Source organism: Oryza sativa, chromosome 6 (genome assembly GCF_034140825.1).
Source record: "Oryza sativa Japonica Group chromosome 6, ASM3414082v1".
NCBI classification, from domain to species: domain Eukaryota; kingdom Viridiplantae; phylum Streptophyta; class Magnoliopsida; order Poales; family Poaceae; genus Oryza; species Oryza sativa.
The window spans coordinates 28473217-28752500 of NC_089040.1; the positions used below are offsets into that span (position 1 = coordinate 28473217).

At 42.7% G+C, this 279284-nt stretch overlaps 31 protein-coding genes, 4 long non-coding RNA genes, 2 other non-coding genes and 2 pseudogenes across 64 annotated transcripts; 20 read left to right on the top strand and 19 right to left on the bottom strand.

Moving 5' to 3' along the window:
* The first annotated feature begins 6465 nt into the window (after positions 1-6465).
* On the top strand, positions 6466-7148 carry LOC4341783 (uncharacterized). The gene has a single exon (XM_015787047.3). The coding sequence runs from the start codon at positions 6536-6538 to the stop codon at positions 6842-6844; it is 309 nt and encodes a 102-aa protein (XP_015642533.1). The 5' UTR covers positions 6466-6535; the 3' UTR covers positions 6845-7148.
* A 4437-nt stretch (positions 7149-11585) lies between these two features.
* Positions 11586-14042, bottom strand: LOC107281197 (uncharacterized). Its single transcript, XM_015786542.3, has 2 exons — positions 12200-14042; positions 11586-12090 (listed from the first exon to the last, which is right to left on the bottom strand). The coding sequence occupies exons 1-2, from the start codon at positions 13322-13324 to the stop codon at positions 11986-11988; spliced, it is 1230 nt and encodes a 409-aa protein (XP_015642028.1). The 5' UTR covers positions 13325-14042; the 3' UTR covers positions 11586-11985.
* An 888-nt stretch (positions 14043-14930) lies between these two features.
* Positions 14931-18584, top strand: LOC4341784 (probable LRR receptor-like serine/threonine-protein kinase At3g47570). Its single transcript, XM_015786521.3, has one exon. It carries the CDS (start codon positions 15141-15143, stop codon positions 18324-18326), a length of 3186 nt encoding a protein of 1061 aa, XP_015642007.1. The 5' UTR covers positions 14931-15140; the 3' UTR covers positions 18327-18584.
* Positions 18585-20078: 1494 nt separating this feature from the next.
* On the top strand, positions 20079-25370 carry LOC4341785 (nuclear transcription factor Y subunit C-4-like). The gene is made up of 2 exons (NM_001421691.1): positions 20079-20320; positions 24173-25370. The coding sequence occupies exon 2, from the start codon at positions 24214-24216 to the stop codon at positions 24964-24966; it is 753 nt and encodes a 250-aa protein (NP_001408620.1). The 5' UTR covers positions 20079-20320; positions 24173-24213; the 3' UTR covers positions 24967-25370.
* Positions 25371-29853: 4483 nt separating this feature from the next.
* Positions 29854-33892, top strand: LOC4341786 (MADS-box transcription factor 30-like). 13 transcript variants are annotated; one of them, XR_003242999.2, is made up of 10 exons: positions 29867-30054; positions 30141-30347; positions 31006-31081; positions 31219-31383; positions 31545-31586; positions 31678-31719; positions 31909-32368; positions 32487-32647; positions 33130-33220; positions 33465-33520. XR_003242999.2 is itself a non-coding variant. In XM_026026384.2 (10 exons), exons 2-9 carry the CDS (start codon positions 30160-30162, stop codon positions 33192-33194), a joined length of 1224 nt encoding a protein of 407 aa, XP_025882169.1. In that variant the 5' UTR covers positions 29867-30054; positions 30141-30159; the 3' UTR covers positions 33195-33220; positions 33465-33892. The 13 variants fall into 13 exon arrangements, 11 of the variants coding, with proteins under 11 accessions (NP_001408621.1, XP_025882169.1, XP_025882170.1 ...); XM_026026384.2 differs by having other exon boundaries at positions 32507-32647; positions 33085-33220; positions 33465-33892; XM_026026385.2 differs by having other exon boundaries at positions 32507-32647; positions 33465-33892.
* Positions 33893-35800: 1908 nt separating this feature from the next.
* Positions 35801-37788, top strand: LOC9266968 (uncharacterized). Its single transcript, XR_003243131.2, has 2 exons — positions 35801-36022; positions 37412-37788. It is a non-coding gene; the product is annotated as an uncharacterized lncRNA (long non-coding RNA).
* An 8152-nt stretch (positions 37789-45940) lies between these two features.
* Positions 45941-49036, bottom strand: LOC9269461 (uncharacterized). Its single transcript, XR_001546849.3, has 2 exons — positions 48685-49036; positions 45941-46189 (listed from the first exon to the last, which is right to left on the bottom strand). It is a non-coding gene; the product is annotated as an uncharacterized lncRNA (long non-coding RNA).
* Positions 49037-49188: 152 nt separating this feature from the next.
* Positions 49189-51203, top strand: LOC4341789 (14 kDa zinc-binding protein). The gene is made up of 6 exons (XM_015787911.3): positions 49189-49282; positions 49400-49459; positions 50043-50129; positions 50211-50358; positions 50581-50698; positions 50890-51203. The coding sequence occupies exons 1-6, from the start codon at positions 49224-49226 to the stop codon at positions 50955-50957; spliced, it is 540 nt and encodes a 179-aa protein (XP_015643397.1). The 5' UTR covers positions 49189-49223; the 3' UTR covers positions 50958-51203.
* Positions 51204-51460: 257 nt separating this feature from the next.
* On the bottom strand, positions 51461-53478 carry LOC4341790 (glycine cleavage system H protein 2, mitochondrial). The gene is made up of 4 exons (XM_015787912.3): positions 53347-53478; positions 52338-52426; positions 51983-52153; positions 51461-51893 (listed from the first exon to the last, which is right to left on the bottom strand). The coding sequence occupies exons 1-4, from the start codon at positions 53438-53440 to the stop codon at positions 51765-51767; spliced, it is 483 nt and encodes a 160-aa protein (XP_015643398.1). The 5' UTR covers positions 53441-53478; the 3' UTR covers positions 51461-51764.
* Positions 53479-58494: 5016 nt separating this feature from the next.
* On the top strand, positions 58495-62960 carry LOC107278764 (putative disease resistance protein RGA3). Its single transcript, XM_015785699.3, has 2 exons — positions 58495-60607; positions 60712-62960. Exons 1-2 carry the CDS (start codon positions 58945-58947, stop codon positions 60816-60818), a joined length of 1770 nt encoding a protein of 589 aa, XP_015641185.1. The 5' UTR covers positions 58495-58944; the 3' UTR covers positions 60819-62960.
* Positions 62961-66549: 3589 nt separating this feature from the next.
* On the top strand, positions 66550-68110 carry LOC112939354 (uncharacterized). 3 transcript variants are annotated; one of them, XR_003243005.2, is made up of 2 exons: positions 66550-67323; positions 67422-68110. It is a non-coding gene; the product is annotated as an uncharacterized lncRNA (long non-coding RNA). The 3 variants fall into 3 exon arrangements; XR_003243006.2 differs by having other exon boundaries at positions 67425-68110; XR_003243004.2 differs by having other exon boundaries at positions 66550-67305.
* A 691-nt stretch (positions 68111-68801) lies between these two features.
* On the bottom strand, positions 68802-72062 carry LOC4341792 (phosphoglycerate kinase, cytosolic). Its single transcript, XM_015788707.3, has 7 exons — positions 71985-72062; positions 71673-71889; positions 70867-70944; positions 70501-70761; positions 69843-70160; positions 69356-69514; positions 68802-69279 (listed from the first exon to the last, which is right to left on the bottom strand). The coding sequence occupies exons 2-7, from the start codon at positions 71865-71867 to the stop codon at positions 69085-69087; spliced, it is 1206 nt and encodes a 401-aa protein (XP_015644193.1). The 5' UTR covers positions 71868-71889; positions 71985-72062; the 3' UTR covers positions 68802-69084.
* Positions 72063-73720: 1658 nt separating this feature from the next.
* On the bottom strand, positions 73721-75888 carry LOC4341793 (BTB/POZ and MATH domain-containing protein 1). The gene is made up of 2 exons (XM_066311773.1): positions 75845-75888; positions 73721-74714 (listed from the first exon to the last, which is right to left on the bottom strand). The coding sequence occupies exons 1-2, from the start codon at positions 75886-75888 to the stop codon at positions 73721-73723; spliced, it is 1038 nt and encodes a 345-aa protein (XP_066167870.1).
* LOC136351277 (BTB/POZ and MATH domain-containing protein 1-like) lies at positions 75888-80149 on the bottom strand. The gene is made up of 2 exons (XM_066311835.1): positions 76694-80149; positions 75888-76250 (listed from the first exon to the last, which is right to left on the bottom strand). The coding sequence occupies exon 1, from the start codon at positions 77793-77795 to the stop codon at positions 76701-76703; it is 1095 nt and encodes a 364-aa protein (XP_066167932.1). The 5' UTR covers positions 77796-80149; the 3' UTR covers positions 75888-76250; positions 76694-76700.
* A 12086-nt stretch (positions 80150-92235) lies between these two features.
* LOC107281314 (BTB/POZ and MATH domain-containing protein 1) lies at positions 92236-92836 on the bottom strand. Its single transcript, XM_066311774.1, has 2 exons — positions 92813-92836; positions 92236-92757 (listed from the first exon to the last, which is right to left on the bottom strand). Exons 1-2 carry the CDS (start codon positions 92834-92836, stop codon positions 92236-92238), a joined length of 546 nt encoding a protein of 181 aa, XP_066167871.1.
* A 4893-nt stretch (positions 92837-97729) lies between these two features.
* On the bottom strand, positions 97730-98351 carry LOC9269954 (uncharacterized). The gene is made up of 2 exons (XR_010742212.1): positions 98021-98351; positions 97730-97884 (listed from the first exon to the last, which is right to left on the bottom strand). It is a non-coding gene; the product is annotated as an uncharacterized protein (transcript).
* A 2517-nt stretch (positions 98352-100868) lies between these two features.
* On the bottom strand, positions 100869-111546 carry LOC9268159 (uncharacterized). Of its 3 annotated transcripts, none has more exons than XM_015788394.3 (17): positions 110616-111546; positions 108969-109469; positions 108739-108873; positions 106700-108649; positions 106510-106626; positions 105923-106105; positions 105764-105826; positions 105152-105223; positions 104808-105080; positions 103809-103928; positions 103240-103299; positions 102959-102999; positions 102709-102786; positions 102538-102622; positions 102027-102261; positions 101715-101829; positions 100869-101639 (listed from the first exon to the last, which is right to left on the bottom strand). In XM_015788394.3, the coding sequence occupies exons 1-15, from the start codon at positions 111486-111488 to the stop codon at positions 102133-102135; spliced, it is 4680 nt and encodes a 1559-aa protein (XP_015643880.1). In that variant the 5' UTR covers positions 111489-111546; the 3' UTR covers positions 100869-101639; positions 101715-101829; positions 102027-102132. The 3 variants fall into 3 exon arrangements, with proteins under 3 accessions (XP_015643880.1, XP_025882080.1, XP_015643879.1); XM_026026295.2 differs by having other exon boundaries at positions 104808-105058; positions 108736-108873; XM_015788393.3 differs by having other exon boundaries at positions 108736-108873.
* Positions 111547-116810: 5264 nt separating this feature from the next.
* On the bottom strand, positions 116811-120602 carry LOC4341796 (ATP-dependent zinc metalloprotease FTSH 2, chloroplastic-like). Its single transcript, NM_001421693.1, is given in 5 exon segments — positions 116811-117410; positions 117655-117895; positions 117996-118309; positions 118638-119780; positions 120327-120602. Coding segments are annotated over 4 exon segments (2031 nt in total). The 5' UTR covers positions 119772-119780; positions 120327-120602; the 3' UTR covers positions 116811-117068.
* A 219-nt stretch (positions 120603-120821) lies between these two features.
* On the bottom strand, positions 120822-126100 carry LOC4341798 (conserved oligomeric Golgi complex subunit 7). The gene is made up of 10 exons (XM_015787566.3): positions 125578-126100; positions 124541-124630; positions 124316-124435; positions 124126-124227; positions 123788-124038; positions 123487-123632; positions 123118-123316; positions 122340-123006; positions 121711-122043; positions 120822-121453 (listed from the first exon to the last, which is right to left on the bottom strand). The coding sequence occupies exons 1-10, from the start codon at positions 125863-125865 to the stop codon at positions 121172-121174; spliced, it is 2478 nt and encodes an 825-aa protein (XP_015643052.1). The 5' UTR covers positions 125866-126100; the 3' UTR covers positions 120822-121171.
* Positions 126101-127245: 1145 nt separating this feature from the next.
* Positions 127246-133040, bottom strand: LOC4341799 (protein REVEILLE 6). 4 transcript variants are annotated; one of them, XM_026026128.2, is made up of 9 exons: positions 132621-133040; positions 130720-130777; positions 130000-130123; positions 129746-129904; positions 129548-129652; positions 128998-129107; positions 128426-128485; positions 127750-127847; positions 127246-127666 (listed from the first exon to the last, which is right to left on the bottom strand). In XM_026026128.2, exons 1-9 carry the CDS (start codon positions 132905-132907, stop codon positions 127651-127653), a joined length of 1017 nt encoding a protein of 338 aa, XP_025881913.1. In that variant the 5' UTR covers positions 132908-133040; the 3' UTR covers positions 127246-127650. The 4 variants fall into 4 exon arrangements, with proteins under 4 accessions (XP_025881913.1, XP_015643725.1, XP_025881912.1 ...); XM_015788239.3 differs by having other exon boundaries at positions 129548-129658; XM_026026127.2 differs by having other exon boundaries at positions 129746-129913.
* Positions 133041-135504: 2464 nt separating this feature from the next.
* On the top strand, positions 135505-139431 carry LOC4341800 (OTU domain-containing protein DDB_G0284757). 4 transcript variants are annotated; one of them, NM_001421694.1, is made up of 10 exons: positions 135505-135643; positions 136744-136959; positions 137229-137302; positions 137396-137450; positions 137753-137827; positions 137900-137973; positions 138051-138099; positions 138585-138669; positions 138777-138833; positions 138966-139431. In NM_001421694.1, the coding sequence occupies exons 2-10, from the start codon at positions 136789-136791 to the stop codon at positions 139007-139009; spliced, it is 684 nt and encodes a 227-aa protein (NP_001408623.1). In that variant the 5' UTR covers positions 135505-135643; positions 136744-136788; the 3' UTR covers positions 139010-139431. The 4 variants fall into 4 exon arrangements, with proteins under 4 accessions (NP_001408623.1, XP_015643726.2, XP_015643729.1 ...); XM_015788240.3 differs by having other exon boundaries at positions 135519-135643; positions 136755-136959; positions 138966-139383; XM_015788243.3 differs by having other exon boundaries at positions 135519-135643; positions 136784-136959; positions 138966-139383.
* Positions 139432-141446: 2015 nt separating this feature from the next.
* Positions 141447-148650, top strand: LOC4341801 (molybdenum cofactor sulfurase-like). The gene is made up of 22 exons (NM_001421695.1): positions 141447-141910; positions 142331-142429; positions 142536-142594; positions 142952-143112; positions 143421-143596; positions 143996-144107; positions 144200-144302; positions 144389-144434; positions 144635-144673; positions 144768-144924; positions 144996-145098; positions 145302-145418; positions 145845-145922; positions 146009-146110; positions 146217-146310; positions 146397-146507; positions 146608-146672; positions 146914-147062; positions 147314-147546; positions 147743-147873; positions 147981-148091; positions 148175-148650. Exons 1-22 carry the CDS (start codon positions 141799-141801, stop codon positions 148289-148291), a joined length of 2475 nt encoding a protein of 824 aa, NP_001408624.1. The 5' UTR covers positions 141447-141798; the 3' UTR covers positions 148292-148650.
* An 85-nt stretch (positions 148651-148735) lies between these two features.
* Positions 148736-152395, bottom strand: LOC4341802 (protein JASON). The gene is made up of 8 exons (NM_001421696.1): positions 152177-152395; positions 151981-152038; positions 151820-151893; positions 150600-150692; positions 150458-150528; positions 149684-150362; positions 149507-149589; positions 148736-149269 (listed from the first exon to the last, which is right to left on the bottom strand). The coding sequence occupies exons 1-8, from the start codon at positions 152312-152314 to the stop codon at positions 149224-149226; spliced, it is 1242 nt and encodes a 413-aa protein (NP_001408625.1). The 5' UTR covers positions 152315-152395; the 3' UTR covers positions 148736-149223.
* Positions 152396-169923: 17528 nt separating this feature from the next.
* Positions 169924-173103, top strand: LOC4341803 (probable transcription factor KAN3). The gene is made up of 5 exons (NM_001421697.1): positions 169924-170268; positions 171250-171326; positions 171490-171683; positions 171800-171887; positions 172337-173103. The coding sequence occupies exons 1-5, from the start codon at positions 170145-170147 to the stop codon at positions 172622-172624; spliced, it is 771 nt and encodes a 256-aa protein (NP_001408626.1). The 5' UTR covers positions 169924-170144; the 3' UTR covers positions 172625-173103.
* A 2092-nt stretch (positions 173104-175195) lies between these two features.
* On the top strand, positions 175196-183668 carry LOC107275963 (peptidyl-prolyl cis-trans isomerase CYP59). 2 transcript variants are annotated; one of them, XM_015785778.3, is made up of 14 exons: positions 175196-175397; positions 177526-177630; positions 177764-177881; positions 178004-178054; positions 178158-178249; positions 178381-178480; positions 178786-178905; positions 178998-179075; positions 179320-179366; positions 179449-179504; positions 180781-180821; positions 181176-181281; positions 182749-182881; positions 182958-183668. In XM_015785778.3, exons 1-14 carry the CDS (start codon positions 175300-175302, stop codon positions 183376-183378), a joined length of 1566 nt encoding a protein of 521 aa, XP_015641264.1. In that variant the 5' UTR covers positions 175196-175299; the 3' UTR covers positions 183379-183668. The 2 variants fall into 2 exon arrangements, with proteins under 2 accessions (XP_015641264.1, XP_015641265.1); XM_015785779.3 differs by lacking the exon at positions 175196-175397 and adding an exon at positions 176897-177188.
* A 1211-nt stretch (positions 183669-184879) lies between these two features.
* Positions 184880-190869, top strand: LOC4341804 (peptidyl-prolyl cis-trans isomerase CYP59). The gene is made up of 14 exons (XM_015789057.3): positions 184880-185225; positions 185752-185856; positions 185936-186053; positions 186201-186251; positions 186349-186440; positions 186579-186678; positions 187039-187158; positions 187248-187325; positions 187489-187535; positions 187618-187673; positions 188314-188354; positions 188591-188696; positions 189912-190044; positions 190117-190869. The coding sequence occupies exons 1-14, from the start codon at positions 185128-185130 to the stop codon at positions 190664-190666; spliced, it is 1695 nt and encodes a 564-aa protein (XP_015644543.1). The 5' UTR covers positions 184880-185127; the 3' UTR covers positions 190667-190869.
* A 1528-nt stretch (positions 190870-192397) lies between these two features.
* On the top strand, positions 192398-196358 carry LOC107276040 (protein neprosin). Its single transcript, XM_015787297.3, has 5 exons — positions 192398-192635; positions 193225-193407; positions 193525-193578; positions 193685-193822; positions 194152-196358. The coding sequence occupies exons 1-5, from the start codon at positions 192438-192440 to the stop codon at positions 194515-194517; spliced, it is 939 nt and encodes a 312-aa protein (XP_015642783.2). The 5' UTR covers positions 192398-192437; the 3' UTR covers positions 194518-196358.
* A 5115-nt stretch (positions 196359-201473) lies between these two features.
* Positions 201474-201592, top strand: LOC112939463 (U5 spliceosomal RNA). The gene has a single exon (XR_003243175.1). It is a non-coding gene; the product is annotated as a U5 spliceosomal RNA (small nuclear RNA).
* A 1507-nt stretch (positions 201593-203099) lies between these two features.
* LOC112939273 (arogenate dehydratase 3-like) lies at positions 203100-203871 on the bottom strand (annotated as a pseudogene).
* Positions 203100-204825, bottom strand: LOC107277198 (uncharacterized). Of its 3 annotated transcripts, none has more exons than XM_066311249.1 (3): positions 204384-204825; positions 204092-204317; positions 203100-203886 (listed from the first exon to the last, which is right to left on the bottom strand). In XM_066311249.1, exons 1-2 carry the CDS (start codon positions 204569-204571, stop codon positions 204092-204094), a joined length of 414 nt encoding a protein of 137 aa, XP_066167346.1. In that variant the 5' UTR covers positions 204572-204825; the 3' UTR covers positions 203100-203886. The 3 variants fall into 3 exon arrangements, with proteins under 3 accessions (XP_066167346.1, XP_066167348.1, XP_015642642.1); XM_066311251.1 differs by having other exon boundaries at positions 204096-204317; positions 204384-204783; XM_015787156.3 differs by having other exon boundaries at positions 203100-203915; positions 204384-204783.
* Positions 204826-205502: 677 nt separating this feature from the next.
* LOC112939462 (U5 spliceosomal RNA) lies at positions 205503-205615 on the top strand (annotated as a pseudogene).
* A 776-nt stretch (positions 205616-206391) lies between these two features.
* Positions 206392-208128, bottom strand: LOC136356845 (uncharacterized). Its single transcript, XR_010741871.1, has 2 exons — positions 207938-208128; positions 206392-207792 (listed from the first exon to the last, which is right to left on the bottom strand). It is a non-coding gene; the product is annotated as an uncharacterized lncRNA (long non-coding RNA).
* A 4196-nt stretch (positions 208129-212324) lies between these two features.
* LOC4341805 (probable potassium transporter 13) lies at positions 212325-219872 on the top strand. Of its 2 annotated transcripts, NM_001421700.1 has the most exons (9): positions 212325-212756; positions 213587-213818; positions 213925-214173; positions 214481-214531; positions 214690-214950; positions 215033-215085; positions 215215-215329; positions 217680-217934; positions 218437-219852. In NM_001421700.1, exons 1-9 carry the CDS (start codon positions 212361-212363, stop codon positions 219492-219494), a joined length of 2670 nt encoding a protein of 889 aa, NP_001408629.1. In that variant the 5' UTR covers positions 212325-212360; the 3' UTR covers positions 219495-219852. The 2 variants fall into 2 exon arrangements, with proteins under 2 accessions (NP_001408629.1, XP_025882343.1); XM_026026558.2 differs by lacking the exon at positions 212325-212756 and having other exon boundaries at positions 213588-213730; positions 218437-219872.
* Positions 219873-222605: 2733 nt separating this feature from the next.
* On the bottom strand, positions 222606-223691 carry LOC9271403 (auxin-responsive protein SAUR71). Its single transcript, XM_015786598.3, has one exon. The coding sequence runs from the start codon at positions 223564-223566 to the stop codon at positions 223144-223146; it is 423 nt and encodes a 140-aa protein (XP_015642084.1). The 5' UTR covers positions 223567-223691; the 3' UTR covers positions 222606-223143.
* Positions 223692-237018: 13327 nt separating this feature from the next.
* Positions 237019-240776, bottom strand: LOC4341806 (ent-isokaurene C2/C3-hydroxylase-like). Its single transcript, XM_015786512.3, has 2 exons — positions 239612-240776; positions 237019-237743 (listed from the first exon to the last, which is right to left on the bottom strand). Exons 1-2 carry the CDS (start codon positions 240617-240619, stop codon positions 237111-237113), a joined length of 1641 nt encoding a protein of 546 aa, XP_015641998.1. The 5' UTR covers positions 240620-240776; the 3' UTR covers positions 237019-237110.
* Positions 240777-254301: 13525 nt separating this feature from the next.
* On the top strand, positions 254302-255387 carry LOC9268804 (auxin-responsive protein SAUR50). Its single transcript, XM_015787081.2, has 2 exons — positions 254302-254444; positions 254561-255387. The coding sequence occupies exon 2, from the start codon at positions 254611-254613 to the stop codon at positions 255010-255012; it is 402 nt and encodes a 133-aa protein (XP_015642567.1). The 5' UTR covers positions 254302-254444; positions 254561-254610; the 3' UTR covers positions 255013-255387.
* A 3790-nt stretch (positions 255388-259177) lies between these two features.
* Positions 259178-266769, top strand: LOC4341808 (twinkle homolog protein, chloroplastic/mitochondrial). 2 transcript variants are annotated; one of them, XR_001546380.3, is made up of 21 exons: positions 259178-259508; positions 260007-260137; positions 260701-260756; positions 260850-260907; positions 260986-261129; positions 261286-261369; positions 261450-261530; positions 261611-261676; positions 261792-261905; positions 262068-262115; positions 262212-262297; positions 262392-262452; positions 263359-263541; positions 264003-264134; positions 264213-264274; positions 264514-264597; positions 264915-265046; positions 265456-265665; positions 265753-265887; positions 266004-266071; positions 266236-266769. XR_001546380.3 is itself a non-coding variant. In XM_015785659.3 (21 exons), exons 1-21 carry the CDS (start codon positions 259256-259258, stop codon positions 266330-266332), a joined length of 2172 nt encoding a protein of 723 aa, XP_015641145.1. In that variant the 5' UTR covers positions 259178-259255; the 3' UTR covers positions 266333-266769. The 2 variants fall into 2 exon arrangements, 1 of the variants encoding a protein (XP_015641145.1); XM_015785659.3 differs by having other exon boundaries at positions 265569-265665.
* An 880-nt stretch (positions 266770-267649) lies between these two features.
* LOC4341809 (patellin-4) lies at positions 267650-269783 on the top strand. Its single transcript, XM_015787828.3, has 4 exons — positions 267650-268770; positions 268870-268994; positions 269104-269248; positions 269344-269783. The coding sequence occupies exons 1-4, from the start codon at positions 267751-267753 to the stop codon at positions 269605-269607; spliced, it is 1554 nt and encodes a 517-aa protein (XP_015643314.1). The 5' UTR covers positions 267650-267750; the 3' UTR covers positions 269608-269783.
* A 105-nt stretch (positions 269784-269888) lies between these two features.
* On the bottom strand, positions 269889-272508 carry LOC4341810 (tubulin beta-3 chain-like). The gene is made up of 3 exons (NM_001421701.1): positions 272002-272508; positions 271487-271756; positions 269889-270930 (listed from the first exon to the last, which is right to left on the bottom strand). Exons 1-3 carry the CDS (start codon positions 272393-272395, stop codon positions 270254-270256), a joined length of 1341 nt encoding a protein of 446 aa, NP_001408630.1. The 5' UTR covers positions 272396-272508; the 3' UTR covers positions 269889-270253.
* Positions 272509-279284: the final 6776 nt, after the last annotated feature.

The window sequence follows — 279284 nt, forward strand, 5'->3', positions numbered from 1 at the left end:
CTTTCAATTGTATTACACTTAGGGTTAAAATCTTAACGTCAAATTCATTATATTTTAGCCATAACAAAAAAACAAAAAATCTGACAGTTTTAAGGTTGTAATTTTGTCAGAATTTTATCTTTTTTTTATTCTCTATGTAGAATGAATTTGAAGATATGACTTTGCACGTAGATGTAATACTATTAAAAGTACATGTATGAATTTTCCTAGAATTTTTTGTGATAATTTTTAGTTGGTGTACATGATGTGTACACGCGAGGACCTGTGTGTATAGGATACGCTCCCAAGTTATATAGCGATTATAATGTAACAACAGTATAATTACGTTGTAGTTACACTACTTACATTTTAAAGCTTTTTGCGACAGTTTTTAGCAATTTTTTTGTTAAATCCTAATCTCACTTAAACAACCAAACAATATTTATATTTGGAAACTGAGAGAGCAGTATCAAAGCTTGCCTTGAAGTCAAATTTTGTATCAAATAATCGCCCGTAATTACGCCGTGCCGTCAATCAAATCTGGCGAGAGACGAAGCGAAGCGACGCACAACCACCACTCCACCAGTGCGCGCGACTTCCGAGACGAACCGATCTGACGGACGGAGAGAACGCCATCCTCGATCCAACGGCCTAGATCCTCCCTAGCCTCCTCCGTTCCCGTGTCACTATAATGGCAAGGCACACACCTCGTGCCACACACAAACTGCAACCAAGAACTGCCGCCGCCGCCGCCGCCGCCTGTGACCTCTCCTCTCCCTCCGGCGACGTCGGCGAACACTCCGTCACCGATGGGCAGCGCCCTTTTCTCCACCATTGCCACCTCGGTGGAAAGCCTCCGCGTCACCGGCGCCAACGCCGACGTGGACGGCGTCGCCGCGGAGAAGAAGCCGCCCCGCAACGACAGGAAGAGGAAGAGGAATAAGGGCGCGAGCGGGAGGACGTACGAGGAGACGCGCGCCAGGTACCCGCTGCTCGTCGAGGCGGTGGAGGCGCTCGCCGCTGCCGGCGAGCTCGGTCTGCCGCCGCCGCCGCACGTGCGGGGGCACCGTCTCCTGCTGGAACGCGTCAGCGAGGACGACGCGCGGCGGCTCGAGCGCAAGCTGAAGGTGGAAGAGCTCGCGAGGGGGAAGTTCGAGCTTCGCCGGCGGCGGCTCACCGCGTCGTTGAAGGAGGCGCTGGTCAAGGCCGGCGGGCGAGCGCCGAAGCTTGAGACGATACAGGAGGAGGAAGACGACGACGACGACGACTCCCACGGCGACAGCAAGAGGAGGAGGAAGGCGGCGGCGGCGGCGGAGGAGGAGGAGTGCGGGCGCGGGAGGCGGCAGTACGAGGAGATGCGGGATAGGTACCCGTTACTGGTCGCGGAGGTGGAGGCGCTCGCCGCCGCCGGCGAGCTCGCGCTGCCGCCGCACGTGCCGGGGCTCCGCCGCCTGGTGGAGCTCGTCGGCGGGTGCGACGCGCGGCGGCTGGAGGACATGCTGAAGAATGATGCGCTCATGAAGGTCGTGACCAACCTCCAGCGCCGGCGGCTCACCGTGAATTTGATGTCTGCGCTGATCAAGACCGAGGAGAAGCACAAATGAATCCGGCGAGCCGTCGATCGCCGGTGCAATGCAGCAGTACAGCTCCAGTGTTTTGGGTTTTGCAGTAAGCTCACGCATGGCTGCTTAAACTAATCAGTATCATTAGACAATAATGTAGTATATAATAGACTGGAGTAGTATCTTGGAAGAAGAACCCTAAACCCTTGTTTGGACTTTGGATAGTGGAGGGAAATTTAACTGAAATCCCGGGAAATCTGAATGGATTGGTCTGATTGATCCCCATGTATCTGGAGTATTTTTTATGGCAGCATTAGCTAATCAGCTTAGTGGTGGCAAACTGAACTTTTGGCCATGCATGTCATGTGTGATAATGTTGGAACTTGGAAGAACTCAATTATGTTGATGTTATGATGCTTGATTAGAACTTGGAAGAACTGATGGCAGCATTAGCCAATTAGCTTATTAGTAAGTATAATGTCAACTTTCAGAACCTGAATAACTCCTAGGTCCTAGCTCAACAGTGCTGAAAACCTACAACTTGATTACCAGTTGACACGGCTAAACTTCATTGGTTTGGTTTATGGAGGAGCATCAATCCCCATATTTCTCAACCGTTGGGCTTGGAAAATTGAATTGGAGAGGTTCAAGTGTCCAACTCAAATCCCTTTGGTTTCGCAGGGATAGCAGTAGAAGGTTTTCGGATTTTTCATAATACCTATTTCTATACAAGCTTGTAGGTTCATACGATTATATATTGGCAGCAACAGAAATAAACTCATATATGTTTTGTTTTTTTGTTTTTTTTTTTTGTTTTTGCTGTGTTCTTAATCTGATCCGCAGTTGCTTCCCATGTCAATCCACCGGATAGTCCAGCATATATTGTTTACTGTGAACTTTTGATTTTTTCAGATATGTACTGCTTCATGGCCAAGCTCAAATTTAAATCGTGAATGTTCCAGTAGGTCGAGCATGATCAAAACACCACTTCATGTATCTGATATATGCATCCAAACTTGAAGTTCAATCCATGTTGTTTTACTGACCATTTTACACTTGTACTTGGTGAACTGAACCAGAGTTCCTGCATGGTCTTGTTAACAGAATGTGAAATATCTAAACATTGAAAATAGAAAGCTAGAATTTACAATTCTTTATAGCACTGCTCAATTGCTCATTGTTGGGAGAGAGATAAAAGGCTTACATATTTGCTCCTAGTATTGGGCATTGTCTACTCCCCTCTTCATGCATCAGGGTATTTTGGCATTGTTCTGAAACAAGAAGCAATCTTCAGTCCTTCACAATCATTTTCTCCAATAACACAGCCTTCAACTACTCCTTCATGAACAGAGTCTCCAGTGTTGGATCGAGCTGCATTGCCATTGGCCAAGCTCGGATTAAGATCACGATACTAATTGCACTCGGCCAAAATTCCACTTAATGACAATTCATTCATACGGCCAAGGTCAAAGATCCGGGGTTGCCTGGCTGACTCTATTTAGGTCTCATTACCCAACTTGCTTGTTAGCTACTGAATGATAAATCAAATTGAAAGGCAAAACACAACATCAACTACGTGAAAAATAAAACAAGCAAGCAGAAGATGGATTAGATAGCTAGCTGGGCGCGGCTGCTTGAAGTTGATCAGCGTGGTTCCCTACTTCATTGCGACAAGGCAATGTGACGACGGAGGTTCAAACGGGTCGGACTTTTTTTAACTCCGAACCCCTCCTGGTAGAGTGGTAGGCTGGGGCCATCTCATGGCCCAAATGGAGATGCATTTACATGTAGATGGGCTGGGATTCCGGCCTGGTAAGGCCCAATAAGTAGCCCAATATCTCCATACCCTTCACAGCCAGCCGCACTAAAATGTGAGTCAAGTGGCCTCACCAAATAAATTGTGCATCCTTTGTGTAATAATTTATTTTCAGTGTTTCTGAACCTCTTTTTCATAGTATAATTGCAGTAATATAGACTAAATCAGCTAAGAATTTTTTTTAAAATAAGCTTGAAGTTGATCAGCGTGGTTAACAACTACGCCAAGACAATGAAAAAACGGAGGCTCAAAGGGAATTGGAATTCGGAGTTTACGACTCTTGGTCCCGTCGCATGGCCCATATGAAATAAACATGTGGATGTGCCAGGTCTCGGGCCCTGGTGAGTCCTCAAGGCCCAATATCTGCCTCTGTTTCAGGCCTCAATTCCATAGCCCATCAGTACATCGCCTCCACGAATTCACAGCCGCAGACGCGACGCGATCCATTCGTTCATCTACCATTTCATGTCCGAAGCATATATACTATATAGCAGTTACCGTTCCGATTCTGGGAATTGATCATCATGTCGGCATCCATGTCAGCCATCAGGCTATGACAAAAGCCAAAGGTAATTAACATACCCTAAACATGGCAGTTTAAAGTGGCTGCTCACACTGACGACGACGAATCTGTTGACGATGAATCTTACTAATTTGTGAATTAAGTGACACAGAGAGTCAGCTGCATGCGTGAGACCATGTGATAGATCGATGTTAGATGCATAGTAGCTTGCAAGTTGGGGAAATGAGCACCACATGAAAAGAGGTAAAGCTAGTTAGCATGTGTAGCTTGAATGCTTAATTAGATGCAAGAGTACGTAAAGGCAACAAAATGTGAGATTATCATATTATATTCCTAGATTATATAATCTGTTCTAGTGTAGCATTTGATGGATTCATCGTCAGTGAGCCAATGATAGATCGATGGGCTCTACACACAAATCTTGTCGGATCTCTTGTCACCTATGTTTATCTAGTGTAGGTTTACATACAGTCCGGTGGCTTTGTTAATTTATTCAATGATGAGTAGTAGCCTTTATCTTTAAGCAACAGGACACTTCTCTCGGCTTCCCGCTGGTGTTCTCCAGTTGATTTTAAATTTGTATACGTCTACGAGTTTTTAGCTAGCTCGTCTGCAGGGTTCAGTATTTTGATTGAGCGCCGGATAGACCTTGAAACGGCATGGAGTCTTTTTTAAAAAAAATAATAATAATCAAATTTTGATATACTTCGACTTACTTCGATAACATTATGGTCAATTATACTGTTTCAAATTTGAATTCTCGAAAACCATTTGAAATTTTAATAGGAATCTACTTTCGGACGGTGTCAAAACCTCAAAATTTCACAATTTTCGATCACAACGTGAATCCTGGTCATCTGCAGACTGCAGGCATATGGTAAAACCGTGATGACAACAAAACGTACTACATAGTTTATGGTGTTTCTGCAAATGAGCCAAATAATGTGTGATCAGCTATAGTTAATTGTTCATTATCAGTGTGCCAGGATTTTTATTAAAAAAAGATGAAGCCAAAAAAGGGATCAGAATGTTGACTAGGGCCATGAGTCATGCTGCCGTGGTAGTAGACTGGTGAGTTGGTGAGTCGCAAGTCGCAACTGCGCGTGCATGTGACGAGGCTTGTGGGAGAGCCTCCAAAAACCATGTGATCCCTCCACTGTTCCCACATGGCGAGCACGCAGATTTAAAACGCTCCGATGAGATTTAAAACGCTCCAAAATGTTTGTGTTGTTCCGTGGAGCATGTTCTTCTGACCGGTCAAATCGTACGAAAATTCACTAGTTTTTGCTGCCAACTATGGGTACATGTGTGGTTTGCACACCACAGCAGAGGACTGTGTACAACCACTAGTAAGATGACTTTATTCCCGCTCTAATTATGATTTGTGAGCGTTTTCTTGTTTCCTGAACTAAACAAGGCTAGCTAGGTAGGAGTAGGCCGGATTATTCCTCCGTTCAATTTATTTTTCTCAGAATGTTGGGGGTTCCTGAAACATCTCAATCAAACAAAACTAAAGGAAACTTATTACACAGTGACATATGTGCATGCATCTCATCTCTCTATGTCTATGCTGTGTTTTCCGACCGTTGTCACCGTTGTGGGCCACAATGCTCACTCTTTGTGGGGGCAGAATCGATCGATAAAAAGCTATAAACACTATCGGATGTTCAGCACACGTATCAACGGATACTATCCGTCGCATCACTGTTGACAAGTCACAACAACAAATGCTGAGTTGTTGCGATGGCGATCGATCTGGCGAGTTGAGTCTCGCGTCGATCGATCGGCCGCACCGTTGTGCTTTTGTCCCTGATATACGAGTCTGGTAGGCTTCGGATCCACATATCAGTGACAAATGAGCGTTGCAATCGACTGCAGTGGATTTGATCTCCTTTAATTTTCGGACGCAACGGGCGGCGCGCGCGACATTGGCACGGCAGCCGCGCGTGGCTCCGACGCTCGCATGCACCGACCCACCGCCAAATGTTGTACTACAGTAGACTACTCCACCTCGGTACGACCAAAAAAACGTTGGCCGATGTCTCTGCCAATCTGCCATGCGTCAAGGTGCACGGTTGTCATTGTCAACAAGTAGTGTCGTAGTGGTACATACCGATGCAGGTTCATGCATGCGTGATTTCTTGGTTTTGTTTCTCCGGTACCACTACACTCGACTCCAGCTGCCGGCCTAAGCTTTTTTTGTTGGAGAAGCTAGCATAGCCCACAGGTTCCCTTGATTCCTGGAGCTGGCTCATCCAGAGCCAGCTGCTCCCTAATCATCATCACTTACATTATTCTCTTTAACAAAAAACAAAAACAAACAAATGATACTCCATATATACTACTAGTACTAGTAGCCATAGTACTGTTGTAGTAGCTACAAAGAGAGGCTCATGGGTTATCCTTGTGTTTGAAGCCAAAGAAAGAAACTTAATCAGAGACGAACAAGCCACACCAACTTTACACTGGTCCCCAAGCCCACATGGGCCAACGGGAAACCACTTCCCACTCTCCCACTCCCACTCCACTGCCCCACTCACCTCTACTCCTATAAAATCTCACCGTCCACATGTACCCGAGACCTCGAACCATCCATCCATCTATCCACCCAACCACTCTCTCGCTCGCTAGCTCATCGCTCACCGGCCGGTTGAGATGGCGGCGGAGGGCAATGCGTCGTCGTCGTCGACGGCGACGGGAAGGGGGTGCGGGCTGGCGCTGGGGAGGTTGGTGAGGAAGCTGAGGAGGCAGAGCAGGATGATGCTGTCCACGGCGACGTCGTCGCGGCCGCCGGCGGCGGCGAGGTGCCAGTACGACCCGCTCAGCTACGCGCGCAACTTCGACCGGAGTGGCCTCGGCGACGACGGCGGCGACGTCTCCGCGCAGCTCTACCACCGCTACACCTTCGCCTCCCGCTTCGTTCTCTCCTCTTCGTCCACGGCCGCTCGCCGGCAGCCGCAATAGGGGCCGAGACCGATGCTAGCTGAGGCACGCATGGCCGGTCTGCGCGTGCCAGTGCTGCGCGTAGCTAAGCTAGCTAGCTTAGCTCTAGCCATTAGAGGTAGATGCACTCTTGTTCTTCATCCTGCAGTGTTGTTAATTAATTAGTGTGTTCATATGAGGAGGGAGTGGTGGTTGTAAGGGATTTCTTCCATGGCTCTCTCCATTGGCCGAGATGATGGTTTCGATCTCTCGTGCTGATTTCTTGGAAATCCATGCACATTATTCCTGATATAAATCGTCCCATTAATTCCTTTTTTTCATGAAATTCTGAAATTGGCTGATTAAATCGCCGAGATCAAGAAAAATTGGATGCTCGCCAACTTTGTAGTAGATGTTGTGTTGATTGCATCATTCAGGCTACAATAGTTGTTACGGCGTCGTTGCGTTGTCGCTGCATTCTACAGTAGTCGGTCACTACTACTACTCACTAGTGTCACCGCTGCGCCACAGCGATTATTCGCACGGGACCCCTGTGCCCACGGGTGACGGTGCCGACCACCGGCGAGGACGCGAGATCGATCGGTGCTACTAGTAAATAAAATTTCACATTTTCACTGCTCCTGCATTGATTCGAGGAGCGGAAGGGCTCGAAGAAAAAAGAGAGGAAAAATAGAGAAGAACGGTTGCTCTGTGCAGCAAATTTCCAACGACGGAAAGCAAAGAACTTTTTTTTAGAATCACAGTATAAACGTGTGCACACTTAACCGTATGAATGTATTAACATATATACACTAATTGACATTATACTCCTACTACTAGATTTTTCACGTACCTGATCTTGAGGCCCAATCGTTTGCCAAATTGAAAACCCAAGTCCAATTATAGGCCAGGCCCTCTTGAAGGTGCAGACTTCAGAGGAGACTGCCTGTTTGGGGTTAGGCTCTACTAATGGCCCATTGTACTTATCGGCCTATAGCTTTTGGCCCAGTTCTCCATCGCATAGGCTGAATATTTCTGCCCAAAGTATCACGGTGATCCAACAATGTAAAAAATCAAGAAACACCACGAGCGTAAGTCTCTTCGCTCGAGAATTTCGTTACAGCCTTACATACAGGTAGACCTTCTTCGACAGTCACCAACATGAACACAGACATGGGTTTTTTTTCATTGCTCCTTCCATGATTACTCGCTTAATTAGTACGTCAACAGAAATAATTTTTTTTAGACAAGTACAGCAATAATATTTTGTTCCTAGCAGTTCTGAACATGCTATGCTATTGGGATATCACCACTTCAGCAGGTTGGAGCCAAAAAATCTGGATGATGCCTCAAAATTCTCCAGCAAGGTCGGAGCCAAAACATCTTGATGATGCTTCCAATTCTTCACCAAGGTTGGGGCCAAAACATATTCATGATGACAGGATTGTCTCAATATCTCTGTCACTTTCTCATCACCTTCATGATCAAACAGATATAGGAAGTCTGACTCCGGCACTTTCTTCTCTTTGAAACCAAGATGGAGCGAAGTAGAGGAATACAAATTATTATAGTCATATATGTTGGCCAGATTCAAAGAATTTTCGGACATGCAAAGGCTTGAGACAAGGGGATCCAATGTCCCCAATTCTTTTTAACATAGCGGCTGATATGTTAGCCATTCTTATTGAAAGAGCCAAAGCCGATGGCCAAATTAGTGGGGTAATTCCTCACTTAGTGGATGATGGTTTGTCCATTCTCCAATATGCCGATGATACAATAATATTTCTTGAACATGATTTTGAACAAGCAAAAAACATGAAGGCCATTCTTTGTGTGTTTGAACATCTCTCGGGGCTGAAAATAAACTTTCATAAAAGTGAAATTTTCTGCTTTGGGGGAGCTAAGGAAATGGAGGACCAATATAGACAACTGTTTGGTTGTAATTCTGGATCCTTTCCATTCAGATACCTAGGAATCCCCATACACTATCGAAAACCTCAGAAATTCTGATTGGAAATGTGTGGAGGATAGGTTTCAAAGAAAACTTAGCACATGGAAGGGAAAAAATAACTCCTATGGTGGGAGATTGGTTCTTCTTAACTCGGTTCTTTCGAGCCTTCCCATGTTCATGTTATCCTTTTTTGAAATACCTCTAGCTGTACTTCAAATACTGGATTACTACCGATCGAGCTTTTTCTGGAGCAGTGATAGCCAGAAAAAGAAATATAGGTTAGCAAAATGGGATTATATATGCCGGCCAAAAGATCAAGGTGGACTGGGTGTCCTAAATCTTGATATCATGAATAGATGTTTGTTGAGCAAATAGCTATTCAAGCTTCTTAATGGTGATGGCCTATGGCAAAACCTTTTGCGCAACAAGTACTTAAAAGGTAAACCCCTCTCTCACATGTCACACAAACCAGGAACATCCCAATTTTGGACTGGCCTAATGAAAGTAAAAGATCAATTTTTTCAGTATGGATCTTTTAAACCTGGTAATGGGATAGAAATAAGATTTTGGGAAGACACATGGTTAGGCTTGCAACCACTCAAATATCAATATCCTTCTCTGTACAATGTGGTTCGAAAGAGACATTCTACTTTGGCAGAGGTTATGAGCACAACACCGTTGAATGTTTTATTCCGACGATCAATTGTAGGACCAAAGTTAGTTGAGTGGAATGATTTGATTTCTCGACTAGCTAACATAACCCTGTCAAATGAAAATGATTGCTTTATTTGGTCGCTACATAAAAATGGCCATTTTTCGGTCAAATCCATGTATAATGCGATCATCAATTCCAATGTAAGAATCCACAAGAGGATCTTATGGGAGGTAAAGGTACTACTAAAAATCAAAGTATTTATGTGGTTGCTTCACAAAAAAAGTAATCTTAACAAAAGATAACCTCATAAAGAGAAAATGGAGGGGAAACAAGCAATGTTGTTTTTGTAATACACAAGAGACCATCCAACATCTTTTCTTTGACTGTCATGTTGCACGTTTTGCTTGGCGATGTGTCTTCTTTGCCTTCAATATTCCCCCTCCCCACAATGCAAAAGATATTTTTGGTAACTGGCTAAGGGGAGTGCCTAGACACACAAAAAAATGATTTTATTTGGAGCTAGTGCTCTATGTTGGTCAATTTGGCGTTGCCGTAATGATATGGTTTTTAACCATAAAAAAATGCCTAACATCATGCAGGTTATATTCATGTGTTCCAATTAGCTCCACTCTTGGTGTATGATGCTTTCACAGGAACAACAGGATACTATGCGTAATGGTGCTACACGCTTGAAATTGGTAGCCAAGGAACTTTTACTCCGGTTTGGATGGCGTAGTACCTACAGAATTTCGTGATAGAATCTACGTGATTTAAAAAAAATATGATTTTAGTATATCATATTATCGGCAGAAGTTGGGGTTTGTCCTATCTCGTTTTTTTAAGCTCTTTTCTATTCACTTCTGGACTTTTTGGCTGTATGCCTGCCCGGAGATGTAACCCATTTCCATTATCTTAAAAAAAATGTTGGCCGGATTATGATTTCCGCAGGGTGTATGAACAATTTTGCTTGGATTGTACTCGCAATAGGTGCATCGACCTGATTACAGAGCCAAAATAAAATGGGAGGTGAGGATATACAATGGAGATAGATCGGTGTAAAAAGTCTGATAAGAGAAAAGTATAGATGCCATCCAAAATTAGATGTATATGATTGCTACATTATCATTGTATTCATTTTAAGGCAAAAACAGAAAGTGGATGTTACTGATTTTAAGAGCCATAGCACACGATTGGTCCACTACCATAGTCTGTTAAAATTAATTGCATTTTGGGCCACATATTTCTACCAAAAATTCACTTTGAACCACTCTTGAAGTGCTTTTTTAACTTTAGATTAGGTATTTTTATCAAATGTTATTACTTTGAATTGGGTGGCCCACATGTCAATAAGACTAACCACCTCTATTGTCTATGTGTCTCTTACATGCGGGCCACCTGGTCGAAACATTTGACAACAATATTTAGTTCAAAGTGAAAAAAAACATTATAAAGGTGGTCTAAAGTAAAACTTTAGTAAGAATATGTAGCCCAAAGTACAATTTACTTCTAATTTAATTTATGTTGACAAAATTACATATATTTACCAACTACCATAGCTGCACTTCTTCAACATAGTACACAATACATTAAGATAATATCGTAAAGGGCTCAGTGACTCACCGAAACATGTATAGTAATCTTTTGAGTTTTTTTACTAGTGAAGCCCGGTACCAAATGTGGACCGCTGGATAGGTATGATCGGATGGCTGACATCAATTGGTACCTTCAGGTACCATTTACTCCCTACGTGGTACCTGCCAAAGGGGAATGAGGTGGAGGGGTAAAATTGTATTTGCACATTGGAAAGGAATTTCGTCGATTTGATTCGTGTTTTGGATAAGGCTTTGCAGAGGAAAATCTACGGCAGTGGCGGCGAGCCGGCGACGCTTCAGGAATTACGGTGCGCTCCACCAGTCTTCTGAGGCCACAACGGTGCTCCAGGAGTTGTTGTCAGCGGCGACAACGGCAGCATTCCAGGAGTTATCGGCAGTGACGGCGGTGCTCCAGGGATCATCTGCAACTGCGGTGGCAGCGCTCCGATAATTGTCTTCGGCGACGACGGCATCACTCCACGGGTCATTGCTAGCGACGACGATGGTTGATTTGGTTGAACAGTTTTTGAGCAAGAAAGATACATACAGGAATAAATTGAGAAGCAGGAAGTTCCCCGCAAAAAAAAAGAGAAGCATGAAGTTGATTTGCCTAAATGGCTTCAGGTTGATTTGTCAGACAAACACAAAATCAATACTCATGCGAAAAGCTCCAACACAACCTCCATTCCGGAACAATTATAGGGTGCAGACTACAGCGGCGGTGGCGACAAAGTCCGGCGCGTCAGGATACATGTTGCGGCAGCGTCGGCCATCGGCCCCACTGTCGTTGCCGCAGAGCAAGGACACGCTGGGGCTGGGGGGAGGACAGGCAGCAGCGACGGCGGTGACAGAGACGTGCGCGACGGAGCGAGCTGAGGAACGATGTCATGCGTCAAGGAGAGCAGAATGCGACGGCAGCGGCGACTCGGATATGCCTGTGAAGATGAGGAGATTTCGTCGTCGCACGCTAGCTGGCTGCTTTACTTCATTTCCAATCGTACCCCAGTTTATTGAACGGCCGGATTTCGTTTGGTACCTGTGGTACCAGTACCTGGAGGTACCAACTTCTGGACCAGAACAAAGCTCGTTCCTGCAGCAGCAATCACAAGTTCACAATCCAGTGGATGAAAAAGAAAAGTTAGTCAAATAAGCAATCGAAAATTTGAGCAGGAGTTCAAATTTGTTCCCAATTTGATTACCCAAGGATGTTGTCTGCAATAGGTGCCTAGCAATTCTTCAAACTTGGCAAGAAGAAACTTCTCTCGCTTCACAAAGGCTGATCTCACCGTTGATATTTCTGACAGGGCTTGTGTATTCAGTGGGTTTTCAGATGATGATCTCTTTCTTTTCAGTCCTCGGATTGGCTGATGTCCGTGGATCATCGTGTTCAGCTTCTCCCAATCAACGTCAGAGATCACGCAGCCGGAGGAACCGAAATCTCGCGCGGGTTTCAGCCATTGGCGCAGGCAGTCGAGGTTCTCGCCGGAGAGGGAGACGAGGAATGACCCGATCATGGCGCTCTGGGGGTGATCGGAAGCCTCGCCGGCGGCGGCGTAGGGGTTTCTCTTCTTCTCTCTGCTGCTGTTCTGAAGAATTTCGGTGAGGTCGCATTGCCTGGACCAGAGGTGTTCGATCGCCTCATGCTCCGAGATCGGCTTGCCGGCGGCGGCGGCGGCGGCGCGGACGGCGGCGACAAGGCCGTCCAGTGAACGGCATTCCACACGGAGCATGGCGTCGGTGTCAAAGATGTCTCCCGGTAGGTCAGCCTCGTCGTCGGGCGGAGGAGGAGCGGCGGCGTCGTACCAGACGGTGTTGAGGATGATGTTGGAGGCGGGGTCGAGAGGGCCGTAGCAGTGCCCGGCGGCGAGGAGGGAGCGGATGAAGCGGCCGCGCCGCCGCGTCGTCGTCCAACCGTCGCCGGCGGGGAGCACGGCGAGCGCCCGGATGTAGAAGCCATGGATGGCGTCGAGGAGGCACATCTTCAGCGACAGAATGTGCTCGCATGGGGAGAGGTCGTAGTTCAGCGCTGCGCCGGCAGCCTCGTCGCCGTCGTCCGCCGCGCGCGTCACACCCGCCAAGCGTCTGGACAGCTTCGCCTCCATGGTTTCGCAATCGAACGTCAGGTCGGAGATGTACCCGAGTTGAGGAGAGTCGATGCGGCTTGCGTCTGCAGCGATCGTGATTAGGGCAACACGGCCATCTTCCCCGATGGTGGTTCGAAGCGTCACCGTGCCATCTTGGCCGCCGCCGAGGCCGTACGGACGGCGCAAGAAGTCTATGTTGACCTGCGGCCATTGATGACCTAGCAAGTTCTTGATGTCCATGACGTCGCCGGCGGTGAGCAGCTCGCTCCCTTGCAGTTAGGCCATGATAGGGGAGAGCTGACCGGCGGGGAACTGCGCCGTCATGAGGCGCGCCAGCTCGTCGAGCGCGGGGTGCGCCGCCTTCAGCGCCGCGACCCTGAGCGCGGCCTTGATCTTGCCGCCGTCGGGGAGCAAGCGTGGGCGCTGGCACCGACGACGGCGGTCGTGGAGGACGAGCCTGACGGCGAGGGGGAGGTCGATCGTGGGCGGCGAGGTGGAGGTAGCGCCTAGCCTGTTCGTCGGAGATGTACCGGAAGTAGGACGACATGAAGGCGACGAGGCCGGCGTAGGAGCGGGCGGCGAGGATACCCCACAGCGACTTGCCTTCCTCGCGAGGGAGGGCGAGGTGCGGCGCCGCGGCCGCCCTGCCGGAGGCGTGGTGGGCGATGGCGTTGAGGATGATGTTGCCGACGGGGTCGGCGAGGCCGAGGCAGTGGCCGCCCTCGAAGATGCAGCCGACGAGCTCCGTGATCTCGTCGATCGGCAGCCGCCGCGCCGCCTCGTCGTACAACCTCTTGATCGACGTGATGATCTTTGCGCTCTCGTCGGGGTGAGGCCGCTTCCCCTCCTCGCCATGGTAGCAGGCGAAGCTGCCCGTGCCCGACCATGGCGGCGCCACCAGGTGATGATGGGACGAGGAGGAAGACGACGACATGGAGCCCCCACGAGTTGGGGATTTTCTTTCCTCCAAGATTTGCTGGTCCAATTAGTTTTTTTATTATTATTTTTGCCCTCGATCCGACGGTTGCTATAAATCGGTTTAATGTGGAGAAAAAAAAAGACCACTTCCTTATATACTTATCTGTACCATAATATCGGATATTATGAACCCTCGACTATTAAAACTAGTCAACACTGTCGTGTAAACGTCACGTAAGCGAAACCGTCCTCCAAAACCACCGAGAAAGTCAAATTACACTCATTTTGATAGTTGAGAGGTCAATATATCTGGTCGGTTTAAGAATACGAATCAGATTCGATGAGTAGTTAAGGGAGTTAAAGTGAACTTATTAAAAAAAAATCTCGGATGTTTGGTTCAGGGGAGGGCTGCCTCCTGCCTGCATTGGGTTTGGCTCTAACTAGTGGGCCGTTTTAGTTATATAGGGCTACAACTTTTGGCCCACTTGTCCAACCAAGCCCACTAAAAATTCTGAGTTGGCCTACTATGGGCTACGACCAGGTCAAGCACCCTGTCACTCACACAAAAAGTCAATTGTCACCAGATGATTGATGAAAAAGTAGAGTAACGACATCCTGTCGACCAGGTTGATACAAGTGTTCCATTGAAAAGTCAACCCGTCGATCCAGTTGTCCTGGGACGAATTGATGGAATTTAGGCCGCCAGCAAGCAAAGACCGAGCTGAGCAGCTCCAGCCGGGTGTTATCAGGGTCAAAACAATCCAAATATTTTCAAAAATTTCAGTTCGTTTGACTTGGTTTCTGGCCGCGACGTCTGCTTTCTCTCGCGTAGCAAGTGGTCAACAGAACAGTAGGTTCCTCGTTTGACTATCCTATGTAATCCAATATTCCCTCCAATGCATTGCTACACTCATTCGGTCATTCACTATACTTTGTGTACGGATTTTTATGTGACCAGTTGTTCCATCACGGCAAGGGTACATGCCAGCCGAACACCTTAGCTAAGTTTGGAATATCGTGGCACACTCCCGCCCATGCAAACCTAGTACAAATAAAGCCCCAACTTCACACAACAAATTTGCATACTGAAGAAGATAAAAAAAAAAGTTCGATAGATTCATCGCTCATACTAGCAAGCATGGCAATGCCAGTTGGAGTTGCACCGGTGTTGTTACTGTTGCTTTTGCCATTGGCGGCGGCGACGGCGGCGGCGGAGAGTGACGACAGGGACGCGCTGATGGCGTTCAAGGCCGGCGTGACGTCGGACCCGACCGGCGTGCTCCGGTCGTGGAACGAGACGGTGCACTTCTGCCGGTGGCCGGGGGTGAACTGCACGGCGGGGCGCGTCACGTCGCTGGACGTGTCCATGGGCCGCCTCGCCGGCGAGCTCTCGCCGGCCGTCGCCAACCTCACGCGGCTCGTGGTGCTCAACCTCACCTCCAACGCCTTCTCCGGGAGCATCCCCGGCGGCCTCGGCCGGCTCCGGCGGATGCGGTACCTCAGCCTCTGCGACAACGCGTTCGCCGGCGAGATACCCGACGCGCTCCGCAACTGCACCGCCCTCGCCGTCGCGTACCTCAACAACAACAACCTCGTCGGCGGCGTCCCACGGTGGCTCGGCGCGCTGCCCAACCTCGCCGTGCTCCGGCTCAGCCACAACTCGCTCTCCGGCCGCATCCCGCCGTCGCTGGCGAACCTGACGAAGATCTTTCGGCTCGAGCTCGACCAGAACCTTCTGGAAGGTTCCATCCCCGACGGCTTGTCGCGCCTCCCGGCGCTCGGCATGTTAGCCTTGTCGCAGAACAGCCTCGCCGGAGAGATCCCGGTGGGGTTCTTCAACATGACGTCGCTGCGTGGCCTCGCGCTCGCCGACAACGCGTTCCGCGGCGAGCTCCCGGGCGACGCGGGCGCGCGCACGCCGAACCTCCAGTACCTCTTCCTCGGCGGCAACCTCCTCGCCGGCCCGATCTCGGCGTCGCTGTCGAACGCCACGGCGCTGGTGGCTCTCAGCCTCGCGAACAACAGCTTCGCCGGGCAGGTGCCCGGCGAGATCGGCACGCTCTGCCCGCTGTCGCTGGAGCTGTCGAACAACCAGCTCACGGCGACCGACGACGCCGGCGGCGGCTGGGAGTTCATGGACAACCTGACCAACTGCAGCGCCTTGGCCGAGATACTCCTCGACGGCAACAAGTTCGCCGGCGTGATGCCGCCCTCCGTCGTCCGCCTCTCGCCGCAGCTCGAGGCGCTGAACCTTGCCGGCAACCGCATATCCGGCGTAATACCGCCGGAGATCGAGAGCCTCGTCGGGCTGCAAACGTTGTGCCTCCAGTCCAATCTCTTCTCCGGCGAGATCCCGGAAGCGATCGGCAAGCTCAAGAACCTTCGAGAGCTGCTGCTAGAGCAGAACGAACTGGCCGGGCCGGTGCCATCCGCCATTGGCGACCTCACGCAGCTGCTCAAGCTCGACCTGAGCGGCAACTCGCTGAACGGATCGATTCCTCCCAGCCTTGGCAATCTGCATCAGCTGACACTGCTTAACCTCTCCGGCAACGAGCTCACCGGCCATGTCCCGAGTGAGCTGTTCACCCTCTCGTCGCTGTCGCTGCTGATGGACTTGTCGGACAACCAGCTGGACGGCCCGATCCCTCCCGACGTCGGCCAGCTCACGAAGCTCGCGTTCATGGCGTTGTCGGGGAACCGCTTCTCCGGCGAGGTGCCGACCGAGCTGGAGAGCTGCCAGAGCTTGGAGTTCCTTGATTTGGCCCGCAACGTGTTCGTCGGAAGCATCCCGCCATCTCTGAGTGGGCTGAAAGGGCTCAGGAGGCTGAACCTGACGGGCAACAGGTTGTCCGGGAGCATTCCGCCGGAGCTCGGCGGGATGCCGGGACTGCAAGAGCTGTACCTCTCGCGGAACGACCTGTCCGGCGGCATACCGGCGAGCCTCGAGACCATGAGCTCGCTGATGGAGCTCGACGTGTCCTACAACCGTCTCGCCGGCCAGGTTCCAGTCCACGGCGTGTTCGCGAACACGACCGGGCTGAGGATTGCCGGGAACACCGCGCTCTGCGGCGGCGCGGCGCGGCTACGGTTGCCGCCATGTCCGGCGCCGGGCAACTCCACACGACGAGCTCATCTCTTCCTCAAGATCGCTCTGCCTGTCGTCGCGGCGGCCCTTTGCTTCGCCGTGATGTTCGCCTTGCTCCGGTGGCGCCGCAAGATCAGGAGTTCGAGAACCGGAAACGCCGCCGCTCGCAGCGTGCTCAACGGCAACTACTACCCGAGGGTCACGTACGCCGAGCTCGCGAAAGCCACCGACGACTTCGCCGACGCCAACCTCGTCGGCGCCGGGAAGTACGGGTCGGTGTACAGGGGGACCCTGTCACTGAAGACGAAGGGGGAGTTCGCGCGCGAGGACGCCGTGGTGGCCGTGAAGGTGCTCGACCTCCGGCAAGTCGGAGCTTCCAAGACGTTCATGGCGGAATGCGAGGCGCTGCGCAGCGTCAAGCACCGGAACCTGATCAACATCGTCACCTGCTGCTCCAGCATCGACATGGAGGGCAACGAGTTCAGAGCTCTGGTGTTCGACTTCATGCCCAACTACAGCCTCGATAGGTGGCTGCATCGTGCGAAGCATACGGAGACCGGGAAATGGTGCGGCGGTGCCGGCGGCCTGGGCGTGATCCAGAGGCTCGACGTCGCCGTCGACATCGCCGACGCGCTCAACTACCTCCACAACAGCTGCAACCCTCCGATCATCCACTGCGATCTCAAGCCGAGCAACGTTCTCCTCGGCGAGGACATGACGGCCTGCATCGGCGACTTCGGCCTCGCCAAGCTCCTTCTTGATCCGGCCAGCCATGGCGCCGCGGCGGCGAACACCGAGAGCACCATCGGCATACGCGGCACGATTGGGTACGTCGCGCCGGAGTACGGCACGACGGGGATGGTCACGGCCTCCGGCGACGTGTACAGCTTCGGGATAACCCTCCTCGAGATCTTCTCCGGGAAGGCGCCGACGGACGGCGAGCTCCGCGACGGCCTGACGCTGCCGGAGTTCGTCGCCGGCGCGTTCCCGGACAACATCGAGGAGATCCTCGACGTGGCCCTGCTGCTGCAGGCCGAGGAGCTCGACGGAGCAGCGTCGTCGACGACGTCGGAGGAGGAGAGCGAGGCGCGCGTCACGGTGCGCGATTGCTTGGCATCCGCCATTAGGGTCGGGCTCAGCTGCTCCCGGCGAGCTCCCTACGAGAGGATGGCCATGAGCGTCGCCGCCGACGAGATGCGCCTCATCAGAGACGCTTGCCTTCGTGCTTGTGGTAAATAAGTAGGACAGTATACTGATTATTTGTAGAACTTTGACAGCCGAATTAGTCGATGGATAATTATTACTACGTCATCGGCATCGAATTCTATCACTATTCGAGGCTTCGAGCAAGCTGTTGTGGAGTAAAAAAAATGAAAATGTAAAATCCATGGAATTCAGGAGCTCTGATCTCTTGATTTATCTAGTGTACTGTACTGACAGAAAATGGATGTACTCTGCATATTCAGATTTCAGAATAGATTGTTCTGTTTATGTCCAGATTCCAGAATATAATGGGCCTGGGAAATTGATCAGTAACTGGGCCTAAATAGGCCTTTAGACTGAACTAGTCCTGCCTCTTGTTTATTTGGAGTAGTCTTTGTTTCGCAGTAGTTTTTTCTTTTCTTTTACCTCTTGTTTTTTTTTCTTTCTTCCCCTCCGGCATAGGCCTGGCCGATTGTATTGTATAACTAAAACTCTTTTTCTTCTAATATATTGACGTGTAATTCTTTCGCGCGTTTGAGAAAAGAACTAGTGGCTATTGCTGATTCATCCTCTTGCTATCGCCGTTGCTGAACAAAGTGTGAGAGCATAAGAGGAAAAAGGAGACGTTGCGTTGTCACTTGCCATTGCCAGCGTGAAACCGTTGAAGATGCCTCATAAATGCGACGGATTAACAGTTTATTAGCACAGCACTGGATAAATTGGATATACGTGCATACGATGGCGTCCATGGTTTGCTTGCTTTTGCTGTGGATAAGTTGGTCACTACTCCACTCACTAGCTGCAAAAAAGCAAGGGAAAAAAAAAAGGTAATTGCAATGTGCTGCGTACGTGCGCACCCTGGATGGTGATGTGCTTGTTTACCGTAGGAGGAGCATTTGCGAATTCGTTCTTATCCTAGAGAAATTAATCGAGCCATTTCACGCTGTCAAGGTATATATGATCGGGTTTCAGAGTTTCAGTGTGATTTGCCATTTGCCAACAAAGCAACACCTCAATGTAAATAGCAGTAGCATAAAAAAATGGTTCTTTTGGATTGTAAAAATTTTGCAGATTTTAAGTAGCTTTATAAAATTGTATAAAAAATATTTATTTTTAAAGAGGTCGGAAATGTCAAACACTGAGAGAGATCGGTAGCGCTTGCTGCTGCCGCCGCTGCGGCTGCGAGAGCTAAAAATCAGCTACAGCAGCAGCTGAAAACGGCCACAGTCGTGACGGCTGCAGCAGCCAGCAGTTCCGATCAGGCCCACCGTTTTTTGTCAAGTGCTGTAACAGTGTACTTTGTGCTGTAACAGAAAATTGGCTGGTTGTCAGGTGCTGGTTAAAAAGGCCAATTTTCTGTCAAGTTCTGGTTTGTGATTTGTGATGCTTTGGCTATTAGTTACCCTACACAAGTACTCCCTACGCAACAAAGAATGGTTAAGGCATGAGCCCCTACTGTTTGTGTACCAAGTGACAATAATTGGAGCTTTCGATACAAACAATACTTAACCAACTACCTTGTACGGTTCCCATCTGCCGCCATTTTCCAACTAACTCGAGCTACTACAACTAATAATCATCAGTAACACGAGCTAATTAAAAGCATCTTCCAGCACGGCAGGAGGAGCACACATCCCTCATCCTCTGACACCGACATGTGGCCCCACACCACAGGCACTTGACCTGTGTCGGATCCGGACCCGCCAACCCGCCAGGTGTTCCCTCCAATGGGAGGCGAGCTCTCCCTCCCAAGAGAATTTAAGAACAGAGAGAGGAAGTGGAGAGACTACTTCCCCCACCTCCGCCTCTCTCTCGATCCATCTCCCCCCTCTCTCCTCTCCTCTCTCTCTCCGTTCCCAATCTGCGGAGGCGGAGGCGGAGCTAGGGCGCGGCGTCGCCGGCGAGGAGTTCCGCAGGCGCGGTGTGGACGGGGCTCCTCTGCTTCCGCACACGGCGGGCGGCGACGGCGAGCAGGGTTGGAGGGGCGGCGCGGCGACCTCCTCGTTCCTGCCTTGCCTGCCTCCATCTGGGTATGAATCGGACATCAGTTTTTGTGTTTCCGAAATTTCAAAAAATATATGCATGTCGGGTTGGGGGGTTCAGCTCGCCACGTTGGGCAAAGCCGTCCGTGGTGGTGTATAAGTTATTGCTTTCCACATTTGTTAGGAAAAAAGTATGCGTGATTTAATCCGATGGTAGTTTGACTACTAAAAATAGTGGTCGTCTGATAGCTGTGTCTCCTTGGTCAAATTGGGGGTCAAATTGTTGGGATCATTGTCGTTAATAAGTGATTGATCGGTCCAACAGTTAATCCGTTTGTGCTTTTGTTTGCTTGTACGGAATCTGAATCATGCATTCACAAGTTTTTGTTATGGAAAACAGTAGGGGGAAAAATCCTATATGAAGTATCTGTTTGTTGAACAGTAGGAAATACGACCGTATAATTGTATTGAAGATCTTGTGATTTTGAACTGCCCAAGTATGCCAACAGTAGAGTTGGTAGTTTTGCATATACACCGAGTACTAATTTTGCAAGGCTAGTGTTTTCTCCCCTGTTCTGAGATTATATCCATGATCCCATGGCTTATCTTCATCCATTCTGTGAAGAGCAATTGCTTCTTGTCTAGAAACCTTTCTACATTTGCTATCTTGGTATGGACAAACTTTTGTTGTAGGAACCTTAGGTTATGTCTTTACTCGGTAATTGAAAGTTCACACAATAATCCAGCATTTTGATCAAATTAATTAGATCGTTCCAACATACTTGAATTTAGTGGCCAAACATAATTGTTTATATCGGTTATCTCATGGCCACGTTGTTAAAAACCATAACAATCTCCATGTACCTCTTTTTCCATCAAAGTTCGTTGAGAGTTTATACATAAATCAGAAAATAGTAAATATGAGATTGTAATGGGAAGGAATTGTAGCTAGCGATACACATTTATCCCTATAGGTGATTTCTGCCCTAGTGTATTTTGTAGGTTAAGAGAGTCGATGGATTGTCTACACTAGATTTGTACAAAGTTTTCTTCAGCTGTAATTCAATTCAAGTCTATAAGAACAGAACATGAATTAAATTTTATTGAGAATAATGCCAAAATTGGCATTGTTAGCAAAATCCTCTAACTGGAAGTAATCAAATAAAAGTTTCTAATCTCAAGCCCTACTACCCCCTAACTCAGTAGGGACCCAACCCAACATTGCAACCTCCAGCTGGACTAATTTTCCTTGAAGACAGGCTGATAACTTAAGCTAGGCTGAAGAGTACAAGGGCCTTGACACATTCACTAGCCCAGTTTAATGATATTTTTTGGGCCTTGACATATTCACTAGCCCAGTTTAATGATATTTTTTGGGCCTTGACTGACATAATTTTGAGCATACCTAGCAGGCCAAATCCTTGTGGGGCTTGGTCAGGTTGGGCCACTTGTGTTATATCTGGTCCATCGCTACATTCGTAACCTAGCATAATTTATTAGTTAGTTTCAGTTGTCGCTTGTCAGAAAAAATTGCTCAGGTCACAAGTCCCCTGTGAACCAAAATGTTTGAGTCACGAAATTGTCGATGGCAAATTTTTATCCTCTGAAAAGGTCTAGAAAGTAACAAAAAAAGGAAGTGGACCCATATCTTTAATTACTGCCATATCAATACCAAATCATGCTTATCCGATAACTGCGACTTTCCCATCATCGAGTTATATATATACCCTTTTGTTGATTGAGACTTGTATAAATTGAAAAGGAGAAATTCAGGTGCATAAGGAATCTACGTTGCATGCATAAGACGGTAAGTACTAGCTTGTTTGCCAACTTTCTACTTAAATCCAGTTGTGCAATAGCCTGGCTTTAGATAAGTTTAATGATTTGGTCTAGCGAAACTTGTTTCAGATGATCAGATATATTTCTTGTAGTGTTTATATCTGTGCGTGTGCGAAATAAATGCATAGATCGAGGGGGGTGAGCAGTTCAATGTACAATCAGGAACATCCTTCAGATATGAATTTGGCCTGTTTGATTAAAATTTTCTGTTTCCTACATACATTTGACTTTGATTGCCTATCTAACAAATATCACAAATACCAAGGTTTTTAAAATTGTTAGCTAGTACTCAAGCAGTCACAGACCTACTACTGATTATATATTTGTATGCCCTAACTCGCCTGATTGTGTAGCATAACTGGAAATCTAGAACTATACTGTAATAGTTGCCTTATTTATGACCTACTAGATCTGTTCTTCCTTTGTAGTACACTGAGGAATATATACCTCCTACATGTATTAGATGTTATTAGCAGCGTGTACTGAAATAGCCCCCACGTGATCTATTAGATGTGTTAACACTTTGGAATCCTTAGTCTTGACAGCCTTGTGCTACAAGTATTGTGCCTGAAGGAGATACGGGTATGTATGTGGATTGTGATTAGTCCTATTGAATCTATGCATAGAAGAGAGACCATCAATACTATTTAAAAAGAGGAATTGGTTCTGGTTCTATGCATGATCAGATTTTTCATTAATGGGTTTAGAATAGACCATCTACACATGTGCTGTTTATAGGATTTTTTTTGTGTAAAATATTGCATTCTTTCACTGTTGCATATGCATATATTAGTTATCGGTTGATCTTGCATTATTATATGTATACAATTATTTAGATTAGATAATGATTACTTGTTTAAACTCAAAATTTGTGTATATTTATTTCGATCCATCACAACTCATGGGATGTGATGCTAGTTTATCATAATTTAAAATGTGCATGATTATCCTTGATTCAGATATCTATATCCATTGCCATCAACTTCTTATTTGTTTTGATGCGTGCTCATATTGATCATGCTTTTAGATAGCAATATCATACAAGTATGGTACTGCCATTATTCAAATGTTTTTGAGCCTCAGCCTTTCCCACCCCTTGTCACTGTCTTGGGGCAATATTTAACTATTGAAGAATTAACTATGCTTTGCAGGGCACCTGTGGGGCCTGTTTGCAATAAGAAACCCCGTGGCTACTAATGACTACTAATACAACTCACAGTCTTAATCGTGTGTGTTATCATACAGGGAGGCTTTCAGACAAACATTGAAAATTCTTGCTGACCATATTATTTTCTTTTTCATAAATAAACACTATCAAGGGTCACCTTTTGTGGGCTTGCTTATTTGCACTGAAGATGAATTTGGAAAGGTACTAAAGTACTAGTGGCTTAGAATTTGGCTATGCAAGGTTAGCAGGAGAACCGGTATTGCTAATTTGTGCTAAGGATGAAATTGGTAGGTGCTGAAGTACTAAATGATGGGAGTTTGGCTAGGTAAAGCTTGAAAGAGAAAGTCTTCCTAGGATATGATAGATAAATCAAGGAATTTGTTGCTCACTGTGCCCAAAATCTTAATACAATGATACACAAAGCTTATGTGTATTCGCGAAAAATGTGCCCAAAATCTAACCAACCAACTGCTAACCTTGCTAGGCAAGGTAGGCTAAGGAACCAAACATGGTTGCTAATTGCTATTGCTTTCTGATCAAACATTCTGTTCGATGATTTTCTCCTGTAGACTTTATTACAAGATCCTTTTAGTTACACTTTTGTGATGCATCATGCATGCTTACAGTTACTTATATCTGCAATTTTTTAGTATGTCTACTAATGGCTGATTTCTTCAATTATGAATTCCCTGCTCTGCTGCTGGTACATAAAACTGATGCTAGCATCTTATGTCGGATGACTATTTTTCAGAACAAGTTTAGACATTGAACTTAAAAGTAAAACTATAGCAGATCGATTCATCTGCACAATTTATTAGTTTGTAACATGGGAGGCTAGGACTATTACCTAATCGAGAATGCAACTGACAATGTTTGTTATTCTTATTTTGCAGTGTTGGAAATATCATAAGTTTTGGGACAAGCAAGAGAGGACATGGAGCCATCATCACAACCTCAGCCGGCAATTGGTGTTGTTGCTGGTGGATCACAAGTGTACCCTGCATACCGGCCTGCAGCAACAGTGCCTACAGCTCCTGCTGTCATTCCTGCCGGTTCACAGCCAGCACCGTCGTTCCCTGCCAACCCTGATCAACTGAGTGCTCAGCACCAGCTCGTCTATCAGCAAGCCCAGCAATTTCACCAGCAGCTTCAGCAGCAGCAACAGCGTCAACTCCAGCAGTTTTGGGCTGAACGTCTGGTCGATATTGAACAAACTACTGACTTCAAGAACCACAGCTTGCCACTTGCTAGGATAAAGAAGATCATGAAGGCAGATGAGGACGTTCGCATGATCTCCGCAGAGGCTCCTGTGATCTTTGCGAAAGCATGTGAGATATTCATACTGGAGCTGACCCTGAGATCATGGATGCACACGGAGGAGAACAAGCGCCGTACCTTGCAGAAGAATGACATAGCAGCTGCCATCACCAGGACGGATATGTACGATTTCTTGGTAGATATAGTTCCCAGGGATGACTTGAAGGAGGAGGGAGTTGGGCTCCCTAGGGCTGGATTGCCGCCCTTGGGTGTCCCTGCTGACTCATATCCGTATGGCTACTATGTGCCACAGCAGCAGGTCCCAGGTGCAGGAATAGCGTATGGTGGTCAGCAAGGTCATCCGGGGTATCTGTGGCAGGATCCTCAGGAACAGCAGGAAGAGCCTCCTGCAGAGCAGCAAAGTGATTAAGAAGAGTAAATGATCCCTGTGAATTGTCAAGAAGCTTACCACCTGATTCAGAATTTTACTTTTAGCCAGGTTGTCGTCTATTCTGAATTTATGAATAGGATTAGGATTCTCTCATGGTAGTTGCATTTCTGCTGTAGTGGAAAAGGATTTATGACATGAGAGTATGAGACTAATGGGTTTCAGTTACTATACCGTTTCCTGTCAATCCAAAAGTTGGCCTTTGCGAGGCCATTGATATTGAACCTAATGTGGTTGAACTGCCCATGCCAACGTTTGTAAGCTCTGATGTGGGTCATTCTGTATTTCATGTTTGCATGGTTTCATGGAATCTTCTTTGTTTAGACAATGAAAATGTTTTACATTCGTGGCATCTGCCATAACACATACCCGATGAGTTTTTAATGAAATAAAAAGACGGGTGGGGGATACATCCCCAGCGTACTCTTGATTTGCTAGTAAACAGACAACTCATAGCCAAGGTAATGTAGAAAACTACAGTTTATAAAGCCTACAATGGTTTGGTAAAACTGGTCTTGTGGCATTCACATGCAGCCCTATATTAATCTAACCATTTTGTTTGATTTTTTCCACCATTTGAATGATTTATCGTTAGTGCGCTGTGATATTTGCAATTTTGCATTGTGTTTTAGTAGCTTATAGCTCCGTGCTTGTTTGTTAATCTAATGCAATCGGGTCAAAGAAAAAAAAATGAAACGGTACTGTCCATGGTGAGGGCTGATTAGTATGGTCTTGGAGTGTAGTCAAGCCGTTTTATACAGCTGTGGTCTCTTCGTAAATAACAGAAAGTAGTGTACAAGTAAAATAGAAAAAAAATTCGGAATAAACATTACAAATAACAGAAAGTAGTGTACAAATGCATGATGCCATGATGTCTCCTAACCCATTACGCTGGCTTATTAGGGCGTGTACAAGGGTATCTTTCTCTGTCAGGGAAAAAAAAAACTAGCGCGAAATGTGTTGATACTATGAATTTAAACATAACATCTCGTATTGGATTTTTTCTTTTAACGGAGGCAGTATAGGTGCATTGGGCGTGGGGAGCGTACTCAGTTACTCTTACCGTTGGCACGATGCAACCAAGCCAAGTAACTACCTCTGAAAAAAAAAAAGAAAAACAAGTTAATAGATTGAGTATCTTTTGCGAGGAATGTATGTATAAGCAGTTAGTTAATTAGCACAAGTAAACTGAAAGAAATTCAGAAATAAACCCACCTGTAATTTGTAGTCGTTAACCTAAACTTTTAGGTACATCAATATATTACCAGCTTATGTTGAGAGAATATTTTCTCCAATTATCCATCACATCTACTCCCTCTGTTTCAAAAAAAACTCAACCTAGTATTAGATAGAACGTTTTCTACTGTCCAGATTTGTTGTACTAGAAGACATCAAATCCAATACTACATTGAGTTTATGGCCCTATTTAGTTCACACCAAACTTCCCCCAACTCCTAACTTTCCATCACATCACATCACATCACATCTAAAACTTTCCTACACATATAAACTTCTAATTTTTTTTTCCAAACTACCAATTTTCTCCAAACTTCTCCCTAATTTCAGAAACTAAACACAGCCTATGTGAGACAGAAGGAGTACATAGCAAAATCTTCATAGCATTAATGATGTCAAAAGCTCCACGGTGACCAGAGCTCGTCAAGAAACATGACGCCAGTCACTACTCGCCAGCCATTAATCTCAGTTCGCTTTCGCCGGCTGGCCGCAAACGGCAAATATTCCTCGTCCAAGCCGGAGGCCCCGAGAAGAAGACCTTGCCGAGATAGGCAAGCCCGGAAGCCACGTCGAGCCTGCAGCTTTGCTCGCATGCTGATCTCCCAGCTTGGTCTTGGCCGTTTCCTGTCGATCCAGCAGTCAAGGATATGCAGTAATACCGAGTCCAAAAACAATCCTTGTCCGTTTGTTTATTTTCCTTCTTATTTTCATCGGATCAAGAACTGTAGTTCGTTACCTACGCTATGATGCCCATGCATGTGCATGTTTCTTATTGCTATCTTATGTTTGCAAAAACAATTATTGTCCGTCTTTCTTTTTTCTTATTTTCATTCGATTAACGTATCCTTGTCCGTTTGTCTTTTTTTTTTCCGATAAACGTATCATTTTTCTTTATTCTTTTATTATTTTCTGATAACAGTCCCAAAAACATTTGCACGAAAAACGAAAGATTTTTCTCGCCTAGTACACGGACTAACAAATCTAACATCACAAAAACTTTACCAAGTTTTGACAATACCAAAATTCTAGCAAGATGACAATATTGTTAAAATTTTAGTATGATTTCTTAACCAAATTTAGTAACAAACTAAACGTAGACATTTTTTTTTGACAATTTTAAAGAAAATGGTATGGTTAAAAATAATGTCAAAGTGAATACACCCATTATAACGTTGAAAAGAAGACCAGACGACCCACACGTCATTCTTTTACTCGCTTTTGCGTTTTGCCACAAACGGCATGCTTTAGCTAGGACCTCAGCCAGGTGAGAAGACCTTGCCGAGAGATAAGGAAGGCCGGAAGCCTCATCGAACCTGCCTGCCTTTGCATGGCCCGCTAGACCGCACTTCCAATTAATTGTTTTTACAATTAGGTAGTTTACGCTTTGACCACTCGAAGGCATTTTTATTAAAAACAATAAGTATCTCAAAAGTAACCTACGATGCATATTGTCTTGTAAATACGCGGGCTTCATTCCTAACTAAGAAAAATGGTAAACGGTGTATTTTACAACTGAAAAATTTACAAACTTAAAATTCACAAGTATAATTCGTCACGCACTGCATGCAAATATGCAGTGATGCACACACAGCTAACGGTCCCGGGTTCTCCCACCGCCCATCGCCTAGAGACAAGTTCAAGCGCAGTACCGCCTACACTCCCATGTGCTAGCTGCTTCCATGCTTGCCTACTCTCTGTTTACGAGTAGTGAGAAGCAGAGAGTGAGAGAGACGAACTTGATGGTGATGCACCCTAACGCTGCGCTCCCAGTCAAAGTCAAACGCAGTAGCACCTAGTACGCTCCTACTCCCTCCGGAGGTATCATTTTAATTAATATTTTAGACAATGACACGGTCTACAAAATATATCTTTAACCTTATTTTTCTATTATAATATAAATAATAAATAAATACATGTTTACTTTTATTATAGTGCTTTGAAAGACAAATCTATACATGTTGTTCTAGTTCCTTTAAACTAAATATTTTTAAAGTTATCGATGATCAAAGTTATAAAAGTTTGACCTCAACCGTGTCTAAAACGTCAATTAATATAGAATCGGAGGGAGTATACTCGTAGTCGTATTTGATCATCCATAAACGCGTCCAATATCTTTGGGTAATGGATTTTGCGACATAACAAAAAGTTTAGACCAGTTTTTTTACTAGAGACGATAACAACGTGCCGAGCAATTTTGGCTCTCAAATAATGATGTTGTTTTTTATGGGAAAACGGTTTATTTTCCTTTGCAGGTTGTTTTCTTGATTATTTCTCCAGAAGCTCGGTTTATATGGTATTATCACTTCAGCTTATTTATATTTGGAGCAAGTGGTTAAGGAGTTTTATACCTGGCATTTGGGTGATGACCTAGTTTTCGAGTTGTAAGACCTTGATCTCGAGAGTTTTTATGATTTTCTCTCTTCTTTTAAGGCCTCGTTTGATCTATCCTTTTGGAGATAAATTTTTAGTGCACGTAAAACGAGAAACCTCATTACCATATGATTAATTAAATATTAATAATTATAAACTTAAAAATAGATTTTATCTGAATTTTTTAAACAACTTCTATATAGAAAATTTTGCAAAAAAAAACACATCATTGACTGTTTGAAAAACATGCTAACGGAAAAAAGTTGAAGTTTGGAGTTGAGGCAAAGAACTTAGCCTAAGTGTGCAGTGTCTTGTTCACTTGGTTGTGTGCACTATCATGATACAGAGGGCCTGTTTAGATCCCCTGGTAAAATTTTATACCATGTCACATCGAATGTTTGGACACATGAAGTATTAAATATAAACGAAAAAATAACTAATTACACAAATTGCGTGAAAATTGCGAGACGAATCTTTTAAGCCTAATTGCGCCATGATTTGACAATGTGGTGCTGCAGTAAACATTTGCTAATGACGGATTAATTAGGCTTAATAAATTCGTCTCGCGGTTTACAGGCGGATTCTGTAATTTGTTTTGTTATTAGACTACGTTTAATACTTCAAATGTGTGTACGTATATTCGATGTGATACGCAAAACTTTACACCCCTGAATCTAAGGGTGTGTTTACAAGCGAAATTAGTAATTTGTTTTGTTATTAATCTATGTTTAAATGTGTGTCCGTATACTTTAAAATTTTTTTGGCCAAATAACTAAACACGACCATAGTCCCATATGCTGCTTTTGGGTTAGAGACCAGCCCGATGGTGACAAACTGATCCAACTCCAACCAACGTTTGCGTTGAGGTGCTCTCTCTGAATTTTTCTTGTGCCCCATGACGTTGCTAGCTGCTTTTGCCGATTAGCCTCGTTTCGTTGCTTTTGCTCTCCTGCTGCAATGCTGCCTGCGGCTGCCACGAACTTCTATCCGCGGAGAGCGACGTTCGTTCCCGATCGAACCTGAAACTTCCTGGCATTTTCACGCGCGCGAACGAACGAACGAACGGACGAACTGTACTGTAAATACTCAGGCGCCCGAACGAAAGTTAACGAACGAACGAAAGCTGAAGTGCTGAACGAACGGTAGACTGTAAAACTCAGGCGCTCCGAACGAGAAGTTCAGTGAACGAAAGTTACAGCCATCGGTGAATTCACAGTGCTAGTGCCGTGGAGATCGCGGCCTATAAATACGCTTCGTTGCTTTGCTCCTCTCCTTCAGCTCGAAGGAAGCCGTTCCAGTGTCTCACAAGCCAAGGTAAAGAAAAAAAAGAGAGAGAAAAAAACAGAGAAGGAAATCAAGAGAAGAACACCATTTGATTCTCCTCTCTGCTCACTCCTTCTCCTTCTTCTGTTTGTCCGTCTTGGATTGGAGCTAGCACTTCTTTGACTGCCCTTGTTCATCGAGGCAAGTGCAGAAATCTTTTCAGTGTGGCTGGATCCCGTTTAATTCAAGCGATTTGATTGGGGTTTTTTGGTTTTTTCGATGGACAGGCGGCGAGGCGAGGTCGCGATGGGGCAAGGGAAGATCGAGATGAAGAGGATCGAGGACGCGACGAGGCGGCAGGTGACGTTCAGCAAGCGCAGGGCTGGGTTTCTCAAGAAGGCGAACGAGCTCGCCGTGCTGTGCGATGCGCAGGTCGGCGTCGTCGTCTTCTCCGACAAGGGCAAGCTCTTCGACTTCTGCAGCCCGCCGGTCATGTGCGCCGCCGCCGCCCGGCCCTAGCTTCTATCTCTGTTTCTTGTTAATTTGTTTATGACGAAATGCCAATGAAAAATCTGCTTTAAAAGAAACAAGAAAGAGAGAGAGAGTGTGTGTGTGTGTGCTGATCTCTAATCTTGATTTCTATATATCTGCATGCCTTAGCTGAGTTTTCAGTTCTTTGTGGTGATTGGTGGTGTGTGCGATGATTCAGAAATTTAGCATTGCATTTATTTGTTGCAGTTGATATTTCACTCAGCATTCCAGATAAATGTTTGGGGGTACTGTTCGATTAACATCCCGATCAAATGGGTAGTGTTCTTCATGATTGGTAGTGGATTTGGGAAATTGGGATCGCTTTCCTTGCATTCAACATTATCACTAGAAATCTTTCGATGGTTCATGTTCTAGAGCTTGCTTTTCTTTCTGATTTAATCTTTTCTGGCATCCTGAAATTTTGATTTCAGGATCTATTCCTATAGGACTTGTGCTTGCTGCATAGTGCATTCTTCAATTAAGCAGTGCCCATGACCACATCGATTAGTACTACTAGAAGCTAATACTCCTTTTACATGTATAAGTTCACTTCATTGGTCCAATGTACTAGTAATACCATATTGTTTCTGGATGTAACATATTTGATTATGCTTTGTTAAGCTTGATGGAGCTGTTTCACCGTTATGAGATCACCACCAGAAACACTCGGCTTCAGGAGACAAACCGTGATGATGAGGTAAGCGAACTGAATCTAACACATGTTATTTTTTTCTTTTTTACATTTGAAAGGCAATTGCATGTCCCACACCAAATTCCTAATCACTCAAAGCTTCATTTCTACAACTAATCTACATGTGTGATGCTGCCTTGCAGCAAATGGTCATGGAGATCACAAGGCTAAGGAATGAGATCGACCAGCTCGAAGCCAGTTTAAGGAGGCAAACTGGAGAAGACCTGTCATCTGTGTCCACAGTGGATGAGCTCAGCCAGCTGCAGCTGCAGCTTGAATCATCTCTCAGCAAAGTTCATGCGAGGAAGGTACTAGCACTTGCTTAAATATGGCAGAAGATTAGTGCAGATCAGCATCAAATCCTTATGGAATATACAAGTCCTCCACGATTTTTTTTTCTTTGCTCACAAATTCACAATTAGAGTTTATATGACAGAATGTGTTAACTGCATGAGGTGCTTGTGTGCAGGATGAGCTCATGAGCCAGCAGCTGGAGGATATGCGTCGCATGGTACACTACTCCCTTATTGTAGTCGCAGTTGTGGTTTTTGCTGATGAGTGGTGAGCTGAATTAATATATGGATTTTCTGTATGAAATGCAGCATCAGACCGTGCATGAGCAGAACAATTTCTTGTGCCGCATGGTAACTAAAATACTCCTACTAGTATGCCACTGCATTGGCTTTAATTTCTTTTTGAGTTCTTCCTAAAATGTTTTCATGATTCGAGTGAATATCCTCTTGTTTCTTACGTGTCATCTATCCTATAATTCACCAACTCGTTTTACTCATCTTTTACTCTTACACTCTTACATTCATCATTCAACGGTTCAGATCATCCGCGTAAAATCCGAACGGTTCAGATCGATCCCACCTCCACCTCCCTCAATCAGCGGACGACCCGCACCGCCCCCCCCCCCTCCCTATCGCTCTCCCACCACACCTGCACCTCCGCCCTCCGCCGGAATTCCGCTCCTGCACCTCCGCCATCAGTGCTCCGCTCCGTATCAGCCGCCGCGCCGTCCTCTGCATCGCATGTCTGCCACCGATCCCCGCCGCCGGCTCGCCCTCCACGATCCTCCGCCTCCCCGCTGCACGAGGTCCTCCCGTCGCCAGGTCGTCGCCGCCGTTCTGCTCCACCGATCCCCGCCGCACGAGGTGCTCCCGTCGCTAGGTAGCCACCGCGCCGTCCTCTGCATCGCCTGTCTCCACCAATCCCCTCTGCATCGCAGGGGTGAGCTGCAGCTATGGAGTTCCTTGCCGGTGGGGGAGCAGCAGGTGAATCCCGTGAGAGGTGAGTAGTTGAACAAAACTCATCATGCAGTTCATCAGCAGGTGACCAGTCCGGAACTTGGCATCGTGGAGGTTCATCCGGATTCATCATGCATTCTGAAACAAAACCCATCATCCAGCGCTTGCCGCTTTTCCTCAGAGTACAATGAACGCGGGGTGCTCGGCGAAATGTCCCGTCCGGCTCCTCACCTGCAATGCATGTGTTCTGGAGAGTGTTTATGGATTCTGGATCTTAGACCCCCTCAACGACTTGGATCGTCAGTAAAGCTTCATCTTGAAGGTGCACATCTGCCGTTGTTTCGTCAAAATACTATGCATGATCTTTAGGTGATAAAATATTGATTGAATTGTCTACTGCTATCGCTCAGAATCCATACTCCATCAATCTTACATATACACATATTTGTTGCGTCAAACACAAGCTTGCTTTCCATACATCCCTGAACAATTCAGCCTCACAACTGCTCTTGACATATCTCATTCAGAATTTTTTTTCTCAAATTAGTTGGACTGATAGAAAAATATTGCTTTTCAAGATTGTAAAATAACCAACTGACTGGGAAGTTGATGTCATATGTTGGAAGCAATCTGCTAAAATGTTAAAGAAGTGCATCTAACTTTTGTACCCAGTGAATTGCAAATCTCTATCTCGTTTTTTTATTTACAGTTTCTTTGGTTTTAAAGTAAAATAGGTTGACATGGGAACTTTACTAGCAGAGGAATGGGCTTATATTCTTGGAAAAAATACATTTCTCCATGCAGAATGTGATCACAATAATGATACTTGCTGCCATGATTTCTATCACTCATGCACGCATTGCCCTTGATGATTGTATGCAGTTGGGATATATTGGTTAGTTCACCCTCTATCTCTCTCTCAAACCATTATTTATCTTCATTCACTATTCACTTACAATTTCCCTCGTATTAGTGATATGCATTAGTGAGTTTATGAAAAAAAGATCAAATATTTAAAAACAGAGTTAGCTCCTTTGGAACGAAGACAAAATGCTACTTTGATAACTTGACTTCTCAACACCACTCTTATCTGCACACAATTTTTTTAATGACCAGTTTGAACTTTCATCTCTTTACAGTCATCAAGCAAGAAAATTCTTGGCGATTCTGGTTTATATGACTTCCTGGAAGCAGTAGGAACAACAAGAGTTACTGAACCAGAAATTGAACTTGCCTTCTTCATGCATCAGATGAACCATAAAGGGAACAACACTACTACCCTCTCCAAAATTGAGCTGCTCAGGACTTCGTAGAAATTTACAGCTTCAGGACATGTGATTTATCCATTCTCTTTTACTGTTTATTCTAAAATGCAAAAAAAAAAGAAATTTTGTTGTAGCTTAGATTAAGGCAGCCTCAGCTTTGTGGTTTGCCAAGCCATGTACTGATATATGAATGTGATACTTTAATTAATGTTGAAACGCATGATTATGTATTTGAACTGAATTGACTGAATGTGTCCTGGAATCGGTTTAGAACTTAATATATCAATCAGACTTTTGTTCTTTGCTTACTGGTTTTTCTGTGACATGGAGAAAAGACGTTGAAGACATAATACATCGTCGACTGAATGGGTCGACCTTATGGCTTGTTTTGCAAATTTTGAACCTTGTCCTGGATGTAGTTTATTTGGCTTGTTTATCCCTTTCGAGTATATAATAACTGAGGAACTTCTAATAAGCTTCTTAACTAAACTCGCTCATATGTAAGTCTTAATTAATGTCTTGAATCTATACTTGATAGCCCAAACAATATATTGTATATCTTTTTGTTGTTTCGCCGTAGCGTTAGCACGGGCATGTAACTAGTATAAAATAGTTATCAAATTTTTTTAAAAGAACTGATAAGATAGATCAATATGAAAATATTTCACTCCATAAACATACAAGTTTAAATTCAACTTTTATAAATTACAACAAAAATGACAAATATAACCGTGAATGCGGGTTAACTATTTCCAATTTAATTTATTCTTTTTTTAACATGTGGACGTTGAATTTAGGAGTATTATAATACTCAATTTGTTCGGCTTTAGATGAGTGAGAACTGGCACAGCGAGAACTGGCAGAGCCCTGGTTCCGGGGAGGCGTCGGCAATGGAGGCGCTGACGATGCTGCCGCCGGCGGCGGCGGCGACGACGGCGGCGGAGGCGTTCAATTGCTTCTTCCCGGAGGAGGAGAAGGGGGTGGCGGCGTCGAGCACGTTGCTGCAGCTGTGGCCGCAGCCGCACGACGGCGACCAGCCTGACCTGCGGCTCTGGTAGGTAATCAAGGAGTACTTTGGTTAATATTCCACCAAGCACAATTAGCCCTGATCAGTTATCTAATCTGTTGCACATTATTCTTCTCCTTGCAGATTGAGGATCGCTGACTTGTCAATTGAAACAGCCTACATGGTGGCTGGTGGACGTGGATTTCATGGACGTCCTTGCAGTAATCTAGCACTAAGACAGCATTAGCATAGTGAACTTACAATAGCTCGAGATGAGATAGTCGTCGTTATGTTTAGATAAAACAATGGAACATAGCGAATTAGTGATAGGGATAAAAGAATGGCACTACTCGTTCGATTCAGGTTAGGATTATTATAATCTAGATTATTAGGAGTAAGCTGAAATAAACAAGTAGATTATTAGACTCGTTTGATTCAGCTTAAAATTATTATAATCTGGATTATTAGGAGTAAGCTGAAACAAACAAGTAGGTTATTAGGATAGATTATTATAATCTGTAAGCCAGATTACTATAATCTAATAATCTCCTCTAGAGGAGCTTTTTCCAGATTATTAGGTGGCTAAAGACCCACTATCTATAGATGCCTTCAATAATTTAGATAAACAAACATCTCGTAGCTTATTTTATGCTAGCTTATTATAATTCAGTTTAGAGTAATCTGATTTAATAATCTAGATTATAATAATTTTAAGCTGAAACAAAGGACCGTAATATCGTACAATGTATTAACCACTTGGAGTGTATTTTAATGTTGATGATTACGTGATAAATTAACCTCGTAATATATTTTAGTGTTGATGATTACGTGATAAATTAACCTCGTAATATTTTTTTTAGCATTATTCAAACTTTTGGCTGAGTTTAGATCTAAAGTTTGGTTCCAAACTTCAGTACTTTTCTATCACATCAACCTGTCATACACATACAATTTTTCAGTCATATCATCTTCAATTTCAACCAAAAACCAAACTTTGCGCTGAATTAACACAGCCTTTGTGTTCCTACCTGTGGGACCACATTGTCAGTCGCTGAATTTTCAAACCTGGCCAACTCGCTAGAACGGACACGTGAACGGACACGTCTCGGTTGCCACGTGGCACAGAAAGGCTCTTTTTCTTGGGCCCGCAACCGCCTTCACCGTCCTTGGCTTATTGGCTACCACCAGGCGAGGCCTCCTTCTCGCGGAAGCTTCCCCCAACCACTTGTCCCCCTCTCTCTCCCTCTCTGCGCGCCGCCGCCTTCGCCATGGCGGCCTCCTCGCCTCCTCTCTTTCCCTAACCCTAGAGCCAACGCGGTGGGCGGAACGTCCTCCAGATCGCGATCGCGATCGCGATCGCCCCGCAGCGGCGTCTCCACCCCCCTCGTCCGCCGGTTTCTCCGTGCCGCCTCTTCCGAGGTGGGAGGTATGGTATACGCTCCTTCGGCGACTCGACGAAACCCTAAATCCTAGCCTTTTGTCTGTCTGGTTCTTCCTGAATTTTGTTGGTGGGGGAATTTTGTTTGCGATTCAGGCGTGGTGGTGCTGCTGCGGCGGTTCCTGCGTTTACCGTTTGATTGATTGGTGGTGGGGGACGGGTTAGGGTTTGGGTCGGAGGGATCGCGACCGCTACGGCCTTGATCCTCTCCCATTTCGTTGATCCCCCGCTCTCCCCTTGGTGATCCCAAGGTGAATTTAGTTGCGATTCCTTTAATTACACCCGAATCGCGTTCGGGCTCGTGGTTGCACGATTGCATATGTGACATGGTGATGGTGTTCTTTGTTTTTGTGCGATCTGGTTCGGCTGTGCTGGTGGTTAGGTTGTGAGTTCATTGCGAAGTTGCGATTAGGGCTATTGACGTCTATTAGGGTTTTCAACTTGGTATCTTGTTTAGGCCCCTTTCTTCGGAATTTAACCTGGGATAAGAGTTCGTCCAGTTGGGCAGGTTATGGTGCTATTCTTTATGCATAAATTCGTTACACATGGATCTATATCTATCACTGGACTCTGGTACGAACGTTCACCGCATAAATTTTGACTCGTGTAATGCTAAATTGCTAACTTCTAAGGCTCGTGTAGCTCATTCAAACAGTAGTTTTCTGTTTTGTTTTTCTGTAAATAATGGTGCGCTGGTACATCGAATGTAGATTTGATAAATAATGTTAACCTTCAGTGGTTTAAATTAAACACTAAGTGCTTAGGTTAAATTCATAGGTTCAGTTCATGGAAAGTTTCTTTCCATCAGCAGCAATTTTCTGTTTAGGTTGATTTTGAAGAAACCCTCTCTGATTTAGTGTGATTCCTTTACAAGATTGGCCTCTGAGAGTCCGTTTGATGATTTCCATCAATTATATTAGTGTATGCTACATTGGTGCTAGGGATAAGTAAAAAAATAATTTCAGTTAATATCAGAATTATTGAGCTGTATAAACCTGGGAGTTAAATTAGTGCAATAGGTCTCTATCATTCTTCTTGAGGTTTAATTCTATAAGTTTTTGGTTGGTTCCAGACGCGGTTCCAGACGCGTATCAAACTGGTTGATTCACTGGTGTGTTTTTTTCGTTTTCGTGTCGTTTTATGTTACTGTCAGAAGGATGGCTATTCCCATATATCACACATATTTGGAGAGTTCAGCTGTTGGAAGGTTGGAATTGTTTTTTTTTTCTCATCTGGTGTATTTCTCAAAACTGACCGGTGGTTCTGAATATTTCAATGCCTGATCAGGATCAATTTTTGCATTTCTCGAGTTCTTAACAGAAAAGGATTTTGCTATACACACTGAAACCAGTGACATTATTTCATTGTGAGATGCAGATTACACTTTTCCCATATATATATAGTGGTTGGCAAAGGGCTCCTGGAGTCCTGGTTCTTAAAGATCGATAACAGCTTTCACCACAAAGTTCTCTGCAAATTGCATAAGATCAAATACATGATTCGTTAGTGCATCCTTGCCATCTGTTTTGATACTTCTATATGCAAGTGATCTGGTGTTCTTTGGTGAATTCATGTGTAACCACTGCTCCTTGAGGCAGTTGAAGGGGGTATTGGACTAGATCCATCCTACACATAACCCTCATGTGCAAGGGTTCTGCTTGGATATGTAGTTTTTCTACACACCATTGACAACTGATAAGTATATCAGTAACCATGTTTCCTCCTGCAATCTAATATCGTTCTGTGTTCTGTCATTTGTTGGTTAGTACTGTTTTTTTAGTATTGACCTCAACTTAGTATTATCATTATCCATGATTTGGTCCCTAGGTGGTTTAAGGAGTAAGTAGCACATTTACACCTATCCTTGTACCTGAATACATTGGTTGTTTCCTCCTCCTGCAATCTAATATCATTAGGTCATTTGTTGGTTAGTACTGTTTATTTAGTATTGACCTCAACTTAGTATTATCACTATCCATGATTTGGTCCCTAGGTGATTTAAGGAGTAAGTAGCACATTTGCACCTATCCTTGTACCTGAATACATTGGTTGCAAACTTCGCAGTGGTAACTCAATATAGAAGTTAGTTTACCTTTGCATGTTATAGTTTTTTGTGTCTGGATCTCAGTTGACCTCTGGTTTTCTAGTGGAGTTTAGGCTACTGCATCAGTATCACTTATTTAACTGGTAGTATAATTCAACCTTTTAGTTTTATGTTTGTACATTCTAGGAATAGTATGCCTTAGTTTTTATGTTTATACATTCTAGGAATAGTACGCACATAGCGTAATTTCCACAGTACCATAAGAGAATCGTCGAGAACGAAATCCTCAACCTAGCATGTCATAAGTCATTCTCTTTCATGCACCTGTAAATCCTTGTATGTATCGTGTGGCAATTATCTGTTGTCATATTTTTGACGTAATGCCTTACTTTGCTTCTCTTGTAACTGAATTGTTTGTTATAATGTACTCCCTCTGTCCCAAAAAAACAAATCTAGTATAAGATGTGACGTCAGTTCAAATTAGTATTACTAGGATGCGTCACATCCTGTGTTTGTTTATTTTGGGAGTTGTTCATGTTTTTGTTTTGACTCTTGAACATACTTGTTTCTGGTCATTTATTGCACTGGATTTGTCAAGTTAACTAGTGACGCTGACATCAATAATTTTTTTGAAGTTTTGATGAATTTGTTCATTCCCTATCCAACATAATAGATATTTGTGAGACCCAACATATGTGAAAACGTTACTGTTGTACTGCAATTTTTTTGGATCTACAGCATATATTCATCCATTTACTTGGTGATGTCTGGAATACTGTTCTCAAACAGAATTATAGATGCTTTCATCAAATTTGCTGTACCGAGGTAATTAGTGTAGTCGTTATTTTTAAGGGTTATATTTTTAATGGGCGTGGGACTTCCAGATTATGCTTCCACTTGGTATAACCGATGGCATAAATCAATATATATGTTCTGCCGTATTTTGCCAACTTCATATCGCCCGGATATATATGTTCTGCAGTATTTTACCAATTTCATATCTCCCGAACACTTCTGCTGTGTGCTATAACGGCGTGTATATTCGAACTTAACGTCTCCCATTGTTTTGTTATATGGGTGAATGGTAGCAAAGTTCGCACTGTCATGTTGTTGAGCTTGTGATTTGTGGAGAGCTGCTGGTAAGGAGCCATGTTGCATTGCGTACGTGGGATGGGTTGGTGTAGCTCCTTTCCAGCAGTAGTGAACAAACGAATCGCCAATCGTGATTGAGGCGCAGCCGCATAGCATATTGCTTGAAAACTACGAAATGGTATAAACAGGCGAGCTATCAAGGATTCAAGTTACAAAATGATTAAGCGAACAGTACGTCAATCTTAGATTGTACGGCCTAACTCGCCCGTAAAATCCCAGATTCTGGGCTCAGATGCTTGCTAAAATGCAAAACGGCGCGTTAAACAGAAACTTCTCTTGTAGAAGTTCGCAAATTTCTTTAGGAGAAAAATCCAAATTCCCTCATAAGTCACTTTGTGTTGTCATCCTCACCTCTACAACTCAATTAGGTAAAAAGACATCCCACAACACAATCTCTCTTCTAACATCCTCAGTATAGATTTCATTGATTTCTCTTGCTCAATTTCTTGTGATTTTCTTTTCGTTTGCCCAATTTCTTGTGACCCACATCAGAACTACGGCGACTTTCTGCTCCTGAAACACGTTACAGCCACGTTGTTTTACTGTTCGAAATTTGAATCACATATGATAGAGCGAGCTTTGTGGTGAAAACGGATCGGATAATATACTGTTCGAAATTTGAATCACATATGATAGATAGAGCTTTGTGCTGCATCTAGGGGTGAAAACGGATCGGATAATATCCGATCCGCTCCAAATCCGTCTGAAATGAGGATATAGAATGTGCTTTTAGAATTCTGGTGGATACGAATGTGGATGCGGATAGTATGAGGCGGATGCGGATTATGCGACATTTTTGTCGGATTATCCGATAAGCCGTTTGCCGGATAATCCGAAATTATCAACATATATAACCACTATATCTATTGCATATAATATAAGTCGGTACATCCAATGCCCAAATTCATCAATTAACATAGATTTTTTAGTCTAACGCTTTTATCGTTGCATGTCACACTCATGTAGCTATATTTTTTATATTATGAACATCATGTATTTATGTTGTTTAGCAATTAATCGTATAATTATTACGATGGGTTATTTATTGACTATATTGTATTATTATTCCTTGGATTTATCGATGTTGCATTCATTGCTATACACGTAACATCCGATAAATTTAATCTGTTTCCGAACCAATTCCGCATTGACTCCACACCATTTTCGACGCCCGAAACAATCCGCTCCGCATCCGCTCGGAATCTGCTTAAAAATATGGTTTAAGATATGGTATGAGCACTATCCGTCCAAATCCACTCCGTTTTCACCCCTAACTGCATCCTTCCGCTATGGTATCATACCAACATGTTGATGAACGATTGGAGAAATTAGTGGAAATTAGACAGAAGGGGGAAGTTAGAAGAGAATTTGAGTTGTGGGCGATTTTTTTTTTACCTAATCGAGTTGTAGAGGGGAGAGTGAAAATAAAAGATTTGTAGGGGGTATTTGGATTTTCCCCAAAATAAAACGATAGGCCCATCAAACCCTAAAAAGGTTAAGCACGGATGGTCTATCAAAGCAAAAAAACAAAGCAGTCCAGTCAAGGCTGAAATTGTTAAAAGGGTTCATTAAGACCCAAAAGATTGAAAGGGCCTACTGAGGCCCAAAATGTTAAAAGTGCGTGGAGCTAAATTTCATGAAATTTTGTCATGATTTTGATATCCACAAATTCCACACTCCACGGTCTTGGAGCTAAGCTAGCAAAATTTTGGATCAAAGAAAATATTTTATACTTTTTTTTAAAGGTTAATACTTATAGGTTTTACTAGAAGGCTAACTCTCAAATTTATAGCATGTAGGCTAAATTTCATGAATTTTTTGTCCTAATGTTAATAATCACAAATTTCAACGCAACATTCTTGATGCTAATAATAGCAAAATTTTGGGCCGGAGGAAAAAAATTGTGCATTTTTCCTAAGGTTAATACTCGAGAAGCCTACAACTCACGAATTTATAGTGCGAGGGGCTAAATTTCATCAAAATTGTCATCCATATGTTCCTTGTGCTAGTACTAGTGAAATTTTGGACCGAGGAAAAAAAATTCATGTGTTTATTCCAAAAGGTTAATACTCACAAATTTTGCCACAAGGCTATAACTCATGAATTTATAGTGTGAAAGCTAAATTACATCATTTTTTCTCCTAATGTTAATAATCACAAATTTCACACACGACTATACATATGATAATACTAGCGAAATTTTGGGTCAGCGAAAAAAATCATGTATTTTTTTTCTAAAGATTAACACTCACGGAGTCATGGGTTTTGGCTAAAGGCTATAACTCACGAATTTATAACCTTAGGGCAAAAATTAATGAAATTTTCTGTCATAATTTTAATATGCATAAATTTTACATAGAACGATCCTGGTGCTAATATTAGCAAAATTTTGGGCAAGAGGGAAAAAAACTTGTTTTTTTTCAAAGGTTAATACTCGCGGGTTTTGCGAGAAGCCTATAACTCATGAATTTATAGCATGGATGCTAAATTTCATGAAATTTTTCTTCTTGATGTTAATAATAAAAAAATTCATGCGTAACGTTGATGCTATTACTAGTGAAATTTTGGACTGGAAAAATTTCATGCTTTTTATCCAAAGTTTAATACCCATGGGTTTTATGTGAAAGCTATATAACTCATTAATTTATAGCCTCGAGACAAAGTTTTATTAATTTTTTTTGTCCCAATGTTAATATTCGAAAAATTCACAAGCGTATTTTTTGGCCTATGAAAAAAATCATATTTTTTTCCAAAGGTTAATACTCACGGGTTAATACTCACAAATTTATAGCATGGTGGCTAAATCCCCCCCCCCTTTTTTGCTATTTTTAATGTTTTTCATGAATTATACACACGGTTATCCTGATACTAGCACTAGCGAAATTTTGGGTTGATCAAAACATTCAACAGTTTGTTTTCCAAAGGTTAATACTCAAGCGTTTTGCGCAAAGACTTGTAACTCATGAATTTATAGCCCTAAAGAAAAATTTCATGAATTCTTTTGTGCTAGTTTATTGATTTTCACAAATTTCAAACACAATTACCCTGACGCTAGTACTAGTGAAATTTTAGGGCAGTAAAAAAATAATTCAACCATTTTTTGTTTGAAGGTTAATACTTAAGGGTTTTGCCCGAAGGCTATAACTCATGAATTTATAGCCTCAAGGCAAAATTTCATGAAGTTTCCTGTCTTAATGTTAATAGTCAGATTTTACACACAATTACCTCCATATACTAGCATACTTTTGGGTCGGTGAAAAACTTTATCCTTTTTTTTCCAAAGGTTAATACTAATAGATTTTGCGAGAAGGCCATAACTCATGAATTTAAGTGTGGTTGCTAAATTACATGAAATATTTTCTCCTAATGTTAATAATCACAAATTGCACATGCCTCGGCCCAATGCTAGTACTAACAACAGTTTGGACAAAAGAAAAAAGTTCATGCGTTTTTTCAAAGGTTAATACTCATGGTTTTTGTCAAAAGGCTAACTCAGGAATTTATAGCGTGCAAACTAAATTTCACATTTTTTGTCCTAATGTAAATTATCAAAAATTTCAACGCAACATTCTCGATGCTACTACTAACCAAATTTTGGGCCGAAGAAAAAAAAATCTTGCATTTTTCTGAAAGTTAATACTCGTGGGTTTTGCGTTTTTTTTCCAAAGGTTAATACACACGAGTTTTGCGAGAAGGCTATAACTCACGAATTTATAGCGTGGAGTCTAAAATTTCATGAAATGTTTTCTCCTGATGTTACGATATGGTCCATATGCTAATACTAGCAAATTTTTGGGCCGAAGAAGAATTCTTGCATTTTTTTTACAAAGGTTTAATGCAAAATTTAATGAAAATTTTAACCTGATTTTAATATTCACAAATTTCACAAACAATGGTCCCGATGCTAATACTAGCAAAATTTTTAACTATTTGTTTTCCAGAGGTTAATATTCATGGGTTCTACTCGAATGCTATAACTCATGAATTTATCCTGATGTTATTATTCAAAAATTTTACGCGCAATGACCTCGATGCTAGTACTAGCGTACTTTTGGGGCAGTGAAAAAATTCATCCATTTTTTTTCAAAGGTAACACTCATGGTTTTTCCTGAAGAATATAACTAATTAATAGCGTGGAGGCTAAATTGAATGAAATTTTTTTGTCCTGAAATTAATCTTTACAAATTTCACACGCCATTGTCTCGATGTTAATACTAGCAAAAGTTTGTACCAAAGAAAGAAATTCATATGTTTTTTCCAAAGGTTAATACTTATGGGTATTTTAAGAAGGCTAACTCACAAATTTACAGTGTCGAGGCTAAATTTCATGAAATATTTTGTCCTAATGTAAATAATCAACACATTTCAACGCGGCATTCCTAATGCTAATACAATGTAATTTTGGGCCGCAAGAAAAATTAATACATTTTTTGAAAGGTTAATACTCACAAATTTTGTGATAAGCATATAACTCACAAATTTACAGCGTGGTTGCTAAATTTTATGAAATTTTTCATTATGATGTGTTAATAATCATAAATTTCACACCCAGTGACCCTGATGCAGCGTGGTTGCTAAATTTTATGAAATTTTTCATTATGATGTGTTAATAATCACAAATTTCACATCCAGTGACCCTGATGCTAGTACTAGTGAAAATTATTGAAAAAGAATTTATATGTTTTTTTTCCAAAAGTTAATACGGGTTTTGCTGGAAGTCTCTAACTCACGAACTTGTAGTGTGGAGGCCCAATTTCATGAAAATTTTCTCCCAAGGTTATGGTACGGTATAGGTGCTACTATTAACAAAAATTTGGGTTGAAGGAAAAAATAGTGCATTTTTTCAAAGGTTAATACTCATGGGTTTTGACCCAAGTCTACATCTCATAAATTTATAGCCTCAAGGCAAAGTTTAATGAAAATTTTATCCTAATTATAGTATTAAAAAATTTCACACACAACGGTCCCAATGCTAATACTAGCAAAAATTTGAGCCGATGAAAAATTTCTTGCATTTTTTTTGCAAAGATTAATACTCACACGTTTTGCCCAAGGGCTAATTTGTGCTTATTTGAACGTTTGTTCCAAATTTCACACAATTATCTTAATGCCAATACTAGTGAAATTTCGAGCCGGCAAAAAAGTTCAACAGTTTGTTTTCCAAAGGTACACAAATAACTCGCTGCCACTAATAATTTGCTAATGTCACCCATGTTAAGATTTTAAATCCCAATGAAGAGCGGCGTATCAACAGTAAAGCTGAACAACAAATAGCCCAATAAGACGTACTAGGCTGTAAAAAAAAAAAGACAAACCCAGACACACATATACAAGTTCGTAGCTAAGATTGGTTTTTTTTTTTTGTAACGGAGGGGTAGTATTGTAAAAGACTAGGTCCATCTAATCCTAACGGCATAACTAGCGCACTCGAGCCCCATACTCCCATGGTCTCGCCATAAGGCCAGCAACAAAATACAGCCAGTTTATTCTTAGTCGTCATTGCATGAACAATCCCTCATGTTTAGTAAGGTACAAACGGGTACCATCGACGAAGCACCTGCAAGCATATCCGGTAAAGAAAACGGGATATCATGAGAATGAGCAGACTCCAGACATAATTAGCTTATCGATCGCAGATTCAGGCAACACTAATTCAGAGTGAGCCTCAAAGTCCAAAAAGAGAACGATGTTTCATGCAAGTCACGACGGCAATATATTGAATGAATAGGAGGGTCTCAGGCACTCTACTGCACATGTACGATAAAGACAAGCTCCATTTATGGACGATATATTCAAACATAAAGATACATCAAGAGAAAAGTGGTCAAAATGACACATTCACTAATCAAATCATATAAATACACACTGAGCTTAAAAGGAACAACATATAAATACAAACTGAGCTTAAAAGGAACAGCAAGTTCTGAACGCTCAATACTAAGAATACACAGCATACACTTGTATAGATGGAATCATATAAGAGCTAGCATAACTGCAAATTCCGTTCTGATGAAGGTGAATGATACCTAGGATCATCCATGAAAGCAATAAAATGACATTTAAACAAGAAGGCACGGTTCAAATCCCTACTACAAACACACAGAGCAACTTCTGGTCATATACCAGACATCACACCTGCACAACTAACGTAACCAGTCGTAAGTGCGAAAGAACAAAGCAGATTTGTTGTGGGTTGGGCTAAGTGATGGTCAGTGGTTCAGGAGAGAAGATCATCGCTCGAGAATCAGGGGGCGAGCTCTACATAAAGATAAATAATACAGTTGGAGGAGTGGAAATTTATCTTGCTTGCAATAAATAATACAGTTGGAAGAGTGGAAATTTATCTTGCTTGCTGAAACAAGACAATCAATTCCACTACATGCGACTAAAAACTAACTTAATCCCCAAAAGCTACAGCAGAATAAGACTCTGGATTAAGCTAGCCAATAAATAGCAAAAGAAAAGATGGGGAAGGCATCATCAGTCATAAAGAAAGCACCTGAATACTCACCAAGACATGCAAATTGGCAAATTAGTAAAATAAATACAACACCATGCAGCTTTTGAAGGCTCCTAACAGCAATCAACACAGTCCCAAAACATGAAAGCATGAGGGCACATGACTACAAATTGGTAACCAGACCGATAAAAAGTACTATCACACGAGCTATATTTGCTTTTTAAAACAAAAAAAATGTTCTTCCAGCTAATGACGAAGGATATAGTTGCCATTAATATTATTGTCACACTCACATACTAATACAAACAGACAGGTGATTCAGTATTGCTCTCATAATCATCCTTTTCAGTCATTGCCTCACAATCAACATACATTGCAGCATTGCTTTAATCAAATAGAACTTCTGTCTTGCAAAGGAGACAATGAGACACAAGGATCTAAACTAAACCAGTTAGGTGTCATTGACATAACTTGCATGTATGAATAACATAAACTCCACCTGTCCACCAAACATGTGAAAAGAGCGTTATTCTAATACACCAAATAGGAACAAGATAACTCAGCTTCATAGAACTAAAAACAAAAAGTCAGCACCACGGGAAAACAAACAAAAAAGACGTCTGGATGTAAAGGGTTACATTGGTTCACAACAACCAATTTTCATATGAAGGGAGGCAAACAAAACCAACTACAAGAGCAAACAACGTAGGGCATTCCCTGGAGATAATTCTATGATAAGGGCACTGAGAAGTTAATTATGGAGGATAACAAATATCAACAGAAAAATCTTCTTTTTCGGGGCAGACTATATGCAGTACAGATAAGCAAGATAGAACATCCAAGAAACTCTTACAAACATACGAGGCAAAGTAGGTATGCAAGTAGACTGACCCACCTACCGCACTTTCTGCACATGGACCTATAACCAGTGACAAGGTTCCACCCAGCATACTAGGGCAATGGTAGGCGCTAGGCGGCATCCTCCCGCCTGCTGCACAAGTATTAACAGGTAACCTAGCTCCTAGGCAGAAACCCAGCTCACACAGCGCCTTTCTGAACAATACTCAATATTAGTGGTAAAGCAAGCAAAGGATTGGTATCTGGGTTGGTAGACCAAGCCCGGTTGCATCCCAACAAAAATCCCACCAATTAACAAAATTCCAAACAAACTGTAAAATCTTAACAAAACAGTGAGTAAAACATCAGCCATGTACCAACAAATTTATGCAAGGCAACAGGGTGCAAAAGAAAAGGTCAGTGCAAGTACAACCCAATTTACATATATGAAACCAGTGTTGTTAAGGCAGTTTAACGCGACCCACCACTGCCTTAGCGCCATAGCGCTGAGGCATAAGGCGTTGCTTTGCCATATGAGATGGTTGAGGCGTGATTAGTGGAGAACATGGTAGAGAAATTAGGAAGAAGAAAGGGGGTATTTGGTAAAAGGCCCACTAAGCCAGGCAGCCAGCCCACCAAAGCCCAACATAGGTCTTCATACCCACGTGTTCTATACTTCTGTGCCCTAAGAGGCATCGTACTCCACCAGGCACCAGCCTCCATGACGAGCAGATAAGGCACCAGCCATTGCGGTGAGGAAGAAGGTGACTGCAAGCCAACTAGGGTTCTAGGATGAGCTTACCCCTATCTTCTTTTCCTTTTTCTACTGTTTTTTTCTCTAAGGCCTTCTTCTTTCCCTTACATATATGAAAAGTCAAATAAAAAGACAAGACAACTGGGAGAAAACAATACTGTGTAAAGGGACGCTACATTGATTCACAAGAACCAATTTCATTTGGAAGGAAGGAAAACAGAACCAACTTAAAGAAACATAGCAAGATAGGACATTCCCTTTTCTTTCTCTCTCTCTCTTTTTTTTTTTTGGGGGGGGGGGGGCCGAAAGAAGTAGAGAAAGGATTACAGCACTTGTTCAGCTGCTAAAACACAACCTAGAGGTAAAAGAAGATAGCTATGCTCCGATTGCACAAAACTTTGAAGGGACCACCACCACAGACAATACAGCTCTAGAGATAGGCCAGAGATATTTCTGGTAAGGACACTGAAAAATTAAATATGGACAAAAAAAAGTACATTTTCAGAGCCATCTATTAGTAACATCATACAAGAAACTCTTACACATATTAGTAGTACGTATGCAAGTGGGATGGATGACCCACCTACTCAATCTCTGCACATGGCCTATAGCTATCGTACGGCATCTTTATGAACAAAGCCAGATATTAGGGTAAAGCAACTGAATGATCAGTGTGTGGGTTGGCTGACCAAGCCCAGTTACATACTTGCATCCTAACAGAAACCCCATTAATCTTATCCAATAAATTCCAAACAAACCGGATGATGCCGACAATACTGAGTAGCAAATAAAAGGCCAAAGGGCAGATGCTACCAATTGTACAAATACAGCCCAATTTACTTATCTAAAGTATGTTTAATCCCACAAGGAACAAAACAATGAAACCCATATCCCTCACAAACAACACAGTCAACAGACAACATTGTTGATAAGAAACCCAACGAATCTAAGAGAATACAAGGAAACCCAACCTAAACCAAATAGAAAACAATCCATCTCTAAAACATCCAGATTGGAAAAAAGAAAAAAAAAGAAATACATCACTACTGCTTTACTTTAAGCATTTTCTAATTTTTATCACCTAACCTAAACAAGCAAGCCCTACAATCAACGGCATGAATGGGAAACAACAGGTCCGGTTAGATTTCATGGGAACATACATTTATAAGGCCTTTACTTTACCCTAATCCCTAAAATCAGTGCAAGGCAACGATATCTGATGTAAATTAGGTTCCGAGATCAACTTGGTCTGGGCGTTTGTGCAAGGGGACCATGCAACTGACGGGAGATATCGCCGTCATCGCCATGGATGCGGGAGCCAGTGGTCGGGTCGTGCCGTGCAACGGACGCCCCCCGTTCACCGAACAAACGCTAACCCTAGGTACCCCAACCCCGTGGATTACCTGCTCGAGGCGTCGCCGCGGAGGGGGAGACGAACGAACCGCACGACATGACGGTAATCGCAGGTTGTAATCGTCGATGCCGCCATCGGCGGCGGGTGGTGGGAAGGGGGACGGTCATGGCGGCTCGTGGTCGTCTAGGGTTTTCGATGGCGAGGCGGATCTAGAAGGGAGGGGGCGATGCCGTCGGTGCGAGAGGAGGCCGGAGGGGAGGAGGAAGACCAAACCCTAGGAAGGAAATCGCCGCCGAATCCGCCTCGCCGCGCCGCGCCGGCCGCCGGCGAGAAGGGGGGAGAGAGAGAGAGGCGGATCGATTTGGGGATTTTTTCCGAGAGGGATGATTCGGGAAAGGATTAATGGGCTTCGTTGTGGGTGGGTTAGCCTTGTAGCCTCGGCCTGTTGGGCCTCGAAATGCTAGGTTACCCCATCTGGGCCGTCGATGTTAGATCGGACGGTCGTCGAGTCGGATACCCACCACTATCCCAGCACGCGGCCTGGGAGCCGCACGGCCGCAACCCACCACCACTCCCGAAGCTTCTCTCATGGCGGCCATGGCCGCGGCGGCGAAGCTCACGGCGGCCGCCTCCTCTCTCCTCCTCCGGTGAGCTCTCACTCTCTCTCTTCCTTCGAGTCCGGTCTACTGCAGCAGTGTTAGTCAAGCAGATATTACTTCTAAATATCTAATCCAATCTTTTTCTTACATGTCTCTTGTGCACAGGCGCTCACCCTTGCTGCGGCCTCACGGTCTCCGACTCTCCCGCCGCTTCGCTCCCCAAAGGTGTGGCCGCTTTCATCAGAGATCTGACTTATGCCCATGTTTCTTTTGCGAATCATTTTTGGAAATTTGGACCAAGGTTGGGTGTTACTACTGGCATTCAACTTTTGGGCAACTTTGGAGCAGTTTTCTCTTGTACTTATGGATGCTTAGGAGACTTCATTCTATCTTTAGAGCAATCAATTACCAGATGATTATTAACAGAATCAATAGACTCTCTACATGCCCATTGGCCTGTTATATGTGCATGATTCTAGATTTAGTTAGCCATGAAGGGTCAATCAACGGAGTGTAGTGTGCTCTATTGTTTCCAACGGTTGGTACTAAAAAAAGTATAAGCAATGAACAAAGGGTTGATCACCAAATAGCAATTACCGAATCCCAATTAGTTATATTGCTATTTGATATAAACTCAAGTCTGTAAAACAATTAAATCCAAAATTAAACAAGTGCCTAAACAATATGGTGGCATTTAGATGTGTGGTGGGTTTACGGTAATGCTATGAAATCATAGTTCTCTCCCATCGTCTACAATTGATGGTTCTTGTCTAATATTGAGTCCGGGTGCTTTTCCCTTTTCCTCCAGATTTGTGCGCCACATTGCTTCATCGACAAATGAAGAAGCTGCTGCTAAAGCAGCAGCAGCAACAGCTGATACTGGAGGACCGACCATGTAAGCTTTCTCATTTTACTATTTCATAATCCCTTCTGTGGCAGTGGCACTGAGTATTCCTCTTTGTTTATTTTATGGAAGTTTTGACAAGATCATTGCAAAGGAAATTCCTTCTAATGTTGTCTATGAGGATGAGAAAGTGCTGGCATTTAGAGATATTAATCCACAAGCCCCTGTGCATGTTCTAGTCATCCCAAAGATAAGAGATGGGTTGACTGGACTAGACAAGGTATGGAATGTTGTTCACTAGTGTTTGCGAGAGGAATTCTCAATCTCTAAAACTGTGTAGCATGGCAGTATCCATGTACTTCGTTATGTGCTTATCTTAGTACAAGCCGATGCCCTTTTTAACTGCCTATGGAAGCAAAATTGTTGGTCATGTACTCATGTCTTCTTTGAGCAAGCCTTCCATCAGACATTATCACCTCATGTTGGAAGAACATATTTTTAGGCTGAACCAAGGCATGTCGAAATTCTGGGCTATCTTCTATACGCCGCGAAAATAGTGGCTGAGAAGGAAGGTATAGCTGAAGGGTACCGTGTCGTCATAAACAATGGACCTAAAGGATGTAAGCACTCCCATGCCACATCTCTTTTCTACTTACTGGGGTTTGCACATGTTTTCACTTTTCAGTATACATGCTACACATCATCCTTCAACGTATTTTCGGTGTTGATACCCATGCTCATGCATGAGCTCTTTTCCACCGCCATATTTTTCAGTATTTATGCTAATACTGTATCATCGCTCTGTCCACAGGTCAATCAGTCTATCACCTGCACTTGCATGTACTAGGTGGAAGGCAGATGAAATGGCCTGCTGGCTAATTAACCAAGTGGGATGCTTTCTGTACTATTGCCTAAGTTCTCTTGTAGTAAGACAATATGATCGGTTGAAGTAATACCCGCATTGGTGAATGGTGTTTTCTATCCATCTGTAACGTCTTTGTTGTCAATGATACCTTCACAACAGAGCCCGTGAGAATGCTCAAAGAATCTGTTAGTGAGATTGTCTGGTCGTTCTGTAATTACTTGATTCGAGCCTCTAAAGTTTACATAATCGTTCGGCCACAATATTTATTTGCAATACGGATCGAGGGTAATAAGCTAGATTCTTCGTGCTGTAATGTAGTTTTGACTTTCTCAAGGCAAAACGATCGATTGAATTGAAAGAACAGAGTTATCGACTTGTCTAATGATGCTTGTTTTAATGTTTTATAAATCTGATTTTGTTATTCAAACTGGAATAATATAGCTGGAAAACGGGTGGATCACGTTTCATGCAGCTATCTCCAGAATTGAATTCAGAAGATAAACAAACCCACAATCCCTGAGCTGCAATCTCAATACAATCAAGTCACTGTCACTTAATCAAAGTTTAAACAAACCCAATCCTCCACCTGTATTCAGATGATAAGCAAATCAAGAGCTGAATTTCAAATGGAGCACAAACGGAATGATCAGGACACTACAAAATTTTCATGTCTGATTTGCAAGAAAAATGTTTCAGCTTATTACATTCCTTGGGACTCCTCTATCCAGAATAATATAATGTGGTAGGAGAGGCGAGATGGCTCATTGTCATGATGGTGAGTTGCTGCATAGTTTCTTGAAATCCAGCAGTTAGGGGATTGATCAGTGTTTGCCATCTTCTTCCTCACAAAACTTCTTGTACTTCTCATCATCCATCAGCGAGTTTAACTCACTTGGATCACTTATCTTAACCTTGATGATCCATCCCTTCTCATATGGACTTCCATTTATCTGTGTAAAATTGCAGAAGCAAATTGTCAACTGAACATAGCAGTGATTACTCAAAAATTAGTCTAGCAAGGGTAGCAATTGCGACTCACAAATCCTGGTTTTTCACTTAGTTCATCATTTACTTGAATAATCTCTCCAGATACTGGTGCATTGATATCACTGGTTGCTTTCACACTTTCAACCGCACCAAAGTTCGTTCCTTGTGATACTGTGGAACCAACTTCTGGAAGCTCAACATACACAACATCACCCAAATGGTCCTGGAATTGAAACAGGACATATTAAGCCATCACACTATCACAGAAAATTCTATTTTGAGGAAAAATGCTGTAATGCATGTCAATAACACGTTGAAGTTATCAACTCAGCAAGAGACCCAGTAATATAGCATATTGAAGGCTGATAAAATGCTGGTGCAGCTTGCAAATGTATCAAACTGATTACCTGAGCATGGTCTGTGACCCCTATGGTTGCTGAATCACCCTCAACCTTCACCCACTCATGAGTATCAGCATATTTTAGATCTTTAAGGACTGCCAAGCAGGAAAACAAATATGCATTACTTATTAGAGTGATAGGCTGACAGCGAAGCAATGGATATTGTATTCATTTGAAAAGTTTCAGTAAATGCTCCAATCAGTTAGATACGCTAGAGGGATGCAGTAGCAGTACACTGGAAAAATCTAAAAAGATGTTTTGAAGAAACATAAAACCAAGTTGAGAAAACAAATATGGCACAAGGTGCATGACCACCTTCTCTTGGGATCACCTATTTTTATTTCTGAAATAGAAACAACTATAACCACTACATATGGAATAGAAATGTAATCCGCATATATGTTGTGTTGCCTGTGTAATCTAGCAAGATGTAATTTGCAGTCTAGTACCAATTTTTGGAAGCCCTACACTGTAATTCCATAAATCATCTGCACATTTCATCATCTCAAATTCTCAATAACCAAAAGGGTAATTCACATTTCAGTCATCCAATCGGTGCAGAGTCTTGCCTATGAACTAATGAACACCCCAAGAAGGAACTAGCAACTAGAAAGTCTAGAATGGTGCATCAAGCCATCAAAAACAAATAACCCTAACATTAGACCTAATCCTCCTCCCTGATATAAACGATCGACATGCCTCACAATGAACTATCGGGTCACCGCTATACTTTACATACGAAAGTCTCCTGCAAACGAACTGCGCAAATCTGTGACGCGCGCACACAAGCAGTGAAGCAAAAACATCACAAAATTTCAGATTTAACAGCATACTTCCTCCCGAAACCCGATAATTAGGGTAGAAACAGCCGAGTCACCCCGTCCCAACGCGCAGAGCCTTTGATCCCCAATTCCCCATACCACAAACAGTACACAACTACACATATAATACAGGCAAAATACTAAGCAGGAGGGAGGACAAAATGGCAAAGCAGGAGAGGGGGCAGATGCCATACCGGTGGAGAAAGCCCTGGGGAAGGAGGAGATCCGAAGGTAGGAGGCGGTGCGGCAAGCCCAGAGCGCCCTTGAGGCGGCGGCGGCGGCGGCCATGATCGAGCGAGCTGTTCCACCGCCGAGCTCTTCGAGTGGACCAACCCCGCCGCCACCTTGGAGAGAGAAAGAGAAAATAATGGGCTTTCTCTTAATGGGCTTTTGTTAGTGGGCTGTAGTTTAGGCCCATGTTGAATTGGGCTAAACTGGGTTGGTTACCAGTTTGCCTCTGACAGCTTGAAGAGATATTGGAAAAAGTACACCGAAGGTCCCTCAACTTGTCATCGAGATACAAAATCGTCCCCCAACCACAAAACCAAATATGTGACATCCCTCAACTTACAAAACCGTGGGACTACCTATACATTTGTTGACAAGTTTTTCTCCAAAAATTTGACAGATGTAATTATAGTACAATCGTAGTGTAATTACACTGTAACTTATATGTAATTACACTGTAACTTACATGTAATTACAGTGTAACTTATATGTAAGTTTCACATAATTTTGAATCGTTAGATCTATTACAAGATTTGTTTTGGTGAGGAAGAAAACAAATCATAGCACACATATGTGAAAAAAAATTGTTCCCACGACCTCCATTTTACCGAAATAACATGTTACAGACAGATTTTTGAAAGTTAGATATAAGTTACACCATAGTTACAGTGTAATTACATGCAAGTTACAGTATAATTACACTACGATTGTACTGTAATTACATCTGTCAAATTTTTGGGGAAAAATTTATCGACAAATATATAGCAAAATCAGAAACCGTTTACTCTAGGTCCTTCGGTGGTTTTGACCCTGGTTTTATCCGACATGGCGGCTGAGTCAGCGTGGGACCCGTGTGAGCCCCCACATGTCATACTGTCCACGTCAGCTTTCTCTTTCCCTCTTCTCTCCCTTCCTCCTCCTCCTCCTCCTCTCTCTCTCTTCTCTCTTGGCATGGCGTGCATCGGGTGGGGAGGAGACCGCGCCGCTCGCCCACGCCGCCCGCGCCGCTCGCACTCGCCGGCCGAGTCCCGGCCGTGCCGCTCGCCCTCGCCAGCGCCATGTCAACTTTCAGCTGTCGGCGAGTCTGCCGAGATGAGCGGCGGCTGGCCCTCTGCAGCACGGGGCCATCTCTCTACCGCCGGATGCACTCAAGGACAACGCCCCCGCTGCCCCTACCGTCGACAAGCTCGGCCGCGCGCCCGTCGGCGGCCGGCGCGGTTGGGCTCCATGCCACGGGAAGCTCGACCACCACCATGGCCCCGGCACATCGCCACACGGCTTGCTGCGCTCTGCGGTCGACACCGGCCGCCATGTTATGGGGCATCTCGTACGTCTTGGTGAAGCAGTTGCCCGGCGGTGAGGACAAGTCTCCATCTAGCACCACGGTGATTCCATTAATGCTCATTCGCACACGTTGCATCCCCAGCTCCATCCCCTGCAGTCTCTGCATGGCCTATGACAAGGCAGCAAGGCTGTTGCCGACAAGCTCCTTTGCCGCTGAAGAAACCCACCACAACCGTGATGCCGCTCCCGCAGCTCGACGGCCACGACCTCGCGCCGACGTCGTGGTCGGAGGTCAGCAAGGCCCTGGAGGTCATCAAGCCTACGCTCAACTCCAACACGACGGAGAACGCCAAGAGCCCGCATGGCAGGCGGTGGAGACGTGGCGCCGAGGTCGTGTCGGCGGCAGGAGGATCCCCCGTCGTCGTGGACGGCGGAGAGGAGGCCGACGCGATGGCGGTGGGAGCACGCGGATAGGAGGCCGGCGCAACGGGCAGCCTTTGGCGGCCGGCTGCTGGTAGGGGGGAGCACAGTGGAGAGGAGGCCGGTGCGACGGGCGGCGGGCGGTGGCCGGCGAGGGAGGAGCGCGGCTGAGAGGAGGGCTGGCGCAACGGGCGGCAGTCGGCGACACGGAGCACGACGACGACTCGGGGTCCCTCCCGTCGTCCCTATCCCAGCCGCCGCTTGCCCTGCTGCCGCTCGGACTGCCCCCGTACTTAGCCGCTCGCCCTGCCGCCGGAGTTGGGCTGAGACGGGGCGCCAGCAGCAGTCGTCACCGCACTCGCCTGCCGCCACCGCGCTCGCCTGCCACCGCCACTGCCACCATGAATTGGCTCAAGCTCGGTTGACCGCCGGCCGCCCGTCGCGGCGCCGTCCTCCTCCTCTCCCGCTTCGCCTCGTTGACGCCCGCGCCTTCCCGCCACCCGCGACGCCCGCGCCTCCCCGTCGACGCCCGCGCACGGCCGCGGCACGCCCACGCCGTGGAGCTCCGCTGGGCTGCCGTTGTCGCCGCCGCCGACCGCCGTCGCGGCGCCGTCCTCCTCTCCCGCCTCGCCCCGCCCAGCGGCCGCCCTGCATAGAGAGAGAGAGAGAGAGAGGAGGAACCGAGGAAGACCGACCGGCCTGCACAGAAGAGAAGAGAGGGAGAGATATGCCCTCATCGTTTGGCTTTTCTTTTAATAAGCCAAAACGGCTTATTAGAGAATAAAAATAAATTTGTAGGTAAAACTTTTATATATGTGTTCTCGGTGACTTAAAAGCCAATGCTGAAAAAGAAACTACGTTGAAAATATCTCAAAATCAATGTCAAAATTAAGTTTGAAAATTCAAAATTTGGCTTTTTCTTTGGCTGAATAGGCCATCCGATGGGAGCCATAGATGACTCAGCCTAACATGTAGGGTCCACATGGGTCCATGCTGACTCAGCCGCCACGTAGGATAAAACCGGGGTCAAAACCACCGAAGAATCTACTGTGACCAGTTTTAATTAGTTGAGGGATGTTCGGTATCTAGTTTTACCGGTATCTGGTTTTGCGGTTGAGGGACGATTTTGTAACTCGATGACAAGTTGAGGGACCTTCGGTGTACTTTTTCCAAGAGATATTCTCCAATAGAATATTCTTCTCCTCTGATCCCACGAGGAACGTTCTCTAGATTGCTTAAAAACCATCCAAACTGTTATGAAAAATTCTAAAGAAATTTGAAAACGCTTATACAATATATTTATACAACTCCACAAAATCCTAGGTCTAAACTCAACTCGCACGTCAAGATAAAAAAAAGATAAAAAAGACAAATTTAACGTATGAATAGCAATGTACTATTCACATCTAAATTTATCTTTTTTTCTCAACGTGTAGGTTGAATTTGGACATGATTTTTGGTAAAGCGATAGATATTATTATACCCTATATTGCTAAAAAAATCATAATTGTTTACTACTATTTGTATAAAATTTAAAAGAAAAGGTACACGAGAGGATATAATCCCGAAGGATTAGAATCCACTCCCCTCTCATTTTCGCTTTTTTTTTAGAATTGGTCCAGAAATTAAGGGTCATTTCTGTACGAAAACGTAAAAATAACTTAAAGTTACATTAAGTGGTTAGGTCGTCATTATCGTCCTAATGAAATTATTGCGTACTCCCTCCGTCAAAAAAAAAACAAACTCTGGTTTCCGTGTCCAACGTTTGACCGTTCGTCTTATTTGAAAAAAATATAAAAAAAATTAAGAAGATAAGTCACGCATAAAATATTAATCATGTTTTATCATCTAACAAATATGAAAATACTAATTATAAAAAAAATTCATATAAGACGAATAGTCAAACGTCAGTACGGAAACTCAGGGTTTGCCTTTTTTTAGGACGGAGGGAGTACTGGTTAGGTCATCATAACAGCTCATTCCCACTATATATATGTAGTACATTTTTCGATCTATTCCGGGTACACGATCAACAGTTCGCACCTTGATTGACGCTAATTTTAGCCCAAAATACTCCCAACAAGAAAACAAAAAGAAAAAATGAAATTACTACAGCAATCAGCCTCGGGAAGCAGCAAATTTCTCATAGGAATTTCACTGTAAACAACACGTTGAAACCAACGGCGCCGAATGTGCAAAATTATCAGCAGCTGGAGATCGATCGATCGAACTCATCGAAGACGCTGTGCAAGCAAGGACAGTCCACAGAGCCGGATACGAGTGCGTACATCACACTGCAGCTAAGCTGAGTAGGGCATCGAGCACGCGCTGAACGGCAGCATCACGAGGGGCGGGTGGGCGCGAGCGCGAGAGACCATACCTAGCTGCAAGCCTTGACGAGTAGTATCGGAGTTGGGGACGACGAACCATAACAGTAGGGATGAAGAGGGTCCCAGACGAAAGCCTAGCCCAGTGTTCACTAGACCAGCAATGGGCACGGTCATACTTTCGAGCGTGGTAACCTTTCTGGCGACGCTGTCGAGGTGCCCCTTTGCCCTTAGGCAAGGATCTCTATAGGAAAACTTTGTCCAGTTTTTTAGACAGGCAGCAATGTTATGCTATCACGTCGCACCTTAATGAAGACGTTGTTTTTAGAGTTTCCGTCCTATGGTGTTGTTGTAAGTCTAGCAGTGTCCGGTCTCAAATAGCATTAGTCGTTTCGATGCTTGGGTCCCTTTTTTTGTAGCTTGTGTTCGTGTGGTTGAGATGTAGTGTGGTTTCAGGGCGTGCGTTTTTAGTGCACGTCCTTTCTCGACAACCAGCTGTCAATTCAAACTCTTTTGATCATCCCTACCAAAATAAGATTCTTCGTCCGCTTTTGGCCATTGGCATCAGGTGCCGCGTCCTTTATGCACCGGAAGATAGCTTAATCATTCTTTAGGCCCCTTCAAAGAAAATTTATAGGAATTTTAGAGGATTTCATTTCTATAGAAATGTTTCCTACAAAGTCCTTTGAATCAAAGGAATGAACCCTATGGAATCCTATGAAATTCCTATGGAATGCCTCTTCCCGTACAAGTTTTGGAGGAATTTTAATAAGATGTAGAACCTCATAGAAGAAATCCTTTGAGTTTTTATCTCTCCTTAAATTCCTGTGTTTTTCCTGTGGTCCAATCAAATGGTCATTCCTATATTTTTCCTGTGTTTTGCAATCCTCTGTTTCACACTTACATTCCTGTCAGAATCCTATGTTTTTCCTATTCCTCCGTTTTCTTCATTCCTGTGATTCAAAGGGGCCCTTAAGCACCAATAATACTACTTCAGAATAACAATCAGTAGTGTACTGGTGTGTTTGTTTTGTTGCTCCCTTTCTTCAAAGATTACGACAGATTACCAGTATTATATTGCGAAGAAAGAGGAAATGCCTTCATTTAGTGGAATCAAGATCAAACCGGACCCAATTAATTAATTAATTACTCCCTCCATTACAGAATATAAAAATTTTAAAGTTGGACACAGTTATTAAGAAAATAGTTAGAAGTGAATGATGTAGGGTTGTGATCGGATAAGTAGTGGAGATAGGTGAGAAAAATGAATGACGGAGGGTTGTAATTAGTTAGAAGAAAATATTGGTAGAGAAGTTATATTTTAGAATAAATTCTAAGAGATAAAATTTGTTATATTTTGGAACGGAGGGAGTAAATCGGACTAATAAAACTACAAAATGTAACAAACACACTACCTCACCTAAAGCTAACCACCGCAAACTGAACTAGCAAGCTGGAAGAACTCTGCAAAATTTGCTACCTATCGACCTCGTCACCTCCGCTGTTTGTTTGCAGTCATTCGCAGCGGCAGCGATGGATGTTGCGGCCGCCGCGGGCGTCGTTGGTGGGTTCTTGCAGGTCGTCTTCGACAAGTACTACGGCTCCAAGCTCGAGCAGTGGGCTGCTCGCTCGGGCCTGCACGGCGACTTCCTCAGCCTCAAGAACCAGCTCCACATGGTCCGTGCCATGCTCGAGGCAGGCGGCGGCGGCAACGCCCCCCACAACGACTCCCTGCGCAGCCTCATCGTGGAGCTCAAATCCGCTGCCTACGCCGCCGACAACGTGCTCGACGAGATGGAGTACTACCGCCTCAAGGAGCTCGTCGAGGACACCAGTGGCCGCGACGGCGGCGCACCGTCGTCGTCGGCTCGCCAGGTGGTCGGCCGCATACTGGTGCCTGCGCCTCTCCTGTCCAATCCATTCAAGCGAGCCAGGACGGGCGCCGACGAAGCCTTGCAAGGGCAGGGCGCTGACACGGACACCCCCAACTTCGATCAGGATGCAATGTCCTCCAAGATCAAATCGATATCCTGCTGCCTCGAGCAGATTGCTGGCATGGTGCGGAGGATCATCGAGCTCGACAAGTTGGTGTCGATGGCGAGCTTAGGGCATGTACAACCAGAGGTGGTGGTAAGTCTGCGGCAGACAAGCTCCTTTCCCACTGAAACTAAGTTGTTTGGGAGAGATGAGTCTACCAACAACATCATAAACCTTATGCTTAGAACAGATATGGAGTCTAGGTACAATAACTTCAATGTTCTTCCCATTGTTGGCATTGGTGGAGTTGGTAAGACTGCTCTTGCCCAGTCTGTCTACAATCATCAAAGAGTAGTTGATTCATTTCAAGTGAGAGCCTGGGCATGCGTTTCTGATACTCTTGATGTGCGCAGAGTTATAGCAGATTTGATAGATTCGATCGATGGTGGCCAAGAAACTCCCAAGTTTCATAGAGTGCCTAGTCTTGATGCAACTCAGAGAACTCTACTGAGGAAAATTGAAGGGAAGAGGTTCTTGATTGTCCTTGATGATGTGTGGGTCAGCAGCCACTGGGAGAAGCTTTGTGGTCCCTTCTCCGCGGGGATGTCTGGAAGCATGGTTTTAGTTACAACGCGACAGAGAAAAATCGCCAAGGCCATGGGCACATTTGACAGTTTGACACTGCACGGTTTACATGATAATGAATTTTGGGCTTTCTTCCTACAGTGCACAAACATCACAGAGGACCACAGCTTGGCTCGAATAGGCAGGAAAATAGCTCTCAAGTTGTATGGCAACCCCTTGGCTGCCAAGACCATGGGGAGATTCCTTTCGGAAAACCACGAGGAGGAGCATTGGTGCAAGTTTCTGAATAGAAACATATGGGAACTAAAACAAGAGCCTGACGACGTTATGCCGGTTTTGTTGTTGAGTTATCAGCATCTCCCTCTAAGCTTGCAGCGATGTTTCACCTATTGTGCCATATTTCCAAGAGGCTATAAGTTCACTGAGCAAGAGCTTATATTTGCTTGGATGGCACAAGGCCTTGTTCCAACACCTGGAGAGGATCAGACATTGGAAGATGTAGGAAAGGAGTACCTTAACGAGTTACTCAGTTGCTCATTCTTCCATATAATCGAGAGTGGCCACTACATGATACCTGGGTTGTTACATGATCTTGCTCAACTTGTTGCAGAAGGGGAATTCCAGGCAACTAATGGTAAATTCCCTATCTCAGTTGAGGCTTGTCACTTGTATATCTCTCATTCTGATCATGCTCGTGATATGGGCTTATGTCATCCACTCGATTGTTCTGGTATTCAGATGAAACGCCGCATCCAAAAGAACTCATGGGCTGGCTTGCTGCATCTAAAAAATTTGCGGACTATAATGTTCTCTGCCTCTTCATCAATTTGGTCTCCAGGTTCTGAGGTAGTCTTTGTCCAGAGCAATTGGCCTAGTACTATCAGACTGTTGTCTCTGCCCTGCACTTTCCGAAAAGAGCAACTTGCAGCAGTTAGTAACTTCATACATTTGCGTTACCTAGACCTCAGATGGTCACGCCTTGAAGAATTACCTGAAGCCGTATGCAAGCTTTACCTACTACAAGTTTTGAACATAAAGCACTGTCCGTGCCTTCTTCATTTACCTCCAAGGATAGCCAACTTATTAAACTTTGAGCATCTGATTGCTGATGAAGGAAAACATTTACTCACAGGAGTTCCATGTGTTGGCAATATGACTTCCTTGCTTCTGTTGGATAAGTTCTGTGTTAGGAAAACCAGGGGCTTTGACATTGGACAACTGAAAAGGTTGAGGAACCTAAGAGGTTTGTTGAAAGTTCAGAATCTCGAGAATGTTGATGGCAATGAAGAAGCAGCAAAGGCTAGATTGAGTGACAAAAGGCACCTAACTGAGCTGTGGCTGTCATGGAGTGCCGGTTCTTGTGTACAAGAGCCTTCAGAACAATACCACGTCCTGGAAGGTCTTGCACCACATTCAAATGTAAGTTGTCTCCATATTACAGGCTATAGGGGCAGTACTACCCCATCATGGCTTGCTAGTAATCTCAGCCTTAGCTCACTAGAATATCTTTATCTAGATTATTGTTCTGAATTGGAAATTCTTCCTCCACTGGGACTCCTCCCTCACCTTAGGAAGCTGCATATAGTCAATATGCACGCGCTAAGAAGAATTGGCTCTGAGTTCTATAGCAGTGGTCAGGTGGTGGGGTTTCCATGTTTGGAAGGGCTATTTATCAAAACAATGCCAGAATTGGAAGACTGGAATGTAGATGACTCCAATGTTTTCCCTAGCCTGACCAGTTTGACTGTAGAAGATTGTCCCAAGCTGAGTAGAATTCCTAGTTTTCTATGGAGTAGAGAAAACAAGTGTTGGTTCCCAAAGCTTGGTAAAATCAACATCAAATACTGTCCTGAATTGGTGCTGTCAGAAGCCCTCCTTATTCCACGCTTGCCTTGGCTCCTTGATATAGACATTCAAATTTGGGGACAAACAGTGATAAATTTGCGTGGTGGCTGTCTTGAGGTTTCTGAAATCAATGCTAATACTAGCTCAGGCCCAATAAATGCTGTTCTACAATTGCATTGGCTAAAACATGTGTCTAGTTTTCATATTTGGGCACAGGACAGTCTTTCTGTACACCCCTGCAAGCAAAAGACAGAACCATCAGCATGTAATTCTGAACACATGGTAAATTCTCTACAAACATCAGCAGAGAAAGTTGAAGTCACAGGGTATGGTATTACTGATGAATTATTGTCAGCAATTTTGGAGAATGAAATCTGTCCTTCAAGTTTATCTATATCAGATTGTCCACAAATAACATCTCTTGATCTTAGTCCCCTAAGATCATTAAAATCTCTGGTAATACACAATTGTGTATCACTAAGAAAACTCTTTGACCGACAATATTTCACTGCTCTTAGGGATTTGGAAGTGACCAATGCATCAAGTTTTGCTGAAGCATGGAGTGAACTGTTAGGATCCAGATATGCAGAGTGGGGTCAAGTTACTACCTCACTGGAATCTCTTACAGTTGACAGCACCTTATTCCTCAACTCCCCTTTGTGTGCAGTGCTCACTTCTCTGAAGAAGCTAACAATTCATTCGGATTTCAGGGTCACTTCCCTCTCAAGACAACAGGTGCAGGCACTTCTACTCTTAACCTCTCTGCAAGATCTTGGGTTTATACAATGCTGCAATCTACATTCTCTTCCCAGTGAACTGCACAAAATATACACTCTCAAGCAGCTCGAGATTGATTCATGCCCATGTGTTGAGTCATTGCCAAATAATGGGCTGCCGGAAAAGCTTGAAAAATTGATCATCAGAGGCTGCAACAGAAGATTGTATACAGGTGCATCAATGATGGGTTCAACTAGCACCAAAGTGCACCTAGTAGATAGATGATATAATAGATTTAGGTTCATATTAGTCGGCGACCACGAATATAAATAGCTCGTGCAAGTGCACAGTAATCAAGTAGTCTACGTAGTCGCTTTTGGATGTCAGGCTATGCAACGGTATTAATCAAAAGATTTATTCACCTATTTTTATTTCTGAAAACTGTTATAGATACAACCGTTTCGTATGGAACAAAAAGGCAACCCACACAGATGTTTTCATCTGACTTGATAATTCCTCTTAACAATCTAATTACCATGACATGCATCCTCCATACATTCTTAGATCTCGATACCAGAATCCTCCAAATAATAGCTTTACTTTTTGTTCTGATTTGCACACAAAAGTCTCCTCCAAACGAACTGCACAAATCTTGACGCGCACACAAGCAATGCAGCAAACTCATCACAGAAATTCAGATTTGACAGCATGCTTCCTTCCGAAACCCGATACTTAGAGCAGAAACAGCCGAGTCACCCCGTTCCAACGCGCAGAACCTTTGATCCCCAATTCCCCATAGGCCATACCACAACTACCCAACTCGGCAACTACACGAGATACAGGAAGGGATAAAATGGCGAGACGGGAGAGGGGGCGGATGCCATACCGGTGGAGAAAGCCCTGGGGAAGGAGGAAATCCGGGAGGTAGGAGGCGGCGCGGCAAGCCCGGCGGCGGCGGCCATGATCGAGCTTCGAGCTAATTCCACCGCTGAGCTCTGCGAATGGACCAACCCCGCGGCTCCGAGTCCTTGAAGAGCGAGAAGGAATAAGTTCACTTGAGGTCCCTTTAACTTGTCAACGAATCCAATTTTCATCCTTCAACCAGAAAATCAAATACAACGGGTCCCTCAACTATCAAAATCAGTGCAAAGCAAATCCCTCAACGGTTTTGATGGTGGTTTTGGCTGATGTGGCGCCTACGCGGCCGGTTTGACTTAGTACTTGTCATAAGTGGCGGTAATGTGGCACGGGAAGCAAAATATAAAAATAAAAAATAAAAACAAAAATGTGGGGCCCACATATCAATCAGATAAAAGGAAAAAAACAGTGGGACCCACCATCCTCTCTGTACACGGACGACGGGAGAGGAGCAGCCGACGCGTCCTTCTCTCTCCCTCCCGGCCATCCTTCCTCACCGGCGAGCGCGCACGGAGAGGGAAAAAGGCGGCGGATCCGTTGGTAGCTGCCCGCCGTTGGTGTTCGGTTTGGATCCATCAATAACCAGCCCGATTCCTCGCACCCACGCAAGATCCAAAACGGAAACTTAGACGGCACGCGGATCCAAACCGAATACCAACGGCGGAGGAAGAGGCGCGCAGTGAAAGAGAGAGACCAGCGGATCTACCACGCTCGCCATGCGAGAAAAAGACGGCGCGCAACGGCGAACTCTGATCAAATCCCAATCAATAGCCGGCCCGATTCCTTGCACCCACGCAAGATCCAAAATGAAAACTCAGACGGCGCGCGGATCCAAACCGAACACTGTTAGATTTAATTGGGTAATTGATCCATTTAAATCAAATAAATTCCAAGGCTCATTATGCTAGGAATTATGCTAGGAATTCATGTGTATTCATTTTCTTATGGGATATCAATGGGATGAAGAGTTTATGAGAATTAATCCATTTGACTAGGGAATTGGTAACTTATATCAATTACTCCTAATTGATGGATGGTTGATGGTTGTGTAGTGGAGGATGGTTCATGGCTAGTTGATGACAATTAGTTGCTCTATTCCTCTTCCTATTCCATTGGTAACCTACATCAATTACTCCTCATTAATGGTTGGTTGATGGTTGTGTAGTGGAGGATGGTTGATGGCTAATTGATGAGAATTAATTATTCCATGACTCTTACCCTTCATCTTCCATTCCTTCTATAAAATGAGAATGGATTTGATCTCCCTAAGAAGAAGTGAGACACACTTTCATCCATTTCCAAGGCTGTTGCTGCTACAATAATCCCATCCCGACGAGTGTGTGCACACGCGTTGGGAGAGTAGGCCTCCGAAACCATGCAAACCATGCACTGCTACGACGTTTGCACGGACGGGCGGGTGATCAGGTTTTTGGGGAGCGCAAGGCGCGACTACTCATTGTTCGTCAATGTCTACTTCATCTTCACCAACATGTCGAACACTGGAGACAACGGCAACACTGGAGACAAGGAGAAGGAGGCTCCCGACAACACCAACGGAGGCAACACTGCCTCAAACTCTAGCGGAGGACCATTCTTGGGTATAACCTTCTTACATTATTTCAATTAGAAGTTTTACTGTTAATGTTCATCGCAATGTCAACATTGCGTTATTATGTGATTGTTGATGCTTATTCTACGTTAAGCATGCTCATGTTGATTACATTCACCTCTATCACTGGATCAAATCCCATTGTAAATATCATGTTTAACACCAACGGCGGGAAACGACCAGTGGATCCGCTGCCTTTTCCCCTCTCCGTGCGCGCTTGCCGACGAGGAAGGATGGCCGGGAGGGAGAGAGAAGGACGCGCCGGTCGCTCCTCTCCCGTCGCCGTGGATAGAGAGGATGGTGGGTCCCACTGTTTTTTCCTTTTGTCTGACTGACATGTGAGCCCCACATTGTTGTTTTTATTTTTTATTTTTATATTTTGCTTCTAGTGCTACATCACCGTCACGTAGGACGAGGACCAAGTCAACCGGCCACGTAGGCGCCACATCAGCCAAAACCACCATCAAAACCGCTGAGGGACCTGCTTTGCACCGGTTTTGATAGTTGAGGGACCCGTTGTATCTGGTCTTCCGGTTGAAGGACGAAAATCGGATTCGTTGACAAGTTAAGGGACCTCAGGTAAACTTATTCCGAGAGAGAAAGAGGGAGAATAATGGGCTTTCTATTAATGGGGTTTTGTTAATGGGCAGTATTTCAGGTCCATGTTGAATTGGGCTTAACTGTGTAGGTTACCAGTTTGCCACTGACAGCTTGAAGAGATATTCTCCCCCCCCCCTCTCTCTCTCTTTTCGAAAATGCTAATGGCGATCGATTGCCCCTAGCGATCACCCTCCTCCTCCATGTGGTTTTCTTTTTTGGCACTGTATTACTTTTCTATTTTAGTAAATTTATACACCTAAACTTTGTACACCTCAAGTTTACATATCTAAAGTTTATACACCTAAAGTTTAGAGACCCAAAGTTTATAAGTCAAAAGTTTATATATCCGACTCAAATTTGAATTTAAATTCAAATATTTTTTATATATAGTATTTCTATACATCTAAAGTTTATACATATAAAGTTTATAGACCCAAAGTATATAAGTCAAAAGTTTATATACCCGATTCAAATTTAAATTTAAATTCAAATATTTTTTATATATATAGTATTTCTATACATAAATTTTTCTAACTTTTTTTTATTTTTTTTAAAAAAATTATGGTGTAGTAGGAAGAGAAAAAGGGGAGGAGAAAGGGGGGAGAGGAGCGTATAGGGGGATGGGGGTGATCGCCGGCCATTAGCAACGCCCCTCTCTTTTCCCTTTTTTTTAGAATTGGTCGAGAAATTAAAGGTCATTTCGGTTAGAAAACGTAAAATATGTTAAAGTTTCATTAAGTGGTTAGGTCGTCATTATCGTCCTAATGAAATTATTGCGTACTGGAACCCAATGTGATTAGTCAATAACAGCTCATTCCCACTATCTATATATGTAGTACATTTTTCGATCTATTCCAGGTACAAGATCAACAGTTCGCACCTTGATTGACGCTAATTTTAGCCCAAAATACTCCCACCAACAAAACAAAAAAAAAGAAGAAGAAGAAATTACTACAGCAATCAGCCTCGAGAAGCAGCAAATTTCCCATAGGAATTTCACTGTAAACATCACGTTGAAACCAACGGCGCCGAATGCGCAAAATTATCAGCAGCTGGAGATCGATCGATCGAACTCATCTAAGGCGCTGTGCAAGCAAGGACAGTCCACAGAGACGGATACGAGAGCGTACATCACAGTACAGCTAAGCTGAATGCATCGAGCACGCGCTGAACGGCAGCATCACGAGGGGTGGGTGGGCGAGAACGCGAGGGACCATACCTAGCTGCAAGTCTTGATGAGTCGACCTCCATCCATGCATGGCGCTCGCAAGATTTTGTCTCACTGCCCTACCGAAATTGCCACTGATGATATACATATAGATGGATGGATTGACACAATGCCAGAAGTATCGTTTGAGCACGCATTTTTCTTTGGTCAGAAGATATTAGTTCTTGCTGGTGTGAGAGGCTGAAGCTGCCAGCATGATCTGGTCCATGAGTTGCACTGCTGAATATATTGAATTCAGCCAGGAGCTGCTACTGCAGTTCTGATCTCGATCTGCATTCGTTGTTCTGAGCTATGTATGGATTTGATCGGTTTGAAGGCATCCATGTCTTTAATTTCATCGATCAGATCATGTTGCAGCTTCACTCTCTCACTACCAGCAAAACCATCTCATCGGGGCTCCAGTCTTCGATCACAGGTTCGTAATTGTCTTAAGGTAGGTTGCTGATCGATGTTATCTTGTTTTGTCATGCAATTTGTTTCTGATCCATCGAGCTGTTGATCTGTAGTTCTTTTTTGACTGTGATTTCTCAGCAGGTCATCACTATAAGCTGACAAGCTATATGATGCAACCTTTTCCCGAACTTCTATGGACTATGGAGAAAGGAGGTCAGTGTTCTTTGTTCCTGTAACGATTAAACTATTAGCCATATACTTCTCATTTTCTCTTGAACATGGTTTTCTTCTTTGTGTGCACTTGATGATTTGATACAGTACGATATATTGCTATCTAATCTCACAACTGTTGATACATTCTCAGTTGGAACTCTGAGCAATTTTGTCCCCCATTTCCTCCTCGGACACATTTACTACACTGCTATATATACATTTTCACAAAAAAACAATGCTCCAGGGACATTGTTAGTTCATCTGAACTTGCTTCTGCAGTTCTACATCTGTACTGTTAAGTGTTTCAGGCAACATCACGACAGGAGCCATAAATCCTTTCAGCTACATCTAGGGAGCGCAACTGCTGTCCTCGACACTGTGACAATATTCTACAGAGAATGTGATTTTCAGAAAAGAAAAAAAAATGCAAAGCATTGGCCATTGGCCGCTTGAAATGGTTTTTGTTTTTTAGAGAAAGCATTGGCCATATGCATGTGCTCCTACACGATTTTAGCGACTCCATAATCACAATGTGTGCTTCTCATGTTCATCTTCCGGAAAGCATCCTCTTTCCCCAAAATAATAGCTAATAATAAAATGACTCATATCACATTGGATTAAGCATTGCTATAGTTCCTGTGAATTTTAATTATTGAGAGGACATATCAAATACTGTATGACATATGTAAGAGGTGTCATATCTGAAGCCCTGAAACATGTGGTGTGAGCAGCTTTGAAGTGCAATAGTACGTAGGAGTACCACAATTTTTGTTCCTTTTTATCAACCAAAACTTAATAGCAGTAGTACAGTCTAAGCATGAAGAGATGTCGGTGAACACATGGGCATGTAGCCTGGGGGACACGACCATAATATCGTCACAGGTTAGCGTAACACATCTACATGTGCAAATGTGATCCTTGCCTCCGAAAGGCCATGCAGCGTCCATGCTGCATTAACTCTGACAACATATGATAAGATTCTTCTATTTGTGATTAACAGCGACACAGATCGTGCCAGGTTTCGGTCCAGTATCTTGCACATTGGAAAAGCCTACTGCAGAAAACTAATGGCAGAAAAGGTCTTGAGAAACAGCTAGCCATCCTCACGTTCCATGACATCTAATTGCAACGAATTCATCATCAAGTTCTATTCACAAAGTTAGCTTTGGATGATACATAGAATCTGAAAGCAACATACCAACGCCCAAAACCAAACTGGCAGCCCAGAAGCTTCACCTGAGAAGGCTTAAAACAGTATGCACAGTGGCATTTGTCTCCATACACAACATGTACAGGTCTCATTCATAACAGCAAGAGCGATATTATAGCTTAGTGTAAACTGCTGCAACTAGAATATGGCAAAATATAGTACACCATTATAGTTTGTTTGTGCCGGGCATTTCTCTCATGCCGAGGACGCCAAAAGCTTATTATTATTCACTGTCATCTAGCAATACCTGAAGCGAAGCCTATTTCAAGTTCAAAGGTAGCAGACGACTGACTTTGCATTCTTACAAACTTACACCAAGGTCCGAACAAGACCACCGCAAAAGGCTAGGGAAATTGCGTCATATGCTTGCCACCAGTCTTATGCGTCATTAAGAGCAAGGACTCCTGGGAGGGTCTTGCCTTCCAACAGTTCCAAGCTCGCGCCACCTCCCGTTGAAATGTGGCTCATCTTGTCCGCCAACCCGGCCTTCTCGACAGCAGCAACAGAATCGCCACCTCCAATGATCGTTGTAACACCTTTGGCGGTGATATCAGCCAATTTCTTGGCAATTGCCTGAATTGATTAAGAACACATTTAGCTTCAAACACAAAAACCTGTGCTGATAAATCTGTTCAAAAACAGTACTCACATCAGTGCCAGCAGCGAATTTCTCAAACTCGAACACTCCCATAGGCCCATTCCAGATGACAGTCTTGGTAGTATCCAAAGTTTCACTGAAAGTCTTGATGGAGTCTGGGCCAATATCAAGGCCCATCCAACCATCAGGGATAGCAGATGCTGGAACAGTCTGCATATGGTTTCATATTGTCAGTTCTACAGGATAACTGCAGAATTGTAGTCGCAAGTACTCTCTGATATTGTTTGTTTGCTGAATCCATTTACCAGGCAACTGGCCATACAGAAGGCGAATGCTGAATGCAGATATTTGGCATATGACGCAGTGAATTTAAGCCATGATTTATGAATGACTACTTCAAAAGAACATTGCCATGGCAGCAAGTTCACATTTACAATGTTGTGCTACTGAAAAACCATTTTCATATATTCAACTATGATTGTATGATGCAGTGAAATGAAATTCTTATGCAGTGCCATTCACGAGGTAATGAACAAACCTTGCTCTCTGCATCCGCAGCAAACTTATCAGCTACTACAATATCAGTTGGAAGCAATAGGGAGACTCCCTTTGACTTGGCTTTTTCAATAAGCGAGGTAGCCAATTCGAGCTTGTCTTCCTCCACAAGAGATTTTCCAACAGCGTATCCCTGAGCCTTGTAAAATGTATAGATCATACCACCACCCAGTATGAGGATGTCAACCTTTGCCAAAAGACTCTCAATCACCCCAATCTTTGTTGACACCTTGGATCCACCAACAATGGCAGCAAATGGTTTTTTGGGGTTGGCAACAGCTCCAACAAGATAGTCAAGTTCCTAGATTGGTGAGGACAGTTACTACAAAATTTTAAAAGGATTACATATTTCAAAAAATCTCAAGGAAAAACAGCTTGAATTCATTGCGGATACAATTTAAAAGACAATATGCAATTTGGCAAAAAGAATGTAGTTGATTTCAACATGTCTTGCAACTTGTCACTCAAGTACTGCTGCAAGCCATCTGCTGCTTGCAACTTGAAGGAGTTTCATTGTTCTAAATGGAGTATATCAGTAAGTAAACACCAAACGAAATTATGTTCACCAAACAGTTATGTCAAAACAGTTCAGATGGTGAAAATCTTGAGCAATGCACAAAGTAAGGAAACTTGTGCAATACCTTCTGCATGAGGAAACCAGCAACAGAAGGTCTCAAATACTTCGTAACTCCCTCTGTTGAAGCATGAGCTCTGTGTGCTGTGCCAAAGGCATCATTTACATAAAGGTCAGCAACAGATGCCAGCTTATTGGCGAATTCAGGGTCATTTTTCTCTTCCTCCTTGTAGAACCGAACATTTTCTAGAAGCAGAACACCACCATCTGGTAAAGTGGCAGCCAATTTCTGGACTTCCTCACCGATGCAGTCATTGGCCATCACAACCTACGACAAGGACATCATCAAAACATGGAAATATAAGATGGTCTACCAGTTTGTAGTAAGCAGAATTGCAGAATAATAAATATGATTTATCCTTTTATAGCATACATCAACACCAAGAAGCTCAGACAAGCGCGGAACAAGAGGCTTCAAGCTGTACTTCGGGGTTACACCTTTTGGGCGACCCTGAAAAGACAAAATTGATTGCATTACAACAGAGGACAAGAGAAAACAAAAAGGGGGGCGAAAGAACATTATCCCAAGCATAGAAACACGGTTAGCTGCTGCCCTTTTTTGAACATACAATTTCAGTTTCATTTGCCATTTTAACATAACCCAATTATATGGCATGGGGATTTTTGAGGACTACTGCACTTTAAACATGTGGCTCTTTCTATAACCAAAATGTTACAGAGGTGGATTTTGCATTTGACTTACACAACATAGGAGAACCAAAGTTTAAAGAAACCGTGGTGCATTACAGTGATTTTGTAAAAGGGAATTGTGCCTCTTGCAAGCAAGTGTTGGGCATTGATGGAAACCATTAATAGGTATTTGTATCAAAATTAGATATACATAATAACAACACAATTAAGTAACAAATGCCACATTCTGGTAGTAAAATCGCAAGATAAATAAAAGATCACTCAAAACATTACTCTGTGAAATCATCGCTCACTGTAATCAGTCTAAAAATACAGTATTAAATTTATATTGACACCTTAACCTCCTATCGTAACCATGAATCTGCACATAGTTACCACTTAAAATTCACTGTGAACCTATCACCCTTTGATGAATCATAAAATCGATACTGTTTATATAGCATGTCACATCATCCAAAACGGACCACCAATCTCACATATCACACAACCTCATGCTCAAACACATTATAGCAACGTAGTAATCCTCACCAGATGGCTGGCCAGGATGACCTTGGCGCCCTTCCCCATCAAGAACTTGATGGTGGGAACCGACGCGCGGATGCGGGTGTCGTCGGTGATCTTCTGGCTGTCATCCAGCGGCACGTTCAGATCGGCGCGGAGGAACACCTTCTTCCCCTTCAGATCCGACTCCGTCAGGGTGCCCACGCTCCTCTTGCTCGCCATTTCTCTCTCGCGTCACTACACGCTGCACCAAATCCGACCCCGAAAATCTCAAAAATTCGCACGACGGCCTTGCAATCCATAAATCGGAGCGATCAGGGGAGATGAGGTAAGATTTACCTGCCAAAAAAAAGGATCGAAATCGGTGGCAAAGTTCGTCGCCGCTCACGAGATTGGGGTAAAGGAGAGTTTGGATACGAGGAAGGCACGGGAAGGTGCTGGGCTTTTCTTTATATCGTCGTTGCCTGCAGTTGTGCCACCTGTCAGGCTCCTTGATACGTGTGCCAGTGGCATGTGGAGCCAGACGAAATGTGGGTCCCACTGCACGTCAAAGGTTTTGGACCTTTCGGGGTTTACGCTTTCGGCGCCGTGGGTTTTGGATGAAAGGATTTGTTCTGGTATGGACGAGTGGACGACTCAGATTGTACTGGAGTTTTGAACAATTTTTTTCATTAACAACTAATATGAGACGGTGCCATGATTTATTTACGGGATAGATCTCAATAGAAAACTGTTGAATAATGGCAGCAAGTGATTGAGTTAAAAAAAATTACTAGACTAACATCATATAAAATATTAATCAGAAAAGAAAAGAAAAATAACCACCCGAGCAGCGTCTATACAAAACCTAGAAGAAAACTAACACAAAACTCATCACTAGACTAACAAAGAAGCTACCTATAACATACTCTTTTTATAACAAATTATACTCCTTTTATAACAGATTGATGGCTTTGGGCATGCCTTTCTAGTAACCATTAAAATAAATTATCCACTAGAGTAAGATATAGACGTGTTTAATTCGTAGTAGCACTTCAGTTAAGTAAGTTTGACTAACATATACTCCATTACTTTAATATTTGACTTGCCAACTTAAAGTACTTTGAGTAAGCCACTTAGCCACAATATTTAGCTAGAAGTCTCTACTTCACTTTTCTGTCAAAAATTGCTGGCATATGGTTGATTTCTTAGGTTCAAAAATTGCAAGGCTAGCACCCTGTAAAACATTAACCAGGAAAGAAAAAAACCACCACCACCACACCAAGCCCGATAGTGCCTATATAAAACCTAAGAGAAACCTAACACCAGACCAGTTACCGCTAAACCAACAAAGAAGCTATCTTATATGTTGTGAACTATATGATCAATGGTGGATTTTATACGTTGATGGACTTTTCATCTATAGTTGCTATGACACAAGTGGATCCCACCTTTACACTCTTGAGAAATTATACATTAGACATGCTCTCACTACATCAAGCATCCTAGTGATTTTCATATCCTGAGAAATTATCCTACAATTGTTTGCTTTGTCTGATCTATTCCCTATCTCCCTCCTTTTTATATCGTGTTTTTTCTAAAAGTCAACTTCTTTTAGTTTGACTAAATTTATAGAAAAAACTAATGAGACATAAATAGCAGTATGACTTAAAAAAAGTCAAAATGTTTTTTCAATATGAAACGGAGTATGCATTGCGAGTCTGCGACCCTAATAAACAATATGAAAGGGAGTACGCATTACGAGTCTGCGACCCTAATCAATAACATGAGGAAAGGTCACATATATAGAAATTTTTCGCATAAAATACACCGTTTAACGGTTTGAAAAGCGTGCCAACGGAAAACGAGAAAAAAATATGTATCTTTATAAAGTTAGAACGGGCCAAAGTAAAAATGATTTGAAATGCGAGAAAGATAAATATTTTTTTTAAAAAAAGTTAAATGCTAGAACAATAAATAAATTAAAACTGATGGAGTATTGTAATTGGGAAAATTCACTATTTTCTTCTTCAAATCTCGAGCTCGCAATACTCAACTCTATCTAGGAACGTTGTTCTATCCCGTACATGTTCCGGTTACAGAACAGTTAATTTGTACCTCAGAAAAACAGCCACTAGAAGGTCATTCAGAGCAGAGGGGCAGCTATCCATGAGAAGCTTGTAACCCTCCGTTGCAGCGACTGCGTGGAAATTCTCCTGAGAAGCCAAGATGAACTCGATGCACCTAGCCTTGAGCTTGGTACATCCATGGCGCTCCGCCAGAGCCAACGCCATCGCGGCGGTGTCCACGCTAATGCCAGCGTGCACCTTCTCCGCGCAGATCAGCATCAGCCTCTCCACGCCGTACCGATCCGCGGCTTCGAGAAGACCATACGCCATTGTTTCAGCCTCGACGTCGTCGTCATCTTGCTCCGGCAAAGTGTCGGTGTAGATGAAGTGGAGCAGGGTCCTGAAGACCTCTGCCTCCATGTCCTTGATCTCGATGCTCTGCGAGTCTTTCTCCTTCATGTCGCCGAACAGCTCGGCCATGAACACCGGCGACCTCGCGGCGAGCACGCACCTGTGCGCCGCGACAGGCTCGCCGGAGACGAGGAACGTGATGTCGGCGCCATTCTTGCTCGTCAGCATCTCGCCGAGGTGCTTCTGCAGGTCGGAGAGAGGCGCCGGAACGCTTGCCGCCGCGTTCACTGGTGCTTCGAGCAGAACGGTGATCGCGCACTCGATCAGCAAGGAGTCGTCTGGTTGGACGTATCTGTATTCAGACGCATAGCTCCTCGACACCAAGAACATGTCCTTTGGTTGGCCATTGGAGAAGATGGATGTCACTATCACCTCCTTGAAAGAGCTGGATGCGGACGCGGCGGTTTGATTGATCTGATGATCATCGACAAGGCGGCATCTGAACGTCGCCGACACGGTGCGCTCGCCGTCGCTCGACAAGGTGAAGCGCAGCTTTATGTAGGGGCCGGAGTTGCGGGAGCTGGTGCCGTGGTAGTAAGCGGCCGGGAAGACCTCGATCAGCCAGTCGTATCCGCCCACGGCGATCGTACACGACGTGACCAAATTTTGCCTGTTCGCGGTCGCCGAGTACCCGTTGATCCTGAGCAGCTACACGCGCCGCGCCGCCTGCGTGAGGTTGATGGCGGCGTTCTCCATGTCTCTGGGCTCAGGCGTCGATCGAGCGTTAACTACCGGCTATATATATATCCCTTCGTGGATTTCAAATCGAAACGTTTTATCACTAGATTTACAAAGAGACATAACTTGTTACAGGAGTCTGTTTTAGTACCCACCATCTACAATTAATAACAGGTATAGTTCGCAAAAGCAAACCAGAAATATACAAATGTTTCGGAAACAAGGTAAACAACAAGGGCTAAACCATCAATCCCTAAAAATTTCAATGAACATCCAACTAATTTTTCGTTTTTTCTCCTTTTAATTTGTCCCCTTGATGAACTGAACTTTTAGACGAGCCGGAGATTTGCAATGATATTGCACCGCCGCAGTGTCGACGAATTCTTATGGGATTCTACAAACGGACAGGTATCTGTGGAGGTTCTGAGCCCAAAAAAGGAGAGGGCTGCTACGGGATCCCGTTGCAACAGGATAGACATATTAATTATTCTCTTGCACGAGTATCATAGGTATCAGATCCTAGGTATTACAGGTGTTGGGTAACAGGTATCACAGTTATCGGGTACTATGTAGCTGGTACCACAACAGGTATGTCTTATAGAAGAGTATCCCGTTCCAACAGGATACCGTTGTCTAGGTTTTCTGAAAAAAGAAAAAAAAACCTCCATTGAACATTGAAAAATAAAATTTGAGCTTGTCCAATCCATACTGTCGTGGCAGCCAGCGATGACGTGGACATCGCGTCGGCCGAATCCTTGATGTGGGCCGCGTGATCCTCGGTTGGGCCGGGGATGTTTCGTTCATCAAGAGTTCAAGACCTGCTGTGTCCAATCTGCTGTCATTAACACGTACCGGTATATTATTATGCAGGTTCAAAGGAAAATAAACTCCATCGTACATTGAAGAGCAAATTTCTTTATGAGAAATGAGAAATGGAATAAATTTGATCCTGAGTCAGCAGTTCAACTGTGCAAAATCAGGTTTTGCAACAAAACAAGTTTTAGCACAAAATTTTCAGAACCAAGGTTTATCATTGTTTCAGATCTCCCTGCCAAAACTGACCGGCAATGAGCCTGAAAACTGATCACTGCATTGTGCCTCTCCATTCCTAAATGTCAATCTATTTTCCCCAGAGGGATTTGATTCTTTGAAGGCGAGAACTACTCCAATATGTTTTTCTGAACCGGGATATACCCGTTTCAATTACAGATTAAACTGAAATGAAAGGCCCTACACAGACAGAGTAGCAGAGGGATTAGACAGGGTTGCGTCTAATTACTACGAATTGCCCACTGCAGAAGAGAACCGTATGATCATGGGCATCACACAACAGATCCAATGGCAAAATCACAAAAGAAAAGGATAGAGCAAACATATAAGCAAATTGAAGATTTGTTTGCTCTCAGCAAGTCCGCAGCAGCTCATCGCCAGCATCCAGGAGCAACTTGAAATCTTCTCTGCTTATTACCTGCACAATAGGAAAATTTTTGCTCAGATGCCAAATGGCCCATAAATAAATATTAAGAACAGAGCGAAGCTAGTGATGATTCTGAAAAAAAAAAAACAGGTTCTCCTGCTTAAAGAAATGTTTCTGAAAAATAAACGTACTGATTACTAGTGGCAACAGGCATGTTCTCATAGCCTGAAAGGCTTGAAACGCAGAAGCATATTTCTGCAGTGCAGTAGTAGTATTGTACTAACACGTGAGAAAAATACAAGAATGACCAAGGTAATACTAGCTAGTACTAGTGAGTAGTGACAAATAATGGGCTTGTACAAAGTATGCACTACTCCATGACTGGGAAGAATCAATCAAAACTTCTAGCACAAACAGAGATGATGCATTGCCAAATCCTAGAGAAAATTTCACAATAGAACAGTTCAGCTATGACATCTCTGATACGCACGTACCTGCATTTTAATTCTTTCTTCCACGGGCAACCTTGACAAGGTCAGTCAACACCGAGGGACAGCTCGCCTCCAGATGTTTGAACCCATCAGTGGCCAACACAGCATCAAGGTTTTCAGCCGTGCCGGCAGCAATGAACTCGACGCACTTGGCCTTCAGATGCGAGCAGTCGTGCTGCTCCGCCAACGCCAACGTGGTCGACACCGTGTCGACGTCGATGCGCTCGGCGAGCTTGCTCTCGCAGATGAGCTTGAGCCTCTCCAGCCCGTACCTGTCGGCGCCGGCGAGCAGATGCTGCGCCATCGCCGTCGCCGTCGACGCTGCCTCCGTCTCCTCGCCATCACGGTGGTCGAGCTCTGGAACGGTGTCAGTGTAGACGAAGTGAAGAATGGCTTTGAAGACCGGCGCCTCCATGTCCTTGACCTCGACGCGCTCCGAGGCCTTCACCTTCATCGCCCCGAACAGCTCGGCCATGAAAACCGGCGACCTCGAGGCCAGTATAGCCTTGTGCGCGGCGAACGACTCGCCGGACACGACGAACGTGACGTCGGCGCCGGTCTTGCTCTCCAGGAGGGCGCCAAGGTACGCGTGCAACTCGGACGACGGCGCCACGGCTGCATTCGCGCTGTCGCCCGCCGCTGCCGCCGCCGCGGCTATCTCCGGCTGTTCTCGGAGCACGGTGATGGCGCACTGAACGACGTAGGAATCGTCTGTGAGATAGCCCGACGCCTCCAGCTCGTCCCTTGCCATGAACACGGCACGGGGCGAGTAGTCACCGGGCTTGTGGAACTTATGCGACACGGTCTTCATCTCCGACGGCCTCAGCTTCTGCGTCGGATCTACCAAGCAGCAGCTTAGCTGGGCCTTCACACTGCCGCTGCCTGTGCGGGGCGCGCCGCGCAGGACGAGCTTGAGCGTGAGCGGCCGGTCGCGCCTGCCAACCCAGGGATCCTTCGGCCGCAGGCGGATCTCCCAGTCGTGTCCGCCGACGCAATACCGCCTGGAACTGAAGAACTCGCCGTCGTCCATGGCCATTGTCAAGGAGTGGCCCACGATCTTGAGCTGGATGTCGTTGGAGCGTGTCACGTCGGTGAGCTTTCCCATGGCGATCGATCGAATCGTATGGCTGGACTGGACGTATCGTGGAGAGAGGGCTAGGTGAGGAAGCGAGTGGAATTGTTTTTCTTCAGTAGCTGAGTGCTTTTGTATTAGAGCAAGTTTAATAGCATAGTCCTCCAATTCATCTATAGCCAATTTAAGAGCTTATTCATACAATATTTACATACTACACTATTAATATCTAGTCCTACCTGTCATACACACACTGCATCTTGGAGTCCGTGCTATAGCTGGCTATAAATTTATAGCTCACTGCTTTTCTTTCTATTTATTTATCTCTTTAAAATATATTTGCAGCTGACTTATAGTCTGCTATTGTATCTACTCTTATACTATATCGGTGTCGTTCATTAAAGTGAGCTAGTCGATCGTTCGATGGCTCCTCGGGTAGCGCTTCCGGAAATGAACAGGCGAATTCATCAGACCGAGTTCCCTCTTTAATTAATTTGGATAATTTGACCGATGGCTTCAGTGCAGGATAGAAATTGATTCCCCACTTGTGGCATGATCGACCAATGCAGCGTTTACACTCTAAACCCCTCCCCTCGTTTTTCACGTGTATGTTTTTCAAACTGCTAAGCAGTGCTTTTTTTTAAAAAAAGTTTTTATATAAAAGTTGCTTAAAAAATCAAATTAATACTTAATTAATCACGTGTGCGGTCCATTTTCCATGTACACTGTTTGGGTCGGGAAAAAGAGTGTCGAACACAGCTATGTATGTATGGATTGAGATGTACAACAGCACTGGCAAGAAGTCAAGAACAACCCACGACTTTTCGAACACACGAGCGAATTATTCGCCGTTGCTCTAGTAATCTAATACTCCATATTAATATCCCTCCACACCGTAACGACAAAAATATTTTTGTAATTAGCTTAGAGGGGTTTCTAGGTCCATCAAAAAGATGATTATAATTAGAGCTAGTGTTGTATGTTGGTCAATTTAACATTGTTGTAATGATAAAGTTTTAATGGTAAATAACTATCTAACCCTATACAGCTTATCTTCATGTCTTCCTACTGGCTCCACTTTTGATTTACGATGTTACCACAGAAAGAGCATGATACTATGCACAATGGTGCTTGTCAGGGTTACGGGTCAGGCATATCCCCTACCCTTCGATATACGATACGTATCGACATGGCATACCCACGCGCATGCGGATATTTCCTTTATGATCTAAGGAAACCTTTCACGAAATCAATATACGGGAAAAAGTCCTTTTCGGACAAGAACTGGGTTACCTACGTATCGTGCTAGGTCTGATATGTTCGAGTCCTACTCGGAGAGTACCAGACTTGCGATATAAAAGGGACCCCCCGGGGAGGGCATAGATCATCGAATCTCAGAATCCACACAGCCTACGAAGCCGGAGCCTATGAGGAGCCAAGTCGTCGAGAGCTAGTCGAATCGACTCGACTACAATCTCGCCGGATCTGACAAGTTCCATCTTTTCCTTTGTAACCTGTGTTTTCCACCATATAATCCCACATCAACTGGATTAGGGCTATTACCTGTCAAGGGGCCTGAACCAGTATAATTCTTGTCTTTTGATTGCTCGATGTCGTACTACGTAGATCCTTGTACCAGCGTACCCCAATACCCTCTATATCTGGTCTACGGGTATCACCCGTCGACAGTGGCGCGCCAGGTAGGGGGACTTGGTACTCAAGGTTCTACTACTATGCCATCAAGCTTCGTCGATAACAATGTCAACACCAGCTCCAGCCAAGCATTCTCAACTTCAACAATGTTGGTATGGACTCAAGTCGGTGAAATCGTCTTCCCGGTTTACACCACGATGCCAATCTCAACCGGTCCTCCAATGACTGAAAACGAGAACGCAGTGGCCACAAACCAAGACGGCTCCATGTCGAAAAATCCACCCGTTGAAACGGAGAACGGATTACCGACTACATCCAAACTCGGGAAGGATTCTGATGCGGCCAAGTCTTGTCCCACCGACATAAATCACGGGCCGACAAAGATGACTTCCGAAGCTATCAGGTCTTGGTGTCCTATCCACAAAACCAAGAAACATACCCTTCAAGATTGCTGGGTATTCATCAACGTCCGTGCTGAAATTCGCGCCTGCAAAGAACGTGGAATTCAATGTATTTCTCCGACTCGGGATGTCTATTGTCCTATCCACAAGACAAAGAATCACGATCTCTCGAGCTGCAAAGTTCTCCTCGGCGCCATGAAAACCCCGTCTCCTAAGTCATACGTCCCCGCTAGGGATAACGGCAAGGAACAGGGAGCGACTCCAGCCTCAGATCGATTCGTTGGGGTAATCGATCTCGATCCTCACGAACCATCGGTCTTACATCCCCTCGAAGACTACGGGTCATCGACAACAAGTGCGCCGCGGGAGGTATTAGTTATCGATGACGTTGGCACGTCAGCGCAAGCCAACGCAGAAGCGGCGAATCAATCGACTACTCTAGTCCAGCACATCAGGGCTATTCAAGCTATACTGAGGGAAACTCCTTACGATCCCGTTCTGAACGACGACCTCGAGCGTTGGACAGAATGATTACGGGAGTCGGTGACTAACCTCAGCAATGCGTTCAAAGAGGCTGCTACCGCAGCACACCAAGATCAGCCACCAATCGGCGACGCCAATGGTGAAGATCCGGAGCGGAGGGAATTGCCTCGACAGGCTACCCCTCCACCTCGTGGCACTGGCGATCTTCGAGATCAAATTAACAATCGCCGAGAAGCACGGCGCACACGGGACGACGCAAATCGCTCTCGGCGTCATGTTTCTTCATGGCGCCATGATCGAGGAAACCGCCCAAACGAGGACCGAGAATGCAACGATCGCGAACGGCGGGGGCCAGACAATACTAGTCATGGCCGTCGCCGCAACGACGACGACGAAGGAGATCGGCGCCGAGATAACAACGAGAGACAACAACAAGATTCTCGGGATCCAGGTCATCATCCTCGTAATCGTACGCCGGAGCCAAGCGACCCATCGTCATCGTCATCATCCGCGTCCTCTTCATCGTCAGACAGACATCCACGAAGGTCACGCGACCGCCGACAACCCACCGCCCCAGCGCTGGGTGTAGGGCTTTCGGTCGTTCCCTACGTGATGTCCGATGGCCTGAGAGATTCCGACCCGGGGCCATTGAAAAGTATGATGGGAGCACCGACCCCGAAGAATTCCTTCAAGTCTACTCGATAGTGCTTTATGCTGCCGGAGCAGATGACAACGCATTGGCGAACTATTTACCAACTGCGTTGAAGGGTTCTGCACGTTCATGGCTGATGCATCTTCCTCCCTACTCAATCTCTTCGTGGGCAGACCTGTGGCAACAGTTCATCGCCAATTTCCAAGGAACATACAAGCGCCACGCGATCAACGACGACTTACACACGCTAACACAGAACTCGGGGGAATCATTGAGGGAATACGTTTGGCGCTTTAACGAGTGCAGAAACACAATTCCCGAAATTATCGACGCTTCTGTAATTCGCGCCTTCAAGTCCGGTGGTAGAGATCGCTACACTACCCAGGAGTTGGCGACAAGACGCATCACAACTACTCGAAGATTATTCGAGATTGTTGAGCGGTGCGCCCATGTGGATGACGCGCTAAGACGCAAGAACGACAAGCCGAAGACTGGGGGAGAGAAGAAACCAGCCGCAGACGCCTCTGAGTCAAATAAGAAGAAAAATCGCAAAAACGGGAAAAGGAAAGCTCAAGCGGAAGTCCTCGCAGCAGAATACGTGAACCCTCCCAAGCGCCCAGACCCACAAGGCAGCGATACAAAGAAATCATGATGCCCCATACACAAAACGGACAGACATTCTCTGGAGGATTGCCTTGTTTTCAAAAAGTCGCTCGAGAAGCACATGGCGTTCAAAAAAGGCAAGCGAGTACGTGTTATCGAGAAGAACGAGGAGACATCTTCTCACGAATCGGATTCTGCGTACCCAGACTCCGACCTCCACGTCTCACACATCTTCGGCGGCTCCACAACGTACTCCTCCAAGCGGGAATACAAGAAAGCGGAACGTGAAGTCTGTTCGACATGGCAGGGGGCTGCACCCAAGATGAAGTGGTCTGAGCAGAGGATAGAGTTCTCGGATGAAGACCACCCCAAGACCTCTGTTATCCCAGGACGATATCCGATTGTGGTCGAACCCACTATTCGGAACGTCACGGTAGCGCGAGTTCTCATCGACGGTGGCAGCTCGATCAATCTCCTCTTCGCCAGCACTCTAGATGCAATGGCAATTCCGCAAAGTGCGTTGACACCAACCGATCAACCCTTCCATGGAATTACTCCCCAATCATCGTCCAGACCTCTGGGCAAGATTACGTTGCCCATGACCTTCGGCCAAGCCAACAACTTCCGAACAGAGCAGATCACCTTCGATGTCGCTGAATTCGATACAGCTTACAACGCCATCATCGGAAGAACTGCACTTGCGAAGTTCATGGCCGCATCCCACTACGCATATCAAGTGCTCAAGATGCCGGGACCGAAGGGAACAATCACTATTTAGGGGAACGCAAAGCTGGCGGTGCAGTGCGACAGGCGGAGCCTCGACATGGTCGAACAAACGCCCACCCCACCCGCCACGTCTGAGCCACCGGAGAAAGTGAGCAAGCCAAACAAGGCGCCGAAGCCGGACGGCACCATCAAGATCGTTCCGCTCTCCAGTGCTAACCCCGACAAGACTGTCAAAATCGGGGCTACACTAGATGAGAAATAGGAACTCGCGCTCATCACCTTCATCCGCGATAATGCCGACGTGTTTGCTTGGCAGCCGTCCGACATGCCGGGGGTCCCCAGGGAGGTGATTGAGCACAAACTTATGGTGTGACCCGATGCCAAGCTAGTAAAGCAAAGACTGCGGAGATTTGCACCAGACCGAAAACAAGCCATACGAGAAGAGCTCGACAAACTTCTCAAAGCTGGCTTCATCAAAGAAGTACTTCATCCAGCGTGGCTAGCCAACCCAGTCATGGTGAGGAAGGCCAACGGAAAATGGAGAATGTGTGTCGATTTCACAGACCTCAACAAGGCGTGCCCCAAGGATCACTTTCCTCTCCCTCGAATTGATCAGTTGGTGGATTCAACAGCCGGCTGCGAGCTATTAAGCTTCCTTGACGCTTACTCTGGCTACCACCAAATCAGCATGGCAAAAGAGGACGAGGAGAAGACAGCGTTCATCACGCCGTTCGGGGTATTTTGCTACGTTAAGATGCCTTTCGGACTAATAACCGCCGGGAACACTTTCCAGCGCACGGTCCAGGGCGCACTTAGCAACCAGCTTGGCAACAATGTCGAGGCTTACGTTGACGACATCGTTGTCAAGACCAAGACAAGTGACTCATTGATTGACGACCTGCGGGAAACGTTCGACAACCTCCGACGATATCGCCTCATGCTCAATTCAGAGAAGTGCACATTCGGAGTACCGTCGGGCAAGCTACTCGGATTCCTTGTTTCTGGTAGAGGAATAGAGGCAAATCCCGAGAAGATCAAAGCAATCGAGAACATGAAGTCGCCCACAAGACTCAAGGAGGTACAAAAGCTAACCGGATACATGGCAGCATTAAGCAGATTCGTCACTAGGATGGGAGAACGAGGACAGCCTTTCTTCGCTTTGTTGAAGAAACAAGACAAATTTGTATGGACACGGGAAGCCGAAGAGGCATTTATTGCACTCAAGCGCTACCTATCAAACCCACCTGTACTCGTTGCTCCCCAACCTAATGAAGAATTATTCCTTTATATTGCCGCTACGCCATATTCCGTTAGCACTGTCATTGTAGTCGAGAGAGAGAAAGTACATCGACCAGTTTATTACGTCAGCGAAGCTCTCCATGATGCAAAGACAAGATACCCACAGATTCAAAAACTGCTCTACGCAGTCATCATGACATCAAGGAAGCTACGCCACTACTTTCAAGCCCACAGAGTCACAGTTGTCTCCTCCTTCCCCTCAGCGAAGTTGTGAGAAACAAAGACGTTGTCGGCCGCATCGCGAAATGGGTAGTCGAGCTAAGCCAATTTGATATCCACTTTGTGTCGCGAACAGCCATCAAATCTCAGGTACTCGCCGACTTCGTGGCCGATTGGACCATGCCAGATAACAAGTCAGACAACCAAGGCGACAATGAGACATGGACAATAGCGTTTGATGGCGCACTCAACAGCCAAGGAGCAGGGGCAGGATTTATCTTGACATCTCCCTCCGGAGATCAATTCAAGCACGCAATCCACCTCAACTTCAGGGCAACCAATAATACTGCAGAATACGAAGGACTACTCGCCGGGATACGAGCTGCAGCCGCACTTGGGGCCAAGCGACTAATCGTCAAAGGAGACTCTGAGCTAGTCGCAAACCAGGTGCACAAAGACTACAAATGCTCCAACCCCGAGTTATCCAAGTATCTTGCAGAGGTCAGGAAGCTAGAGAAGAGGTTCGACGGGATCGAGGTCCGACACGTCTATCGCAAGGACAACGTCGAGCCAGACGACCTAGCACGACGCGCATCCAGACGAGAACCGCTCGACCCCGGCACCTTTCTCAACGTCCTGACGAAGCCATCGGTGAAAGAAGTTAACGGTGAGTCTGGCCCGAGCACCCCCAACATTAGCTCGGAGGTCACCGAGGCAGAACGTGACGTTGCTGACATCGAAACCACAGACGACTGGCGTACCCCATTAATCAAATTCATCAGCAGCGAGGAATTGCCCGAGGACGACACAGAGGCCGAGAAAATAACCCGTAAAGCAAAGATCTACTGTATGGTCGGTAACGATTTATACAAAAAAGCGCCAAACGGGATACTTCTCAAATGCGTCTCTACCGACGACAGCAGACAACTCCTCTTCGACATACATGAAGGCATATGCGGGTCACACGCCGCCGGTCGGACATTAGTCGGCAAGGCCTTTCGACAAGGGTTTTTCTGGCCAACCGCCCTTAAAGATGCATGCGACATGGTCCAGCGATGTGAAGCCTGTCAATTCCACAGCAAGCACACAAAGCTACCTGCACAAGCGCTCCAGACAATCCCTCTGACTTGGCCGTTCTCGTGCTGGGGGCTAGATATACTTGGGCCATTCCCACGAGGACAGGGCGGCTATAGATTCCTATTTGTGGCGATCGACAAATTCACCAAATGGATCGAAGCACTACCCACTGGGGAAATCAAGGCCGACAACGCCATTAAGTTCATCAGAGGGATATACTGCAGATACGGACTACCGCACCACATCATAACCGACAACGGCTCTCAATTCATCAGCGCCGACTTCCAGGATTACTGCATCGGTTTGGGAGTCAAAATATGTTTTGCCTCGGTCTCTCACCCTCAAAGCAATGGACAAGTCGAAAGGGTAAACGGCATAGTACTACAAGGGATAAAAACCCGCGTCTACGACAGACTCATGTCACATGACAAAAAATGGGTTGAAGAACTCCCATCAGTACTATTGGCCGTACGCACCACACCGACAACATCCAACAAGGAAACACCCTTCTTCCTCGTGTACGGGTCTGAAGCCATGCTCTCTGGCGAGTTACGACATCAAAGTACACGAGTACAGAAGCATTCCGACGAGGAACAGCGAGACATTGATGTAAACCTTCTCGAGGAGCATCGTGAGCGAGTTGCTGTTCGAGCAGCTAGCTATCAACAAGCCCTCCGCTGTTATCACGAGAAGCGTATCCGAGCACGCATACTTTCGATCGGCGACTATGTCCTCTGACGAGTTCAAACCCAAGCAGGGCAAAACAAACTCTCACCAAAATGGGAAGGACCCTACACGATCACACAAGTCTTGCGGCCAGGCGCATTCAAAATCGCAGACGGCGACGGTCGCGAATTAGCAAATTCGTGGAACATTGACCAACTACGTAAATTCTATGTATGAGTCAATAACACCGTACCTGTAAGCACCCTTACAGTATCAATAAAGCCTATTTCTAGGTTTCATACCACGACCAAAGTGTTTTCACTCGACGATCCCTTACTCTGATAACACCTAACGTTGAAACATATCCTTATGACCCTTTACGCCGTCTCGACAAGGCCTCCGAGGAACCTAAGGGATCTTCGGCTGGGGATGCCCAGAACCGATAAGGCCTTGTCAGATCCTTCAGAGACGAAAGACCATGTAAGATCTGGTCGTGTAAGAGTTCTCGCCGTGCGTATTAACCAAGCCGTGTAATCGGAAACCGAGCTTTCCAACTTCACGGCTGGGGGCTAGGATCAGAGCTTATTCAACCTAGGCAGATCAAGTGTCCAAGAGCCTTATCATCCAAGAAAATTTCTCCGACGACAAGGCTGGGGGCTAGGGAGAGTGTACGACTCAAACAGCCGAGGTCGTTAACTAAGAACACACTCTAACACATAACATCCAGAGTAAGATGCATTTGTTTAAGGAATATTTCTTTATTCACATAATAATTCTTACTTGTTTTTTACATAGATCTCCCACTACATTACACTTTTTCCTAAGACATCTATAGCAGGCCACGAGTATTACCAAGAGGGCCAATGCCAGTCCATAGACTGGAATACCTTCTCGGCTAACGGCGTCATCGACCTCGCAAGGTGGTCTATCTCCGCCGGAGTCCTCCGAGAACGAGCAAACCCTTCATGGAGGAATTCGAGATCCAGGCGCGGGCGGTGATCTCGCAGGCAAGCTAGCACATGTCCTCCGGCATATCGACTCGCTCGACGACACTCTTGTTTCAAGGCCTCATCGATACGCCTGCCGATGCCATCGAGTTGGGCACAGGCCCCGTTGAGCCACGAGATGTACCCGGTCGCCGATTCCTCAGGAGTGTTGCGGACTACTCGAAGCTCCCCGCATACCCGGGCCATTGAGGTACAGCAACTCTTTAAATATGACGCAAACCACACCTCGCGTCCTCGGAGCGTTTCCATGGCTTGCTCTTTCTTCACGGCTAGCATGGTTCTCGAGAGTTCCGCCACTTCAAATTTTGTCTTCTAATATTGGATACGACGATCTTGGGTTGCAAGGGCATCCTCGAGATCTGCTAAACATAACGACCACTAAGACAACCTGGAAACCACTAACCCAACACGGGTTAAAAAGGCTACTCACTTGAGGTGGTTGTCCCCATCTCGACCTCCACATCAAGAGTTTGGTCCTCGACGTCATGTGAGACGCGTGGTTCAAACTCAAGTACCGGAATTATCGCTAGTGACTCGGGCTACCCGCGCTGCTGAACATCCTCGTCACCAGCATCTCTACAATCGACAAGAAAAACTTCCGAAATCAACACTGAACAAGGATGGTAATCATACGCCCGAAAGCAACCAGAGTTCAAGATTTGCAAATTATAAAAAATACAAGAAGTCCTACTCTTCAAAAAGGGGGAGGACAGACTCCCCCAGGTCACTGACTTCTTCCATCACCTCCTTACGCGTGTCGCTTGCCGCCCCCTGATCCAAGATATCACGCAGATCGAGTTCAGGGCGCGACAACCTTACACACGCGAGGATGTGACACGCCCCGGTGTAGATACCGTTGGACGTCTCCTCCGCGATCCTGGCCGAATGCTTGGAGGGGATTTCCCCTATCACCGTCGCCAGCTCCGCAAGAGAAGAAGTCAACAAGAACTCGTCGGGGTTCACCGGGATCGTGGACTTGACGCCGCACTCCTCGGCGAGCTGGTGAAGGCCGGTGTAGGTGACCCGCAGCGAACCACGGATCTCAGAGAGATTGTCTCCAAGTTCCGACATGCGGTCCTCGAGCCCTTTGCGTTGGCGCTCGTTCCCGGCCACCAGCTCCCTCATCTTCGTGAGGTCCTCACAGGCCTCAGCCAGTTCCCGCACCAACCGCTCGGCACGCGCGTTTGCCACCGCCGTCTCCACCCTCGCCTCTGAGATCTCGCGGCCGGTGCCGCGAGCACCAGCTTCGAGAAGGCGCCCCATTTCGACTTGGAGCTCTTCCTAGGTGAGGACGGCCTCTGCCAGACTACGACCCTCAGCGGGATCGCTAACAGGGCCGCTTGGCGTCGCCTCCCGACTCCCGACCACGGGCACGACATCTGTCGACACCGTGGCAGGGGATGCGCTGGACGTTCCTCTGGATTTGGCCCGCGCAGCCTTCGCCCGCGCCTCCCTACAAATAACCACGAATCAAAACTCCATTTGAATAGAAGACACGAGAATCCAAAAGTCTGTTTACTAACTTCTCGCCGATCGTCACAATGCGCTAACGTCGCGGAGGTGGAGGAGACGCGTCGGAAGCCTGCAAGACAACCAATGTGGAGTGAGAATAAACCTTCCTTGCTACACAACATAGCGACGAGGTGAAATTACCGAGGGAGTCGCTGCCTTGCGGCGATGTCCGAGCACATACGAGAATTTCCTCGCCTTGGTCGGAGCTTTGCCATCACTGGTGGTAGCAGCGTCAGACGCCTCCTTGACGACCTTCTCCTTCAGAGATGCCGCCACCTGATGATCCGCGAGCGGTCCGACGACATCAGTCAAAGGAAGGGCCTACGCTAAATCATATCATAAGCTGATTTCGAGCAGAGAAGGCGGGACGCTATCGAATGAACTCACATTGATTGCTTCGTCGCGCTCCGTCGCACCCTTTTCACAAAGGGGTGCGGGGATGTCGCTCGCCGTGGTCGGGCCGCTGATCATCACCTGACCAACACACTGCTCCACGGCTTCGCTGCTCAGACCTGTCAAAAAGGAATCAATTTTTGATAAGTTGAAGAGTAACGCGAGTACAAGCATGTCTAAATGAATGCGAGAAAGATACCCCGAGGAGAAACCCAGGTCGCGTCGTCTGGCCCGGAATAGTCATAAGCCGGATGGGCCCGAGCCTGGAGCGGCTGGATTCGCCTACCGATGAAGTCTGCAACGACTTCATATCCCAATAAGCCCTGTTCTCGGAGATCATCGATGATGTCGATAAACGGTTGGAGAGAGGGGGTCAAGGAGGGTTTGGCGGTCCAGACCGGAATCTTGTCCGGTTGTTCCTCGGGAACAACGAGGACCGGATTTGAATCCTTGATTTCAAGGTAAAACCACCTGTTCCGCCATTTGTTGCGAGAAGAGGGACATTGGAAGGGGACATAATGCGACTTCATGCCATCACGAAGTCGGAACCCGACGCAACCGGATACCCTATTGGATTCCATCCAGCGCAACTCGTAGTAAAAGCGGAACAGATCAAGAAAGGGCTCTACCCCAATGTAGGCCTCGCAAAGATGCACAAAGACGCTAAGGAAAGCAATGGAATTGGGGTTCAAATGCAGAAGAGAAAGCCCATAGAAATTCAAAACCAGCAGAAGGAATTCGGAGGGTGGAGGGAGAAACCTGCAGACAACTGTTGATATAAAACACGAGGCCTGGGAGATCTGCTTAACTCCAGTGCAGGTCCAAAGCTCGCCTTCGGATGTATGAGTGTGCCAGTTGATTTGATCCTGCAATCAACAAGAGATAGAACAAAGAAACCGCAATTAATCCTATAAATGATAGCCGATCGGCTAGGTGCTGATGACATATCATTTATTTCAAGCCGATGTCATGCGTACATCGATCGGCAAATATCAATAAGCAATTCAGAACTAAATCTACTCGATCAACTGTAGACATTAATGATATATAATCCTTATATCAGTATATACTTAAATCAAGTGATTGGGATAGATCGGTCGCCTTGCCGAGACAGTATAAATCACTTAGATTGAAATATATATTAATAGTAGGATTATATACATTCATAACATAGCTGATCAGGTAAATCTAGCATGTATCGGCTAATACTCCGATACCACTCTATACTAAGATATTAAAGCAAGTAGAATATACCAAACATAAGCTTAATATACTTAGATGCAATAAAATCTTAACATAAAGGGCAGATTTAACGTATCAATCAAGCATATAAAATAAAATTAGTTAAATCAGATAAGATCGGCTGAAACTCCGATATTACCCTAATTGGCAACCAGAAAGCAGGCTAGAGATTGCAATTCTAAGCACGACTTAATAGATCAAACTCAACTGATGCAGCATTAAGTATGAAAAGAAGAACAATATCTAGATAATCAAGCCGCTGGAAGTTTTATAGAGTGGTAGATATATCACATAATCTAAGTTAACGTCATTGTATAACCTAATCGGCTGCCTTCCATTAGCAGATGTTAGCCGATTATAGGTTAGATAAAGATATTATCGAAGACTATATGAGATATATGATAACTCGACGAATTATATAGACAAGATTAGAGTGTCATAAAGATGGAAGCACTAATCCTGAGAACATAAGTCGTCATGACAAGTTTTACCTCTTTGTTGAAGATCGAAACCGATGTAGCTCAACCCGAGAGCACGAACTCGTCGAAATAAAAGTAAAGCAAAAAAGGGTGGCGATGCGCCGAGATTGTATTGGATGTGTTATCTCTTTTTTATATAGGGCTCGGGTCTATTTATACACGAGAATTACAAGATACGTCCATAACGGACACGACTATTATCTCTAGCAAACTCTAAGATACCATAAGTCTTTACGGCAGACTTTTTGCCCAAACATATCTCTAAGGAAATTACATAGAATATCCTAATTAATAGATACAATTGCCTTCCCAGGACTCTATCCATGCATGGCAATCACCTTGAAGCACATCAACTTAAACCCGATGACGTTCACCGGGTCATATTATCGGAATCAGCTGTATCGGCTAGCCCCGTCCAACTCGAACTCTGCCGATCCTGACCTTAGCTGATTTAGACTGCAGCCAATTTTTACTCTGTCTCCGCAACGATCTTCATCTTGGATTCCACTTCGATCTGATCTTCATCTCCGATGCCAATAGTGATAGAATTTACCAAATTTGGTCGTTAACAACAACATAATCTTCGATCGCAACCATGCGACCTAAGATGGGCTGAGGATTAGTACCTCCTGCTTTCCTCTCCGCCTTTTCACGGCCAGGAAGGGCGCCGTCCTCCTGGAGCTTCTTTAGGGTCGCGCTGGTGGAAGCCGACTTGCCGAGATTCATCGCTGCTGAAAGATCGCCGGAGATGGACCTAGAGCTGGCGAAGCTAGGGTTCTTTACGGCAGCGGAGAAGGTGAGGAGTGCTAACAGGTGGTGTGTTTGACGGAGTTGGCGGACTTCAAAACGTGCACCCAAAATCCCTTTAAATAAGCGCACCCCCAACGGTGCGAATTCCAAGGAACTGAGAGAAATCCCCGCTGGAAATTTCTAAGTCTATTACGCGCGGCAGTTTTTGGACTTCAGTTCAAAATTCACTCGTGACTGTTGGGCTTCAAACGGGATGCTCGACTACACATCAACTCCGCGATTCTCGCACCCGGAATGATAACGTTCTAGACGCCCGAAGTCGCGAATGGTCGCATGAGTTCGTTTTTGAGCAAAAGTCGGAGGCTACTGTCAGGGTTACGGGTCAGGCATACCCCCTACCCTTCGATATACGATACGTATCGACATGGCATACCCACGCGCACGCGGATATTTCCTTTATGATCTAAGGAAACCTTTCACGAAATCAATAGACGGGAAAAAGTCCTTCTCGGACAAGAACTGGGTTACCTACGTATCGTGCTAGGTCTGGTATCTTCGAGTCCTACTCGGAGAGTACCAGACCTGTCATATAAAAGGGACCCCCCGAGAAGGGCATAGATCATCGAATCTCAGAATCCACACAGTCTAAGAAGCCGGAGCCTGCGAGGAGCCAAGTCGCCGAGAGCTAGTCGAATCAACTCGACTACAATCTCGCCGGATCTGACAAGTTTCATCTTTTCCTTTGTAACCTGTGTTTTCCACCATATAATCCCACATCAACTGGATTAGGGCTATTACCTGTCAAGGGGCCTAAACCAGTATAATTCTTGTCTTTTGATTGCTCGATGTCGTACTACGTAGATCTTTGTACCAGCGTACCCCAATACCCTCTATATCCGGTCTACGGGTATCACCCGTCGACAGTGCTACACTTTTGAAATCGGTAGCCAATAGTCTCTTATTCCACTATAGGTGGCGTAGTTCCATTAGAATTGCTAGCTAAAGAACATTATGTGGTTTAACGCTAGTCCATAATAAAGAGAAGTTGGAGATTTGTCTCATCGCCTTATTTCTCATTTTAATTTTAATTTTATCTTTACCCTTTTTTATTATTAAACTTATGACTGTGTGTCTTATGATAGAAGCTGGAGATGTAATCCATTTTCATTATCTCAAATCCAGTACTCCATACACGAGTACATGTCGGATGTAAATAAAAGCACAGATTGTGCACTGCATTAGCACACCCATCACAAGTTCACAACTCGCGAGTCACAGATCTAAGGTTCGTTGCTCGTCGTGACTCGTGACGAAGTAGCAAACAACGATAAGAAAAGAGTTCTCAACGGTTGGCAGCATGCAGAGCATGCGTTACATGACAGCACAATCTGCACTACAAGCATCGTCAAATCCAAGCATATTCTCGCAAATCTGCTTGAGCCTCTCCAGCCCATACCGACCCGCGGCTTCATTCAAGCTCATCACCATCGTCCTCGGCAGCAGGGGATCAGAACCATCCTCTCTCCAGTCGAGCTCCATCAACGTGTCGGTGTAGATGAAATGGAGCAGCGCCCTGAAGACGCCGGCTCTCATGTCGTCCTTGACCTCAACGCGCACCGACCCATCCTTCTTCCTCGTGCCACCTTTCAGGACGGCGGCGGCGAGGGACGGCGACCTCGCGGCGAGCACGCACCTGTGCGCCGCGATGGACACGCCGGAAACGATGAACTCGACGTCGGCGAATCTCCCGCTCCGCAGCAGCTCACCGAGCTGCAGGTGAAGGTCGGGGGACGGCTCGGCCGAGTTGATGGTGTTCTTGCTGAGCACCGTGATGGTGCAGCGCACGGCGAAGGAGTCGCCGGTGATGAAACCCGACGCCTCCAGCTCCCTCCGCTTCACGAGCAGAACCCACGGCGAGCTCTCGTTCGCGGACCCGAACGCGTGCGACTGTCGCTCTTCTCCTCGGAAGCATGGGAGCGCGTGGTCGACGGGTGCACCAGGCAGCAGCTGAGCTACGCCTTGATGGCGCCAGCGTCGTTGTCGTCGTCGTCGCCGCCGGCGCGCTGCGCCTGCTCGCCGATGCCGAGGAAGACGAGCTTGAAGGCGACCCAGTAGTGCCAGTGCGCATCGTGGCCTGGGGTGTAGTGGATCTCCCACGCATACCCGGCCACGGTGAGACGCTTGGAAGAGACATGCTCGTGTTTGGCCATGGCTTTCGTGGCCGAGTAGCCATTGACGTTGAACTTGTGGACGGCGCGCGCGGCCTGGGTGAGGTTTGAGGAGGGCGCCATTGATGCGGATCCCAGGCAAGCTAGCGGAGGCGAACGAGCCTGAGCAAAGGGAGCGTTATATACAGATGTCTGCACGGCTTGGGTGAACGCGAACCGTTGTACCGCTCTCGAGAGTGTTTCGCGAATCGTGCTTGCGTTTTCCCAGGCAGCGCTCTGTTAAATCCAGAGATTTTGAGAGATCTTTCCGTTTCAACGCGCCCTTCTACCAACGCAGACTTGAGACTGACTGTGGAAGGTACTTGAAATAAGTTCACTTAAGGTCCCTTAACTTGTGAATGTATTTGATGTTCGTCCTTCAACCGAAAAACCAGATACAACGGGTCCTTTAGCGGTTTTGATGATGGTTTTGGCTGATGTAACACATACATGGCTAGTTTAACTCTGCCTTCGTCCTTGGTGTAGATGATGTGGCAACGGAAGCAAAATATATAAAAAAATAAAAACAAAAACTGCGAGGCCCACATGTCAGTAAGACAAAAGGAAAAATAGTACGATCTACATGTTAGTGGGTCCCACCCTCCTCTATCCATGCCATGGACGACGGGAGACGATGGACCGCCGGACCGCGTCTCCTTCTCTCTCTCTCCCTCCCGGCCATCCTTCCTCGGCGGCCGGCAAGCGCGCACGGAGAGGGAAAAAGCCGACAGCCGACGAGGGGGGCGGAGACGGTCGACGGCCGCCGCTCGCTGTGAGGGGAATGCCGACAAGGGCAGAGAGGCCGGGGGGCTGCCGCTCCTCTTCTGCCCACTCGCCGGCTGCCGACCCCCTCGCACCGTTGCTCCTGTCCCTCCCTCTCGTCGGCCGGCGCGCATTGCCTCCTCCCTCGCAGCGCTCCCGTCGGACGCCCTCTCCGGCAGCGCTGCGCGCGCAGCCGCTAATCTCCCTCCCACCCGTCGGCCGGTGTGCGCCGCCGATGCTCTCCCGCCGGCAGCTGCGTGCAGCTCCCCCCTGCCGCTCCTCTCCCTCCCTCCCGCCGGCCGGCATGCGTCACCGCTCCTCTCGCGTCGGAGGTACGCGTGGCGTCCTTGGCGAGGTCGTCGCCGCTCCGCTTGTGCCTCTGCTCTGCCCGCTGCCGCCGTTGCTCCGCTGCGAGGACGAGGGAGAGCAGAGAGGAAGAAGAGGGAGAGCCGAGAGGGCAGGGAATGACTTGTAGGGCCCACGTGGGCCCCACCAGTATTTTTTTGTGTAGCTGACATGTGGGCCCACGTGGGCCCTGCTATTTTTAAATGATATTTTGTGTAGCTGACAAGTGGGCCCACGGTTTTATTATTTTCCAAGATATAATTGCCATGTCAATGCCACGTGGGACGGAGAGCTAGTCAAACCTGCTACGTAGACGCCACATAAACCAAAACCACTGAGGGACCCGCTTTGGTTTTGATAGTTGAGGGACCCGTTGTATCTAGTTTTCTGGTTGAAGGATGGAAATCAGATTCGTTGACAAGTTAAGGGACCTTAAGTGAACTTATTCCAAGGTACTTTGACGCGAGACGAAGCTGTGGCCCAATTTGAAGCCGGCGTGAGGCCCATGAACCAACCACAGTTTGGCCCCATTTTGATGGTTAAAAAAGGAATAAGTTCATCTAAGGTCCCTTAACTTGTCAACGAATCCGATTTTTCTCTCTCAACCGAAAAACCAGACACAACGAGTCCCTCAAGTATCAAAACCGGTGCAGATGAGGTCCCTCGGCGGTTTTGAGGCCAGTTTTGGATGACGTGGTGCCTATGTGGCTAATTTGACTCGGTCTTCATCTGACGTGGCGCTTACGTAGCAATTCGACCCGAAAAAATAATAAAACCCGTGGGACCCACATGTCAGTTTCACACATAAATTAATAAAAAATGGTGGGGCCCATGTGCGCCCCACATGTCATTCTCACCCCTCTTCTTCTTCCTCCTCTCCCTCCATCTCCCTCTCTTCGTCTCTCTCCCCTATCCTCTCTCCAGGTGCGACGGAGAGGCAGCGGCGCACGGCGGCCGGCGGGAGAGAAGGGAGCGGCGCGGCGGTGGAGGCACGGCTCCGGCAGCTGTGGGCGGAAGAGGAAGGGGCGGTGGGAGTTGGCCCTGGCTGCGGCAGACGGTAGGACATGAGCTGCACAACCGAGGCCCCGCCGGCGCCGACTCCTTATTGATGTCACCGGCGCCGCCAAGGCTGACGAGGTGGACGCGGTGGTGGTGGAGGAGGAGGAGGACGGCGGCGCGGCGCGGTTCCATGAGCGGAGGCTGGTGGTGGTGTTTGTGCTGCCGTCCCAGCCGATGTGCGCCACGTGCTGGCGGTGGTGGTCCGCCGCGCCGCCACCCTCGCCGCCGCCGCCTAGACACGTACACAACATCACTAATACCAAACTCCTAAATCACCCCGCAAAAAACAATCGACAAGATAGAGCAGAAGTGAAGAATAAGCATCCAAGACTCCAAACAACGAACCTTGGGGCTTCTTGCCGCTCTTGCCGCCGCCATCGACGACGTCCACGCTGGATCCATTGCGGCAGGTGGAGAAGGGGATCACGATGAACCGGTCCATCCGCCGCTGCTCCTTGCCACTATTACTCATGGCTAGCTAGCCACTGCTAGCTAAGCTGATACTATCTTGGAATCAAATTGCTTGCCGCTTTGGCTGAACCTGTACTGGTACGATCATTTTTAGTAAAAGAAAGGGTTAATTAAGAAATGGGGTTCTTGACCCTTGCTAAAAAAAAATAATCTTGGAATCAAATCAATGTCTGCTCCTCGCTGGCGTGCGCTGCGACAGCGGCCAGATGCTGAGCGACGGGAGCAGCACCTCCGCGGCCTTGGCGACTGGTGCCGCGGGAGCGGCGGGCCGACGGCGGAGCCTCCCTCCGCGGCCGACGCATGCTGGCTTCCCTCGGCGGCGGCGGCGGCTCTGGGGGCGTCCTCCGCCATGGCTGCGGGTAAGTGGGAGAGGGAGAGATCTATGGCGTGGAGAGGGGAGAGACCGAGAGGGAGAAAAGAAGCTCCGCCGCCCCTTCCTCTTCCGCCCACAGCCGCCGGGCCGTGCCTCCGCTGTCGCGCCGCTCCCTCCTCTCCCGCCGGCCGCCATGCGCCACTGCCTCTCCGTTGCGCCTGGAGAGAGGATCCCAATCCGAGAGAGAGATTAAGGCACCGTTCGTTCCAGGGTGTTTGGGGAGATTGAGTCTCGTTTTCCGCGCGCACGCTTTTCAAACTACTAAACGGTGCGTTTTTTGCAAAAAATTTCTATAGGAAAGTTGCTTTAAAAAACCATATTAATCCATTTTTGAAATTTAAAATAGTTAATACTTAATTAATCATGAGCTAATGGCTCACCTCGTTTTGCGTATCTTCTCAATCTCCTCAATCCCCTTCCCCTCAAACACACCCTAAGGGAGATGGGGAGAGAGAGGAGGAAGAAGAGGGATGAGAATGACAGGTGGGCCCACTTTTTTATTATTTTGTGTGTGGAACTGACACGTGGGTCTCATGGGTTTTATTATTTTTTCTGGATTAAATTGCCACGTAAGCGCCACATCAGTGCCTATATCAGATAAAGACCGAGTCAAATTAGCCACGTAGGCGCCACGTCCGCCAAAACCACCCTCAATACCGCCAAGGGACCTTATCTGTACCTGTTTTGATAGTTGAGGGACCCGTTATGTCTGGTTTTTCGGTTGAGGGACGAAAATCAGATTCGTTGACAAGTTAAGGAACCTCAGATGAACTTATTCCGTTAAAAAATCACGCATGTTTTAAGAGGGGAAAAGTACACCGAAGGTCCCTCAACTTGTCATCGAGTTACAAAATCATCCTCCAACCGCAAAACCAGATTTCGGTCGTCCCTTAATTAATCAAAACCGGTCACAATAGATCCTTCGGTGGTTTTAACCCTGGTTTTGTCTTACGTGGCGGCTGAGTCAGTGTGGACCGACGTGGCACCCACGAGTCAGGATGCCACATCATCTATCTCATTCCTCCTCTCTCTCTCTCTCTCTCACTCTCCTCTTCTCTGGGCAAGCCGGCCGGCGGCTGGAAAGGAGGTCACCGGGTGAGGCGGGAGAGGAGGAGAGCGGCGCCGCGACGGCGGCTGGCTGCGGCTGTTCCATGGAGGCCACATCTCGCGTCAGCAACACCAACAACCACCCGGCGGCGACGGCGAACCTTCTCGTTGGCGGCGACGACGCGGCCGTCCACGGGGAGACAGCCATTGCTCGCCCCTGCTGCCGCCAGCTTCTCCTCCGCCTCCCGCGCCCGGAACGGCGACAGCCGCAGCGCACGCATCAGGCGGTCGCAGCGTTTCCATCTCACTGTTTCAGTTCCAGACAAACGTTGCAATGGCGAGCACAACGGCAGCAACAACAAGTGAGCAGTTCCCACCGGCGGCCATGGGGCCCGTCACCGCTGCGCCGTTGCTGGAAGAACCGTCGTACTAGGCAGTGACAACCTCGAAACAGCTGACGATGCATACGACGAGCAGCACGAGCGCAATGACCGGCTTGGAAGAAGAGCGCTCCATCTTGTTCTGCTTTCGATTGCATGTTCAAAGTTCAGAACTCAGAGCAGAGACGATACACTTGAGCATTTTGCTCAAAATGGCAGGATTTATATAGAATTGCTTCATGGAATTATCTGTGAATGTTGACATGGTAAACATAGTACATATGCACACAAGTTTGTCCTTTTCTCTCGATCGTGTTCTGCTCGCCAGGTTGAGTTGGGGTTGATCTGGACGGCTGGTTTGTTGCTGCATACTCGTCTGAAAAGTTCAACAAGAAGATGAGGTGCTGGCTTTGATTTTATTGCTGGTGTTCCTTCCTTTCTGCCTGTACCCCAACCACCCCGCTCTCCTCGAGGCGCAGCAGCCATTCGCCTAAAAGGAAACCAGTACTAACCTCGGGATGGTGATGGCCGCGACCGCCTGATGCGTGCGCTGCGGCTGTCGCCGTCTCGGCGCGGGAGGCGGAGGAGAAGCTGGCGGCGGCCGGGGGCGAGCAACGGCTGTCTCCCCGTGGACAGCCGCGTCGTCGACGCCGATGAGGAGGAGAGCATCCCCTCATTCGCCGTCGCTGCCGGGTGGTTGTTGGTGTTGCTGGCGCGGGATGTGGCCTCCATGGAACGGCCGCCTCCCCACTGCGGCCGCCGCCGGCAGCCGTCGCAGCGCCGCTCTCCTCCTTTGCCGCGTCGCCCCGGCGGCCTCCTCCCCAGCCGCCGAACAGTTTGCCCAGAGAAGAGGAGAAAGAAGAAGAGAAGAGAGAGAGTATGAGGAGGAAGGGAAAGAGATGGCGTGGCATCCTGACATGTGGGGTCCACATGGGTCCTACGTTGACTCAGCCGCTACGTAGGATAAAACCGGGGTCAACACTATCGAAGGAGCTATTATGACCAGTTTTGATTAGTTAAGGGACGGTCGATATCTGATTTTGCGGTTGATGGATGATTTTGTAACTTGACGACAAGTTTAGGGACCTTCGCTGTACTTTTTCCTTTTAAGAGATGTTTCTTTTTCGAAGCATTAGCGGGCACAAGGACCTGTGCAGTCGTGCTGACCTTGGGTGAAGCATTTGACAGAAGAATTGGGAATTGATCCTATCATCAACGTTTTCAGAGGAAACGAGTAGCCGAGTACTCCCTCCATCTCATAGTAGGTGACGTTTTCGATTTTTTATTTATAACGTTTGACAATTCGTTTTATTTAAAAAATTAGTGCAAATATAAAAAAAGATAAGTCATATGTAAAGTACTTTTGATAATAAAGCAAATGATAAACAAAATAAATAATAATTCCAAAATTTTTTGAATAAGACGAATGATCAAACATTGACAAACAAAAACTTAAAAAGACAAGTAATATGGAACGGAGGCAGTAGGTATTAGGTAAACACCGTTTGGTGGACCGAATATACAGGTAGCAGAGCCGAGGGTTGAAGAGAGCCTAAAAACTTGCTCTGGGTGAACAATGGGCCAACCCCTTCTGCTTCTTTGATCCGATGCTACATTCCGACGTTTCCAAAAAAAAAAAAAATCATGACAACGTTGCAAACGCCATGAGAAAAGAGAACATACTAATAGCATCAGGCATCAATTAAATATAATCTTATAATCATACGACCATTTCGGGGCTAATTAACCACAACATAATTAAGTAGATATCGAAATGCATGTATAAGTTAAAGTAAAGCTTCTCTTGGCAAACCAGAAACCCACCAGCTGCTAGGATGGAGGTGACGGCACTCTGGATCCAATCCATACGGACAAACGGCATCAAACCATGGGTATGCTGCCTAGTGCCTACGTACTACTGAGGATCTTTGAGCACCGTGATGACGCACCTCATTCAGAATCACAAGCTAAAATAGCCGGGCTCCTCTCCAGATCGTCCTGTTTAATGAGCTTAACCCAGTCAGAGCTCTCCCTGGCGAGGTGAAATTTGCGTGACACAGTTTCAGCCCTGCAGTCGTGCTGGTTCCCGCTTGCATCACGCCAACGTGCCTCCGTCCAAGTGGAGCGGTGATCCATCAGGCGGCAGCTGAACGACGCATTCACGCCTCTCGCCCCTGCAGGTCCAAGGAAGACGAGCCTGAACGCAATACGGTAATCGCCATGTGTGATGAACACCTTTGGGTAGTAGCGGATCTCCCACTCGTAACCACCCACGGTGAGTCGCCTGGACGGGAAGTCGTTTTCACCGCCGGACTTGGTGGCAGAGTAGCCGTTCACCGTGATGTCGTGAATAGCCGATGTGGCCTCGGTGAGGTTCCACGATGAAAATGACATTGCTGCCGATCGATTGCCTTGTTTGTGGTGGGTTCGCACTACGGCTACTGCGAGCGTGAGATGGCAAGGCTCAAGCAACTCCTTCTACGAGTACCCTATATGTAGATTTGTAGAGGCAAGTGGAGACTGGATTAATATCGGAACGAGAGGAGCGCATGCGACGCCCGGGTTGAATGTAGAACGCGAATCGTTTGGTCACTCTCGAGCTAGGCGTTTCGTTATTCTCACCGACGGGTTCTTTCCAAGGGATTAACACACGCCTAAGAGCAGGTACAATAGCAGACTATTAGCCAGCTATAAACATATTTTAATGAGATAAAAGATGAGAGAGAAGAGCAGTGGGCTACAGATCTGTAGCCAGCTGCAACACGAACTCCAAGACGCAGTGTGTGTATGACAGTGAGACCATATACTAATAGTATAATAAACAACTATTGTATAAATTAGCTATTAAATTGGCTATAGATAAATTAGAGCCAGTAGTTGGCTATACCATTAACCTTGCTCTAAGAGCACCCGCAATAGTAAAGTAAGGTGCTATCTATAAAACATGTACATCTCAGCAATAGACTAGATTAATAGTAAACCATCTCAATAGTATGTCTACATGGGTATCTATAGCTCTCTAATACATTGCCTCGTTTTTCTCTATAGACTATCTCCAGGTTAGTAGATAGCTTTGCTCTCTCTCTTCATTTAATCTCTTCCAAGTAGGAAAATATGCTGACATGGATCTCTTATAGAGAGCCTATAGATAACCATTGTGGGTGCCCTAATACTACATGCATAATACTACATGCAGTCATGATGACCTGTGAGGCTGTGACTGTTGGGAGGAGAATGAAAATTGATGTCACCGGCAATCCGGCAGTCCTGCAGACGGGCAGAAAAAATGTGTCTGCAATGTGCAGACTCTACTTGGTGCATACTGTATGCAGTACGTAAATTTCATCCAAATGCCAAATCTGCCACCAAACGCCTTGGCCTCATATGCCATTCAACATTTCATCCAGATGTACTATACACTACGGTGCCGTTCTTACAAGTTTGTATAACTTGAATTCCATAGTTCAGACTGCAACAATCCGAAATCCATGAAAAGTATAATAACTTAAGGGTGAATTAACTTAAATTCTAAATTAGTACTACAGTTCATGGAACAGATACTTCCTATAACTTGGGAAGTTCTCTGCCGAAAATCAGTTGTTCTGCTCAGGGTACCCTTTTGACTGCTCCAGGGAATCAGTTGTGTTCCATGTCTCTTAGTTGACGTAATTTTGTACAATTGCTTCCGCACACCAGTCGTGCACTCGTGCTTCCAATGTTATGCCTGGCGACAAACTGCCAGTGACACTTCCACAGTTCAACTGATGCTACACGTTGGAGCAGATTTCTTCGTAGGTATTACCTCCTTCCTGAAAATATAAGGGATTTTTGCATTGCCGAAATCCCTTATATTTTGAGATGAAGGTAGTAACATGCTTTTCGTCTTCCACGAGTTTATATAGCCTAACTGCCAGAGTGTCTCACGATATAAACGTCCTTCCATTTGTTGTTATTGGTATTTCATGACGGTCATCGTCCAACCACTTCAACCTGTTGCTGCGGTTGAGCAGCCTATCCCACCATGCTGCTCAGGATTTGTAGCTTCGAACAGATATACTGATCTCTGCTCTTTCCATAACCTTACAGGTGAACAGCAGGAATGAGTTCATTTCTGCATCCGGAAGTTGGAAACTGTAATGTTGGGGGAAAGGTTAAGGATCCGTTAATCATGATATCAATATGGATTTGATAGTTTAATATACGTACCACGTGGTGAAACCCACTGTCACATGGGGAGCAGGAACAACTATCCCTGAATATATGTGCATTCTGCGTGCAGCACCTTCTTGTTCCTGAATTAGCCATTTCAAGGCTCCCCCAGCTGCCAAGTTAGAGCAGGATAGAAGTTACAATACTTTGGAACACAACTTCACCAAATAACGCACTTGAATATGGGCAGTTTGCAACTTTGTATATCTATCTTACATTACTTATGTTGCAACTCATAGGACTAATATTAGGGTGTAACCTAGCAAATGTAGAGTGAAACCCAGATTGACATGTGGTGTTAATAGTTACCTTTTTTAATAATTGACATAACCATTCTGAGTGTCCAGGACGCAGTACAGGACATTCCAGCCCAACATCGCTTGTACTGTGTGGAATCCCTAGGCTCTTCTCATCTCTATAGCTCATCGAAATCAATACTTGGCATTATTTTCTTCAGTAGGTTGAATGATGACACAGGTGTGTAACATTCTGCACTGAACTGCAGCAGCTCATTTTCTAGAACAGTAAAAGCATCAGCAAAAGCCTGCCATACAAATGATCAAACAGTAGAGTTAGTAAATATGCGCAATTTGTTACCAACAATTGATGCTTGAAGGCCAAACAAAGTTAGTCCTAATACAGTATGAAGACTAAAATATTGCTTTAGAAATTCTGAAGTTTACCATACACAGTATGATAACCCAGAAAATAGTAAGAACAAAATTCCAGAAGGTGAGAAAATAAAGATACAAACAACTTAAAAAACACATACTGCAGAAGAAAGGTCCAATCAACCAGCAAAGGGAGAATTATAAGTAACCTTGATACATTGGTGAATGCGGAAACAGTTCCTGCCCACATTATTGGCAGGGCAAAGAGGATCATCAATGTGTATTGGATCAATGCTGCAAATCAAGCATATGGAAAAATTACAGAAGGCAATAGTTGACAGAAACAGATAAACTGATACATTGATATTTAATTTTATCACCTGTGACCTCTTTCTCGGTTCAAATAAATGCCACTTCCTTGGATAGAGATACGCATATGGCGCGGATCAAATACATTCCTGATATCCAGATTACTCACTAATTAAATTCCATCTTAGATGATAATTATATTACTACTCCAAAACGATTGCAATTTGCACAGGATAAATCGCATATGAGCCCTATAGTCTTTGAAGTTTGTGTCCTCCCTTATGTATTAAAGGATAAAGTGTCCAGATGTATTTTTCTTACCCAAAAAAGTATAGGAAATCCATCAAAAGGCTGCCCAGATTCTGTCAAACATGAAGGAACAGATATGAAATTAACTTAGAAGGAAATAAGAAAACTGAATTTAACTAAGAGAGATTGAAAAAATGACTTTGCCTGTTGTTACAAGTTACATGAAGGCTGATTACCAAAATAACAACCGGATGATACAGAAGCAAACGTCTAATAGGAAAAAGATACAAGAACTAGTAATGAAATAGAGCATATAAAAAACCCTTCTTCTCTATTCATGATTTGCAACTTACTTGGTTAATGGGCCGACCAAGATGATGCTCATGCTGAAGAAAACGAACGATTAACAGTACCTGCAAAGGAAGTTATAAACTGGAGGATTATTTTTCAGTGGGCTCTCAAGATACCAATATTGATGCAAATAATCTGGATTTGCCCTTAATTGAAAGAGAGAAAAAAGAAATGGAAGAAAGGAAGATCAGCAAGTATGAACTACTGTACAAAAGTGGCAAGGTACAAGCACAAATTAGTTAGCTGAGGACCGTACTTTACTGGGTCTGTTCTTTAAGGCTAAGTCATACAGTGCTAGATAATACTATGGATAGAAATGCATCTGATTAAGAGGGTTAATCCAGAAAAAAAAAACCTAAATCACCAAATAGTAAATATCTGGGACTAATCTACTAAAGTTAAGGAGAAAAAAAATAGCTATTCACTCATAATGTTTTTTTATTATTATAGCAACAATTTGAACGGTAAGGTGTCAGTTTAAGTTCATGACATCATTCACACCTAAGAAAGTTATCCAGAGAGTAATAGATAGCCACGACAGGAACAGCAGGTGTTATGAAAAGTTACATACCAAACAATATGAACTTAGACCACCAGAATATGGGTGATCCAAACTCCGGTCAGCCAAAAACTTCTTCAGTATTAAGGCAAGAGGCACAGCAGCAGGAAATTGCTGAGTTAATTCACAGACCTGTAAGTGAAAAAAGAAGGTGAATAAATAGACAGGGGGGCCTTAGGTCTCATGAAACATTGTTTGATAGATGTAAGCTTGTGATCTGCAAACTTTCTTACTCATGTCCTTATGCACAATATCTAGCGAGCAATGTGTGCAATATGTGCATATCTCAAACCTAATAAACAGCTGGCTGGTTGCTCATTCATGTATATATAAGACTTAATGTCTAACAAAACCATGTCATTGTGGCATCAAATCCTACACACTATGAAAAAATCAAAATGTTGTAACCCATTGGTTCTTCAAACATATTCTTTTTCTACAAGATCTCAGTAAAGCAAATACTTATGGCAGATTGTAAAGAATTATTCACTCCGAGAGTAACATAATTATTTCATCCATATGATCCGCTAAGGTGACAGTATATAGAACATTTAGCATTCATTTGAGATGACATGTGACAGTTGACAAGAAAACAAGAGCATGCTGATAATTATAACTGTATGTATGGTCCGCATGTGACATTTTATGTACTGCAATAATTTATATATGAATAGTAAATACACTTTGAATTGACATCATGCATTCAGCATAATTTATTGCAATACTAAAATGGCAACATCGCACAGGAGCCATGGCAAAGAATAAATAATTAGAACCACATACGAAAGGTAATATTCTATGAATACAACAGACAGTATGACATATAATTGTACTTAATTATATACATATCCAAGAACCTGTATTGCAAGCGCATTTATGCTATAAATTCCTTAATGCTTATGATTCATTGTTCAAAGTCTTTGCATGAAGGTTGATTCTAAAACTAACAAATAGAAATAAAACTTATTTTCTTCAAAATATAAGGGTAGATAGTAATCTTTTTTAACTTACCAACTCAGTTGTCTGGAGTCCTGTGTGGGATGGTGATTTGAAACTTATATCAAGACGAATTGACTGCACAACATTGCCATCATCCTTGTTTATTCTTGAACACATTGGCATGCTGCTACCTTCTGAACTAGAGTTGTCAGAACGAGAAGGGCTCCCTTGATCTCCAAGCACATTGATGGATAATTGTTCGTGTGAGCTATCCAGAACAGAAGAATATTCACTGGACAAATTTGTGTCACAGGGCACTTGAGCTACAAGCATGATCACAGGTATCTGCAAATTTAATGACATACGTATGAGGAAAATAAAAAATAGCTGGTGAGCTAGCAAATGAAGGAACTTACCGCCGTGTTTTCAACTGTTTTGAGGGAATCAGTCCTAACCCAGTCCTGGTTTGCAAGACACCGTGCTGCATGCTGAAACAAACAAAAAGAAGAAGAAGAAAAGACTCAATGTAAAATATTTTCTTGACCGTGGTCTAAATATTACTGTAGTAACGCGCATAGTGTTCAGTAATTAGCTAAAAGCCACTAATTCACTGCGCCACGAAGATGCGCAGGCAAGAGGAAAAAAAACATGTGCATCGCAAGCCATGTAACATGAAAACTTATTTAATATCTAGAACAATTATGACGAATTCACTCTTCTAATAGTAGCATGTTGACCCCCACACATGCATTCTTCTAAAGAATGTAAACTAAGACAGATAACTCCGATATAATTCATGCATTTCCTCCTAATATCCAGTTTCATTGCATTAATAACTTGGCATCCAGACCTTAAGAGGATAATAAAGCGCCATTGTGCACAATACAATCAATCATTAACAACCCAAATTCATCACAACAAAGTAATTTGCTAAAATTCGATAATATGCCATCGACCAGTTTAGAATGCAGAGTAAACAGCATACTGATACTAGAGAATGCGTCAGTCTGTTAGTCAAGGCATCTTACCTGGAGACACGTTTCCTTGATGCCATTCCTGCCTTCCAAAATCCCAGCTTCTTTTATAGGTTCCTGGAAGCAGCCACAACTTAGAATTGCACACTATGGCATGTAGGCAGGTACATTTGAACTACCAGTTACATGCATACCGATAGTAATGCAACTCACCAAATTACGAACTGGTGGAAGAGAAATTACAAGATCTACATCGCTTGTTGGAAGAGCCAAACCAGTGGCATTTGAGCCAAATAGATTTGTACGGGAACGAGGCCAGAGAACTTGCAAACACCGTGTGACCCTTTTGACAGCCCAATTAATATAGGGCTTCCTCACCAGATTCTCGGCAGAAACCTAAGTATCACATTTGGAATCAGCAAATAAGAATTGAGATCTTTTTACCATACTATAATGGAGATTTTCAAGGACTCAAAAACAAGCCATGGCATGGGATTACTTGGCATCAGAGTAAGTCTTTGATTGTTTGATCTACGGCTAATAAGCCGTGGAAAAAATGAACTAAGAACCAAAAGAAAAAATTATAGGCAGAACTTTTTATATATGTGTGCTTAACAGTTTAAAAGCCAATGCTGGAAAATAAAACTACGATGAAAAAACCTCAAAAGCAACTCTAAAATTAACTTTTAATATACAAATTTTGGTTGTGGCTGATAAGACAACAAGCAGAAAATGGGAGGCTAAAAGAAAAAGATCACATAGCGTACATACATGAAACTTGTGGCACAAAAAGGACATACCTGCTTACAGAATTGATCTATCTCTTCGTGTAGTGCATTGTGCATCAAAGAGAGGGATGCCTTGCTAGAAGAACAGTTTAACATATCTGGTGGTTGCAGAGGCAACGCAACATCTGGCTGCAAAAGGCATAAGTTAGAAATGCACAAAGTTGCATAAATAATATTTTCTTTGGATCACGGGCGTCCTTACATGTTGATCACGAGAAAGCTGTGAAATCTTAACAAGGTGATCCTGCAAGACAGTATCCTCAATTGATTGCCCCAGAGTACCAGCAGGACTTCCTTTATTTCCCCATGAAGGCCATACGACTTCAGGACCATCCAAGCAAAACTGAGCCCTGTTCAAAATTTTGTCCTCAGTAAACAAACTTCTCATCCCCCAATGTCTTGGGCTTGAGCTGCCAGATCTAACAATAGGGAATCCTCGTTTTCGTGACTCTCCCACAGGAGAAGGAGGCGGCGGCCTAGGGACTCGAGGAACACTAAGTACTACTGGCGATGGAGGTCTTCGTACAAGAGGAATATCCCTCCTGTTTGAAGGCACACATGGGCTCCTGTGATCATGACCCCCCTTAAATTCAGATCTTGATGGTCTTCGTGATATTGGAACAACTATTGGCCGCAGCATTGCATATGGCAATGTATCTCCCTTTATCACTTCGCTGCCACAAGATACACTCTTTGAAACTGAAATAGTTTTATCTTCAGGACTGTCTTGCATGGAAGATGGAGACTGCAACGACTCACTGTTCATGCCATTTGCTGTCATTGAATGACCAACAGACTGAGGGAGAGGATCTGGAGATTCATTTTGGGAACATACTGAAGTGGAAGGTGGTGAAGACACACTATTTGCATTATATGTACAAGGAATCCCAACAGGTATGTCATCAAGAACTTGACTAACATCTGCCTCATGCCAAGCCCATGCACTGTCATCTGAGCTAAGAGATGGTGGCCTAGAAAAACCAGTTCCGGCATGCTCTGCAGGACTCCAATACATAACTCCTCCTCCAAAATATTGATTAATATCTCTTCCGGAAAGTCCGCGGCCATCAGATTCTTCTTCAGAAAACCAGTAGCTTTCAGTATCATCCCCAACATCTGATTTGTTTCTTGGATCACTGTCACCAAAATATTTCCTATCTTTCTCATTGCAAATACTACCTCTTTGAATTAGTGGAGCATGAAACCCTGACCAAGCGGAAGATTGCATCTGCGGAGTATATAATGGATCATATCCTAAAGCATTGTTTTGATTCAATTTACCATAACCTCTGAAAACAGGAGGCCAATCAAAACTTAAGGGCACTGAAAGAGAGGATAGCACTTGATTGCATCCAGCTTCAACTGGCGGATTTCTCATCTGATGGTTGGGTGGAAGGAAAGGCTGTTCAAATTGAGCTGGCCATCTGTAACCAACATCAAGATGCAACCTATCTGTTGTAGCAGGGCGCTGTTGCATTTCCGGTGAAACAAAATGATGTGGTGCTACACTAGGCCACTCATATGATGTTCCACCCAGTGTGTTTCTGTTGTACACATAATATTCACCTCCAGTTTTCATTACCCCGCCATTGTCGCTTATAGCACTGTGAAACATATTAGTAGGAATAACAGGTGGCAATATTTTTTCAGTTGCCACTACAGAGTTACGATCAACAGTATCACTTCTGGAAGGCAAACAAGAAGATGGTTGGAGTGTAGATTCATTCTGGCCATTCTGCGATATGACCTGCTCATTCATACTAAAGCCATCAGATGTTTTCACACTCTGAGAACATTCTGTAGTCAACAACGAGCTGACTCTGGGAGAATGCAAGGTATCTTCCAGTTTTGTGTTTCCAATGCCTTTTACATCTGTTCCATTAAGTGCAATGGAAGAGTCACAGCAATTCACTGCTTTGGGAATGCAACTCTTGGACTGATGGACATATGATGGGAGATGAGGTGAGACATGTGTTGCTTCAACAGGTTTATTTGGAGCTTCTGTAGCAATATGAGGAGCATCTGTCTTCAATGTGCCAGATCCAGGGTTCTCAGTTTTCATCAGATTATGGAGCTTAGTTTTTCCTTTACGCTTATTTCTCTTTTTGCTGTTACATTGGTTCTTGCAGTCACCCAACCCAACAGTTTGCTCCTAAACATATGGAGGTTATCACTCATATTCATGATTAAACTAACGCACACAAAAAGGGGGGGGGGAATTCGGATAATAATGCTTACCACCTTTGGCGTTGGTGCAATTTCCTTGCAAAGATTATCTTCAGATGCATGTTCAATAGTAGTGCACACAACAGATGGACCCTGTTGATCTGGCAAAACCTTAGGATCATGACTATCTGAGCTACTGCATCCGATGTCCTGGAAAGATGTCCTTAAGTCAGCTAGGTAACTTTGTCAGTGAATCACATAGATCTGTGTCTATATCAATTGAAGAGCAAGCAAAGCATCAATACCTTCATTTGCTTAGAAGATGTTATTAGCTTTTTCAAGCTACTGGACTTCTTCTTTCCTTTTCGAGAACCACCGCTGATCTTTTCAACATCTTTCTTTTTGGCAGCCTTTGGTGCTTCATCCCCAATGAGTTCAAGATTTATACTTTCCGTTGACACCACCATGAGAATTCCTCGTAATTTCATGAGTATATGGTCAGCAACAGTACCAGCTGACATTAATTTAGTGAAAAAGATTGCATCACCACTACGGTTAGAAATATTGCTCTTCAAGTACACTATCTCCTGAACCAGCATCAGCCTTTGCAATTCTTTCACGAAAATGGGATTCTTCTTACAAGACAGTGTGCTTGGAACATCAAGACAACAAGGTCGATTCCTTCTGAAAAAAGACTGCCGTGTGCTTTCATAATAAGTCTCTGCAACAAATGACTCTGGTTCACCTAAGCAGAAACTGAATTTCTCGCTAGAAGCAATATATGTTCCTTCAATGATCTCATTAGCCTGCAAACTTAAGCTATTAGCATATTAGGTGTGCCTAAGCCATAGCAACTTAACCAACTTAACTACTACCAACTTATGTGATTTTCTTGCCAAATTATAATCAGTATGTAAAACAAGCCTGAACACCAATACACCACATCAAATGGCTAGGTCAGCAACAAAGTTCATATAGTAACAATAACAATTGTTTGATTCATTAGTTATAACAAGTCTAGTAAGGGCACATTTGTTGCAAAAAGGAAGATTAATTATCAATCCACGTGTATAATGGAACAGAATAAGTCCAAAAGGTTTCAACTTGTTATGCTATATCTAGGTGAGAATTGTGGGTACATCAAGTCATACAGGCCAAAAGTAACCTACTTGTGTTAGCTTGGTAGTAACTATAACATAAAAGCAATCCTATAAAGACAAACAAAATATCTGACTCAACAAAACTTCAAAATCATCTTTATCAGAAACAAACACCAATAAGACGTCATTATTTGATATGATTTTTAGAGACCAACCTTTTTGGGGAAAAAATGATAGAGTTGAGCAAAAGAGTTATTCTTTTCTTCTATGTACGTACAGTACATAACAACAAGAATTCCGTATATCATTTCCAACGCCAGTAAAGCATAACTAATGCTTAGTTTGATCACCCATTCTTTAGATGATAGCAAAACCTTGAAATCTTTCCATGGAAAGATTCACAGATTTTCCCTTCTATTCAATAGCCCATTAAATCTTCTTACTGACTTAAAATCAAACCTACATTGTAAAAGTTAGCATTAACAGTTTAACACAAACCAAATCATCACTTCTTTCTTTCCCATGATTCCATGAAAACTAGGGAGCACACGTTTCTACAGAGTTGTGGAGCGCATATTCAGCTTGTTTTCCAACAACTGATTTTAGAATAGCATAACTATGCATCAGTATCTTTGCAAATGTTACTTTGATCACATATTTGCTTTATTTCCGCACCACCTTTCTCACAATCGTTCCTTTTACACACAAAAAATGGCAAAGCTAACTACCCAAAATACAAGCATCGATGCTTTCGACTTCCATAGAAGATACAACTGAGAAATGGAAGCACTGCAGTATCCTAAATCCATGAATGCAAATTATTTCAAAATGCAGTACAAGTAAGCATATTACCAGTGCTGTAGTGCCCTTCCCAAAGAATGCTCCCATGATCCTTGCTCTCACCCTCGGCTCCAGCCTCATCCACCAATCCACATACCCTTTCTCCCTCCAGAACGCATTTGCTGCCAATCCAGCTTTCTCCTTGACACCCTTCCCAACCCTCACCGCCTTCCTCCCCCCACCTCCACCTCCACCACCTCCCCCCGCCGCCGCCCACGACATCCGCAGCGCGATCTCCACCCAATTTGCCACGAACTCCTCGATCACGTAGTACCCCTTGGCCTTCAGCCAGGGCAGCTCGGGGAACTCCTCCCCCACCATTGCCACCAGGTCCACCTCCCCGTCACCGCATAGGAACCTCCCACCCGAGATCTCGTCCATGGCCGCGACGAAACCGTCGAGGTCGCCGAGGAGTTCCTCCGCGACCGTGATCGCGTCGAGGCGCGACGACGACGTGGGGGAGGAAGGGAAGAGGAGGAGGTGGTCGAAGACGAGCCCCTGCCCGCGGGATGCCTCCGCGGCGCGGGCGAGGAGGCCGCGGGAGAGCCGCGAGAGGACGGTGGGCGCCGCCGCCCCCTCCTCGGCCACCGCCGCGGAAGAAGGGGAAGGAGGATGCAGCACGAAGAAGGAGGAGTGGCCGCGAGCGCGGAGGCGGCGGAGCATGGAGAGGAGCGCGGCGGCCGCGGCGGGGGTGAGGAGGGAGGTCGCGGCCGCGGCGCGGCAGGGCGGGGAGAGGGAGGCGAGCCACCGGAGGATCGCGGCGCGCGGGGAGGAGGAGGAGGGAGGGGGAGGGGTCGCGGCGTGGTAGAGGGAGAGGTGCGCGGTGAGGGCGTCGGCGAGCTGCCGCGCGGTGCGCGGCGAGGCGGAGGCGGAGGCGGAGGCCATGGTGGTCGCGTGGTCGGAAGTGGGGAGGTGTGCGGCTTCGCCTCCGGTGGGGTTGGTCGGGACCTGGGAATTGGGGGAGGAGGGAGGAGTATGGCCAGTGTGGGCTGGGCCTGCGTTAGAGGTGGCCAAATGGGCCGGGCCAAACGGGCCGCGCGCGGCACGGCCGGACCTGTAGCAGGCACGGCCCGGCACGGCCTGCTACAGTAACGGGCCGTGCCGGCACGGCCCGTTTAGCCGTGCCGTGCTTGGGCCGCTGGCCGAGCACGCGGGCCGGCACGGCACGGCCCGGCTACTGTAGCGGGCCGGCACGGCACGGCCCGGGGCACGGCCCGGCACGGCACGGCGGCGGCCCGTCAGGCGCGGCAGGCGGGCGGCGGTCCAATGGGACGGCGACACGTGGCACTAACGGCTATTTGACCGTTGAAATTTGAAAATAACCGTTGGGAGGCTAAAAAATTCATAAAAATTTCAAAAAATCTCAAATTTCGCCCTATAAATAGGGCATGAACCCCAGCCATTTCTCCTCATCCCACACTCCTCATCTTGTGCTCTCAAGTGTTTTAAGTGCTCTCTTTGTTCTCAAGTGTGCATTTTTTTTTGATTTTGACAAAATTTGCTCAAATTTTGTCAAAAATCAAAATTAGTTTCGTAGTTCAACAGTTTGATCGCAGAGGTTTGAAGAGCTCGCGGTTGGAAAGATGTAAGTAATATTCAAATTTGTGTATTATTTGTATTGTGTTTGTGAATTCAATAAATATTCGAAAATTTGTTTATGTCGGTTTAAATTTTCAGAATGGATCCGAACTTTCCATACCAGTCGCCGTCGTTCACCTTGGGTGATTTCGACCCCAACTACATGTCGGGGTTTGACGGTACCTCCGGATCGGCTCCAACTCCACCATCTGTGGAGGAGGTACCGGTTCATACGGCTGTCGTTGAGGAGGTACCGGTTCAGGAGGCGACAGCTTCGGAAGGATTTTCCGGAACCGCGAGCGGAAGTGTTTCGACACACACCGGCTCGAAGAGATCGAGAACCTCCGGTGTGTGGCAAAGCTTCGACGAGATAAAGGAAACATGCCCCGACGGAAGGGAGGTATCGAAAGCCCGTTGTAGAATATGTAGGCAAATTTTATCTGCTCGTTCTTCTGGTGGTACAGGTCACCTCAAGCGCCATGCGGAGTCGTGTGCCAAGAAGCAAGGAATACAACTCCGGCAGCAGCAACTTATGCTAAACCCAGACGGTACGGTACGCAGTTGGGAGTACGATCCCATGGTTGCTCGGGAATCTCTTGTCCGGTTAATCGCCAGGCAAGATTTACCCCTGAACTTTGGGGAGTCCCCTGCTTTTGAACATTACATTCAGCAATCTCATAACCCTAGGTTTAAAGCTGTGAGTAGGCAAACATCAACTAGAGATTTAGAGAATGTTTATCACAAGGAAGCAACTGCACTTAAGGAACTGTTTAGTACATGTACTTTCTCTGTTTGTGTTACTTCAGATATATGGAGTAGTAGAGCTAGAGAGGATTATCTTAGCGTAGTTGTTCATTTTGTTGATGATGATTGGCAATTACAAAAGAGAGTTTTAGGGCTTAGGTTAATAGATGTCTCACATACAGGAGAAAACATAGCTGAAAGAATTAGGGAAGTAATTAATGAATTTAATCTTGCTGATAAAATATTTGCTGTCACCCTAGATAATGCATCTGCTAATTCTAGGGCTATTGAAATATTGCAACCTTTATTTTGTGTGTATGCTCAATCTTTTCTACTCCATCAGCGTTGTGCATGTCATATAATTAATTTGATTGTTAAGACTGGCATGAAGAGGGTAGGTGACCACATCGATGCTGTTCGTCAAGCAATCGCGTGGTTAACTGCTTCTAACCCGCGGATTGCTGCATGGAAGAGGTTTTGCATTGCGGCCGGTGTGGAAGCTCGTAAGTTTGCCACCGATGCAGAGCATCGGTGGAATGCAACGTATTTAATGTTAAAAGTTGTTTTACCTTATAGTAGTTTACTTTCTGATTTTGTTCAGTCACGTGGTGGCCCAAGAAACAGTGACGGGTCTTCAGTACTGAACGAGCATGTTTGGGCAATTGTCCAAAAATTTTACCAATTTCTAGAAACTTTTTATGATTCTACTCTAACATTGTCACATGTTTATTATCCAACTGCTAATATAATTTTGCACAACCTTCTTGAAATTGCTACTTTATTTAAAGAATACGAAAATGATGACGTTCTAACTGAACCTGTCTTTCACATGAAACAAAAATATTTGAAATATTGGAAAAATATACCTATGTTGTATGCTCTTGCTTTTGTTTTAGATCCTAGGTGTAAATTAAGGGGATTGTCTGCTATTTTATCACTTGTTGGAGATACTATAGGTGTAGATTATAGTTCTTTTTATACTGAGGTTAGACGTAAATTATATGAGGTTTTTGGAAGATATGAAGTAAAGTTTCAGGAAGTTCGCCAGCGGAGACCCCCTCCTATCCCCACTACAGGTAAGAAGAAGATACAGTGGGGTAGGATTTGGGGTGGATCGTCTTCAAGTTCAATCCAAGGTGGTGGCAGTTCGTCGGCTACAAGTGGAGACGCCTCTTCGCATGTTGTGGCCGAAGAGTTGTCCGGTTATTTGGACAGCGACGCCATCCACCACGAAGCACAAGATTTCAACGTCCTCGGGTGGTGGAATGACCACAAGATAACATATCCTGTGCTTTCAAAACTAGCACGGGATGTGTTGACGGTGCCCGTGTCGACGGTGTCCTCCGAATCGGCCTTCAGTCTATGCGGCCGAATCATCGAAGACCGGAGGACGACTCTGCGCAGCGACCACGTCGAAATGCTACTAAGCGTTAAAGACTGGGAGCTTGCTCGACAACATGCCCAATACACTGCGGACAACCAAGAATTGGCCGCCCACTTCGAGCAACTCTACCTGGATCCAGACCAACCCCAGTAGAATTTTGTTAGAAGTAGTTCTGACCTTTGAGCTGTACTCTTTTCTTTGTCATGGTTTTCTCATTTTCCCCTATGAGTTTTTACATGACAAAGTTTTTAACGAGGCAGCATGTATCATTGTATCCTGTAATGATATAAACATTAATAAAGGTCATTACTATTTTTAACAAATTCTTTTGCAATATTTTCGCAAGTGTGGATTTACCTTTAAATTATTTCAAAATAATGAATCACAATCTATATTTTTAAATTTTTCAACACAACAAAAAAATACCATTTTTTCTTTTTTTTAACATTAGCAAATCATTACTTTTTTAAAAAACTTTTATTTCCATTTTTTAAATACCATTTTTTCATTTTTTAACATTAGTAAATCATTACTTTTTTTTAAACATTTTATTTCCATTTTTAATTTTTTTTTCCTTATACATTTCCTTTCCTTTTTTTAAAAAAAAAAACACTGTGCATGCACTGTGGGCTGGCGGCCTGCCTTCACGGGCCGCCGTGCCCCGAACGGCCCGTGGGCCGCGGGCGTGCCGTGCCGGCACGGGCACGGCCCGGCCATCCACGGGCCGTGCTTGGGCCGGCGGCTCGGCACGTGGGCCGACACGGCACGGCCCGTTTCATCAGCCGTGCCTAACGGGCCGTGCCGAAACGGGCCGTGCCGGACCCGTGCCCGTGCCGTGCCGGGCCGGGCCGCCCGTTTGGCCACCTCTAGCCTGCGTCCGTAGACGGGGGAGAGACATGTGAAGCTGTGTAGCTGGCAGGTGGGGCCAGTGGGGACGTGAGGCAAAATTCTTTTGCATTTTTCACCTGTTGTTCGTTATTCCTTTTTCTAGACTTGGATTGATGGTTCCAAATATTTTGCACTTATTTTGTTTTTTTACTAGGTGAAACCCCGCGCATTGCTGCGGGAATTTCGTATGATAACAAAAAAAAATAACGTGTAAGATAGCTAGATAATATCAGATTAAGTAAATTAATGTGATTTATGATAATTTAAATTCAAATAGTATGTGGAATGGTGATTCAAACGTAAAAGGTAAGGTGGTATGATTTTATGGAAGAAAAAAAATAGGAAGATAGTTTGGACCGTAGATTAATCATCTAAAGGCTACAAACAATTGATGTGATATGGCTTAATTAGAGGAAAAAAAGGAGAAAGATAATTTGGACCGTAGATTAATCATTTAAGCACTAACTAAATAAGGATAAACTATATAAGTATATAGGATATCATAAAACATAATAAATATATACATTGAAACATTATGTTAATTATGTTGGACGATAATTTAACATGTTTGTATTTGAAAAGCTCTTAAATTATAAAAACTATAAAAATATAGCATGTTTGCATGATGTTTAAATGTGATGATTGTTAGTGGATGATGATGTGGCATTTTGTTAATTAGTGGATGATGATGCGGCATCTTGTTAGTGAAAGATGATGTGTCATCTTTACATGTTAAGCTTAAGGAATTAGTGGGAGATAACTTTATAGTAAGATAGGATTAGAAACACGGTACAAACATAGACGCTTATTATAGCGCACACACACTTACCTTACCCTTATGAGCACCTCCGGAAGACTGGAGCGATATATCTTGAGATTGACGAAGTCACCACGCGTAAGTGCGAGCATCCATATCAAATCTAGAATTTGAATCCAAGTGGCCTGGGTTCGTCAAAAGAAACCTAACTAGTTGAGTTACGCTCACTTCGCTTTTGCTTTTTGTTTTTTTGTTCCTTTTCTAGAAGATTGGTGGTTCCAAATTCCAAATCTAGAATTGGCACCGTGACCGTCCACTAATCTGGTAACCTAGTCCTTGTGAACTTCTCTCTTATATTAAGATGGGTGATCAACTAATTATTAGATGCCAGACTTGAGTAATTTGTGGCTCAGGCCACGATTTTCATTGTTTGTGGTTCAGGCTTGAAGAGCGATCAAAACCAACGAAGTTGCAGGTTTGATAGTGTTGACAGGTTTTGGTACATTTTTGGTAGCACGAATGCACGATCAACTAACCAATATAAATTTAACGCCAACATTAATCACATCAAAACTGTGATCACAGCTCAGATATGATCCGTTGGACAAAATTTGTCGTTGCATGCAAAATATATCAGGCAAAATTTGTCGTTGCATGCAAAATATATCAGGGACACAAGCACAGGAAACCAAACATGACAGCGCTATCATTTTGTCCCTGCATAGTTGATATATTAAATGAAGTTGCATTGACAATAATTGCTGATGATGTAGGAGTACTATAAATGTGATAAATTGTCGAATTTACTAAGGTCAGATTGGAACATCAAAAAAGTAGTAATTCCATCCAAGCCATTAAAAAGCACGCACAGGATTGCCTGTGAAAGGCACACCCTTTGTATTCTACCATTGTACGAGTCCATCACCATGAATTTTCCCGGTTAAGAAGTGATTGCAAGAAACCTTTTTCAGCTAATTACATTTTATAATTAACCAAGAGTAAGTTACATGTAGTATGCCAAAAAATCCGGCCGGCAAAGTAAAGTTAGTGTACACCAAGAATCGAAAATATGAACATCTTACAGCATGTTCCATTCCTACAAAACTAGTGGGATTTAGGCAGGGAGAGCTGCCGGCGTGGCTGGGGGAACCCGGTTCTCGACAGGGATCTCCGTGAACTCGGAGAGAATCGCCCTGAACTCGTCACCACTCAATGTCTCCTTCTCAAGGAGCACCTCCACGATCTTGTCCATGGCCTCCCGGTTGCTCCTGATCTGGCTCAAAGCGATCTCGTAGGCCTCATCGGACAACCGCTTCACAGCGGTATCGATGTCCTCCGCGAGCTTCTCCGACATGGAGTTCCTTGCCATCATCCTCATGATGACATCGCCGCTCTGAGCTCCTGAGTCCATTAGCGACCACGGACCAATGTCCGACATACCGAATGTAACCACCATCTGCAGAAGCATTGTGACCCCAGGTGTAATTAGCAAAAGAAAGAAAGGGGAAGGACTAAGAACAGATGTTTAATATATATGTAAATGCTGTCAGTTTTTCTAGCATGTTATTTTGCAGCAAATTTATCCTCCAGACTGGTTTGTAAGTCATAAAAGGTGCAGAAGCAGAACAGATTACATAGTCTACTGCTTCAAAGTTTCTGTAGATCAATTAGCAAAGTTCTAGAATAGAAATATAGCGTACCTGCTTGGCTAGGCCAGTAATTTGCTGCAAGTCACCAGCAGCTCCTGTGGTCACCTCAGGCTCCCCAAAAATGATCTCCTCAGCAGCACGACCGCCAAGGCCACCAACAATTCTGGCGAACAGTTGTTGCCTGGAGATGAGCGTTGGGTCGTCCATTGGAATGAACCATGTGAGACCACGAGCTTGACCCCTCGGGATCAAAGTAACCTTTTGGACAGGGTCGTGGCCAGGCGTCAAAGTTCTACAAAGAATACATTTCCAGATATGAATAGTTGCACGGAATTTTGATATGCAAGTAATAAACAAAAGCACAGTTAGCAAATATGCAGATTATCTCTTACCCACAAATTGCATGCCCAACTTCATGGTAAGCAACAAGACTTTTGCTCTTCCCATCTGTCATCACAGTTCCTTCCATACCAGCCACTATTCTGTCAATTGAATCATCAATCTCCTTTGAGGAAATTGCTGTCCGACCACGTCGGCCCGCTAATATGGCTGCTTCATTTAGAAGATTTGCCAAGTCTGCTCCACTAAAGCCAGGTGTTCTCATTGCTATGACTTCAAGAGAGACATCAGTATCGAACTTCTTGTTGCTACCGTGCACCTTAAGAATCTCTGTCCTTCCGCGTACATCAGGAACATCAACACTTACCTGTGCAACAAGTTAAAAGGTATATCCATAATGTTAGCAAGGTTTTGGACATATGAGGATAACAAAATTCTAACTTTGAGAACACTCAAAGATAACTCAAGCTCGAAACCAAAAGCATCCAAACTGATTGCGTGAGTAAGCTACAACCAAGAACGAGTATTTATTGGACTTCTAGCCTAAAACCACGTGAGAACTTCAATAATACAGAACAAAGGTAAACGCTATAGCTGAAACATTTTTACTTAATTGTGTCACAATTGAATGAGTTAAAAACTAGAATACAACAGATGTTCACATCCAAAAGAATGTTCAGTGGATAAAAACTAACCTGTCTGTCAAAACGTCCAGGTCTGAGTAAAGCAGAATCCAGGATATCAGCCCTGTTGGTGGCAGCAATAACAATGATTCCAGTGTTCCCCTCAAAACCATCCATCTCAGTCAGCAACTGATTCAAAGTCTGCTCCCTTTCATCATTTCCACCACCAATACCTGTCCCTCTTTGCCTCCCAACAGCATCAATTTCATCAACAAATACTATGCAAGGAGCATTCTCCTTTGCCTTCTTGAAGAGATCACGAACCCGGGAGGCACCAACTCCGACAAACATCTCCACAAACTCAGATCCTGATATCGAGAAAAACGGCACACCAGCTTCCCCTGCAATAGCCTTGGCAAGCAAAGTCTTACCAGTTCCAGGAGGACCAACAAGCAGAACACCCTTAGGGATGCGAGCACCAACAGCGGTGAACCTTTCTGGTTTCTTCAAGAACTCAACCACTTCCATGAAGTCTTGCTTTGCTTCATCGACACCAGCAACATCATCAAATGTAACACCAGTGTTGGGTTCCATCTGAAACTTGGCCCTAGATTGACCAAAACCAAGGGGAAAGCCAGGACCGTTAGGTCCACCAAGGCCACCTTGTGCTCTTCTTGACAGCAAAAATAGACCACCAATAAGGATAAGTGGGAAAGCCAAGTTTCCGATCAGGTTGAACAGAAGAGAACCAGAGTCCTCCTGGTTGCTGTGTGCAGCAAAATCGATATTCTTTTCCCTCAACTTCTGGAGAAGCTCCTGGCTTAGACCAGGAAGCTGCACACGAACTCTCTGCACACGGTTGCCGAGCTCAGGAGAAATAGCCTCTACAATGGCAATCGTGCCATTCTCAAACAAATCAACCTTCTTCACTCTGTCCTTGTCTAGATACTCAAGGAACCTCGAGTAAGACATTCTCGACGACGAGACACCTTGCTCTTCAGCAAGAGCTCTCTTAGCACCCAACAAGGTGGGAAGCCCGACCCCGAGGTTCCCAAGCGCGAGCTTTAGGAACTTCCTTCTGGCATCATTAGTCTTGTGCTCGAGGGAGGCAGTCACAGAAACTGGCCTCTGTGCAACGCCACTCGAAGGAAGTGTCGAGAAGGGAAGCGGCGTCTTTGCAGCAAGGCTCATGGATGTTGGAGCCATCTTCGCTCACTGTTAAAAGTAATGAAAGGGAGATCTTGTCAATCATACAAGTGTTGTATGGCAGAAATTGCTTCATCCGATACTTCAACTAAGCTAATCACTTCATATCAATCCAACTTAGCTGTAACTAACAAGCTGTCCTACCGTAAGTATTCAAGAACAAAGGTAAAGCATCTCTTCACAATCACCCCTACAAGTAGAAGCTATTGTAATCCCTTCTCGAACTACAAACAGCTACAACCATCATCCCCAAACCAGTATGAAATCCGAATTCAGTAGCTCACCGTAGCTTCTACTTGCTGATTAACCTATCGATTGGAACGAACACGCTAACGATCTCAGTCCCACCATCTTTACCAGTAAAAAGCTAGACCAGTACTCCAAATTCCGAAAAGCATACTGGCTAACAAACAGAACATCCGCATCGCATCAGAGACCAAACGCCACACACTTACACACTGGATTCAAGCTAGAAACAGAACCAGACGCACGCACCCACGCACGCAAGCGAAATCGTAAAGGGAAGCACTGAATCCAAAGCAAACGAGCACGCACCTGAGTGGATCGGAGCGGGGCGTGGAGGGGAGAGGGGGGGGGGTGGGCCGAACTAGGAAGGGGAGGGAGGAGGGAGTGGAGTGTATAAATAGCCCGACACCGACGAGGAGGGTAGCGGCAGATTGATTTTTCCTCCTCCGCTCGCTTGGCCTCTCTCTCTCTCTCTCCGGTGCGCAGTTGCGTGGGGATTTGGGGAGGAAGAGGAGGAGAGGGGGATGGGGGCGACGTGGCCGCCTCCGTGCCCACAGCGTCGATAAGGAAGAGATGAGCCCACTTAGACGGAAGCCAAAGCCCATGGAGACGAAGTGAAATATCTCTCCGTCCTGGTGAAATTGGCAAATGGCTCGTATTTTTTGCGTGCCATTTTCGTAGCCAGTGGGGTTTTCCTCCGATGGCTTGTAGTGTCGTGGCTGCTGGACTCACGGCTCACGCAAGATTGGACTGCTTGGAATCCTGGAGATGTGAAGGCGACACACTGGTCAGAGCATGGCAATATGACATACTAAGTTGCTGCCAACATTAGTTATTGGGTAAACAAAGCCAGAGCCGTCCATTTCCCTTGCACGACCTGCCGACTGAATTTTTTTCCTCGTCGAATTTACACATAGTGTAGAATTTTCTTCTATGATGATATACTAATGATTATTCTCTATCTGTAAGGAATACGATTACACAGGCAAAACTCTGTAGCCAAGATGCAGAATGGTAAAGAATTACAAGCACATGTCAAACTGTCAACCACTCGTCGGCAGGATCAGTTTGCTCAGGATGTGGGAAAACGGTGGAGGGATGGATGCACACGATGTTACAGGGCGTGAACAAACCAAGGCAACCTTTGTGTTTCACTAATCTGATGACGAGATGCGCCGGATCTTGCAGACCAGATGGGCGGTGGGGAGGTCGAGCTGGCTGCCGCCGTCAGACTTGATGAGGTCGCGGACCTGGTCTCTCGGGGTGGAGATGCAGGTGTGGAAGGTGGCGAGGAAGGGTGGGATCGGCATGGACAGCGCCGAGAGGACGTTGCTCAGGTACTCTATGTCCGCCGCCAGCTGCTGCGCGCCTCGGTCGGTGATGTAATGGATCCCTCGCAGCTGCTCCATGAACAGCGCGGTGGCGCCTTCCGCGACCTGGTTCATCATGGAAACAGAGATCAGAGACAGTTCTAGATTAATTCATCAAAAGATTTGGGTTCGGTGTTTATGTTGTGGTCAGATTATTGGGGTTTTATGTAATGTTGTATTCAGTTGCAATGCATGTAGTTCTAAATGGTCAACTCTTCTGTACGGAATTTGCGAAAGTCGCAGTGTGAAGTATGAATGGTTTTGTCGATGGTATGTTGCGAATGTACACAGCATGATGAAAAAAAATGCTTTGAATATATTACCTTAAATATCCATTCAGTAGCAAAGAACTGAGCCTCCTCGTTGCCAGCCTCACCGCCTGAGATACCTTCTGCAAGTGGCTCCAACTGCTGGGGTAAAGTTAGGAGATACTCCCCAACACTGGTCACATATGCCTGCGGGTAGGCACTGAAGCTTGGAAGGGGAAGGCCACCTGGTTCCTCCACCGATGACCAAATTGGGAGGCGAGCAACCTCATTGAGACGCTGTCGGACTTTAGATATGAGCACGTCATAGACGAGTTCATTTACTGTGTCTGAGAAGGCCGCAACTCTTTGTGATGTCAGAGGTAGAGCATGGAACCTTGGATCTTTTGACTGTATAACAGAAATGTTATCTTTAAATTAGCCATGAAGACAAACAAAGAGTTACTTGTGATACTTGGGAAATTATAGGTCAAAAAATAGGTTCTATGCCACATATGAGTAGCTTAAAAAAATGCATAATAGAAAAGGAAAGCTAAAAAAGATCTCCGAATTTCCTATAAAACCAGATAATCTAGCTTAATACTACCACCTAAGTTTGCAATCAGGCTGTTCAAACAAATCAGAGAAACATGTGATAACTCTAGTGTTGTGACACTAGCAAGATAATTTAAAAATATATAACTTGCCTGTTCTAGTACAGTGAAGAGCTTCTTAGACTTGTCTGGTAGATCGGTGAGGCGAATAGCTGCAATATCAAGTGCTGCCCTCCCTGTGATAGGCACTTCTGCATTCTCATCACCATTTGCTGCAGTTGATTTATCTAGGCTAGAACCAAAACCAGAAATAGAAAAGTTGGTTCCAATCCTGGCAAGAGTAGCCCTTAAAGAAGCTTCAAAAACTGAGGTTCTGCTAGTTAGGCAATCAGCAACTGTAAGAATCTGCAAAGCACCCTGGACAATAGACCATTCTTCCTCTTCAGAGACATCGACCAATCGTTGTGCTTCTTTTTTCTCTAGTCCTGCTTCCTTTTTAGAGGAATCACTATGTGCAGTATTATCCACCCCACATACAATCCTAAGGGATTTTAAAGTTTCTTGTAGGTTTGATATGTACTGCAGCATAATGTCATCTAGAGCCAATACCAGTTCATCTGCCTCTGAACCACCAGTAAGACTAATGCATCTCTCGACAGCTGCTTCAAGAAGCACTATAATTTGTGGGATGGATTCCTCCATTCTACGAACAGTTTCACTCAGCTCTATACCCTGTGCACCCACACCACGAGCAATGGCCCCACGGATATCTATACCAGCCATCTCAGCAGAAAGTAAAGCACGCTCCATTTGCCCATACCTACATAGCATGAAACACCACTGGCTGAGTACTACAGCAATAGCAACAAAAAAAATCTCACCAATGCAGTTAACTGCATGCAACAGAATTTTTCACAAGTTTTTTTTTTACCTTGCTTTAAAAGTCTCATATGGGGAATAAATAGCTTTCAATGTATTCAGCAGAACTAAAAGATCTGACTCTGAAAATAAATGTTGGATGTTCCGAGCAAAAGTGCCCGTCATGTTGTGCAGGTCGATCAGTGCTCCAAGATGCTTATTCTGCAATTTGGTACTTTTTGGCAAGTCACCTGATAAAACATCTAGTATACCTGGGTACAGAGGACATAAAATCAATTTATTGTTACGAAAGAAGTACGCATATGTGGCAAACAAGTAATATCCTTTTTTAATTGAACAGAGAAAAATAAAACATGTAATTCAATCATGAAATTAGTATAGACATACAAAAATGAAATAATACGAGAAGTTTATGCATTACCTTTTGCAACAGATCTAGTTTCAGGAACAGCATCTCCAGTTGCTAGGTTGACACGAGAGACAAAACTTGAATTCAACTCACTCATGGTTTCAACAAGTACTTTTGGGACTAGTGATTTGTATTCTTCAGGGAAAGCAGTCAGGCACCTTCAGCATTAGCATTGTAGAACATCCATTAATTTTTGGTGGAGCAAAAATATTGTCCGAATGCAGCTAAAAGATGCTGCCAAAAACTGGCTTCTGTTTACAAGGGCAAACATTGCTGATTCAGAACAAAAGACAACAGGGTACAATGAACATACCACTTCCATTCTTGTTCAAGGTAAAGTAGTGTCTCATCATAGAAATTTGGAAGCCAGCTAGCAAATGAGAGACTGTTTATGCTTTCTCCACCATACTTCTCCATCTCTACCCGCTTAGCTCTCTGTTTTAGATCAAAATCTTCCCAAAGTTTCTTTAGAGGCTTGACATGGATCTTAGTATATTGCACCTCCAGTGACTTGAATCTGCCAATACGTATCAGTATTCCACGAAGATCTTGCACAGCATCGACCTTCCAACCAAAATTTGTAGGCTTTAGATGAAATAGAGATGCCTGTACTACTGTTTAACAAATATAAATGAGATTAGTAAGAAAAACCTTGCGGTTAGAAAGTGCATCCACCAAACGAGGTTGAACCATGTCATCTAGCCGTTCTTCCAATACTTCAAGCTGCTTTCTCACATTAGCGAACTCCGCAACCTGAAAGCAACTTTTATATAAGCAAAACAAATAGCTTCTGCATATAAACTCAGTGTACTGTGCATGTTTGTGTGAGAGAGTACAATACCTCACCAACTGCCGACAAGCAATGTCTCATGGTTGCCAGGGTTTCTGCAGCTTTTGGAAGATCACCACTAGAAAATACATCCTCAACACTTTGGCTCAACTGAGCTAGTCCAGCCGCATCCTGGCATTCCGACCAACAAGCTGTTAAATCTATTAAAAGATAACCTACCACTGTGAGTGAAGCATTTACTTCAGTAACATGCACCATAGTCCACATACAACTTACCTGTAATGTTGCATACGCCGCTTCCATTCGTTGTTTCACAGTATCAATTCGTGCTAGTGCAGTTATTGACTCTGCAGATGAACCCTCAGCCTGATTGAAGAAATCATCATCATCAGTAATACAGAATTTATGAAATGTAGATGGGACTGAATACCTAGTTAGTTGATCATACATGCATATGTATGTCATATTTCATTCATTAACACCCAGTATTCAGCATTGGCCGTTACAAAGAAGGAATCACTCAGTACCCAAAAAAAAAAGTTCTAGTGCTAGCAAATTCATTCCAGTGTATTCTACAAAATGTCAAGCTAAATGTTATGAGAAGATAACGCTACACGTAACAAGAAGTACATGCTACAGGAGAAAATGTTTTGCTTGTGATTTGATGTAGCATCCTGACCTATCACCTATATGAACTAAATGATATAAGTGACGGTATCCCATTATAATAGACTATAGGCATAGTTTTATGGGCATCACTGAACTGCTGGATTTGAATGTCCTCTACAGCATACTCAAAGTTTACATGCACATAACTGCATTGCATAAGTACACAGCATTATAACATCCCGACACATGCAAGGATTTTGCCAACAGAGCTCCAGCTTGGTTTTGCCAAGCCCACGCAAATTCTGACTTCAGTTTCAGTTAACAGAGATGATCAAATTAACATATCATTTGATAAAAGCGTACAGCGATAAAATTGACATGACTAAATACAGTTCTAGTTGTACGCACTGTTCAATGCAAAGCGTACAAGGATAAAATTGACATGACCAAATACAGTACGTGAGATCCAGATCCAAGTGAAAAAACGGGGGGTACTAAAAGCGGCCAGAGGCTGAATCATACGCATAAATGAATCAAACTAAAACCTATTGTGCCAAATTGGTTCAACATTTGCTCATTCGCACCAACTATTATCGCAAGTTCGTAATCCTCCAAAATGATCTGGGTTTCGCGTGATACACGTACAATTGTGCACGAGTGAACTGTGAGATCCAGATCCAACTAGCAGGCGAGCGGGGGCGCACCTGGGAGAGCGACTGGAGGACGGAGGCGAGATGGGACCGGAGCGAGACGGCGTCGTCGCGGAGGCGGAGCGCGTCGCGGCAGGCGAGCGGGACGCGGCGGAGCGCGTCGGCGCTGTCCCGCTCGAGCGCGGCCGCGGCGTCGTCGGCGGCCGAGCGGAGGCGCTCCTCGGCGTCGGCGAGGAAGCGGTCGAGCGGCTCCGACGGGTGGCGCGCGTCCAGCGCCGCGTTGATCCACCGCTTCGGGTCGAACCCCTCCGCCCCGAACTCCGACGCGTCCACCACCACCATTTTCCGCCTCCCCTCCCACTCGCTGCGCCTCCTCCTCCGCCGCCGCCGCCGCCGCGGCTCGCCGTGGACTTGGGCGAGGGAGACGAGGAGGGGTGGCTTTGAGTTCGCTGGATTGCTACTAGTCCTTTTGCTAGGTGGGAGAGTCTTCCGTCTCCGCGGCTACTCGTAGCTAACGGCCGCCATGGGAGGGATCACCTCGGTGGAGTTCGGAGGGGGAAACGCCTGCCAAAATGGCGTGTTCTCTTGTGGGAGACGGAGTGTATTTTACAGCGGTTTTTCCTCCAAAATTTATGTCTTGTTGTTTCCAGCCATCATGTTTTTATTAGTATCAACCAAAATATAATTTATATGTAAAACTTTTAGATCAGTTCTAATTAACTTAAAAATAAGCGGCTCTATTTAATGAGCATTTTCGGCTGTTGCTTTTGTGACTGCACCATGATCGACACGAATAGTGCCGCACTCACTGTGCGTAGCTACAACTGCAACCATTGTAGCCGGCCAGAAGAACGCTCCCTATAGCCTTAGTTATGGCTGCAAGCAGCGGCATTACACCCTTAACAACAAAAAAATATAAGTTAATACAACCATAGCCATTAGCAGTGAACCCGCTAAGAAAATTACCGATGGTCCTTATGCTCATCTAACTTATGAAGCAACCTTCTCATGTGTTCGATTTAACTTAGTAAGGGTGTCCCACATGGTATAAATACATAACTTATAACTGTAAAAAAAAAATCACCAGTATTCAATGACCTCTGTTGACCCTTACTAGGTACTCCCTCCATTCCATGAAAAAACGAATCTAGAATAGGATATGATATTTTATGTCCAAATTCATAGTCTTAAGATGTGTCGCATCCGGTACTAGGTTGTTTTTTATGGGATGGAGGGGTACGCCGCTAACAGCCATGAATTCCGAATAGGAACATGCTGAATTCGGGAAAAAAAAAAACAATCTTGGAAGTGGTTAATATTCCGTAGAAAATAAATGTGATGGAATATGATTTTAGGGTAGAGTTTTACATTTCTACTTTTATCAGCTTAAAGAAAATGATGAAAATGACACCTAGAATAATTTAAAATGAAGTTTAAAAATTTCAATTTTTAACTGCAACCTGTAAACCAAAGAGCAAATGATGAGGGTAGAAATGAAGATGCACTTCAGTTTCAGATAAAATGAAAATGCATATCAATTCAGTATTCGGATACAAACAGGTGCCAAGAAGGTCGAAAATGTACATTGGGGATGGGTTGTACAACAGCAGCTATAGAACCATAGCGCAATCAATACCAGCTGCAAACTCAAACGAACTTAGATGAACACATATCTCGACTAGGTCATAGCTTTGAAGATAGTCCACAACTTCAGAGCTCACATTTCACAACAGTGGGGCGCCCTAGAGACTACACCCGAGTGCCCCACTGGTTTATTGTATTATTACCTCAAATCAGTCAACAGTATCTTTAAGCATTACATGATCACACATATTTACATACATGTATACAAAGATGTACACATACAAAAACATTTCGAGCCATGCCCCACCCCGAGGGAAAAAGAATTGCTGAGCACACAAAACTGGCTATCTACATGAACATGATTGATGAGCAAAACTAGCCTAGGGTTAGAGCATTATTGGAAGCTATACAGATGCCACGGCCACAACACGTGCTAGCGTTGGTAAACTGCCGGATCAGCCGTCCACAACTCCAGTACAAAGAGAACACAAGAACGTCTTGTGGAAACAACTGAAGCTTCGTCCGCATACAAGCAGTTCTCCCTCACTCACTTGTTACCCTGGAGTACGAAAAGTTGCTTCAGCAAGATGGGATAAAATCAGATTACAAGCACCTAGAAAACGAGAGTAACTGAAGTATTACATGAACGGGAGATGGCAACTCTGTGGAGATCCAAGATTTTCCATGCCTTCAGACTTAATTGGGTCCCCACCAGAATTACATGATGACAGCAAGCTCAGCTGCAATCAGGTAGAGTCAAAATGTCAGGACATTGCACTATAACAAATCGAAGTCAAATGCAAGTGTTGTGTAGAACATAAAATATGCCCTTATTGACATAGCTAATGCATTTCATATCTGTAGAAACTATATACCACGAAACCATGATAATAATATCCTATTTAGTTATTCAGGAAAAAGAAAAGTTCCGTATAAAGTTTCTATGGCTGTTGTAGCCAGCCCAATCAGGATCAAATCCTGCAAAGTAAGTTTGAGAGGACATGGATGCGGTCAACTTGACACTAGATATCCAGAAGAACACAGGTGGATGAGAGTAAGCATGTGGTAGGCAACTAATGCAATCTGATCACAGTAATCATGAAAGTAGCCAGTCAATTGTTTGTTATTTAAAACATTATTAGCTACCCCAAACTTCGAACACAAATTCAGCTAACAAGAACCCTAACCACAATAACTAGCCAAAATGGCAAACCTTAACGCTAGTACAGTTCAAACTCTAAATTACTCATAACATGTTTAGATAGCTACAAGATGCATAATATCAGTGGAGAACAAATACAAAAACAGAACAACTTACATGTGCCGCAAAGTTGGGGCTAGTTAAGTTCATGGACAGATTTCTCATCAGCAGTAGTACCTGTCAATTTGTCAGATCAACCAGTGTTCATTGCAAGTGAAATAAAATAGTTATGTGAAGAAAAACTAGAAGTAACAATGGTACGGTTGTCCATAAAATAGAAGAACATGAATTGATCGAAACCAATGCAGTAGAATGGTGAGACAACCTATATATATATTGATACAATGAATTCCTACTGTGTTTAGCATAAAATATACGAATAACTTCTTTCAAATGTGGAAAGTTGCAGCAGATGATTTTTTAGTTAAGGGTAAGAGCTATGAATGGAAGAGAATGCAAAGTCTTATTTTGGCCTTACTGAACAAAGAAAGGCTTCTAAGAACAACAATAGTGAAGTGAAATGTTAGTATCACTGAAACTTTTACAGCTGTTCTACAACTGGGGCCCCATAAATGCACATCTGTCTAACATTTCCGCTACTTCAAAATTAAGAATATCTGTGTTGGGAAAAGGATACGATATAATCATAGAACATTCAGAAACTATATCTCAAATCTCAAGAAACATACCGTTTCAACATCAATTGGATCCATCGCCTTTAAAGTCTGCAAATGCCCACTAGTATCTGGATCAAATATGCTTCCCAGAAAGCTGTATACTTGTGCAAAATCTGGCATAGCTGCATGTGTAACCAGAGAGGAACAAAATTATAAGAATATAGTGGAATAAAGCACTGAAGCCTACCTCAAGGAATATTTAACAATTTAAATATGATATAATATTTCACAATAAGTAAGTCAAGGACTTGTTGCATGACAAAATAACATTTTCAAATTTCAATACACGTGAAACTATACGTATGTGAATAGTCAGGCCTCAAAGGTAGATGATTACTTGCAACCATGCAAACAACATGAGAAACTTAGTTTCCATTGACTATAGAAGACTAGTCTAAACCCCCCCATCAGGGATCATCAATTATGAAATGTGATGCCTTTGTGGAACCAAATCATTAACTAAGTTCCAACACCGTTGGTCCAACATACAAACTAAGCTGTTGATCAACATGCATTTGCCAAGATAGGTCTGCAAACCGTATACTAAATAAAGGAAACTCACCACGTAGTGGTCGAAGCATATTTTCTTGTTCAACTGCTTCAGAAGTTGGCCAAGTAGTAGAAGGACTCTCTATGCTACTAGAGCAGTTATTTGTAGCAACAGCACCTGTACCTGCCAAATTTAGTTCGTCAATGGCATTTGTTGGATTTTTCTCATTAATTTTGGACAGAGGTTTATGAGCATAGTAGGTAAACATACCTTGCGTGCGACTTGCACTTAAAGGTTGAGCAATAGAATTGTCCCAGGAGGGTACTACAGCACTGGCATTTGTATTTCTGATGACAGGAGATGTATCCATGGACATAACACAACCTTGCTCCCCCAGAGGAGGGGGTTGTGATATAGCAGCTGGCGAAACTGCACAAGCTAAATAATTCCGATTACTACTTCCCAACTAGAAATAGTTGATGGCAAAAAATATTACAAGACTGAGGCTGCTGAGCAGTACAAACCATTTTTAGAGGCCTTCTGTGGATATGGATGAGCTGCCTTCCGCTTTGGCCTGGGTGGAGGCAGATGTTCACCTGTACCATTTTTCTGAACCTTCAAAAAGTATTTTTGTGCATGGCTCCTTATCTGTCAAAAGAACAGCTTTTTAGATTTTGCAGAGAGAAACCAAAATGGTGTAGGAGCATTTCATTTTAATTGGCACAAAAAAAACATCTTTTAAACTTGTAGGATACTAATATGCATTTTGAACTTCCAGAATATGGTCATACTCCCAACCGTTCAGCATAGGGTAGTTGTGCCTGCTAATGAGCACTTACTATATTTCAAGTTTGCAAATGTAATTTAACTTCGCGCTCGAGAAGTGTAATCCAAGTTGATTTGACTTGAAACTATATTTGAACTAGGTGCATAGATTACAGTTGCACAGAAATGCCTGTTTCTTTTTAAAAAAAGAAGGAAAGTGAAATTCCAAGGCTTCAAGCATAGCGCTTCAATTTTCATATCAGGCATAAGATTCTATAAGTCAATAAAATGACAACAATTAACAGACAGAATACAATGGTGTGTTTCAAATAATATGTGGCGTGCATAAATTTCAAATGATGTGTGACACTGCCAACCAGATACATATAGAACGCCTCAAATCAAACATCAACACGCCACTCCAAAGGCTAGCAGAGAAGAATGAAAACGTTAACTTGAAAGGTAGCTATGAACCATACCTGTATCACAGTTTTTGAGCCAACGTATGCTTCAATCTTTTTCCAATCACGATCGAACCTAAATCAAACAAAAGAAAAGGAAGCACATTTAAGAGGTGTGTACACAACATTGACCACCCTAATTACAATTAATCAACAAGAAAATTTTAGCGATCAAATAAATTATACAGAAAAGTCACCCTAACAGCCATGTGTATGATATGTAGCTAGTTAAGTTCGAAAAGTTTAGCAGTAACCAGCAACATTAAGAGATATAAGTCTTATAAAATAAACAGGCCCACGTTAATTCAAATTACAAGTTCAATAAGATTACCACTACTGTTGTATGTTCCCACACTGTCAATATCTGTCAATCCTCTAATAATAATGTTAGATCTCAAAGGTTAATAGTGATAACAAACCAGCACATCCACATTTTAGAACTATTTTTTCTCTGAATTATTCCAAGATGCACCCTTTACCGTGTCCAATCCTACCATGCAGAAACAACCAACAAGAGACATTAACAGAAACCTTTCTACTGAAAACATCTCGATCCAACCTATCCCCACTACTGTCATGTTTTCCTTTGGTTAGCCTATAGAGATCAGCCTAGTGCAAAGGAAAACTGGTCTGAATGAATACCCACACTGTCCAGCGTTTCAAATAACTGGTTACATAATAGTAATACTAAGATGCAAGACTGCTGGAAGCCTATGGCACAAACTTGGTATGCTCGAGAAAGCTAACAGTTCAGGTAACCTATTAGAATTCCTGACAAGTATGATATTGGAAGTTCAAAGCTTGCAACAACTCTGGCCAATCTGCTTCACATAAAGGACTGTTTCAGGATGAAAACTGTTATCTGTCGCCTGCTAACAAAAATCATCAAGTGATCCCTTGCATTTGGATCTATCGAGCAAAACAACCACACTATATGCTTATTAACAGGTGGGTATTCTAACATTTGATATCATTGCATATTGCTCTTTCCCTTATTTATAACCTTTTCAATTTCTGTACAGGTTGTACCACCTATATCCCTTTATTTCTTTTTTGGTTTAGCCCTACATGGCATTTTGTAGCACATTTTAACTTCCATTAATACAATGTTTATCAGGTAGAGCGACCTCTATCATCCCACATAAAAAAGGAAGCAATGAAATGCTTGTTTTAAACTACCATCAGATGCTAATTGAGTTCAGGAAAAATAAATATTGTAACCCTAACATGCAGGAAATTCTATAACCACTGGTACATTTAGATAATACCAACAGCACTCTTCCCAACATTAAACCCAGCAACTTGGTTCACAAATCCAAGGATCAGAATATCATAAACCTCCCTACTCCTACAGCTACAACGAGATTGTACTTCCTCCGTCCAAAAATAAACCAACTTTTGTAAATGAATATAGACATAGCCTATGTCCATATTCACATACAAAAGTTGGTTCATTTTCGGACGGAGGGAGTAGACATGAAAGAAGCACGCCTGTCAAGCTACTGGCCCCTACTGAACGCATGGATTCTAGCACCGTAATTCAGTTAAAAGATCAATCGAAAATCAAAACATCATAGTCTACCCAAAATGTGAGACCTAGAAGGTAGTGCCTCCCAACCACGACTGCTCAGCTCAACAGATTCGACCACCCAATTCGACCCAGCAGGCTAAACCTATCCTCAATTGAATACCTCCTCCAAAAAAAGCCGTCTTTCAAACTACCCAGGGTTAGCATTCGCAGGAGGAGCAGATGCACAATCGCATCCAAACTCCACAACGACACAGACGCCACCATACAAGATTAAAAAAAAAAAGCAGCACGAAAGCCGCCAAACTATCCCCAACCACGGGGGGCGCGCCGCGCGCGCGCAGAGATAAGAGGGAGAGCGAGAGACGGGGGCAGAATTGGGGGCACTCACAGCTGCAGCGCCTCGAGGAACTTGTCGTGCTCGGGCTCCGTCCAGCTCTCCCTCGACTTGGTGATGGTGTACGGCTTCCTCACCTTCCTCGCCTCCTCCCCCACCGCCGCCGCCGGTGCAGGCACGGCCATCGGCGGCTGCAGCGGCGCAGCCACCACCTGCTTCTCCTTCTCCTTCCCTCCTCCTCCCCCTCCCCCATCCCCACCTCCCCCGCCGCCCGCGACGGCGGCGGCGGCGGAGACGACGGAGGCATCGATCGGATTGGGCGTCGCGCTCATCGAAACCATCAGCCGGGGTCTCTCTCGCGCGCGCAGGATTCGCCGCGGCCGCGAGCTAGGGTTTGGGTGCTTGTGCTGCTGGTGTGCGTGCGTGTCGATGCGGGGGACGAAGCGAAGAGAAAATAAGAATGCGAAACGCGACGCTGTGCTGTGCGCGATGTGGATGTTTCTTTATACTTCGGGGCGCTTCGTTGCTGGCCACAAGAGGGGGGTGAGGCTGACGTGGAGGGCCCACGTGTCAGTAGAGAGAGGGGTGGAGTTGGTTGGGTTTGGGTTGGGTTTTGTGCAGGTCTGGCACGTCCCACGTAGTGTCACACGGAATGATTTGTTTGTGCTGCTGCGGTGGAACGTGTCCTGTGTGGTACAGTGCAGGTTGGTTGACTACTCTGTGTAGCGTTTTTTCTCTTCCCTCGGAGGCAGGCCTGGGTTGTTCATGGGCCGGCCAAAACAAGGCCATAATTGGGCCTAAATTTTGGGCCCAAAACTAAACAACATGCAAGATTGGTTGAAGTCTGAGAAGTTTGTGAGAAATGCGGCGCCATCGTTTTTGCTTATCATGGGAATAAGCCAAATGGCATATTTGTAAACGGAAAATAATTTGTGAATATTTTTTTATATGTGTATTCTTAGTGATCTAAAAGCAAAGGCTGGAAAATAAACTTCGACAAAACAACTCCAAATTTAAGTTGAAAATTTTATTTTTGGCTAATAAGTATAAGCATAAGCGAAAAGATAATGCCGATGATTTTTCTACGTGACCCTCTTTTGTATTGCTTCAAGTTTGTGAGATTCTTACTATGAATGAATTTATATATGAAATAAAAGTTATTTTTATCTATGATATAAACAAAATGTCTCGTCTCTAACAAAACAAATGTCTCAATTACTTTGATCTACCATCGGCTCAACTTTTAAGGATTTCTAGCGTTAACGTTCTCTTTGTTTAAACTTATAATCCAAAGCAAAAAAATAGGTTTTTCGTTTGGCTTTTCAAAGTTATAACTTATAAGTCACTCTTACACTATTAAGCCACAAACTAAATTGGAGAAGTTTTTTTTAATGTAAAGTAGATGTATAACTTCACCCTTAAACTTAAAACTTTATCCACCGACTTATAGATCATTGAAAAAAAGACTTAAAAGCCTAAAAAAAAGGCCATAAGAAAATCCAACTAAAAATAAGCGAGTTAAAGTTATGTCAAACAAAACACGCTATCTCTGTGTGGAGTAGCACTAGTACAGATAGCTTACAAGTTAGTAATCTGTAATTCACCATTATTTTCTCTTCAAACTGTCAACAAAACACGCAGCCTCTGTTCAATTCAGAACTACTCCGTATAAGCTGGTACAAAACTGGGTCTCGATTGCCTGCGAGTAGTAACTTTTTCCTATTTCCAGAAGTTTGGCATATAGTAGAAAGTTGCTGTCGGTCACCCGCACCGTCCTCTACTCCTCTCAACGTCAGATACTAAGATTAGGCCCCGTTTACTTCGCGAAATGAAAATTTTTGGGTGTCACATCGGATGTTTGACCGGATATCGAAAGGGATTTTCGGACATGAATAAAAAAACTAATTTCATAACTCACATGGAAACCGTGAGAAGAATCTTTTGAGCCTAATTAATCCGTCATTAGCACATGTGGGTTACTATAGCACTTATGGCTAATCATGGAATAATTAGGCTCAAAAGATTCGTCTCGCAATTTTTCCCCTAACTGTGCAATTAGTTTTTGTTTTTATCTATATATATAATGCTTCATGCATTTGTTTAAAGATTCAATGTGATTTTTTTGGGAAAAACTTTCTAGAAACTACACAGGGCCTCAGGCATGTGCACCATCAGAAACTTTTCTTGGTTGTTGCATGAACAGTACTACTTTGAACACAGCGGAATGGCAGAAAGTTTCAGTGGCACTCCTGTTGTTGCTAGACAGTGCCAGAAAGTTTCAGGCAAAATTAAGCCTGAAGCTTCTTCTCCCCACACAAAATCAATGCGGTTGATAGCACAGCTCGATCGGTCTGAAAGCGTTCATGTCCACTGATGACTCAGCGATTTCTGAATCACCTGAAATCCTGAATATACCTTATGGTCAGACTGCACGTAGCAACATTTTGCTGTGAGCTCACTGCTGAAATTGCTGATGTACCGAGTACGACAGTAGTAGAAGGGAAGGGGCATGGAGACAGACCGGTAGATGCAAGTGGGTGATGAGCATTGAAGATCTTCAGAACAGTGAAAGGACAAAATACACCAAAATCGCCGCCCAAACTCAAATTATCTTATTTCTGAATTTTTTAACCGCAAAAAAAAAAGAATCTAATTAGTACAGTACTAAGCAGATTTTTTTTAAAAAAAAGAGAGAAAAAGGTGATGGTGCTTGTGCGGTGAGTGAGATAAGCACTGGGAAGAAAAATACTGTGCCTGCCTGACGATAACTCAACTCCAAGGAGGCAGTGATATTTTTGGATTTTTTAAATATATTCATCAGTTTGGTGGTCGACCCACGGAAATAGGTCATAGAAAAACAGCAAAAAGGCATCTTTTTGAGGGGTTTGGTTACAATTTCTTCTCCCAATTTAAAAACCAAAAGAAAAGGGAAGAGGAAAGGGAATGAAAGATGGCCTTTCTCTCTCCTTCGCTCTCATCAGCTCGAGCCCCGACAGCAAGTGTGAGCTACTGAACTCGAGACCCTCCTGTCGCGCGGCGCGGCGCGGCGAGAGTGGCCTTTTGATCCGACGAAGCTAGTAAGTTCCCTCGCTCATCCGATCATCTCGTCCGATCTGTGAGCTGGGTTGCTGATTGATCGTAGTTGGGCTCCATGAGCATCAGGGTTTGGCCGACCTGAGTGATGAGGCTTTGCTTGTTTTCCTGGGTCTTGGGTGGCTTCTTGCTTTTGATTGTTTTGATTGGATTGATTTTTTCTTTCTAGATTGATATCTCAATCTGATAGATATCTCTTGGGTTCAATTTTCACTGATGAGTAAAGATCCCCAGGTGGTCGTGTTCTGAGTTAGGACTGGGTAGGAAAAAAAAAGCCCCTTTAGATGGATTCATCCAAGATCCGATTAGTTGATTGGCTAAATCTGTTTTTGGAATCAGTTGGTTACCCAGGTGAGGTTATTGGCAAAAAAAAAGACGGTTACTTTGGTCCCCAAATGGTAGGGCATGTAAAAGTTTAGCTTATCTGCGACTAATCTGCTATGTGGTGTGTTCCTTTGTTTCTTTATTGTCTGGTCGATCAGTTCGATTCCTTGGAAAGCACTCATTCTGAGTACCGTTCTACCAAGTACCAACGGATCACCTCGATTCGATTAAAAGCAGTTTATATTTTTCGGATTCTAATATGGAGTAAAAGAGGTTATAGGAGTTGGAACTTTTTAGAGGCAGATCAATTACACTGAAAGATACACACTGATGATTGTGTTGGAGGGACCCTCCTTTGGTTTGCAGTTGTGAAAACACACTGCTGCTTGCTTCTTATCCAGTCCATTATCGGTAGTCACTTTCATAAGCCATTTGCTGATTGGAATTGGAATCCGTGTCCAGAAGATCCTAGTTTTTAGGCATTAATTGTGATGAGATGTAAGGAATTCAAACGTGATCGAAATATATCCTTACAGGGGTTGTTAAGATCTGTATACATTTGCTGTCCAAAAATTTTAAAACATAACGGCATGTTTCCATCTTAGAACATGTGTTGCAGCTCTTAATATCAATCAGGCAAGAAGTGCAATGTTTTTATCATCTTGTTGGTTGCTACAAGTTGTTTTGAATTTTTTCTTATCATGCGAATGCATGTTGCTGGACTCCTACAATAATTTTCTGCTACTTGTTTTCTTTGAAGCCTTTTATCAGTCTAAGACCCTGCCAATGTCCATTTGGAGATAGGATGTCGGAACAGCAGGATAGTACTAGTAAAAGCTCTAGCTCAAGCATCAGCAGCAGTACACAGGAGAGCGAGGAGGAGGTATCTATAACAATAGGTAGCCTCCTCGCCCAAGCAAAGAACAACAGTGGGCATAGTCTTGGAAGGCGCCTCTCTCAATTGGGTTCAATCCCGGTAATATACAGTCATCCATATTTTTCTTTGTTCCCCCCTTGGCATTTGTTCCCTTGAACTCATCTTGAGCTGTACCATGATTAAATATAGGAATTCTCTCTCAATTGTACATAAATATTCCAATACAGTACTCAATATAATAACTAATACGATAATTATTACAGTTTTTAACTGCAGATTGTTAAATAAAAAAATAAAGTTCTTAATTTACAATAGTGTGCCTTCGGCTATGTTTTATGACAAGTTACTAATGCCCTCATGTATGGCAGCACACTCCTCGAGTTAATGGAAAAATCCCTAATCTTGATAATGCAACTTTGGATCATGAAAGATTGTCGGAAAGGTAAAAAAAAAACAGACCTCTCTCTCTCTCTCTAGAACAGTATGGCCATTGCGCTTTCTTATATTTCTCATTTGTCCTGATCCTTCTTGACAGGTTGGGAAATTATGGTTTGGCCGAGTTTCAAATAGAGGGTGATGGAAATTGTCAGGTTTGTTTTACCATTGAACCTAAATCATCATTTCATTTATAGATACGGTGCCGCATCATCTACACTATTTCAGAGTAACATTTTGAAGCAGCTGTTTTTTTTTTGTATTTACTGTTTTAAGGCTGCTGCCATTATCTTATACTGAATAGTGAATAATAGATTGGCCTACATTCTTTTGAAGATTAAGTGGCCTGTGTTGTTTGATCTTTATAGCTGATACTATGAGGTGTTTAGTAGAACTACACCTTCACCAGTCTGTACTTAAACCTGTTCCCTTTTCACTTGATGCCATATTGTTACAGTTCCGAGCTTTGGCAGACCAGATATTTCGCAACCCCGATTATCACAAACATGTGAGAAAGTTAGTCATGAAACAGGTGGATTTCTTGCCTCAATCATGCACTGTCATGAATATGCAACTGTGCTGAAACACTATCCCTGTTTTTCAGCTAAAGGAATTCAGAAAACAGTATGAAAGCTATGTACCTATGGAATATAAAGTCTACTTGAAGAAAATGAAAAGGTTATAATCCACCATCCAGAGAGTTTTTCCATTACTTTTGGCCTACTTACTCATACTTCATAACCATCACCTTGCAGATCTGGGGAATGGGGGGATCATCTGACTTTACAAGCAGCTGCAGACAGGGTAATGTTAGCTGTTGTGGTGTTATGATGGTTGAATAGTTTGTGGGAATACATCTTTTTTTAACTGCAGGTCCCCCTTTAGACTTTTTTTTATGCAGATATTTCTGATTGTTTTTGAACGACTGATCTTTCTGATTGTTGAACTTGTTCATCGTTTATACCTTAAATCCTACTTCAGGACATCAAATGAAACTGATAAATGCATATATTTATTATTGGCTTATTGCTGGCTAACATCCATTATAATGTCCTTAGGAAGACACCTGCAGTTTACCTGTTTGATAACATGTCATTGTTTCATACTGTTTGGTTGAACCATATAAAGAAGAAGTGACCAGTCAGGTTTTAATTTGTATTGATATTCATATACCCCCATCTGAACTGTCATTCAAGATGAACGCATAGTCTGTCACCTTGGACATCCTACCATTATATATCATGTTTCTAGATCATCTAACACCCTTTTATATCTCCAATTGTACACAGTTTGGTGCCAAAATTTGTTTGCTGACGTCATTCAGAGACACCTGCCTAATTGAGATAGTCCCCAGGGATGTGACTCCCACAAGGGGTGAGAACTGGGATGCTGTGTTGCTCCGATCATCACATACTTAGTTCCATGCGACGCTTTTTATCTCACCGATGGTATCTGATTCTTTCATGACCCGCATTTTGTAGAGTTGTGGCTAAGCTTCTGGTGTGAAGTGCACTACAATTCCTTGTACGCAACTGACGGTGAGTGTCTTTCTTAGACTATATGAACATCGAATTTTCGCTTATGATTCTTACATCATTAAATTCTAACATTCCCTACCATGATATTTTGCATTGTTAGTTCTGAATGTGCTCCTGTTATGTACAATGCAGATCTCCTAACCCGCAAAACCAAGAAGAAGCATTGGTTGTTCTAGGGCGTCTCACCTCGAGCTTCCTTGAGCTTCTGCTGCTGCAGTTCTTTTCCCTTCAAGTTAGCAGCATCTGTGGTGCTTACTAGTTTTACTACCATGGCAACCCAGCCGGCACTGCAATTCCCTAACCTGAAAGAAGAGCTTATGTACAGTTTAACTTTCAGTAGTATGTTTCGCAAGGTACAAACCTAGAACTGTGCAACTTTCAGATCCATGAGTCCCATGTTCTACCCGGCGAGATGTAGTTTTGTTTTTGCATAGTATATTGTGATCTATCCAGGTGCTTGCTTTGTAAAATCATCATGTGAGCTGGCTAGATTTTTTACCATATATAAGCTTCAGTTGAATTCTCGAATTCCAAAGATCGTTTTGCTAAACTGAAGTCTGAATTTCTCAGTGGTAAAAACAAGCACAGATTCAACACCATTGGCAAGCGTTTTGTGGGATCTCTAAGGTAGTGTTTGGTTGGTGGGATGGGATGGGATGGGATGGGACAAACCCACTTTTAGAGGTGTTTGGTTGAGGGGCGAGTGGGATGGGTTGGTCCCTAGAGAGGAATATTCCTCCCAGATCCGGGACAAATCCATCCGGCAAAATCGGCCGGACGAGCTCGTCCCACTTGGATGGAGCACACGGCGTCTCCTCGGTGACCGCCGGCGCTCGTCCGCGCCCGTGCCCGCCGCCTCCTCCGTGACCGCCGGCGCTCCGCCACGACTGCCTGCCACCACCTCTGCGACCGCCGGCGCTCCTCCACGACCCCCTGCCTTAACACCGGTCGCCGCCGCGAGCGAGATGCTCGGCGCCATCCCGCCGCTCATCGTGATGCTCGACGAGAGCGGTTGCGGCAGCTGCGGTGATGTCGACGCGGCGGGCTCGAGTGGCGGCGAAGCTTGGAGGTAGGGAGGGCGGCGGCGGCGGATCCAGAGAAGGGGGACTCGGCGGCGGCGAAACTTGGAGGTAGGGAGAGCGGCGGCGGCGGATCCGGCGCAGGGGATCTCCCGATCCAGCCGCGGCGACGACGGTGGGCCAGCGGGTTGGGTGCTCCGGCGGTGGTGGCCGTCCTGCTGCTGCCGCTGTGCTTGATCCGGTTGTTCCACGCGTGGATGCAGGTGGCGCAGGCGACGGTCGTTGACGGTGATGGCAAACGGCGTCCATCCCATCTCTTCCTCATCCTTTCAACCAAACAAAAAATTGGAATTATCCCATCCTACAAACCAAACATGTGAGTGGAATCATCCCAACTCCAAAATCAGGGATGGTTTCATCCCATCCCACTTAGTCCCGAAACCAAACATATGCTAAGAAAATTTTTATCATAAGACACATTTTTTTTCGTTGACATTAATCAGATCAAAATTAAATTACTAGTTTTCTGGCATTTACGATAGAACGCTGCGAAATCACGTCACTGCCAACGGGACAAATGGGGCGTGCGTGTCCTTGAATGTTGCAATTTGCAAATCAATTTTGACGCACTTGATAAGCATATGTGTGAGACGTGCACGCAGCACGCCGTAGGTGGCGCATGTGGCATACGTGTTTGCATGTCCTTTTACATGTTTAAGAAACAGTTTCAACGTCATTAATCTACGGAAGCGTCCTGTAGGTGGTCAGAAATAAACCGAAAAACTATAAGGAATAATAATTGAACATTTTTTTTCGTTTATTTAGTTTTCTTTCTTAAGTGCTCCCTTCGTTTATAATTAATACTATAAAACACTTAACTTTTTTTAACGAATAAGATGTTAAATATTTTTAACGTAGTTTCTTTTTAAGTATTGACTTTTAATAATTTTTAATAAATTATTTTTATTTTCTAGTAAACCGTTTTGATTTATTACAGAATATGAGCAATCGATGATGATGACCTAAATTTTAGTCAAGCCTAAAATTTAATTAAAGAAAAAAAATTAAAGTGTATAGTACTCCACGCTGTGTTCGGAGTCTAGTGATGGGAGCGCGTGATTAATTAAGTATTAGCTATTTTTTTAAGCAAATTTGATTTTTTAAGCAAATTTGATTAGCTATTTTAAAAAAATAGATTAATTTGATTTTTTAAGCAACTTTCGTATAGAAACTTTTTGCAAAAAACGTATCGTTTAGTAGTTTGAAAAGCGTGCGTGTGGAAAACGAGGGAGATGGGCTGGGAACATAGGGATGCAAACACAGCCTATGAAATGGAGGAGAGAGTACTCAAGGGAAAAAAAAACTAGATAAACTCAGGTTGTAGACTTGTCGTACTTCACCTTGGCCGTTCCCAACTTCCATCTTTTACTTCCATCCCCTTCCCTCTGCACTGCAGCAACGCCTGCGTGGTTTTTCTTTGTTTTTTCCAACAGAAATTAATCCGGCTTATATTTTTCTCCTGTGAATAAAAAAAAAACCAGAATCTCGAAGAACCGAAGAAAACCAAACCGAACCGAAGAGTGCGTGAGCCATTACGTCGTCTACCTCGCGCCGCTCACCTCTCGCCGTCGTCGAAGCCACACGCGCGCCACAATTTCTTTTAATCCTCGGTGAGACGAGAGCACGAGACCCATCCCCATCGATCCCACATCCACGGCGCTGACTTCTCCAGCTCCACTCCACGTCTCCCAGCACGAGGGGAGGAGAAGAATCAAATCAAATCAATCAGTCGCAATCGAGGGGAATCCCACAATTCTGGACAATCCGAGACCCTCCCGCTCCGCTGGATTCCCCGCCTCCCCTTCTTGGATTGGGCTCAGCTGGGATGATTGGATTGCCGGTCGCGGTTTGAGCTGAGGAGATTCTTGCAGTCGAGGGGGGGAGGGATGGAGGTGAGCAAGGAGGAGTTCTTGAGGCAGTTCGGTGGCGACTATGGCTACCCGGGCGCGCCCAAGGGCGTCGACGAGATGCGCGCCGCCGAGTTCAAGCGGCTTGAAGGTGCGCCTAATCTCGACCTTGTCGATTCCCTTTTTGCCAAATTCTGGGAGGAAAAATGGAATTCTATTAGTGTTTTGTGAGAACAAAAGGATGGATAGGAACTTGTGGCGTTCGGTCAGATGACCGCGTTTCTTGCTGTAACTCACTGTTGTATCGATAAATCTATTAGGTTTGTTGTTGCGGAGAGTGAAGAATCTAGCATCCTACCGAATTTTGCTACATAAGCTTCAACAATTGTGCTTGTTTTGATGTTTGGAACTGCAGTAGTGTGAGCTGCAAACTATGTAATAAGAATTGGCTATAGCTTCTATGAAGCAAATCCGGGTTGATTTCCATTATATATAAAAAAACAAATGTGCTTGTATTTGTAGCAGGTTTCTAGATTTTTAATTTTCTTTCTTTCTTGATCTTGAGGAGCAGGGATGGCTTACCTGGACCATGCCGGTGCGACGCTGTATTCAGAGGCGCAGATGGCGGATGTCTTGAAAGACCTTGCATCCAATGTATATGGGAACCCACGTATCCTTAGACTTTGAGACAGTGTTCTGGACACTTCATTGTTGTTACCTTGGTAGAACATTGCACTGCAGATTCTTGGGGATGTGTTCTTTGACATGCTTATTAGATAGTCAGAGTGATTCAAGCATGGCTGCGAGTGACCTCGTTACTGCTGCACGCCATCAGGTATTGTGTGCTAGTTTTCCAGAACAGTTACTTCGGGAGAATAGTGAATTTAGGCTGCCTCATGGCAATAGTATTTAAGCTCTATCAGTCTATGCCAATGCTCAGCATTGGCACATTGCATGATGAGTCATCCTGCATCCATTTTTTTTCCATTTTACGCCCTAGTTATTGCTACTTTCTTATCTACTACTACGTACAATGATTTGTGCCCCAGGAAGTTGCATGAATTGTTTTGATTCCAAGGTACTACAACAGGGTGCCTGCACAGCTACATCTTTACTATATCCAGTTATGCGCATGGTACAAGTTTTGCCATCTGCTAATTTCTTTGTAGTGATGTTGACCTGTTTTTCACAGGTTTTAAAATACTTCAATGCATCTCCCAGAGAATACAAGTGCATATTTACCTCTGGGGCAACAGCAGCTCTGAAACTTGTTGGTGAATGTTTTCCATGGAGTAGAGAAAGCTGTTACATGTACACGATGGAGAATCACAATAGTGTGCTTGGGATAAGAGAGTATCCTACCACAAAACGTTTCTCAGATCATTATAACTCTATTATCTGACTAGTCAAAGCATACAGAACTATGCACATACATGCAAAACTAGTGGGATATACAGCTGGTTTATGTACATAGCTTGATATCTTGATACCTTCATCAGTATGCTCGGTAATGTGTTCTGCATTCAAACATGAGGCAATGAATTTCTCCTGGGCAGTTTCTCAAAATTCCATTTATTCCTGTCAGTCTATGTGTAGGATCATGAAATTCACATTGGCACATAGTATCTTGTAAATTTTGTCTTCCCTTAGCAAATTTCTAGATATGCTCTGAGTAAAGGAGCTACTGTGTTGGCCGTTGATGTTGAGGAGGGTGCTGATCTGGCAAAAGACAATGGAAGTTATAGTTTGTATAAGATTTCAAGACGCACAAACCAAAGAAGAAGCAAAGATGTGCTTTCACACAATTGTCAGAACGGAAGTCTTTCAGATATTTCAGGTCAGTCCCTTATGATTTTTATTTTTGTCCTTTACAATTGCTGAATAACATATTCTTGATCAGGTTCAATTATTGATCAATATTGTAGAATTTACACAGAGAATTTGATTGTCTTATTTCCAATCTGTTAATGATGTTTTCAGTTTTCTCTAGCTTTCTTTTATTCTTTATGAGGGAGTTAACTGGGAACACATTTATCATTCCTGGATTTTTCCTTAAGAAGTTTGTTTATTTGGTTTATTGGTTTGACATGGTCATATTGTATGACCATGCAATGTGGAATGAACATGGATAACTAGAAATATTGATAGCAAAACTTTTGGTTTGCTCTCATTTGGAAGATTAATTCCAGTGCGATGCTTAATATTTATGCTCACTCCCCATTCATTTCTTCTGTAGGGAACAATTGGAATATATTTGCATTCCCGTCAGAATGCAATTTTTCAGGACAAAAGTTCAGTCTGAGCTTGGTTAAGCTCATCAAGGAAGGAAAAATCCCATTGCAGCAGCAGTAAGATGCATTGAATTTGTCTTGCAGGATCATTGCCTTGTTTTCCTTGGACTCTAGTGTCTTTAGCATGCTTATTAAATGCATTAATATAGGGGTAAATGGATGGTTCTGATAGATGCTGCAAAAGGATGTGCCACTGAACCACCGAATTTAACTGTGTATCCTGCTGATTTTGTTGTATGTTCCTTCTACAAGGTAATCCACATGCACCTGTTGTGTTTTGAAATGCTTGGTCCTACAGAAGTCACCAATTGATATCGATATCTTTGGCAAACCTGCAGATATTTGGCTATCCAACTGGCCTTGGTGCTCTAATTGTAAAAAATGGTATGCAACTAGCAATTATCACTTAACTTAGCATGATAGTTTTTTTTTTCTTTTTACACATATTATAATCTAAGCTACATTGGATAGGATAAGATAAATTAACTAACAACAGCAATCTGTAAATCGTTGCCATCATTATTCTTTGCAAGGGAATGATAACCTTTCTAATGACCTTTTCTATATTTTCCATTTTATGGCAGAGGCTGCTAATCTGTTGAACAAGACATATTTTAGTGGAGGTTTGTGGTCACAGCTCGTTATACTTGGTTTTGAGTAATCTATTTTCTATATCCTGGTTTTTAACTTACCTCCGGAATTGTTATTAAATTCCAGGAACCGTAGCTGCTTCAATTGCTGACATCGACTTTGTTCAAAAAAGAAAGAATATCGAACAGGTTCTAGAGGATGGAACAATCTCGTTCTTGAACATAGCTTCTCTCCGACATGGGTTTAAGATCATTGAAATGCTCACTACCTCTGCAATTGAACGGTACGTAAGACAGTTTGGGTCCTAGCACCCTATCCATGATGTATAGTTTACACCCTGATGTTCTTTTGTAGGCATACTACATCCCTTGCTACTTATGTGAGAAACAAAATGCTGGACCTGAAGCACAGTAATGAGATAAATGTTTGCACAATATATGGACAACAGTATTCCAAGGTTCCATAACTAAGTTATATCTCATTATATTTCTATCTTCTTATTAAGAATTACTGCTGCTTTATTTACTTTTCTTCCATTGGTTTGGATTATTTGTCATCCATATAAGAACAAGCCATTATGAATAAGATATTCTGAAGTGCCCACTTGAATTCTGCTAGCTCTCTGCACTTATCTATTCTTTTCTATGTATTATGTTTTAGGTGGAAGGTCTGAAAATGGGCCCTACAATCACATTCAATTTGAAAAGAGAAGATGGCTCTTGGTTTGGATACCGTGAGGTGGAGAAGCTTGCTTCCTTGTTTGGAATACATTTGCGTGTAAGAGCACAAAAAATCATCCTTCCCCTTTCCTAAGTCTCTGTTTTAACATCTCTATTGGGGCATCTTCATGTGGTGAAATTTTACCCACGCATTACATGATAAATTAGAGCTATGAAAATCAAGGTTCTAAAATATGAGAATCCAATTACGTTTTTATGAATGACAATATTTCTTTATGAGTTCCATCCATAGTTAATGCAACAGCAGCACTTGTAGATTTATGAACAAGCAGCTACATGTGCTGTGCAAGTCCTGTGACAGGTGATGGATTATGCATTGTGGCGATTAGCTTGTACAGATCAATGTATATCTTATCTCAATCATATATCTTTCCACACAAGAAAACTGATCATAACTTCTGCCCAATCAACTCCAGAGTATTCAATTGCTCAGTCTAATTTTTTTGCCTCTATTGTTTTCCAGACTGGCTGCTTCTGTAACCCTGGCGCTTGTGCTAAGTATCTTGGACTGTCCCATTCAGATTTAGTTTCTAATTTTGAGGTACTACACAACACAACAATAAGCATACCATTATACCTTCAGATGTTTCACGTCTTAATAAAGCGAATGCACTGTATACATATCAGGCTGGGCATGTTTGCTGGGATGATAATGACATAATAAATGGAAAGCCAACTGGTGCTGTCAGGATATCATTTGGGTACATGTCCACATTTGAAGATGCAGAGGTGCGAAATTAGTCCATTTTATTTGTTAAGGGCATATATAAATTTCCATGCAAACTTAACTTTAAGTAGCTATCAGCTATCGCTAATCTCACCTTTCCCCCCGTAGAAATTCCTGAAGTTCCTGCAGTCCTCTTTTGTATCCCTACCAGTACAATTCAACAACGGGTACATGTTGAATCTGAACAGTCTTAACTTAATAGGTAATTGCCTTATAATATGAAGCCAGTGATGTATTTCTTTTTTTATGCATGTACCAGTAACATTAATATATTTTTGTAAGTTGCAGATAATTCGAGTCAAAAGGCTGTTTCAGATATTCACTTAAAATCCATAATTATTTATCCTGTGAAATCATGCCAAGGATTTAGTGTAAAGAGTTGGCCACTAACCACTGGTGGTATGCCTAAATTCTGCACCTTTGACTTGTTCTTTCATTTGTAACTTATTTTGGTTACCTTATATGCATAGTTCATAAGTTATTATGTGTTTTGTTTTAGGCCTAATGTATGATAGAGAATGGCTTCTCCAAGGGTCAGGAGGTGAAATTTTGACACAGAAAAAGGTAAATTAGCGATTCCTATTTTGTGTATCTGTTAAGCCTTATGAGTTATGAGGGCGCGACATGTATGCATTTATATGGTGTTTTTATACTGACACTGCAAATCTGCAACCTTTCTTTTATTTATTAGATGTCTTATTCCCTTAGTAAAACATTTAATATATGGTGAAGGATAATCTGTTTAAAATTGTGGAGCCAATGTGTCCTCAGGTTTTCCCTTTAATGAATTGACTATATTCTACAGGTGCCAGAGTTGGGCTCAATCCGCACATTGATAGACCTGGAACTTGGGAAACTCTTCATAGAGTCTCCCACACGCAGGGATAAATTGCAACTCTCTCTTCTTGAGAGTTTGGCTGATCTAAGTGAAGAAGTAGATGTATTTGGTCAGAGGTATGATTGGATAATTGGATGCATGTTGAGCAACCTTACGAATCACCCATTTGAGTATTTGATTGATCCACCATCTTTTGTTCTTCGCAAACTTCCTTTGGCACTCATTGTACTTTGATCACAAAAATGTAAACCATATAAAAGTGGTGGGTGGATTCCTACAACATTGGGCATTATATTTGGTTTGCATTTTATTTGGTAGTATTACTCTAGAATGGTCATTAATGATCGCTTCCTGCAAAATGCTTTAGGTATGAGGTGCAAAGTTACGATGATAGGGTAAACACATGGTTCAGTGAAGCTATTGGACGTCCTTGTACCTTGGTGAGATGCTCAAGCTCCAAGTACCGTTCCTGCACATATACTGGCTTGAGAGATCGTCCATGTAGAGATACTCAAAGCAAACTTAATTTTGTTAATGAAGGACAACTACTACTAATATCAGAAGAAAGCATCTCTGACCTCAATAGTCGGCTAAATTCAGGTATCCAACCTCCTTCATTTTCCGCTCTTTTCATTTTTACCGCAAAAGGTCCTCTACTCAATCATAGAACTAATTGAACTTTATCATTCCTTGTTGGCTATGATCCAACATAGTCAGTATGCAATGTATAGCTGCACATTCTTTTCTTGGGATAACCTTGTTATGGGAACTTATTCTGTAGTTACATATTTTGCAGGCAAAGGGGACTGTAAGCAAAAGTTGCCTGTTGATGCAATGAGATTCCGTCCCAACCTTGTTATCTCTGGGTCGAGTCCATACAGTGAGGATAACTGGAAAAAACTTCGTATCGGAGAGGCCTGTTTTACGGTATACATTTTATAACCCTTAAGATCCCATTGCTACAAGACCATAATTTGGCTTTTTTGCAATTGCTGAGTTACTCATTTCATTCATTCTGGATGGCTTATGTGCAGTCCATGGGAGGATGCAATCGCTGTCAGATGATCAATCTACACCAGGACTCCGGGCAGGTGCTCAAATCAAAGGAACCATTGGCCACTTTAGCGTCATACAGACGAAAAAAGGTAAGTTGGCATGCAAAATTTTCATCAGTGGCCAACCTGCAGTTGTTCTTCAGTCATGTGATCCACATTTTATACGTGACCAGGGCAAGATTTTGTTCGGCATCCTATTAAACTATGAAGACATTATGGAAGGGGAAAATGAGACCATTGCAGGGAGATGGCTCCAAGTGGGGCAACAAGTGTACCCTTCCACAGAATGACTTGATGATGAAGTAGCTGTGGACATATCACTTGAGTACATATATGGAATTGCAAGTTGCATCAGCAGCGACCTTGGTGATGATGAAGTGATGATTGTTACGTATACAAAACACGTCGGCATACAAAGCATTTTCGTAATTTTCCAATACGCATAAGATGAAACAAGTTTAGTTAGGTGAAAACAGAATATACCTTCACATGTATCACATATATACTATAGTTCTCAAAATGCTTTTATATAACACACAAGGGGCTCTAAGCCTAAGCCCTAGCTCAAACAAAACGAAATGATTGTGAAGAAAAATGTACAGACGGAAATGGTTCATATTTCAGAGTTCTCATGATTACGGTTTCTGTGCACAGGTTATCAGTCATATTAGCAATCTTGGTACACTATTGAATACTATTTGAAAACCAGGTGTGGTATCAGGACTTAAGAATTACGCAAATGATTACATATTAAGTGGATATGACAGTATCTATTAACAAGGAGAGGTGAGGGCATGTTGCATACACGATGAAATGCCTTAACTAGAAGGTCAGATTGCTCTATGCTATACGACGCCATTTGAATTTGATCCCTTGTACCTGAAGGGGAAATGGCTCTAGAAACTAGAGGACAGCTAAGTAAAAACACTTACATTGTCAACCTAAAGGTCTAGAAGTAGAAGCAGTTAAGAAATCATAGCAGGTATAGCCCATACCATATGTACAGAGCATCACGTCTCGTAACAACAGGGAGCAAGCAAAAGCACAGTGGCAGGTATATGATGATGATGCAAGAGAAAACGCAGTACTGTAAGTTGTGTTTCAGTCCACTTTGTGCAATGACATGCTGGTCCACATTTGAGAGTGCACAACTTCAGAGTTCGATGATACGATTTCATCCACGTTTGAACTCAAATATCGCCACAACACTCTTTCTTCAGGCTCAAACTCTTTCCTCAAGATAGAGAAGCCTTCCAGGGACAAGTTTCCTGTGTTGAAACATATGATTTCACAATTAGTACCATGTATGACAGGTTCTGTAAAAGATGGGTAGACAAATTTCCTACTCCATCCGTTTCACAATGTAAGACTTTCTAACATTGCCCACATACATATAGATGTTAATGAATCTAAACACATACATATGTCTAGATTCATTAACATCTAAATGAATATGGACAATGCTAGAAAGTCTTATATTGTAAAACGGAGGAAGTATAAGTTACCTTGTAGGGGGCACCTCCTCGTCAGACAAAACCTTTATCAACCTTTCCTCAAAGGGTGTGGAATGCCAGCTGACATGTTGATCCTAACAACAGTAAACCATCAGAAGTTCAGAACAAGTGGTGAATTTACATATAAGCCCAGCTTAAGAAAATCACTAGATGAGTCAGTGATAATACCTCTCCATATTTTCTACTTGTGTTTGGAATACAGTGGCAATCCCGAGCCTTGGACAACCTCGGAGTATGATTGTCCACATCCACATTATCCTCAGAAGTCATAAAGGCATGTCCCTCTTCGATAAGATTGTTCTCATCGTACATTTGGTTCGTGTTTCCTGCGGGTGAAGATTTAAGCCAGCGTGATAGACTGCACACCTCAATATTTTCATCTGAATTGGACTTTGATCTCTCTCCAGCATCCAATAGCCTTTGGCGGTCGAGCTGATACTTAGACACCTCAAGAGGGAAATGTGAAGAATTGAGTGATTCTCCTTTAACCACTGAATCTGAAGAGATCTGCTGTGTCATCTTGGCAGAATCTGAAAGTTGCATCTTCTGAAGCTTGTTCTCTGTTGGTCTAAAGATGGGATATGCGAATTGTTTGCGGGTCCGCACACGCTTTCCAGACGATCCTTTATGTGAAGTATAAACAGTTCTGGGGGTCTGCATATCATCTCTCAATACTAGAGGAGTATGAAAGGGTGAATCACTGGAACCATCGTTGATGCTTTTGATGTTCTGGAAGGGGGAGTTGCCTCGGATAGCTGATTGATAAACTGATTTAACTAGTGGAAGATGTTCAGTATCTTCAGTGTTAAGTTGAGGCGTCAAGATATGATCCTCCCCATATTCAAAGCTGCATAGTATGAAAATGAAGCATCAATTAAATATCTCACCATGATAATATATTAAAAAACTTCAGACACTAATGGAAATTAGGGCAGTTCTTACCCTCCAGATGATTTAGATTCAAATGCTGGAGTTGCTTCCACTGCCAGTACATTTGTGGGAATTTTATCATGCTACATATCAGAAGTGAAGGTATCAGAGAATGAATATTGATAAACAAAATATTCAGAAATGCTCTTCTCACCTCAATGTAACTTTCCATATTGATTTGATAGGATATGTTATGGAGTTCAGCTGGTGTTTCAAATAGTGTGCCACATAACTTGAGGAAATTTGCCTGTGTAGAGTTAAAAAGTGCAATGAAAAATTCAACTTCACAGTAAAGTACTAGTAGACTATATGTATAAAGAGTATATCTCAACAGCTCAGTACTCAACAATTTACCATCTTAAACAAGGTCTAAACAAAAAGGGTACTGGATAAGAGCGTGACTTCGAGAGCAAAAGGAAAAACTGCAGAAGATAAAAAAATATGTAGATAACACATGTACACCAATATAATCAAAACAGGAGTAGCATCACTGAGCTTTCCAATCCTATATATGATGGAAATTCTGGACAAAATCTTATGCCCAAAGCATATAACATAAACATATTATCTGCAAATGCAATGCTCATAAGCCCATAAAAACATTTACTGAACTACAGTACAAAAAATAAAACTCTTTTTTACAGGACAGATCTTACTACAGTTCATTTAAAAACTGATTCAACCATACACCGTAACTCCAAGAAATTCCACAACCATCCGATTATTGTTATAACATAATTGTGAGGTGATGTGGCCTAGTTATAGAACATAAGGTGGTGGCTGTCAAGACCATGAATCCAAATCTCCATTCTCCTTCCAAAAACAGTAGTCCTTGTGATTTCTCTCTATTTTCTCACCAATATAAAAGATATATCCAGCCAGCAATACTGAGTGTTTAAGAACATGTCTACTAGGACATATACAAGGAACGGGTTCCCAGGTCATATAATTGCCGGTTAGGACATATATAGCTCCTAATTCACTGATCACTACTAGGTGCACGACCAAACAAATATGGATAAACGTTCTGCAGAATCTTGCAACAAACTCTCTAGGTGCTCACTCTAGTACTTTACAATAGAAATTAGCTTAGCACTTTTCATGGAACTTATGCAATAGTTGTTACTGCCAGTAAATCGAGTGAAGGCACGGTATAAAGCTAATTCTATCAGCCAAACAGTAGAAAAACACAACAAGGGATCAAAAACACTTGAGATCTAGTTTCTGGTAAGCTGAAGGTTGCACATACACAATCAGACTGTCAACCTCAAACTAGAACGCGACACTGACAATAGCCATCCGAAGAAGTACATAATCAGACAATAGATTACATCGCACTTGATTACGGGGAAAAGAAAAATCATTCGAGCATACCTCGGATCGAAGCTCCTCATCGCTGCCACAATCATCAGCCAAATCCTCATGAGATCCTCCCCTCCCTCCCAATCCTAAACAATGCCACAAACACACAGATGGGGACAACGTACGCGCTTACCCCCACACGAAACCACACAACGAAATCGATCGAATCAGACCTAGCTCATCGTCGTCCGAGAGCAGCTCCCCGAGCCGATCCTTGTGCGCGAGCGAATCCTGCATCGGAAACGCCAGAGAACAATCACCACCTCAATCCAAATCCCCTCCCAAAACCAAACGATCCAACACGAGGTCCCGCAACGAAGCGGGAGGGATATGTGTACGGGAGGCTAGGGTTTAGGGGGGTTCCCTTACGCGGCGGCCGGAGCCGGGGCTGTCGTCGCGGTCGCGGTCGCGGGGGTGGGGGCCGAAGAAGGAGAGGAAGAAGCCGACGAGGACGGCGTCGAGGAACTCCACCACCGCCCTCGCGATCGCCGCCGCGCACCGGCACATCGTCGTCGCGTCGCGGCCCTTCCCGCCGACGAGGAGAGAGGCGGAGGGGAGGAGGCGAGGAGAGGGGATATGGTTTGAAATGGGAAGCGAAGCTGCGAAGAGGAGGGAAGCATTATTATTATTATTTTATTATTTTTTTATTATTTTGGGGAAGCGAGAAGGATAGTTGATGGGCCAGGCCTTCGCGACTTCAGCCCAACTATTAATAGTTTGGGCCTCTTCTGTTTTAGTCAGATTTGTCAACGCACCGGGCCGTAGAAAAAAATATGTTTGGGCTTCAGCCTTGCTGCTCTCTCTGCTTCTTTCTCTTTTTTTTTTCTGGGAACATATATGCTGTTTGGACTTTCCAGCAGATTGTAAAAAACAAAAAAAAAAAGATTTCTGGGTTCCTTTTCTGTAAATAGAAGATCAATATCTAAGGAAACTATTTAAAAAATATTTTCTCGATTTATGTCTCTGTACACGTACTTACCTCCTGAATATTCCTACTAAAACATACCTCATACCACATATATATATTGACGAACCCAAAACATAAATTACCGAGGATCCTATATATACTAATTATTCAATTATCGACTGATATTACTAATTAATATGGTATAATTTAGTTAGAACTGAACAATCTACTCGTGAATTCGTGATCCTATGACCTCGCGGAAAGTTGCATGTCACTATATATGTACCCATGTGTATATAATAATTGTAGACAAAGGGATTCGACCATTAAGCTCGCTCCATCGGCGCAGTTAGTGTCGGGCCCTCCACAGAGTCGCGATCTCCAACAGTAGCAGCTTGGATTATTGGAGATCGATCGATCGATCAGATCACCGCGTCTATGGACACAACACCTGCATCCATCTCTCCGCGGTCGAGAAAGTTTCCAAGAAATGACTTTTCGCCTCAATGATTCCCAACAAAATCGTCTCGATCGTCTCCGCGACAAAAGCATGGCCGCCGGCGACTAAACGCGAGGCTCTATGCACAGTGCACACACATGCTTTGTTGTTGGCACCGCCACATTGACATTTGTGGCGATCGATTTGATGCTGATTCCTCCCTTCCGCTGCATTTACATGTGTAGCACGCGGTTTTCACCCATGGATAATATCGACACGCTATGACGTTTGTACGTACGCTAACTGCCTGCACTGTTTGATTTCCAAAGTGATTTTGCCGCTGTGTGGTAATTAATTCGTGTACGGCTTTGCGCTGATTCATTGAATCTCTCACACACTGATCAATCACTCAAGGTCTCTACAACTCAACCAAAATTAACCCGTGTCAAAATCATCGAGCTGTACTAGAGAAAAAAATATATATATTTCACATTCCTAGCGCGTTGCAAATAATATGAAATTTTCATCGATATATTTTGTGCTATTATTAATTAGGAGGGACACATGATAGAGTTCACCAACCGACGGAAACGGCATGTTTTTCATGAAATATCAGGTTTTGAGTTGGCTCAGGCTGATAATTCCGCTCGGTAATTTTTTTAAAAAAAATCATAGTAAATCTTTTCTAAATTTCACAAATTGTTTTCAACCTTTTTCATGAAAATCGAGAATCTACTAATAAGGTGTGATTCTCGATCTAGTAACGACTCTCTACACAACCCTACAAAGGAAATATATTTAGGGTTAGACGTGCATTTAGGTACACCATACATATAGAGAGTCGTTTTAGCTTACTTTTTAATTGAATTGAAAATTATACCATATGGTCAGATCTAGTGAGGCCAAGAGAATGAAGATCAGTTCCAATCGCTATCACAAATTAAAGGTAGAAAAGAATTGGAGCTTGGATGAATTCTACGCAGCTAATTAAGCAGCTAGAGCGCCATGAATGCGCACACAGTTGACGGAGCTTGCAGAGAACTTTCCAAACCGGAGAAAGAATTTTTCCAACTTCGAAAAGGTACATGCAAATTAGACAACCAACAAAGCATGCAATAGTAGCCGCGATCCCTTTCACATGCCATGGAACTGATGAAAATTGGAGGAAGAATTCGACAGCAAAGTTAATTAGCTTCGGCTGTACGTCTGGTTGACTTGCTCATAGCTTGTCCACTCAATCAAATGTTCAAATTGGGTTTGACATTTCTGTACTTGATTGATCAGTCGTTTTGACCAAGGAATAGCAAATGGTGTAGCTGTAGGTTTGAAGAAATAACTGGCCCAGAGGTGAATAGTCTCTGAAAGGATTAATTGGACTGTTGCTGTTGTTCAGGGAAACTGTCTTAACAGGCCGTTGAAAATGTAGCAAGCTGCTTAGCTGCAGGTAATTAATTTGCCGTACGCCCTGGTTAGCACTGTGTACACACATTTCACACATGGTTAATTAGCAAATAAGTTTACATAATGATATTAGGAGATAAACCCAGAAAATGAATGGTACTAATTAATTTGAATGCCAACTTTAATTTCTGGAAAAACATTTAAAAAAAAGGCATCTATCGAGTCACTTAAACACTTCTGGTCATTCTCTATAGCAAAACGTACTAAAAATATCTCTGAATTCCAGACAAAAAAATTACATCTAGATCTATCAGGGTTCACATAAATTGATCTATATCTATCAACACGTAATCCTCTATACTACATGGGAAATGAAGCTTGTTGTTGTTGCTGTTGCTACTACCACTATAGGATCTAATAGGTAATCCTGGGACCACCAAAAAAAAATCCTATCCCAATGTATATTTACATATGTGAAATATATTTTTGCAAAAAGAAAAAAACACTGTCTTATTAATATATTATGATGCAATCAATTTATATTTCTAACCTTATTATATTTAGGGTATTTTAAAAAATATATAAGTTGGATCACCCATATAAAAATTCTAGATACGCCAACTACTATTATGGGAGTGAACATTATTTGTTTGCTCACCTAAAATAGTTGATTTCTCTCCATGTCTAGAATAAATATAAGTCAAAGTTGAAAAGTTACATTTTGGTTTAGAATTGGAAAAATCTTACAGATATGAAAGAATATCGAAATTGAATATATACTAGAAAAAAAACTCCAAAGAAAATTAATCCAATCGATATACCAATAATTAATTTAATATTACTTCTAGTCAATGTAGTGTGCATTTCTAAAATAAAAAATAGCCGCGCCTAGTTTTTGTAACAAACCAAGTACCAAAATATTACACGAGTGCAAAAGCACCTTATTCACACGTACGGCATATGTACACGTGTATCACACGATCGATTGAAAACCGAATGTGATTAATCAAGCATCATTTTAAGTTTTTAACGCATGCACGCACACGGAAAATATGCACACTGCATGCGTAATACGGCGCCGAATAAGCTTAAACTTAATTGGAGTTTAGCTAAGCTTAATTGGAGTAGTCATCGTTCGTGCAAGATGCCGGTACGGCACTACGACCTTTTTGGCTTAGCTATAGACTATAGTCTCTAGGTAGCTAGCTGCCACTTTTGCCTTTTAGACCCTGCAATTGCACGCTTGCACTATTCCCTATAGTTTATCCGTACTCGTAAAATAAGTCGTTTAAAATAATATTTAAGTTAAATCTTAAAAATATAAATTATAAATAATTCTCAAGTTGTTAAGTTTGAAAATGTAAAAATTATATGAATAGATTTGTCTTGAAAACTATTTTTTAAAAGTATACATATATCACTTTTTAATAAATATTTTTATAAAAATAAGAAGTTAAAGTTATGTTTTGGAGACCGTATCGCTGTCCAAAACGATTTTATTTACGTGTACAGAGGGAATACATTTTTCCTTTCGATTTGGCAGCTAGGATAAAAGTCACACGGGTTGGTGAGATCAATTTGACAAATATACTGCAAATATATTGCCACACGTGCACGTGCAAATCGAAAAGTTTGTGAGCAAAATATAATTAACCCGATCAAATGCAAGTTACGTGTTTGCACGAGCAACTAGTTAACTTGATGATTAGATTTAGAATCTAGATTAGTCTAATGAGTTCAGTGCAAGTGTGTTACTGGTTTCTGTTAGTAGATTAATTTAATTAGATGGACTAGTAAGGGCATTCACAATGTAGATGAAAACTAGTCTATAGAAAATAAAAAATTCCATTCAGCTATCTTAACACATTGTGCAACTAGTCTGTAGCAAAGAAATAACAAGCTTCAGCTCCGGCTGATTTTTTTTCCTTTAGTGGGACCCACCTTAATTACACACATTGTGGTGGTTTCTAAAACTATGGACTCCCATGTGTGGGTACCACATCTATGGACTAGTTTGCCAAATACATTGGTGTTGCCCTAATTGAAAGAGGAAAAAGGTAGTACAAGGGCATATATAAATATATGATGTCTAATCATCGGTGGATCGATCGATCGCCCGTCGAATTGATCATGCAGCTCGAGAGAATTGCGGTACACGTTTAGACTTTGGGGACTTGTAGAAATTAAAGCGCATGACAGCCGAAAAGCTAGCAAACAGCTAGCGGCCATTGTCACACTAAAACCATGTGAGGTTAATTAATTTATTAGTTATATGCACTCCTCGCATCTCATCTTATAAGTCGTTTGATTTTTCTATTAGTAAAATTATTTTAAATTCGATCAAAATTTTATAGAAAATATAGTATTATTTTAAAAAACATATTATTAAAATATAATAATATTAGATTTAATAAAACTAATTAAATATTTTAGGTGATTCTAAATTTTTCTATAAATTTAGATAAACTTAATAAAGTTAACGAAGGGAGTATAGTACAAGCATGACAAGCTAACTAGCTAGTTAGGGCACGTATAGTCTACAGACTGCCCTGATACTGGTTAAGTTATCTGATTAACATATTTATATAACATTCTACCTACTTTCTTTGTCTTAATTGGATAGATTAACTTATCTAGTACTATTGTTAGTCCATTCACTTACGTCTTTTGGGCATTGGGTTTATGATGTAGCTATATGGATTAATTAATATTAGATCTCTTCTGAAAGGAATTAATATTAATTCTCATGTGACCATATGGTCCTGTTTGAAAATATGACATAATATATACATATATATAGAGATATATAGAGCAGTGGCGGAGCTAGGAAATTTTTTAAGCCCGGGCAAACTCAAATATATCTAGTATTTGTTACAATATTTTTAACTTTAATAATTTCAAAATAATAAAAATTCAATGGTGTATTTGCCGGCGAGCCCGGGCGGCTGCCCGTGTGCAACCCGGGCGGTGGCTCCGCCCCTGAGAGAGAGAGAGAGATCAAGAGAGCATTTGCTGAGTATTATCTGTCACCTATTAATTACCCCTGGAAGCACGCTTTAGAATGTAATGCTGAACTTAATTTATAGGATTTTTGTAATAATTAGTATTCAGTTCAATTCCCATATACCCCCCCCCAAAAAAAAATCCACTAGACACGCACACGTTTAAAAGGGGTGCACTTAGTAAGTACTTCATATGGATATGGGTAATGCTAGAAAGCCTTAAAAAATAAAACGGGGGAGTATCTTTAATATGTGGTGTGCATATATGTACGTGGTTTTTAAAAAATGAAAATAATTAATTACGATCAATAATTCTTAAATTAATGGACCAACACTCAAGTGGTACATATTGAATTGGGAGTGCAGGTCTTTGAAGCGATTGTATATATCATTTTGATATAATAATCGTGTGAAATGTAAAGCTTTCCTTTATTAAAAAAAAGGGTACATATCCGAGTTTAGCCTTTTTCAGCTCATGCATATATGCAACTTTGAAGGGGTATACGTCATACACTACTTATTTGGAGAAACTTTAATTTTGCGACGTGTGATGAGCGTGCTAATTTAAGTTTGCGTGCATTTAGGCTCAGGAAAGGTGGAACGTTGGAATTGAAGTCTCTCCTTTTAATTAGCTAGGCTAGGGGTGTGTATCTATCAATCAGAAAAATAGATTTGGGTGAAGTAAACGTAACTCAACTAGTTAGGTTTCTTGTGACGTAACCAATCCACTTGGATGCTCGTATTTACGGCTAACTATTTTTTTCAGTGGTAGGCGATGTATCACTCGATAACGAGACGTTTGTAGTGACTTCGTCAATCTCTAGATATGCTGACCCATTATTCTTTCAGTACTAGACGACATACATGTCAACAGCGAGACCGAGACGTCCGTGGTGACTTCGTTAATCTCAAGATATATCAGCCCAGTCTTTCGGAGGTGCTCATAGGGGTAGGGTGCGAGTGTATGTATTTATAGGGGTGAGTGTGCGCGTGTTATGGGTGCCTGCATTTGTATTGTGTTTCTAAATAAAAGAAATGAATTAATTAGGATGCATGCATTGTTTTTACTCTCCGTCAACTGCATGTAAATAACTCAAAGAAAATATTATTTTAGAGTGGTCTCAATTAGTAGTAATCTACTATCAGTATAAACAATTACTCAGTTTTTGATAGTTAAAAAATTAAGATACTTAGTTCTACTACTACTACTACTATTTGAGGTACAAATATTAATACATATGTACTCCTGTTAATAGAGACCATATATACTACTACTACTATTTGAGGTACAAATATTAATACATATATACTCCTGTTAATAGACACCATAGTAAAATAGCTATGAAAGAGAATATGGTACATATACTGGCAGTGTCATGTCATATCATCACTGGCCCGGGCACACAGTGATTTAATTGTTTTATTTCAGATAATGAATGGGACAAACTATTTTCTAATTATAATGTATATATGCCATATCTTTTTCGTGGAGGGGGATTTACCACGTCTCGAGATATATGCTTTCATGTGTGTGACTATGTTCGTGTGTGTGTGTATATAGAATGAAGAATTTGTCTTAGTGTAGAGAACACGGCAGGCATGCAGTAGCATATATAGATGAGCCCTAAGTCCATACGATTTTAAGAGGTCGGCACCGTCTTAAATTAGCATGAGGGCGACTTAATAGTATAGGCATCTACTAGCTTCAATTCATCTATAACCAACCTAATAGCTCATTCATACAATAGTTACATACTACACTATTAATATCTGGTCCACTTATCATACACATCGTGTGTCTTGAAATCCGTACTACAGCTGGCTACAAATCTGTAGCTCGCTGCTCTTCTCTTTCCTTATTTATCTTCTTAAAATATATTTGCAGCTAGCTTATAGCCTGCTACTGTACCTGTTCTAATGGAGATATCAATTAAAACATCTAGCTTATAATTAAGCCTTGACTTACGATTCCCTAGCTCCTTCATCCTGGCTCCCTGGAATATATATTCTCATGGCATTATTTCCGTTGTTCCATATGCATGGGCTGCCAAGCCTTTGAATTTTTAGTATAGCAAGATAGCTATAACTTAACCTAGCTAGCTTAATTTTGATTAGCTATAGCTAATCTCTATAGGGAAAGAAGAAAAACAAAAAGGAGGAGAAGAAGAGTACTACACGTGCATATGTGTTTCTGCGTTTTTGCCAAATGTACATTTTGGTTTAGTCGCGCACGAATGCTTTTATAAGTAACGTAATTACTCCCTCCATTTCACAATGTAGGTCATTCTATCATTTCTCACATTCGTATTGATATCAATGAATCTAGATATATATATATATCTAGATTCATTAACATCAATATGAATGTGGAAAATGCTAGAATGATTTACATTGTGAAACGGAGGAAGTACTTTTTCAATAGAAATGTATTCAATAGAAATGCATCTGTCTTCTAACAACCAACGTCTCGGTCTTGCTTGCTTTTGAGAGTGGTCCTGCTAGCTGATCATATAGTTTTCTTGGAACAGTTTATAGATTTAAAAGCTGAATAATCTGATCTTGCGTACGAATGCTACTACGTACATGCATGTGCATGGAAATTCAAACTGTCATTGCTAACGCGACAAGTGTACATGCAATATAGTACTACATGTCGACCATTTCGGCAACAAATTCAGTGGCGAAGCTTCTCACGGCATGCGTGGTTTAATATATTGTCCATCGATCAACGTCGAATGTAAAGGGCCAACACCAAACACGCATGATGGCTAGCTTCCTTTTCGATCTTTTCCTGATTGTTGTGGGGATAGATGAATTCTTATATAAATTCTCTCCGTCTCAAAATATAATAAGGGATTTTGGTTGAATATGACACATCTAGGATCATGAATCTATTCACCCAAAATTTTTTATATTTTAGGACGAAGGGAGTATATGTGTATCTAAGTATGTTATCATATATATATATATATATATATATATATATATATATATATATATATATATATATATATATATATATATATATATATATATATATATATATATATATATATATATATATATATATATATAGTAAATTTGTTTGGTGCTCCATGGTGCCCGGGCACCATTGTTGAAATTGAGTATATACCCAATTCAAATGAGCATGAAACTTTTTCAATTATTTAGGTATTAATATTAACTACTTTACTAACTAGTTGAAAGCAAGTTTGAACTGATTTTGAACTTGTTTTTGTTAGATTTTGATTCTAGGTATATAGCATCCATACATATAATTAGTTAGGTATGTAATCATGGATTGTGAAATAAAGTTAAATTTGAGTTGTTTGGTTGATAGGTATAGGTATGAATCGAATTCTTATAACTAGGTATATACTCACAATTTGAAAATTTTGAAAAATTTAAGTGATTTTGTGCATTTGAAACCATAGTGCCCGGGCACCATGGTGCCCCATATGAGTAAATAAAATAAAATAAAATATACTCATTTTCCTTTGCAGTTTTAGTGCAATTCTCTGGAAAGCCACATAACATGAAGAGTTTATAGTCAAATCAGTGTGCTAATATTTCTTTTTTTATCGTAACGGAAATATTGTGTTTTGCAATGCTTCAAGTCAAACTTAGAATGATCTTTAAACGTAAACATGTTTTAATTATTTATATTTTTAAGGCATGAAAATAACCTTTGGGCCCCTTATAATGGGAAAATTTAAGTATTTAACGTTGCAGTTATTTGTGTATGAAAGTTTATTAGAAAATAAATTAATCCGCTGGTGAAAGTATTTTTCTTAAAAAAAATTATATACATACTCCCTCTGTTCCATATTATTAGTCATTTTGATTATTTAATAAATTTATTTAGGTTGATCAAGTTTATAGAAAATATTGGTATTTTCAACGCAAAACACAAATATATTATCAAATACATATATATTCAATCTAAATTTAACGAGATTAAATTAACAGTGTTGTTATTTTTTTATAAACTTAGTTAAACCTATAAAAGTCGAAAAAAGAATCAAAATAACTTATAATATAATATGTAACGTAGGGAGTAGTTTACAAATCAAGTACTCCTGCAAATTCAAACATCAAAGCTGGATTTGTCGCCTTTCGTCTGCATGCTTGGACCATCTGATTTAATCGGTGAGTGCTTTGCTATGCCTGTTCTTTTTTTTATCATTCCTTGAACACCAAAGGGGCCACATTTATTAATTAGCTAATTTGCTTCCTGATAAGTTTAATTACTTTGTACGTACTTAATTATGAACCATGTTTTGGGGAATATATATCAAAAAAATGGAAGGAATTAATAGTATAAGGTCTCATTCTTTTCTCCAACAAGAGTTGGATGAATATTAAGATTTTCATGGCATGCTTTTCAAACTGCTAAATTGTGCATTTCGTACGAAAACTTTCTATATGAAAGTTGCTCTAAAATATTATATTAATCTATTTTTCAAGTTTGTAATAATTAAAACTCAATCAATCATACGTTAATACCACCTCGTTTTGCGTAAAAAGCTTAATCTTCATCTTCAGGAGAAAAGAACACCACCTAAATAAATAATTGATCTGTAGTTAAATATATACCTCCTCTTCTTCATGTGTATCTTTGGTTTTATGAAACCTCTGATATAGTTCTGAAATATTTTCCTTGAGATGGTAAAGTATGGAAATTATATTAATGTTAATACTTCCATATACACAAACTTCACCCCTTTTCAACCTTGCTGGCATTCATGTATGATGCACGTACGAGTGGGTTTGATCTTGAAAATTTTCTGAATAGATATTTTTTACTGTCGTCTCTATATATGCCTATATCTATTGTTCTTCTGGCTCATTTCTTTGGTAAGTTTCTACGCAATTTCCAGCACACAGGTAATTAAAGAGATGGAGTTAGATGTATAGTACGTATTAGATATTCCACATTCAAAAAAAAATGTTGAAAAGACAATTTCAAGATTTTGATGTGTAGAGAACTTCCATTAATATTTTTTCTTATGCATATGATATGTACAACGAAAATTTCTAGATGAAAAACTTTAATTTCTGGAGGAAACTTTCTTGCAACTTAACTATATATACAATTTGATACATGTCTTTCATCTGGATTAAAAATGTCCAAGCTTCTAGCTAGCTGAAATTAATGGTACACGGGAGAGAATTTCAAAAGACCGTGTCTACGTCCCTATCCATGACCAAGTTAAAGTGAACTACTGAGGATGCATCCATGAAATTGGATTGGTTGGGATAGGATCGATATGTTGATAGAGAGATGCATCTTTTTGTCACCTTTTTTTATATTTTTCCCTTTAATTTGCACATCCGATCCCTGGACACAAGAATGTGATCCAAAAGTCCACAATTCATTTCCCATACGTACCGAATGCTTGGCTTTTGCTCGTCCTTTCATTTTCCCCGTGATGTCACTGTTGTAATCTTGATAGGTAATTGCAAACTACTACCTTGACTTAGAAAGCATTTTATCACGCAAGGTACCTATGCCAGTGTCAGAGCGCACCAAGCATCTCATCATCAAGCTGTTGAGGAGGAGGAGGACCCAGAAGATGATCAAGGAGGCGACAAGGCGAAGGACGAAGTACAGGAGGAAGGTGGGAAGCAAGAAGGCGTTGTCAAGAGAGGCAGGCGTATCCGGATGGAGAATAGAAAATACAAAGGGGCCGAATGGGCCGTGTAACAATCGTTGTAAGGCCCAACTGAGGCTGGTGGCGAAGGAGAGGTTGGAGAGGAAGAAACGCAACTATATACCAGCTGGCACAAGCTTGTAAGAACTCGATGAGGAACTCGGCAAGGTGGCGATGGCGGCGGCGGCTCCGCTCGGTTGAGCGTGAGAAGTAATCTACCTATCTAGTTCGAGTTCCACATTTCTCGTGTTCTTCCTGGAGTGCCAAGTCGCTAGGGTTCCTAACAAAATTTGGTATCAGAGCTCAAGCGATCCTAACCTCTTGGTTCGACCGTAGAATTACCGATCAAGGATTGAGACTGGTTCTTCGGAGCTACGTCTCGCGAAAAGGCAACTCGCCTTGCCTTGATTGGGTTGGTTGAATTCGGAGCGATTGCGAGTTCTGAGCCGGATTCATGGCGCCCGATGAGAAGTTGGACCTACTGTTGAGGAAAATGGAAGAGAATGAAAAGAAGAGAGTAGCAGCAGAGGAGAGATCACGAGCGGATCTGGCACAATTGAAGTCGGCGATGGAGGCAAGGTTACCTCAAGTGGAGAAGAGGGTGGATGACATAGCTTCGGTGGTGAGTACATTGAGCCAAAAGGTCGAACAGCTTGAGGGCGCGCTGCAGAAATTTGGGGATGATGACCAGAAGCCGGAGGAGGTGAAGGAAGAGCATCTAGCAACTCCTAAAGGGAAATCATCGTTTCAGATTCAAGGTATGAGAGATCCAGCCCTTAACTCTGCAACTACTTTCCAATTTGATTCTGTTCAAGCCACTGCTGCTGGTAGTTTGGGAAGCAGTTTACCCCCAATGACATGTCCTCAGTTTAGTGGAGACAACCCGCAGATGTGGAGAGCAAATTGTGAGGTTTATTTTGATGTATATGGGGTCCTGCCGAGCAATTGGGTGAAGGTGGCAACTCTGAATTTTGTTGGCAACGCAGCATTTTGGTTGCAATCTGTGAGGAATCAGCTCATTGGGATAACTTGGCATGACTTGTGTGAAAGAGTTTGTGCTAGGTTTACTAGAGATCGGCAACAGTCCTTAATTAGACAGTGGTTTCATGTGAAGCAGTTGACCACAGTTGCAGATTATGTGGAGAGGTTTGATAGTATAATGCATCAGCTCAATGCTTATGAAAGTGCTGCCCCACCAGATTATTTCGTCACTAAGTTCATAGATGGATTGAAAGATGAAGTGCGAACAGTTGTATTAGTACAACGGCCTCAAGACCTGGATACTGCTTGTTCTGTTGCTCTGTTGCAGGAAGAAGCTATGGAAGGTCAGAAATCTGGATCATATCGAAAAAGTGAGCATGTCAGTAACTACATCAAACCATCTTACAGAAATCAAACTCAAATTGGGGTGACAACTCCTATTCTACAAAAGGTGACCAGCAACAGTGGGGGAGATGATAGAAGAACAGCAGAGTTGGCTAGATCCCGAGATGATAAGTTGGCAGCCCTCAAAGCTTATAGAAAGTCCAAGGGACTCTGTTTTATATGTGGAGAAAGGTGGGGTAGAGACCATAAATGCGCCAATGCTGTTCAGTTACATGTGGTACAGGAACTGATGGAGGCTATGAATTCAGAAGGTGGAGAAGAACTTGAAGAAGAGCCTCCTGAAGAAGTTGAGGAAGTACAATTGCTAGCCATTTCTAAACAGGCTATTTCAGGCACAGAATCTAGCAAGTCTATCAGACTCAGGGGTTGGATACAGGGAACAGAGGTACTCATGTTGATAGATTCAGGGAGCACTCATTCCTTCATTGAAGAGCAAGTGGGAAATAGACTGTCTGGGGTGGAGTTACTTAAACAACCACTTAAGGTGCAGATAGCAGATGGTGGTCAACTTACTTGTACCAGGTTCATACCTGACTGTACTTGGTGGATGCAGGGACACAGCTTCAAGAGTAATTTTACACTAATTCCTTTGGGAAGTTATGATATTATTTTGGGAATGGATTGGTTGGTACAGCATAGTCCAATGCACATTAATTGGTGCCAAAAGTGGATAGAATTTCAGTATAACAACAGTCTGGTCAGATTGCTAGGACTTTCTTCCAAACCAACTCAGTTCATGGAAATATCTGGGGAACAATTGTTGGGAATGGCTAAGAATGGTGCTATTATGTACATGGTTCAGTTGACAAGAGTACCACCAGAGCAGCAACAAGACATTCCTGGATCTGTACAATCCTTGCTCCAGGAACATCAGGATGTATTTGCTGAACCAAAAGGGCTACCTCCTAGAAGAACTTGTGATCACAAGATACCCCTGATTGAAGGTGCTCAGCCAGTTAACTTGAGACCATACAGATACAACCCTGAGCTTAAAAATGAAATAGAGAAACAAGTTGCTGAAATGCTACAGTCAGGAGTGATCCAGCATAGCCAAAGTGCTTGGTCATCACCAGCACTGCTTGTGAGAAAGAAGGATGGCACTTGGAGGATGTGTGTCGACTATAGGCATCTAAACAATCTGACCATCAAAAGTAAATACCCTGTACCAATCATAGAGGAATTACTTGATGAATTGTCTGGCTCCAAGTGGTTTACTAAGTTGGATTTGAGGGCTGGGTATCATCAGATTAGAATGGTACCTGGAGAAGAACACAAAACAGCTTTTCAAACACATTCTGGTCACTTTGAGTACAAGGTGATGTCCTTTGGATTAACGGGAGCTCCAGCCACATTTCAAGGAGCTATGAATCAGACTCTATCTTCTGTTCTTAGAAAATGTGCTTTGGTCTTCTTTGATGACATATTAGTCTATAGCCCAGACCTGCCATCTCATTTATCTCATCTTAAACAAGTGTTGCAATTATTGAGGCAAGATCATTGGCAAGTTAAATTCAGTAAATGCTCATTTGCACAGCAGCAGGTGTCCTATTTAGGACATGTCATTGGAGTTAATGGGGTTGCTACTGAACCAAAGAAAATACAGGATGTGTTGAATTGGGCTACTCCTGTTTCTGTTAAAAAGCTCAGAGGGTTCTTGGGACTGGCAGGGTATTATCGAAAGTTTGTCAAAAATTTTGGAATTATCAGTAAACCCTTAACTCAGCTGTTAAGGAAGGGAGTACCTTTTAAATGGAGTGCAGAGGCAAAAGATGCATTCCAACGTCTTAAACATGCCTTGACATCGGCACCAGTGCTTGGGTTACCTGATTTTTCCAAGATTTTTTATGTGGAGACTGATGCTAGTGAAGCAGGCATAGGAGCAGTGTTGTCACAAGAAGGCCACCCTATTGCGTATCTAAGCAAGGCTTTGGGGCCAAGATCTCGGGGTCTGTCAACATATGAGAAAGAATGCATGGCTATACTGTTGGCAGTGGACCACTGGAGGGCATATTTGCAGCATCAAGAGTTTGTCATCATCACCGATCACCACAGTCTGGTTCACCTAGCTGATCAGCGTCTTCACACTCTTTGGCAACAGAGGGCTTTTACCAAGCTATTGGGGCTGCAATATAAGATTATTTATAGAAAGGGAAGCAGTAATGCTGTGGCAGATGCCTTATCCAGGAAGGATTGCCCTAATGACGCTCAAGTGTTAGCTATCTCTGTGTGTACACCAAAGTGGATGCAGGAAATAACCAAGGGATATGAGCTGGATCCCCATTCGTCTCAGCTACTCATTGAATTGTTAGTGGACTCTGCTGCCAGGGAACATTTCACATTGCAAAGTGGTCTCATTCGTTATAAGGGGCGCATCTGGGTGGGTAATAATGAGGATTTGCAAGCAAAACTGATTTCAGAATTACATAACAACCCTATAGGGGGTCATTCAGGGTTTCCTGTTACATATAGGAGGATTAAAAGGTTATTTGCATGGATGGGTATGAAAAAACAAGTTAAGAAACAGCTGCAGCAATGTCAGGTGTGTATACAGGCTAAGCCAGAAAGGGTTAAATACCCTGGTTTACTCCAACCCCTACCAGTGCCTGCAGGTGCCTGGCAGACAATTTCTATGGACTTTATTGAAGGTCTTCCAAAATCTGAAAGGTACAATTGTATTTTTGTGGTAGTGGACAAGTTTTCCAAATATGCTCACTTTGTTCCTTTGACACATCCCTTCACTGCTGAATCAGTTGCTACCGCTTTCATGAAAAACATTTACAAATTACATGGTATGCCAAAAGTGATTGTTTCAGATAGAGATAAAATTTTTACAAGTCAATTTTGGGAGTACTTATTCACTAAATCTGGTACTGAATTACATATGAGTTCTTCTTATCATCCCCAAACTGATGGGCAAACAGAGAGAGTCAATCAGTGCCTAGAATTGTTTCTGAGATGTTTTGTTCATTCCACACCACATAAGTGGGCAGCCTGGTTGCACTTAGCAGAATTCTGGTACAACAATGCTTTTCACTCAGCTGTTCAGAAAACTCCTTTTGAAGTCATTTATGGTTATCAACCTGCTCATTTTGGAATTTCTATGGAGGATTGTGCTGTTCCAGATCTGCAGGAGTGGCTCAGGGATCGAAAATTTATGCACCAATTGATTCAACAGCATTTGCACAGAGCCCAGCAACAAATGAAGTTTTATGCAGACAAAAACAGAACTTTCAGGGAGTTTCAGCCTGGTGATTGGGTGTACTTGAAACTTCAACCTTATGTTCAGACTTCGGTGGCCCGTAGAGCTAATCACAAGCTATCGTTTAAGTACTATGGTCCATTTGAAGTGCTTCACAAAGTTGGCCAAGTTGCTTATAAGTTGTTGCTGCCCAGTGATTGTTATATCCATCCTGTTGTCCATGTTTCCCAACTGCGAGCTGCCACTGGGTTCAAGCCTCCAGTACAACACAGTTTACCATCCAGTGCTGGAGCTATGCAATTTCCACTTCAAATCTTGGATCACAGAATTGCCAAGAAAGGTAATACAATTGTAACTCAAATATTAACACATTGGTCAGGTTCTTCGGTGGAGGATGCAACCTGGGAGGACAAGGAGGAGCTGAGGAGCCGCTTCCCACACGCACCGGCTTGGGGGCAAGCCGGTTCCCAAGGAAGGGAGGATGTCAGAGCGCACCAAGCATCTCATCATCAAGCTGTTGAGGAGGAGGAGGACCCAGAAGATGATCAAGGAGGCGACAAGGCGAAGGACGAAGTACAGGAGGAAGGTGGGAAGCAAGAAGGCGTTGTCAAGAGAGGCAGGCGTATCCGGATGGAGAATAGAAAATACAAAGGGGCCGAATGGGCCGTGTAACAATCGTTGTAAGGCCCAACTGAGGCTGGTGGCGAAGGAGAGGTTGGAGAGGAAGAAACGCAACTATATACCAGCTGGCACAAGCTTGTAAGAACTCGATGAGGAACTCGGCAAGGTGGCGATGGCGGCGGCGGCTCCGCTCGGTTGAGCGTGAGAAGTAATCTACCTATCTAGTTCGAGTTCCACATTTCTCGTGTTCTTCCTGGAGTGCCAAGTCGCTAGGGTTCCTAACAGCCAGCCACAGAATTCTTCTTCTGTACCCTGACCAAACACGCATTTATCAATTTATCACCAGCGACATGTGCATATCCAAGAGGAGAAATTTTGAGCATCTCTTTGAAGATTTCAAATAAATAATTCACGCAATGTGATTTAATCTGTTGCCAAAGTCGTCATATATATCAAGCTAAGAAGGAACTTAAATTCTCTGGCTATATTAATAAACGGTCGAGAAAATTCTTTACCTAGCTTGCTATATAGATACTTCCCTAGCCATATCTCTCTTCCTAATTTCTAATGCAAGGTACATATAATATATGAAGCTATCAATTTGAACTCAATCACTAGCTAACAAGTGACTAGCTAGGAATGGAATTTTTAAGGAATATATATAAATATGCTCAAGCCGATCTTTAAGTTCATGCTTTCACATATGCTTTTGATCACATGCTGCCGGTGCTAGCTAGTTATATATACTGTCGTCAGACATAAGTCATGATATTGAGATATATATTCATATATATGCAGCTAATTAATAAGTCGATCGCTGCATATCCCTTTCCCATTTTATTGGGGAAAATCCAGAGAAGAGAGAGTTGAATTGACCTCAAATATATAATTTACTTTTGCATGAAGTCTACCTTTGTGAATTCAAACCAATATATATACAATTAACCCGTACATATCAAGTTGAAAACGTACGTAGACACACTAGTACATTAGTACTAGTATAGTATATCTTGAATAATTTTGTCAAACACATACTAGCCAGACAAATAAGATGGCTAATTAATGTTCCCGTTGAACAATGTAATAATTCAAAGAAATATCAATATCTCATTTTCAGTTTGTCAAAGAGAGAACTATTCACACTAGCAATAGTCATTGTATGCAGACCCAGACAAACCTATCAATGAACAGTACATGTCGATCCCAATGGGAAATGCATGAGCTACTTGAACTCATACTTCGCTGTCTCGTGAACAGGGACAGCCCCCAAACTCTTCACAAAACTGGGGTTCCTATACTTATTTTAAAACTTTTTTTTTCTTATCTGTGTTCAGTAAAGTAGCAAGTGAGCATGAATGTTTGACCGGACTTGGTCAGAAAATTCAGCCTTCTCTCTCGATCTCTCTCCTCTCCACACATTCGATTTGGTACGTTTCTGCACGGTAGGCAACAAACAAGTACTTGAATATATATATACTTCTTGGGGGTGTTCTCCTTCTTCTTCTTCATATATCATCATCACCATCTTTATCTCCCTCTCTCTCTCTCCCTCTCTGCATATATATAGCTACTTCGATCTCTTTGTAGCAACCATCAGTTAGCTAGCTAGCTTGAGGTAGCTAGCGCTTGTATTTATCAGAAGCTTAGAGATAATTTTCAGAAGCTTAGAGAGCTATCTTAGCTACAAGGAATTACCGGCCAATCGACGGCGAGATCGATCGATTGATCATGGGAGGGTTTGAGAGGAGAGGAGTTCGGCAGTACAACCGGTCCGAGGTGCCACGGATGCGGTGGACGGAGGAGATGCACCGGCAGTTCGTCGAGGCCGTCGAGTGCCTCGGCGGCCAGGACGGTGAGTTTGAAACACCAACCATGGATATGCATGTTTGGTATTGATCAATTCAAGCTATATGAGCAGATTGATCATGCAATTGCTTAATTATTGCATGGACATGGAGTTCGCTTTGATGATCAAATTAATTGGGATTTTAATTTGCTAGGTATAGATCGAGCTATCATGTTTTTCAAGGGAACTGATTAAACGAAGTGCTTTCTTGTTCTTTTTGTTTTTTGGTTTAGAAAGTTTGGTCTCCTTAATTATTAGTTGGTGTCGGTTAGGCAGGAGTTTGAAAACGAACACAGCGTAGCAGGAGTATAGTTAAAGAAAAATAAAGACACGTGATATTATATGTGCATATGCACGATGAACACCCACGGCCCGTTCTCTTTTGGATTTTCTACGGATAATTAAGACTGAATTAAGCATACAATTTAATAAGAGTTAATTAGTTAGATGGAATATCATTAGCACAATAATTTATCAATTGGAGCCACTTTCATCCTCGACTAGCTAGATATATATCTTTTTCCAAAATTAAATTAATATATGTTCTTCTTGACGATTTTTTATTTTTAGTTTTCATCTGAAAGTAATTTAGATCAAGTACTTTAGATATTTTTACACTCTTTTTCTACCTTTAATCGTGCATATATTTGTACCTTGAGTACTAACAGCCATTTTCGTATGTACTCAGCCTGAAGTACTGATCAGTTATTATCATTTGCAAACTAAAATATTTCAAAAGTTTCAAGTACTATCTCATTTGAACATTACCGTAATTAATTATTGTGTGCTTTATCCAGCACGGTCCGGCCATACGAAGCTGAACGTACTATCGATTTTCTCTATCCTTGAGGGAGACATAATATAATTTTTGGTCTCATGATACATGCATGGACCATGGAATAACAGTACTGCATCATGATGATATTTGTTTGTAGATCATTCTTCAGAAGTGCTGATAATTTATCTCCTCTCGCTTTTGTCTGACAGAAGCAACACCGAAGCGAATTCTTCAGTTGATGGGCGTGAAGGGAGTTAGCATCTCTCATATCAAGAGCCATCTTCAGGTAATTTTGTAGACCCAGGACTTACCTTTTCAGATTTGTATGCTAATAATATACATGCATATGTATATATGCAGCATATGCTCTTTAGATTTGTATGCTAATATTAGCTAGAGATTTGATCCGTGGCTCAACCTCTTTTTTCTCTCTCTTAAATAATGGTCAGATGTACAGATCAGGCTCTAGCAACAGCAATCATCCTGTCAGCCTCCAGAAGTTGACATCAGCTACTGTTAACAACATTAGCAAACGTGAGTTTGTGAATAGTGAAGATCGCTGCATTTACGCGTCAGGGGATAGAAACACTGCATCTTCAGACAAGAATACTTACACCATACTCCGCTGCGGCCGCTCATCAATGTGAGTGTGAGAGAGAGTTAATTAGTCATTTTTCAATTAATGTTAATTCCAAGTACATATGTGTGTTATGAATTTTTCATTTTATTCAATATATTGATTTTTATACCCACTTGCAGGCCATCAATAGAAGAAATATTCAGAAACTGGGAACAAACCAGAGGGCGTCTTCTTCCATGGAACTCCAACGTGATTACAACAGAACAGGTGCCTTTCCCCTCACTGGAAGCTACGCCTCAAATAATATCACTTAATTGCATATATATAATTTGCATTTTCGTTGGACATCTGTCTGAATTTTTAGCATGTATACATCTTGGTGTATATCCTGTATTCCATTCATGTAGAGAGATAGGAAAAAGCTATGGACAAATGCAGACGTATTTTACTTAAAGAATCCATCTTCCATATATGTAGTATTCCCTAGAAGTTTTTGTTTTGGAAACATGCATTAGGTGGCAGGCTGCCAAACTAGCAAACCATACTGCCGTGTATTGACTGTTCATTCCTGCTTCTGCATGCATGGTCGAAACCATGAACTATCTAGACTATCTCTGAAACACTTAATTACAAATTTAAAATCCATATATACATTTTTCAGCAAGCTTATTAACACTGAAACGTAGATTAATTAACATATGTATATATCTTTGCAGGCAACGACTAGAGCAAGTCGTCAGACTACTAACTACAGTAAGCCTCTGAAGCAGCTGACAGACTGCGACCTGACGCTGTCGATCGGGCAGCTGTGGGACGACGCCGCCGGCAGCGACGCCGACGGCTCCAGCACGATCAGCGAGGAGGTCGCCGCGCCGTCGAGGGACGAAGCGTTCGTCTCTTCGGCCGATGACCACTTCGCCGCCGCCGCCGCGAAGAAGGAGAGCAATATGCTGACCACTGATCTGAACCTGGACCTGACCATTTCATCTTCTTGGCTGTCCTGATCATATGATCATTCAGTTGATGGGCCTGTGTATAGCTGCATTATATTTGTGCATATATGTAGTAGTATGTGTACAAAAATAACGCGGAGAGAGAGAGCGTCAGGCTAGTAGTATTTGCAGGTTACCTGATGAGATGATCTTAGAGAGTGTAGTAATATTCTGGAGATTTCTTTAGGATTATTTTCTTATGGTCAGACACAGCATTTTATTAGGTTTTTCAGTAGCGCATGCACGCGTTTATCTGTATAGTTTTCTTTCTATTATTAATTGTTCGTTCGATTAGAGACCGGGGACTTCAGACGAAGACGGGTGAGAAATTTTGACAGTTTTTGCTTCTCTTGGGTAGACTTCTCTGTTGAATTTCTCACCTTTCATCATCTGGGCAGTTCCCCTATTTCTGATCGAATTGTTTGCGCACCACTATCTATACTGATTGAGAACTACTCCCTCAATTCCAAAATATAAGGGATTTTGATCGGATATGACACATCCGATTCGTAGTACTAGGATATTTTACATCCAGCAAAAGTCTCTTATATTTGGGAACGGAGGGAGTAATGGCGTTACTTGCTAGCCATTTTACCCTTGGCTTTCATAGTGTCAATCTGGATTTGTAGCTAGCTGCTCTTCGTCCCAAAATAAATCAACCTCGTACGGAATGTGACACATCCTAGTACGATGAATCTGGACATGTCTCGTACGAAGTTGGTTTATTTTGGTAGAGATAGCTATGTATCTTGGTATTCGCAATTTTTTTTCCTATAGAACATGTCATCAGTTCTCTTCTCCAGAGTACTTCCTCCGTTTCACAATGTAAGTCATTCTAGCATTTTCCACATTTATATTGATGTTAATAAATCTAAACAGATAGATACATATGTCTAGATTCATTAACATCAATATGTATCTATCTGTCTAGATTCATTAACATCAATATGAATGTGGGAAATGCTAGAATGACTTATATTGTGAAACGAAGGGAGTACTATATATTGTTCTGCATGCAGTATACTTCAAACTTCACCATATATCTCAACGGGACATTTAGTGCAAATTATGGATACAGCAATCATCAGTTCAGATCCAAATTTTGAATTCAAAAGCCGGTCATTATCGATGTTTAGGGCAAAATGGTCGGAAACGATATCATTTCTCTATTAATTTTAGATTATGGAATAGTCTCGATCGATACGGTAATTTTTTTCCGTATTTATAAATTTAACTATTTAGTGATGACGACTTCAATATGATGCTGATAAAAATATAAAAAAGAAAATTTTATATATAGTTAGAAATGAAAGTGATCGGAAACAATATTATTTTTACCGTTCGATCGGGAATTTCTATACCATTTTCAGCCCAAACTCCCACTGCGTACATCATATCATAGTACTACTATGTTTGTCATGGGACATATAGAACTAAACACTTTGTCTCTTAATTATATATATCATATTACTTCCTCTATTTTTTTAATATATGACGCTGTTAATATTTTTATATATGTTTGATTATTCGTATTATTTGAAAATTTTATGTAAATTTAAAAACATGTTAGTCTTTTTTAACATGTTGAATGATAAAACAATGCATAAAAAAACTAAAAACAAATGATAATTACATACTTTTGTAATTAAATAACAGAAAGTTGAATAAATGGTTTTAAACAGTTTATAGGAAATGTTTATGAAGGACATTTTTTTAAAATAAATATAGTATTTGGATGCTTGGGAAGTGTACTCGTGATAATGGGTCATCTATTAGCTAAAAAATATGTCCTTAAAAAAAATCTTCGAGGTGGCTTATAATAATAATAAAGGCCTTTTCTACTACGGAATTTGAGAATTTGCCACTCCTAATTTCAATCTTGATTTTGCCCTTTTCGATCAGTTGGGAGATTTGAGGATTTACCACTTCTATTGCAATCTAGAGTTTTCTATCTATATGTGTCTATGTTATATAGCATCAGGACCATGCTTAAGGTGATAAGTTGTGAAGCGAGTGTAGCTCTTAACGCAAGTACAAATCTCAAATTAACTTCGTACGGGTGCTCATATTTATAACTTTTTTTTCAATAATAAATAATAAATCCATCAACAACGAGATGTATATGATGGCTTCATCAATCTGAAGATGTACTGACCCGATACGGAAGATGATTATATAGTACTATGATATAGTACGTGTATATGTTGATAGAAATGAGTATGCACCTAACATGCGGATCTGATCAACGCTTGTGTCTAAAGTGTGTTTGGAAAAAAAAAGAAAGTATTAAATTTTCCATTTTTTCTGTTGTGTCGACAAAATGCTTATGCCTCCCTATTCGCTGGCACCATCCATATGCTTGACAATTGACGCACGTCAGCATACATCAATGGGCAGATGAAACGGACTGTACCAGGGTCAGCCCAGAAAGGCCCCCCAAAGCACTATCAAACGGGCCTGATCGACACTACTGGGCTGGCCCGCTACACGGCCCATTTAGCCACCTCCAGATTCCAGTTCGTTCCCGATCCGTCCACGCAACGCAAATTCCCACAAAAGAAAGCCCAGAAGCAGAAACAAATCGAACGCTCATCTTTTTTCGAAGAAAAAAGAGAAAAAAAGGAAAAAAAACCTCGTCGGCGATCCGCCGTGCGCCTGCCGCCGGCGGGAGGGGAACTCCGCCGGAGATGTCGGTTCTCATAGTGACCAGCGTGGGGGACATCGAGGTGGACCTCCACACCGACATGTGCCCCCTCACCACCAAGAACTTCCTCAAGCTCTGCAAGTAAGCTTTTAGTTTACCCGCACCTAGGGCTTGTTCTATGTGTGAATTTTCGCGGGATCATCTGGCTACTAGAGGTAACGAGGGTCTCGTGGCGGGTGGGTTAGCCTTCAGGAAGCAGTTGAGCGGGCAATTTTGGCGTTGTAGAGCGGGTGCTACTGGGTCTGGATTCGATGTGAAGGGTGCGTGTAGTGTAGTGTGTTGGATTGATTGATTACAGTTGAAGCTGCTGCCATACCAGTGTGTCGTGAATCATTGTGAATGCTCTTGTTCCCATGTTACTTCGAGTTTCGATTGCGTTTAACTTGTTAGTGTAGTGCTGTTAAGTTGATAGCATCTTACAAGTGCTGTTGGTAGCACTTGTCTGTGGCGCTCCTCATATGACAATCTGTATTAACCATCTCTGTACATGTCTCTTGGATATTTTCAACGTTATTCACCCAGTGTTTGCATGATTTTTCTTTTTGTTGCAACATGGCGACATGCTTCATCAGATTTTGCTGTAGGACTTTTTTTTTCTTGCAACGGTTTTGATGCTTCTGCCTGTCATGTATTTGTTGCGGCCGTAGCCCATAGTAGGAAATTGTGGCATTTGTAGTGGAAAATTGTTTCAGCGGAGTGGACAAATAAACTGGAGCAGACAATTGTTTCAGCTAGAACATGCCATTGTTGCGATTGTAGCGAGAAATCGTTTCAGCTGCAACAAGGAAATTGCTTCAATTCTTCTTTTGGAATTGTTGCTACGTGAGTAGAATATCATTGCTAGCTAAGCCACCAATATTTATATCTAATCGTTGATTTGATTTGTGAGGGATGTTGATATTGTGGTAGACATTTTATTTTCTTTATGATTAGTGATAAATGAAAGCAGCTGTGGTACAATTTAGAAGAGCCAGAAGTTGACTTCCGAAGCAAAAGATTACGGCCTCCGTGGAGTCCATGAATTGGTTGATTTAATGGTTGCTTATATAGTAGCGAGGATCACTTATTTCAGAAACGTCTGACAATAGCTCTCGGATTGAACATCCGAGCACTAGTTGTTATCATTAGTATTTGGTTCTAGGGATGAGGTGGGATGAAACAGGATGGTTCTACATTTTTGGGATGAGGTGGAATAGAATTGTTTCGTTTAGTTGTTTGGTTGAGAATGGGATGATTCAATATTTTGTTTGGTTTAAGCGAGATGGGATGGAATGGTCCAATCCAGAGTTTGGTTTGGAGAATAGAATTAGATTTTCTTTTTAGAAAATGGGATAAACCCGGCCTCTACATCCAACTGGATTTACGCAGCCAAGAATAAGATAGGATTGACTCAGGTAACCTGCACCTTAGACTGGTGAGAATAAACCTTTTTTTTTAAATTTCCCTTATTTCCTTTTCCCCTTCTTAATTTTTCTCTCTCCCTTATCATCTGTAGGAATGAGCTTTCCTGGCTACAGCTTCTTCCTTGTCTTCCTCTCTCTTCATTATTTTGTTCACATCCAAAACTATTTGTTCTCCAGATTCCTGAGTGGTGCTATGGCTAGTGAGTGGAGGAAGCGGAGTGGATGACGCCACTTTGCTGCACAAGCCGGCGACTCTCATGAGCGCGTCAAGGCAGTGATCCACTAGCGGCATCAATGGTCGAGTGCAAGAAACCTTTTAACCTCATGGAGGTGGTAGCCCACTGCTTCTCAGCTTGAGGAGAGTGGTGGCTGCTCGCAGTCTCGCAGATGGGCGGTGAACAAATCCAGCGAGAAGCTCTCCCCCGCACTGCTGAACATTCTTGCATGAGTTCATCTGGGCAAAAGAGTGGTATCATCTCATCCTGAATCTTGTTGGAATATTCGTCAAAATGAAACTACCTCGTCCTGAAATGTTTCGTCCCATCCCAAGAACAGAACACATGGGCTCATCCCAGGACCATAACCATTCGTTCTATCCCACTTGATCTCAGGAACCAAACACATAGAGGATTGTTCTTTGATTCTTAGTGTCGTTGTCTGAACTAAAATTATGTAAATATGTTTGTCTACTTATCTTGCAAAAGTTAAATACTGCAAAATAGCAGGCTATGAAATATGACTGAGTTGACTACTTATGGCAATTGGAGTAATCATTCTCTCGCTGTTCCTATGATTTTACTTACCAGGATGAAGTATTATAACGGGTGCCTGTTCCACAAGATAGAGAAGGATTTCTTGGCACAAACTGGGGACTCAACTGGAACAGGAGCTGGAGGCGACTCTGTATACAAGTAATCAATTAATATAGCGCAATAGGAGCCTCTCCTTCTGTTTCCTGTAAAAAAATAATCAATTGCTCAGATGTCTCACTGCCACCGATTGTCAAATACATGCCTGAAAACGGATTCATTTTTTTTCCTGTAGATTCCTTTATGGTGACCAAGCACGATTTTTTGATGATGAGATCCATCCGGAGCTTAGGCATTCTAAAATGGGAACTATTGCTATGGCAAGTGCTGGTGAAAATTGCAACGCCTCGCAGGTGTGATACTTAGTCCCTAAACTTCCTACCGAACCCAAATGTTTTGATTACCAGTAATTAGTCCATTTTGATGTCCTCACTGCTGTTTTTAGCCTTTCGTTTATGTTTGTGTGACTTATTAGTTCTACATCACCTTGCGGGATGGCGTGGACTACCTCGATGATAAACACACTGTGAGTAGCACCTTACTATTATTACATTGACTTAGAGATTTTTTTTCTTGAAAAACCCTACTTTATCTGCAGTGACTCACAAGTATATCTTCATCAATTGTAGGTGTTTGGCATGGTTGCTGAAGGCTTTGACACGATTACAAAGATTAATGAAACATATGTTGATGATAAAGGGAGACCATTTAAGGATATCAGGTAAAATACCTTTGAAAAGTACTAAACTGCATAGTTAGAACATGCTTGCCAATATTTACTTACTTTCTGGTCTTTCTGTTGTTTCTGCTTTATTTCCATTGCTGACCTTCTGCAAAATACTTAATGAACAGGATTAGACATACATATGTCTTGGATGACCCTTTTGATGATCCTCCTCAGCTCAGTAAACTTATTCCTGAGAATTCTCCTGTAGGGAAACCACAGGATGAGGTAATATGAGTTCTGCTATTGTGCTCATGTTGGAAAGACAATAATCAAAATTGACTAATCAGAATCACAGGCTGTCTTACATTTGTTTAATTCGTTTTACCTTCCACATTGTTGAAAACTTTATAACAATTTATTTGGGCACATACCTGTTTAAGAGTATGTATGGATTTTAGTTGAGGCAGCCACTGGGTGTACATGTAATTTATTTTCCCTGTTCTGTCTGTACCAAATTATGCTAAAAGTTCCTATGCAATGTCCTGCTAATGTACTATGTTATATATTTTCTTTTCACCGTCAATGTACAGATTGCAGAAGAGCGCTTAGAGGATAACTGGGTCCCTCCAGATGAAACAGTGGCTCCTGAAGAACTCGAGGATACTATCCGCTCCAAAGAAGCACATACAAATGCTGTTATTCTTCAGAGCGTAAGTCCTGGTGCCAAATTAAAATCCAAAACTACGCTTATTAATTATTAATCATGTTATAACTTGTGACTCATAAAACTTGTCTTATTCAGTTAGGAGATATTCCAGACGCTGAGATCAAACCACAAGACAATGTTTTATTTGTTCGTGAACTCAACAAAGTAACACAAGTTAGTATCGGCTCTTAATTGATTAACTCTGTTCGCCAGTTCCACTAATTTTTTTGCTTATCCATCCTGCTTTGGTAGTAGCACTACGTACAGATTCTTATGTATAGACATTTCATTCATTTAATGCTCCTGTGATTATATCACAGATTATTTTGGACATCATAAATATCGGATTGATATCCCATAGCTTATGAAATATTTTTTGGTAAGAGAAGCTAAAGGGCTAATATTCATTGTTTTGTAGGATGAAGATTTATATACAATTTTTTCTCATTTTGGCTCTGTGACGTCGTAAGTGCCTTTTCCTAAGCTCAAATAATTTGCTTATCTTCCTGTTGCTTCTCTTGTTAATTTTTTTAATTGTTCCTTGCAGAGCTGAAATAATTCGTGACTATAAGACTGGTGATAGCTTATGCTTTGCTTTTATTGGTAAGTTTCATTCCTCAAAAGCTGGGGTGCATTGACATACTTCGATCAAGCATTGGATTTAGACAGAGTCCTGCTATTTTTCTGGAGTACCCTGAGCCCAGTTTGTTCATCGAATACTTGCCTGAGCTATATCACTAGATTTCGTAGGCATTCATCATCCAGTTATTCAGTTGTGTTGTACATCAGCCTCTTAGAGCTGTTATCCTAACAGGGCTCCAACTGAATTACCTATGCAATAACTGTTGGTGTTTATTGAAAGGCATATACTTTAGTTGCAGCATGTAAACACACCTTTTATTTTGTTACTATATACCCGTGCATTGCAAATGGTCCCATACTACTGAAAATGGGCTAGGGGCTAATATATGGATCTAACATAAAGTGAGAATATATTTTTATCCAACAACTATTCCCTTTTTTTCCCGTCTTTCTTAGCGATTTCTTTTTGTGTGTAACAATTTTTCTCTAGTGATTTTTTTTATGGTTCCAAAAAAAGAAGGTTTCTGCTACTGTTGCTAGATTTTCTAAAATAGTTTTTTTTTGTGCGGAACCTTTTTCTCCAGCAATTTTTTTTCCATGAGCGAGGGGGAGGGGGTGGGAAGGAGGACAACTGTGCTTTTATAGTAGTAGAGATAGCTAGTAATATACCCATGCATTGGAACGGGTCCGTACTACTGAAAATGGGCTAGGGACTATTAATATGGATTTAACATAAAGTGAGAATTTTTTTTATCTAACAACTTTTCCTTTATTTTTTCTTTATTTCTTAGCGATTTATTTTCTTTTTGTGCAGAACAATTTTGCTCTAGCGATTTTTTTTCTGGTTCAAAAAATTAAACGATTTCTACTACTGTTGCTAGATTTCCTAATTTTTTTTGTGTGGAACCTTTTTTTCTAGCGATTTTTTTCCATGAGCAAGGGGGAGGGGGTGGGAAGGAGGATGAGTGTGCTTTTATAGTAGTAGAGATAAACTCGCAAATGGATAAAATACATGAATTGTCAAAGAAGATTAATGGTGTTTTCTCCTAAAAAACAAACCTAATGATTTAAGAAAACAAACTGAGTGACTCCATTGTACACTTCTGAGGTATTAAACCATAGAAGTTAACTGATAGCTCAACTGTTCTCAGGGTTACAATGTCAGTGCAACATATTTGGTGCAGACTCAAGTAGCCAGTAGATGGCCTAAGAAAGAATCTCTCTTGTTCCACCTGGATTAATTGGCAAGATCAGAATGTTGTTACAAAATACTAAAAATTATCTTGGTCTTTTGTAGAATTTGAGAAAAAGGAGGCATGTGAGCGCGCATTCTTCATGGTTAGTTGCCTAAATTCCTGTTTCCAGTGGCAGATAAAATTTCTTCTCTTATATAATTATACTCTATAATTCCTTCTGCCACCTACTCCCTCCGTTTTATATTATAAGACTTTCTAGCATTACCCACATTCATATATAGATTCATTAACATCTATATGAATATGGGTAATGCTAGAAAGTCTTATAATATGAAACGGAGGAAGTAGCATTCTAGCATATTTTTTATATATTTATTTATGCTTGACTAGTGAATGTTACCTAGTTTCTGCATTGACAATTCAGCAGTCTATGTTTTTGTAACTATATTAGAGTGTTTTCATGGGAGCATTTGCTTACTCAATGATATGCTTATAGATGGACAATTGTTTGATTGATGATCGAAGAATACGTGTTGACTTCAGCCAAAGTGTTTCAAAACAGTGGCGTCAGTTCAGACAAAGCAAAAGTAATGCAAATAAAGGTAAGATAAGTCATGTATTCTTATTTCCATGGCTTATCGTTGCAATTCCAGCTTCTTTTTTATTTAAGCTAACTGCAAAATCAGTAGGGGAGGTGCTCTACTGTTGGTTTTTTCCTTTAAGGAAAAGAACTAAACAAATCTATTCCTCATCAATATTCTTTTCATCTAGACTTACTTTGGTGGCACTCAAATATGCATATTCTCATTTCAAACCATAGTTGTAGCATTCTGTGTTCATTAGAAATTCTTGAATCCTATAAGGAATTTTACCATTTTGTACCATGGTGAAGATGTCGAGTCAGTAGCTAGTACCTTTAAATATTTTCAAGTGAAAAGATGGCAACAATGTTCCCAATAAGTTGGGGGCAAAGAAGAAAGAACACGTCGATCTGAGTAAGACTTCAACATGTATTTTGTCCTTAGCATTTCTTACTTAAATCTCTTGCTTGAACATGCATTTGTTCTTTGGAGTTCATCTGTAAATAGGAGAAGTGTGATATGAATACCTCGTCTTAGTATATCAGTGAGTGTGAAGATCCCCAAACAGAATCTAATTGTTACATGAGTCTTTATTTTTTCAGTTTTTGGCAAAACTCTGAAGCACTTGCTGCATACAGTTCGTATTTTCATCATTTGCTAGGCATTCTGATACTCGGATTGTTGGTTTCTTTGTATATGTAATATATGCGATCCATGTAGATAGCCCTGCACTGAACTTAACCATAAATTCTTCCAGAATCAACGGGACCGTGTTTTGTTCTTTACAACACGAGCTGGGCAACGGACTTGAATGATAATTAGATGCTTTAAGAACATTCCTCTACTAGAGTAACTTGTATAACTGGTGACTGGTGAGAGTTCTCGTAACATCTCTGCCAGACAATATTAAGCCATGAAATTTCTATTTCTCTGTAGAAAAAGTTGTTTTCAGGAATACGCGAGACGCACATTTTTATATTAAGAAGGAATAAATGAAATTACAGGGGGGCCAAACAATTTAAAAAAGAAGGGGACAGGGTACAGGTGTGGGGGGGAAACAGAAATCCTAATCTCCTAAGGAGTTTGGCGACCCGTGAACAAATGAAGGAACTACCATGGCCGGTATGGCTGCCCTAGCCATCCGCCAAACTGTAGAAAAAGTTGTGATTTATGAAATGATTTTTGACAAGCAACATCTCAGTCTAGGTTAACCACATCGAACCCATTGATCTCTAGGTACTAGGAATTACCTCAGTATGTTCATTGCCGAGTTTAACATTCTCAACTAGGACCCTGAATTCTGGTATTAAGTCGAGTTAGTTGTGAGACCTTATGCTTATTTTATCATGTGGGAGTTTTTAATTCCTGCATAGTTGATTGCTTCTAATGTATTTTTTTGAATTGCTGTGCAACAAAATGTCCTTTTAATCTCTTCCACAAACATACTTTAAAGTGAAAAATACATGATGCATTTCTTTCTCTTTGCAGATGGGTGCTTCAAGTGTGGCGCACTTGATCTCATAGCCAGAGACTGTGACCAGAGGGCTGAGCAGAAAAACAAAGGGCCAAATTATATCCTGAAAGACGAAAACACTCAGCGCAGTGGGAACAAGCGTCGAAGGTGATTTTCCCATCCGCCATCACTCATATTTTCTGATTGTTTCGCCTTTTGATAATATGTTATTATTATTTTGTAGCTACGATCTTGTCTTTGAAGATGGTGAAAACTATAATGGTCAGCAAGATCTCCGAAGCGCTGACCGAAGAAAGATCCATAAGATAGATGATCGAAGATCAGGGTTGCCACCTCGGGGTGACCGTGATAGGATTAGCCGGGAGAGAACGCACATTGATGAGAATGATAAAGAAGGTAATAGGGACCGAGGGAATCAGAAGCATGAGGACTACAACCGTTACTGTAAACCTGGTGAACGAAGCTCCAGTAGACATGATGATCGTGGCTACAGCAAGCACGAGAGCAGAAGCAAATATAGGGATGGCGATGACGATTACAGACGACAATCAGGAGGCAGTCGATATGGCAGGGATAAGTGCGATGGTGAACGACGCTACAGAGGAGATGATGACCATGGAAGGAGCAACCGCCACACGAGATGAAAGTGATAACAGGAAAAGAAGCCCAGACACTGGTAGTAGGCATAGAAGATAAGATAGGGAGCACCGTGAGTGAGACGAGCAAACACAGGGAAAGAAGTCAGAGTGATGATAGTATATTGCTAAGGTAGCTCACGTATATTTTGTATAGTTCTTTTTCTGTTACTTTACATACGAGGATTTCAGACGAAGACGGGTGAGAGAGATTTTGACAGTTTTTTGCTCTCGTGTGTAAACTTCTCAGCTGAATCTCACATTTCATCATCTGGAGTCTGATTACACCTTTCATCTCTGATCGAATTGTCTGCGAACTAATTGCGAATGGCGTGCATGCATGCATGAGCTGTAATTTGCTAGCCATTTTACTTTGGTTATCAGAGAGATCTGAATTACTTGCTAGCTACCTATTATAGAACATACTTCACATCCGTTACAACATATAAGCATTCACCTAGCCAGAAATGCTTATATTTTGATATTTTGAAATAGATGGAGTATCAGTTCCTAGTACTGCTGATTTGCAAAATGTCCAAAATTATTAGTTACGTGTACTTCATATTCATACATGCGAGTATAGGTTGAAGAAATGCTGCTGCCAGCGCTATGCTCGACGATTGATAGTTTTTTTATTTCCTCTATGACCTATGATAATAATTACCATAAAATTTACACCAAGTTGTTAAGATGAAAATTACGATCTTTACTACAACAGCATTTCGTGGATTGGATTTCACATATCATCAACGCACCACGGATGAAGCCATGTAGATATGTAGGTCCTGTTTAGAGAAGCTTCTAACAAATGCGGTCTCTCTTGGAATCTATTCTCACCCAGATTCTGATAATGTAGTTATAGAATGAAAAATAAAAGAAAATAAGTCAAGAGCGCAACCAACTGTTTCTTAGAATGTTAACTCTCAGAAACATAGCCGTAATATGCGGTTGTGGGCCTGGACAGTTTGGAAGAGCTTCTGATTCTGGGAGAAGATACAACTGGTAGAAGCTTCCCAAAACTATCTAGCTTTTCATCGAATTATGAGAAGCTATAGTTATAGAATCTATAAAATGAGTCTTAGGGCCTGTTTGGGGGAGCTTCTAACTGCTACAGCTTCTTCTAGAATCAGAAGCTCCCCCAAACAGTCCAGCTTTTGGTCCAGATTCTAAGAAGCTGTAGTTATAGAATCCAGAAAATGAACTAGAAATTAGAAGCTGGAAAACCCAGCCTTTCTAAATTTTCAAAAGCTGGTTACCAACCAGCTGCTTCTCAGAATTTTAAGCTCCCTCAAACAGACTATAAGCTACCCAAAAGACCCTGTGCAACAGTGCAGGGTTGGACGAAAAGCATAGCATGACCAAATTGGGCCATATACGCGGGCAAGGCCCAGATATTTCTTGGTCATGGTTTTCTGGCCCAGGCCGAGAATTCAGGGTCGGCCCTTACATCTCCGTAGCACGCAGCCTAGTGCGGTAGACGGTTTAAGCGCTCAGAAATCACCAATTTTTTGTCATAAAAAACAAAAAAGAAAAAAAATAGAAACACCTCGTCGGCGTTTAGAAAGGCGGTTGGGGTTCGGCGGCGGCGGCGGAGGCCGGTGAGTATCCGCGGCCGCGCGAACCAGTCGCCTGAGCTCCCAGAAGCATCCGGCGCTGCGGCTCCTCCGTGATTTGTGTATTTTTCCCCTTGAATCCCGCGCCGTCGCGGCCGCCGTGTGCTCTTGCCGCCGGCGAGAAGGGGGGAAAACGCCCGCGGAGATGTCGGTCCTCATCGTGACCAGCGTGGGGGACATCGAGGTGGACCTCCACACCGACATGTGCCCCCTCACCACCAAGAACTTCCTCAAGCTCTGCAAGTAAGCTTTCAGTTTACCCGCATCTAGGGCTTGTTCTATCTGTAAGTGCGCGGGATCATCTGGCTAGTACCAGGGGTAACGCTGTCTCGCGGTTGAGGGGTTAGCCCTCACGAAGCAGTTTAGCGGCCAATTTTGGCGTTGCAGAGGGTGCTACTTGGTGTGGATTTGGTGTTGTATTCTAGAACCGCGAAGGGTGTATGAACTATGGAGTCTGCTGGGTTAAGATTAATTATAATTTAAGCTGCTGCTGATGTGTCGTGAATCATTGTGAATGAATTTACCTTCTTAGTGTAGTCATTAAAATGTAGGATGGAAAGATTGGGTCAATTAGGGGATCGCTCTTTGATTATTAGGGTTGTTATCTGAATTGAAAAAAAAAGTATGCTTACTGATATTGCAAAATAATGCACAATAGCAGTATTATGAATATGAAATAGTAATTTTATGGTTATGAAATATAGCTGAGTTGACTATTTATAGCAATGGGAGTAATCATCCTCATTCCTCCTATGATTTGACTTACCAGGATGAAGTATTACAATGGGTGCCTGTTCCACAAGGTGGAGAAGGATTTCTTGGCACAAACTGGGGACCCAACTGGAACAGGAGCTGGAGGCGATTCTGTATACAAGTAAACAATTGCTCAGATGTTTTACTGCCACTGATTGTTGAATACATGCCTGAAAAGGGATTCATTTGTTTTTCTGTAGGTTCCTTTATGGTGATCAAGCTCGATTTTTTGATGATGAGATCCGACCAGACCTTAGGCATTCAAAAAAGGGAACTATTGCTATGGCGAGTGCTGGTGAAAATTGCAATGCCTCGCAGGTGTGATACCATATTCCTAGCCTTCCTACCGAACTTAGCTCAGCTGTTTTGATAACCAGTACTTGATAATCCATTTTGAGGTCCTTAACTCCTTGCTGCTAACCTGCTATTTCTAACCTTTGATTTATGTTTCTGTGACTTTATTAGTTCTATATCACCTTGCGGGATGACGTAGACTACCTTGATGATAAACACACAGTGAGTAGTACCTTATTATATTGACTCACAGAATATTTTCTTTGGAAAAATCCACTTTATCTACAGTGATTCATATGTATGTCCTTATCAATTATAGGTGTTCGGCATGGTTGCTGAAGGCTTTGACACGCTGACAAAGATTAGTGAAACATATGTTGATGATAAAGGGAGACCATTTAAGGACATCAGGTAAAATACCTTTTTTAAAAAGTCTAAACTGAATAATTAGAACATGCTTGCTAATATTTACTTACTTTCTGGTGTTACTTTCTGTTGTTTCTGCTTTATTTCCAACTGCTGACCTTCTGCAAAATGTTCAATGGACAGGATTAAACATACGTATGTCTTGGATGATCCTTTTGACGATCCTCCTCAGCTCAGTGAACTTATTCCTGAGAATTCTCCTGTAGGGAAACCACAGGATGAGGTAATATGAGTTCTGCTATTTTGCTCATGTTGGAAAGATGATAAACCAAAATTGTCTCACCAAAATCACAGGCTGTCTTTTGTTTAATTCGTTTTACCTCCACATTCTTGAAAACTATTTATTTGTGCACATACCTTTTTAAAAGAATATGGTATGAATTTCAGTTGAGGCAGCCACTGGGTGTAGGTGTATTTTTTTTCCTTGTTCTGTCTGTACAAATTATCCCGATCCCTAAAATATCTAGACAGGCATGTTTCAGATTAGTCCTAGAAGGGTGTGGTTTTGCCGTGATTCTCCTGAATGCTATGTGTTGTCCTTTTAACATGGTCATGATATTTTCTTTTCACTGTCAATGTACAGATTGCAGAAGAGCGCTTAGAGGATAGCTGGGTCCCTATGGATGAAATGGTGGCTCCTGAAGAACTTGAGGAGATGATCCGCTCCAAAGAAGCACATACAAATGCTGTGATTCTTGAGAGCGTGAGTCCTGATGCCAAATAAAAAATTAACAGTTCGCTCATTATTATTCATCGTGTTATAACTGATAAAAATACCTTTGTCTTATTCAGGTGGGAGATATTCCAGATGCTGAGATCAAACCACCAGACAACGTTTTATTTGTTTGTAAACTCAACCCAGTAACACAAGTTCGTATCGGTTCTTAATTGATTGGCTTTGTTCTCTACTTCCACTACCTTTTTATGTATAGATTCACAGATCAGTTTGGAAGTCATATAGGTATTGAATTTATAGCAATATAGCTTGAAATATTGTTTGGTAACTAAACGGCTAGTGTTCATTGTTTTGTAGGATGAAGATTTATATACAATTTTTTCTCGTTTTGGAACTGTGACATCGTAAGCGCATTTTCCTAAGTTCAATTAATGTGCATATCTTCCTGTTTCTTATTTTGTTAACTTTTTTTATTATTCCTTGCAGAGCTGAAATAATCCGTGATTACAAGACTGGTGATAGCTTATGCTATGCTTTTATTGGTGAGTTTCATTCCTCAAAAGCTGGTGTACATTGACATACTGTGATCAAGCATCGGATTGTTGTTAGCTAGAGTTATGCTAGTCCGTTCATCGAACGCTTGAGCTTCATTGATAGCTTTCCCAGGCATTCATCCTCCAATTCTTTAGGCGTGTTGAACATCATGTTTTACCCTCTTAGATCTGTTATCCTAGTAAGGAACAACTGAGTGACCTAATTTGCAACAAGGTTCTGGTGTTTTGTGTAAGGCTGAGTTCCAAATGTTAGTGGCTATGGATATACTTTAGTTGCAGCATGTAAAGCACACCTTTTAGTTTGTTAATACTTAATAAACCAGCAAATGGGTTAAATGCATGACGTGGCAAAAAGACTAATGGTGTTTACTTGTATCTCCTCAAAAATAAACATTAACGATTTAAGAAAACAAACTGAGTAGCTCCATTGCACACTTCTGAGGTATTAAACAATATAAGTTTCTTGATAGCTCAATTTTTCTCTCAGGGTTACGGTGTCAGTGTGATATTTGGCACAGACTGCAGTAGACAGTAGATGGCCTAGAAAGAATTTATTGTTCCACCTTGATAAATTGGCAAGATCTGAATGCTATTATAAAATGCTAAATTTTATCTTGCTCTTTTGTAGAATTTGAGACAAAGGAGGCTTGTGAGCGGGCATTCTTCAAGGTTAGTTGCCTAAAATCCTGTTTCATGTGGCAGATAAAACTTGGTTCTTGTAATTGTACTTTATTTCCCTTCATTACTTAGCATTTCTTTGCTAGCATATTTTTATAAGTCATTTTTGCTTGACTAGTGAATGTTACTTGATTGTTTGTGCCTTGACAATTCAGTATTGTCTATATTTGTAATTATTTTACCAGTGTTTTCATGGGAGCATTGCTTACTCAATGATATGCTTGCAGATGGACAATTGTTTGATTGATGATCGAAGAATACATGTTGACTTTAGTCAAAGTGTTTCAAAACTGTGGGGTCAGTTCAGACAAAGCAAAAGAAATGCAAATAAAGGTATTCTTATTTCCATGGCCTTAGAATATGATTGCAGTTTTCAGTTTCTTTTTTATTTAAGCTAACTGCATGGTAGCTTTCTTTTTTCTTAAGGAAAAGCAGTAGGGGAGATCCTCTACTGTTACCCTTTCCTACAAGGAAAAGAACTATATAAATCTATCCTTCATCAAAATTCTTTTCATCTAGACTTTGGTGGCACTCAATTTCCTTTCAGACCATAATTATAGCATCCTCCTGTATCCTATAGAAATTTATTTATTCCTATAAGGAATTTAGTGTTTTGTACCATGCGGAAGATGTCTAGAGAAGTGTACTGATTATTATTCAGCACAGTTAAACCGTGTCAAGTGTAAAGATGGCAACAATGTTCCCAATAAGCCACAGGACAAAGAAGAAAGTAAACATCAATCTGAGCAAGACTTCCAACATGTTTTGCTTTCTCCTTAGCATCTCTTTAGTATCGCATCTCTGTCTTTAACATGCATTTGTTCTCTGGAGTTCATCTGTAAATGGCAGAAGTGTGATCTGAATACTGTGTCTTAGTATATTAGAAGTCTGCAGAGCCCCTAACAGAATATATTATTACTAGTCTTTATATTACCAGTTTTTGGCTAAACCACTTGCCGCGGATGGTTCAGATTGTGGCAAATAGCAAACTGGCCTAGCGTCATCATTTGCTAGGCATTCTGAAACTCAGATTGTTGGTTTCTTTGTATATGTAATATACGATCAATTTCAAATAGCCCTGTACTCAACTTAGCCATTAATTCTTCCAGTACCAAACTAACAGACCATGTTTTATTTCTTACAATATGAGCTGAGCAATGGACCTGAATATTCATATCTGCTTAAGATCATTTCTCTACTAGAGTAACTTGCACAATTGGTGAGCCATGGAACTGAATTCTCATAAGAGACCTTTGCCATAGAATATTAAATCATGAAATTCCTATTTTTCTGTAGAAAAGGTTGATTTATGAAATAATTTTGATACGAAACATCTCATCTTATATTTCTAGGTTGACCACATCCAAGCCCATTAATCTATAGGTACTAGGAAGTAGGAAGGTGTACGCAGATGCCCACTTCATTGCGGAATTTAACATTCTCAACTAGGACTCTTGAACTCTAGTTAGTTGTGAGACCATACTTTTTTACTATTTTGGAGTTAGAATTAATTCACATGAAAGCTATATGATGCAATTCTCTTTGCAGATGGATGCTTCAAGTGTGGCGCCCCTGATCACATAGCCAAAGACTGTGACCAGGGCACTGAGCAGAAAAACAAAGGCCCAAGTTATGTCCTGAAAGATGAAAACACTCAGCGTGGTGGAAATAACCGTCGAAGGTCATTTTCTTTTCCCTATCTATCATATTTCCTGATCGTCTCATTTTCTGATAATCTTCTGTTGTTTTGCAGCTATGATCTTGTCTTTGATGAAGATGGTGAAAATTATACTGATCAGCAAGATCCTGGAAGTACTGGCCGAAGAAAGATTCAAAGAACAGATGATCGCAAATCAGGGCTGCCACCTCGGGGTGACCATGACAGGATTAGCCGGGAGAGAACTCACAGTGATGAGAATGGTAGAGAAGGTGGTAAAGAAGGTGATAGGGACCGAGGGATTCGTAAGCACGAGGACTACCACCGTTACAATAAATCTGGTGAACGGAGCTCTAGTAGATACGATGATCGTGGCTACAGCAAGCACGAGAGCAGGGGCAAATATAGGGATGGCAATGATGATTACAGACGACAACCGGGAGGTGGCAGTCGATATGGCAGGGATAAGTATGAAGGTGAACGGCGCTACAGAGAAGATGATGGCCATGGAAGGAGTGACCGTCACAAGAGAGATGAAAGTGATAACAGGAAAAGAAGCCCAGATACTGGTAAGCATAGAAGAGAAGACGGTGGTCACCGTGAGACAAGCAAGCACAGGGAAAGGAGGCAGAGAGATGATAGATAGGTCACTGCATCACCGTCAGTTTTGTCTTGCCTGTTTCTCATCATACATTGAATTTTGTCATTCTTAATCCAAAGATAGCACCAGAACACTAAACATGTAGCTTAGAATCTGCGTGTAGACATTATGAGAGCTCCACTGGCTACAGATTGTTGTAACTTGTAGACCTTTTCTTTTCTATACATGCTCATGGACGTTGTTCTTTTTGGGGGACGATCACCATCTGATTGTTGTCGAACTGTTGCCACAACTAGCAGCTTGCTTTTTTAATTGCTCTTGTTCTAGAGGAAGCCCACTGCAAGTGTTCTACATATTTGTGAGTCTTAACACGCCTCTAGTTTCCTTCAGCTACACGCTCAGACTGTTTTATACCCTTTTACTCAGAGATGTAAATCAATTTGATATCATTTACTAAAAGTTGTCTATAACATAATTCATGTACTCTGTCGGGAGACTCTGGACAACTTCTCTTCTTTTCTTTTTTTACATTTTAAAAAAATCATATTTAAACCGTGTTTCAAATACATTCTTTTTTTTTTCGGAATTTCTTCCAATCGGGCGTTGGGTGGGTTGGGGGGGGGAGGCGCCCCCCCCGACACCCGTAGGGCCCCACCACGTGTCCCTGTCTCCACCTTCCACGTGTCTCCACCACATACTCTGTTGCAAAAAATCACCCACATATTTTGGAAACCTTCTATTAAGGGAATCCGTTTTATTCTTTGTTCCACAAAAAATATTTCACCTAGTGTACTTACAATATATTGTTATGTATATATCTAATGTTATGAATTGAAACATTCTTTTGCAACAAATCATCCACATATTATGGAAACCCTTTATTAAGGGATATTATGGAAACCCTCTATTAAGAGAATTCATTTCACTTTTTGTTCCACAAAAAATGTTTCACCTAGTGTACTTATAATGTTTCACTATGTATAGATCAAATATTAAATGAACTGAAACATTCTTTCGCTATTTGCTGAAATATTGTTTTTATATAAGGTGAAACATCGCCTGATTTAAACGATTGAAGCATTTTCGATCTACTTAGTGAAACAATTACGATATACTTGGTGGAACATCGTACAATATTTAAAAATAATTCAATAATAAGCTAAAAAAATTTTCGTCGGAATATATCCATGTGTAGTCTTGTTTCAAAGATTTAATTGCAACGAATTTAATGGTGCAATCGGATCATGATTTGGATAAATAATTTAAAAGAAAAAATAATTTAAAGTAGTTTTTGCATGCTGACGTCAGCATGACATGGGCGTCCGATTTTCCCACCTTGGATCGGGCGCCTGACGTGTAGTTGCCTCCTTTTTTTTTTAGCTTTCTTTGGTCCATTTTAATACAATATAACACTACCTATTTGGTGATTCTTGCATACACAACTAACTCTGGAAATTACATTTGTGTCGCATTGATGCTTTCCTTTTACTTTGATTTTATTAATTGGGAGATGAATGTATATTTAAGACGATAAAAGCTCCAACAATAATGCATCAAAACCATTTCTAGTCCAATAAATGCTTCCTTCCTACTACATTAATCAATCTATGCAAGTCCAGGACAATAAATTATGCTATAAGGTGTGCCATGGATGGATAATTAATGTAAATCCTGCTAATTAATGTAGCACTTCATTGAAAGAAAATCTGCCAGATATATATGAGATATGATATTATTCAAGGTAGGCACGCACCAATTCTTTGAAGCAACATTAAAGCCAACTCTTCTACTACTTATATGAGTTCCCAGGATCAACATGTTGCTTGAACCAGCCGTCAGTGAAATGGAAGTACACAACTATTCTTGCAAAATGCTGCAAGATTTGTGCCTTATGCTGTCTATATTTGTGGGCTTTTTAAATCATTTAGCTCTATCATCATCCTATTACGCGTACCCAGATGTTGGCCCAATTAGAGGCCAAGCTTCAACAAAAGGATTGAAAGAAATCTCATATGTAAGTTCACTTTATCTCAATCCATATCATGCTTTTCAACCTCATTTCTTCCCTTATCGTAGTGAAGCATATGAATGTTATGGATCAGTTGCATGTTCTTGTATACATATTCTTGGGTCACTTCTTTTTTTATCTTTTCTCTCTAAACATGATGTTTCTGTTTAATTACCAAAGCGTACAGTTTCTTATGACAATGAAATATAATTGATTTTTTTTCTTAAATTATGAGTGTTGATAAATAATAATTGTTAAACTGATATGAGTTGATATGACGATGGAAAGGTTGAATTTTGAGTCGGTGATGAGGGGACGTTTTTAGTTAAAAGTTGGGAAGTTGAGTTTTATCTTTTTAATATATTGTTCCTATTCAAACTCGTGAATTTGCAGCTGAACTGGAAAAGGGAATGAAAAATCCATATGTACTTTTTAAATTACAGAGATGATTTACATCTCCTGCCTCTATCATTAGGCACACAACCATGCATTGGGAGGATCCATTCATATTTATTCTTTATGTTAAGATGTCTATATGTTCAAGTAGTGAAAATGCCACTAGAATAACATATATATGTATATTATTTTTTCCTAGCACGCGTTACATCGTTCAACAGATGCCCCTGAAAATGGATATAGCGGCGCCATGGCAACTCTGGATGTTTATAATTTTCCATATTTGAAGAAAATGGAAGTAAGTGCTGCTATTGTTAGAGTTTCAAATTACCAAGACGAAGCCACTAAAGCTGGTCTCAATGATATACAGGCCGGATGGGTGGTAAGTGAACAACTAACCTTAATTGTCTATGTTAACATTTGGAGGATGTGTAGTACAATCAACATCAGCTATGATATATATATCTCATCTCAAATGCTATTTTCCCTACATATATAGATTGATCCAACCACCTATGGTGACAGCAAAACCCACTTCTTTGTATCTTGGACGGTATGTGTCCACTTATATTCATTGTTTGTGCACTTGAAATACATTGCTTAATTACCATGCATATGTCTTTAATTACAAGGTTTTGATATGGATGCATGACATACAGGCTGATTATTACAATAAAACCGGATGCTTTAACTTGGACTGTGACGGTTTTGTACCAGTAAACGGTGCCCCGGTGACTCCTGGAGATACATTAGAACAAGCTAATAACCAAACTAAAATATCATTCAAGATATTTAAGGTAATGTAACTAATAATTATTTGATCCTAGACTGTATTTAGTGTGTACATACGTATGCTACACAACACATGCTGATCTTTTTTCCGTAATATAGTAAATAAAAGTACATTTTCATGAACTGATTATTTCCCTAAACTTTCATATGCCCGGGTATGTAGCTTGTAGATGGGATCTCTTGAGCTGAAGGCTGAAAATTTCCCTGTTATCTTAAAGAAAATGTACCTTGTATTTATAGTAGGAAAATATCTAAGTGTACAGCCTTTACTTTCTCGAATAGTAACTCTTCCGAATATTCTTGCGCGATGATATTTTTCCATATATGTACACAGGACAAAAATGATGGAGATTGGTGGCTTTACTTTGGATATGACATCAACAATCTCAATCGAGTTGGATTTTGGCCAAAGAATATTTTTAATCGTATGGTAGATCATGCTACTCGTATAAGGTGGGCTGGCTATGCTCAATCCTACAAAGGGAGCTCCAGTCCCCCAATGGGCAATGGGCAATTTCCAGGAAAAATGTCAGCATCCTTTCAGAATGTTATGTATGTTGATACCGATGGCCAGCCCTATCCTCCTCCTGTTTGGCCTGCTGGTCTCGAAGTTTATGCAAGCAATACGAAATGCTACCAAGCTAGCATTTTTGAGGATAACATGTTTTACTATGTGGGGCCAGGTAGTTGTACTAGTTAAAATTAGAATCTCTTGAAAATATTAATGGCGAGGGCCATCTCTTTTCCCAAAAGGAAGAGGCCCTCGCGTCGCCCTCCCCCAGGCGGCTCGGGAGGCGATGTGCGCGCCGCCGCTTTCCTCCTCCCCCGCCTCCTCCTCCACCTCGCCGCCGCCAGAGCGGGTGCCGGCAATGCCGCGCAGCCGCAAGGACGGCGGCGGCGGGGTCTCGCCTAGCCAACCCTACGCTCGGCGGCGGGGGGGGAGCTGCCCGGGGCGGCGGTGGTGGCGGCCAGATCCGCGCCGTATCCAGCCGGATCTAGAGGGGGGATGGCCAGCGGCGGGGACTGACGGTGATGGTGGCGACGACGGCGGCGGACCACGGCGGCTGAAGGCGACGTCGGCGGCGGACCATGGCGACTGAAGGCGACGTCGGCGGCGGACCGCGGCGCGTCCAGGACGCCACGGCTGGGACCTCCGCCGCATCGTCATGGTCGTCTCGCTCCAACCGGGCGCCGAGCGGCGCGTTCCGTCCCCCGGATCCGCGCCATCCTGGCCGAATCTGGACAGGCGGCGGCTGGTGGCGGCAACCGGTGATGGTGGCAGCTGGCGGCGGCGGCTGGCGACGGTGGCGTGGGGACGATCGGCGGACCACAGTGGCTGACGGCGGCGGCCGTGGTGGCGATGGCTGGCGAGGGCGCATGTGCGGTAGTCGGCGCGTCGACGTCAGCGGCAACATTTGAAGACGAGGAAGGAGTTGGGCGGCGGGGAAGGAGGAGACCGGGAGCGGGCGTAGCGTGGGCGGCGGCTGCGTGTGGCGGCGTTGCACGGCTCGGGAGGGCTCCGACGAGCTCGGCGGTAGCGCGGAGTCGAGGCGGACTCCGGCAGGGTTGCTCGCTAGCGGCGAGCCTCCTGCTCGCGATGTGTGGATGTGGATGCGATGGCGTGTTTGGTTACGTCGAGGTATGACTGCTTGTGAGACGTCATGGACTATTCAGTGGTCGTCGATGTGGGGTGCTTGTGTGTGTGATGTGAAGACGTTGGCGAAAGCCTTGCCGTGCCTTTGGCCGGTTCGACGATGACGATGCCCACGGGCGCCGTTAACCTTCTTGGAGGCGTCGTGATGGCGTTCCTTCATATTCCCCACAAATCTCCAGGTGAAAACCTTGTTCCGATTTCGGATGAGCGGCGGCGACGTTATGCATCGTGTCCTCCTTGGGGGTGTCGCTTCGGAGAAGCTCCTATGTATCGACGACCGTGGATGGTCTTTTTCGGTTCTAAAGCCTTCATACCTTGGCGTTCGGCGAGGCCTTCGCCTCCTTAGGTCCGCTTCGTTCTTGTGGTGGGTGACACGCTCTTCAGTTGCTTCTGCTGATGAAGTCGGAGCGGCTCGCTGATGACGTGCGGCGATGCTTGGCAACGATGACAAGTTGCAGTCTCTTCCAAGGAGTTGTTGTTGGCCGTGTGAAGGAAGTGGCTCTTTGGTGGCTTGGCTGATGTCCATTGTTGGATATCGGAGCTGCTTTTCGCTCTAGCGACTTTCACGGCTTCAGTGTCGATGCGGTTGTAAAGTCGGCGCTGCTGGGTTGCTTGGGCGGCTAGCTCGACAACGATAACACCTCTTCTGTGATGTTGGAGCTGTTTCGGTCGCTTTTGTGTATTAGCTTGGCAATGATGTCCTATATTTGGGCTCCGCCGTCGTTGCGAGTTGTGTAGCTAGGTCCCTTGCTTTCTTCTGTGTGGTGAGTTTTAGCCGGTTTTCCATAATTAACCGTGCAATTGTATGGTTTTCGGGCCCGGTTTTCCTTATAAACTGGGTCAATTCTCTTCTTCTAAATATAAAAGTGGAACAAAGTTCCGCCTTAGGTTTAAAAAAAATGTTAATGGCTTAATCAGTTGAATAAACAATTTATTGCTAATTGGCGCTTGGTTTCTTCCACCCCGTAGCCTGCCTACAGCCTGTGGCTGCTTCATGCTATAATAGGCACCCTGGCTGCCTTGTAGTGCTGCACTAGGAAGCCAAATGGTGACTATGGGGTGTTTAGATCCAGGGGTGTAAAGTTTTGGCGTGTCACATTGGATATTATATAGGGTGTCATATAGTGTGTTCGGGGACTAATAAAAAAACTAATTACAGAATTCGTCAGTAAACCATGAGACGAATTTTAAGGCTAATTAATTTGTCATTAGCAAATGTTTACTGTAGCACCACATTATCAAATCATGGAGCAATTAAGCTTAAAAGATTCGTCTCGCAGATTAGTCGCAATTTGTATAATTAGTTTTTTTAGCCTATATTTAATACTCCATGCCGGTGTTCAAATGTTCGATGTGACATGGTGTAAAATTTTGAGGTGGGATCTAAACAGGCCCTATTATCAAGCTATGTGCAGTAAAAAAGATTGGTTTACTAGAAGATCACTTGCTAGTCAGGAACGATAACCGCTCCGTTCCGTGGGCTTCTTTCGCTGCTCTCTTCACGCTCGCTTTACGAGTGCAACCAAGTTCAATAAACTGTTCATGCTAATTCATAGACTATGCTGGTTTCTATCTAAGAGTCCTGTGAGACGCTTCCTTCTCATACACATCTGAAGCAACATTTCAACATTTCAACATTTCAGCAACTGAATTAGAATGACGTGTGTGTTTATCAACCGGCCGATTAGTTCCCATCTCGTCATCTTTCTTTTGCTATATACCTGTAGCCAGCCATATATTAGGTCCACATTACACCTTTTTTTCTACAAAAAGGCAGTCATAATTAATTTAGGGGGCAATGGCCAATTACAATCAACATGTCCTCCAGGCTCCTGTGATGCACTCACTACTTGAGGTGCACTCGTTGTTCTTCACCTTATCCCATAGTTTATTTTTTTAACAGTTCTATCTGCTCAAAATCATTCATGTTATTAATTTGCAAATGAAGTTTAATTATGAGGGCAATAACACCACCAATTTGGTTGTTTGCATTGTATTGACTTTCGTGTTAGAACCTGGTTAAGGGGGTTTAATTTGTATTTACTTTGACGTGCATGACATGCATCTTCGCAGTTGTGCAAAATGTCTCAAACTAGGATAACGATGTCTAGATTCAGCCTAGGGTGGGAAACAAGGATCATGAGTTCATTACTCTAATAATCCAGATTCATTATACTAGAAAGAGGTCATATATATTCCTTTTTAGATTGGCTTTTTTTTTACAAAGAAAGCACAGGTATCTAAGAAGAGAGGTATCAAAACAAATGTTAATATTGGGTGTAACAGCCCTAAAATTCACTAAGTTTTAAAACCATTTTTCTTTCTTGTTGGATATATATATTAATTGGGTGCTTTTCCATATTTTCCCAGCGCTGCTATTTGCCGGGAGTGCATAGGTTCTGGATGATTATGATGGTACAGGGCTTTGCTTGGTCAGTCGAAAACCCCAGAAAAAAAAACACATGTAAACCACATTATTGCTTAATTTATATAAAAAGCATGGCCGCGCTCAGGGGCAGATTCAACGTGGGTGCGGGGGGCTTAAGTCCCCCTGCACCCACAAGACCCATGGATACCCCATGAGCACCCTTTTGATTTTTTCACCATGAATAAAAAACTAAAGGTCCGTTAAAGAAACTGCATAATTGAGCCCCCTCCCATTTTTTTTTCCTGGATCTGTCCCTGGCCCTGCTCTAGACTTCCTTTCTTTAAAAAAAAATACAACGCATGTCTTGTTATTTCTTTTACAAATACTCACAGAAAATTTTGTTTTTCTCCCTTTGCAAAGAAAGCAGAGACGCCTATGATAACTTTGTCATGCTAGCATAATCTTTAGGATGTACTCATAGGGACAGGATATGCTATATGCGCGTGTATATTTAGTAAAAGTGAAGCGCATGCATTATGAGCATGTCTGCGTTTTAATCGTGTTTTAAAGAAAAAAAAATGGAAAACTAAATTCATTCTTCAAGCCGCGCACTTACGTACGTGACGTAGGCAGTTCCTACTCGCTTCGCCAATCAGAAAGCGAGGCAGTACGGTTCTGATATCGTGACTTTCCGTTCCAACATCGGAATCGTCGATCTCGCTCGCCTCGGCCGCCTGGGAGTAGCTCGCTCGCTGTCATCTCGTTGCGATCAATATATCCCGGCCGCCGCCGATCAAGCAGGGCTAGCTGCTTCCGTTGCATCATCCTCGCCGGTGATCACCCAGGGCTTTGGTTTTCGATCGTTTGCTAAAAAGTTTGGCTGCTCACTACCGAGGTCATGTTCTGTATATGCAGTGGAAGAGAGCATTATTTTTTTCTTTTTGAAATTGCTAAAAAATTGTCACAAGTTTTTTGGGCAAAAAAAAACTTTCAAATGTAATTGTAGTATAGTTCTAATGTAACTACAATGTAATTACACTATAGTTACATTGTATTCTCTATATAAGTTACATATATTATTTTAATACTTATATACAAGTTATATTACAATATAGTTATAGTGGAATTATATTACAGTTATATTTGAAAATTATTCCCTATATTTGAAAAACTTGCGACAGTTCCTATATTTTTTAAACATGGTCACCACATAAACACTTAGGTGGGCCAAGGTTATCTTGTGGTTAGTACTCCCTCCGTTTCAGGTTATCAGATGTTTTGACCTTAGTCAAAGTCAAACTACTCCAAATTTGACTAATTTTGTAAAAAAAAGTATAATATCATTTACGAATTTGGTAGTCCTATTTTCTTTCCGCTTCCCACTCGAGTAAGTTCTCGATCGACTGCAGGCATGCAGCCAATTGTGCTTAATTCCATGATTTCAACCTATACTCCATTTTTCCATTTAGGGCGCATTCTTTGGCTACCTTCTCGATTTTTGTTAGCATATTTTTTAAACCGTTAGCCGTTAAAAGGTATGTTTTGTAGAGATAAAGTTTAGAAATGGCACGTTTATGCATGCTGCATGTTTTTTCATGAACAATTAATTTTTATTTTATAAAAATATTTAAATTAAACCCAAAATTATGAAATTTCAATTTTTATATTTGAAATATCCAGTCTAGCTATTGGCTCTAAGCATTTCTTTTGTTTATGCAACTTGATACAATTATTTCTCTCATTATTTTTTGTAGATGGATTATAGTTATGACGGCAATAGCTCTGAGAATGTGATTACTTTTATCTTGCCATTTCTCATGGTAGCAGCGGCGGTAGGAGTGGTCGGATACCTACTCTACCGTCTATGCAGCATGCACCAGCGACAATCGTGACTGCAGGATATGCCTACAGGAATAGGAGGTCGGCGACACTATTGCCAGTCTACTCTACGGACACCGGTTTCACCACAGGTGTGTCACCAAATGATTCTTCAAAAGAACCAACGGTTGCCCTCTGTGTCGCGTTGCTGTCTAGTACTGTAGCTCTATGGGATATATACGTGCGAGTTATCTTTTTACTGACTATGTATGTGAGTTTAGGATATTTTATTGTGAGTTATCATTTTATGTACTGAGTACTTTATATATTGTACTACTAGTATTACTAGTATTGTATTAAGTAGAACATATACACTAAGTATTTACTACTACTTTATATTGTATTTACTATCATTTTTGTTTTAGACAATGTGCACCCCCTAATAAAAATACATCCGATGTCTTTAGTATGAAGACTAGTTAATACTTTATCGAGTTACAGTTGCACACACTAAACTTTGGAGCTTTCCTCGTCGACATTGAGATTGAACTTTCAGAAGCAGAGGCGGAGCTAGAAATTATAAGACTGTAGCTAAGATAGGACTCTACTAATGAAGTATTCATTTCCTATAAAATTTACATGATGAATTAACAAAATTTAAATAAGTTTTTGGAGTTAGGCCTAGGGCTTAAGGGCCCTAGCTACCCTAGGCCTACCTCCGCCCTTTCAGAAAGGATACCTTAGCTAACTAAGCAAACTTGACATCAAAATCGTACATGCATTTGCCAAAATTCACCTGAGTTTCTAGCTTCTCGAAATAAATTTGTCCTAACATAGCAAACCAAACCTCCAGCTGCTCAAAATACAATGGTCTGCCTGCCACTGCTGCACACCTTCTAGTTCCACCTTCTTTCCTCTGATATGGCAATACATAACATATGAAAAGTTTCAGCACACAAAGAATCTGAAAAAAATATTCTTCTTTCGAAGAATCATATATGTAATATGGATCAACTAGGAAACTATGTATAAACAGCATGTTGTATATTGTAGGGAGAGATATACTGTTGTATTGAACCTCACTTTTTTTAAAACGGAAAATCAATCATATCCTAATACCAAAAACACATGACCACTCGACAGAAGAGCAAGATAGATGTACAGGATGGATCCAGGATGAACTAGTAGAAGGACAGAATAAATTATACAAAGCTATAACCTCTCTTCTAGTGGATAAATGTATGGCAAAATATTTTAATGATGGTTAAATGGAGGCTCATCCCATAGTTACAATATCTTAGGGGGCACAGGACCCCTCTGTCCTCATGATAGATCTGTCACACAGAGTCCTTGTATATTGGCATAGGACAGCAAAATCTCCACCGCCTCACCATCATGCCTCGCTGCGCTAATTGAGTCGCTGGATCAAGGAATAGCCTCGAGTACGTGCTTGGCCCGTTAAAGTTGGGCCAGAACGTACGGGAAAGCAATGAAGGTGCGACCCATCAGGAACTGGGCAATGGCTGACGTAAGGCCCATTAGTGTTGGGCCAGAGGCGTATATGAGGCCTGTTGTGTTTGTCGCCGGGCCGATGTGAGGCCCATTATAGTTAGGCACAAGTTACTGCTGCTGCTGCTGTGATTCTCCACAGCCCGAACTGTTTTCTCTTTGTTTTGCACACTGCGGCCCATATGCAAGAGGTGGCTGGCAAACCGAAGCAGGGACATGTTTAGTACCATACCGCTTGTTTTGGACAAGATGAGCTAGTTGTTCCGCTACTTATATAGTCAGGAAGCTACTAGTTGAAAACTCAAGCAGCTGCGTGGTGAGCACAAAAGCGAACTATTCTTATACCTTTTACTAAAGAATACCGTGTACGCGCCACAAATAGCAGCATACTTTTATTTTTGGAGGGTGTTTTCTCTTGGAAAAAATTATCTCTTTAGATTAGACTCAATTTCCAAAGCTAAATTTGTTAGTTTTGTTTGACACTACTGTACGCACAGTTTTGGAGGGTGTTTTCTCTCGTAGGAATACAAATCAAAGTTCAAGATCTATCTTTTAAAATTCAAGCTCAAAGTTAAGTTTGCTAGTTTTGTTTGACAGATGATGTGGTTGGCCTGCTAATCATGCTAGTTAGGGATGGCAAAAATGAGCTACTCAATGTAAGTCATTCTAACATTTCTCACATTTATATTGATATTAATGAATCTAGACATATATATCTATTTAGATTTATTAATATCAATATAAATGTGGAAAATGCTATAATGATTTACATTGTGAAACGGAGGAAGTAGTTAGTGTGAACTAAAACAACATTTTCAAATTACATAGTTACATTAGTATTTTTAGTATGCCACAGTAGAGCAGAGTATGGTCAAGAAAGCGTTGCGTTTGCCTTCAAAACTACTACATAAAAGCTTGGCTTAGTTGAAACTAACTTGTGTATTGTCGCTTGCATTTCCCTTTCAGGACAAACCATTGTCAACTGCAGTAAGTTCACCATAAAAAACAATAGGAAATGCACATGATTTCAGTAATCCTCTATCGAGCACAAGTTACAAGTACAGGATCATATCAAGATATTGCCGCTATTATTTTTCTGAGAAAAAAACTGCAAATATATGTGCTGTATTGCTGCAGAGGAAAATATAACTGATCCAGCAATGCAAAAGAAATGTCCACCCCAATTCATTCACCTCAGACCATGGAGCAGCTTGTCTCTCTCCAAGACTTCATTTTTATTATCTTTATAGCTACTTAGTTCTAGGGACAGCCTCATGTTGTTCTGGTCGAACTAAGATAAACAATAAGACAATGTTTGGCTAATGAGATAGCGAAATGATTTTCCACCCACCAAAAGACATCTTTAAATCCTAACTATTTATTATCTATCTTCTATTTAATCATAACCCTTCATTCATTTCACAATCTCAATCCCACTCCCCATTTCACATTATCTAAACACACCCTAAGTATAAACATAGAAAGATGATACACAATGAAACCCTCTCTCACCCCAGCCCATTTAAGATCTTTGGCATTTGTCTGGTTTACGCACAGATCGTATCTCGCCGAATAAAAGTAATAATAGTTGCATTCAACACCGTAATTTCGAGTATGATTCAAGCTTGACATGACCACCTAGATTCGATTATGCATTGTAAAAAAAAAAAATCTTTTCTGGGACAACATCCATGGCATTAGATCTCTCGCAGTTGTAGTTTTCTTAAATGGGCCAAGTACGTTCCGGAAGAGGAATAAGTTCATATGAGGTCCCTTAACTTGTCAACGAATTCGATTTTCGTCCCTCAACCAGAAAACCAGACACAACAGGTACTTCAACTATCAAAACCGGTGCAGATTAAGTCCCTCGGCGGTTTTGAGGGCGGTTTTGGATGATGTGACGCCTACGTGGCTAATTTGACTCGTCTTCATCTGACGTGGCATTGACGTGGCGCTTACGTGGCAATTCATCCAGAAAAATAATAATACCCGTGGGACCCACATGTCAGTCTCACACAGAAAATAATAAAAAATGGTGGGCCCACGTGGGCCCCACATGTCAGTCCAACCCACCCCTCCTCTCTCTCCCCATCTCCCCTCTCTTCAGTTCAGAAGAGCGGTGTGGCCGGCTCTCGATCTTGGTCAGGCTGATGTCCCGAAACGCGAAGGCCGACAGCACCGAACAGCACCGACGTCCCCTCCCTGTCGTGCGCGAACACGATGCTCGTCTTGAAGGGCCGGTCCGTTCGCGGGATGATGGGCTCCCGCGCCAGCATCACGAACCGCGTCACGTTCCCGGCGTCGTCCTGGATGCCGTCGGCGAGCACCTGGAGCCCGTACAGGTCGGCGGCGCGAGAGGATGCGATGGCGGCGGTGTCCCGGAGCCCCGCGGCGACGACGTGCTCGGCGGCGGCCGCGGTGTCGTCGAAGGCCTCGCGGGCGACGTTGAGGCCCATGGCGTTGAGGGTGAGCTCCCCGAGGGATGCTCGACGGGCACGACGGCGCGGGAGTTCTCGACGGGGAAGACGGCGCGGTCGGCAATCCAGAGCTCCACGGCCTGAAAGGCCACCTCGAACTGGTCGCAGGGGATGGCGTCGCAGAATGGGTAGGCCTTGGCCGCCGCCGCCTCGCTGTAGGCACCCGGGAGCCGGGACACCCTGGTAGGCGACGCGCAGCTGCCTTCCGTGCATGGGCGCCGGGGAGAGATCGGTGATGGTCACCTGATATACGTTTTGCAAATCTCAGCACCCTAACATCAGAAACCAGAGGTGCCATAGTAAGACAATCATGCAATGAAAGTAACCGAGTGCCTGAATATTCAGTAATGCTCATTGTTCAGGTTTCAGAGAATGACAATAACTGTAACAACAAGAGGGTGATGTTGAATTGGTGATGAAAAAAAAAAAAAAGAAACCGGGGTGTCACCTACAACGTGGCGTCCGTCTCGTCGTCGGGCGCTTCCCAGGCGATTATCATGTCGTAGGTGAGCGAGTGGAACTCGCTGTCGCTGAGGTAGTCATGGCGCTTGGTCTCGACGCACAGGGCAATGTAGGAGCAGTACTCCACGACGCTCCTGGCGTACACCAGCGGCTGGTCCCCCTTCTCCGGCTCAAACCGCCGGAGCAGCTGCTCCACCTCCACGCCGGCGATCCTGCAGCCACGATCGATCGGGGAATCAAATCAATTGGACACTGGTGAGGATGAAGGGAGATCATACCGGGCGCATCGGTGGACGACGGAGGAGGCGGTGGGGGAGAGGGGAGGGATGGCGTAGTCGGGCGCCGCCATGCCCTCATCGTCGCCGCCGCCGCCGTCGACGCGCGGGGCGAAGAGGAGGTCCTCAACCTCAAGGAGACCCATCTGGAGTGGCGACGGAGCACCAGGAGGGACGCATCGTTCGTTCATTCGTCGGCAGTGTCCCCGTCGCGCGGCGAGGTTTCCATCCTCCAGAGGCGAGGGGTCGGTGGCGGGAAAGGGCGGCGTCGCGCGGCGGTTTTGAGGGTGGTTTCCCTGGCCTACCAGCGAGCGCGCCCGCAAGAGAGAGATGGCCGGTGGCCGCTCTTCTCTATTTCCGCCGCCATCGTCGTCGCCGGCCGCATCTGGTGCCCATCCCCAGCGCAAGAGAGAAACGAAGAAAGGGGAGATGGGGAGAGAGAGAGAGAGGAGGAAGAAGAGGAGGGGTGAGTTGGACTGACACGTAAGGCCCACTATTTTTTATTATTTTCTGTGTGAGGCTGACATGTGGGTCCCACTAGATTTATTATTTTTTCAGATCGAATTGTCACGTAAGCGCCACGTCAATGCCACGTCAGATGAATACTGAGTCAAGTTAGTCACGTAGGCGTCACGTCAGCCAAAACCGCCCTCAAAACCGTCGAGGGATTTAATCTGTACCGGTTTTGACAGTTGAGGGATCCGTTGTATTTGGTTTTCTGGTTGAGGGACGAAAATCGGATTCGTTGACAAGTTAAGGGATCTCAGATGAACTTATTCCTTCCGGAAGAATGCAACACATGTGGTTGGCCCATTTTCGTTGGGCCAAATTGTACGGGACCGCAACGTACATGAGGCCCATACGGAACGGGCCTGTCGTGACGTGTGGCCCGTTATAGTTGGGCCGGAATGGGACTTCTGTTGTGGGCTGTGGCTAGCGTCAGGAAAGGCCCAACAGTGCTGCTTCTATAGGCCCATGCAGGAGATTGGTGCAAAGCAGAGAAGAGACACCAGAGCCGCCGGGGGAGCAGAATATTTTTAGTACCATACCGCTTGTTTTGGTGGAGGTGAGTTAGCCATTCGGCTATTTAAAGGGCGGTAGCTGCTCGGCGAAAACTCAAGCAGCTGCGTGGTGAGCACAAAGCGAACTATTCTTTCGCCTTTTACTAAAGAGTACCGTGTGCGCGCCACAAATAGCCGCATACTCTTATTTTTGGAGGGTGTTTTCTACAAATTAAGGTTAAATATTGATAATATTTATTTTTGGAGTTCAAATATTGATAATATTTATTCTTGGAGGGTGTTTTCTCTTAGAGGAAACACTCTAAGTTCAAATAGTAATAATATTGATCTAACTGAATAAATATAAATAGAATATGGATCGAATTAAAACTCAAAATTTATCTCTTGATAGTCAAATTTCAAAGATGAATTTGTCGTTTTTGTTTGTATTTGACAGATGATGCATATATAAACATATTACCAGTAGGTTATAGGCCCTGTTTAGATTTTAACTTTTTTCTTCAAACTTTCAATGCAGCGTGTGCCATATGTTGACCATATAGGTTAGATTTCAACTTTTTTTCTTCAAACTTTTAAATTTTTCGTCACATCGAATTTTTCTACACACAAATTTTCAACTTTTTTATCACATCGTTCCAATTTATTCAAGCTTTCAATTTTAACGTGCAACTAAACACAACTATAAGCAACCTACCAGAGCATGCCAAGATTTCTGACGGACAGGCGACAGCATGGAACAGAGCATATGTTTATCATAATAATTTGTCTTCAAATAGAAACTAGTCAACTTTTTCTTTTTCATATATGTACTCTTGCATACAGCTTGCAGGTTCCTTTCATTTTTTGAGAGATATTAGGTGCAGAGTACAGGCTCGTTTCTGCAAACAAAATCCTGTTTAATAATGTGAAATCTGCTATTATGCAAGTTTTCATCAACAGATCAAGAGGGAAATGGGCAAGTATTTTAAGTATACCACAAAAGAGTAGAGTAGTACTATATATAAATTTAGTCAAGAATACCTTGCGTTTGCCTTCAAAATTACATAAAAGCTTGGCCTAGTTGAAACCAACTACTGTATGTATGTACTGTCGCTTGCATTTCCCTTTCAGGACCACCATTGTCAACTGAAGTAAGTTCACCATACAAAACAATATAGGAAAATGCACAAAATTTCAGTACTCCACCATCAACCACAAGTACAGGATCATATGATCATATCAAGATCTTAAAGATTTTTTTTTCTGTGACAAAAGCTAGCAAATATCCGAGCTGTACTGCTGGAAATGAAAATCAAACTGATCCAGAAGAGCAAGGAAATGTCCATTTCATTCACCTCAGACCAAGGAGCAGCATGTCTCAATCCAAAGATCTCTTTTTCTCTTCTTGATATATATTAGCTAGCTCTAGGTACAGCCTTATGGCCAACTGCTGAGAGTGACAGGTAAAATGGCCATATCTGAACTTCTGAAGGCATGAAGGTGAAGTGGGGAAAGGTGTGGACGATGATCTTGTCAAGCTTTGATGATGGCTTAAATCGGTTGGAGCAACGGCTAATGTAGTACCACTGTACCAACTAAGCCTTCAATGCTGAACAGTTGCAGACAAGAGCAAAAGATGAGGACAAGCATTGCAAGTATGTGTATATGTTCAGCATCAATGTACATTTTTTAGGGGGCCAAGAAGAATGACATGTAACCATGAATTCCAGGCTTTGAAATGGACATTCCAATGCCTTGAGCTTCTGATGAAAGTTCAGGTCCCTATTGAATATATATAGCAAGTGGATTAAAGGGGTACTGATGTTGAAAAAGGCGCAAGCACAGTGCCCATCAGATAATCAGATGGCATTGTTCACTTGAAGTACAAAACAAGTTTTATTTATTTTTACCCTGAAGGTTAGAAATCATGATCAAATGATGTGGGGAAAGAGATAGCGCAAAAATATTAAAAAAAAAACTTTATTGACAACATAAACCTTCCCCTTTTTTTTGCGAGAAGGTGCCGATAGTAGGATGGTATAAGTCCTCCAGTTGTGAGATTTTTATGGGTTCAGAGATGGTCTGTGACAGTGGAGTTTTCGTACGGGTAAGAGCTATCTTTTGGAGCATTTTGTCGACCTTAAATGTAATCATTTCGGGATGTCTCTCCCCTGTATTTGTCAAGTTCTTCTTTAAGTCAATGTTTCGACATTTCTTCCACACCACTGATAAGCTTCTCCAGCTGCAGAACACGGCCATGAAATCAATGTGCAACCAACTCCATCTTGACGCATGCATATATCGCGACCTGAAACTAACTGATGAGATGGGCCAACATGACTGTCCAAAGTTGGCGCCTTCTCAGAGCTTTTTTTTTTTTTCCATCGGCGTGCATGCATACCTGAACATATCTGCACATGTCATGCATCATCAACCATGCATGTGAACTGATAAGTTCTGATAAGTTCAGTGCTCATGTGGCACCCTGAGGAATTAATTAACAAGATGATGCTGATTACTCTAAATCATAGCAGAAGTGAAGAACAGCATGCATACCTGAACATATCATGCATCATCAACCATGCATGTGAACTGATAAGTTCAGTGCTCATGTGGCACCCTGATCCTTGGTTCAAATATCAGGAATCAATTAACAAGATGATGCTGATTACTCTAAATCATAGCAGAAGGGAAGAACAGCATGGAGTTTAAGCCAGAGAATATGCATGGGTGCAATTTGCAGGAGTGACCACTTTCAGATTTGTTCAGAATTTATAGTTCTCTAGTCGACAAGTGACCAAGCACAATGATGAGATATTCGTAGAGTTGTCCTGAAGGAAGAACTGCACGTTTAATCCTGAACTGTTATTGTACCAACTTATGTGATGGCCCCGGCACTGTTTACACAACTAACTGGAGACATTTTAGGCAGTATTATGGGACAGTATTAGTTGCAATGTGAAGAAACATTGATCAGCACTGACCAGAAATCCGAGGGTACACTGGTACACCAAACAAACGAAATAAATGACGATCAAGTACAATTATGTGCTACTTGCAAAATGAAGAAGTTAGCTCTTAACACTGCAAATGACAGTGCTAAAGATGGCACATGTGATCCATTGATTGAGAGGATAGTAGAAAATATTGAGAAATAAAAAGAGGGACTGCTAGAAGATTTTTTTTTTAAAAAAAGAAAGAAACCTTCAAGTGCAGTCAGATAATGAGATCTGACAAATATAGATGTATCAGAAATTCAGAGATAAAACCAAGAAGTGAAGAGCACTCCATCAGCTAAAAATTCCACAGAAGATTTATTAACAATAAATGGTAGATGGAAATGAAAGGTGAAAAAACGTAGACCTGAACTTTGCCATCACAATTTTCTAGTTACTTAATTCATCAATTTTAGGTCATGGTGATGAAACGATGAGATAATCTGTGATAGCTATCTTGCTCATTTGAAGAGCCGTTACGTGACCGAAGGTGTATAGTGATTACCAGTACTGTGACTTATATATATTGCCGTATAATAGTCTCCTCATTACCTGTCAACTCATCAGTGATTGCCAAAATGAGTTATACTCTTATATTGAGGAAATCTTCTCCTTTTTTTTTGACTTGAAAGGAAAGCTTCTCTTTTGTCAGTTTATATAGAACATGTGCGATTCGGTGGAGATAAACACACGAGTATTTACGTTGGAAAAAATGTCTGTTTTCTAACAATAAAATTTTATGAAAAATATATAAAAAATCAACCATAAACTCAAAGCCAGAAGCTAATCAATCATGCATGGACAATTGAACTTGCCTCAGTTTAATTATACCAAAATTTATGTATGTCCCAAACACTCTACAGTACACTCGATAATTTCTTATAGACTATATTAACTTTTTACGTGAACGCGTAAAAAAATTACACATTAATTTGCAGACTATATTAACATATGGTTCCAACCTTGCTCGGTAACACCAAGTCAGTGACATATCACCAATTCACCAAAAGCTCACTCTAGACGTTGAAAAATCAAGTTTTGATTATTCGTGATCGAATAGCTTCTGATTTCGATGTTCAGGACTATAAATTCTGCCTCCTTTATAATATTGAATAAAATCTTCTAGATAGAAGTAGGTACAAATAGGTATGCTGATGCAAGTAAAGTCGTATCGATTTGAAATACGATGGTTCATGAGAGATATGATAAGTTTTTTGCACTTATATACGAATTTTAAATATGCATTATTACATTTTTGAATATAATATATACACACGTCTCTATATATCATCTGTACACGCGAGCAATTGTGACGTATTAATTGTTGTATTTTCCATACGAGAAGATGCATATGCTTACAGATGAAGGAAGAAATCAACACCTTCTTGTAAGTTTCTTTAGAAATACCTTTTTTTTGTAAGTGTATGAACGGATTGAAGATGCATTGTGTGATCAACAAAATTCGAACTCCCGTCATGCTTTCAAAGTGTCCACAATACACGTAATACATACACCATGAGAAAATTTACCCCCAAACAATTAAATATGATCATGCATCGCATATAGATACCTCAATATCTCATACCATCAATATCGGTTTGGAAGCGAACTGAGTTCAGTTGTAGTTTGACTCTCCGACTCATCATGGGCGCTAGCATTTACAAATAATTATTCTCTCCATCTATTTTTGATAGTCATATTTCATCTTAGCACACATACTAAGGATAAGTAATTTTACTTATCATCTATTTAAACATGCTACTAGTTATTCCTCGTAAACAAGCGATTCATTAATATTTATATTTCTCAATGTCCATTTAGCCAATCTTGTGTGGAAGAATAGAGAGTCACGCATTAAATCCGAGAAAGTCATTAAGATGATAGGTTGTTGGATTGAAATGTGCCTATCAAAAATAAGTTTTTTCAGATTTGGAAATATAACTATCAAAAGTAGATGGAGGGAGTAATATTTATCAACAATGAAGACTCATAGGTGCTTATGGGGGTAGGATAAGGGTAAGATGCACGTGCTTATACATGAGTGTGTATTTGTATTGTTTGTGTTTCTTAAAAATATATATACACTTTTTTTTCGAAATACGATACACTATATTATACATATTGGTTTGGGAAAAAAAATGCAGATCACGAGAAGATATCAACCTGTCGTGCATTGATGATGGCCACACTTGTACCTGGTTTTCGATCTTGATCATTAATCTTGCCACCTTCTCATTCACACAGAAGAACATCTGTTTCAGAAGAAAAGTAGTTCAGGGCAAACACCACATTCAGAGAAACATAAGGTGTGTTTAATTATTTTTATTGACGTACAAAGCTTGCTGGACTTCATGTGAAGTCGACGGGGCCTTTCCATATGAGATCCATATAAGCATGTGATTATTATACCACACATCGTTCCATCTCAATCTTCCAAAAATCAAACGGTGAAAGGATACCCTAAGTCGTTCCCTACTTTAGTAGGTACTAGATAGCTAGCAATCTTACTTTATTAGCTTCATTACCCCCTTAATCATGCCATCTGCAAAGTTGGAGTGCCAGTTAATCAAAACAATACCATTTTTTTTTGCCAGAAACACAATACTATTTATTATGATGGTTGAAAATTTTTGCTCCGCTTGAAAAAATAGAAACACCTAGTCTACGAAAATTCCTAGTAGTGTATTCAACTTGATGAAGCTTCAACCATCTACGCGTTAATGGATTCACCTAATTAAATCAGGCTAAAGGACTCCTTTAGGATGCGGAAATTTTCACATTACAAGCATTGTACAATTTTTACAAGAGTCAACTCGATTCCGTGGAGACCAGAAAAAAAATCCCGTGTTCTAGAGGAGTATGCGTGTGTTCTTTTATGTTGCATAGCTGAATGATTTATGATAAGTGTTCAAGGGTACAAATGAATGAATTAACTATTATAATATTAGAAAATTATTTAAAATAGTATTTTAAGAAATCCATATATATAAAGCTTATGTAAAAATTGTACCATTTAGAAACTCGAAAGCGTGCAATATTTATCTATGCATATTTATGACAATTTATATATATGAGTGCATGTGTATCTTTTGTGCTGAATGATTATTTATCATAATTAAGTGTAGAAATAAACAAAATAACTATTCACATATAGATTTTTTTTTAGAAAATTGCACCATTTAGTAACTTAGAAAACACGCATATTTATCCATTCATGCAAATCATTCATTGGAACTCAGGAAGTGAATTTCGGCTATCTATTAAGTGACTGATTATTTTCTTATCTATCAATCACTTTTTAAACACTAATCAATATCAACAATTGGTCTTATGTTTTTCTTTCTTGTGTGAAGCATGTTCTAACCTAAAAGTTAAAACTTAAAAGGATATACTACCTCCATTTTAAAATGTATAACATTGTTGACTTTTCGTATAACGTTTGACCATTCGTTTTATTTAGAAATTTGGTGTAAATATGCAAAGTTATAAGTTAAGACTATAATTTATTTAATGATAAAACAAGTCACAACAAAATAAATTATGTTTATTTAATTTTTATTAAGACGGATGATCAAACGTTATGCAAAAAGTCAGCAGCGTCATACATTTTAAAATGGAGGAATTATATGTTTTGATGTAACTTCTTGCCCATATGTAACTAGAAATTGCTATTTATATAAGTAAATAATACATCCAGATTAATCCAAAAAAAATAAAAACAAACCAAACTAAAAGTTCCGCTTTCTTTTTACTGAAGTTACAATTTGCAAGTTTAGTTGACTAAAAAAATCGACCCTGATAAATAGAGCTGAATTTCTTTTTCTTCAGCAAAATTCCTAAAAGAAAATTCAGCAAAATCAAGAGCAGCCTTGGTCGGTTGGCCACACAAACCGCTTTCTTTCTTCTGTTTTTTTTTTCTTCTCCGAGGTGGACTCTGCAGCGCACGTAGGTACACAGACACAAGGCTGCCGCATGTATGCGTCATGTGGCAGCCAGAGGGAGAGGAACAAGGCACCAAACCAACCATGGAATGGAAGCAAAACACTCCTAACAATTTGGCGCCCTCTCTGTCTCTCTCTCTCTCTCTCCCCCCTTCTTTTTGTGAGAAGCCTCCTCCCACGTTTTCCCGTCTCCTTAACTGCTTCTCTCCTTCCTCTCCTACACAACTGTGGTGGTTGCAGCAAGAAAGAGAGAGAGGGTCTGAAGGCAGCAAGAATTCAGTAGCATTCCAGCTGCCGTGGGAGAGAGGGCAAGAGAGCAGGAGAAAGAATTCCAGCGGCGGCGGCGGCGGCGGCGGTCGTCGGAGAGGTGGAGAGATGGATGTGGAGGGTGGTGGTGGTGGTGGTGGTGGCGCGCCGCCCAGGGGGAGGAATTCTTGGGTAATCAATTAAGCTTTGGTTCTTGGTTTGGTTCTTTGGTCTTTCAGTTTTGTGTTTGATTTGGTTGGTTTGGTGCATTTTGTTTGCAAGTAATTTTGCAGTGTTACTGCGGATTCTGGGATGAGTTACTTTGGGTGCGGGCGCTATCTCAAGTTCCTCAGGGTTAAATTTTGTAGATTTTCTGCATTTTGTTCTGAAAAAAACTGAACTTTTTCGAAGTCTATGGCGCTACAATTTCGCTTGAATCTACTTCTGTCTGACTAGGTGTTTCTGTGTATGCATGAGACAGAGAATGCTCTGAAGCTAAGGTTGTAGCGGCGCACTTCTTTTCAGTTCTGAATTTAGGTGGTAAAGTTGGTTGTTTTCAGTTAATTAATTTTGCATCAGTCCAGCTCATTAGTTGCAGTCTTGCAGAGTGATATGTTATGCTTTCTGAATCTGATAAGGGGAATCCATGAGTTCAGGAATCAATAGATTCCATAGACGAGATGGTATCACGAAATCTTTGTAATGCACTGTAATTTTCCTCTTTGGTAAACGGGTCCATTTTCTTACATATACACGATTTTTAAACGTAGCCATCAGGTCACTTTTGATGGTCAGATTGGACATTTCCTTTCAACTTAGTACTAGTTACTACTACTTCAGAGTTTGAGATTTTTTCTGTTTACTTTGAATACTATCTTGTTGCCTATTTCAAGTTACTCTTTCTAGATCATCAATTTTGGCCAGCAGTAAAATTCAAAGTAGTCAAGTCGATACTACTGATTAGTAATTACGTCATCAAATGGTCACGGACACGAAAGCATGACACGGTCTGTGTTTGCTAGGGATGGCAGAAAGGAACACTTCTACTGGCATATCAGAGCTTCGGAGTTGTGTATGGCGATCTCTGCATCTCACCCGTGTACGTGTACAAGAACACCTTCTCCGGAAAATTGCGTCTTCATGAGGAGGATGAAGAGATCCTTGGGGTATTATCTCTGGTCTTCTGGAGCCTTACTCTTATACCTCTCCTCAAGTACATCATCCTTGTTCTAGGAGCAGATGACAATGGAGAAGGTGATTTCAAAAATCCGCGTGTTTTTCGCCGTATTAATAATTTCAATGTGCATTTAGTTAAATATATGCCATTTTTGTCTTGCAAATGTGCCATGTATGTTTGCAGGTGGCACATTTGCTCTGTACTCATTGCTGTGCAGGAATTCCAAGATGGGACTTCTGAACAACATGCGTGCAAACCATGGTTCTCTGTCGGCATACAACAAGGAGGAACCTTGTAAGGAGTCGAGGAACAGCATGCTCATCAAGGCCTTCTTCGAGAAGCATTACTCGCTTCGTGTTGTGCTGCTGCTGTTCGTTCTGATGGGTACTAGCATGGTAATTGGGGATGGTGTCTTGACCCCAACAATGTCAGGTACTGAACTCTGAAAGACTGAAACTGAAGATTTGTGGAAGTTGTATGCTCAAGGCACAAATTTTGCTGCTTGATCATTTTTTTAGAAATTTTAGATAATGGAAGTGTTTTATAAACCAAAAATATATATGAGCATATTTTGTATACAATTGACAAACGTATATGATAGAGTAAGGAACTTTGTTTTTTAATTTCTTTTTTTTAAAAAAAAAACAGAGAGTAAGGAATTCTTGGGGAACATTTAAATTGCTTTAACATCATCATGTTTTGTTTGTGACTGAAGAGGGTGGCATGTTCTTTTCTGCAGTGTTGGCGGCAGTTTCTGGGCTCAGAATTAAGTTTCCAGAACTACATGAAAGTAAGCAGCTGATATATTGGCTTGTCTCATAAAGGTTTACTGGTCACTCCTCTTAGCAGCACACATTTAAATTACTCTTATTCTCAATTCTTTTTCTTCTTAATGTCTACTTGCACCAGAAAATACAGCTGATCTGCTCCTGTTACACTTCTCTGCAGATTACACTGTGCTCCTTGCTTGTGTCATTTTAATTGGGCTTTTTGCATTGCAACACTATGGAACACGCCGTGTCGGATTCCTATTCGCACCAATCTTGATTTCCTGGCTCACTTGCATTGGTGGGATTGGCATATATAACATCATAAAGTGGAACCCTAGTGTCATCCGTGCTCTGTCCCCGTATTACATATACAACTTCTTCAGGAAGGCTGGCAAGGATGGCTGGAGCTCACTAGGAGGGATTGTTCTTTGCCTTACAGGTTCACATATTTTTATCCTTTTAGTTTTGGTTTATCACTTGTTTTCGTTGTAACATGCTTAATTATAGCCGTAGATTTTCAGGTGCTGAAGCCATGTTTGCTGATCTGGGGCATTTCTCAAAGCTTTCACTGAGGGTAATATGATTTTCAGTGGTGAATTGGTGATAGTTTCAGTCTTGGTAGCTGAAAGAGTACACTTTTTTTTTTTTGCTAAGAATTAGGGAAAGAAATCTTTACACTTATTTTTTTGTTTTGCCATGACAGCTTGGATTCACAATTGTTGTATATCCTTGCTTAGTTCTGGCTTACATGGGTGAGGCTGCATACCTGTCCAAACATAGGGAGGATCTCCAAAGTAGCTTTTACAAAGCTCTTCCAGGTGAGATGTTAATTCTCTTGCCAGATTGCTTCAGGTTTTCCGCTGCTTTTTTTTTCTCATCATCTTTTCCAACAGAGAGTACATTGATTCTTGTAATATTATATTTATCAATCCCTTCAGAGTTTAGTATATATAATATCAGTAGAATTTGTGCATGGCCCATGTAAAGCTTAACACAAGATCAGGGAAAATCTGGCCCGGCCCAGTTATGCCCCAAAGGTGTTATGGGCCATGTTCGGGCAGTATTAAGCACAAATTCAGCCCTAAACAAATTCTTCTAATTTCACGGTACAAATTCAGTGTGTGGTCAGGACTGAAACAGAAGGCCTGAGAAACTTGGGCCAGGAATTTTGGCCTGATTCCAATTTCCGTCCATCGTTTCGTCTGTTAATGAAGTGCACATCATTCTTGTATAACTCACTTTCCCTTGTGGATCTGTGGTTTTCTATTACTTATATTACCAAAAAGAAATAGTGTATAAAGGAAGTAGAAGGATGTGAATTTGTTTGTGAAAGGTTAATGGGCCTTTCAAGGTCTTAGTGTATGGAATAACTCAGGAAACTACAAATCGGATGTCCGATTCTCTTAAAAAAAATTGGGTGGTTAAATATTTCAGTTGACCACCAGTGAAACATTAAGTTATGCGTGATGAAAAAAACAGCCATTGATTTTTTTTTTGTGTGTGAAACATAGTGAAAACACACGTTTAAACATGTCGTTATCGTGTATGAAACATTGAGTTTTAACAGTTCGAAACATATGTTTTCTTTCATCAGAATATAATCTTTGTGATATCTTACTGTGTGATCGGATCATAAGTCAGACAAGTAATTTAGGAGAAAAAAATATGTTGAAAATCACAAAATACATACATGTATGGATGAAGTGAAGAGAACAACTAGTAGACTCCAACATTAAGAATTTATTTTCTTGGCAAATTTATTTAAGTTTGAAAGCTAACATAAATTCAAAGAGAATTGGTTTAAAGCTAAGCATCATTTTTGTCGAGTATAAACATGCAATATTTATATCACCTTTCATTAAGAAAAATATTCAAAACCATGACTCGCTATGAGCAGTAGATTTTAATATTTAGATTGAATAATTAGCATGAAAACTGGTATGTGTGCTAAAAGGCAACAACTTTCGTGCTAGTGCACTTAATCCGTTGCTTTTCAGAAGAACCCGCAAATGTAACTGAAATATAAGACCTAAATACTAAACCAACTGAACCACAAATATGCACTATATTGGATGATAGCCCTAGCCGCCGACTCCGACAGTTGAGAAGTGACAAACCTTTCGATTGATAATCAGATTATCTGATGAAGGTGTGAGCATAACAACTCACTCATGAAGATTACTACTTGGAGAGATAGGCAAGCCTTCAGCTAATTGAATACTCAACAGTCAAAATGCTATTCGAGTAAAAGGAATTTGTTGAAGACACCCTAAGGCCTTAATGGTCCCTCATCTGCCTCGAGCACATAAGGTAGGGACCAGAAAGTTATACACGTAGTCCACAGGTTATTTGTAAACCTAATACTATTTAACGTAGGAAAATATCTATATTACCCTCAAGTCATAGGCCATTGTTGAGGGGATGTTGTATGTAATTTCTTTTGTACCCTATCTAGATTAATTAGAAAACCACCTTAGTGACAATGTAAAGGGGGACTATCTTTAGAGGAAAAAAGTTGTAACAAGCTTGTGGTACCACACTTACTCCCCATCGAAGGTTAGGGGCCTTCAACTCTTGGGCCCCTTACTCTAGAACTCGGAAGTAGACAGGAGACACACATATTGTATATAGTAGTCCTATAATATTTTTCAAGAAAAACTAGCGGTACAACAGTTGTAGTGAACGTATATATGTTTAACTAGATGAATACCCCGTCTCGTTGCTACGGGAAATTAAATTGTATAATATGTACAAATAAGATGCAATATATTTTCTAAACCAAAACAAAATGACTTCCTATATATGTTTTATCTAATCTACACATGGTTGCAATATAATGCAAGGTGAACATATTTTATGTAATTGATACTTATAAATTTTGAGCCTAAAAAAAATTGATATTGTATGGTTTCATGGGTGAAGAAAAAATAAACTATTTGTACCATAGATCTATCATGCTAGGGCTAAAAATAATTGAGATGATGTGGCTTAATGAGAGAAGAGAGGAATAACATTAACAATACTTATTAACGGGGATGAACTATATAAGTACATAGGATTACATTTCCTTCTAATGCAGCAATTGAAGTTATTCGACACCTTCTAGTTATTTTCCAGCTAGTGTTTTACATATCTGTGTATGTTTCCTTTTGCTACATATATATGCAGACCGTGTGTTTTGGCCAGTGTTGTTCATTGCAACGTTAGCCACAGCTGTTGGGAGCCAAGCGATCATCTCAGCTACATTTTCCATCATAAGCCAGTGTAGGGCTCTTGGTTGTTTCCCGCGAATAAAGGTGGTGCACACATCAAGCCATGTCCATGGTCAGATCTACATCCCAGAGGTGAACTGGGTGCTCATGTCCCTCTGCTTGGCCGTCACGATTGGATTCCGAGACACCGAGATGATTGGCAACGCCTATGGTAACTAGCACATCATTTGCTTCTTCTTTTAAACCAGACTCTTACACTTGAGGTAGGATTTGGTTAAACTTTTAAAACTTTGATTAACAATACTTTCTTAGATGTTTAGTTTATAAAGACAAAAATGGTATACACAAATTTTCCTTGAGAAAAACACTATATACTAATATCGTAACCTTGTTATATTTTATAACTTATTCCAATATAAAATTTATAGTCAAATATTTAATTAAAAGTTGATCGAATCTTGTCCTTTAAGGCTACAAAGAGTAAATTTAGGTGACTGATAAATAGTAACAACCAGTATATCAACACCCATTAATTACTTGTGTTAAGATAAATTTTATGGTCCGTAAGATATATCAAGAGATAAATTTTGATACCTTCTGATACCGGATATATCAAGAGGTAATAAATTTTGCATTAGAAAATATGACCATACCTCCAGATACCTTTTCAATAACCGTAAAATCACTCAGTTATCTTGTGTTAAAATTTGCAGGACTTGCAGTGATCTTGGTGATGTGCGCAACGACATGCCTGATGTTCCTGGTGATCACCACCGTGTGGAACCGGTGGGTGGTGTGGGCGGCGGCCTTCACCGTCGTCTTCGGCTCCGTCGAGCTCCTCTACCTATCGGCGTGCCTCGCCAAGGTCCCCCATGGCGGCTGGCTCCCGCTCCTCCTCTCCCTCACCACGCTGCTGGTGATGTCCACGTGGCACTACGGCACCGCCATGAAGCAGCAGCACGAGGTCCAGAACAAGGTCTGCCTGGACCACTTCCTCGGCCTCAGCTCCGGCATCGGCCTCGTCCGCGTCCCCGGCGTCGGCTTCGTCTACTCCAGCACCACCAATGGCGTCCCCCCCATGTTCGCCCACTTCGTCACCAACTTCCCGGCCTTCCACCGGGTCCTCATCTTCGTCTCGCTGCAGACGCTCGCCGTGCCCAAGGTCTCGCCGGAGGAGAGGTTCTTGGTCGGCAGGATCGGCTCGCCGGCGAACCGCCTGTTCCGGTGCATCGTCCGGTATGGGTACAAGGAGGGCAGGTGGGACCACTTCAACTTCGAGAACCAACTGCTGATGAAGGTCGTCGAGTTCCTCCGCCACCAGGACGGCAGCGGCGGAGGCGGCGGCGATCGGATGTCCGCCGCCGCCTCCGGCGAGGACGAGGCCATGTCGGTCATCCCCGCCACGTCGTCCTCCGGCGGAAGCAATCAGCACGCCTTTGACGCCGGGACGACGACGAGCTCGTGCGAGATCGACGCCACCGCAGGCGGCGGCGGCAGGAGGAAGGTACGGTTCGACAACGACGGCGGCGGCGGCGGCGAGGAGGAGGAGGAGGCGGCGGAGGTGAAGGAGCTGATGGAGGAGAAGGAGGCCGGCGTGTCGTACATGATCGGGCACACGTGCGTGTTCGCGCACGAGTCATCGTCGGCGGTGAAGAAGTTCGCCGTCAACGTGGTGTACGGCTTCCTCCGGCGAAACTCGCGGCGGCCGGCGGTGGTGCTCGGCATCCCGCATACCTCCCTCATCGAGGTCGGCATGGCGTACAGGGTATAGTAGTGTAGTATATATACTCCGTATATACAACTATACGTACATACATACATACATCGCTGAAGAGAGTGTAGCATTTCATAGCCTCACTTAGTGTTGATAACCAAAACTGGCAAGGGGGTAGAATTAGAAGATGAGAAACGGTTTATATTTGGGACCAATATAACCGAGTCATTCTAATAGTCAACTCACAATCAAAGCTAGGTTGACTTGGTTACATCCAAATTAGTTACGGGAGGGGAGGGATGAATTATGAATAGATTAGTTGTGTAGAACACCTGGGCCGTGATTTGCAGATGGGTCGCCCATCAGCCATCCCCTAGGTAAGGGACTCAAAATGAACTTATTCCTCCCCAGAACATCAAACAAATCTTTCTTCCCTCCCTGTGCGTGCAGAATCTTTGGCCCATGACGTGATGCCACTCCCGTCACCGAATTCCACGGTCAAGTCGCTGCCGTTTTTGTCACCACTCCACCCGCAAAATCTCTACGCATCCTCCCGATGATCGATCGCTATCCCCAACAGTCTCACACACACCAATGCTCCAGTGCAGCAGCTGCCACAGTAGCAGTAGCATGGCCTTGCTCTGCTACTATACAACCATACAAGCCATGCTCTGCAATGTTCATCTATCCATCCATGCGATAGATAACATCTAGTATCTATCTGCTCGATGGATGGACACGTGGTGATCACTGCGTAGGGTTTATTTGGGGAGCTTAAGATTCTAAGAAGCAGCTGGTTGGTAACCAGTTTCTGAGAATATGAAAAAAGCTAGGTTTTCCTTGCATCTGGCTTCTAGTTCATTTTCTGGATTCTACAACTACAACTTCTTAGAATCTAGACCAAAAGCTAAACTATTTGGGAAAGCTTCCGATTCTGGGAGAAGCTGCAGCAGCTAGAAGCTCCCCCAAACATACCCGTACAGTGCCATGTGGTGGCACATTGGATGCAACGTGCCATGGCGAAGCGGAGCAGGTGTGAGACTGAAACTATTGTCCGAGAGCGTTCTTGCTCGCCGGTCGGGCCTCGATTGGGCAATCGGACAGCGCGTGCTTCATCTTCAATTGTGGCCTCTCACTTGCTTCCTGCACATGGCATGGCCTAGCTGCAGTAGCAGCATGCAGCATGCAGGAGGCAGCCAGGTCGTCCTCATCAAACTGTTCATCTCCTCCTGCTTCCGTGCTCCGATGCCGCTAAAATCTGCCGGTTTCTGCATTGCTTTTGCACAGGTTTTTCTTCAGTGTTGTTCATCGATCCAGCTCTGTGCCCGGCAGGCAAAATCTTGCCACAATCTCTGCACTTTTGCTGTGTTTCTATACTTTTGCAAAATTTTTGTCTTGGGGATTTGGAGAGGTGTGCAAAATTTTTGTCTTGGGGATTTGGAGAGGTGGCAGTGTAGCAATGTGATGACAATGCATTCATGTCGTGGAGAGGAGTCTGTTGACCTGCTGAATTTTCATAACAAAACTGAGCTGTTGTCTTATTGAAAAACCGGCATGTGTTATATACTACTCGTATTTATAAACTTGTACTCGGAAGAAATTATTAGCACTGTTGCATATAAAAACTCCAGCCTCCAATTCAGTTTCCCGGTGTGATATCCTTTCACATCTGTTCAAACCAGCAAAAATTCAGAATGACCAATCCATCATTACGAAGCATTTAGCATGAGCACCGCCTGCAAGAAGAAAAAAAAACCAAAAAAGAAAATCAAATTTGCAGATTAGGCTGCACATGCCAGTGCAGGCTAATCCATTCACGACGATGATCTACGCCGCCTTTGCTTACTAATTTTTCCTCCTGGACATGTGATTGACACAGATATAAGTTGATTCCTGACACAAATGATTCCAACTTCCATTTCCAAGTAGTAGTAGTAGGAATCAAACAATGTGATAATGCAAGAGTTAGTTGCTTTTAAGCACAAGTTAAGCTGGTGCTCTAAAATCTTCCCAGGTATCATCATCGTCATCAACAACAACATCGTCCCCGTGAGCTCAGCCACAGTGTGGCGCAGTTGTCAGCTGTACTGGCCAAGATTTCTGCACATGGGAGCTGCTACCTCCTGTCAATTGATGATCCATGCTTTGGCCGGCCCACGGATTTCGTTTTTTTTTGTGTGGCAATTTAACATCCTCATATGCTAGATTTTTCTTAGGCCAATATGGTCTCTCTCTCTCTCTCTCTCTCTCTCTCTCTCTCTCTCTCTCTCTCTCTCTCTCTCTCTCTCTCTTTGAGCAATGAAAAAGATTTGATGGGGATATTTGATGAAAGCTTAACTGATTACTATTAAATTTATAATGATCATTGTGCGTCTTCTTTCTGCTGGAAGGTATTGAAACATTTATAGCTTTCTCTCTCTCTTTTGTTGATGAGTACGCACCAATTTCTGAGATAGTAACAGTGAAGAACAAGCAACAAAATGTGAGTGTGAGCTTAACCAAGTGTGAAAAATTTTCATGTCAATCTCTCTCACAATGGTGGTTGGTGAAAGGCTGAAAGGGGGGCAAATGCGATGATAGTCCACAGTAGCACTATCATCCCTGTCAGTTTTCACTCATTTGTCAACTTGTTTTCGCTGAATTTTGGCAGCTGGAACATTCACATTAAGACGTTGATACCTCGATCAATCAGAGCATAATCATGCCGTACAGAAGACATTCACAGATCAAATACGGGCAAGTAATCTGATCAGCTTATCATCTCGTACGGCAATGCATTCGGACAAAAACGCGTAACTCACGGAACGGATCAAACAAGGTCAGAAATTCCGGCTGCAATTCTCCTCTTTACTCCACTCTGCACCACGATCCAAGAAACTTAGTACAAGTTGGTACCAATCAGTCAATCAAACTGTGTGGTTTGATCTGAAGAAGACAAGCTGACGACGACGATCAGCTTACCACTGTGCCACGCTGCCAGTGCTCTGAATTCAGAAAACACAGCAATCTAACACAGCAAGAATGCTGTGTACTCTGAGAATGGCTGATCTTGGAAATGTGGCACATGAAAATCAACCGAATCAGCAAAAGAATCCAGGGGAGAAATGCAAATGCAAGGACATTGCTGATTAATTCCCTCGGATCTTGGATGAAGCATGGCAAAGTTCATTCAGTTCAACAGATTTTGCATTAGCAAGTTCAACCATTTTTCACATGAGATTAGCCTTGCGGCTTACATGTATCATCGACAACTCATCATATCCCTAGCAAAAAAAACAAGAGTAAATACTGCATTACCACTAGCTAGCTACAGAAGCTAGAGCTTAGATCTAGATGGAAAGAAGCTCAAATGGAGAAGAACACAAAAAAAAAGAAGAGGGAAAAAATAATATCCCCTAATTCCCACCAAACAGCAGGTGCTAAAAAAATTTGAGCTGCAGGAGAAAATGCGGCGAAATCCCCGTCCTACCCCCACCAACCCATTCGGAGGTGGAGTTAACCCTCCCTATGTACACACACCCACACAGGGGTAGGTCAGTAAAATGCCAGCAGCTAAAGCAATTGGGCGCTGCGGCTGCTGCTGCGGATTTACCGTTTCACCCTGGGGCAAATGACAACTATGCCCTCGATGGGTAAAGCGTAAATACCGCGAGCGAGAAGGGCAAAACGGGGAGACGGACGGGGAAGGGGAAGAAGGGGGGGGTCTCTAGTAGTAGACCAGGCCGCCGCCGTCTTCGTCGTCGTCGTCGCCGTCGCCGGCGGCGGCGGCGGAGAGGCGGAGGAGGAGCTGGTGGAAGTCGGCGACGGGGCAGGGGATGCGGAGCGCGCCCGGGTGGCCGTAGCCGTACTCCTGGGCGGCCCGCCGGAGCAGCGCCGCGAACGCCGGCTGGCCGAGGAGGTCCGTCCGCACGGCGTAGCGCTCCACGGGCCCGCCCTCCTCGCCGACGCACACCGGCACGTGCCCCTCCGGGACGCGCGCGCCGCACCCCAGCCGCCTCGCGCCGGCGAGGGAGGAGGAGGAGGACGCGGACAGCTTCGCCGTCCGGTCAGCCCGGAGCGGCTGGTACGCGGCGGCGGCGCAGGCGTCGGCCGCGGCGACGCGGGAGAGGCGCCTGAGGAGACGCTTCATGATGGCTGCTTCACGTCGAGGCTTGGCAATGGCGGCGCCGGCGGCGGAAGCGGAGGCGGCGGAGGTGGTGGGTTCTTGGAGAGGCGGAGGAGGGTACAGTTGAGAGGACGCAAGGTGTTTGTACTGGGGTGGTGGTGGCCATGGCTCCTTCTTATATAACGGAAGATATGGGAGTTATGAGTTGCCAAAGTCTTTTTGTGATTTTTTTTTTGGCTATTCCTTTCCTCCTCTCCTCTCTCTCTCTCTCTCTCTCCGGGCCTTTACAAATTCTTTTGTCCAGAATGGGTTGTAGGATTATTAATTTTGTGCACCTGCTTTGGGGACAACTTCAGATTACCCAATGATGACATATTCTGTTCACCGTTCGTGGGAAATATGTATAACCGCTAGTTACGCACACGTGAAGATTATTGTATATAATTAAATCGCTAACGACTAATAAATATATTTTATTGGATTAGTATCTCTTGAAATCAACCGTTGACTTTATTCTTCACCATTGCTCTAATATCCCTACATCAAGCAATTAAGCAATTAAATATACCTAATGGTTTTTTCAGCAAGAATTTTGTTTCAATAAAAACCTAATCAATTATTTTTTTTAGGTGGTAGAGGATTTATTGGTTTGGCTTTGTAAAAATGCACATAAACCTTGCCCATAACATTGATAGCATATTCAAGCTATCAAGACACATCCAATCTTCAGGTCAAATTGACATATCCAATCTTCTTCCATTTATTTTCTTAAGTAATGAATATAAATCTGACATTTATATTCACAAGTGGATATACACAGCCAAAAGATAAAAAAAATAAAAAATTGGATTGGACTAACTCGATAGTTATGTCATCATGTATCTACTAATGCGTCGTAATCTAGTTGACATTTAAGGTTTTTAACATATGGAGTATATGAGTTGTCTCGAGTATGTCAGATTTGATAGAATTCAAAATTGAAGGGACCGAAAACCAGCACTAGTAGATGCTCATCCTATCCGTTGAAATTTGTAAAGCCTAGCATGTATATGTGTTTCCCACAAATAAAAGAAAAATGCCGATTGATACAAACCTGGGGGACGATGGGCGTGTGAGGTTAGCAAAACATGCAGGGAAAGAACGTGGCTAGGGGGAGGAGGTACAAGTGCGCGTACCGTACGAGTACCCGGAAGGTACAAGCGGCAATAAGCCGGTGAGGTGTGGGCCCGGTCGGGCCGGTGCCTTAACTAGCACCCGGTTTTTCTCCGGCTGGACCCTGACCGACCGGCCAGTCAGGCTCCGGGTCGGGTCGGGTCGGGACCGCTTCGCGTCATCCGTGAGTGAGAACGTGCCAGGCGGCCGCATCCTTCCGTAACACCGGTCGTACGGTGTGCGACGACGAGGAGGTGGGAGAATTGGTGGGGGTCACTGCTGCAGTGGGGCCCACCCTACTGACCTGGCACATGGAAGAGAGAGAGTGAGTGAGTGAGTGAGCACTTGACTTCGTCGACTTCTCCTTTTGGTCGGAAATGCCCACGACCAGTGATGAGTCACCTTGTGAAAACTTTGTTGGACAGTAATAAAATAACAAAAGATACCCTAACCGTAATTTGGATAATCTTTCGTTTGTTGTTCTTATTTTATTTATCTCATTACATGTATGTATATATTATCCCATCGTTTGGCCTAAAGCTAATAGATAAAAATAAGTAATTCTTTATCCCTATAATATTTTTAGCGATTTAAAATCCAACGCTGAAAAGAAATCACGATAAAAAGAAACCCTCAAAACAACACCTAAGTTAAATTTTAACACAATGAAACGTTCCGTTTTTTAATTAACCCACATGCATAAAAGCCGTCGATGATGATCGACTTGTTTCACCTGTGTTTCGGATGCAGTTGAGCACACACTACCAGTTATACCACCAGGCTGAACTAGCTAGTGCCTTTTTTGTATGGACTTTTGTGTGGAGAAATCATGAATGGAGGCCACCGTCGTCTGTACGTAGTGCACGCGTGAAAACTAAACACAGCCTAGCGCCAGTGTTAACCCATCATCACACGCTTACACGCGTGGAGTGCATGCGTAGGACGTGCCCAATTAATTAATTAACCTAATTATACATAGTATCAAGTATATATAAAACAGCATATTCCCTATAGCTAGTATCTGTTCACCGTCTCACCGAAGATATATGTGCTAGCTATATAGCTTCACTAGGGCACTATACCAAACCCGGCCACACAGGACATGAAGTTTGCACGGTGAACGATTGATATACTATCTCATCCCCTAAATGTTTGACGCTATTGACTTTTTTAAACATGTTTGACCGTTCGTCTTATTCAAAAACTTTTGTGAAATATGTAAAACTATATGTATATATAAAAGTATATTTAACAATAAATCAAATGGTAGTAAAAGAATTAATAATTACTTAAATTTTTTGAATAAAATGAACGGTCAAACATATTTAAAAAAGTCAACGGTGTCAAACATTTTGGGATGGAGGGAGTACAACCATATACTCCCTCCATTTATAAGTATTTGACGTCGTTGACTTTTTTAAACATGTTTGATTATTCGTCTTATTAAAAAAATATATAATTATTAATTCTTTTTCTATCATTTGATTCATTGTAAAATATACTTTCATGTATACTACATATAGCTTTACATATTTCACAAAAAAATTTTAATAAAATGAACGGTCAAACATGTGCTTAAAAAGTCAACGGTGTCAAACATTTAGAAACGGAGGGAGTATATAATTAAGCGGCATTTGCACACACTTCGCACGAAATACTAGTGCACAAGATATAGTTCATGAGGCCATTCCTAACCCAAGACACTAGACATAGTTTCCATAAACTCCACATAATCAAGAAACTAGTACTAGACACCACTCTTTCAATGCCAAATTTTTTATTCATAGTAATTAATGATCCTTAAATTAAATAAACAGTAAATCTCAGATTAAATTTGTGAAAATAGGATGGACGTTGTTCCCAATAGCGTCCAAGACTTGGACACACTTTCGAAGAGCGTCCAAAGGTGGACGCTGTTCTGGGCGGCGTCCAACCTGCTGCACCTCATCCTGCTCGGTTTGGATGCTCTTCGGTGCTCTCCCCAACCATTTGCCACGGCACGCGAAGAAACGCCATCACCGGCTTCCCTCTCCTCGGGCCCAATGTTTGGATTGGTGATCGATCTTGATAAATTTGTTTGCAGGTTGGAAAAACCGGCCGCTAATGATGTGTTATGGATGCCTTGGTCATTCAATATATCAAAACTATCCGAAAACTAGACATTGCTGTTTATTTTGCTTTATTCTGTAAAATTATTTGTGTGCTCAACATTTGTACTTACAGTGCTCTACTTTCAAATATTAGTGAATTCCATTCATACCACTACCTAGTTAATTGTCACAATCTGCTAAAAAATACTGCTGCAACATTTGACTAGATTGAAAGGATATCGCTTCATTTTTTATGTGGTCAGAACTTATTGTATTCTGATATGTGGTGGTATCATTTGAATATTTTTTTGAATCGTCTGAGCCAACGCAATTGCTGAACCCGTAGCATATATGTATTCTTCTGTGCAGCCTTCTAGACGCTAATAGGAGTAACAAGCTAGAGCAAATGACTGCATCACATTGACAAAATTGATAACGTGTACAGTCTGTTAGAGAAAGGGATGAAGGCAAAGCTATTTGCACTTCAATAGCTAAATACAGGGGCGCAGAAAATAATTAAGGACGCAAAACGTCAATCGCCGATCTTTTTTTTTCGGTGATAGATGAATGGAGAGGAAACTCACTGACTTCTAGTAGCCAGCAGCGTAGACTTCGGCACCCAGAGACCCTAAATGCGCGATCCATTCTGGCTGGACACATGACGCGTGCGAACCAGGTTATGGACGTTGTTACAAGCAACGTCCCGACCTGGACGCACATAGCTACAGCGTCCAATCCTGGACGTTAGAGTCAAGAGCGTCCTTCCTATATAGGTAAATCCCATCCCATAATTACTAAATATTTAATTTAGGCATAACTAATTATCACAAATAAAAAAATCGGCTTCCAATGCAAACACCACTATTTCATACTTAACTTTAATGCTACTTATCTCACATGGTGTCTTGATGTTGTGTAGAAACCATGTCCATGCAAGACATGGTTTCCTTCTCTTTTCTCATTTATTCACTTGCCATATCATTTTTCATTCTAGGTGGCAGCTTATTTAATGCTATAGATCGACATCATAATAGTCATTGGGTTGGGAATGGCCTGATGCACATATGCATGTTTCTCGATCGATGGAACATTTATACTGCAAAGGCGAAATCGATGCATGCAAATCAGCAAAAAATGTCATCGGAGTATCAAGTAGAGTGGCGAATGGTAATCATATTCTCCACGTTTTGGAGGCCTTCTCTTTTTCTACAAATGGGCAGGCATTGTGTTTGGGGGCATATCACTAGATTCGAGCTATGCCAATTGGACTACGCATATGTGTGTCGTGAATGCATACAGGAGATTAATTGCTGATTGACATGTGGTCGATCGAAGAGACTAATTAACGAAGAAGATTTGCATTGCCATGTGGTGTGACTATGAGACGTACACACACTCTCTCTCAACTTTTGTGAGAACGAAACGGGATGGTTTATTTTCCTTAGTTTTGACTCATTTGGCGGCGGCAGGTCGATCGTACGGCCATTGCATAGCATTGGCACGTTTTCTTCTTGGATTCCTCTTGTTTGCCGGTTTGGATTAATTGATTAGGTTTGGCAGAGAGTGAGAGAGAGGGGTAAGCTAGCTTAGCTTAGGGCACCCATAATGGTTATCTATACGCTCTCTACAAAATATCTATGTCAGCATATTTTTCTATTTGGAAGGTATTAAATGAAGAGAGAGAGCAAAACTATCTACTAACTTAGAGATAGTCTATAGAGAAAAACGAGGCAATGTATGAGAGAGCTATAGATACCACCTAGGCCCCACTGCTGGAAAGGCTCGGCTTCAAAACCCTGTAGACATACTATTAAGGTGATTTACTATTAATCGAGTTTATTGCTGAGATATACATGTTATATAGAGAGTACCTTACTTTACCATTGCGGGTGCTCTTAGCTTGACGTCGTACATGCCATATGCCCTCCTAATTTCCATGCAATTGCGGCGACGAAATTAAGTGGTCATGCATGCTGGATGGATGCATGAGCACATGGCGTGCCGCGACGACAGGAGTGGGGCTTTGATTGCTAGCTGATCGATCGATCGATAGACCATCAATCGGCGACAAATATGGCGTCGTACGTCGATCTGATTCGGCAACAGTACGTTCGAATCGAACTCCATCATCATCGATCGTCGTTGCCCACGCAAAAACTGTGCAGTAGCTAAGCTAAAACCTAGCTTAATTAAATGTCCAGTTGTAGGACGACTTTACTCCCTCCGTCGTAAAATATAAAAAATATAAAATTGGATGAAACATTTCTACCATAAATCTAGACAATCTGTTCATGCATATACGTGTTATTAGGAAATGTCCTATTCTATCTATATATTTTGAGATGGGGAAATGAGTAGTATTACAAATCAAAGCTAGCAACACGGTGTAACCAGTTAAACGTGTAAGCTAATAAGGAGAATATTAAGTGGCATAGTGTTTGCTTGTCAATTTGCTCATAAACAATTAAATTAAATGGCGCGTGACAGCATACATGCATGGATGGATCATCTCGAAAACTAAACAACATGCATATGCATGCAGATCGACATTGAGTAACCTCCAGACAAAAGCTATTGACGGGAAGACTTTTGCGCGGGTAAAGCAAGTCCGAGCATCATGTGGCGCCGGATGCATGTTGAAGTTGACCAGTTGACCTCATAGGCCAAGCTAGGCCCAACAACATCGTGCAGTCGTCCTCGTTGGTCCATGAGCTGAAACATTGTACTCCTTCTGTCCCATAATATAAGTGATTTTGAGTTTTTGCCTACTTTGTTTGACCACTCGTCTTATTCAAAAAATTTGTGCAAATATAAAAAATAAAAAGTTGCGCTCAAAGTACTTTGGATAATAAAGTAAGTCAAAAAAAGTAAATAATAATTCTAATTTTTTTTAAATAAGACGAGTGGTCAAACGGTGCAAGCAAAAACTCAAAATCCCTTATATTATGGGACAGGGGGAGTAGTAGGTACGTTCTCTGTATATATTTGTCTAGGCTTTAAATATATAAAAAACAGTGAAAATGCTTTAACACCGTAAAATATACTCCCTCCGTATTTTAATGAATGACGCCGTTGATTTGTTAACTAACATTTGACCATTCGTTTTATTCACAATTTTTGTGCAAATATGAAAATAATTATGTCATGCTTAAAGAACATTTGATGACGAATCAAGTCACAATGAAATAAATGGTAGCTACATAATTTTTTTTAATAAGACGAATGGTCAAACGTTGGATAAAAAGTCAACGGCGCCATACATTAAAATATGGAGGTAGTATATATTTTACACTATAAGCACTATTAATAGCATATATAAGCATACTCTATACATCCCATAATATTGCAATTTGGAACCGGATTGGATATTTTAAAATACAACGAATCTAGACATAAGACATGTATTTGTCTGTTTATCTTGTCTAAGCATTTTTAAAGATAAAATTAATCATGTAAAAGTCTATGGTATCATAGAGTAAATTACAGATGTACTCACTCCGTCCCATAATATAAGGGATTTTGACATTTTGTTTACATTATTTGATCACCCGCATTATTCAAAAAATTTGTGCAAAAATAAAAAAATGAAAAGTTGTGCTTAAAGTTCTTTGGATAATAAAGTAAGTTATAAAATAATAATAATAATTCTAATTTTTTTAATAAAATAAATGATCAAACAGTACAAGTAAAATATTAAAATTCCTTATATTAGATAACAGAGGGAGCAGTACATGCTTACGCATAAACACATGCCCTTCGATATTAACGAAAGAAAAGATACTATAACCACGATGAGGGTAATTCAGTAAAGTCACATGAAACAGTAATACTCCCTCCGTCAAAAAAAAAAAAAGACAAACCCTGGATTTTCGTATCCAATTTTAACGGTCCGTCTTATATAAAAATTTTTTATAATTCGTATTTTTATTATTGTTAAATGATAAAACATGATTAATATTTTATGCGTGACTTGTCTTTTTAATATTTTTCATATTTTTTTCAAATAAGACACCGTCGGGCACAGAAAACAGAGTTTTTTTTTTTTTTTTTTTTACGGAGGGAGTAGAGATCACGATGAGCACTGAGCCGTGGCATACTGTGCCCATGTCCGTACAGACGCCGGTGTCCGTCGCTGGGTTTTAACTGCACCAACATCTACCGACTCCCCTTCCCACTTTGTCCCGGGTCGACGCGGTGGGACCCACCTCTTGCCGGCCTTTAAACAGCAGACGACTATGGCAGGTGGGTCCAGATGCCACTCCCCGACCGTCGGTCCGTGCCATCCTGCCCTCTAGTACACGCAATTTGGAGTATAATTTGATTCTGAATTTCGAAATCAGACCGAATTTGACAGACCGTCCCTCTGCAAGGTTTGAATTTTTCAGACGCATGGCGGCACAGTTACCTACCCCTACTCCGTGGATCGGTTCGTAGGCTTGGAGAATTTTGAGGCCGTCACGGGCGCAGATAGAGAAGAAAAAACATCGTGTGGCGCCTGAATCTGATTCATTTTGCGTCCATGAATCCATGATGCATCCACGTGTTGTGCCGTTTTGGAGAGAAGTTGTCGCAGGCTGGAGCTGAAGCCATCTATGTGAGCGCAAGTAGTATGATCTCCAATATGTTGCCCTTAAAAATACCATATTGGATTAAGTGATGAGGTGGATAAGAGAAGTGAGGAGAGATATAATGAGCCACCCCTAAATCAAGAGGCAACTTTCACATAAATTTTAAGAAAAATATGATAGTATTAGAGATATTGATTTTTGTGTAATAGAGGTGATATATTGTATGAGTTAACTCTTAGTTCATGAGTGAATAAAATAGATAGATTTGAAGGTTGTAGTCATATCTACCGTAGCCCTGAGACGCCGGGTGCAGAAAGCGGCGCGGGTGCCGATGCGATCCAATGGGGTTTTTGATGCGTCCAAGATTTGGTCGACAGGCACTCGGATACGGCACTCGAGAGCGGCGCCAACTGCTGCTCTACCAGCTAGGAGTACTGTACTGTGACTTTTGGCCAATGCAAGTGCCCAAGTACGCCTACGAAGTACTGGTACGTACACGAGGAGCAAAAAGCTCAGTATACTGTACTATACATATAGAGTCTCTGACTGACATGTGGTGGCCCCCTGCCAAGTCGCCGCAAGTTTGGACTACAGTAGAAAATCAACACAGCACCGTAACGTACAAAGAGGATAATCCCCACGAAACCGTACAATAATTAACGGATAATTTAATCACACTGGTGCTAAGGTCCGGAGGCGTTCCGTACCGAAACGACAGGTGGTACGTCCAGTTGCACGGCACAGCGGATCAACTGGGAGCCAAAGTGTCTCCCTTTGCAAGAAAATCTCCATGGAATCCCCCGTGAGTGGCCGGAGCCTCCGTGCAACAGGAGCGCTACCCCCGCCCCGACCATCCATCTCTTCAACGCATCCATCCACAAAATTGCTGCAAAAACAATGCGCGCGCGGCCGTGGATCACCGTCGCGCGCGACACATTGATGAGTCCGTGTAGTGTGGAGTAGTGTGCGTACAGCACGCGTTGATTTCCCACGCGGCTCCGGTGCCATCCTGTCTGCCGCTGCAGCAATGCGCGCGCCTTGCCTGCCGTCTCCAACCCGTAGCCGCGCCGCAGCGTGACGATGCGATTTGCTCGCGGAATTGGCTGGAATTCGGCACCCGGCCGGACCGGTTCGGCCGTAGCTTCCTTGTAAGGCTAGCGGCGACCGATCATGTTTAACGGTGGTCGAGCTTTCTCCTGGGACCGGTGTAGGTGCTGTTGGTGTCCGTTAATAGTTTCTTTTCTCTTTTTTCCTGGCTACTGTCTTCTAAGACTTTAATTTTTGTAGTAATTTTTTCCTACTGTGTTTAATGAATCATGGCACTGTCTCGTATTGTTCGTTAAGAAAAAAACCTAACCGGCCGGGCAGTGTACGTACGCGGCGTCGACGGCGCGGCACATGCAAAGCAAGGAGGCCCAGGCCCATGGCCATGATGGAGTACCTGACCTGTCAAAAGACGCACTACTCCAGACACCTCCCTGTACGGGCGACCTGACCTGTCCAGCTTTCCCCTGTACTCCTCCACGTGGGTCCCATGCCGTACAGTCCGGAATCACGGGCAGCAAAACTGCAAAAAATCGCCTGCTACGTGTACGTTACACTAAGTATACTCCTAGCACGTGCCAACCACTACTCTGCTTTCCCAGTTATTAATTCCGTCTAGCTCCTGCTTTGCCTGCGATGATTCCGATTAATTCAGATGTTTAGTCCTTGATTAATTGAATTGAATTGATCTCTTTGTCTTCTCCTCTGTCTTTCCTGCTCCCCACTTGCCACCTGAAAGGTACGTCACGTACGTTAACTGTACCAGTGTAAACAAACCGAATTATTCCCCAAATGTACTACTAGTAGTGTAATGCAACTGGTTAGTCCTGTCCAGATTAAGCTAATCACAAATAGTACCACTTCAGTTTGATTATTTTCCAGATTTTCTTTTTCACTACAAGTCGACATCACAGTTCGTAGTGGTAAGTAACAGTTTGATACTCATGGCTCTTGACTATAGCTAGGTTGCTGGGTTGCTACTTGCTAGCAGCTGATGGCGATCGATTGAGATATAGAAAATTCGGATGACTGATGAGGATTGAGGAGAAGTACGGAGTGATATTAACTTAACCAAACCTTGATTAAACCGGCCACTGTCTAGCTTCTCACGCAACACACGCGTGCATTCACAAAAAATACATTTTCTTTTCCCTTTTGAATGGACAGCAATTCAATTATTTGACCGAGAAAGCATTTCTGTCACGGTCAAGACAGTACAAATGAATGATGCTCAGTACTGTATCCTTTGCTTAAATACAGGGATAATTCTGACCGGAACAGTTAATGGATATGATTAAGCTGAAACGGCCGGATCAGCGGAGATTAATTATCAGTACATAATCAGCCTGATAACTACCAAAAATTAATCAAACAAATTAATCCGTGCTTTGGGGTTGATCGATAGATGGGTGGATTTGGGGTTGCTTTCGATCTGACGCCATTGGTGATGAATTGCGTGGACGATCGATCGATCCAACGGTGCACGATTCATGCATTCGTCGGGCTGCACCGGTCAAGCATCTCTTTCGGGTCGACAAGAGGAGTTCGAGTCGGATGAACAGCGACGGCTTTGGATCATTGGCACATGTGCACGATTGAACCTGCGTTCATCACTGCAGATCGATCGATTACGTGCACCTAATAATCTTTGATCATCATCCAGCCGTCGAATGCAACGTACAATATAATGATGATCATCCAGTGATGATCGGTCGATCTAGTGGTGGTGCCAGAAAACTGCACATGTTGCTATAGTTGGATCGATGGAGACTCGATCGATCGATCGATCCATGCATCCATATATCGACTAGTTTGCTCAAAGATCGATCATGTGTATCATATGCATGTGCTTGATTAATTTGAGCCTTTGATCGGTGTAAATATATCAGGCTATCTATCAGCCACACAACCTTAGTTAATTGAGCGTTATTGATACATATGTGTAATATTGTCCATCTTTTTCAAGCCAGTTAGTAGGCATTGACATTGCGGTTTCTCCTCTCCTTTTGTTTTGAGTAAGACATTGCCGTTAGCATTGTCACTTGTCTGCCCAACAATCTCTAGTTAGCTGGCCGGTGTAACGACAAGGACGGTACGTAGTAACATGTCGTAGCCATCGGACCATCCTACACTTGGCTAAGTTCGTTGCACCACTTTTACAACTTATGCTCTCTTTATTCTCCAAAGCGCACACTTCTTAAACTGATAAATGATATATTTCTTTAAAAAAATTATATAAAAGTTATTTGAGAAAAACTTATTAATATAATTTCAAGTTATTTAAGTTAGTATTTAATTAATCATATTCTAATGAGTCACACTATTTTTCGTGCTAAGGTGGAGAAGTTCTCAACACAAAGTAACGGACACACTAGCCCACACACACATTGCAGCCATATATATATATATGTCGCATTTCAGCCATATACACATATCGTTTACAAATGTACGTATTTCATCCGTTTCAAAATAAACTATTCTTTTTACCCAAAAATTTACTATGTCCGTCCTAAAGTTTTAGGGTTAGACACGGTTATTAAGAAAGTTGGTAAAAGTGAGTGATGGAGGGTTGTGATTGGATAGGTAGTGGAGATAGGTGGGAAAAAGTGAATAGTGAAGTATTGTGATTGGTTGGAAAGAAAATATTAGTGGACAAGTTGTTATATTATAGGACAAATTCTGATGCCTAACCGTTGTTATATTTTAGGACGGACCGACGGAGGGAGTATTAATTTTATGATGGAGTATCCAACGTACGTACGTGTACGTCCATGCCACGGACGCATGCACGTGGCGGTGACGACGTGGCAGAATGCCAACGCGACAGCTTTGTGGGAGCACTGGAAACAAAGAGATCATGATCAGCATCTGACAGAGCTAGCTGTGCTGGTGTACTCACTCCAGTACGGAGTACTCCCACAAAGCGCAGCACGACACATGCAGAATAATCGCAGAGGGTTAAATCAGGTCGCGTCAGATAGCTCTCTTTCCAGCTTGGAGACCACGTCGAGCTCGAGCTCTCTCCATCCATGGCTGCAGGGAAGAAGAAGAAGAAGAGACCAGGAAGCAATGAAAGCATGCAGCTGCAGACAGTTGCCTCCTGCCCCAAACCGGCCGGCGATCGATGGATTGGATCGATCCAACCGCGTAACGGCGGAAACACATTTAATCATTCGTTAATTATTGGCTGATAGCTAGCTTGACTCGCAATCACTCTGAAACTCTGAAAAAAAACGACTGAAAGTCTGAAAGCGAGATTGTCTGAACACAACGGCGTCTAGTACTAAACTCCCAGGATATAATTCAGCCTAGCTTGCACGCCAATTCAGCGGCGACGACGAAGCAAATAACCACACTATAACGCGGATGCGAACAGTGTTGCTAAGCTGCACATGGCCCAGCTTGCTCAGCTATCTTTCTACTACTCTTAACATGTTTGTCTTTAAAGAAATTAGCTACCTCTAGCTCTTTAATTATATAGTTTCTTCAGAGTTCATGACACATATGTACAGGAGAATTATTCTTGCTATATTATTTTTTTTGGGTGAGAAGAGGAATGGCAGGTGATGTATGGATGCAGTGCAGAGATATGATTTCTCTAGCTAGCTGGACATGTGTTGTGTTTCATAATTAGGAGTAGTGCTACAACTTTGTTAATTTGCAGTTGAGATTCTCTAGAATTTGGAATGGTTGTAGCCTGTGGTCGCCGCCCATGGTCAAGCTAGAAACTGAGAGGAGTGGAGTGGAGTGGATCATCAGTGGAGGTGATTTAAAAAGTGTCATTTCGTACTACCACCGTACTACTACATGAGAAAATAGTGATGCTATAATGCTCAGGTATCTCAAGTTGAATGCAATATGCTCCGTCCGTTCTATTTTAGCGGGTTTCCGTGAACGTTTAACTGTCTATCTTATTTAAAAATATAAAAAAATTAAAAATATAAGTCATGCATAAAGTACTATTAATCTTTTATCATATAATAATAATAAAAATACTAATAAAAAAATCGAATAAGACGGATGATCAAATGTTGAACATAGAAACTCACAACTACAATTAAAACGAAACAGTGGGAGTATAAATTAATAGTAAGTGCCATTCCTGCTATTAAAAATGCAATATAATTAATAATTCCATTTAAGTTACATACTACGCGTATTTGGTTCATACTGGTTCGTCACTAGCTGTCAGCTGACTCGATAGTCCAAGCAAGGCCGTTGGTTGTTAGAGAATCTGCGATTTTTCTTCTCAGGGGAATAATTTTCAGAGGCTGCTGATGGATGTAGTACTGTACTCTTTTTTTAATACTACTGTCTACCTGTAATTATTTACAGGTCCGGCTGCACAAATCCATGGAGAAAACCAGGCCCAAGTAAGAAGTAACCAAGACATCTAACGGGCAAAGTTGGGCCTGCTTTATTTGGGCCTAACTAGTTCGTCCGGTTCTCTTTTATTGTTTATCAAGCAATTATCCAGGTAATAGTAGAACAACACAAAGAAATTAGGCATCCAATGCAAGTACGAAGACTGGAAGAAGACAGTACAGCGTGCAGAAGAACCTACCATATCTTGCATAGCTTTAAAAACCAGTTATAAGCTAATAATCTTTAAAAAAATGCTTACCGCTTTAAGAGAGTCGTGCAACTTTATTGAGGATGATTATTCAAGAAGTCGATACACACCTATAAAAATGCACTTACATTAACCATATATCTAGCTCATTATACCTTTTTCTACTCCAACATGAATTACTGGATGTAGATGAAGATCCCTTTTTCTACGAACGTTCATCCCGAATTCCTCTTCCATGTCCAACCCATCTGGTGTAACACTAGGAGGAAGATGCCAATCAAAATGGTATAGGAGAGCAGTGAGGGCCAACTCGAGTGTGGCATGTGCAAATGTTATGCCTGGACATATTCTCCGTCCTCCCCCAAATGGTATGAATTCATAGTTTGTGCCTCCAAAATCAACTGTGATTTCCTCAAAACGCTTTGGCAAAAATACTTCCGCATCATCCCAATATCTGTGGTCTCTACCGATGGCCCATACATTCACCAACATGATTGACCCTTTTGGAATGTTATATCCTAATATTTTGCATGACTCTTGACACTCTTTTGGCATAAGTAGGGGTGCTACAGGATGCAGTCTTAGTGTTTCCTTGATTATATTCTTTGGGTAACTTAAATTTATCAAGTCATCTTCTGTTATTCTAGATCTTCCTTGCAAAGCAAGTCGTATCTGTGCTTGCGCCTTCTGCATCACTTGAGGATTCTTCACAAGCTCTGACATGGCCCATTCAAGTATTGTTGATGTTGTTTCGCTTCCACCTGCAAACATGTCCTGGCCAATGCATGTCATGCGTATATGTTAGCACATGTTGAAATTAAGGAGGGTACGTTAGCATATTGCAAGGTTAGATGGATTAATTTCATCCACTTTTGTGCATTGAAGACATGAAAGCACGAGACGGCCATTCATGCACAAATATATAATTCTTTTGGTATTAGAATAAGTTTGACTTTTTTAACGATCTTTGAAGTGCGATTTTGACAATAATTTTGTATTAGAATAAGTTTATTAAAAAGGATACTATGTTTATGAGATTAAAAAAGCACTTTTCAAGAGTGATATACATATATACTATTTTTTATGTTATAAAACTATGTACTTTTCAAAGTATAATAATCAAAGTTTTGACTGGTTATATCAGTCCAAGACATTATTTATCTTATGACCAAAGGGAGTAACTATGACAACTGGCATTAGAGGTCCAAGAATTATAACCAATCGTACTACCATCAGTCGTGCTATGCATGGCTCGCCTATCGGCCCCTTTTAAATACCACATGATATGTAAATAAGCAAAGAATATTATTACCCTCCTACTGATTGTTTAGCATGTTCTGATTTCAAAATATCAAGATTTATGGATTTGTGTCAATAATTGAATTACAAAAACGCTATTTAACGGGATCCCATCCCACTTGCTTATATATCCTCTATTCCCCTCGGCATCTCGAGCGCTGCAAGTGCGGTCGCCTCCATCCTCCCATAGTGCAACATTGCTGCCGTAACTCCTCCTTCCCCTGGCTGTTGGAGCCCTTTGATCTCTCATCTTTGTCCACCATCGTAATCAACCTTCTTCCCTTGCCCTGACTCCCATTGCCCTCATCCCCTCCAACCAATTTACTCCTTTCCGCCTACATCCTTTTAAATCCGGTGTACTCGACAATAAGACGGTGGGAGCGGACCAGCTGAATCTACTCGCGAAGGGGAACATTTCGGGTTGTGGTGGCACTGGTGGGGAAGCGCCTAGGAGCCACCGGGTGGGCTCAGTGGTGGACCTTGTGGAGATTGGGGGAGCAAGCGCCACACATGAGGTTTCATGGCAGTGGAGGAGTTCGTCGACAGATTGGAGGAGCTCATCCAAGGCTATTGGTTCGGTGGCAAAGGTCCTTGTCAGGGTTACGGATAAGGCATACCCTCTATCCTACGACTTATGGAAAATACCGATAAGGTATACCTTCACGTGTACGGTTGGTTTCCGTATACGTTGTTAGGAATTCGCCTCAAATTACGGAAAAATATCTCTACGAGTTAAGAAATTGCCGAAATCCTACTCGGTTATAAGCGAGGTGGAGGGGATCGATGGCAATGGTGACTGCAAGCAATGTGAAGGGGCTCGACGAAGGTGGCGACAAAACCAGAGGTTCAGATGGTATCTGAGTTATAATATACTTGTTGGTACTAGGCGAGGCCTATGTGGTACCGTACTTGGCACTTATGGATATTAGGTGATACCGGTTAGGTACCAAATTTGATACCTATGAGTATCAGGTGATACCAGGGAGGTATTAAGATATGATATATACGTGAGAGTATACTATTTGGATAGGATTCCGTGCTATAGCAACCCTAATTAAATGACAACTGTGTTTAGAGTATAAAATTGTACTGATAGATTAATATTGCAAATAGTTTTCACATAATATTTTATATTTGCTTCATATATATGCTCTGTCCATCTGAAAATATAAGAGACTTTGGATGGATGGATCACTAGGGAATAGCTAGTAAGAATATATTTTTGTAAAAAATCCCAGTGACCCTTTAAAACAAAATTATATTAAAGTCATAGATAAAAAAAATCCATGTGACTCTTTAAAAGAAAATTAAATTAAAGTCTTAGATAAAAAAAAAGAACTTACAAGAATAACGGCTTTGACTGTTGACATGGAGAGAGTGCCACCACCTTCCTTCTGGATTCTCATGAGAGTATTCAGCAAGCACTCGTTGTCGTCACGCGCGTCGTCGTCGCCGCCGTCGTCGTGGTCGCCGCCAGCCGCAGTCGTCGCCGCCGCCTCCCGGTGCTGCTCGATGGCGCGGTCCACCAGCTCGAACAGCTTGGCGTTCAACGCCCTCACGTCGCGCACCGCCGTGCTCCCGACGGCGCGGAGGAGCCTCGACGACGGGAACAGGTCGGCGACGCCGAACCTGCTCGCCTTCCTCTGCGCCTCGCCCAGCGTCTCCAGGAACTCCTCCCGCCATCGGAAGCCGCACTCCCCCATGATGGCGCGCAGCGTCAGGTCGGTAAGCGCCCCGGCGATCTGCCAGCTCACGTTCACCGGCGGCGGCTGATCGCCGCCGGGAGCGGCGGCGGCGGCGGCGATGGCGCCAACGAGGCGGGCGACCTGCTCCTCCCGGATGGGGCGGAACGAGCGCACCCGCCTCGCGTTGAGGAGCTCGAGGCTGCAGATCCCGCGGAGGCGGCGCCACCGCTCGCCGTACGGCGAGAAGAGTATCCCCACCGTGTCGCCGATGGAGTCCCTCACCGTGACGCTCATGGCGCGGGTGGCGAACGCGGCGTCGTGCGTCCTCAGGACCTCCCGGGCGGCGTCCCGCGACGAGGCCACCACGACGGGGAGCTCGCCGAGGCGGAGGTACATGACGCCGCCGCCGCCGCCGCACCGCCGCGCGAGGTCGGCCAGCGCGCGGTGCACCGCCTTCGGGTTCATGGCGAGGTGGTGCAGGCTGCCGATGACGGGGAGCCGCCATGGCCCCGGCGGCAGCCTCGTGCCGGCGGCGGCGTTCTTGCGACGACGACGTAGCTTCAGCTGTACGTGGATCATCACGGGGACGATGAGCAGCAGCAGTAGCGGCGAGTTTAAGCTCCATTTCCATGGGCGATGAAGCAATTTACCCATCTCCATATCCATGGCGTTTGACAAACCTAAACTGATCAGGCTACGTATTTAGGTTTAATTAGTATGTATATGTAGAGCTCTTGATGAGTTAGTGCTGTGTGATTTGATGCCTGCATGGTTAACTTTTCAGGCTGGGGGGTATAAACGTATTTATAGGGGATAAAGCTAGGTGTGTTGTACTCAGACATCTTCCCAAATTGTCGAGCACAACAACTCATCTATTGTTTGTCTCTTATCTATTATTTGTACTCGACAAGATCAGAAAATAAGACATCTCTTACAAGTAACAACTCTTCTACTCCCTCCGTTTCACAATGTAAGTCATTCTAGCATTTCTCACGTTTACATTGATGTTAATGAATCTAGATAGATATATATGTCTAGATTCATTAATATAAATATAAATATGTGAAATAATAGAATGACTTATATCGTGAAACGGAGGAAGTATTATTTATCAAGACTTCGCTAGCTCAAAACAGTTTAATGCCAACCCAACCAACTCATGATTCCAGTCCCAATTAGAAGAGACATTAGATTCACACAGCACGGCCACAATTGCATGAGAATAAAAAGGGAATCTAAAAGGATCCAAAAAAAAGAAAACCTGAGTGAGATGATCCCAGGCTAACCCAATGGCCTCCACCTTGAAGTAGTCCCCAAATCACCAGTTCCTAAGCATCTCGAAGAAAGTTTGACAGAATGTCGAACAAACTCGGCGCCGGCGTGGCGTGCGCCGCAACGGCTCCGGCGGTAGGGGGAACCACTACCCCACCGTCTGGGGCAGTCCCCGGCTGAAGGGGATGAGATGGCGTGCGCTGGTCTAGCGGTGGGCAGCTGCGCGATGGTGCCTCGGTGCCGGTCTGGCGGTGCGGTAGTGCCTCGGCTCTGGTCTGGCGGTGCGATGGTGCGTTGTCGTTGGTCCGTTGCAAGGATGAAGGAGGTCCGGCGTTGCGCGGAACGAGGACGTGAGGTTGTTGGTCCGGCGGTAAACTGTCGCTGGACCATAGTGAGGAGAGGAGGCGTAGAGCGAGGATGCGCGCGGGGAGCAAGGCGCAGAGTGAGTAGGCGGAGTCACCGCGCGGGGATTTGCGCCGCGCAGCCACCGCATGGGGACCGAAATTGCTGGTGGGATGAGATCGGGCAAAATCGCTAGAGGAGATATACTAGCTACGGTGTACAGCGGACGGATGAGATTAGATGGGATGAGGATGAACGGATGAGATAGATGGAATGATTTCACCAATAGGATTGGGAGGGGCAAACTCCTTTTTATATTAGTATATAGATGCGCTGATACAACACTCCATTTTGTGTGCTTCGGGGAGAGTTCCAAACTCCTACTATTGAATACACCCTAAATATGCGGTGCTTCGGGGAGAGTTCCAAACTCCTACTACTGAATACACCCTAAATATGCGGTGGAAGGTGGAAACTCAATTTTGGTGAAAACTCATGTAAACTCTGACAAAAAAGTGTATCTAAGATATAAAAAAAAGAATTCACACATGTAGCTTGTGCAAACTCGACTTTATTGGTAAGAATTGGGAAAATGTAGTCAGATAATTAACTACCAAAAATTATTCAAACCAATTAATCCAGCCGTCGAACACGCAACGTCGTACAATGATGATTATAGGGATGATCGATCTACCTAGTGGTGACCGAAAACTGCACATGTTGCTATATATAGTTGGATCGATGGAGACTCAATCGATCGATACAGGGTGGATTTACAGTGTAATGGTCGGTGGCGATACCGATGACTTTTAGCAAAACCTAGCTATAACGAAACTGTTTATTCATATATTATAACACTATGATCCAAGCATAACAAGTATGCTATAACACTAATAAATACGTTATAACACCAACGAATCGTTTTTTTTTAAGATCTGCCGCTGGATTGATCCATGCATATATCGTTTGCTCAAAGATCGATCATATGTATCATATGCATCTGCTTGATTAATTTGACCCTTTGGTCGGTGTAAATATATCAGGCTATTTATCAGCCACACAAAACCTTAGTTGAGCGTTATTGGTGCATGTGTAATATTGTCCATCTTTTTGAAGCCAATTAGTAGGATTGACATTGCAGTTTCTCCTCCCCTTTTGTTTTGAGTAAGACATTGCGGATGTGGTTCATCGCCCGAGGGAACATCCCCTCATTGTTTGCATGTCATATAAATAGTTATCAAAATTTTTTTTAAAAAAGATAACATAGATTAATACGAAATAAATCACTCTACAAATATAGACCAAATTCAACTTCTACAAGTTGCAACATAAATAACAAATTAAACTGAAAATAGTTATCATACATTCGCAACTATATTTGTTATTTTTGTTACAACTTGTAGAAGTTGAATTTAAACTTGTATGTTTGTAGAGTGATATATTTTATATTAATCTATGTTGCCTTTTTTTTCATATTTTTTTATGACTATTTAGGTGGAATGCATGAAATGAGCCGATATCCCCTCGAGGGTTGAAATGACTTTCCCAGACATTGCTGTTGTCACTTGTCTACCCAGCAAGCTCTAGTTAATTAGCTGGCCGGTGTAACAAGGACGGAACATGCATGTCATAGCCATCAGACCATTCTACACTTGACTGAGTTCGTTTCATCATTTTTACACTTTTTCTTCAACGTGCACGCTTCTTAAATTGATAAATAATACTATTTTTTTTAAAAAAAATAGAAACGTTGTTTGAAAAAAGCTTATTATTTCCTTTGTTTCACAATGTAAGTCATTTTAGCATTTCCAACATTCATATTAATGTTAATGAATCTAAATAGATATATATGTCTAGATTCATTAACATCAATATAAATATAAAAAATGCTAGAATGACTTATATTATAAAACGGATGAAGTATTATATTTTTTAAGTTTTTTAAGCTAGTATTTAATTAATTATGCTCTAATGAGCTATTCCATTTTTCGTGTTGATGTGGAGAACTTTCCAACGCAAAGTAACGAACAACCTATTATTTTAGCTATATATACATATCGTGTACAAATACACGTACTTCGTCCGTTTTAAAATAAACTATTATTTCACCCCTGAAGATTGGTTTATTTTAGGGAGTATCCAACGTACGTGTACGTCCATGCTGGAGGATAACGGACGCATGCACGTGGCCCGGTGATGACGTGGCAGAATGCCAACGCGACAGCTTGGTCCATTCACAATACAAGCTATGGGGCCCGTACCCCTAACCCAAAAAATTGGCCTAAAGACGGCCTATTCTACAGTGCAAGTACCCCTAGTTGTATACAGTGGGGGAGGTAACCGAGTCCACAGTAGTTTAATTGGATAAATGTAGTGGGAGAGGTAACCGAGTCCACAGTGCATGTACCCTGCCAAAATGAGGGCACGGGCAGGTGAAGGAAATAATTCCAAACCTGCCCTCCAGCGCTCGGTCTCGACACCCCTTTCTCCTCCTCGATTCTCTTTGTTTCCTCCGTCGCACGCCTCCTCCCCCACCTCCTTCCCGCACTCCGACTCCTTCTCCTCCCCTCGCCCCGCCCTTACTCCTCCGCTCCCACACGACCACGCCCCAGATCCAGGCCGAGAGGGTGGGGGTCTACGTCCGCCCAGGCGTGGCGGCCGGAGGCCAGCGTGTTAGGAAACGATAGGCGAACAAACGATAAAGAACAATAGATCAATCACAAAAGACACAAGATTTAACGTGGAAAACCCTCCCAAAACAGGAGAGAAAAAACCACGGGCGCCAGCCAGCAAAATATCTTCACTATATCTGAGGTGAGGTTACATCGCCGCACGGCGGCTTACAAGAGGTATATATATAGTGGAACCCTAAAAGGGATGATGATCCGCTACGGCAGAAGCTAGCCTTTATTAAGTGCAAATGAATTTGGATCACAACTCAACACAGCGCGTGGCCCAGTCCGCTCGAGCCCTCTGGCTTGGAGGTGGCGGCCAACGGCGTGGTCCTCGTCGCCGTGCGCCTCGTCGTCGCCCGCGCGGCCGCGCCGCTCGTTTCTCCTCCCCTTCACCTTCTTCCTCCTCTTCGTTGTGCTCTCCTCCCTCGCGGCGGACGCCTGGGCGGCAAGCGGGGACACCGGGGAGGTGAGGCGCCGACGCCGCGGCGACCGACGCGCGTGGGAGGACTCCTCTCCTCGTCGGTGCGCGCGCGGCCGGGGAGGTGGAGTCGTGGTTGCCGGCTCGTCGTCGTCGTCGTGATTTTGCTGGGATGATTTTGCCGTGATGAATTTGCTGTGATGAATTTGCTTTGCTTTTCTTTTTCATCTTGTCGAATCCGATCTTTTCTTTCTTCCAATCTCCAAGATTTTATTGCCTTTTCTCTTCCAATCCGATCTATGGCGGGAGAAATAATGTTGTGGCGGGAGGGGATTTTGGGAGGGCGAATCGGGGATTGCACCTCCCGTTCGCCGCGAGGGCACGCGCTCGTCACGGACACGTGCTCCACAGCGCGCGGAACTTCGCCTCGCGACGGCGCGCGCGGACTCGCCGAGAGGAGGAAGTGCGGCGCTCTGCGTGGGGGCGAGGTGCTTTGCAGGGGCACGGCGACACCCTCCACGTCTGCGTTTTTCTAAGCTGGCACTGTGAAACACCAATCCAACTCACCGCACTGTGAGAGGCCTTAGTACTGGAAACAGAGAAATCTCATGAGCATCTGACAGAGCTAGCTGAGCTGGTGTACTCACTCCAGTACTCCAGTAGCTGAGCTGGTGTACTCCCACTACTGTACCCACCCTAAATATGCGGTGCAAGGTGAAAACTCAATCTTAGAGCTCATATGAATCATAGGATTGAAAAAATGTAGGAATAAGAAAAACTCAGTAATAGTATAGGAAATCATATGCAAAACAGATGATTGAAAAACATAAGAAAATTGTAGGAATGATATTTGATTGGTATAAAGGAAAAACATAGGAATGTTGAGTATTAAGTCAATAGCAATCAAAATTTGAATGGTTTTATTAGGGTTAAACCTTATCTTCCAATAGTATTTTGCCTCGATCCTACCCATAGGAAAAGAAAAATGAGCTCAAGGTGGATGTTAATTTTCCTATGGAATTCTCTTGAAATCATGGTCATAGGAAATATTTTCATGCTTTTTCTATGTTTAATTCCTACAAATCAAAGGGATGAATAGTACCAAATTCCGTAGGATTCTTGTTCCTATGTTTTTTTCTCTATTGTTCCCTATGAATCAAACGAGGCCTTAGTGAAAACTCATGCAAACTCTAACAAAAAGTCTAAGTAAAAAAATAAAAGAATTCACACATGTTAGCTTGTGCAAACTCGACTTCATTTGTGAAAGAATCGACTTCATTTGTACAAGAATTGGAAAAATATTCTTCATCCCTTGAGGGGATTCAAATCTTCTCATTTCTTGCCAGTCATCTAAGTACTTATTACTTTTAAAAAAATGATTTTTAAATGATAAGGTAGATTAGCATGAGATATATTACTCCACACACATAGAAGCTAAAATTTGATGTATATAAGTTGTAACAAAAATAAAAAATAGTTACCATTTTCTTCAAATTTTTTATTACTTAATTATTAGGTGACATACAAGAAACGAGAGGGTATGTCACCTCGAGGGATGATCATCTCATCTGCCTCGGTAAGAAATTAAAAGTACCCAATTTTAAACCAGAAAATTGTCCTAACTATCGATTCGTTCGAAATTTCAACTTAGCCGTCGAATTTTGTCGAGCGGGAGTATTTTAGAAGCAAAGCTTTAGCAGATAGCAAAGGGCAATGCAGTCTTGGGAGAAGTAGTAGTAGCGCCGTAGTGTACACGCACTACGTACGCACGTCCAGCTGGCTAGATTTTTCTCCTCGACGTACATATGCGCGTGGTTGCAGGCCAACGCGCCCAAGTCAAGTCCGACAAGTCGCATGCACGCCGTGACGACGTCGACCTAGATCTTTCTCCTCGACGGCTGCATGCAAGCGTGAAGCGTCTCTGGATTAAGTTTGGGACTAGCTATATTTATTGCGCCATATTTTTCACTAAAAAATAGTCTGTATGTATTTACATTGTAAGTCTCTAAATTACATAAATAATTTTAGTGTATTTACAATGTAAGTTCCAAAATTACATATGTAAATCTTAAAATTACGTATGTAAATCCTAAAATTACATATGTAAGTGGTGTGTAAATGGGATGTAAACTATTGTGTAAATTTGTATAGGAGTATCTAATCATCATGCAACATAAATCTTTGAATAAAACAGTCAGATTCGGTAATCTTTGAATAAAACGATCAGAAAAAAACAGCAAAGCGTGTGTGCTGATGCCCTGTGAGCACGAATCTTCGTGTCAATCTTAATGCTGAAAATTCGACTGTGTTTATGACAAAAATCTATCGCCATAATTATAGCCAATCCGTTATTTTTATTACCACAGATTCACTTTAAAAAAAAATCGAGTGTATATAGACTGACATTTTTTTTTCGCGAACGCGCAAAAAGATTGCACGTCAATATATTAGAAGAATAGAGTTTTTGTTACACGATGCACTCAACTAGACCGGCCTATGCCAAAAAAGGAAGAAAATAATGATAACAAAACAAGGAAGGAAAAGGAAAAAAAAAGTCGATACGACGGTAAGTCTACTCCAAAACAGCAGAATGGGGCAGAGCCACTCTACACTCCCAACAATTCTCCAAAGGAAGCGACGGCTGCTAACGACCACAGCCGGAGACTGACATATACTCGATTTTTTTAATTTTGAATTGGGAAATTTTATCTTTGTTACACAATAGGGGGCATCTTAACTCCCTTCAGGAGTTCACCCACGTTGTATAGATGAAGAAGTTCACCCACGTTGTTATTGATGTGTATAAAGTATTGGCGTCAATTGTGCAAACTTTGTGGGCTAATATGTTGCTTGTTATGCTAAAAGCGTGTGGGCTTGACTTTAGATGGACGTGTCTAAATCTGGAAAGAAAACGGCCCAGGAGGAAAGGCCCATGGGCTTCCTGTGCAGGTGGGCTTATTAGACTTGTAATTTGAAAGGAACGACATTGTGCCTCTTGAGAGGAATTCCCTCTTGAGATGATCAAATTTCCATCTTTGTGGCGCCAGTTTTTTTTTTCAATTTAGTTCTTTAACCTTTCGTATTTTCATCATTCTTTTTTTTTCTGCTTGCCAATGTACTCTCGTGCATGTCGTGTCAATCCTACCACACGGTGTTCGATTAATTATTATGTCCTTTGTTTTAGTACTTAATTAGATTTTGCATTCGATGTTACTGACAATTCAAGCAAGGCTAGCTATTGATTATTGAGAATTTGTGATCTTTGATCTATAGGGAACAACTTTCAGAAGCTGCTGTGTAACTAAGACATCTAAGATATCTAGTTCCTAAAATCCATGCAAAATATTGACCTAGGCCCAAGTAACTAACACATATAGACAAGAAGTTTTTATCTAATGAAGATTTATTTGATCCCCGGTCTCTACCACAATGCACACAACCAATTAGTTTTTACTTAAATAAAATAAAAGAGTGTGGTGGGACAAATACCCAGCTACCCTTAAGAAATAAAAATAGTTGACATGCTAAAAAAAACCACACATATTCTAACAATTAAATCAATTCATGTTAAGTCACGGATAATATTGGAATAAAATACCCTTGTCAACTGATTCTAAAAGTAAAACACCGCTTCATATAATATTATAGATCAATATTGGAGTCAGTTGGAACGCATCGAGATTAAAGAAAAAAGGAGTTTGACATGCTCTATTTGGGCCTAGCTAGTTTGTATATGGTAATAGAACAGAATAACACGAGCAATTGCAAAACATTTCCAAATTAAGCATCACCAAGACTACCACAAAACTGTGTGCAGAAGTTCCTCCTACACAATCTTGTTATCTTGTATAACCATGGAAATCACTTTTCTGCCACCTTTTCTACACGATCTTGCATAAGCCAATGGAATTCTTAACACCTTTCCTTGATGCAAGTCATGCCACCTTTCTGCAAAAAAAAAGAAAAGAAAAAGAGAGAGGCATTTTCACATAATCACACTTCAAACACACCAAGAACTACTTTGAATGAATTGATCATAGTTAATTACCAACTGGAAAAAGACTGAACGGAACACTTGATTAAAAAGAGTGAAAGTATTTACGAAGTTGATGCGCACCTACAATAGAAGGCACTTATATTATTATTTTTCCTTCAAGAAGTCATGTCACCATGGACAAAGATGTGATAAATCATGAGGTCACCCTTCAACGAATTCGGAAAAAAAGGCCAGGCAGGCGTACTGCAGTCAGTTAAAAAGCTTGACCACTGAAGTTTCAGAAAGATAAAATGCAAATTAAGCCTGTTTTTACTGACCATGCCACTTCGATCGGTCGATCTCTTCTAAGCTAGCTAATCTAATTTGTGCCCTGACAACAAAAACTAAGCACAATTGGCCAAATGTTTTCTCTACGTACTTAGCTTGATTAATTTATCTTTGCTGCAACCAGCTGTACTAAATTCCAGTCTTGCAAGCGTGCAGATTGAAAAGGACAAACAAAAGTCTTTGATTCGATTCGATTCAACGAAGATATCATTATTTTCAAGAACTTTTACTAGCATCAGGAAATGTGGATTTTGTTCACCGCAGGCTGAGTCAAAATTGGCATGCATCCTGTCATGTGGAAAAAGAATTGTACAGTGGCCACTCATGTGGTTTCTAGAAGGAAACAGTAAAATGGATGGATGGCTAAGACGATTATCATTCACCTAATCATCTTGTTGGAAATTAACCTTAGAGAAGAGAGTGACATCATCGTAGACTCGTCATGGTCTTTTCGATTGGTTGTCAGCTACGGCTTGATAAGAAAATAATACACACCCGTTGGTCTACGGTCAATTCTTGTATATTGCATATGGAAATTATTACAAACTAGGCATGGTCTTTTAAGCAGTAATATTAATTAATTTATTGATGTCCATTTGCAAGCAGTACCGGTACGTACAGCTGTGCTAATTAATGTAGCTGTCAACTCAAAAAGATGATCAAATTAAGTAACCAATATCAACAAAAAAAATATCTCCGTAAAAAAGTAGCCAATAACAAAGCACTGGTTACAGACTTACAGCTGCTGCGTTGCGTTGTAACAAAAAAACTTTCGAAAAATATAAAAAGATATTTCAATTAGAAAATTCAATAAAAACTTCCTATCATATCGCAAACTTCTCTTAAAGATAGCATGTTTATATCTGAAACAAAATTATTCAATATTGAGTGAGGTGTTTTTCTCTTTCTTCTCAAACTCTGATAAAGAAGCGGTGAGTGTTCCTTTCTCCAGAAAACCGATGCACCTGTTCAATTCCAACATAAAACTATATAATATAATAAGGAAAAAAATAGAAAAGGAACTAAAGAAAATGCAAATTAAGCTGTTGATATGTTTGATCGTTTTTTATGCGGAGTTCATGCTAGAGAGCGTTCACTGATTAGGATTTTTCCATGCGCATATACTCCTACTAGATAGAAAAAAAAGGATAAATTAAACTGCCCCTAAAACGACATCTCGAGAAAACGAATGGCGTGGAAAAAATCAATTGTAGCAGACTAGCTAGCAGTTTTCGTTCTCCATGTGAAGATGAAAGGAAGCTTCGAATTAGCGTACGTATGGTGGTGCACGAAGACAAAGACGTATATATATACGTACAGGGACACATGAAGACACCTCGTATGTAGTTGAAGGGGACCACTTGCGGTGCCCACAAGCTAGCGAATATGAATTACCGGTCTAATGGTGTATCTAAGCCACGAGTTAAACAATCGCCAGCGTATGTATTTATTTGGAAATTGGTTTATGGTAATACCGGCCAGGTCCAAAAAAAATCGATTTTATTTGTGGTTAGTGTACTATATGGTCAATTTGGTATTACCGAAATGATATAATTTTTTATAATAAAAAATTGCTGGGTTATCTTCATGTCTACCAATTAGCTTCGTACTTGGTATTTGATGCTATCAAAAGTAGTAGGATACCATGCGCAGTGGTACTATATATGTACACTCATGGAATTGCTAGCCCTCATGAAATTGGTAACTAATGAACTTCTGTTCTGTTTTGGATGGATGGGGGCTTGTTCCATCACTCAATTTTGTTTTTCCTTTTTCTTCAACGCTAAACTCATATATTGGCTGTGTGTGTGATTGTTGACAGAGACCGGAAATGTAACCATTTCTATTATCTAAAAATGTATTAATACATAGTACATATATTTATAAAGATTAAATTGACAACCCCATAATTATGTGCTTCAATTATGCTTAATTTGAAGACACTAGTAGTATTGTAACATGGCTAAATCTACTGTTTATATATGAAGAAGTCCGAGTCTGGCCGTATTAGCTAGAGTTGATTACGCTGGCAGGGTTGCAAAACTAAAAATAAAAATCTTACTACCTCCGTTACAAAAAGGTTGTAGTTTTACAAGGTTTAACAACGTTTGATCGTCTGTCTTATTTGAAAAAAATTATGATTAGTATTTTTATTGTTATTAGATGATAAAACATGAATAATACTTTATGTGTGACTATTTTTTTAAAAAAAACTTTAAATAAAACGGACGGTTAAACGTTGAACACGAAAACTGATAATTGCCCTTAAATTGGAACAGAGATAGAAGTATAGTATAAGCTACTAGATAAGTAGTACACACTCCGTTTGTTTCATGTTGTAATTAGATGTTTGATGTCTAATTTATTTGAAGTCAAACCTCTTCACGTCTGATCAGAAAAACAAAAACATGGCATTATTTTCTACATGCAAAACAAATATATAAAAATATGATATATATATTCAATTGGGATCTAATTAATTAATAAAACTAATCTAGTGTTACTTATGACAAACTTTTTTTATAAACTTTTGATCAAAATTAAATGAGTTTTACTTATAGGATAACTAAGTGAAACCCCGCGCATTGCTGCGGGAATTTAGTATGATAACAATTAAAAAAATAACGTGTAAGATAGCTAGATAACATCAGATTAAGTAAATTAATGTGGTTTATGATAATTTAAATTTAAATAGTATGTGGAATGGTGATTCAAACGTAAAAAATAAGGTGGTATGACTTTATGGAAGAAGAAAGGTAGAGAGATAGTTTGACCGTAGATTAATCATCTAAAGGCTAAAAACAATTGATGTGATATGACTTAATTAGAGGGAAAAAGGAGAAAGATAATTTGTACCATAGATTAATCATTTAAACACTAACTAAGTGAGGATGAACTATATAAGTATATAGGATATCATAAAACATAACAAATATACATTGAAATATTCTGTGAATTACGTTAGATGATAATTTAACATGTTTGTATTTGAAAAGCTCTTAAATTAAAAAAATATATAAAGATATAGCATGTTTGCATGATGTTTAAATGTGATTATTGTTAGTGGATAATGATGTGGCATCTTTGCATGTTAAGCTTAAGTAGTTAGTGGGGGATAATTTTATAGTAAGATAGGATTAAGCTGCTGCAGTCTTGAGAGAATTGCATTGCGTACGTTGTACGTAGCAGCCTGCAGTAGTAGCCGTAGTACTAGGCGCGTCCTGTGCCCCGCCCTACCGGCTTGTTCCTGGATGCATCGCGGCTAGCTAGCTTGCAAAGTTGTTGAACGCGGCGACCACGCTCATCAGGTTAAGGTCGTTAGTCAAGTCGCACGCGCCGTGATCTGACGCCGACGTCCGTGCGCGGGTTGGTCGGAGGGTTGATCCACTCGAAAGCGATCGAGCCTACTGATTGTGTGGTTTGTCTTTTTTTTTTTTTTACGGAGGGAGTACGTGCCTTGTTTCAGATCAAACTAGCTAGCTAGTGGACCACTCCGACCGATACTTGTGGTCCGTGTTATTTTTTAAAAACTACTCCCTCCGTTTCCATGCCCAACGTTTGACCGTCCGTCTTATTTGAAAAAATTATGAAAAAAATTAAAAAGACAAGTCACGCATAAAATATTAATCATGTTTTATCATTTAACAACAATGAAAATACGAATTATAAAAAAATTTCATATAAGACGGACAGCCAAAGTTGGACACGAAAACCCAGGGTTTGCCTTTTTTTGGGACGGGGGAGTAGCTAGGATTCAAATTCTAGTATATATTTTGCTTTAGTATATATGTTTAATTGCGCTATATATGAAGTCATATTTGCACTCGTGTGCGCTCATGCGTATATATGGCCACATGTTGTTCTCTTTCGACGAATGGAGCGATGTGATAAATGCACATGCTTCCCGAGATTCTAAATGGTACGATTTTTTTTAGAAAAGTATACTTCTTAAAAGATAGTTTGAATTAATCTATTTTTAACTTTATAATATTAATTCCTTCGTTTCTATCCTCGAATAATTATCACAAATCATTTATCTATTAGCCATTAGTTTTGAAAAAAAAAGATAACAATAATAAATAAATTAAATAAAGAAAATGAAGCGATTAATTAATACTATGGTCGGTCCAAAGGCCTGGTTCTGTTTGCATATTGTGTTTGGATGATGCCCTGGCCTTCGAAATCGATCGAACGCCTGAGAGTGTATCTAGCTATAGCTAGGTGAAAATTCTCAGAGCACGATCAAACAGAACCAGCCTCTAAATTAAATCATGCATGTAAATATGCTAAGCCACTTATCATGCATACGTAGCATTACGTTTCTAGGCTATGGGCCGGTTGGTCCGCATATAAAATTCTAACACCTAACTAGCTATATATAGCTAGCTACATCTTGTTTTAGAATAGATTAGCAAATTTCCAAATCATGCATCATCATGTCATCTAGAAATATTACTCCGGTCTTCAGGCTTATTCATCTTCTGTTTCCAAATAATGTAATGTTAACTGGCTGATTTGTTGGTTCGTCTGATAATACAAAAATTAAAAGCGATTTTGCGTGTGTGTTTGTCAACAGGGGTAGCTAGTATCCTCGCTCTGCCCTTCCACTGTCGCACTCAGCAACAATTTCAAGCCCACCATGGAATACCAGCTTGCACGTTCCAAAACCAGACAAATTAAATGGTTCGACCCTGAGACCACCGGAAGGAAGAAGAAGAATTTCCTGGTTTGAATTAAATAATGTGCCATATAATCATCTTTTAGCTGCTGCATGGGGTTTAGGTGTGGAACAATCCAAATTTAGGGATATCCGGGATTATTTTATAATCAGTGCAGTTGAGAGAGTGAATTTGTTGATTAGCTGATCTGGCTAGCTAGTTGAAATTGAAATTTCGCGAGGAATCTAATCAATTGATATTTATTAGTAGAGATTCGTAAATTGAAGTGTGTCGTAAGTTCTGTTGAGTTCTCAGTCATCGTAAATTATTGTGATTTTTTAGGGAGGGGTGGTTAGTATAAGAGGGTTTTCCACGTTAAATCCGTATAACTAATATCAGACATCAATTTTTTATTTGATATAATATAATTATCAAGTATTTTTTGCATTGCCCGCCGTAAGGGAGTATCTCAATTACATAGGTTAATTAAATAATTAATTACTGCCACTACTTATTGCATTCATCTAATCACTAAATTCCACGGTCTTAACTTTCAAAGATGCTCATATATGATAGCCAACATTTTTGAACCCCAACTTCATAAGGTTAACCCCAGGACCAACGCCAACCATATGCACAGACTAGTAAACGTCTTCTCTCTCCATTCAATTCCTGCTTAATTAATCCATTATTACCTCCATGCCACATCTCTCTCTCTAGCTTGTCTATGTCACTGATCAGTGAAATCATTATTCCACACGCTCATGCTACTAGCAACAAGTGGCAGCCGTTCTGATAGAATGTAAGCCACTCCATTCCATTCCATCCCATGGATCTCTCTTCCTTATAAATGGCGCCCCGATCCTTGATGATGATGAGCAAACGCATGCATGAAATAATCCTCTCTAATTAACACAGAAACCCTAATCGGTGCCGGTTGGTAACCCCACAAGCTTAACGTGTCGACGATGAGGGAGCTGATGCGGAGGATGAGCTTCTCTGACCGCGTTGGCGGCGGCGGCGGCGGCGACGGCGGCGGCGGCGGCGCGGCGGCGGCCGTGAAGCGCGGGCTGATGAGGAGGCTGAGCTTCTCGGACCGCGCGGGCGGCGGCGGCGGCGGCGACGGCGTGCCGCGCGGGTGCGTGCCGGTGATGGTGGGGGACAACGGCGGCGACGGCGATGGCGGCGGCGGCGGCGGCGAGCGGTTCGTGGTGCGGGTGGAGGCGCTGCGGCACCCGGCGTTCGCGGCGCTGCTGGAGAAGGCGGCGCAGGAGTTCGGGTACAAGCAGGAGGGCATCCTCCGTGTGCCCTGCGACGTCAGCCATTTCCAGCAAGTCCTCCACGCCGCCACCGCCGCCGCCAAGAGCTAATTAATCCGTTGTTATTAACCGCGATCTCAGCTCGATTAATTGATGAATTAATTGAGCAAATTAAGCAGATGAGATGAGAGATGAGAGATCTCGATCGACTTCTCTTCAATTGAGTTTCTGAAAAATTATAGTAGGATGTTGATTAACTATTCAGTAGCTTAGTTAGTGCTGATGAATGCCAAATCGATCGAGATATAGACTCGGTGACTTCTCAAGTGGTCTTTAATTTCTCCTTTGGTATTCATCCATGTCTTACCTATGGTTATTAATATTATGTGCTGATTGCAATCGATATGATCCTGTCAGAAATGTCCATTGGAATAATAATTCATGAATTATTCAGCATGCATTTCTATTCTATTGATTTTGCTGTCATTAATGGATTTTCGTACGTATAACGAGTATGGGGTCATTTCCAACTCAATAACTAGGATGGTGTCTATAGCATTAAATAGGCTACCACCTAGAATGAAAAATGATGTGGCAAGTGAATAAATGAGGAAAGAGAAGGAAACCATATTTTGCATAAACATAGTTTCTACATAACATCCAATACATCATGTGAGATAAGTAGCATTAAATTTTTAAGTATGGATAGTGGTGTTTGTATTAGAAAAGTAGTGTCTAGTGGAGTACTAGTTTCTTGATGATGTGGAGTTTATGGAAACTATATCTAGTGTATTGGGTTGGGATTGGCCTGGGTAAATTGAGGGTAAAAATAAATATATGTATTTTTTTGAAGAAAGTACGAAAAGAAAGCTGAAAACAACATTCTTTTCCTATCTAGCTGCATTGTGTTATTGCATTTTGAAAAATAAATATGTGCATGCAAGAAGAGCAAGCCAGTTAAAGTTTGGGATATATTTTGAATAGCAAAGGCTTGTAGTTTTTTTTTAATTCAATTCCACACCAGACTTTGGTATATGATATATCGATCAGTGTCATCCACAACAAACAATGCGAAGAAAATACAATAATACATGAAGTAAGATTAGAAACTATAAAAGAATAGCTCGAAATTCGACTGCGCCCACCACAAAAATATGAATATACTCCGTATTATAGTTCAAACATTTAATTATCATGTACCCTTTGATCATAAGTGTTTGAATTCTTTAGGACAAGATTCAGTTAAAATCTTATAATCATTACCATCAATTTTATATCGGAATACGTTTATGTGAGGAGTTCATGATTCAGGACTGAATCAAATCAACATGCATGCATGACAGCATGACGCGTTCTCCCTCTTACAAGTCACCATCTCCATGCACATCTATTGTGCGAAGCATATGCATGATGCAGCCATGCACAAGTTGCCAATTGCATGTAGTTCTGAATAATCAGCTGGGCGTTCCGTCCGTGTTCTCAACAAGTTGTCTGTATAACCGAGACGCCTGGCCTTTGACGATGTTTGAACACGCTATTGTTTTTCTCTTCCCTTTCTTGTCAGACACAAACAAGTTGGTGTTTGACCACTACTAGTACAATAGTAGTTTATATCCATCGATTCATGCATGCATGCTTGTCAACACGTACGCCAACCATGCAACGCGAACATACTTCATCTTGATTAATACATTTTTCTCGACAGTCAAACTATGAGTAAAAGGAAAAATAATAATAAAACATTAGAGTTTATCAATACTTATCGTAAAACGAACAAATGATACCCGTACTTTAATGTGAAATATATTGATAAATATATGTTAAATATTATAAAATAATAGATAAATTTGTTAAAATATCGTGCAAATAATGTGAGGGGTGATGATTGGATACGCTTGCATGTTGATTTGTATAATTAAATAAATTATAGATGATGTTATATGCTTGTACAAGGTTAGATATGCAATTGTTACTAGTGGGTGACGATGTGACATGCATGTTGAGATTTAGATTTATTGGACTATAACTTTACTGAAAGTATAGATACATCGTCGATCGACATTTATTTAATATACAACGTGCAAATTTATTGACGCAGTATCACCGATTGAAATTATATATTTTAACAATATGTACGTTCAGAAAATCCAAAAACATGTATAAATCTACGGTGTTAAACTAGGTGAATTTTTAGAATTTGAGACTCGAAGTTAGAAATGTCTGACTAACTAAGATGAAGTTAAAAATGATAAAGTAATTTGGAACGAGGAAGCAACCGTACTGCTACATACATGGTCAGCATGGACGACCAGATCGACGACTCCGCTCTCGTGTACGACGTCCGCGGCCATGATCTTTGAATCAATAGAGTGGCTACATGACAGCACGTTTCCTATTGACCAGATGTACTCTATTTGCTCTTGGAAAACCAGGGATGTGCATCATCAAAGTCTAGCTACTACTCCAGCCAAAGCGACGATCGAGACGGCAGAAATTAGCTATACGTTCTGTACAGTACATTTATCGATCGGCCAAGATTTCTCGAGCTTGATTGATTGCAACTTTTACAGGTTTTAAACCTACAGCTTTAGACATCTTAATTGCTTAGCTGGGAGAAGACGACGACGAGGACTTGGGAAAGTTACAGCAACTAGCTGCTAGATGAAGGATCGATCACGGATGGTCCCGTAAAATGTACTTTCACCTTCGGTCGCAGGTATGGTATTTGTCATTTGGTCAACAAAGAAACAGCAGGAGACTTTGAATTCAATGGGATTGGTGATTCAAATTGGTACCGGATCAAGAAGGCAAATAAGAGTTCAACAGCAATATATAGGCACGACAAAAATTGGGCCTGGGAGGTTGTTGTTGGGCTTGGCTGGGCTAAGGCTTAAACTGGGCCTAGAAGTGGCCCAGATTTAGCCTGAGTTAGGAGGAGGACTACTACTTGGGCCCACGCGCGATTTAGCTTTTCTTTTTTTTAATCTTTTTGGGGATAAAGTTTCTGAATTGGCGTTTCGTTTATACTCCCTTACTCCTAAAATATAAAAAGATTTTGTTTGAATGGGATATATTACTATAAACTTTTTCATGAACGCTTTACTATGAACTTAGATATACTCTGATCCCTATATTTTAGAACAGAGAGAGTAGCACAAGTTCAAAATACAAATCAAACTTTCCTTTTGGTGTAAATTCAAAAACAACTTTGTACTATGAATTTCTCACGTATCCGTGCAACTCTATTTTTCGAACTACATCATCCGCTTTCACCTACGTTTCAAATCCTGTCCTTTTTTTATCTTCGGTTGTGTTTTTTTCTTCTGAAGATGAAGATTAAGTTTTTTTTTATATAAAATAAGGTGGTATTAATGAATGATTAATTGAGTTTTATTTATTATAAACTTAAAAAATAGATTAATATGATATTTTAGAGCAACTTTCATATAGAAAGTTTTCATACGAAACATACCATTCCACAGTTTAAAAAGCGTACCATGAAAATCTTAATCATCATTCAATCAATTCTAGGTTTAGGGTTTAGAGAAAAGAATGTAACCTTTCAAAATAGGGCTGTCAACGAGCCGAGCCTGGATACTGATCGAGCTTGGGAGTGAGCTCGAGCGAGCTTCGAGCCTACTTGAGCTTGACAGCTTGACTTGGTGGAACTTCAAAGAACTTACTCTTGTATAAAAGATATTAATGCAAATTATCGGTAGTCAAAATTAATGGGTGCTACTCGTTTTGAATGAAGCCTATGCAGCTTTTCTCATGAATTTATGGCTTTGAAACGTTGCAATTAACAAAAGCTAGCTACTACATCTAATAGGAATAGTAGTACTATTACTAGCAGCCGGATAATTGTTTTATTGAGAAGCATTGATGAGGTCTTAAGACTTAAGCAGGTCAAGCATAGTGATAAGTATACATTGATCCATAAGAACATATTCCTAAATATAATGCATCTTATGCTAATCAAGCTCTGCCAAACTATTCGAGCTCGAGCTTGCTAGGCTTGCGAGCCTCAGCCTAGGCTTAAGCTTGGCTTATCTAGTATTCAAGCTTGTAACGAATCAAGCTCGAGCAGCTTGAGAGCTCTGAGATTTTCTGAGCAGCTTGAGAGCTTTTTTGACAGCTCTATTCCAAAACCCAATCTCTTTCTATCTATCTCTAGGTGGTGGGGCCCACATGTCCGATGTGTAAAACCCTAAACCTCCGCGACCCAATCCAAACTCCATCCTCTCCTCCCTCCTCCTTCTTCTTCTTCTTCTTCCCCAAGCCCCTCTCCCCTCCCCTCTCGCCTCCTCTGCTCCGCGCCCCGCATGCCCCGCGCGGCGAAACCCTAGACCTCGTGATGCCACCGCGCCCCTCCCTCCAGTCGCTCCTCCTCATGGCCGCCTCCGCTGCCGCCGGCGGGGACTCCGGCCTCCTCCTCGCCGCGCGCCGCCGCCTCCCCGCCGCCGCCCTCGCCGCGGGGGGCCACCGTATCCGGCTGCTCCACGCCTTCTCCGCCGCGAGCCGGCGGGGGAGGCACGAGGTGGCCTGCTGCGTCAGGACTGAACCCGCGCCGCGGCCCGCCAGCCCCGTCGCCGTTCGCTCCAGGAGTGGTATGGAACAACTCGCTTTCGAGCTCCGAACATGCGCGATACTGTTTTCGCCATGTTTTACTAGGAGATCGGTCTCTGGGAATACGCTTCTCAATGGCGTGTCTCCGATTAATTTCGTGGCTCGTTACTACTGTACTTTTAGGCGTTTAGCTGTTAATCCTCCCAAATGCTGTGTTCTTAACTTCTTATCGCCAGGAACTCCTTGAGGATTTCAATCAATCGTGCTGGGTAAATCGTTTTGATTGATTGATTCTACTCTTTCAAACTCCTTTAGTTGAAATTGTCACATTAATTTGGAGCGCTTTTACTGTTTTGTGACAGTTTGAGTGAACTGTTCGTCCAAGGCATTATGTCTGCCTTGTTTTCGCAGTTCTGGTGCCCACTTGTTCTTCTTAGGCGGCGTACATGTCATAGTTTGAGCATTTGCAAGTGATCTATAACAATTGGATGTAGTAGCGGTGATACTTTCCGTTGATGTCGTGTCTCTTTGGATAACAGTTCATTCAACGGAAAACTACAAAAAGGGTTGCGAGCAGCGACTAGGACAGTTAATTGAGAGACTGAAGAAAGAAGGAATAAGTCCAAAGCAATGGAGGCTTGGTACTTATCAACGAATGATGTGCCCAAAGGTATTGTGCGTTTCTTTTTAATTACTCTAATTATTGGTCATGTTTCCCTTTTTTACATGAAGAGCCCCATCGTTTGGCTTATTCGTGGAATAAGCCAAATGGCATATTTGCAAACGAAAAATAATTTGTGAATAAAACTTTTATATACGTGTTCTTAGCGATCTAAAAGCAAAGGCTGAAGAATAAACTTTGATGAAAAAAACCCCAAAATCAACTTCAAATTTAAGGTTGAAAATTCAAATTTTGGCTGATAAGCATAAGCTTAAGCGGAAAGATGAGGCTAGAAGTGTCTAGCTAGATAAGAAGCAATTGTTTTGTGGTTTAAGACATCAAGAGAAATGAGAGACATTGTGGCATCAAATCCATTGTTTTCTACTAGTATCTGATTTGATTAGCCTACCCCTGTATCATAAAGTATCATCGTTTTGGTGGCTGGTTCATAAAACCCACTAGTTTCTACTTATAGCATGCTCACCTGCTCATGATCCTTTGGTGATCCATTTACTTTACATGCTGAGCTATCAGACAGCAATGATGAGTATTACTTTCCATATGTTCACTAGTGCAATGGGGGATCTACTGAGGAGCCGAGCCTCAGTGTTATGATCCGAATGGATGGGTGAGATTTTATATTTACCCTTCTTCAACTTTTACTTCTTCAGATGTAGTACGGCCTGTCTCATCTGATGTTTCTCCTATTTTTGTTCTTCAGGAAAAATGCTGCATGGCAATGTTTTAGAGCTAATTGTGGTTGGAAGGGTTTTGTCGAGGTGCCTTTACCAAATAAATATAGGAATAAAGATTGAAGTTAATAAAATGTCCTGATATCACTATTGTTCTCTCTGCAGCCTGATGGAGTTCTCAAACTATCACAAGCAAAAAATAATACAGAATGTGAAACGGACCAGGATGGTGAAGCTAATCTGGCAGTCAATAAGGTTTACAGAAAAATTTGTGAGGAGGACCTCCATCTTGAGCCACTTTGCGATGAGGTAAGAAATTGTTTTTTAGGCTGGAATATTACCAATTACTGTACAAATATCATCAAAAGTTTCTTGTTGTTTTTATTCTTTTCCCATTCTTCTTTGATGAATCCTAATAGAAGTTTTTGCACATGGGTGTTCTACAAAACAATCACATTTTGGCAGCTTGTAACATACTTCTCAGAGAGAATGATATCGCCAGAAACACTTCGGAGAAACAGCGTAATGCAGCGTAACTGGAGTAATAAGGTATAGATGGATGCATTTCCGTAGATCTGCTTTGGATACAACATCTTTGTGTTAGCATTGTAAGTACATTTTGTTTGCAGATAGTTATTGCTTTCACCTACAGGCGTGATGGGGTCCTCGTTGGCTGCAAATACAGGGAAGTCTCTAAGAAATTTTCACAGGTTTGTGGTGCTACTCGTTTTTAGGGTGTATGAGCTTATGCTATATTTCTTTTGTTCTTATTTTTGCACTTATATACCAGGAAGCAAACACAGAGAAAATTTTATATGGTCTGGACGATATAAAGCGAGCACGAGATATTATCATTGTATGTTCAAAATCTGTTACTTGATATTCTTTTTGCATATTGCTCCTGAAGATTTGTGCCAATGTTTTCATATTCCCAGATTTTTAGTTGTTTGTTCTCCTTACTGACATGGCAGGTTGAGGGTGAAATTGATAAGCTCTCAATGGAAGAAGCTGGCTACCGTAATTGTGTCAGTGTACCAGATGGTGCACCACCGAAAGTATCCAGCAAGCTCCCAGATAAAGATCAGGTTAGCGCTACTTTCTGCTGTTGCCAAAGTTTTTGTCCCTCAAGATTCACGACAACTTATGTCTTCTTGTCACTATTATATTCTTCAGTTTGAGTGTTGATCTCTGGTACAGTTTTAGCTAATCTGCGACCTAACAGTTGCTTATGTTCCCTGTAAAGCTAGGATAAGAAGTACCAATATCTGTGGAATTGCAAAGAATATCTTGACCCGGTGGGCATTTTATTATCTCAGAATAATTTGTTTATAGAACTGTGTAGCTGAGATACACAGGTATCATTTTAATTCCTTTATTTGCCATGGAAACAGGCGTCTAGGATAATACTGGCAACAGATGCTGATCCTCCAGGGCAGGCTCTGGCTGAGGAACTTGCTCGTCGTCTTGGTAAAGAAAGGTTTGTGTATCAGTGTGTTGCTATCATAAGCTTCGTGATGAATAAGAATGATTATAAAAGCCCTCATGTATTGTATTTAACTTGATGCAATCAGATGCTGGAGGGTCAATTGGCCAAAGAAGAACGAGAACGAAATTTGCAAAGACGCAAATGAGGTTTGTCATGGCATACATGGGTTCCTCTGACTTGCACATTATATCTTACCCCTAAAGTTGGACTGATTTTCTCATTGTAGTTACAACTTGATTAAACAGTAAACATGTTGTTCCTTTTGTTTGTGTATATGCTATCCTTAATGGCTGTTCCTGGCTGAAGTATTTGACATATGAGGCTAGTGTGGCAGTTAATAAACATGAGTTGGCTACCTCGGGTGTAAATAATAGTTGTGAATTTAGCTAAATCAATGTACAAGTTAAGGCTGTTGATATGTGCATGATACTGAACTTACATTTATATATTATTTTTAATTAATTGATTGAGGCTATCAACTGCTTAGTGCGTACCAAATTATCATATTGATCTGTAACTTCACAGGAAGTTAGTTTATATACTATGATAAATATGCAGTCAAACTCCTTGTCCTTTTAGGTCTTGTATTTTATGCAGAAATGTATACTAGAATTTACAGGCGGTCTGGCCCTGCAAGGTAGTGTGTAAGACTTGAAGTGTGAGGAAATAGTCTATTTCTAGAATATGGTTTCCAAGATGAGTTTTTATTCAACTTCAGAATTTCTATTGAGGCATAAGCTTCCTAACCCTAAATTATGGTATTAGTATTAGTAGTGCTCCCTATAAGCTTCAGCATGTCCATATATCTGTGCAGATATTCTTATTAAAAATCTATAAGTTTTTTTCCGTCAAGAAAAAAATCTATAATGATTTTTGTGTGCTTTGCATCTACGTCCTGATGGACCATCTGAAACATATGATCATGTATGAATTGAGTTGTTGCTGCCATTGGCTCCATTTTGTTGAAATGAGAATATGACATCACATCATTTTGCAAGTTAGAGTTTGAGAACTTCTGACACTGGACCTCGTAATGCCCTTTTCTACTACAGGTACTGATGTTTTTAGGACCACAAGCATTGAGAAAGGTTATAGAAGACGCGGAACTGTATCCCATAAGAGGTCTTTTCTCCTTCAAAGATTTCTTCCCTGAGATCGATAATTATTATCTTGGAATCCGTGGGGATGAGCTTGGTGTTCCTACTGGATGGAAATCCATGGATGAGCTTTACAAGGTATTTCTTAGTTGCATTCAGTTATGCTCATACTTATTGCTGTATGTTGGACCTGAAATCTGGCTTGCCTATTTTTTTTGTATTCGCTTGTTTTCTTTCGCTATATTTATTTGTTGGAGCTACCCATCTTGTTTGCATCACTCTGTTCTCGATGGCATCACTTAACTTTTTTTTTATTTTGGGCGTAGAATGTAAACAATTATTGCCCACTGTTTTTACCCCATGAATCTGCATGCATTTCCAATATAGGCATGCAGAAATTATTTGCTGACTTGACTAAGAGCAACTTAGAGAAGTGCATATTTTTTCCCTTGAGTGTAACTATCACCTAAATCTGATTGTGACTTGAACCTAGATGATCTACACTTCCTAGAAGCACGGGAAATTGTGCTGTCAAACCTTTTTTATCATTCTTCCATCATAAACAATTCATCATGGTTCTGTTGTTTTCTGTTTTGTAGGTTGTTCCTGGGGAGTTGACTGTAGTAACAGGAGTGCCGAATTCTGGTAAAAGTGAGTGGATTGATGCTTTACTGTGCAATATAAATGACCAGGTTGGGTGGAAATTCGTTCTGTGCTCAATGGAAAACAAGGCAAGCAATTACTGATGGTACTAAATTAACTATTAATGTCATTGGGGAGATTCAAATAATGGTTATTTTGGTATTTAGGTCAGGGAGCATGCTAGAAAGCTCTTAGAGAAGCGCATTAAGAAACCATTCTTTGATGCTAGGTAAGTAATATATTTGTGTTTAATCTCATGATAATCCCTGTCTTTTGAGCATTTTGAGAAGCACACAGCAAAAGCCTCTGTGATTATGCCTGGCAAGTTCAATGTGAAATCCTCTCGGGATAAATGGTTTTATGAATCATATGTGCTGAGAAGTTGGACTTAAGTTGGCTGTTTGCAGTATTTGTTTTGAAGGTTATGTTGTTATGTGTAATTGGTTTAGCAATCCTTGTTTAATACAGATATGGGGGCTCTGCAGAAAGAATGAGTCTAGACGAATTTGAAGAAGGCAAGCAATGGCTGAATGAAACATTCCATCTGATCCGGTATATTTTATATCTTTTGATAACATAATTGTCACAATGGGTTAGCCAATTTCACTAAAGTCAGCTTTAGTTCATTTTTTTGCTGGGGTGTTCAGCTTCTCCAACTATATCTGCATACTCCACATTTGCTGGTTGGGTGCAAACCATTTTCCTTTTTCCGTCAACCCTAGCCTTGTATTAGTACTCTTATTGTAGTAATATGCTGGAATGCAATAAGATCTCCTGGCTTTTCTTGGATAATATGCCTCTCCTAATGATGATTTGTATACACAGGTTTACATTCTTGTTTGTGACACTGAATCTGCTTAATTAATCAGGTGTGAAGATGATTGCCTTCCATCTGTTAATTGGGTTCTCGAGCTTGCTAAAGCTGCAGTTCTAAGATATGGAGTGCGTGGTCTTGTGATTGATCCCTACAATGAACTTGATCACCAACGCCCCTCAAATCAGTAAGCATTGCCTAAGCCTCTTTTTAAGATTGAATTTGTCATTAGTGATACATGGTGTTATCATATGCTGCATTCGAACTGGCTGGTTTGGAACACCTCTCTCTATCATGGAAAACGGAGCGACTCATTAGCATGTGATTAATTAAGTGTTAGCTAAAAAAAACTTGAAAAATGGATTAATATGATTTTCTAAAGCAACTTTCCTTGAAACTTCCTTTTCCCAACTTCTACTCCCTTTTCCATGCGCACGCTTCCTGAACTCTGAACTACTAAACAGTGTGTTTTTTGCAAAAAAAAAATTATAGGAAAGTTGCTTTTAAAAATCATATTAATTCCTTTTTTTTCAGATATTTTTAGCTAATATTCAATTAGTCATTCACTAATTTGCTCCTCCGTTTTGTGTGCCGAGGTTGAATGGTTCCCAACCCTCACCACCGAACACAGCCTTGGCCTCAACCATACTCGGCTCTCAAGCACTTAACTTCATGTTTGCTTTTCCTTACTGTATTGTGCCATTGACAGAACCGAAACAGAATATGTCAGTCAGATGCTTACCAAGATTAAGCGGTTTGCTCAGCACCATTCTTGTCATGTTTGGTTTGTTGCCCACCCTAGACAGGTAAGAAGATTGAACATAGTTGCATATTAATCTTTGTAACATTATTGAATACACAATTAGCCTTACATGCTGTTACTGCTTTGCTAGCTTCATAACTGGAATGGTGGTCCTCCTAATATGTATGACATCAGTGGAAGCGCACATTTCATAAACAAATGTGATAATGGAATTGTCATCCATCGAAACAGGGATCCAAACAGTGGCCCACTTGATGTTGTGCAGGTTACTTTTGCCCTCTTTATTACCTTATAAGTTAAAATCTTAATGCTTCAATTTAGGGCCTCGCCTAACTCGTGTATTTTTTTATATTATGTTGGGGTTGGATTGGGTTATCACAGGTTTGTGTGAGGAAGGTGCGCAACAAAGTGATTGGACAAATAGGAGATGCTTTCTTGTCATATGAACGGTATGTCTGTTTATGGAGCATGCTTTTATAACCATTCCATATGTCAGTTTTCTGTCTACTTTTGTATGTATCACTGTAAATAAGTACTATATCTAGTTCATATTTACCAAGTCTTCAAGCTGCTTGCTAACTAAATCACCAAATCAATCGTTTTGCCCCCACAGGGTTAGTGGTGAGTTCAGGGATGCTGATAAAGATACTGCAAAGAAGGCTGCTGTTGCAGCCGCTAATGTAGCAAAAGCCCCACAGAGGAAAGGATAGATCCGCTGATTTGATTTACTCACTCACTGACCGATCGCACAAGGTGGAGCGATATTGTTCTTGATGCTGCACACTACTGGAGACCGTGGCCAACTTCATATGCTGGAGCTGACTGGTCAGTATTTTTTTTGCGACAAGACCCTTTGGAGGTCACCTGTCTGCTGCAGAATTTGGTGGGAAGATGGTTAACCTTGTTACATGGCCTACAAGACATTATTTGGGCGATGTATATCAAAGCATCAATTGTAGTTAATTTTACACCAGGTGCTATGAACATATTGGTGGATTCTATCAGTAGGGAAACTTCATCAGATTATTATGTACTATGCCCTTCCAAAAGTTGTAGTTGCTGGAAGGGCGTTTATTAATCCATCAGATGTATTTATTCCAGGCTTCCACATCTATGATCAGAATCTAATGATTTTTTATTACCCAAATTGTGGAGTCTTAAGATTCTTCTACCATGAAAAAACACATGCAAGCCAAGCTTATGACTATCAGCCATGTGGTGATCTGATCCCCCCTCAAAGATTGCAACCGTGTAGGGTTCTGCTTCAAGTGCTTATCCCCGTTTGTTTAACTTCTCATTATTTATGCTCCGGCCTTTATGGACTGAGCTCTTTGTTTATTTACACCTTGTCATTTTGGCTGTTTCTGTTAGGCAAACAACTGGAGCTGGAGTGCTGGACACTCGAGCAAAGGGCAAAGCTGTGGGCTGTGGCTGGCAATGGCATCTGGAACGGCGCATTGCCTCCCTCTGGTGTGCTTCAGTTGCAACTGGTATGGGGCCAGTGCACACTTTGTCCTGTCCATTGCTACTCCTTGTATTACACTACATAATACCACCACCTTTTTCCAGCTAGCACTGCAATTAAACAATCTCACTAAATGCAAATCCTACGTATGAACAGTTGAACAATACTCCTGTATAACACAGCTGTCCAGTCAAACACCCAAGCTGTCAGATTAACAACAAGACCCCCACAAATAAAGCAAAGAACAGCCTATCATTAGCACAGCAATAGCCATCTCACTTCTCTCTGGCTCTGTCCTTCCTGCCACACAAAAGTGGGGCGGGGGGGGGGGGGGGGGGGCCCAAAAGGAAAAAAAACCCAGCAAATTGCAACGACTCAACGAGCTAGCCGTTTGTTGGTTGGTTACGGCTGCGAGCTTGGGCACCGCAAAAGCGAACCGGGCCCCAGCCCACCGGCCCAACGGCTCGCTCCACCTGCACACGTGTCCCCACCCCATTGGCTCCCTCGCCATAGCCGTTGCTCTTGTACTATATAGCCCACCCGTTTGTTCCCTCTCGTTCTCACTCCCCACCTCCTCTTCTTCTTCTCTGACACGATCACAAAAAAAATTGCATCTTTTGTTTGTTGTTGCTTGTGCTTTGGTGTGTTTTGTTGTTGGTAGCCATGGCGGTGGAGGTCGTGTCTGAGGGTGCGGCGGCCGCCGCGGCGGAGGTGGCGGCGCCGGAGACGAAGGAGGTGACCGCGAAGGCGGCGGCGGATGAGGCGGTGACGCTGGCTGCCGTCGTGTCCAAGAACGCGTCGTTCAGGGAGGAGAGCAACTTCCTGGATGATCTCAAGGACGGCGAGAGGAAGGCGTTGGCTGAGCTCCGTGCCAAGGTTGAGGAGGCCATCGTCGACGGCAAGCTGTTCGATGACGGCAAGGTGGAGGCCAAGAAGAAGGCCGCGGCGGCGGAGGAGGAGAAGGCGGTGGAGGAGGCCGCCGGTGAGAAGAAAGATGGCGAGGAGAAGAAAGAGGAGGAGGAGCCGGTGACGGAGGAGAAGAAGGAAGAGGAGCAAGGCGAGGAGGAGGAGGAGCCCAAGAAAGAGGAAGCCGACGAGGGCGAGAAGGAGGAGAAGCCGGCGGAGGAGGAGGCGGCGGCGGTTGTGGACAAGGACATCGCTCTGTGGGGCGTGCCGCTGCTGCCGAGCAAGGGCGACGACGCCACCGACGTCGTCCTCCTCAAGTTCCTCCGCGCGCGCGACTTCAAGGCCGGCGCCGCCTTCGACATGCTCCGCAAGACGCTCCACTGGCGCAGGGAGTGGAAGGGCTTCGCCGCCGGCACCGACGACGACGACGACGGCGAGGCGCTCCCGGCGGAGCTCGCCGACGCGTGCTACCTCGACGGCGCGGACAGGGAGGGCCACCCGGTGTGCTACAACGCGCTCGGCGTGTTCGCCGACGACGCCGTGTACAAGAAGGCGCTCGGCACGGAGGAAGGCAAGGCGAGGTTCCTCCGGTGGAGGGTGCGCGCCATGGAGAGCCACGTGGCCAAGCTCGACCTCAGGCCCGGCGGCGTCGCGTCGCTGCTGCAGGTGACGGACCTCAAGAACTCGCCGGGGCCGGCCAAGAAGGACCTCCGCGTCGCCATGAAGCAGGTGCTCGACCTCTTCCAGGACAACTACCCTGAGCTCGTCGCAAGAAACGTGAGTACTCCTTGTGATTTTAATAAATTTCTCTTCCTGCCCAATTTAGATCCAAATGTGTGTCGGATTTAACTGAATTTTGTGCCAATTGAACTGCAGATTCTGATCAATGTGCCGTTCTGGTACTACGCGTTCAGCACCCTCTTCTACCCGTTCATGACGCAGAGGACCAAGAGCAAGTTCGTCATTGCTCGGCCCTCCAAGGTCACCGAGACCCTCCTCAAGTAAGAACCAAGTTTTTCACAATCTTGTTGCCTCAATTGCAATATGTTGATCAATTTTTATTCATAATTATGGAGCGAACTTTGACAAAAATGTGTGATTCTTCTGAAGGTACATTCCCATTGAAGCCATTCCAGTGAAGTACGGTGGTCTGAAGCGCGACGACGACACCGAGTTCTCGGCAGAGGACAGTGAAGTCACAGAGCTCGTTGTCAAGGCAAGCTCCACCGAAACCATCGAGATCGAAGCCACAGAGGTATAAAACACGATTTAGTTTGAACAAAATTTTCTCAAAACCAAAATTTGTATCTGCAAGAGTTGCTTAGCATCAGCCAAATCTTCGTGTTTCAGGGTGACACTACGCTGACATGGGACCTGACCGTGCTGGGATGGGAGGTGAACTACAAGGAGGAGTTCGTGCCGAGCGAGGAGGGCTCGTACACCGTCATCGTCAAGAAGGGGAAGAAGATGGGGTCGTCGGAGGCGGCGGTCCGCAACTCGTTCCGCGCCGGCGAGCCGGGGAAGGTGGTCCTCACCGTCGAGAACCTGACGCACAGGAAGAAGAAGGTGCTGTTCAGGCACAAGGCCAAGAGCGCCTGTGCCAAGGAGTGCTGAGAATCTGGGCTTTCGCTGCTCATTGTGGTGAATTCTTTTGGAGGCTGCTGAGATGCGTGGATTCGTTCTATTCTTTTGTGTGTGTGTGAGAGAGAGAGAGATCATTTTGTTTGTATGTGGAGATTGTTTCATTGATTTACCCGAGAATATAAAGAATCGGATGATTACAGAACTAATCTTACTTGTTCAAGCATAACGCAACAATTTTAGTCAACTCAAACAAATGGGCCAGTTCTTTGTCATTATTGAAACATGTTAGTTTGCAAAAAAAAAAGTACTTTCCAAAAAAAAACATTTTCTAAAATATTTATTTTATAATCAAGTTGATAACCCAGGGGGTCGTCGGAGGTGGCATTTTAGTTCAAACACGCAGAGGTGGTCCAATAAGCCCTGCAAAGCTAAAGTTCAGTTTCATATGCATTCCACCTCAAGCTTTGCTACATACTTCCAACAGTTAATCCACCTCAAGACAATAATGTTGAACATACCATTAACCCAGATAAAAATAGTCCGACAAGGCAACATAGTATTTGGAAATAATAACATTAACCTAGCATCTAACAAGCACCCCCAATCAACGATGGTAACTAGTAGTAGCAAATGTCACAAGGGATATCTATATAGCTCAAACATGCAGAGAGGTGGCTTAGGCAGCAACCTCCTCGTCCTCCTCTTCCTCCTCATAGTCCTCTTCCTCAGCGGTGGCATCCTGGTACTGCTGGTATTCAGCTACCAGGTCGTTCATGTTGCTCTCAGCCTCGGTGAACTCCATCTCGTCCATTCCCTCACCAGTGTACCAGTGCAAGAAAGCCTTCCTCCTGAACATGGCGGTGAACTGCTCACTGACACGGCGGAACATCTCCTGGATTGAGGTCGAGTTGCCGATGAATGTGGATGCCATCTTCAGGCCAATGGGTGGAATGTCACACACACTCGACTTGACATTGTTAGGGATCCACTCCACAAAGTATGACGAGTTCTTGTTCTGGACATTCAGCATCTGCTCATCAACTTCCTTGGTGCTCATCTTTCCGCGGAACATGGCTGAGGCTGTGAGGTAGCGCCCATGGCGGGGGTCAGCAGCACACATCATGTTCTTTGCATCCCACATCTGCTGGGTCAGCTCTGGTACAGTGAGGGCACGGTACTGCTGGGATCCCCTGGAAGTCAGAGGAGCGAATCCAACCATGAAGAAGTGGAGCCGCGGGAAAGGGATCAGGTTGACAGCAAGCTTCCGGAGGTCAGAGTTCAACTGGCCAGGGAAGCGGAGGCAGCAGGTAACACCACTCATTGTTGCAGAGATAAGATGGTTGAGATCACCGACTGAAAAAACAAAGTAAAAATCATTAAGAACCACAAGGCACAATCTCATATAAACTAGACAAGACCTAGCTTTAACAAATATATGCTCCCAGAAGATTACCATAAATTGAAAAGTCATTTTTTTCTTCTATCATGCTATACTAATTATACAAAATACATGGTACACACAGATGTTTAGTAGGATAACAAGTATCAAAATGAACTTCTGATGATCCAAAGTTAGCAATATGTATGAAACCATTGGTGCATTTACCCTTCTAAACTGTGACGGGTAACAGTAGAATTAGGTAAACTCACATCAGAATGTGGAGAGCATATCACAGAAATGAAGACTGAAGAGTATATAGAGTGATAACATATAAACAGCTAGTAACACTCATGGAGGATTACAGAATTGCTAGCCATAATCAAATAACAGCATGATGTTTAGCATGTGCCACACCAGGGAAACAGTATACACAAAACTATGCTAAATTCTACCGAATCACTGAATGATCATCCACAAATGAAACACACAAACATCACTGCAGACTTGCAGAGACTTCTTTGTACTTACAAGTAGGTGTCGCGAGCTTGAGCGTGCGGAAGCAGATGTCGTAGAGAGCCTCATTGTCAAGAACCATGCACTCATCCGCATTCTCAACAAGCTGGTGCACAGAGAGGGTAGCATTGTAGGGCTCGACGACAGTGTCGGACACCTTGGGCGATGGGAAGACCGAGAACGTGAGCATCATCCGGTCAGGGTACTCCTCCCTGATCTTGGAGATGAGCAGGGTTCCCATCCCGGAGCCAGTTCCTCCTCCCAGCGAGTGGCAAACCTGGAACCCTGCAGCGAGGCGAGCGAGAGTGAGATCATCACTCAAACAAGTTGAAATGGAAACCTACATTGAATCACTCGGAGAACCAGAAATTATTAGTCGCCTAATCCTTCAAACTCCCTCATGAATCTCCAGATCTGGCCCGAATTTCTTCAGATCTACGACCCAAATCCCCTAGATCTACAAGGCTATGGCTAAATCGAGCGAGAGGAGAAGGCGGGGAAACGCGCAGATCTGGTGATTTAGGGTTTACCTTGGAGGCAGTCGCAGTTCTCGGCCTCCTTGCGGACGACGTCGAGGACGGAGTCGATGAGCTCGGCGCCCTCGGTGTAGTGGCCCTTGGCCCAGTTGTTGCCGGCGCCGGACTGGCCGAAGACGAAGTTGTCGGGGCGGAAGATCTGGCCATAGGGGCCGGAGCGGACGGAGTCCATGGTGCCGGGCTCGAGGTCCATGAGCACGGCGCGGGGCACGTAGCGGCCGCCGCTGGCCTCGTTGTAGTAGACGTTGATCCGCTCGAGCTGGAGGTCGGAGTCGCCGGAGTACTTGCCGGTGTGGTCGATCCCGTGCTCGTCGCAGATCACCTCCCAGAACTTGGCCCCGATCTGGTTCCCGCATTGGCCCCCCTGGATGTGCAGGATCTCCCTCATGGCGGCGGCGGCGGCGGCGACGGCGGCGGCGGCGAGGTGGGTGGGGTTGAGGAGGAGGAGGAGGAGGCGGCGTTGGAGATGGCGGAGAGGGGAGAGAGAGAGAAGTGGAGAGTGGGGAGTTTTTATCGGAGGGGAGCGGGGGTGTTTTTGAAAAAAAATCGAAATGTTTTCTTGTGGATTTTATGCCTTTACGTCCTGTATAAGTCTGTATTTGAGATTTTAGTCCTGGTATTTGAGATTTTTTATCGGAGGGGAGCGGGGGTGGTGAGGTTACCACCCGACGGAGGGGTGTTTTAGAAAATCTGAAATGCGGCCTGTTTTTGATTTTGGCCGAGTTTGGTTCCAATTTTTTTTTCAAACTTCCAAATTTTCCATTATATTAAAACTTTCCTATACATAAACTTCCAATTTTTCCGTCACATTGTTCCAATTTTAATCAAACTTTCAATTTTGACGTAAACTAAATATACCCATTGTGTTTTACAATTTTGGTCCTGCTAGTGGTAATGTAGAATTGTCAATTTCCATGGAGATTTTATGATTGAACGTGGATTTTTAAAGTATAGGAAATGGAATAGAATAAATATCAGAATCCTATGATAGAAAAAAAATACATGAATGATCATAATAGAGTGCAAGAAAAACATAGAAATTAAAAGAGATAAAGGCACATGATGCTGATAAGGGTTAGTTGCATTTGTCTTAGGAAGCAGTGGTCACACTCACTAACTCACAAAATCTTCATAGCTTGCCTAAAATAAATATCCAAACTTACTATCCTTCGGAAAGAAATATCTAACCTCGTCATATACTAGACCACACAAAACTCAATTTTCACATGATTATCTATACTATCTTAAAAGCTTAGTTGTCCTCCTTCCATCCCCTCCTTCCAAGCACGCAACGCTTTCATACACTCTATGTGAACACCAACCGGATCCAATGTTTATCCTTAACCATTCTCATAGCACATCCCCAGTTATATGGGTGTGACGCCTTAACTTGTTGCAACATACATACATGATAACCAATTATTTGTCCTCACTTCATACATCCAAACAATTCTCCTATTATATGGACTTGGCCTTTTGTAAAGCATGGACACGTCACTGGTCTAGCCTCTTGTAAAGCATAGACAACTCAGGGGCTGTTCAGATTATAGCCAAAATAAATCTTACTAAATTTTGGCAATATCAAAATTTTTTATAATTTAGCGATATTGCTAAGTTTTGACAGGATTTCTTATGTATTTACCAAACTTTAGTAAAAAAAACTAAATGAATGTATATTTTTTAACAGTTTTTTTTAAAAGAGGGTATGGTTTGAAATAGCATCAATATGAATAACCGCTCAAATTTCACTGACGAAATAGAACTGGTGCCGCAGAGAAGATCATCGTCATATCCCTCATCTACCACAGGAACTCAGCAGTGAGAATCACGGTAACTGAAAGTGATGGGCCAGCGACCACATAAGCAGCAGAGCTCACACACTGAAGAATCAGATGAGATGAGCGATCGCCATTGAGCTAGCTCATCACGTATCTCTCATGAAAGTAGAAACTGGATTGCATCATCACGCCCGTTGAGCACTCTCTTTCACCCCAAATTTACTACTCCCAATCTGTTTCCTTTGGTTTAATTTGCCTTCATTTTGAAGTTTGGAACTATATGCTTGATTGGATTTCACTCTAAGCTAACTTATACTCCTGTAGCAACGTGACAGTCTCAAATTCCAATTGGAGAGAATCAATGATGCAATTGCACGCGTTGCTGCTCGTTTAATTCTTGCGTTTTTTCTAACCATTGAATTGAATTGATTAATTGAATTAAATCGATCCAGGCCATCAGTTCGTCAATTAATTCGTCGGTTTCGATCGACGTCTTTGTTGAACACCAAGAAACGTTTTGAGTTCCCAAGCATATAAAACCAACCCTACAATGGCGAATGAAGCGTGCATCTCAATTTCTGAACCATCTGCAGTTCGTAGCAGGTATCCATCCATCAATCGATAGATCAGTCGAGATGGCACGAGTGTTCGTGGTCGCCGTGCTCGCCCTCTCCGTCGCCGTCGCCGTCGCCGGCCGCGTTCTCGAGGAAGGCGAGGCGTACTACGGCCTCGAGGCGGCGGCGGCGGCGCCCGGGCTGCAGCCTGCGGCTTCGCCGCCGTACGCTTCATCACCAGGCGGCGGCGGCGGCGGAGGAGGACACAGCTGGCGCGGCGGCGCCGGCGCCATCCTCGACGAGATCTGGGTCGTGTTCAGGTGGGCCAACGACGCCGTGGCCGGCGGCGGCGGCCGGACGAACGTCCGGTAGAACGACGGCGCCGGCGGCGTGGCGTGGCAGCCGGTGATCGCTGCACCGTCGCGTCGATCGATCTCACGAGTGGTTTTTAATTACCTGGTGAATTTTAAGGGAAGAATGGCAACCGTGTTTAATTCAGTCGAGACAAGGTCACGATAATAATAAGAAAATTCGATTCACGTTTCACTATCAGCATATGTAACACGTTTGCGTTCTTGCGTGTGCTCTGCTTCCCTTCACGTTGAACAAAATTTGAACATATTTCGTGCTGCGGGCCAGGTTCAAAATAAAAATACTAAAAAATTGCATTGAGGAAACCCGGCGCTGGGCCTGTCTCGTTGGCGGCGCGCAACAATGGAGTAATGGACTGGATCACAGATTACTGGGCCGACTAGCCGGCCTGGCTATTCAGCTTGTTGGGCCGTTGCTCTTGAACGAAAGCTTATTCCTCGGCCTATGGCTAGAGAGAAGCTGAAACCTAGGAGTACAATATGCTTCCTTTGGAAACACGTATTTTACACAGAGATGTAATATTTACAGAGATACTTGCAGGATTTAAATCCTATAAAAATTATATTTTTTAGACCACCTTTGAATCAGAGGGTTTGTGGATGAACATAGGAATATAGGATTTTTTTCCTATTTAGCCCTTTAAAACAAAGAATTAAAGATTTTCAAATCCTATGAAATTTCTAATAAATGATTCAATGCATGTAGATTTTTTTTGGGGGGAGGGGGAAATAGCAAGAGCTCCAACCTATTTATTTTTTTTCTTTGACTATATCTTTCATCCGGTGTATTCTTTCCATGGTCCATTGAAACAATCATTCCTATATGCTTTCTAGTTGCATTCCTGTCAAAACTGATTATTTCTTATTAATTCCTCTGTTTTCTCAATGCTAACGTTATGTAGCCCTTTATTACATGTTAGACTAACGATCTTTGGAACAACAAAGTGTTGAGACTAATAAAATCATGAGAAATTTCTTTTTGAGATGGCTAAAAGTCTAATACACATGACGAATATAAAGGAATTTTAACATGAAGTCCAACCTCATGACAATTGTTTCTCTTTCCTAGTGGTTTATCCAAACAACCATTTTTGCAAAAAAAAACAAGTGTGTACTACATGCACTGTATATAACAATAAAATGTACTACCTCCGTCCCAAAATATAACAACTTTTGGTTATGAGTCTGGACACATAGTTGTTGAGATTCATAACTAAAAATGCTTATATTTTGAGACGGATGGAGTACTATATACTTCCGATTCATGTGTCTACAGGGGCGGATCTGGGAACAGAAAGTTTGGGGGACTCAACATATCGAGTACACCGGTATAGACATATCATCTCAGTATTAAACTATGCTAAAATGCTATTAAGAAACTTTTAGCACTTCCTATCTTATGAACCATGATAAAAAAATTGAAGGGGGTCTCGGGGGTATCCATAGGTTCACTAGGTCACGTTGAATCCGCCTCTGTGTGTATGGTAATCCTGCATTTAAATAATGTAAGACCATGCATGTGTGTGGATTATACGTGGCTCATTGAACCATAAAGGTATGTACAAAGGTAGAGTCTAATATAAGCTCTTTATATTAATTAATGTAATTAGAGACTACCCTTCTACAATAGTAGAGACAATAAGATTTCTAAACCATTAGTGCATAAATAATGTTTTTATTATACTTGTTTCCTTTTCTCCACCCTCATGCAACAAATTTTTCGTTAATAAATGCTAAGAGTCGACTCTGAGCCGTTGTCATGCGTAGCAACGATGTTTCTCATTCCTTTCCTCTCTTTCTTCCACGTCACCAAATTTACTTGCATGACAACGAAGAGAGCCCTTCCCTCTCTTTCTTCTACGTCACCAAATTTACTTGCATGATAACGAAAAAAAGCCCTTTATTAGACACTATTGTACATGCCCTAAACATGCCAAATGATGAAGAAACAGCATCTAAACGTAAGGGAAACAAATCCTCTAACTTACAACTACAGATGCAGTTAATAAAGTCACTGATATGTGGGTCCTACTTTGCTATGACCCATATGTCAGTGACTCAACTGTAGTAAGAGGATCTCTTTCCGGACATAAGGGCCAAATTTGCAGAGTATTAAAACGATCACATCAGTTTGTTTAGCCAGGATGCATGACAAAATCACAAATACTCGTCTTTTTATTACATCAAGCCCAGCACTCCGTACGTTTCATTTCAAATGTGTCATTTCGCGCGTGAACAAATATGAAATATTCAGGGTAGTAGCACGTCGTCCGCCGCCGCGCGCTCCGAGTCCAAGCTGATCACGCCGGCCGACGACGGCGCGGGGCCGGGCGAGACGTCGTCGCCGTCGCCGGCGCCATCTTCGGCGTCGACGTCGTCGCGCCCCGCGAACGCGATGAGCTCGGCGCCGCTGGGCGCGCCGGCCGGTGTGACGACCGGGCTCCCTGACAGTACCGGCGCCGTCATCACCACCACCGTGGCTCCGCTACCCTTGTTACGGAGAAGCTGCTCGTCCTCCGGGAAATACGTGCGGAACGCGTCCGCCGCCGGCGCCAGCGACGACGCGACCAGCGCGGCCGCCACGGCGAGGACGATGATCACCGCGGCGGTGGCGTTCCCGGCGGCGCCGGCCATCGGAGTACTCGTTGTTAGCTTTGAACGAATCGAAGAGGCCGGTCGGCTCGTGTGTGTTTACGATCGAGTGGTGATTTCTCTGCTTGCTGCTGCTGCTGCAAAATCGATGGGATTTATACTGAGGACGAATGCAAAACGCCGCACGGTTACTGAAAGATTAACGTGTTAGGTTTCAGCTTAATTAATTACTAATTCTCATGTTCTTTCGTTCATTCAAACCAAATGCTGGATTAATTGATGCCTTCATTGATGATGAATAGGAGTTACACATTTTTTTTAAAATTATTTTTTGAGAGGATACAATTCAGGAAGCACAAGAACACACACCACAGCACACGCATGCGTGCGTGTCCCTAACACATGCTAGGATTGAAATACTCCCTCCATCCACAAAAGTTGCACATATTACTTTGAGGATTTTTACAGTATATTATACTGCAAGTATATACTAGAAGTATAAACAATCTAACGGTGTAGATTTATCTGATCTTCCACTTAATTAGTTTGCAGTATAAATTAGAAATGATATATCTGTCTTTTACTTTTGACACCAAGACCAAAGAATAATTAAATCAGCTTGGATGTTATAAAACCAAGGAGTGAATACAAACATACAACCAATAAACATTTAGATGACTCCTTCGGTTCTAATAAAACATTTAATTTATCTCTTCATTTAAGTCTTCAATGCATAAAGACTACAAATAGGAACAACTTATTTAGAAAAACTCAAATGTGTAATATATGTAACTTTTATGGATGGAGGGAGTAGGAGATACCAGGACAGTGTACAGGAACATGCAGTCCTACAGAATGCACACCCGTGTGTACCCTTATACTTAACCGGGACCAACTGAAGTTCCGGGAAAAGAGGGGATAAAAGTTCCCCGGGTGAGCACGAGCGTTCGAACCTGCAAAGCTAGAGAAAACGGAGATGCGATATCATCTTATTGGGCTGGATATATGGCCCATCGGAGAATACACCTATAGCCTGAATGTGGCCCAGTTGATGTTTCTCTGGGTGGGCTTAGATTCGATTTGTCTTGTAGGCCTCAGTTTCATACTCTTTTGCACATGCAGTATGACAATACGTACGTATAGTACTATACTACTAGGATATTACTATAGTATTACTAGTAGCATATTTGGGTTGTCTACAGTGTAATCTACTCCTACAAAGTCCTACTACTACTCGATACGCGTGATACGATCCGAAGTGACAAACCATGTGAAAACATTTTGCGAGGTACACACAATTACTTAATATAGTGAAGACCATAGTACGTGACAACCATATCAAAACAATGTAAGGTACGTACAGTTGCTTAATATAGGAGTGCTCCTAGTAAACATACATGTACAGTGCAAACATATGATAATATTGCGAGGGTACAATAGTACAGTGAAACGGCGTGTTCTGAAAAAAAAAAAGAACCAAGAAACGAAAGAGTACCCAACTCCAGGCCTCGTTACTTGTAGCACCAAAATTCAAAGCAACTCGATCACCACAGATACTGGCACAGTAACCTTTTGTCTGTCTCAATGTGTGCAGCAGAACGAGGAAACAGGAGATGATCACCCTCTTCACAGTTCACACGCCATCGTCTCCCAACCCCAACAGTGCAGCAACATCTCGACGAATCAGACGCAAGAGATTCTACTAGTACGAGCTTTTTGGTATTTGTTTCTACTCCTTTCAAGATACTAACTTTAATTTTTAACTCTTTCTGTTTGTTTCAAATTTATTTTAAATTAATTATTGTATTGGAGTATGTAAAAATAAAGAATAAATACATTAAAAAAAGATGAAATAAAAATAGCTGTATTCGAATTTGATAAAATAAGGATGATTTTTTTGGTTTGATATTATTCGTATGTGTAAGATATATGAAAAGTAAATTTATTTTTAGACGAAGAAAGTATTCAAGATAAAATAAAGT

Coding starts and splice junctions, on each gene's coding strand:
- LOC4341783 (XM_015787047.3), top strand. CDS start 6,536: ATGGCGGCGGAGGGCAATGCGTCGTCGTCGTCGACGGCGACGGGAAGG.
- LOC107281197 (XM_015786542.3), bottom strand. CDS start 13,324: ATGGACATCAAGAACTTGCTAGGTCATCAATGGCCGCAGGTCAACATA. Junction 12,091..12,199: donor ATTGCAGACAACATCCTTGG/GTAATCAAATTG, acceptor TTGCTGCTGCAG/GAACGAGCTTTGTTCTGGTC.
- LOC4341784 (XM_015786521.3), top strand. CDS start 15,141: ATGGCAATGCCAGTTGGAGTTGCACCGGTGTTGTTACTGTTGCTTTTG.
- LOC4341785 (NM_001421691.1), top strand. CDS start 24,214: ATGGAGCCATCATCACAACCTCAGCCGGCAATTGGTGTTGTTGCTGGT.
- LOC4341786 (XM_026026384.2), top strand. CDS start 30,160: ATGGGGCAAGGGAAGATCGAGATGAAGAGGATCGAGGACGCGACGAGG. Junction 30,348..31,005: donor TTCTGCAGCCCGCCGGTCAT/GTGCGCCGCCGC, acceptor TGCTTTGTTAAG/CTTGATGGAGCTGTTTCACC. Junction 32,648..33,084: donor AGTAAAGCTTCATCTTGAAG/GTGCACATCTGC, acceptor CTTTACTAGCAG/AGGAATGGGCTTATATTCTT.
- LOC4341789 (XM_015787911.3), top strand. CDS start 49,224: ATGGCGGCCATGGCCGCGGCGGCGAAGCTCACGGCGGCCGCCTCCTCT. Junction 49,460..50,042: donor CGCCGCTTCGCTCCCCAAAG/GTGTGGCCGCTT, acceptor CTTTTCCTCCAG/ATTTGTGCGCCACATTGCTT. Junction 50,130..50,210: donor GATACTGGAGGACCGACCAT/GTAAGCTTTCTC, acceptor ATTTTATGGAAG/TTTTGACAAGATCATTGCAA.
- LOC4341790 (XM_015787912.3), bottom strand. CDS start 53,440: ATGGCCGCCGCCGCCGCCGCCTCAAGGGCGCTCTGGGCTTGCCGCACC. Junction 52,427..53,346: donor CCCCAGGGCTTTCTCCACCG/GTATGGCATCTG, acceptor CCTGCTTGGCAG/TCCTTAAAGATCTAAAATAT. Junction 51,894..51,982: donor TAAGTGAAAAACCAGGATTT/GTGAGTCGCAAT, acceptor AATTTTACACAG/ATAAATGGAAGTCCATATGA.
- LOC107278764 (XM_015785699.3), top strand. CDS start 58,945: ATGGATGTTGCGGCCGCCGCGGGCGTCGTTGGTGGGTTCTTGCAGGTC. Junction 60,608..60,711: donor GGAATTCCAGGCAACTAATG/GTAAATTCCCTA, acceptor TCTGGTATTCAG/ATGAAACGCCGCATCCAAAA.
- LOC4341792 (XM_015788707.3), bottom strand. CDS start 71,867: ATGGCGAGCAAGAGGAGCGTGGGCACCCTGACGGAGTCGGATCTGAAG. Junction 70,945..71,672: donor TCATCCTGGCCAGCCATCTG/GTGAGGATTACT, acceptor TTGTCTTTTCAG/GGTCGCCCAAAAGGTGTAAC. Junction 70,161..70,500: donor CTGGTTTCCTCATGCAGAAG/GTATTGCACAAG, acceptor TCACCAATCTAG/GAACTTGACTATCTTGTTGG.
- LOC4341793 (XM_066311773.1), bottom strand. CDS start 75,888: ATGGAGAGGCACAATGCAGTGATCAGTTTTCAGGCTCATTGCCG. Junction 74,715..75,844: donor AGTTTTCAGGCTCATTGCCG/GTCAGTTTTGGC, acceptor GACCGCGAACAG/GCAAAATTTGGTCACGTCGT.
- LOC136351277 (XM_066311835.1), bottom strand. CDS start 77,795: ATGGGAAAGCTCACCGACGTGACACGCTCCAACGACATCCAGCTCAAG.
- LOC107281314 (XM_066311774.1), bottom strand. CDS start 92,836: ATGCTTCCGAGGAGAAGAGCGACA. Junction 92,758..92,812: donor TTCCGAGGAGAAGAGCGACA/GTCGCACGCGTT, acceptor CTGCTCGTGAAG/CGGAGGGAGCTGGAGGCGTC.
- LOC9268159 (XM_015788393.3), bottom strand. CDS start 111,488: ATGGCCTCCGCCTCCGCCTCCGCCTCGCCGCGCACCGCGCGGCAGCTC. Junction 105,224..105,763: donor TCAAGGAAACGTGTCTCCAG/GTAAGATGCCTT, acceptor TGTTTGTTTCAG/CATGCAGCACGGTGTCTTGC. Junction 105,081..105,151: donor AAACAGTTGAAAACACGGCG/GTAAGTTCCTTC, acceptor TTAAATTTGCAG/ATACCTGTGATCATGCTTGT.
- LOC4341798 (XM_015787566.3), bottom strand. CDS start 125,865: ATGGTGGTGGTGGACGCGTCGGAGTTCGGGGCGGAGGGGTTCGACCCG. Junction 124,228..124,315: donor GCTTGTCGGCAGTTGGTGAG/GTATTGTACTCT, acceptor AGTTGCTTTCAG/GTTGCGGAGTTCGCTAATGT. Junction 122,044..122,339: donor TCTTCACTGTACTAGAACAG/GCAAGTTATATA, acceptor TCTGTTATACAG/TCAAAAGATCCAAGGTTCCA.
- LOC4341799 (XM_015788238.3), bottom strand. CDS start 132,907: ATGGTTTCGATGAGCGCGACGCCCAATCCGATCGATGCCTCCGTCGTC. Junction 129,914..129,999: donor ACAGAAGGCCTCTAAAAATG/GTTTGTACTGCT, acceptor GGAATTATTTAG/CTTGTGCAGTTTCGCCAGCT. Junction 128,486..128,997: donor ATCCAATTGATGTTGAAACG/GTATGTTTCTTG, acceptor ACAAATTGACAG/GTACTACTGCTGATGAGAAA.
- LOC4341800 (NM_001421694.1), top strand. CDS start 136,789: ATGTCGGAACAGCAGGATAGTACTAGTAAAAGCTCTAGCTCAAGCATC. Junction 136,960..137,228: donor CTCAATTGGGTTCAATCCCG/GTAATATACAGT, acceptor CATGTATGGCAG/CACACTCCTCGAGTTAATGG. Junction 138,834..138,965: donor TTCCTTGTACGCAACTGACG/GTGAGTGTCTTT, acceptor TGTACAATGCAG/ATCTCCTAACCCGCAAAACC.
- LOC4341801 (NM_001421695.1), top strand. CDS start 141,799: ATGGAGGTGAGCAAGGAGGAGTTCTTGAGGCAGTTCGGTGGCGACTAT. Junction 146,311..146,396: donor GAACAGTCTTAACTTAATAG/GTAATTGCCTTA, acceptor TGTAAGTTGCAG/ATAATTCGAGTCAAAAGGCT. Junction 147,547..147,742: donor CAATAGTCGGCTAAATTCAG/GTATCCAACCTC, acceptor CATATTTTGCAG/GCAAAGGGGACTGTAAGCAA.
- LOC4341802 (NM_001421696.1), bottom strand. CDS start 152,314: ATGTGCCGGTGCGCGGCGGCGATCGCGAGGGCGGTGGTGGAGTTCCTC. Junction 151,894..151,980: donor CTCGGACGACGATGAGCTAG/GTCTGATTCGAT, acceptor GGCATTGTTTAG/GATTGGGAGGGAGGGGAGGA. Junction 150,693..151,819: donor ATGAGGAGCTTCGATCCGAG/GTATGCTCGAAT, acceptor AACTCTACACAG/GCAAATTTCCTCAAGTTATG.
- LOC4341803 (NM_001421697.1), top strand. CDS start 170,145: ATGGGAGGGTTTGAGAGGAGAGGAGTTCGGCAGTACAACCGGTCCGAG. Junction 171,684..171,799: donor CGCTGCGGCCGCTCATCAAT/GTGAGTGTGAGA, acceptor ACCCACTTGCAG/GCCATCAATAGAAGAAATAT. Junction 171,888..172,336: donor ACGTGATTACAACAGAACAG/GTGCCTTTCCCC, acceptor ATATCTTTGCAG/GCAACGACTAGAGCAAGTCG.
- LOC107275963 (XM_015785778.3), top strand. CDS start 175,300: ATGTCGGTTCTCATAGTGACCAGCGTGGGGGACATCGAGGTGGACCTC. Junction 175,398..177,525: donor AACTTCCTCAAGCTCTGCAA/GTAAGCTTTTAG, acceptor TTTACTTACCAG/GATGAAGTATTATAACGGGT. Junction 177,882..178,003: donor AAAATTGCAACGCCTCGCAG/GTGTGATACTTA, acceptor GTGACTTATTAG/TTCTACATCACCTTGCGGGA.
- LOC4341804 (XM_015789057.3), top strand. CDS start 185,128: ATGTCGGTCCTCATCGTGACCAGCGTGGGGGACATCGAGGTGGACCTC. Junction 187,536..187,617: donor CGTTTTGGAACTGTGACATC/GTAAGCGCATTT, acceptor TATTCCTTGCAG/AGCTGAAATAATCCGTGATT. Junction 188,697..189,911: donor CAAAAGAAATGCAAATAAAG/GTATTCTTATTT, acceptor TTCTCTTTGCAG/ATGGATGCTTCAAGTGTGGC.
- LOC107276040 (XM_015787297.3), top strand. CDS start 192,438: ATGTTGCTTGAACCAGCCGTCAGTGAAATGGAAGTACACAACTATTCT. Junction 193,408..193,524: donor ATATACAGGCCGGATGGGTG/GTAAGTGAACAA, acceptor CTACATATATAG/ATTGATCCAACCACCTATGG. Junction 193,823..194,151: donor TATCATTCAAGATATTTAAG/GTAATGTAACTA, acceptor ATATGTACACAG/GACAAAAATGATGGAGATTG.
- LOC107277198 (XM_066311249.1), bottom strand. CDS start 204,571: ATGAACGAACGATGCGTCCCTCCTGGTGCTCCGTCGCCACTCCAGATG. Junction 204,318..204,383: donor GTCGTCCACCGATGCGCCCG/GTATGATCTCCC, acceptor TCGTGGCTGCAG/GATCGCCGGCGTGGAGGTGG.
- LOC4341805 (NM_001421700.1), top strand. CDS start 212,361: ATGTGGCAGCCAGAGGGAGAGGAACAAGGCACCAAACCAACCATGGAA. Junction 214,532..214,689: donor GTTTCCAGAACTACATGAAA/GTAAGCAGCTGA, acceptor ACTTCTCTGCAG/ATTACACTGTGCTCCTTGCT. Junction 215,330..217,679: donor CTTTTACAAAGCTCTTCCAG/GTGAGATGTTAA, acceptor ATATATATGCAG/ACCGTGTGTTTTGGCCAGTG.
- LOC9271403 (XM_015786598.3), bottom strand. CDS start 223,566: ATGAAGCGTCTCCTCAGGCGCCTCTCCCGCGTCGCCGCGGCCGACGCC.
- LOC4341806 (XM_015786512.3), bottom strand. CDS start 240,619: ATGGATATGGAGATGGGTAAATTGCTTCATCGCCCATGGAAATGGAGC. Junction 237,744..239,611: donor CAGTCAAAGCCGTTATTCTT/GTAAGTTCTTTT, acceptor TGCATTGGCCAG/GACATGTTTGCAGGTGGAAG.
- LOC9268804 (XM_015787081.2), top strand. CDS start 254,611: ATGAGGGAGCTGATGCGGAGGATGAGCTTCTCTGACCGCGTTGGCGGC.
- LOC4341808 (XM_015785659.3), top strand. CDS start 259,256: ATGCCACCGCGCCCCTCCCTCCAGTCGCTCCTCCTCATGGCCGCCTCC. Junction 259,509..260,006: donor CGCCGTTCGCTCCAGGAGTG/GTATGGAACAAC, acceptor TTTGGATAACAG/TTCATTCAACGGAAAACTAC. Junction 262,298..262,391: donor CGTCGTCTTGGTAAAGAAAG/GTTTGTGTATCA, acceptor TGATGCAATCAG/ATGCTGGAGGGTCAATTGGC.
- LOC4341809 (XM_015787828.3), top strand. CDS start 267,751: ATGGCGGTGGAGGTCGTGTCTGAGGGTGCGGCGGCCGCCGCGGCGGAG. Junction 268,995..269,103: donor GTCACCGAGACCCTCCTCAA/GTAAGAACCAAG, acceptor ATTCTTCTGAAG/GTACATTCCCATTGAAGCCA. Junction 269,249..269,343: donor TCGAGATCGAAGCCACAGAG/GTATAAAACACG, acceptor TTCGTGTTTCAG/GGTGACACTACGCTGACATG.
- LOC4341810 (NM_001421701.1), bottom strand. CDS start 272,395: ATGAGGGAGATCCTGCACATCCAGGGGGGCCAATGCGGGAACCAGATC. Junction 271,757..272,001: donor GAACTGCGACTGCCTCCAAG/GTAAACCCTAAA, acceptor GCCTCGCTGCAG/GGTTCCAGGTTTGCCACTCG. Junction 270,931..271,486: donor CAAGCTCGCGACACCTACTT/GTAAGTACAAAG, acceptor TTGTTTTTTCAG/TCGGTGATCTCAACCATCTT.